Here is a 252,544-nt window from a genome sequence, read left to right on the forward strand (position 1 = left end):
GGTCTATGGCCTCTGACCTCTTCCCTGACAAAGTAGGCAGAGAAACCTTAGTCAGCTGACTGTGATAATAAAGCTTTCATTATAGAAGCCAATTTATTGCTTGCTGAGGGTTCACAGTGCTGCAGAGAAGATAGAGGAGACAGTCTCAACTCCAAGGAGCTTGCAGTCTAAATAGACAAGCAAATGACTGGTGATATGTAAAGCACCAGAGCTCTGTATGTAGGAGCCTTATTCTCATTGAAATCCATGGGATTTAGGCACCACAATCTCTTTGAGGATCTGGCCAAGGTGATCAGAATATGGGTCTGGTGCCTCATCTTGGTGGACCTTACAAAAGAGCTGTGCCCGTGAGCATCTCGAGTCTATCATCAAAAATGAGACGTAGACAGGATCAGCCACACATTTACCACAGGGCCTGTTTTGTTTTAAAGAGGTCTTAAACCAGCCTTGTTTTGTGCACCTGCAAAACAGTAGGTGCAATAATTATTTGTGGGTGCAAATGAGGACATGCCGGCGGTGTCTCTACCTGATCGGGGTGGGGGTGGCGGGTCAGAGGCATCTGGTACTGAGAGGTCTACATCCCCTCACTTGCTTCCTCGAACTGCTCCCCAAAATTGTGCCCCCCAGTTATTGGCAAGCACAACAGGGAGGCTGAACTTTAAAAAAAAACAAAGAACAAGTACTTTGGGGCTAGCAATTTGTTCTTTATCTGTTCTGCATTGCACCACATTCCCTTATGGAGCTATAGCAAATAGGAGACTCCTTGAATTTAAAATGCAACATTGTTAGGAGAGGGACTATGAGACAATGGAGAAAGCCCACTGCAAGAAAGCATAGTGCACTAATCCATTGGACCAGTCACTGCATGGGGTAGATCCATGTAGTAGCATGGTTGGTATGGAAGCAAGGTTCTTTCTTTACAGAAATCATCACTATCCTCATCATGGCAAATCCCAAAGAGATGTAGTCTCCTTACAGATGGAACATTACCTGGATTGATATTTAGCTAGATCTTAAGGTGGTCTGGCTGAATATTCAGTTTGTGTCCATCACTGGTGACCTTATCTCACCACTGAAGCTTTTGGTGTCCGTGATCGCCTCTGTGAAGCAGCACTCCTTGGTACACGCACTTCGGAATTTGTTGGTCTTCTATTCTAATAACTTGCCGTACTAAGAAAGCCACTGAAACTGAACCAGGGCTGACGGAGGTGGCTGCTGGGTTCGTCCATGAATATTCTCATGATTGATCTTGTCCTGCCACTTAATATGGATCTGTTGATGAAGATGATGATAATTAAAAATGTTAGTCTGAGGCTCTTCAGCCTTCTCCATGTCTATGTAATCAAGTTGTTATAACTGCAGTTCTGTAGTTCTGCAGCTTCCTAGCAAGCCTGATGTCATGACATTGACACAGTGGCATTTTTGTAAAGTCATTTTAATTAATATTTAACCACTATTTTTTTTTATGTAAAGAGCAGAAGACAAACTAGCAGAATCTAGTTTGCTGGGAACTGGAGATTTTCCCATCACAAACCGCATGGGTTAATTCCAGCTTCATTTTACCCAAAACAGAACCCAAGGACCCTACCATGTCAAAAGAGCCAAGCTTTCTCAAGACACACGACCAACCAATCAGATTAGTTTTCACCAGAAGAATGTCAGTGTCACAGAAGAGGCATATGCTAAGCATGAAACACAACAGCCATCCTAGGTCCTAGAGAACAGTGGTTTTGAACGTAATGTTCTTCAGGATTTCCTTCGAATGCTGAGTGATAATAGAGCTCTCTTCTAATGCTTTGCGAGTGCTGATCCTGGATTGGTACAAAAGGCTACTGGGCTCCTTTGCTACAGCATGTGTATTTCAGTGCTCCGTCACTGCAGGCCTGCCCTAGGGAATATTAAAAAAAGCATGTATGCCCCTGGTGGCTCATTAGAACCCTCCTACTCAGGAGCGGCTCTAGGGATTTTGCTGCCCCAAGCACAGCAGGCAGGCTGCCTCCGGCGGTTTGCTGCAGAGGGTCTGCCGAAGCTGCGGGACCAGCGGACCCTCCGCAGGCAAGTCGATGAGGGCAGCCTGCCTGCCACCCTCACGGCGTCGGCAGAGTGCCCCCCACGGCTTGTCGCCCCAAGCACGCGCTTGGCGTGCTGGGGCCTGGAGCCGCCCCTGCTCCTACTTCAACCTCACAGTGAAGTAACATGCCCCAGACTTCTGAATCTTCCAATAGCTCAGGGCTCAGATTCCAACTCTGCCCCTAGAACAAATCTGAGATCCTTCTCTAACTTCTTGAGACATGGACATTTCCTCATTAAGGGTTGGTATTCTAAGTAGGCCACTTTGCTTATCCGTCCCTTTTTTCCACATCCTGTCAACTGTCAAATCACCTGAATTTCCAGCTAAAAAGAGGTGTGACGACTGTGAAGGAAACCACTGGGCCATAAGTGCAAATTTCCAGGAACTGAAATGCACAGAAACTAAACGATGGCCAGCAACACTGCAACATGCAGTAAAGTGAAGGGCACTGAGAACTCCTTTCACTGTGGGACAGCTGCCACACTTGAGCATCAACCTTCTGCTTGTAAATTTCAGCAAGCCCTGAGAATCCCCCTGATAACTGGCCTCCTGGCTTGGGCGAGAGGGAAAGGCCTAAGGTCTGATCTGCACTGATGTCACTGGGACCTGAGGGTGCTCAGCACCTCGCAAAGAGAAGCCCCGGAGTGAAGGTTGAATCACCCAAACAGCAGAGGTTTAAAAAGTAATGAGTAAGGACAAGGTTTGTTTGCTTTAATCAAACATCCTTTCTGGTTAAAGCCATACCCGAAAGAAGAAATTTCTGTGCAAATGCTCCAATATGCAACCCCCCCCATACATTTTGCCACCCCTAAATTGCATTTTCATTTTACCATTCATTATTTGTATTGTGAAAGTGACGAGAGGCTCCAGCCAAAAGGAGCATCCCACCCCACTGTGCTGGATGCCGTGCATACACAGTCAAGTACCAGTCCCCAAGAGCTTACAGTCTAAAGAGATGAGGCACACAAAGGAAGCATCATTAGTCCCATTTTCCTGACAGGGAACTGAGGCACACAGAGATTATGGGAGATTCTCAGGGTCTCACAGGTAGTTTGCAGCAGTGTCAGGAACTGAATTGTAGTGCCATAGTCACAAGACCATCCCTTCTCCCAGCAGGTTCCCAGAATTTGGCAGGCAGAATATAGTGAGCAAAGGCTTTAAAAATGCAGAACTATTCTGCTTAATTCATTATCTCCCTGGAGTACACTATCCAGATTGGACAGAATGCCAGAAACCCAGGATGATTATGTCTGATTCTACCCTACCAGATGCAGAGTTATACAAAACTCCCTCTTACCCCTCTTCCCAGGGCTGCCGAGAGCGAGTTCAGGCCCTGATGAAAAAAATTTTTCAGGCTCCCCAGAAAGAGCAGACCAGCTAAACAGGGCCGACAAAGCCGGGGAAGCCAGGCCCCGGGCCCCACTGAGGACCGCCGAGCCCCAGTAATTTGTACCGGCTTCCCCCGACTCTCCTCGGCCCTGCCTCTTCCTCCTTTACCACTGCACAGCTTGATGGAAAGCTTTACTAGAGTCCAATGGCTCCTGGAGGATTTCTTGGCTATTAACAATTTGTTGAAAGCTGAAACAAATCAGACTGTGACCCTGTCCTCGAGAGATGGACTCAGCGGCCTGGCAGGCAATTGAACAGCCTTGCATTATTCTTAGGAAAGGTTAGATTAACTGAATGTCTAGTGTCTGGGTGGGAGGAGGCCCATTGGGGCAGATAGAGAGCGAGGTGTTTACAATCAAGAACTAATACAGTAGTGTGCATTTATCCTCACAATGAATCTCCAAAATGGAGATTCATCTCTCTCTGCATGGGGCTCTAATTCTAAAGGTTGTTCCATCATGTGAATTTAGTGGTGGTGGAAAGCTTGTTGTTAGATTATGGTTACCGTGGTGGCATTTACAGGCCACAGCTGGGATCGGGATCTCAGTGTATTGTGCACACAGTGTGCTGGAGATGCAATTCCCAGCTCGGGTTGACATACCCAGGCTAGCTCTGCTTGAGCGGGTACACTAAAAATAGAAGTGTTGCCAAGAGAGCGCGAGCAGGGCTAGCCGCTCAAGTACGTCCCTATGATCTCAGGCAGGACGGTAGTGGGACAGTGGTTCCATCCCACTGCTCGCACCACCGCAGCAACACTTGTATTTTTAGCATACCAGCTCACTCAGAGCTAGCACCTTCCAGCTCCAGGGCAGACGCCCCCACACGTCAAGAGAGACGGGCTCTGTCCTGAAGAGACGGCCTTGCCTGAATAGCCCTGGAGATGGCAGTGCTCTGCCACACAAGGACGGCAGTAGGAGTACAAGCTTACCCACTCGCCCTGACATGAAAGCAGGGTAAGAGGCAGACATGCACTATATTGAGTTACCCTTATCCATTCACCTTTTTCTTTGCAGAGGCGAGTTGGATGCCCTAGGACAGAAGGTGGAGACCCCCTGGGATTTCCAAGGGACCGCAGAGCTAAAGTTCTTTAAATGCCTCCTCCTGAGGAGAAGCCAATCACCCTCCATTTCTAGATACCCCTCAGCCAGAGGCCTCCAGCTGATCACAGGAGCTGTAGCTGCACATTCCAGGGCCTGGGGAACATTCAAGGAGGTACAGGAACAATGTGATTAGGGGGAATGTAGTTCTAGCCAATGACACAGCTCGTTCTATATCTGTCACCTGGGCTGGGCTCAGGGCTGGCCTTACCACGAGGCAAACTGAGGCGGTTGCCTCAGGTGCCAGACTGTGGGGGGCGCCACTAGGATCCAGAGTGTAGAAAATTGTGTCTGCTGCTGGTGCATATGTATTCTCTCTGCTCTAGATGCACAGAGATGGTGGAGTGCTGTGCTGGAGGAAGGAGGGCACAAGAGACATGGCAAGCAGGCAGGAGAAAAGGTGAGAGGGAATAACAGAAAGTAGCAGGAGCTGCAGGGAGAGAGAGAGGAGTCGTCGTCTCTTGTGTACCTCTCTAGAACCCACAGGAGCCTGGACTGATTAACGCCAGCTTCTCAGGGAGCTTCCTGTTTCCTGCTGCATCTCTAAACCCACTTGAGGAGAACAAGGAGTCAACTGAAGTACTAGGAGCCAATTAGGCCCTTAAGACACTGATATCTTCCCTCACTCAGACCCTGGTACCAGCTGTCATAAACAGATAGCTAAGGGTTAATGTCTCTCTCACCTGGAAAGGGGTAACAAACAACACCTGACCAGAGGACCAATCAGGAAACAAGACTTTTTCAAATGTGGGTGGAGGGAAGTTTTCAAATCTGGGTGTGAGTCCTTTGTTCTTGGTCTGTTCTTTTTCTGGGCTCTGAGAGTGACCACAGGAATCTCCAGGCTTTCTAATCTTCCGTTTCCAAGTTGTAAGTACAAGGATAGGAAGACAATAGGTTTATATTGTTTTTTTGTATTTACATGTGTGTAGTTGCTGGAATGTGTTAAATTGTATTCTTTTTGGATAAGGCTGTTTATTCATTTTTTCCTTTAAGCAATTGACCCTGTATATTGTCACCTTAATACAGAGACCATTTTATGTCCTTTTTCTTTCTTTTTATATAAAGCTTTCTTTTTAAGACCTGTTTGAGTGTTTTTCACTGGTTAAGGCTAAGAAACGAAGGGAGGGGGAAAATCTCTTTGTGTTAGATTTACTAAGCCTGACTTTGCATACCCTCTGGGTGAGGGGGGAGAGAGATTAGATCTCTCGGTACTTGTGTTTCAAGGACTTGAAGCAGGGAATCTCCCAGAGTACCCAGGGCAGGGAAATCTGGGAGGAGGTAAAGAGGGTGGAATCCCTTTGTTTAGATTCACGGAGCTTGAATCTGTATAGCTCTCCAGGAACCCAGGGAGGGAACACCTGGAGGGGAAGAGGGAGAAGGGAAGTGGGTTATTTCCCTTTGTGGTGAGACTCAGGGCATCTGAGTCTTGGGGGTTCCCCAGGGAAGGTTTCAGGGAGACCAGAGTGAGCCAGACACTGGAATTCTGGCTGGTGGCAGCGATATCAGATCCAAACTGGTAATTAAGTTTGGAGGTTTCATGCTAGCTTCTCATGTTCTGAACTCTAAGGTTCAGATCTGAGTAGGACAGTTATGACACCAGCCTGCTTATTTGTCCCCTTCAACTGAGTGTTGAGAGCCATTCTAGCTGGCACAGAACAGCAGCCATGAGTGAAAGAAGAAAACGCCCCTCTGGGACAGCATTCAGAAAAAGCAAGCAAGCAAAGGAAGCGTTTCTATCTAAGCAGGAAGGAGCTCTCCTGAGATACGTAGACACCATGGCCAGCTGCTGGGTATTAGATATACTGTATTTGATATTATGGTTAGGGCTCATTGGCAGTGATTAAAAAACAAAAGGAGATTAAAAATATTTACTACATAAAAACATACTCTCCCATCAAAACCATTCTGGCAGTTATGATGGCAGACCCTCGGCAGTACCTTGGGCTCTTCCTGAATGCACACACTGAATTCCCACAACTCGGCGCAATGAGAAACCAGAAGATGCAGAATTAGAGTCCCTTCCCCACCCCCCAAGTATGCCTATTACAAAAGTATTCCAGTCACGGTCAGAAAAAAGAGACTCTGGACCATGCAAGGCGAAGGCGACTTTTTCCACATGCACAGCTGCTCAACCCAAATTCCACCCCCTGTGGTACAACTGCACCTTAATTGTGAAGCTCCTGTTGGACTGTATGAACTGGAGTTGAGGTGGGTGTTAAGAGCTGCATTGAGAGCAGGTGCACTCTACAAGCCAAGAACAAGAAGTTTTACGGGTCCTGTAAAACCTGAGAACAGGGCTGCATAGTCCTGAGCACCACCCACTGGCAGTTGATGTATTACCTAGCTCTTTACCTAGGTACCGGCCTCTCTCTTTTACAGAGCACTCCTGGAACCGTGGGTACAGAGAAAATGGCCTCTGTTTTGTTACAGCAGGGAAGATATTGTGCTATTCCTAGTTCCTTTGGGCAGAGTTAAGGTTACATGGGAAGTGTCATCACCTTAACTTTGCATTCCTGTTGTTTCAGCACTGCCACCAGCCTTAGGGTACAGCTATTTAAGCTCCTGCTTAAGAGCAAACCTGCTTCCTCTCTTATAAACATCCAGGGGGGATACTAACAGCTGATGGGCCTTTCTTGCCAAACTGCTGAGAAGTAGTCTGCCTCTAGATCTCCCTGTGCAGGATCATCTCCCAGACACACGGTGCTGAGCCATCATAACTATGAATGGATGTGCTCGAGAATCCACTAGTCACCATGTAGGCAGTTATTGTGAAACAAACCAATCAATACTGTGCTTAAGCCAGAAAATGCCACAATAAATCCTAAAACAATATTCTGTGGAAAATTGAGGGTGGAACTAAATTGCTCACAAGTGTAACTTACCTTAATCACTGAGCCATAGCAGCGTTGTGCAGGAAATGGACTGAATTGCCCAGCAGGGATGAATAGCAGAGCCGGGCACAGGGAAGATTTAGCCACCTGAGCAAAAACAAACCAGAATGGTTCAAAGGTAAACAGGACTGATATTTTTTCTGCTCAGATACCATCTCACATTCCAGCACCTTCGCTGGGATTCCTCAGTGGGCCTGCCGGCTCAAGAAGCACCTTGTTGGACAGATCTTTCCTGCAGCAAAACGCATGTGCACATGGATTAGCAGCCATCAGGGCTAGAAGAACAAGGGACCTGTAAAGGTGGAAGCACAGTTATCTCCAGCTTGAGCTAAAGAGCCAGGCTTTGCAGCAGATTCACATCCTTTGTGAGAGGACACAGGATGACATAGCTACACAAACACATATGAAAAGCATCCTTTGGTGCTACCTTTTTTTCCCCATGAGCCTTTGGTCAGACACGTGGCTGCTATGCGGAGCAGCCCTAGAGGCTCCAGGAGGAACTGCATTCTGAGGGGGACAGATGCAGATAGGTTGGGTTTCTTTTATAACCCCTGTGTCTCCAGGAGGGCATATGCACGCTTTGGGGAGGAGGGGACCTAAATTTGGCATGGCGAGGTCAGGGTGTTTGTCACAACAGGCATGAGGAAGACAAGCATGTGCTGTCAGAGACAAGTCCCTGTCGAGGGTGAGCACCAGATTCACAATCTGACCCTGGGAGCTGAGCACTGCTGGGAACATTTGTCACTTCAGTTTCATGTCCTACAAGGCGAGGGCTTGATCACACTGGAGGGCAGGGCAGGGCCGCCCAGAGTGGGGGGACAAGTGGGGCAATTTTCCCCAGGCCCTGGGTCCTGCAGGGGCCCCCACAAGACTTTTTTGGAGTCCCTGGAGCAGGATCCTTCACTCGCTCCGGGGGGCCCGGAAAACTCTCACGGACCCCCGGAGCTTCTTCTGCTCCAGGGCTTCAGTGGCAATTTGGCGGCAGGGGATCCTTCCACTCTGGGACCCGCTTCTGAAGTGCCCCAAAAACCCGCAGTGGGGGGTCCTTCTGCCCTGGGACCCACTGCCAAAGGCCCAGGTCTTAGGGGCCCCCTGCCGCCGAATTGCCACCAGCCGCCAAAGACCCCAGGCCCCCTGAATCCTGTGGGCGGTCCTGGAGCAGGGCAGGGACATATCCCTCCACGCAGCAGCAACCCAGCTCAGGAGTCTGAGGGCTCTTCATTCACTCTGTGGAGAAGGACTGATACCAACTTTTTGCTTCATTGCCAGCATTCAAAGCAGCAGCTGCCACTTTCCCCTTTACAAAGGCGTTTGCTTCAGCCCACGGGTGTGGCAGGAGGAAGGGTTCAATTAGCTCATGCTGTAAGTGTCGCCTCAACAGGAAGGCTCAGCTTCATCCATGGAATGGTGCCACCCAAATAATATCTCTGACAAGGCTTGCTATTCTCAGCCACATCTGGCCCTTGCCACCACAGCTGAGGGGCGAACAAGGCGAAGGATTATAGCACACATGTCATCTGACAGAGAGCCGGGAGACAGCCAAGAGCAGACAAACAAACTGATCGCTGAGCATTTCTGAAGGGCAGATTTCTACCCAAGAGCTATCAAAGGAGCCAGGCACAGTGAAGCAACTAATGCAGAGGGCCTCAGCCCCCGGAAAACGAGCACAGCAAGCCAACAATCAAACGGCCGCCTCTGCTTGCCAGCTTCTCTCGGGCCGTTCATTACCTGGCACAGCTGAATCATCTCACATGCTGCTCCACCCAATGGCTCAGACAGAGCTATTATCTCGGCTGTAACTGCTGATCATGAGACTGCAGAGTTTAGGATCTGGGGCCCAAGGAGCAGGAGCCAGTAGGGGTTACAGGTGTGTTGACTCACTAAGTGACCTTAGGGAAGCCACTCATAGGGTCCAGAGCCTGAATGTCTACACTGCAATTCGTAGCCTTGCAGCCCCTGTCCCCCAGGCCAGCCACGGGTCTTTTCTTGCAGTGTCTAGGGGTCTCCTTGCACTTCAATCAATCCCACTGTATAGATGCGCAAAAGCAAGCCTCGCCCTGGAAGAAAGACGCTGCCTTTGAGCTGAGCTTTCTTGGGAAAAGAAACAACAAATATATAAACATGCCTCCCTGTGGCAGCTTTTTGGTCATGGGGGGAAGGGATAGCTCAGTGGTTTGAGCATTGGCCTGATAATCCAGGGTTGTGAGTTCAGCCCTTGAGGGGGACCCTTAGGGATCTGGGGCAAAATCAGTACTTGGTCCTGCTAGTGAAGGCAGGGGGCTGGACTGCAAGACCCTTTTGGGGTCTCTTCCAGTTCTATGAGATACATATATCTCCACTTTGATCACACTCAGGCCAACAGAGTCAGCATTATCCTATGATTTTAGGGACCACATAGCAAAATCTGATTATGTAGTGAGCTAGTCTGGCCAAATTCCTGTTATGTTGTTCTCTGGGTACCAAGCAAATCATTAAAACCAGAGACGGCCAAGCACTGTGGTTATTTGCAATCACAATAATCCAGGCTGCCTGCAGCAGGGAAAAGTCCACACGTCCCTCTGTTCTGGCCTCAGATTTAGGGACTCGCTTATCTCCATTCAATGTTCTCTGCTGCACTGAACACTAAGGAAAAAATGTCTTCTCCACACCGACTCACAAAGGAGCTGCACACCTATTTTACTTTGGCTCCTCTGGGACCCCTTCTCCAGCATCAGTTTTTAATTCGATCTCAGCTAGTGTGTACGCAAAACAAGCTTTTATAAATCAAACTGCAACACTTTGTTACATTTACAACCCCGGGGCCTCCCTGCTCGCAGCTGCAAATTTTGATGAGGCTGTGCCCTCACAGAAGGCAAAACTGAATCAAGTTTATTAGTAACATAAAACGTACTCTTCTGGGATCCAGTGGGATAATTGTGTTTTTGCATGTGCCCGATCCTGCTTTGGTGAAGCCAGTGGCAGAACTCCTGCAAAGGGACCAGGAGCAGGGCCCATATAACCCTTTCCTGCATAGTGAGCAGCAGCAAAAATAAAGATCTCAAAACCGGAGTGGGTGGTCTTTGCAAAGTGGGGTTTGGGGCTTTAGCTTGCTGCTAAAAAATGTGCGTTGTTTATCTCACGGTAACTACCACTTGTGATGAGCCATCCTGAGGTAAAAAACACATTTTCATTCACATATGTCAAAAATATACACATCAGGCTACACGAATACCCTTACCTTACCCTTACCTTTCACTAGTTATTCATTATTGACAGGCGGGAGCCCAGGGCTGAGAAAAAACAATAATTGCACTTGTAAAATTAGTATTTTTACGACTAAATCTGCTATCAGTCTCCTAAAGCAGCATTTTGTTGGCCAGCTGCCACTGGTAAAATTCTGACAGAGCCTTCATAACATTTAAATAAATAAATAAATAAATAAATAAATAATCTTACTGCTGATAAAATCAGGAAAAATGTGAGGTCAGAGATGGCAGTGTCATGAAGCAATCCCGCCAAACTCATACTTGTGTGAGACTCGTCCTAGGAATGACATCATGTATAGCATCCCCCCCTGGCTGGTAATAACTGGAAGGCTGCCATCTTTTGTTTACGGTCCAGCATGCTCTGTCTTTTAGTGCTGTCACTCCTGTTTTTCTTCCTTTGCTTAAGTGTTCATATGTTTTTTTCTTTTGATCCGTACATACATACAATTGTGTATTTTAGTGCGCACTCTGCTTTCTGCTTCATGCGCTATCCATGCTTCAAATGACTGAGTTTGCAGGTGATCGTCTTATGGATGTGGGACAAGTGGATCGTGAGGAGGATAAATCTGTGTTGGCTTCCCTCCGTCAGTTTGTTGTCATTCTATGTGTCTGAGGTGTTTACTCGAGATTAATTAGTGGTCCTAGGGGAGACAGAGGATAGAGAAGCAAACGCAAAGGGAGATGTCTGCCTAGAAAAAAGATAAATTTTCTGCTCAGTGGGTTTGGAACGCACAAGATAATATTTTATTATAGGTAGTATGCTATGTACAAATTCTTATATATACTTATAAATCACATATCATATGTATAATACATTGTACGTTTCTAGGTTTCAGAGTAGTAGCTGTGTTAGTCTGCATCTGCAAAAAGAACAGGAGTACCTGTGGCACCTTAGGAACTAACACATTTATTTGGGCATAAGCTCTCGTGGGCTACAGCCCACTTCATCAGATGCATAGAATGGAACATATAGTAACGCATATTGAATTTATTTCCCCATGTTAAGTATCCTCACACCTTCTTGTCAACTGTCTAAAATGGGCTATCTTGATTATCACTACAAAAGTTTTTTCTCTCCTGTTGATAATAGCTCATCTTACTTAATTAGCCTCTTACAGTTGGTATGGCTACTTCTACTTTTTCATGTTCTCTGTATGTATATACATCTTCTTACTATATGTTCCAGTCTATGCATCTGATGAAGTGGGCTGTAGCCCACGAGAGCTTATGCCCAAATAAATGTGTTAGTTCCTAAGGTGCCACAGGTACTCCTGTTCTTTTTGTGTATTTTTATACTATGGCAAAAGAAAAATCCCAATAATTAACTGTTTCATAGCAACAAATAAATTGCAATAAACATTTATTATTATAAACAAATAATAATAATGTGTGCGTGCATGCGTGTGTGTATGTGTATATATATTGTGATGGGGCAAGACCAGATGGCTACAGTCAAGTACTGAGAAACAGGTATGTTAGCCCCAGGCTAAACAAATCCCTAGTACCCTGGTAACCAAATGGCAGTTGCTCCAGGCTTATCAAGGCACCTGGGGCCAATTAAGATCTTTCTAGAAGGCAGTGGAGATAGCTACTTTAATTAGAACACCTGCAGCCAATCAAGGCAGGCTAATCAGGGCACCTGGGTTTCAAAAGGAGCTCACTCCAGTCAGGCAGGGAGGAGTCAGAGGAGAAGGAGTGTGTGTGAGGAACTGGGAGCAAGAGGCACAAGGAGCTGAGAGTGAGAGGCTGTGCTGCTGGAGAACTAAGGAGTACAAGCGTTATCAGACACCAGGAGGAACGTCCTGTGGTGAGAATAAAGAAGGTGTTTGGAGGAGGCCATGGGGAAGTAGCCCAGGGAGTTGTAGCTGTCATGCAGCTGTTACAGGAGGCATTACAGACAGCTGTGATCCACAGGGCCCTGGGCTGGAACCCGGAGTAGAGGGCGGGCCCAGGTTCCCCCCAAGCCTCCCAGCTCCTGATCAGATAAAGGAAGAGCTGACCCAGACTGTGAGTTCCACAAGAGGGGAAGATCACTGAGGTGAGCAAATCTGCCAATAAGCGCAGGACCCACCAAGGTAGAGGAGGAACTTTGTCACTGTGTGTGTGTGTGTGTGTGTGTGTGTGTGTGTGTGTGTGTGTGTGTGTGTGTGTGTGTGTGTGTACACACACACACCATGAATAAGGAAAATTATCCTTCTTTTCATATGAATAAATGAAAAACTGTTTAATTTTGTTAGGGAAATACAAAGTTTATCCAGACTACATATAAAATATATTTACAAATGTTTATTGCAATTTAATTGTTGCTATGAAACAGTTATTGGGATTTTTCTTTTGCTATAGTATAAAAATACACAAAAAGAACAGGAGTACTTGTGGCACTTTAGAGACTAACAAATTTATTTGAGCATAAGCTTTCACGAGCTACAGCCCACTTCATCAGATGCGCATATATATATATAGGCACATACACACATATACACACACACACTAATAAACATTGTTGTATAGATATATCAATCTCAATATTTATAATATACAATTTTTTTCCCTGTTTTTTAAAAGCAATTTTGCAGCTTTTTAAAAATCTAATGGTAAACTGCTCAGGAGAAAGCTTTTCTTGCAGCATGGTTGTCTGCTGTTCATTCTTGATATATTTCAATTGCAGAAAAGACCTATCTGCCGTAAGCATTCTGTGCATCAAAAGTGACAAACTCAATCGCTTATCAGTTGAGGACATCATCAAAAATCACGAAATACAATGTTTTCAGTTTCAGTATTAACATTAATGTGATGTGCAAACAGACATACTGCAGGTTGTCCTGCATCCATTAAGTAAGCTGGTCTGTGTAACTAAGTGCGTTTGTGCTGCTGTAGATACAAAGTTTTCATATCTACTAATTAAGAAATCAGATGAAAATCTGTTAATCAGATGAAAACAGGCATATTGTAAGATATATTTTAGTTAGAATACTTTGCCTTTGTATATATGCAAATATAAAGCATGTGTCTATATATATATATCAATGACCTTTCTGTGAAAATAATAAATTTCTTTTTTTAAATATGGGGCCTCTTACACTTGACATAGTTTAGAGCCTCAAAATGTCATACTCTGGCTCTGCCCACACCCCCTGCTGGGGTTGAGCAGGCGAGTTTCCTCTCAGTCAAGGCCTGCTTGTTCTTCATGGGGTTTACCTGAGGATAGCTCACTCCAAGGTGACAAGTACCACTTTTTTTAGCAGGGATGACAAGGCCTTAGTGAATCTCACAAACACAGCCTGAACTTCCTGTTTCCTGCCAAACCATAGCAAGCGATTCCATCTAACGGATGTCATGTCGGCAGAGCCCAAAGCAGCGTTTGGCTCAGCTGCAAACGCTAGAGCCAAGTGCCATGCGCATTCAAAGTGTAAATACACGCTTAGCCCTTCATCTACATAGGCAGAAAGGCATTGCCCAAAGCCCATGTACAGACACACACCACCCAGAGGGTCACACTTACCTTAGCCAGGCTAGAGCCTTGCCCATGACCTGCCCAGTGCTTTCAGGGAGGGTTTTAGCCAGTATTAAAATATGTCTTTCTTCAGTGAAAAACATGGAGGGTCCACCAGGGACCTCAGCTGCATGTAAAGATGGGAGAGAAAATAGTCTAATGGTTAAGGCACTAAATTGGGACTGAGGAGATCTCAGTGCAGGGCCTGGTTCTGCCAGACTCCCTGTGTGACATCTCTCCGTGTCTCAGTTTCCCATCTGTAAAAAAGAGAATGATTCTACCTGTGTGGATTGTACACTCTTTAGGGCCGGGCCTGTCTCTTACCATACTTAGTACAATGGGGCCGTGACCCTAATAATACAAATACATTTGAATTAATTTGATAATTAAGCTTTTGGCCAATCTGCTGTGGTGAACTATCCTGCTTGTGGCCCTTGGCTGTCTCTGGAGTTTCAGGTCTCCAGGGACATCTGTTCCTAGGAGGAGGCAGAGGTTGAACTGCAGGCCTGAATCACTGCTGATGTCAATCGTTATTGTCAGTGGATTAATTTATGTTGGAAGAGAAACTTGAACTTGAATCATGAGTAAGAAATGGCAACGCTCTGAAGAGCGGGCTAGTTCTTTGCGCTCTTGGGCTTGTTGGGAACTGTTCCTCACAGCAGGGAAGCAGGGGGAAGACAGCAGAGAGGAGTCAAAGGCAATGAACAGCTAAAGTATTCCCAAAAGATGCGGAACTGGATGCCAAGAATGGATTTCTTCCACAAGGCCATGATGAACTTCCTCCTCCTCCTGGACTTTTAGCTTCCCCCTTGCAATTAGAGTTATTTTCTTGTAATCTCTGGAGTAGTCTTTGTTCTGTGTTTGTACAGCACCTGGCACATGGGACCCTGGTCCATCACCAGGTGCTAGTGTAATAACAATAAAGAACACTATTCTACAAGTGGAAACCTCAATCCTGCTCCAGGTGGTGCACCCACACTGAGCCCCATCACTGGCCCTGGGGGCTCCCTCCAGGACTGGAGCCCTGATTCCAGCCTTGCTCTCAGAACTCCTCAGCCCCACATGTTTACAGCAGAAATGCGGGCCCTGGCACTTATGCCTTGCTCTGTTATGGCTCAGGTGAGACGTCAACCTTGGACCTAGATTGCCTTTTAAAATATAAAATACGTTACAACTTTAACATGGCAGGTTCCAACAGAACTTCTCGGAGCGCAGGGGGCTGCTTTTCTGGAGGCTGCGAGTCACGAAAGCAGTGCAGTCCTGCCAGCTGCTCACTTCCATGGTCTTCCCCCAACAAACAGGGCGGAGCCTCCTTTGTAAGGCTCCTTTGCAGCCCTCTCGCGGAAGGGCGGGTGGGGGGGGGCTGCTTAGTGCGTGCAGCAGGTTAGAACTCAGCCACATGCAGGGGGACAGGCCTCCAGCTGCTTTCAGCACTGCTGGGGATTTCTCCCAGCACAGCACTTATCTGTTTTCAGAGTCTGCACCATAAATAGCACTGCTGTTCAGCAGCCCGTCTGAGCTCTGCAGGCTGCTCACCCACACCCCTTCCCACAGCTACATTTCTGTCTCAGGTGCAATTTAACATTTGCTGGTGGAGACTGCAGAATGTGCCAAGAACAGGGGTTCAAAGCAGAAGATCCAAGGGACCAGAGGCCTGGAGGACACACAGCTCTTCAGCAGGGCCGGCTCCAGGGCTTTTACCGCCCCAAGCCGCAAGCAAAAAAAAAAAAAAAAAAAAAAAAAGCCACCATCATGATCTGCAGCTCTATTGCTGCTGCTTCAGTCTTCGGCAGCAATTCGGCGGCTGATCCTTCACTCTGAGAGGGACCGAGGGACCCGCCACCAAAGACCCAGATGTGCCGCCCCTCACCGATGACCGCTGCAAGCAGCTGCTTGCTGGCCTGGTGCCGGCCCTGCTCTTCAGGACATTTGCCTTTGCAATGTGAATCACTTTTCAAATCTTCAAAGGGCAGTGCAGCTCAGCCTCTGGGTCTGCTTGTGTCTCCACTGCTGTGTTCACAGCACACAAACAGAGAAGTTTGATTTTTTTTTAATCTAACAGCCTTGCTGGGAGGTTGCAATGTAACAACTTATTCTCAGAATCCAGAACGATATCACACAGGAATCAAAAAAAAAAGAGAGAGAGAGAAAGCAGGCTGCTCCCGAAGGCAGAGGCACAATCCACCCCACCTTGCTCGAGGCTGGATCTTTGGAGACCGCCGAAGAAAGATGTAGATCACATGATCACCTCTAGCCTGCAAGCAGAAACAGGACCCCCCTCCCCGCGCGCACGCACACACACTCTCAGGCTAGGTCTACATTGGAGGTGGGGGAGTCGACCTAAGATACGCAACTTCAGCTATGCAAATAGCATAGCTGAAGTCACGTATCTTAGGTCGATTTACCTGGTCGTGAGGACGGCAGCAAGTCGATCGCTGCTGTTCCCCCGTCGACTTCGCTTCCGTCTCTTACGCGCGGTGGAGTTCCGGAGTCGATGGCAAAGCGATCAGAGATCGACTTTATCGCATCTACACTAGACACGATAAATCGATCCCCAATAGATCGATCACTACCCGCTGATTCGGTGGGTAGTGTAGACATACCCTTAAAATGACAGCTTGTAATTCTATCAGAGTCCTCAGTACGCAATAACCACAGGGAAGGCTCTCTCACTTTCTAAGCCCTGACACTCCCTGCTAGCTGTAAATCAGCATTAGAAGCTTTTTGGATCCATTTAACCTTCAAAGCAAGTCCTTTGTGGCTGATCCAGGTTTTTCTTTGCTGGCTTTTGTATTTCTGTGTTCCTTGTACAAGGAAATTATAAGGGAAGTTTAAACTGACAAGACACAAAGGATTTTTCATGGGAATAGTTACTTGGAAATGTCTTTCGAGAAAGGGAAGATCCTGCCAGGAGTTGCTCTACTCTGCAGCCCAGGGAGGAGACAGGCATCCATTCTCTGGGCTGGAAGCAGCTGGCCTCAACAATTTAAGCGTCCAATACATCCAGCGCTAGGGCAGAACACACTAAATGGGAATGAACTCAGAAAAGTGCATCCTAATGCAGCAAGGGAGCAGTGGTCCTAGACAAACAGGGCTCGGGGGACACTGCCCTGGGAAGGAGCAACGCTGCAGCACAGCTGGGGGCAAGGGTGGGCAGGGAAATAGACTGGAATTTGCCATGCAATGTGGCTGCCATGAGAAAAAGCCACTGTGTTGCAGAGTCATAGCCCTTCTCTCCACGGCTGTGAGGGGGCCTGCGCCTGGAATAGTGCACACCACCTTGGGTCTTGACTGTGACCCTAAAGCTGGTTTAACTGAAGCTGGGGAATCATCCTATTGCATGTGCTCCTCAGGGGGCCCAGAGCCTGTGTGAGGCTCTCATACTACTCCTGTCCTGGAGTTGCTATGGCCAGACAACAGTGGATGTGACTAGTGTTTCTTTCCACCTGCCAATCAGCTGCTGTCCAGGGTCAGTTAGAACAGCCTGCAGGCAGCTCTGAGTCTTGCCAGGGGCCCAGCCCAGGATCAAGGGAGCACACCTGAGCTGTTCTGTGTGGTGCACTCCTGGGCCACGGCCAAGGAGCAGGGGGCCATGCAGCTAGAAACCGGCTGGCAGGCTTGGGAAGGGCGAGGGGCAACAAGAGCAATCAGGGGCTGGAGGGATTAAAGGAGCAGGGGACCAAGTAGATGACAACTGGCCCTGAGGGAAGCGAGGAGGTGACAACCCACAAATCCCTGGAGGGCATCAAGCCCAAGGAGAGAGGAGTTGTTGGGGGCACTACAAGGAGGTGTGTTACTAGGGGTGCGAGGATGGAGTTCGGAAAGGGAAAACTGAAGCTGGATATTAAAAGCAGCTTCCTGAATGAAGGGAGCCAGCTGGGGTCCACCAGGAATCATCCCCCAAGGAAAGGGGGCTCGGGGTCAAGGAAATGTCCTGTAGGAAATGTTCCTGCATTGGTCAGGAAGGGACTTGATGCTCTAAGAGACTTTTCCCTCTGTCTTGTCGGGTTCTAAAGAAGTTGTTCCGGGGATGCCAGCACGGAGATTAACACTGGACCTGGACAGCCCAATCCTGCCACAGCACCGGGCCACATTCACTGCGATAAGGCAACTGCAGTGCAGATGCCTTCAGTCACTCTCATTCATGACTGGCCTTTCAGCTCCCAGGGCAAAGATGCTTTGTAAACAGCTTAGTGTATACCCCAGCCCTGCCACACGAGATCACTTAGCAGAACTCCTGCGCTGGAAAGCAGCCACAGGAGCCAGGTGGCCTAATCATCCATTCATCTTCTTTCCAATTGCTGGGACAGGGAACTGGAAAGAGAAGCATGGCTCCCAGGCAGTAGCTATGGCACAAAAAGTGTCTGAGGGTAACTTGCTCTCTCTCGGCCCTCAGTCAGTCCGTCCCTCCTCACACTCCTGGGAGGATTTCATATGCAATACTGGCAGCAAGTTCAACAGTGCAGCAATGCCGATCTCTAGCCTTTCCCCACTGCCCGGTGCTTCCTGATTACTGAGGAAAAGCAATAAAGTACAGAAGCAGCCACATCTCTCTGTGCCGAGCGAGCCAGGGAGGAGCTCTCTGTGACAATGGCAGGAGTTATTAGGCACTCAAAGAATGCATCTTCTTTCTGCAACGGTGTATAAACCTGTTTCTGCCTCACCTGAGGAAGCACAAGCGAACTGCTGATACTTGCCCTTCATATGAGAAACAGCAGATAGTGAAGGCAGGGGAAGGTGCAACACTCATTTCCTGCTTAGCATGGCGAGGTATTAATTTCGGTTAGCAATGAGGACTAGGGCTGTGGGTATTAGACATCCTAAGGTGCACACGAAAGCTGTTTGCAAAACTGAGTATTAAGATGAGCTCCCAGTTATATTGTTACTTTCACTGTCTAGGTAACTTCTCCCATGTGCATCACAAGTCAATAATCTAGATACCATCTGACCACGGCATCATCATACAATATTAGGGTTGGAAGGGACCTCAGGAGGTCATCTAGTCCAACCCCCTGCTCAAAGCAGGACCAATCCCCAGATTTTTACCCCAGTTCCCCAAATGCCCCCCTCAGGAATTAAACTCACAACCCTGGGTTTAAGCAGGCCAATGCTCAAACCACTGAGCTATCCCTCCCCCAGTAAGATGTCACAGTCCACCCTCTAATCAATTGTGCACTCAACCACCACACAGCTGACCGGCTGCATCACCACCCCGCAGTTACACTGCAAAGATTGGGCTAAGCCAAACTTCTGCACTGGCATAGCAGAGTGCAGACTCCGTGGAGCAGCATTGAAGGCAAAAGTCACCTTTCAGTCTCAGGTGCTTCTTGGCTTTGGAGAGAAGAGACAGTGAAGGGCCTTGGGGTGTGGAGCAGTATCTAAAAAGCGACTGAGTTTGCTGGCATGCTTCCCAGCTTTGCCATTTTCCTAAAAAACCAACAGCTGCACAAATAAATAGAAATTGGCAACATTCTGTCCTGACAACAGCTACACTTCATCTCCATCAGAGATTGCCCATTTAGTCCAGTGTGGAAGTTCACAGGTGTTCCCAATGGAAACCTGCCTTTTGGCACTTCACAAGCTTGTCCTAAATGGGTGAATTTTCTTGAAAATTTCCACTTTTGCTTTCAATCTGTCTTGACTGGAAAAAAACATTCTTTTTTTACCTAAGTGTCTATTTCATCTCATGCTTGAGAAGAAAAGGCGATGGGGCTGCCATCAGATTCTCTGTCTTTCCTGACAGTCATTCCTAGATGGGTTTGGCTAAGGAGCCAGGATATGTTTTCAGACAGACAGCGTAAAATTAAAATTATTTCATGAGCCATGCTGAATACCTTACCACATCCTCATTCATTGCTAGTTTGTCAATGCACTTTTGCTGCAGAGGGTAACATGCATTAACGGTTTTGCATTGGTAACTACTAAGCTAGCTATCACCTGTAGCAAACTGCTCACCATCAGTCTTTCAGCAGTGGTTGGATAGTTTCCCGTCAGGAATTCCATACATAGACATATCAGCTCAGCTTTGGCATTCAACGTTCTCCCTTTCGAGCTAGGCACTTAAGCAGTATAGGATGCCGTCCTCATTAGAGATGCCTGGCTGTAACAGAGCTTTAGACTGCTCACAAGCAGCTTGCGCTTTCAGTGTCTCTCGCTTCATCATTTTGCAAGTTCCACGCCATTCTTCTGCTTCAATCGTTAGGGCTCCCCTCCCTGTTGAAAAACAAACCAAGCAAACCATGGGATCGTCAGTCAAGTGGCCTGGATTTCGTTTGCATTGATCTGTCAAATTTTTCTCCCTCCTCCGACTTAAAAAACACCATAAAGATCAAGGAGTTATGGCAGTGACCTGGGAACTGGAGAAATATGGGGTCAGTTCCCAGCTCTGTCACAGACTCTCCAGGTGACGCTGGGCTAACCACTCAATCTACTCTGTGCCTCAGCTCTTCATCTGGAAAATGGGAATAATACTTCCTTCCTCCCACCTTTGTCTGGTTAGATTGGAAGCTCCTTGGGGCAGTGACTGACAAAAGGAAGAAAGGAAAGCAGCAGAACACAGACCCTGGACTTCAGAAACGCAGGCTGACTCCCTCAGGGAACTGATGGACAGGATCCCCCAGGAGACTAATATGAGGGAGAAAGGAGTCCAGGAGAGCTGGCCGTATTTTAAAGAAGTCTTATTGAGGGTGCAGGAACAAACCATCCTGATGTGCAGAAAGAATAGTAAATATGGCAGGCGACCAGCTTGGTGTAATAGAGAAATCTTCGGTGAGCTTAAACAGAAAAAGGAAGCTTACAAGAAGTGAAAACTTGGACAGATGACTAGGGAGGAGTATAAAGATATTGCTCTAGCATATAGGGGTGTCATCAGGAAGGCCAAAGCACAATTGGAGCTGCAGCTAGCAAGGGATGTGGTCAGCTCCCAGACTGCTGCCCTGGGCAGCATGGTATGGGGAGGAGGTGAGCAGCCCTCAGTGGTGAAAGAACAGGTCAAGGACTATTTAGAAAAGCTGAACACACACAAGTCCATGGGGCTGGATGCAATGCATCCGAGGGTGCTAAGGGAGTTGGCTGATGTGATTGCAGAGCCATTGGCCGTTATCTTCGAAAACTTGTGGCGATCGGGGGAGGTCCCGGACGATTGGAAAAAGGCTACTGTAGTGCCCATCTTTAAAAAAGGGAAGAAGAAGAATCCAGGGAACTACAGACCAGTCAGCCTCACCTCAGTCCCCAGAAATATCATGGAGCAGGTCCTCAAGGAATCCATTCTGAAGCATTTGGAGGAGAGGAAGGTGATCAGGAACAGTCAACATGGATTCACCAAGGACAAGTCATGCCTGACCAACCTGACTGCCTTCTATGAGGAGATAACTGGCTCTGTGGATATGAGGAAAGCGGTGGACATGATACACCTTGACTTTAGCAAAGCTTTTGATACCATCTCCCACAGTATTCTTGCTAGCAAGTTAAAGTAGTATGGATTGGATGAATGCACTATACGGTGGATAGAAAGCTGGCTAGATTGTCAGGCTCAATGGGTAGTGATCAACGGCTCGATATCTAATTGGCAGCTGGTATCAAGCAGAGGGCCCCAAGGTCGGTTTTGTTCATCATCTTAATGATCTGGATGATGGGATGGATTTCACCCTCAGCAAGTTTGCGGGTGACACTAAGCTGTGGGGAGAGGTAGATATGCTGGAGGGTAGGGATAGGGTCCAGAGTGACCTAGACAAATTGGAGAATTGAGCTAAAAGAAATCTGATGAGGTTCAACGAGGAGAAGTGCAGAGTCCTGCATTTAGGACAGACGATCCCAGGCATTGCTACAGGCTGGGGACCGATTGGCTAAGTGGCAGTTCTGCAGAAAAGGACCTGGGGATTACAATGGATGAGAAGCTGGATATGAGTCAGCAGTGTGCCCTTGTTGCCAAGAAGGCTAATGGCATATTGGGCTGTATTAGTAAGAGTGTTGCCAGCAGATCAATAGAAGTGATTATTCCCCTCTATTTGGCACTAGTGACACCACATCTGGAGTATTGCACCCAGCTTTGGGCCCCCCACTACAGAAAGGATGTGGACAAATTGTGGAGAGTCCAGTAGAGGGCAACAAAAATGATTAGGGGACTAGAGCACATGACTTATGAGGAAAGGCTGAGGGAACTTGGGTTATTTAGTCTGCAGAAGAGAAGAGTGAGGGGGGATTTGATAGCAGCCTTCAACTACCTGAATGGAGGGTTCCAAAGAGGATGGAGCTCGGCTGTTATCAGTGATAGCAGATAACAGAACAAGGAGTAATGGTCTCAAGTTGCAGTGGGAGAGGTCTAGGTCGGATATTAGGAAACACTATTTCACTAGAAGGGTAGTGAAGCACTGGAATGGGTTACCTAGGGAGGTGGTAGAATCTCCTTCCTTAGAGGTTTTTAAGGCCCAGCTTGACAAAGTCCTGGCTGTGATGATTTAGTTGGGGATTAGGTCCTGCTTTGAGCAGGGGTTGAACTAGATGACCTCCTGGGGTCTCTTCCAACCCTGATATTCTATGATTCTTGCTATGTCTTAATATAGCACCTCATACAATGGGACTTTGGCTGGGCTGGAGCCTGTGGGTGGTACCACAACACAAGTTATATGGAGATTAACCAGAATTTTCACCACATGGTGCTAAGCCACCCAGCTGATAAGACGCTACTCTAGTGCCTTGCCACGGTTATTTATCCCAGCCCTGTCATCGAGGTCACAATCAGAATTCACAGCACTAGATCTTCATTTGCAGGTGTTCAGGCAAGGCTGTCTCTGCTGAAAGCAAATGCCAGAGGACCATAAAAACAACTAGCGGGCTCTGTTCATGGTGTGGCACTAAAAGAGCCATTTCTCAAGATGACGAAAGTGAAGCCCTCAAGCTGAATGAACTTGGCAATGATGCCCGAGACCATTCACTTCCCAAACAGAGGCATGGCATGACCTTCACTATTATTACACACATTTATAAAGTGCCGATCACCGCAGCACAAGGATTTACGTGATTTAGTATGAAAGCAAATAGCATGTCCCAATCAAGACACCAAACCCACTGTGATCTGAAGCCTCTCTGCGGAACGCCCCTTTATTAAAAGATAAGCCTGGCTGTAATCGGCTCCATCTCATTCGTTATGGCCCTCGGGCTACTGGCAAGTTGTCAGTAAAATTGTCAGACGAACACAATTCCAAAGCCCCTGCTGTATTGATCTAGCCAAGACAGCCTGAACTAGCTTGACCAATCAGCAGCGGTCATAAATCAGCTCAGGGTACCACCTCCCAGTTTTATATTTCGTTCTGATCTTTAAATAGTGAAGTTGAGCAAAGGTAAAAGGCAGGTAGGAAAAGACAAGAGAGATCAGGAGTGAGACAGTAATTGACTACTTTCTTCTATTGGAGGGGGAAATCTATGCCCTGGGAAAATGGCTGCAGTGTTCATGGTACCAGCATGAAAGTCACTCAGTGTTTAATTAATTAGGCTAAGTATATATGAGCAGCAGAGACTCAGAATTCATATTCCAGCGAGTGAAGTTAATGGGCATGGTTGGTGCTCCAACCATCTGAAACATGTGATTATTTGCATTTGTATCCAAGCACCACCACAGCACATTAAATTGTGTACTATGCACTTTGTCAGCCTGCTTCAAGCCAGATGAGTCAGAGATTTAATACAACAATTAGAACCACAAGCTCAGCAGGCCCCGCCATGGAGAGGGGCCGCTTCCCTGCTTACCTCCTGGGAAAGCTCTTTCCTTGCCTGGAACTTTCTATTATTTACTATTTGCATTGTGGCAGAGCCTAGAGGCCCCAGTGTCCCCCTTGTTCTGGGCACTGTACAAACATGACAAAGGGTCCCTGCCCTGAAGAATTTCCGGCTAAGTAGTGCTAATATACATCCCAGTGACTAAAGCATTCTCTGAACATGGCGTGGGGAGAGCACCTATGTTCACAAACAGACGCAGCCCTCCTCTGCTGTAGAACTGATAAATGAAATTGTTTTTAATTGTTCATTTTATTAATGTAACTTCTGTTCACCATTCACTACACTTGCCTACACTGTAACTTCTGTTCCATATTGTAATTCAAACCCCATTTTAAAACACTCACTCCATTTTGTAAAAGCTTCCTCCAACCTTCATTTTTGCAAACCCTGCTGTAATCTTATTAGTTTAGTTTAGATGTGTGAATGAGGTATGTATGAATGTGGAATCAACCTCCAGCCCCCGCCTGTCCTGATGAGATAAAGTTCAAATACCAACGGCTGAAGACCTAGACAACAGCCCTAAACAAAGTAAGAAGCATCCACCCTAAAAAGAAAAGGACAACAGAAGGAAGATCAAAGCCAGGTTCAAGGCTGAAAGTCACGCCTGCAATTAATGGGTGATAATCTAAACCCAAGGCAGCGTGACACAGCAAGACCTATAGACTTTGAATCCAAACTAAAAGCCTATAAAAAAGAAGGGTGAGATGAGAGACTCTGGGTAACATTCTGCTGCCAACATGGAAGGAAATCAGTGCCTGCCCAACAGAGATCCAGCTTGTCCTTGTGCCCAGCTTTCCTGGCCAGTTAGCTGCCACAAGCTACGAACCCAAGCTGCAAAATCAAGCCATGAACTTAAGCTATCTTCAGGAATGGTAACTATGCAGCAGCTGCAGAACACCTGATGAATGTGTGTATGTGTGTGTGTATAGGTATTAGGTATTATAATGTGAGTGTGTGTGTGTGTGTGTGTGTATAAGAATTAAGATATTAGTTATTAGTCATAAATTGTTATATAATAAATGTAGCATCTTTGCCTTGTCCCCTTTAATAAGTTCCTGCTGTTTTTTATTGGTCTAATATAATTGGTACAACATTTTGGTGGAGAATAGCGAAAGGGGGATTATTGGTATTTTTGCCTCACTTATTGTAAACCAATCTGTGTGCACACAACCAGCTCTACAGAGCATGGTTCTATTCTTGGTTAACCAAAACCTGCTGACCCCCGTGTGGGTAGCAAGAAAATAAAGAGCTCTTAAAATTGTTAACAAAACCTGCTGGCCTCCGCGTAGGTAGCAGAAAAACATATTTTGTTAAACAAAACCTGCTGGCCTCTGCGTAGGTAGCAGAAAACATTTTGTTTTGTTTTGTTTGTTAAAACCTGCTGGCCTCCGCGTAGGTAGCAGAAAACTTTTTTTTTTTGTTAACAAAATCTGCTGGCCTCCGAAGAGGTAGCAGAAAGAAAGAAAGAAAGAAAGAAAAATCAGGGGCAGCAAGAGGGTCCCAGGGGCCAGCAGTGCTGCTTGCTGAACAAAATTAAAAATGTTTAAGAAAAGGCAAGGGAAAACAGTCTCAGAGGGAGGAATGGAGTCAAAAGTAGCTTCTACCTCACCTTTTATTAAAAAGATAATGCCTTCTAAACAAATCCTGCAGAGATATGGGCACAGTCCTTAGACTGAACAAGCCCTTGCAAATATCTGCACCATTTTGGATCTAGAGGATAGCTTGGCCCAATATATCCTCATATGTAAACCCCCAAATGCAACAAAAAGAAACACTGCAGGGATCTGGCTGCTGTGGGAGGCTTGTAATGACAACTACCTCCACCTAACAGCCTGTAAAAAGAAAAAAAAATCTCTAAAAGAGAAACTATTCCAACTAAAAGAAAAAAAAAAAAAAACATTTGAGACCCCAGAAGGGGCAGACTTTTGGGACCCCTCTGGAGAGTGGGAAGGGGGATATTTGGGTTGATTCCTCCTCCCAGGGCCAAAATGCCATTGCAATGGTAACAACAGTGCCTGCTTCTGCCTCAGACCTCCAGGCCATGGCAAAGTGGCTGGAGATTTTAAAATAAAAAATTTTAACTCAAAAAAAATGCACCACTTAATTAGCATTTGTGCAGCCCCAAGTACCAAACACACTGTGGCAAAGACTGAGCAGGGTCTGCCATGTGGGAGCACTGTGCTAATTTGTTTCTAAGCTTCTATTTTTCAGGCTCTGAACCAGAACATGAGGAGAGCTGGTACCAGCTGAAGAGTTATAAAATACCATGGTTATAGTGTCGCGACAAAGTCTGTGTTCAGTGTTCTGTGTTGCAAGTTCTGTGTCTGTCTCTAGTGGTGTCCTGTGCTAGCATTGGGTCCAGAAAAAAAAATACTACTACACTAGACAGGACAAATGTCTTTTCCTCTCTCTACTTCCCCCAAGTCCATCCAACTTAGCAATCACAACTTGTGTCCAAAAAACTTTGGTCCCCAGTGCATCAGGTTTATTTTTTGTTAGGTTATCTAATAGTCATTTTGCTGTTAATTTTTGTTATTGATACATTTGTATCATTAGTTACATTTGCTTATATTGTTAATTCCACACTTTCCTCTATGCACTCTGGTTCTACTCCCCCAAGCCCTAAATGGTAGGTCTTGGGCCCCCATAACCTGTAAAACCTTGGCCCATAATTGTAAGGCCCCATCTTTCAGGTCCCCAGAAACCTCTTAAAAACAACTGTTAAAAATAGGGAATTCTGCAACATTTTAGCAACAAAATGTTAGTTTAAGTCCAAATCAGCTTAACCTTGAATGACAACTGTGGTCCTCCTACAAAATCTTATTTGCTGTGTGTGCTTAAAAAGATCCTGACTTCAGTAACTTTTATTGTTTGATGGCTATTGCTGCATCAAACTTGGTCCTCATTTTATTTGTCAATGTACCCAATGATTGTTAATGGTTTTATTGTATTCCCAATTATTATAACTATAATTGTTTTCATTTATGTGTAGGTTATATCTGGTGTTTAGTCAATTGTAATAGGTTTAGTTATATTCACCTAGTTATAATTATTTGGTTTGTTTGCAACAGATCACCTTGCCCTACAATGTCAACAACTACTGTAATGGTCATAAATCAAGGGGCAAAGTGTTGTAGAAGCAGCCCACCTGGTCAGCAGTTCTAAATATAATTTTTCATCCCTTCATTGTCCTATTAGTAATCCTAACTGTTATGTTGGTTCTGCCTTAAAACAATTACATAAAGTGTGACCCATTCAATGCCCCTGGATTGAAGGGTCAAAAGGGGGACAATGTAGAACTGATAAATGAAATTGTTTTTAATTGTTCATGTTATTAATGTAACTTCTGTTCACCATTCACTACACTTGCCTACACTGTAACTTCTGTTCCATATTGTAATTCAAACCCCATTTTAAAACACTCACTCCATTTTGTAAAAGCTTCCTCCAACCTTCATTTTTGCAAACCCTGCTGTAATCTTATTAGTTTAGTTTAGATGTGTGAATGAGGTATGTATGAATGATGGAATCAACCTCCAGCCCCAGCCTGTCCTGATGAGATAAAGTTCAAATACCAACGGCTGAAGACCTAGACAACAGCCCTAAACAAAGTAAGAAGCATCCACCCTAAAAAGAAAAGGACAACAGAACAACAGAAGGAAGATCAAAGCCAGGTTCAAGGCTGAAAGTCACGCCTGCAATTAATGGGTGATCAATCTAAACCCAGAGGCAGCGTGACACAGCAAGACCTATAGACTTTGAATCCAAACTAAGGCCATGTCTACATCTAAAATTTTGCAGCGCTGGTTGTTACAGCTGTATTAGTACAGCTGTATAGGGCCAGCGCTGCAGAGTGGCCACACTTACAGCAACCAGCGCTGCAAGTGGTGTGGCCACACTGCAGCGCTGTTGGGCGGCTTCAAGGGGGGTTCGGGGAACGCGAGAGCAAACCGGGAAAGGAGACCAGCTTCGCCGCGGTTTGCTCTCGCGTTCCCCGAACCACCCTGCAAACCGCAGGGAAGGAGACCTGCTTGCTCGGGGGTTCGGGGAACGCGAGAGCAAACCGGGAAAGGAGACCAGCTTCGCCGCGGTTTGCTCTCGCGTTCCCCGAACCACCCTGCAAACCGTAGGGAAGGAGACCTGCTTGTTCGGGGAACGCGAGAGCAAACCGGGGAAGGAGACCAGCTTCGCCGCGGTTTGCTCTCGCGTTCCCGGAACCACCCAGCAAACCTCAGGGAAGGAGACCCGCTTGCTCGGGGTTCGGGGAACGCGAGAGCAAGCTGGGGAAGGAGACCAGTTTGATTACCAGAGGCTTCCTCAGGTATGCTGGGATACCTGCTTATTCCACGGAGGTCAAGAAAAGCGCTGGTAAGTGTCTATACTTGATTACCAGCGCTGGATCACCAGCGCTGGATCCTCTACACCCGAGACAAAACGGGAGTACGGCCAGCGCTGCAAACAGGGAGTTGCAGCGCTGGTGGTGCCCTGCAGATGTGTACACCTCCTAAGTTGCAGCGCTGTAACTCCCTCACCAGCGCTGCAACTTTCTGATGTAGACAAGCCCTAAAAGCCTATAAAAACGAAGGGTGAGATGAGAGACTCTGGGTAACATTCTGCTGCCAACATGGAAGGAAATCAGTGCCTGCCCAACAGAGATCCAGCTTGTCCTTGTGCCCAGCTTTCCTGGCCAGTTAGCTGCCACAAGCTACGAACCCAAGCTGCAAAATCAAGCCATGAACTTAAGCTATCTTCAGGAATGGTAACTATGCAGCAGCTGCAGAACACCTGATGAATGTGTGTGTGTATAGGTATTAGGTATTATAATGTGAGTGTGTGTGTGTGTGTGTGTCTGTTTGTATAGGTAATAGGTATAATGTGTGTGTATAAGAATTAAGATATTAGTTATTAGTCATAAATTGTTATAATAATAAATGTGGCATCTTTGCCTTGTCCCCTTTAATAAGATCCTGCTGATTTTTATTGGTCTAATATAATTGGTACAACACCGCCACAGAGAAGAGGTGGGCGAAAGGAGAGAGGCTGGGAATGCCCAGGCCTGGCCAGGTGGTGAGACAGAGAGAGGTGATGGTCCCAAGGCAGGGTGAGAGATGGAGGCGGCACCTACTGTGCTATTTCATCTCAGGTAACACAGCCTAGCCTCATGTCATCTCAGCACCTATTGATGAATCAGTGACATCTGTCTATCTAGCTTCTTACCTTGGTGATAGACATGAAGAGGCAATGTATCCCAGTGAGGGCTGTCCAAGTCGAACTTGACTAGAGGCCCTAGATCATAACGTGGTGCGGTGCCCAGAACACATCTAGGCTTTTAGAAGATAATAGCTGGAGAATGAACCCCAAACTCTGATTGTCTGGGAATGCCGTGTCCAATGATCTACCATGCAGCCTGCTCACCAGTCACATGGCACAGTTAGATGTGTGGTCAGAGCCCGGGAACCAGGAACTTCTGTGTTTTAGTTCTGGCTCTGCCACTCAATCACCACTCAAGTCTCAAACTCTCTTTGTCTCAGGGAACATCTACACAGTAAAATAAAACAAACAAAAAAACCCACACAGGGGCAGCTCTAGGTATTTTGCTGCCCCAAGCACAGCAGGCAGGCTCCCAGTCCTGCAGCTTCGGCGGCACGCCTGCGGGAGGTCCGCCGAAGCCGCGGGACCAGCAGACCCTCCGCAGGCATGCCGCCGAAGGCTCCTCTGCCCTCCCAGGCTGCAGCCCAAGCATCCATACTACAATTAAACAGCCCCTTAGCCTGAGCCCCGAGAACCTGAGTCAGCTGGCACAGGCCAGCTGCAGGTTTCTAACTGCAGTGTAGACAGACCTTGTGTCCCCATCGAGAAGGTAGGGATATGGGCAGCTCCCCTGCAACACCCAGACAGTGGCTCCACCCTGAGGCCCTGCGCCCACTCAGCCTCCTCCCCCGAGGCACTCCACACCCACTCCGCCACTTCCCATAGGCCCCCCCGCCTGCCAAGTCTCACCTCTCCTCCACACTCCTCCCCTGTGAGGCCCCCACCACTCATATCCCTCCTCTCCTTCACACTCCTTTCCCCTGAGACTCCCGCCACTCACCCTCCCTCCACCCAACTTGAACAAATACAAAACTTGAGGGGGGGAGCATTCACTGCCCCCCAGTATCCTTAATTGCCACCTGCTGCTTACCAGGAGGAGGGACACAGGGAGCAGCGGGTAGTGGGGGCTTCATGGAGGAGGGGAGTGGAGAAGAGGGACTTGGCCGGGGTGGGCGGTGGGGCCTGGGGGAAGGGGTGTAGCAGGGATGGGAAGAGGTGGAGCACAGGCAGGGGCACCATGCCTGAGTGTCCACACTCTGAAAGGCAGTGGATCGGCAGCTGTGCCACAGGGGAGGCTTAGCCTCCCCTGGCCTATCATACCCGCTGCCTATGTGTAGGGATAAGAATACTCACGTCCCTCACAGGGTGCGTTTAAATGCTGTTCAGAGAGCACTGAGAGATTAAAGAGTTGTCAGGGTGCTCATTGCGCCCCATAATGCTTTATAGACATATGCTTATGAGTGTCAACGTGACATATCTGGAATATGTTTTATGCTACATATGCCATGTAACACATCTCTGCAAAGGTTATGATCTACTGAATATATTCCTCCTATTTGTATGCATGTCTCATTTTTGTATTCAAAGTTATGATTATTGGCTATGTACTGGTTTGATGTTAAGTAGCCTCGGTGAAGCAGTTGGTCAGCTTCCTGAGAAAAGACTATTCCCAGTAAGTGCCCAATCAAGAAACACTTAAGCTAACAATGAACTTTGAGAGACGCCAATCCACAGCTGAGCTTTTCTGGGAATGTAGCTAAGGAACTGAGTCATGCATGGACATGTGACTTGCCCATGTGACTCCAAAACTCCATCTTGCAGATGGATTCTGCATAAAAGAGGGGAAGGGGTTTCAACCCACAAGCTAAAGTCTACTTAAGCCCTGGAAACCCCTCCATTTTGTCTTCTGCTGGCTCAAGAGATGGCCTCTCCACCCCAAGGAGATGCCTGAAAGGAACTGGAACAAAGGACAGTAACTACGGGGATGTAAAAAGAACAGGAGTACCTGTGGCACCTTAGAGACTAACAAATTTATTTCAGCATAAGCTTTCGTGGGCTACAGCTCACTTCTTCGGATGCACAGAATGGAGCACACAGACAGAAGATATTTATACATACAGAGAACATGAAAAGGTGGAAGTATCCAAACCAACTGTAAGAGGCCAATTAATTGAGATGAGCTATCAGCAGCAGGAGAAAAAAAACCTTTGAAGTGATAATCGAGATGACCCATAGAAGGTGTGAGGAGACTTTAACATGGGGAAATAGATTCAATTAGTGTAATGACCCAACCATTCCCAGTTTCTGTTTAAACCTAAGTTAATTGTATCTAATTTGCATATTAATTCGAGTTCAGCAGTTTCTCTTTGGAGTCTGTTTTTGAAGTTTTGTTGTTCCAAAATTGCCACCTTCAAGTCTGTCAGAGTGGTTAGAGAGGTTGATGTGTTCTCCCACTGGTTTCTGAATGTTATGATTCCTGATGTCAGATGTGTGTCCATTTATTCTTTTGTGTAGAGACTGTCCGGTTTGGCCGATGTACATGGCAGAGGGGCATTGCTGGCACATGATGGCATATATCACGTTGATAGATGTACAGGTGAACAGGGGTGTGGGTGATTGCTGGACCCAGACTAGGAAGGAGTCTAGTCTGTCAAAGAAGCTTATTGGAACATATCTGAGGGTGAGATTTACCTGCATTTAGTTTCCTACCGTATTAGACTTAGACTTGTGTGTTTTGTTTTTATTTTGCTTGGTAATTTACATTGTTCTGTCTGTTATTACTTGGAAACACTTAAATCCTACTTTTTACATTTAATAAAATCACTTTTTACTAATTAATTAACCCAGGGCATGAAAACAGCTGTGCATCTCTCTCTATCAGTGTTACAGAGGGTGAACAATTTAGGAGTTTACGCTTTATAAGCTTTATACAGAGTAAAATGGATTTATTTGGGGTTTCGATCCCATTGGGAACTGGGTATCTGGGTGTTGGAGACAGGAGCACTTCTTAAGCTGTTTTCAGTTAAGCCTGCAGCTTTTGGGTGATGTGGTTCAGACCTGGGTCTGTGTTTGTAGCAGGCTAGTGTGTCTAGCACAACCAGGCAGGGTACTGAAGTCCCAAGCTGCCAGGAAAAACAGGCTTAGAGGTAGGCTCAGCACATCAGGTGGCAGTCCCAAGGGGGTTTCTGTGACAACTTGTCACAGTTTACATCAGGCTATTTGTAACAAATCAAAAATGACAGGGAGGGCTCTCTCTAGCCAAGGCTGGAAGAAATGCATGAAATCAACGCCCTTCCCAAGAATATTGGCATTCTAGGATCTCCTCTCCATTGTGCAACTGAACATTTGTGCACATTCCTCTCTTAGCAAACAGAGTGGGGACACGAGCACTGTTGTTGATGTTGTGTTTTATTCACACAACAGTTACTCAGCTCAGGCTCATAAGGTCACATACATACACTCTCATGACAATCAGGAGCCAAAGTAACCCAGAGTTCCATGGCCATGGAAGCCCCTGCCCCCAGCTGAACTGAGCTACCTCTGGGGGTGCAACTGAACTGCACTCAGAGTGGCTTTTCGGCCCCCTTCCCTCCCTGCTGCCAGGCCCAGTCTAGGGGCTTGGAAGTGCTCAACACTCATTGAAAGCCATTCAGAGCTGGGCAGTTAATTCCCGGCCATAATTCACAATATTTACACTTGGCAAGCCTGGCCTCACCTGCACATTTGTGAGCAGATGGATCCTGGTGCACTCATCCTTAGCCTGCAACACCCAGTCTCACAGGTGGCCTTTGCCAGCTGGTGCCTCTTAGAGAACTGGAGACTCCTCTTCTTTCCATTTGGTGGGCATTTCCTTAAAAACAAACAAACAAACAAACCTTCCTTAAGAAGTTAATGCAACCCCTCACCAGCCTGATGCAAGCCTACAGTTGCACAGCTAAGCATTCAAAAGCAGGGCAAGGTGGTCTCCTTTTCCAGAGTACACTTGTGAGCCCCCAGACAAACAACAGAATTACAATAGCTGCTTGAAAAAGGACCAAGGCCTTGCTCCCCGGAATAGATGGACTATGTGCAAACAGGGCCTTATGGAGAAACCGTCAGAAATAAACATGGAGAAGAATCCAACTGTCAGACTAAAAGGCACTCGGGAGCAGCACCCAGACATCTCCTAGGTAAGGAAGTGTTACCCTGCTGTACAGTTGCTGCCATTACTGGTTACAGTTTAACCATATCTTTGTTTCCTTTCTGTTGGAAATGGAAAACATATTGCATGGGAGGAAGCAACCAAGATTTTCAGAAGTGGCTAGTGACCCAACTGCTGGTGGCCCAATTTGAGATGCCTTAAGGGCCCTGATTTTCAGGAGATGGATGCTCAGGGTCTTCTGAAAATGGGATGCCATGCAAGGTGTTTCAAGTTGGGCACCCACTATCACGAGCCACGTCTGAAAATCGTGGTCTCCGCGTATTTACCTTGTCAAGTCCAAGCAAGTAGCAGGCGAATTCAAGTCTTGTGTTTGTGTGTTTATTATGGGAGGTTCTTGCAGTAACGGAGGGTCAATTCTTCATGAGAGAAGAAAACTTTTGAAAAGGGGAAAGGAGATGATGAAAGTTGAAATTTGAAAGTTAAGTTACCGGGGCAGTGTGGCCTAGTGGGTAGCTCAGAAGACTGGGGCTCAGAAGACTTGGGCTCTATTCCGGGCTCTGCACTGATCTGCTGGGTGATCTCGAGCAAGTCATCTGCCTCCCTGTGCCTCAGTTTCCCCATCTGTAAAACTGAAGTAATACCACCACTCTCCTTTACGTAGCACTTTGAGATCTACTGATGAAAAAGCATTACAAAAGAGATGGGTAGTGTATCATTAGTAAGTCTGAAGGCACCAACCAGAGGCTTCCCCACCCCCATGGGAATGAAAGGCTATTTTGGGATTAAGGTTTCAAAACTATTTTAGCAGATTGTTCCTACAAAGCATTTGAGGGGGATTGGCAGAGGCTTTGGAGGTTTTTCGCCTTCCCCTGCAGCGTGGGGCATGGGTCACTTGCTCGTGGATTCTCTGCAGCTTGAGGTCTTCAAACCACAATTTGAAGACTTCAGTAACTCAGGCATAGGTTAGGGGTTTGTTATAGATGTGGATGGGTAGGGTTCTGTGGCCTGCTTTGTGCAGGGGGTCGGATTAGATGATCACATTGGTCCCTTCTGACCCTTGAATCTATGAATCTATGACAGAGTCAAAGGCCTTGGTTAGGTTGATGAATGCCATGAACGAGGTTTAGGTAACGCCACAAGAAAAGCGATAAATCGCAAGCTTTTAAGGATGTCCACTGGATATAAAATAACAAGCACATATATACTAACCCATTTTTCTGTTCACAAAGGGCCTGATCTTCTAAGTAAATCAACGAGAGCTTTACCACTGCCCTCAATGGAGCACAATCAAGCCCTTCATGACAAATGGTCTATATTTCTACAGCTCCTTGATGCCCAAGGTAAAAAGTCCTCACTCCTAACATAAAACTGTATCCATCCAAGAGGACATGCCACAGAAAAAAAATTAAGCAACAGAAGACAAAACTCCCAAATATAAAATTATCCCCCGGGAGATGCCTCTTTACTAATGTCTATAAAGCACAGTCCCGCTATGTTAGTATTTTTAATACATTCACACATGTTCTGAACAGTTAAGTTATGGAATTTGCGAGTTAATTTATCAGAAGCAGTCATATGAGCTGAGTCCAAATTGCAGCCCTTAGCATGTGGGAAAGAAATCTCTCTCCATCCATCCTGTCACCTATTTTTTTACTCTCCCTGTGTTCCAGCATTGGGGGGGAGGGGGGAAAGGAAAAGAAAGAAAAATCACATAGCATGATTAAATGTGGCTTTCCTCATATTTTGTAGTCTAAGCTCCTGAAATTCTTCCCCAAAAGACATATTCCAGTCTAACCTGTCACATTTCTGGTATTCACAATTCACTGAAGCCACAGCCATAGTGACAGAAAAGCATCTGGTAAACTCTACAGAAAAGTTCGGACTGCATGGGTTTTAGTCTGGATTCCTGAGCTGTCATGTGTGGGGAAATTAAAAGCTCCACTGTGGGCTAAACTGAAAGTCTACGTTCTCTTTGTTTTAACTAACTGAAAGTGAAAGGGTACATTAACCGTAACAGCAGAGATTAAACGATATGGCAAAAGATCAGAAATACGACATGACAAAGCCATTCAAATTAGCGTCACTAGGAGACAATGCTGGTGTTGCTTGAAGGGAATGTATGTGAATGAGCAACCTGCCAGCGTATACTTTGATCTGACTCCAAATGTAACGTACTTGCCATTCCTGAAACATTAGCAATAGGTCTCTCAAATAGTGATTGCTCACAATCTTAACACTTGCAGCCCACTGAACTAGTTTTTCTTTCATTTTTAACTTCAACTTATACTAAACAAGTGAAGAACGAAGGAGTTCTGGAAGAATTTAAACCAACATACTGCAGTGAGTTGGGCCACATTTCTCCAATAAGGGCTTGTCAAGACTACAAAACTAAGTTGATTTAAGTCAACCTACAGCCCCAGCAGTAATTAAAGCAATGTTTCATGTCCACACTATGCTCCTTCTGTCAATGGTGCAGGTCCTCACCAGAAGTGCTTCCACCAACAGAAGTGGAGCACTGACAGCTGGAGCCCTCCTCACCCTGGGGCTGGCAGCCCAAGCTGGCAGCGTCATGGGGCTCACAGCCGGAGCATGGGGCTGGCAGGTTACTTGCAACACAGCAGCTAGTCTGAGGACTGACAGGCTCTCTGCACTACAGCAGCAGCCCTAAGAGCCCCACCTGCAGGGGCTGTTAGGTTCCCAGCTCCAGGGCAGGGAGCCTACAAACAGTGAAACTGACATTGTTGTCAGTTTCAGGGTTGCTATTATTTCATATTTGTCTTGGCTCTGGCTGTCAGCCTGGGGCAGTGGGGCTCCAGCTGCGAGTTCCACATGGCACTGACAGCCAGCTGGCGTTGTTAGTAATTCAGTGTCTACAGGGACACTGTGTTGCCCTAACTACATCCACCTAAGCACTATGCCGCACGCAGAGGTGGAGCTACGCCAGTGTAGTGGACGACTTACAATCAGTGGGAGCTACATTTTAGTGTAGACGCTTATAGAGTTAGGTCGATGTAAGCTGCCTTATGTCAACCTAACTCTGCTGTGTAGACCAGGCCTGAAACTTCTAGTAACCATCCACAAGCTATTTGTCTAGCCCAACAGAGTTGGTCTACAAACGGGTACCAAGACACCTGCTTGTCTTGCACGGCAGGTTATTATTTATATCTTTGTTGAGCTCATAGTGCAGTCATTAAATGATCAACAACCATGCAAAAACCAGCCTAAGCTGGAACCCCATATTAATTGTAGTAGTGCTTTCTAATAAAGCCAAAACACTCGGGACAGGGCCACTTGTTGCCCACAGACAGATATCCAGGCAGTTAGAATCTGATGCTGCTTCCACTGAAATCAGTGACTACATTCCCTTTGACATCAGTGGCGCAGGATCAGAGCCTTAAAGGTGGGAAGTGAGTTTTAGTTTCTTTGGAGAAATGATTCATTTATCAATGAATTTGGAGCTAAATTGTCAGTAATGAGCAAAGTGACAAACTTTCAAAATAAATATGAATCAGACTCAGTGTTCAAATTCAACCAAATAAGCCTCTCAGCATTAAAACCCAGCACTGTGTTTATAATATCCATGCAACAGCCATTTTTGAAGGACACACACTCTGACCTCCAAGTCCTTCACCCACCTGCACTACAAAATTTTACTATGTTTTTTAAATAAATTGCAGCAAAGCTGAAAAAGTCATAATGACATTTCTTTGCATTGGTGTGCACATCCATAAATACATAGACACACAGTGTTTTCGTTTATATGCATCCTGTTTTATAAATCATTTTCCAGGAAATCATAGAAATGTAAGCATGGAAGGGACCTCAAGAGGACATCTAAAAATGCTATAATTGATTTACGTATAGGAAACAGACAAATGTGAAATCTGTGTTCATTATTAGTGCCCTGTGTAAAGACTATTTTTTATAAAAGTCATGACAGTAAATGCAAAGTACTGAACATCAGTTTGCATAGAATGAATTTTACAATTAACTTTAGTCAGTTTCAAAGGGGAGGTGATGAATTTTACAAGTAAATTTAGTCAATACTAACATTACTTGTAAAATTCATTCCCTCCTTGAACTTGACTAGCTAAGGCAAACTTTGCTATTAAAGATTTTGTTGGGGTCTTTTAAAAATATTTAGAAGACCATGGTTGTGGGCATTTCCATGATTTCCCTGCCCTCTGTGAAATCATCATTTACACAGGGCCCTATTCATTATAGCTCTCCACTATAGCTCAACACACCAGACCCGTAGACACAGATACAAAGACAAGATCCACACCCACAAAAGTTTACAATTGCCATATTAGCCAATACTTGATAAAAGAAACTTGTTTTTCATTTGTATTTTAGTGGGTCCCCAGGGTTCAAATCAGGGGTCAGGACACCATTGTGCAAGAGACTGTGAAAACATGGAATTAAAAGAATGTCCCTGTCCCCCAAAGACTTACCATCGAAGATGAGAAAGAATAAATGGATGCAACTGTCAGATGTGGGAAGCACTAAGGTAACAATGAGAGACTTCTCTGCATGGCATCCTGCTGTGAGATTTTTATTATGAAGATGTTGAGCAATTAGTGACGGCAAGCCCCAGCTGGTAAGGAACTATTAAGCCTAAGGAGGACCTGAAGACCCCATTCCAGGGATGTCGGTGTAAACACAGGCTTAGAAAAGAGCAGAAAGGGGAAGAGATGGTGGCAGTCCCAGGAAGTCAGCAGTGGGATGGGATGATCCCAGGATACTGTCACTTTAAGGGCCCAGGATCAGGAGCCTTGTAGTATGGGTAGGGCAGGGTTCCTGATCCCTGACCCTTAAAGTGAATGTCCTGGGCTCTTCCCATCCCACTGCTAATTCCCTGGGACAACCTCCTTTCTTCCTGGTTCGTTCAGTTTCTGAGCCAACCTGGCCACCCAGGATTGGCTTTCACAAGGAGGGTAATCTATGCATCACCTTCCCTCTCAAAACAGGGAGCACACAGAAGAGGTACGAAGCCTAAGCCAGAACTTGGCTAACCTGCTGAGCAGAATAAGGGCTGCGGGGATGACAGCATTGGAGATAGATGTGAACTATGGGCTTAGTATGATGGACCTTGTCTTTGGGATACTGGGGAGTATTTTGAATGACTTTGGGCTACTGACCCAGTTTCAGGGGAGGGCTGAGGATAGTCTACAAGGGACTCCCAAGGGTCCCTGAAGAGAGGGAGCAGAGGGAGGGCTCTTTGGAAATTCCTCAGGCCCTAAGCAGGTGCCTGGCAAATGGCAACTCCACTATGGCAGTAAAATGTGAAAAATATAAACCTACCCAGCTTTAAACACTGCTGGAGATCTACAGAAGGTATTTGACACATACATTATATCTGATATAGCCTATTTTTACATCAAGATTTCACAGTGGGGCTTTCATAATGACACTTGAAGCATTGACATCCCCTTCTACCCAACCCACCGGAATATAAATAAAGGTTACCCTGTGACAATCAATCTTAAAATAAGGAAAATAAAATCTTTTTAAAAATCAGACCCCAAATCCACTCCTGGCAGATCCAGAAAAGAAGGGACTAGAGCAGAGGGGAGGTAGGGTGGGCGGAATTCCAGCAGGGTTATATATTGACTGTAGGTTGTAAGTTTGAGACTGCTGGTCAAGGAACAGTGGGGATGTCTGCCTGCTCTGTCATCAGGGCATCTTGGTCTGTCATGGTGCTAGGCACTACTTCCAACCTGACAGACAACATACAAAAATGTTTCATGGTACTAATTCCTACTAGGCCCAATCCTATGAGGTAGTGAATACTGGAAGCTGAGGGTACCTAGCACCTCATACGATTGGGTTCTACAACCAACCCCAGGTCAGCAGAGCACTTAAGCCCGTGTTTCTCTTTAAGCATGTCTTAAGTGCTTTGTTGACTTAAGCACACACAGAAGTGCTTTAATGAATCAGTGCCTGTCAATACAAAATGTCATCAGACTGAATTCATTGTGTGATCCAGAATTGGACTGAGGCTTCAAAAAACAAAAAACTCAAAAACAAAACAGGTCCATCATTTTAATTCTTCCACTGCGCTCACAGTAATTCTTCATTAAACTAAAGTCCCAAAAGTAATCTTGCTAAGCAGACATATTCTTATTGCTTTCACAACTCACGTTGTGTCTTAAGGTTTGCATTTTCTCCAATGCCTGTTACCAAGATGGCATAAAACCAAGAGCATCACCTACTGCATAAAGGAAAGCTACTGAAGTGAAAGGCTAACAATTCTCAGTGAGGGCACCCGTTAACTGGAAGTTTATGAAAGCAACTACAAGCAAGGGTCTTGTACGCACAACTGAGCATTGCCATCGCGGTTTAGCATTGGAACGAGAAGTTGCAAGAACGAGATTACATCCTTTAAAAATAGATGCTGTAATTGGATTGGCTGGATTTTAATTTCTTCACTAATCTGGCTGTTGGTGGACTGGACACAGGCACACACACTTAATGGGCAGGAGGCTTCACTAAATGCTAATCGTTTAAAAAGGGAGCTGGAAAAAACGCCAGGGAGAATCTAAGGAGCGTGAGTGGGGCTTGGGGTGGGAAGTGGGATTATTCTGGGTGGCAGAATCTTGTATGTATTAATTACCGTTGGCTGGCTGAAACACAGAGTTTTTTAAACACTGCTAATCTTTAGATGTGACTTCACCTTATAAAGTAAAAACATCTTTCAACAGCTGATGATCCCAAGTCATTAACAGAACACTTGTATATTTCAATTACAAATATATTTTAAAGCTGCAGCACAAGTTATTGCGTCTGTTCCGGTTTTAAAAGATTTACCATGACCTAAATTCAAAGCCTCACATTTGTGCATTTGTTCAGCTACTTACAGCACCAAAAGTTGTAGAAGAGCTGCACTGCTGTGTGCTCATGAGGTCATCAGGTGTAGTAAGGGAAATAAAGCCAAAAGGGTCCCGGTAGGCAAATGAAAAAGGAACTAATTAAAAGTAAGATTAAATATTAAAATGTGTTTGTGTTTAAATCTACACAAATACAGTCGACTGTTAATGATGTGGATCGGTAAGAATTGACTGTAAATTTTCAAATGTTTCATCTCACCTTTAAATCTGAAGTTTGAACCTGTTTTGAGAGTAGAGCTGTTAAAAGCAATATGAACGGATTATAAAATCAAGGAAAAGCAATGCCACCTACAGGAGAAGTGCTGTCTTACAGAAAATCACTATCGAATCAGTGGCCCAGTCTCAAAGAGGTGCAGTTCATGTAAAAGGATTGTATTTTTGGGTTTACACTTTGTTGAAATGCACAGTACCATTCTGAGGATGAATAATTCAGTACTGGACACTCCACTAACTGGAATGACAGCCTTTTTATAACAGGTGTCCTGATTAGCCTCAATTAATTCTAGTATCTTCCCAATTGGCTACACATGTCCTAATTAGCCTGCCTGCCTTAATTTGTTCTAGAAAGTTCCTGAGTGTTCTGGAATAGTCCCTGTTATCTTACCCAGGGAAAAGGCACCTGCTTAACCTGGAGCTAATGTATCTACCTTCGACCACTCTCTTGTAGCCATCTGGCCTGACCTTGTTACAAAACACACAACTAAAGAGTGCAGGTAGTGAAAAGAGCCAATTGGACAGGTGGATTATAATTTACAGTAGCCACCATCATTCCTCCTCCTAACATTTTTAAAAAGCTGAACTCTCGTGACAAGAAAAATATTTAAAGTTTAAATCTCAAAGTCAAGTAGTTTGGTTACTTTACGTAGTTACCCACGGTTGTTAGAAATACCACTCCAAAGCCTACATTAGCAATGGAAACTCATTGCCCTAACAAAGTACAGAGCGGCTGTAATGACTGAATACTTCTATAGGAGGCAAGGACAGGGAAGAAGCAACTATCCTTCCCCCAACAATCCCTTCCATGTTAGCCTAGCCAGCGTAAGGAGGATTTTCACAGTGACTTGATTCTGCCCCCACTCAGCTCACTGGGAGCTTAAGCGTTTGTCTACACAAGAAAAATTTCCAGCATAGTTATCTATACTGTAGAACTCCCCATGTGAATGCTTATTCTAGAAAAAGAGTAGTCACACTAGAAAGTTATCACTATAACAATAGTGGTATAATTATACTGGTAGATTTCCCCATGTTGGTAAAACTGATAAGCTACCAAATTCCTTGCATTATAGGTTGACAGAACAATTACATTTCAAGGGCAAACGCACAATTGCATACTAAAAGAAGAGTGCAATCTCTGTTGGCCATGCTTCAGAGTCAAAGACTATGCAGCGAAGTGCAAGGTTTACAAGGAATGCTATGAAGGGACATTAAACAGAAGCCACAGTGTCAGAATTTAACCAACCGACTCAATAAATGCCTTGCCCTGTATTGTTAAACCTTAATCCCTACCAAGTAATCCATGACTGGGGTTTAAGTAACGTTCACTGGCACCAAACATATAAGTTTTTGAAGTTTGAAATATTGCCACATTTTGTAATGTGTAACCAACATAAAATTATGGGACACACTCCATACCTTACTCAAGTAGTCCCGTTGATCTCAAAGCAACCACTCATGGATTCAAGATGGCACGATCTCGCCATATCTGATTAAACTATGGCACAGAAGCAAGAGAAGGTTTTCTACCAAAATTCAATCTCATTAAATATTCATTTAGCATTAAGATGGACCTTAGCAATCAAAGCTGACCTGATTAGCATGTTACAAGGACTATTTTAATCTCACCAGAAAGTCATATTTTGACATTTCAATTACTAACATTGGAAATAAATACGCATATGGAGTTAAGTAAAACAATTTAGCATACATCAGGGTCCATCTTGTTATGTGGGGTTTGCATCGTGCCTAGCACAATGGGGTGCTGGTGCATCACTGGGGTACTCCGAGACACCACTGCCATATAAATAATAGTGTACAAACTGTAGTTAAGGATAAAAGGTATCAGGTAAATTTAGTATTAAGAAGTGAAATATAAGTATTAATCAATATTGTAACACAAGGGCCACATGACTCAGGCCTGTAAAATATTTAGCTTAGCCAAATTAGGCCTTAGGATAAGTTAAGTTAAGTTAATAATAAACCTGCTGAGTAGGTGTCTAGATTTGTGATATGCTGATGTTTTGAAAATAACTGCTGAGTGATAAGGTGATGTAAATGCTAATGAACTAAAAAGTTAGCCTATGCAAACAGGGAATCTCAAACACGGTGAGGTGTGGAAGTGCAAATAAGAAAAAGGGGTTAAAACCTTCATAAATACGTATGAATCTCAGCAAGCATGAGCCTACCACATCAGAAAAGCTGTCTCCTGGCCCATGCACCTCGGTGCGGGGAGACAACAAAAGGATGACCACTAGTGGTGGTGGTCGTGATGATGATAATAGTAAGGATGAGAACCAACACTTTAGGCTTTTCTGCAAAGGGGAGGGATAGCTCAGTGGTTTGAGCATTAGCCTGCTAAACCCAGGGTTGTGAGTTCAATCCTTGAGGGGGCCATTTGGGGATTTGGTTGGACTATATGACCTCCTAAAGTCCCTTCCAACCCTGATATTCTATGTGAGTAATGCAAATACCATCATTCTGGATTGGTTGGTCTCTCCTTTACCAGACTGCACTGTGTGTATTGTTTGGTTAGCTAATAAAAGTAATTAGTTTAGAAAAATCTCTGTTGTTCACTATGGGGCAGGCTCTCTTCTGTTGACAACCTCTCTACTATAGTCATTCTTGGGGGCTGATCTCTCCTAGATTAAAGTAGGTGTAAACCTTCACCTTGAGGTGGGTAATTAGTTAAAGTAACCCATAACTATAGATAAGGCCACAAAACTAAGTACAGAACAAAAGCGAGCCAAGAACCATCTCGAGTACAAACTCTTTATGAAGTATACATAGACATCTGCTCTTAAATTTAAGGTAAAATTCAGTCAGGATAAGGAGTTTCCTCTTCGGGAAAAGTGGGTGACCTTCAGCTTCCTGCACGCCCTCCTGTTCAGACAGGCTTTGTTATTGAACGCTTGGATCTGATTTGTTTGAACTCAGCACACTGTATGTGTCTCCAATTCACCAGTGTAGCCCTCCCATCTATACAGCTGGCCCATGAACAGGACATCAGTCTAGGTTACATTTCAGTCCCATTTTTAGCTCTCTCTTGGTGAGGCTGCTTTGTCAATATTAACAGATCACGTTTGTCCTCTAAGACGGATACTGCCTGTGGTTCTATAACGACTGACCCACTGCCTCCTTATATCTCATCTCAAATCCGCTGTCCAGAAGACATTCTGTAGATGAGCCATGAACAGCTTTGGAGACAGCCTCTTTGAGTTAATTTACACTCTCTCTTCTCTCCAGAGGATCAGATAACATGGTCAAAGATCTCATGATGGGAAATTCTGTTAAAAAAAAAAAAAAAGATTTAAAATTCAAACAGGTTTTTAAATGGCCCACTTGTATTTACACACTGGCTCTGGATATGTTCTGTCACTACACTCTGTAAAATATATTCTCCACATTACATCATATAGAAAGAACATGATCTAGCTAACATGAACAAAGTCTCCAAGGACCTGATCCATAGACCAGCGTCAGTGCTAGGCTGTGCATTAGAATGTTTGTCCCTACAACAAGCAGCAAGTTTAACATAAACCTGTAGTGAGTTCCTTCCAATGACTCCTGTGCTTAGCAAATGTCAGAAAAATGCAGATGGTCTTAAGATTTATTCCTAAAGGCAGGCCTGCACAACTCGTAAAGTGGTGAGGGCCACATTATTCCAAAGAGAACAGCTGAGGGCCGAAAACCCCGGCCTTGCGGAAACACTCCCCGCCCCCCCAGGACCTCCCGGTCCAGCGGAAACACCCCCGCCCAGCCCTGCAGAAACAAACCCTCCTTCCTCAGCACTGCCCCACCAAATCATCTGTGGGCTAAAAAGGAAGGTTGGGGGTGGGGAGGTGATACTTGATTTTAAATCAACCAGGGACTCCCAGCCGAAGAGGTGGCTGGGAGCTGTCAGGGGCAAATTAAAGGGCCCGGGGCTCTGGCGGCTAGGGGAACCCAGAGCTTTGCGGGACTGAGGCAGGGATTTAAAGGGAAGAGAGCTCCTGCCGCTGAGGGGAGCCCGAGCCCTTTAAATTCCAGCCCCAGCCCATCTGCTGGAGCAGCGGCCGGGATTCAAAGGGCTCTGGGCTGCCTACAGCTGCGAGGAGCCCTGAGCCCTTTAAATCTCAGCTGCAACCAGGAATCTCTGCGAGCAGCCCAGAGCCCTTTGATTCCTGGCCGCGGCTGAGATTTAAAGAGCTCTGGGATCCCCACCGCTGCCGGCAGCCCAGAGCCCTTTGATTCCCTGCCGCGGGCCGCAGAGTGAGCCGCCACGGGCCGCATATGTTGTGCACGTCTGCCTAAAGGGAACATAATGAAACTCATGGTAATGACTAGCTCTAATAGGTAATTCCAAGTTAGAAACCATGTATCCTTAAAGTTTCCAGTACAACGTTGTTACACCTAAGATATCCAACAGTAACTCAATTGTCCCATTTAGCAAAACAGCACTCCCACATCAACTATTCGTTTTTCTCTAGTGCTTTTTGGAGATTCACTCTTTTTTGAAGAGTTTAAGCAGTTTACCCTTTTCCAATCTCCACTTTAAATGCCTATTGGTATAAGTGTACAAAAGGCCTAATTTCACAGAGCCTTGTGACACTTTTCTGTTTCCAGCACTGAAGAAAGAGTAGTAGTCTAGGGCACTGTTTCTGTAGGATACTTTTATTAAGTTGGAATTTGCTAGGTTTTGCTGTAGGAGATTACAAGACAGCATTTCAGAGGACAGACATTTTCAGGAGCTATAATGAACCTGGACTGCCTTATAATTCACTATAAAAGCATCTGTACTATGCTTTTCAAGGTAAGTAAAATGTGCAAGATGTTAACTAAAGCATTTTATTACATGAGCGAACTCAGGGCTTGCCAGCTACAGTTTTCTTCCAAACAACAGACAACTTTACTGTAAATCATAGAATCGTAGGACTGGAAGGGACCTCTAGAGGCCATCTAGTCCAATCACCTGCACTCATGGCTGGACTAGGTATTATATAGAAAGCCATCCCTGACAGGCGTTTGTCTAACCTGCTCTTAAAAAACCTCCAGAGGTTAAGGAGAACAATTTTTCTCTCTCCTCATTGTAACAACCTTTTATGTACTTAAAACTGTTATCCTGTCTCCTCTCAGTCTTCTCTTCTCTAGATTAAATAAATCCAATTTTTTTCAATCTTTCCTCACAGGTCATGTTTTCTAAACCTTTCATCATTTTTGTTGCTCTTCTCTGGACTTCCTCTGATTTGTCCACATCTTTCCTGAACTGGACACAGTACTCCTGTTGAGGTCCAATCAACGCAGAGTAGAGTCGAAGAATTACTTCTCGTGTTTTACTTACAACACTTCTGCTAACACATCCCAGAATGAGGTTAGCTTTTTTTGCAAGTGTTACGCTATTGACTCATTTGTGAACTTGTGGTCCACTATGACCCCCCCAGATCCCTTTCCACAGTACTCCTTCCTAGACAGTCATTTCCCATTTTGTATGTGTGGAATTGACTGTTCCTTCCTAAGTGGAGTACTTTGCATTTGTCCTTATTGAATGTCATCCTATTTACTTCAGTCCATTTCTCCAGTTTGTCCAGATCATTTTGAATTTTAATTCTATCCTCCAAAGCACCTGCAACCCCTCCTGGTTGGTATCATCTGCAAATTTTGTAAGATGAAGATACTGAACAGAACCGGACCCAGGAGAGATCCCTGCAGGACCCCACTCAATATGCCCTTCCAACTTGATTGTGAACCATTGATAAACTACTCTCTGGGAATGGTTTTCCAACCAGTTATGCACCCACCATATAGTAGCTCCATCTAGGCTGTATTTCCCTAGTTTGCTTATGAGGTCAGGCAAGACAGTATCAAAAGTCTTACTAAAGTCAAGATATACCACATCTATTGATTCCTCCCACACACAAGGCTTGTTACCCTGTCAAAGAAACCGACTAGGTTGGTTTGACATGATTAGTTATTGACAAATCCATGCTGTTACTTATCACCTTATTATCTTTTAGGTGTTTGCAAATTGATTGCTTAATTATTTGCTCCATTATCTTTCCAGGTACTGAAATTAAGCTGACTGGCCAGTAATTCCCCAGGGTTGTCTTTATTTCCTTTTCATAGAGTGGCACTATAACTGCCCTTTTCCTGTCCTCTGGAATCTCTCCCATCTTCCATGACTTTTCAAAGATAAAATGCTAATGGCTCAGTTATCTCCTCAGTCAGTTCCTTCAGTATTCTAGGGTGTATTTCATCAGGCCCTGGTGACTTGAAGACATCTAACTTGTCTAAGTAATTTTTAACTTGTCCTTTCCCTATTTTAGCCTCTGATCCTACCTCATTTTCACCGGTATTCATTGTTAGACATCAAATTGCTACTAAAAAAATGTTTTTTAAAGCAACTAAACCTGAAATTCTTTTTCCTCCACAAATATTTCAACATAACAAGCTTCCTTTTAAAGCCTGTGTTGTGCAAGTGTATTTGCAGACTTGGGGCCTTATTTGATATCTATTCTTAAAACTTTTTATTTCACTTTTAAGCTTGATGTTTTGCAAAGTCAAAGTTCCCTCATCTGGTCCAATTAAACCAGCCATTTCCAATATTTAGGTAGTGTATCAATCAAGAAGTTGAGAGAAATACTATTCCCTCCGAAGCTATTAAACGTTGCCATTCAGATCTCTCTGTACTACAATACCACATCAGGGAACCCAGTTCCAGTTTGCTTGTCCACAGCCCGTTACAAATGTAGTTCCAGTTTGCAATGTGAACTGGACATTAACCTTGTTTCCCAACCAGTCTAATGTCTTGCTCATGGAATGTCTAACCATACTAGTATGTATCCGTAACTGTTGCATACTGTAGCATTGGGAACGGTGGCTGAATATTACTTGTCTTCTCACACTCACCCACCAGCTCAAATTATGCTAGGTAAACCACACTGTCAAGAATTCACAAAACTATCTCCAATATTTCAATAAAAAATACCCTGCCATTTTTTTTCCTTCGGATGTTCAAGATGTGAATGTCCTCACTCCGATACTCCTCATCATGTTTCTCCAGTGGAACCTTTTCCAACTCAAAGTCCTTCTGGAGCAGCTGTTATTAAAACATAAAAGGCAGTAAGCAAAATACTTCTAGCAATGTTGACATTTCTACATACCTTTAAGTGCATTCATTTCACTGACGGTCCTAAAATATTCTGCATAAAGCAGCTATGCTTCAGGAGGTAAAATAGCACAAAGGATCCTTCTCTTCCACAGAAGTTTGTTGATTTAGCTAATTAATCTTTTTTTTTCCTTAAAAAACACCACGCAGCACAGTTATTTTAATTTTAATGTATCTGGTGCAAATCCAGAGTCAGACAAGCTTCCCAAAATTTAAGAACCAACAGGAAAATCTAAAATCAGTCAAAATAGTGTTTCAATTCCTTAAATCTCCAGTTCTTACATTCCAGTTAAAAGGCTCTTCCACAAAAACTAAAGTACTAGGCCGAACGACATCATATCACTACCCATCCTTCCCCCAACCTCCCTAGATGCCAGTGAAAAAGAGATGGCCTTTGCAGCATGCCTGGGAAGTTAACAATCTGGATTCTGGCAAGCCAAAGAAGGAACCTCATGAGAACATCTGACCCGCTCTTGTTTATACTGTGAGAGCACTGGCTCCATCACCAATCTCAACTCTTGCAACAAGGCAGTATTCCTCAGGTAAGCAGGTTCCAAACCATTCAAGATATTGTTAGGGCCACTACCATGAAACATACCCCAAAGCCAATGCAATACTCAGAGTATTGGTAATGCTGGCATACACAGACATTATTCTGAAATTCTTGCCCTCTTCCCCAGCCCATACTATGCATTCTGTGGGCCCCCCGGTGCTCATGTGCAACAGTTGCGCTTTGCAGATGCAGGGCCAAACTTTGGACTCACTAGCCCCTCCACAACTTCTGACCATTTGGCCTGCAACACCTCTGGGGAATCCAGCTGTTACCCATGATTTGGTTTTACTACCAGCTATGAAGTACTATGCTGTGACAACGAGGTTCCCAGACCAAGATATAATTCCTCTATGCCATGTACTCATGCTCTAATATTGACATATGGGGGAAAATTTTGAAAGTGCTTAAGGTGGGTATGTTTACACAGCAATTAAACACCCATGGCTGGCCTGTGTCAGCTGACTCAGGCTCACGGGGCTCGAGCTGCAAGTCTGTAAAATTATAGTGTAGACTTCCAGGCTTGGGCTGCAGGGTCCCAGAGCTCAGACTCCAGCCCAGGCCCAAACGCCTACACCACTGTTTTACAGCCCCACAGCCCAAGCACCGCAAGCCCAAGTCAGCTCACATGGGCCAGCCGTGGGTGTTTAACTGCTGTGTAGACATACCCTGAGTGACTTAACAGTTTAAACCTGATTTTTCAAGCTCATTTAGGCACTTCTACTCCTAAATCCCACTGCATTTCAATGAGATTTATACTGCTAAATCATTTGTGAAATTGGGGCTTACGCTCCTAAGTCACACTGACACTTCTGAAAATTGTAGCTATATTCTGAATATGCCAAAAGCCTATGCTTTCAAAAGAAAATTTTGAAGAGATTTCTTTAAAAAAACTGAAAGGACTAATTTTGACTCTCAGACCCTGTTTGGGAATATCAAGCCAGCTGTTGAGGTGGGGGGAAATCAAAATGCTAATGTATTCATGTCTATAAAGCTGACTGCATTATTCTTTTTGCAGATACTGACACATACATGTGGTGCTCTTTCATTAATTTATAAGATCTTTCAAGCAGCACAGACAACTATTTGACTACCTTTGTGAGTCTGGTTTACTATGCTCACAATGAATGTGAATTATCAAAAGCATCAATGCAGAACTAAGGTGTTTTAAAAAAAAAAAAGAAAAGAAAAGAAAAGAAAAGAAAAGAATTTCTTTTCCCAAAAAAGGAGGACTTTATTTAAATAAATGCATAGCTAGCATCTACAAATAAGTCAGAAAATACAATTTAAGGAACTGGTGATCAACTCCTTCCTTGCATCTGTAAAAGTGTTCTCATTCAAAGTCACATGGAATTTTCCCACAACAAACATACTTGACTTGTACTATGCATTGTACTTGTACAGAGACACAGAAGGGTCTGTGGATTTCAACTGAACCATTACACAGTCCTCATATACACAAAGCATGTGTGACAGCAAAGGACACTTACCTCAAAGTATTTTTTCTCTATTTCTGGGTTCTTACCCATAGTCCTTTGTTCGTAACAACATATGACACAGGTATCCGGACCTGAAAGGTCTTTCAGGGTCTTCAGTAATGGCTCTAATGACTGCCCAAAAGAAATCAAGTATTTGCCACTTAGACTTCAAAGTTCACTTTACTACTATTACATTCCATAACTAGAGCCAAGTTTCACCGAACTGGACACTTTCTTATTTTACTTTTAGGACAGCTAGTTATATTTAGTACAGTACTAGGACAAGTGACATGTAGGTAGCAGAAAGGATAAACGGAAAAACAAGTTACAATAAGCAATTGCTTAGAAAAATGGCCTTTTACACATTTTACATACATAGATCAGCCTATACATCTATATCATCGAAGCCATGGATATCCCACACTGCAAAAGTAGCTGTTTCCTTGAAATATGCAAGATTACTTTTTCTTCACAGCAACACATTGGACTTAGACACCTGTTTTCAAAAATTAAAAAAATCTAACCAGACTTAATTTAAAGATGCGATTTAGGCTAGAGATTGTCCTCCAGGAAAAAAGGGCTCAGAGTTACAGGGAGGAGGATCTGGAGGCTGGTGAGAAAACTAAAAGTAGAGTCAGGAACACTAGTTCCTAGAGATTGCTTCCCCAGCCCAGATCTTGTGCTAGCCTCAGCTCAGGTGTACCACAGGGAGAGAGTTCTGCAGAGGGTGATGGACCAGAAGGGCCACTTTCTGAAGCATGGTTTCTCTTCCCAACAGACCCATAGGGATTACCTACGGGAGATAAAGCTGAGCCTTTAAGCATCATCTTATATGATTTCCATCAATAGATGGTGAAACTCTCCAGTATCAGCTAGCAGTGTTTTATTTCCCTACAAGTCCATTGAAAAAAAAGATTGGGCACAATTCTGAATTACTGCTCTCAAAAGACCTGATTCAGGCCTCGTGCCACATGATCCTAAATGTGTTATTTGCTCATTCTTAAAATTACAGCTTTTAAAATTCATCATTCAATACTGAGCCATCAAATAATGTTCCCTGAGCCACACAGATTGAAAACTAGTGCCTATATTTATTTAAAGATTTCGATACGAATTGCAGTCTCTCACACCAAATCCAAAATTCCCAGGTTCTTTCCAATCAAATACATTATTCCTATGGTTTTCAAATAGTTACCTCCTCATAGTAAATGCAGTCTGCCATAAGTATATAATCTGGTGCAGGCAGAAATTCTTTTACATCTTCTCCCCTAGAAAAAGTGAACAGGTAAACATAAAATGCAAATTTTAATTACAGAAAAAAAATTGTATGCTTTAAAAGTGTAACATTTAGCGCAAAATCTATATGACTTTGGGTTAAGTCCGCCATTACTTATTCCACTGTATATTTTAGGGGAATTTCCATTTTTACAAGTAATCTATCATATCACATTTTCCAAACATATTTTGAACTTGGACTGTAAGCTCCTTGGGGCAAGGCTCTCCTTTTGTTCTGTTTGCACAGTACCTAGCCCAAGGGTGTTCTTGTCTGTGATTAGGGCTCCCAGGTGCTCTGATAAAACCAATATTTATTATTAAAGTTCTACAGCAATTGTGTATAAATTAAATATCAAGATTAAAAGGTTATACAAACCATTTCAGTACCTTGGCTTGAACTGAGCCTGTGACAAGATGCTTGTTCTTTTCAATATTAATATTCAGCAAATCCTGAAGTTCCTCAAGATCAGTAACGGTCACATCTGCCCTACAAAATAAATATTTTTAATTCATAAAAAGGAAGCCCAGAAACACAAATTTAAGACTCCTTATTGTTTGAAAATAAACATTTCTGTAACCTCTTTCATTCCTTTTGGAAAGCTACTGCAAACTAAAGTCATGACTTAATACCCACTGAGTTACTTCAGCAATTCACACCCTGTTCTGATGGAAAGACTTGGCTCACAAAATGCAACTTGCCATAAGATTTAAGAGGGTTACACGAAGAGAACAAGATTCTGCTACAGCTCCTACAAAGTAGGATCCTTGTATAAAAACAGAGTGATGTTTGTACTGAAGGCCCCACCTGTACTTTAAACTAAAGCACTCCCAGGTAGGTTCCAATGTAAATTTGTATAACTTCAGTTAAAGGCCCATCTTCAGAAACTGACTGACTTTGTGTTACTCTCTTCGCCGGTGGTCACTCAGCATAGTCTACACTGCAAAAAACAAACAAACAAAAACCCTGGAGCATGGTCACGACCAGCCCAAGTCAGCTAACATGGGCTCACGAGGCTTGGGTGCAAGGCTAAAAATTGTTCGGGCTCGGGCCGGCACCTAGGCTATGAGCCCCATGCCCCTTGCTAGATTTCAGAGCCCAAGCTGGAACGTCAACACTGCAATTTTTAGGACCAAGTCAGTTGACCCAGGCTCTGTGACTTGCTGCCACGGTTGCTTTTTTTACAGCACAGATCTACCTTCTGGGTACGTCTCCACTGAACATTAAGCCCAGGTGTGTGGGACCCGGGCTTGTGACCAGGTTTTTCCAGGCCTGTGCTTGAGCCTCCAGACGGCGCAGTAAACCTGGGTTTACAACACCGGACCCGGGTCTCACAGCCGCACCCCACGACACAGCCCTTCTGACTCGGGTCTGCAGCTTGAGCTGCGTCCACACTGCAGACTGACAGGGCACAGCCCCAGGCCCCAGCAGGATCCCAGTCCCCAGGCCCTGCGTGCTGGCTGCGCCCCCTGATCCTGCATAGACAGAAGGGGGGGGGGGGCTCGGCCTCAATCCCGACTCACAGCCCCCAGCTGGGTGCGTGGCCCGGACATACCCTGAGGGCAGCCCCGACCTCGGGGATCAGCAGCGGGGCCCCCGCACAGTGCCCCCCCTCAGTGAGCTAAGGTCCCAGCTCCGACCCGCCAGGACGTGGGGTTCGCTGCAGCTCGGATCCACCCCGGCAGCGGGGTCCATGGCCAGGGGCGCCCCACAGCCCGGCCGGGCCCGGCGAGCCCTCAGCCCCGTCCTACCCCAGCGTGGCCGCCATGATGCCCACGGCGCCGGTGCCCGCGCCCAGCTCCAGCACGGCGCAGCGGCGCAGGCCCAGGGCCCCGCTCTCCAGGAACTTGGCCAGGACCAGGGCGGCGTCCCACACCACGCAGCCCACCCCGCCCGCGCCGCGCTGCTCCAGCCGCAGCGCCGAGCCGTCCCGCTTCTCCAGCGTCCGCACGAAGCCCGGCCCCGCCATGGCGCCGGCCCGGCTCCTCACAGCGCGGGCCGCTCCCGGCGCCGCCTCCCCCCTCCGCCCCGCCTCGCGCGGGCCCGGCCCAGGCCCAGAGCAGCGTCCGGCCCCTGCCCGCCGCAGCCCCTTCTCCTCTGCCGCAGGGACGGTGCCCCCTGCCCCTGACTGTGTCCCCAGGTCGTGCTCCCGCCCCCTGACTGTGCCCCCCCCGGCTGTACCCCCACCTGCCTTCCCCCCCTCAGCACCTACCCTCCCGTCACCCCCCGGCCGGGGCCGGTGTCTCCACCAGTTCCCACTTCCTCCCCTAACATCAACCGGCAGCCCCACCTCCCTCACCCCATTGGCATCTCTATCCCTGCCAAACCATGCTGCTGTCCCCCCAGCGAAGAGCATGGCCTGCCCCTTTACCCCACACTCCTGCCCTGCACAGCTGGTTGGGGGAGGGGGCTATTGCACCCAGTCTTAAAACCACGGTCCCCTAGAAGACTTGGGAACACACACACGCACATGCCTATCATGGATTTGGGCATCTCACAACCCACCTAGTATTTTTCCTTGTACCCTATCAGATTGTGAGGCTTTGCTAGGCTGAAGCTCCTTCCCCTCCCTCTTTCCAATTTTCTCCTCCCCTCCAGTCTTCTGGCGATTGTTCTGCATGTACAGCATAAAAAGAGAGAAAAGCAAGACGGTGCAACATTCAGACTTTAATCCAGTGGTTCTCAACCTGTGGCCCATGGCCTGCTTGTGGCCCAGTCAGCACACCGCTGCAGCCCATATGACAGCCTCGGGGCCATACAAGTAATATTTACCCACAAGGGTAAATAGGCTGAGAACCATTGCTTTCGCTGCATGTACTGTGCACAATCATCAACTACTTCCTGAAAGTAGAGTTCTCTGAGTCAGAGGTTCCCAAACAGGTTCCTCAGTTTGATGTTCCATCAATTCTCATGGCACAACAGCTTTTTAAGAAGGTGGTAACTGAGGCTCCTAAACATGACCCCATGCATAATTGTACTAGAAGGCTCCCTTTGGGAAGCTATCAGAACCTTTTCTCTGCCTACAGCCAAAGATCCAGAGCAGCTGTAACCTGGGGAAGGAGAACCCTGACTGAACCAGGAGTAACGTGACAGCTGGAGCAGAACTGCACCAAGTTAGTTGCTATTTCTGGCTCTCCCAATTGTATATGACTATGTACTGAGCACCAATAGTCTATTCAGCCCTGTAAAATACAGAACCTACAGTAAACAGGCAAACCACACAATTCAGGAAAGGCAATGCAAAAGGAGGTGCTGACCATCTTACAATCCCACCAACAATACAACACTAATCTACTCATCAGATTGATGTGTATTTTAAAGAAGGACTTGAATGAGGAGTGGGTGGATGCTTGGCACTGCATGCTTTATAAATGATAGCTTACGTCTGTCATGATAACACACTGCAGTTGTGAAAACAAAATTTCAAGAGGCAATCCTGTGCTGTGCCACTTACAAGTAACTATTTAATTAAAACAAAGGCATGTCCATCAAAATCTCTTGTTTACTGCAGTAGGTTTACATACTGCATCAAACATGGAATTGTTACCAATAGTTGGACTCTATAGAATCATGGGAGTGTGATCCTGCCCCCTCTGAAGTGCAAGGGAGTTTTGCCATTGCCCTCAGTAGAAACAAGTTTGAGCCACAGGAAGCCCACCATTGAGAGGTATGGGAGGGAAATATGTTTATCATAAAGACAAGATATGCTAGAAATGCAACTGCAGCTTTGTTCTGTACTTTTAGACGGTTTGACATGCATCCTGGAGAAACATAGACACGCTCACCTTATCATGCAACTCATGCATTTATAGTTATAGTTTGATAGACGAACCAAGATCAGTAAATGATTCATATTTACTTTCTCACCAGCAGATGTCAGTATCTCAGAAGGAAAATAGAATTGTTCACTGAACCAACTAGAAATATTTAGGGCTATCAAGCAATTAAAAAAAAGGGGGGTCTCTTGAGGTGTTTACCTCTCCTTTTTATAGTTTCAGTCCCCCTTTTGAAAAACATTTCCAGCTGGTTACCAGGAGACACAAAGGCTCTGTGGAAGGATGTTCCCTGCTGCATTTTTCTCACCTGTTTGAGCTTCCCTTGTTTCCCCTTCTTGGCTGATAACTCTGTTTACTACTAAAATGCAAAGTAAGCTGAGCACACATTGCTTTGTGCAAGACAGACCTGCTTGCCAGCATCAGTCTGGAACATATGTTAATAACACTATACAGTGGAATTTGTTGCCACACATATTTTATCAGGACATTATTGACCAGCAAATTGTGAGTTTTCAGATGATACCTTACAAAACATACTTTGTACAAAATAGGGCTGTGAAGCAATTAAAAATATTAATCACACGATTTAAAAAATTAATCGCAATAAATTGCACTGTTAATAATAGAATACCATTTATGTAAATATTTTGGATGTTTTCTACATTTTCAAATATATTAATTTCAATTACAACACAGAATACAAAGTGTACAGTGCTCTCTTTATTTTTGATTACAAGTAGTTGCACTGTAAAAAAAAATAATCTTTTTCAATTCACCTAATACAAGTACTGTAGTGTAAGCTCTTTATCGTGAAAGTTGAACTTACAAATGTAGAATTATGTGCAAAAAGGCTGCATTCAAAAAATAAAACAATGTAAAATTTTAGAGCCTTCAAGGCCGCTCAGTCCTACTTCTTGTTCAGCCAATCGCTCAAACAAACAAGATTGTTTACATTTGCAGGAAATAATGCTGCCTGTTTCTTGTTTACAATGTCATCTGAAAGTGAGAACAGGCATTCTCCTGGCACTGTTGTAGCCGGTGTCACAAGATATATGTCACCTATAACCTTTGGAATATTTTCTCACTCAGATCTAATATAGTGAATAAACAGCACCAGTGCCCCTTCAATCTATAGGGAGCACATCCAACTGTCATTCTGCACCTGCTAAATAAATGTGTAACAATTATGGAATAAGGATGTCATTACAGGATGGAGAAAGTTGCATGATGGGAACTTGACCCATTGCTCCGAGTCCCCACTAACTTGTGTGTGCCCCACAACACATTGTCAAAATTCCCCAAAAGGCATTGTGCCAGAGTGTGGGCGCATGGCACACTGGGATATCCGCTGATGGTGCACCGCAGTTTGTGGTGACACAAGTACTTCTAGTGAGTACACAAAGCACCAACACAAGCAGCCAAGTATGTATGTGCACAAGTGATATGCTAATTGCAGTGGCCATACACCAATGTAACTTGTGTTGACCAACATTGTAGTGTAGACATGGCCTTAATTTTAATTTTAAAAAATTAATCGCAATAAATTGCACTGTTAATAATAGAATACCATTTATGTAAATATTTTGGATGTTTTCTATATTTTCAAATATATTAATTTCAATTACAACACAGAATACAAAGTGTACAGTGCTCTCTTTATTTTTGATTACAAGTAGTTGCACTGTAAAAAAAAATAATCTTTTTCAATTCACCTAATACAAGTACTGTAGTGTAAGCTCTTTATCGTGAAAGTTGAACTTACAAATGTAGAATTATGTGCAAAAAGGCTGCATTCAAAAAATAAAACAATGTAAAATTTTAGAGCCTTCAAGGCCACTCAGTCCTACTTCTTGTTCAGCCAATCGCTCAAACAAACAAGTTTGTTTACATTTGCAGGAAATAATGCTGCCTGTTTCTTGTTTACAATGTCATCTGAAAGTGAGAACAGGCATTCTCCTGGCACTGTTGTAGCCGGTGTCACAAGATATTTTCATGCCAGATGCACTAAAGATTCATAGTTCAATCACCATTCCAGGGGACATGCATCCATGCTGATGACAGGTTCTGCTCCATAACAGTTCAAAGCAGTGAAGACTGACGCATGTTCATTTTCATTATCTGAGTCAGATGCTACCAGAAGAAGGTTGATTTTATTTTTTGGTGGTTCGGGTTCTGTAGTTTCCGCATTGGAGTGTTGCTCTTTTAAGACTTCTGAAAGCTCCATATCTCGCCCCTCTCAGATTTTGGAAGGCACCTCAGATTTTTAAATCTTGGGTCAAGTGTTGTAGCTATCTTTAGAAATCTCACATTGGTACCTTCTTTGCGTTTTGGCAAATCTGCCATGAAAGTGTTCTTAAAATGGACAACGTGCTGGGTCATCATCCAAGACTGCTATAACATGAAATATGTGGTAGATGCAGGTAAAACAGAGCAGGAGACAGGATTGTGGTACACTATACAGTGTATCCATTGCTGTGTATCGTGTTTGGTTTTCTGCCCTAATTCTGACAGTTAATAAGCAGCTTCACAACTGCTGTTCTGTACAACGTATAGTTGTTCCACTCAGTTTTCTCTCCCCTGTGAAAACAGTACCTTCCTCTTATTGGCATCTTCTGGATAGTAGCAACAATTTGCAGGGAACTGAGAGGCTCCTATTAAGTGAAATCTACTGTAAGTTCACCTTTTTTACTTCATAGCATATACGTCAGAATGACTAGTGCTGCTCAGTTCCCACAAACAGGACCACAGAACTCAGGTTCAAAGAGCAGGGCCGGCTCCAGGGCCCAGTGTGCCAAGCATGTGCTTGGGGCGGCATGCCACGGGGGGCGCTCTGCTGGTTGCCGGGAGGGTGGCAGGCGGCTCCGGTGGACCTCCCGCAGGCGTGCCTGCGGAGAGTCCGCTGGTCCCACAGCTACGGTGGACCTCCCGCAGGCGTGCCTGCAGAGGGTCCGCTGGTCCCGCAGCTACGGTGGACCTCCTGCAGGCGTGCCTGCAGATGCTCCACTGGAGCCCCGGGACCAGCGGACCGTCCGCAGGGATGCCTGTGGGAGGTCCACTGGAGCCGCGGTCACCGGCGAGCAGCAGAGCGCCCCCCGCGGCGTGCTGCCGTGCTTGGGGTGGTGAAATGGCTAGAGCCGGCCCTGTCAATGAGTAACACAGTGTAAGAATTATAAATATACAGTAAGCACCACATAATTCATAGGTCCACTAAAAGACAGGGTGATATTCATAAATGTCCACCAAGCACTACAAAATTTCCTAATCACCCCCAAAACTTCTGGGCCAGATAGAGCACAATCCAGCACAGCACATTACTGTGGCTGACCACTGCATGCTGTTTCAAGTTCTCCTTCACCCACATAGCTATGCGTTGAGCTGTTCTTTGTGTCTGGCTGCTAAAGATCAGACAGGCACTCCACTTCTGCTCTCCATCTTGGTGGCAACTTTTCCTCCTTTGCCTCACAGATATTATGCAGGACACAACAGGCACCTATAACCTTTGGAATATTTTCTCACTCAGATCTAATATAGTGAATAAACAGCACAAGTGCCCCTTCAATCTATAGGGAGCACATCCAACTGTCATTCTGCACCTGCTAAATAAATGTGTAACAATTATGGAATAAGGATGTCATTACAGGATGGAGAAAGTTGCATGATGGGAACTTGACCCATTGCTCCGAGTCCCCACTAACTTGTGTGTGCCCCACAACACATTGTGAAAATTCCCCAAAAGGCATTGTGCCAGAGTGTGGGTGCATGGCCCACTGCGATATCCGCTGATGGTGCACCGCAGTTTGTGGTGACACAAGTACTTCTAGTGAGTACACAAAGCACCAACACAAGCAGCCAAGTATGTATGTGCACAAGTGATATGCTAATTGCAGTGGCCATACACCAATGTAACTTGTGTTGACCAACATTGTAGTGTAGACACGGCCTTAATTTTACCCTTCAGAACTGTAGCTAAGTGTTGGAGTTGTAAGTGGCTTTAATGTCCACTCTTCCAGTTCTCTACCCCCAAACACTTTGTGGTCAGGATAAACCTGGCTAATGATCGACAGCATGTTTTCTCAACAATTGTGTGGGAAACTTGAAACTTTAACAGACTTCCCTGTAGCTTTTCAGGCCTGCACAACTCGTAAAGCAGCGAGGGCCATATTACTCCAAAGAAAACAGCTGAGGGCCGACCCCCCCTCCGACCCCCGACTCCCCCCCCAGCGCTGCCAAGCTCCCCCAAAACACAACACCCCCTCCAGTGCTGCCCAGCCACCCTGAAATACTCCCTCCCCCAGCACCGCCTGCCCCATGAAAACAAACCCTCCTTCCCCATCGCTGTCCCACCGAAACAGTGGTATTAAACCTTGGTAATATGTTATAGGCCCCTAAGATAGTATAATTAAGGTAAAAGAAAAATGTCTTTTTGCTAGAAGTAGTATAAACCCCTCGCCCCCACACTTTGTAATCAGTTGTCCTGTTGAATGAATGAGGTGTTGTCATAAACAGATAGTTAAGGGTTAATGCCTCTTTTACCTGAAAAGGGTTAAGCAGCTCAGTAAACCTGGCTGACACCTGACCAGAGGACCAATAAGGGGACAAGATACTTTCAAATCTTGGTGAAAGGAAGTCTTTGTTTGTGCTCTTTGTTTTGGGGTGTTGTTCGCTCTTGGGACTGAGAGGGACCAGACGTTAATCCAGGCTCTCCAAATCTTTCAGAATCCGTCTCTCATGTTTCAAAATTGTAAGTAACAGCCAGGCAAGGCGGATTAGTTTTATTTTTGTTTTCTCAACTTGTAAATGTCCCTTTTTTGAGAGGATTTTACCTCTGCTTGCTGTAACTTTGAACCTAAGGCTAGAGGGGGTTCCTCTGGACTATAGGAATCTGATTACCCTGTAAAGTATTTTCCATCCTGATTTTACAGAGATGATTTTTACTTTTCTTTCTTTAATTAAAAGCTTGCCTCCTTACCCCCCGCCTGCCTCCTCAGCCCCCTCTCGGCTCATCTCCTTACCCCCCGCCACTGCCCACCCACCTCTTCAGTCCCCCCCTCCCTCAGCCGCCGCTTGCCTATTCACCCCCTGCGGGCTGCACAGTGAGCCCACGCGGGCCACATGTTGTGCAGGCCTGCTTAAACAATTCACTCATACTGGATTTAGTGCTGTGGGAGCCCTACTGTAGTCAGGCCATGGCAGGTCTATCATCATGCCAACGACATCTGCTCTGAACAGGTCTCCTTTATTTTACTAGAGACTGATTAGATTTATCAATCAGTAATTGTCAGAATTGCTTGACTTTTTATTTTTTAAATTAGGGCCCCACCACTCAATCTTTGGGGTAAATCCCCACTTTCTGGCTTTTTGGGTACAACTAGGAGTTCAATAAGTACATTCGTGAATCCCAGGATGCACACTATGCAGACGATGGATTTGAATGAATAGATTCATATTTTTAAGCATCTTTTTACCAATTATTCATTATGACCTAAGGCCTCTATCTCATGAGTATTTATGCACATACACAGTCCCACGGAATTCAGTAGGACTACTCATATATGTAAAGTTACTAACATGCATAAGCAGCCCTGATCCAGCAGTGTTCAAACTTCTAAAGAGGTTTTTTAAAAGCAGCTCAATATCAATTGAACCTTGTCAATTCTCCCTTAATAGACTTCTTTTGCTGGTATTTTTCCTTGGACATTTGTAAAAAGCCTTCCTTATTTCCTTTCACCTCTCTTGTCTAGTGCTAACGCCTTTCTTTTGCGGTACACAAGAGCTACCGCATTTACGACAGATTTTTAAACTCAAACTGTGGCTATATCTTTTTGAAAAATAGAAGTGATTTGGAAACCGTTTAAAGAACTGTAGTAAAGATTGAAGGGGAAAAGTCCAGATGCCAGAAACCATTCCAGGTCAGTCATAGCCAAGTCACAGCCTTAGGAAATCATTCAGGTTTCAGGAATAACAGGAAAAGCTCAAATCTTTTGATCCAAAATGGGAGTACTGAAGAAGACAGGGATAGTTCCTTGCTAGTAAAATGTTTTCATCACATTCCATCTGTTTTTCTAAACTTTTATGGAGGAGCAACTGCCTTTGACCTCAATTTCTAGATGTAGGCTTCAAAACCAGCAGATTCACATTTTTCCTTTGGCATCTTTGCTGCTTCTACTCTCCCCTCTAATTATGAGCAATTTGAAATGCTAATGTACTGCTATCTTGGCTTTCCCTTGATCCCTTCTGGTTGGAGCCTAAGCTGCCTTCAACCATGAGCTGCTTTGGGTCACAGCCGCTTCTGTACCCTAACCACCACAATTTCAATATGTAGACGTCATTGGTGTTATCCTATTTTGGAATGTTCCTTTGTTTTCTAAATGTTCCTGCTCACACTGTGCTTTGAGAAGAGTTTAATTGTTAAAGAGTCCTGCAAAAGTGAGAGATTTTCTCTTGAATCAGGCTGCAATTTACACACTACATGTGAACACGGGGCCTAATCCTGCAAACATAACTGTAAGTAATTTGTAATGCATAGGGAGTCCCATGTGGGCTTCCCAACTGGATCCCAGCAATCTCAAGGCTACTTGAATCAGTCGCTAGTAGATAAGCAACTCCCAAGGATCTGCTCACTCAGCCAGAATCACTCTCTTGTGCTCTAGGACACCAGTTCTTAAATCGGGTCCAGGGCCCCCTGTGGGGGCTGTGAGCAGTTTCAGGGGGTCCACCAAGCAGGGCCAGTGTTAGACTCACTGGAGCCCAGAGCAGAAAGCCAAAGCCCCTCTGTGCAGAGCTGAGGCCTTGGGCTCCAAGCTCTGCCCCCAGGGGCTGAAGTTTGAAGTCGGAGCTACTTAGCTTTGTGGGGCCTGCTGTGGCGTGGGGCCCCAAGCAATTGCCCTGCTTTCAACCCCTAATTCCGGCCCTGGCTTTTGTAGTGAGATGAGGCCCTGAAACATAAACCCTTATCAGAGGCCTGAGGCCTGAACTAAAGTAATGGTCAAGACTTTGCTAACATAAAGCAAAGTTAAGCTGTGAGCCAGAGGCAGGCCCTGTTCACAGAAGCTGGCAAGAAAAGGGCTGATGCTGCAAGAAGATACGTACCTCAAAGGTACTGGACACCAGATATCAGAACATTTGCATACTTGTACACTCGGCACAGATAACAAGGAACAGGCTGACCCATCCCAATGACAGGGCCAAAAGGGGAATATGAGAGTTGTTTTGTTTGAATCAACATGTATAAGGTGAGAGGTGGCACCTTACTATGTAGAAGGGTTGTACCTTGCTAAGGGAGGTTGCACCTCAATACGTCAGGAGTGATGTGTAACTTGTTTGTACCGGTGTATAAGAATGCATCGCTGGGGTGGTGTCTTTGTCCAGCCTAGAGGGCAGTGGAAAGTCCCGCCACTGACTGAGCTGAGTCCATTGTCAGGGAGCACATATGTACTTGCTAGCAGGACCTTAGCAGCACCTTGGATTTCGTTTGCCCAGGAGCTGGAGACTGTGTTACTCTTTGACAATAAACCTGGCCGACGTGCCTTCGTACCTTACTAGAGTCTGTGGTCATTGGGGGTTCTCTTAGGGTCTGCTGGGTCAACTATCTGTGCAGAGCTGGGGCAGCACACAGAGGGAACACACGCACGCACGCAGCCGATTGATATCAACATTGAACAGAGCAGAGCACCACACCGGTAGCGTCTGACAACAGCTTTTATATGCAAAAAACCAGTTGTGGTGGCACAGGTGGGCCATGGAGTTTTTACAGCATGTTGGGGAGGCCTCAGAAAGAAAAAGGTTGAGACCTCCTGTCATAAACAGATGGTTAAGGGTTAATGTTTCTTTTACCTGTAAAGGGTTAAGAAGCTCAGTGAACCTGGCTGACACCTGACCAGAGGACCAATAGGGGGACAAGATACTTTCAAATCTTAGTGGAAGGAAGTCTTTGTTTGTGCTGTTTGTTTTGTTCGTTGTTCGCTCTTGGGGCTAAGAGGGGCCAGACGTGCAACTAGGTCTTTCTCCAATCTTTCTGAAACAGTCTTTCATGTTCAAAATAGTAAGTACTAGCTAGAAAAGGTGGATTAATCTTATGTTTGTTTTCTTAACTTATGAATGTGTATTTTGCTGGAAGGATTTTACCTCTGTTTGCTGTAACTTTGAATTTCAGGCTAGGGGGGAGGGAGTCCCTCTAGGCTATATGAATTTGAATACCCTGTAAACATTTTCCATCCTAATTTTACAGAGATAATTTTTACTTTTTCTTTCTTTAATTAAAAGCTTTCTTTTTTAAGGACCTGATTGATTTTTTCCCTTGTTTAAGACCCAAGGGGATTGGGTCTAAACTCACCAGGGGATTGGTAGGGGGAAAGGAGGTGGGGGGAAGGTTAATTCCTCTCTGTTTTAAGGTCCAAGGAGTTTGGATCAGTGTAGTCTCTCAGGGTAGCCCAGGGAGGGGGAAAAGGAGAAGGGGGAATGGTTTATTTCTCCTTGTTTTAAGACCCAAGGGGTTTGGGTCTTGGGTTCCCCAGGGAAGGTTTTGGGGGAACAGGAAGTGTGCCAAACACTACATTTTGGCTGGTGGCAGTGCTATCAGATCTAAGCTAGGAATTAAGCTTAGAAGGGTACATGCAGGTCCCCACTTTTAGGACGCTAAAGTTCAAAGTGGGAAAAATACCTTGACACCCCTTGTTCTAGAACATCCTATTATAGCTGTGAAATCCGATTAGGGAAATCCTCAGTTGAGCAATGGTGACTTACCAGGGGCTAATGAGCTAACTCTTTATTTTATCAGGATTTCCATCAAAGGTTTAATCTATTTAATTTTCTCTGTGGGGAAGCTCGGCATGATAAAGTTCGGTCCAAGAGCAGTTTCTTTTTCACAAACAAGCCTAAAAAAATAAATGAAAAATCCTCTCCCCCCACTCCAAGAATTCTCTCCCATATTTTTGCAGGTTGCCAGTACAAAATCTGTAGTTGACATTTCAAATGTATTTTCTCAACCCCCTTCCCCCAAAACCCTCCCCCACCAAAACACAAAAAATTCCCTGCTCTATAATTTGAAAGTTAGCTACTATGCATGCATTGATGTTTTGTGAACTCTGCTTATTGTGCAGATTTGTATTCTTTGAGTATTGAAAATGGACCGTTTACTAAGGCCTTGACTGAACAAAGCATTTAAACATAGACTTGAGTCCGTTCCTAGCCAGCGAAGCATCTGAGCACATGCTTAATTTTAAATCGATGGGATTTAAACTAATACTCAAGGGCTTCACTGAGTCAGGGGCTGACCAGAGATGCATGCACTAGACCATCAAAATGTTAAATGTTGCAAAGGATCCTAAAAACGTATTTCCAGGAAAGTCCATAATTGCAAGTTTACATATGAAAATAAAAATGGCCACACTGGGTCAAACCAATGGTCCATCTAGCCCCAGTATCCTGTCTGCCAACAGTGGCTGGTGCCAGATGCTTCAGAGGGAATGAAAAGAACAGGGCAATTATTGAGTGATCCAGCCTTTGGCATCCTCTCCCAGCTTCTGGCAGTGAGAGGTTTAGAGACACCCAGAGCATGGGGTTGCCTCCCTGATCATCTTGGCTAATAGCTATGGGTGGACCTGTCCTCCATGAACTTACCTAATTCTTCTTTGAAACCAGTTATACTTTTAGCCTTCACAACATCCCCTGACAATCAGTTCCACAGTTGACTGTGCATTGTGTGAAGTAGTATGTCTTTTTGCTTGCTTTAAACCTGCTGCCTATTTATCTCATTGGGAGACCCCAAGTTCTTGTGTTATGTGAAGGGGTAAATATAAATTCCTTATTCACTTTCTCCATACCATTCATGCTTTTGAAGACCTGTATTATATCCTCCCACCCCCTAATCATCTCTTTTCCAATCTGAAGAGAGCTTTTTAATCTCTCCTCGTGTGGAGGTTGTTCCATACCCTTAATCATTTTTGTTGCCCTTCTCTGTTCCTTTTCCATTTCTATGTATCTTTTTTTGAGATGGGGCAACAAGACCTGCATGCAATATTCAAGGTTATTTATATAGTGACATTGTGATATCTTCTGTCTTGTTATTCCTTTGTTAACGGTCCTAACATTTTGTTAGATTTTTTTGACTGCTGATGCACATTGAGTGCATGTTTTCAGAGAACAATCCACGATATCTCCGTGATCTCTTTCTTGAGTGGTAACAGCTAATTTAAATCCTATCATTTTGTATGTATAGTGGGATTATGTTTTCCAATGTCCATTACTTTGTATTTATCAACATCAAATTTCATGTGCCATTTTGTTGCCTAGTCCCCCAGTTTTGTGAGATCCTTTTGTAACTCCTCGGAATCTGCTTTGGATTTAACTATCTTGAGTAATTTTGTATCACCTGCAAACTTTGCCACATCGCTGTTTACCCATTTTTGCAAATCTTTTATGAATATGTTGAACAGCACTCGTCTCAGTACAGATCCTTAGGGGACCCAGCTATATAACTCTCCACTGTGAAAACTGACCATTCTTACCCTTTGTTTCCTGTCTTTTAACAAGTTACTGATCCATGAGAAGACCTGCCCTCTCATTCGATTGCTGCTTACTTTGCGCAAGAGACTTTGGTGTAAGACCTTGTCAAAGGCTTTCTGAAAGTCCAAGTACCCTATATCAACTTGTTTACCCTTGTCCACATGTTTGTTGACCCCCTCAAAGAATTCTGACAGACTACTGAGGCATGATTTCCCTTTAGAAAAGTTGTGTTGACTCGTCCTCAACAAACTGCATTCATCTAGGTGTCTGATAATTCTGTTCTTTACCATACTTCCTACCAATTTGCCTTACTGGCCTGTAATTGCCACGATCACCCCATGAGGCTTCTTTAAAAATAGGCTTTACGTTAATTATCCGCCAGTCATCTGGTACAGAGGATGCTTTTTAAACAACAGATTACATACCACAATGAGCAGTTCTGCAATTTCATGTTTGAGTTCTTTCAGAACTCATAGGTGCTGGTGATTTATTACTGTCAAAACCTCAATGAACATCTCAGTCTTGGACAGTTCCTCAGATTTGTCACCTAAAAAGAATGACTGATGTGGGAATCTCTCTCACATCCTGTGCAGTGAAGATAGATGCAAAGAATTAATTCAGCTTCTCTGAAATGGCCTTGTCTTCGCTGAGTGCTCCTTTAGCACCTCCATCGTCCAGTGGCCTCTCTGATTGATTGGCAGGCTTCCTGCCTCTCATGTACTTAAAAAAAAAATTGGTTTTAGTTTATGTGACTATTGCTAGTTGAGCTTCAATTTTTTTTTGGCCTGATTAATTATACTTTTACACTTGACTTGCCAGAATTTATGCTCCGTTCTATTTTCCTCAGTAGGATTTGACTTCCAATTTTTGAAAAGATGTCTTTTGGTCTCTGCCTCTTTTATTCTGTTGTTTAGCCATGGTGGCATTTCCTGGGGCCCTCTTGCTGTTTTTGTTTTATTTGGGGCATACATATAATTTGAGCCTCTATAGTGAAATTTTTAAAAAAGTTTCCAGGTAGCTTGCAGACATTTCACTCTTGTGATGTTCCTTTTAATTTCTGTTTAACCAGCTTCCTCATTTTTGTGTGGTTCCCCTTTTTGAAGTTAAATGCTACTGTGGGGGGTTTCTTTGGTATTCCACCCTCCCTCCAGCATGTTAAATGTACATTATAGTTGCTATCACTAACCAGTTCAGCCATATTCACCTCTTAGACCAGACCCTGTGCACCACATAGGACTAAATCAAGAATTGCTTCTCCCCTTGCAGGTTCCAGGACTAGGGGTATGTCTACACTATGGGATTATTCCGATTTTACAGAAACCGGTTTTTTAAAACGGATTGTATAAAGTCAAGTGCACGCGGCCACCTAAGCACATTAATTCAGTGGTGTGCGCCACGTACCGAGGGTAGTGTCGATTTCTGGAGCATTGCACTGTGGGTAGCTATCCCATAGCTCCCGCAGTCTCCCCATTGGAATTCTGGGTTGAGATCCCAGTGCCTGATGGGGCAAAAAACATTGTCGTGGGTGGTTCTGGGTACAATCTCACCCCTCCCTCCGTGAAAGCAGCGGCAGACAACCGTTTCACGCCTTTTTTCCTGGGTGAATTGTGCAGATGTCATACCACGGTAAGCATGGACCCTGCTCAGCACAAGACAGCAATCATGAATGTTGTAAACACCTCGTGCATTCTCCTGCAGTCTATGCTTAACCAGGACCTGCAAAACCAGGCGAGGAGGAGGCTACAGCAGAGCGGTAACAAGAGTGATGAGGACATGGACGCAGAATTCTCTCAAACTGCTGGCCCCGGCGCATTGGAGATCCTGCTGGTAATGGGGCAGGTTCTAGCCATGGAACACCGATTTTGGGCCCAGGAACCACGCACAGACTGGTGAGACTGCATAGTGTTGCAGGTGTGGGACAATTCCCAGTGGCTGCGAAACTTTCGCATGCGTAAGGGCACTTTCATGGAACTTTGTGACTTGCTTTCCCCTGCCCTGAAACACCAGAATATCAAGATGAGAGCAGCACACACAGTTGAGAAGCGAGTGGCAATAGCCCTCTGGAAGCTTGCAATGCCAGACAGCTACCGGTCAGTCAGGAATCAATTTGGAGTAGGCAAATCTACTGTGGGGGCTGCTGTGATGCAAGTAGCCAAAGCAATCACTAAGCTGCTGCTACGAAAGGTTGTGACTCTGGGAAACATGCAGGTCATAGTGGATAGTTTTGCTGCAATGGGATTCCCTAACTGTGGGGGGGCTATAGATGGAACCCATATCCCTATCTTGGCACCAGAGCACCAGGGCATCCAGTACATAAATCTCAAGGGGTACTTTTCAATGGTGCTACAAGCACTGGTGGATCACAAGGGACGTTTCACCAACATCCACATGGGATGGCCAGGAAGGGTTCATGACGCTCGCATCTTCAGGATCACTACTCTGTTTAAACAGCTGCAGCAAGGGACTTACTTCCCGGACCAGAAAATAACAGTTGGGGATGTTGAAATGCCCATAGTTATCCTGGGGAACCCAGCCTACCCCTTGATGCCATGGCTCATGAAGCCATACACAGGCAGCCTGGACAGTAGTCAGGAGCTGTTCAACTACAGGCTGAGCAAGTGCAGAATGGTGGTAGAATGTGCATTTGGCCATTTAAAGGCTCGCTGGCGCACATTACTGACTCAGACCTCAGCCAAACCAATGTCCCCATTGTTATTGCTGCTTGCTGTGTGCTCCACAATCTCTGTGAGAGTAAGGGGGAGACCTTTATGGCAGGGTGGGAGGCTGAGGCAAAAAACCTGGCCGATGATTGCGTGCAACCAGACACCAGGGCCATTAGAAGAGCACACCAGGAAGCGGTGCGCATTAGAGAAGCTTTGAAAACCAGTTTCATCACTGGCCAGGGTACGGTGTAACTGTTGTGTTTGTTTCTCCTTGATGAAAACCTCCCCCTACCCTTGATTGACTCATTCCCTTTAAGCCATGCACCCTCCCCCTTCGATCACAGCTTTCTTTCTAAGGAAATAAAGTCACTCTCGTTTAAAAATCATGTATTCTTAATTAATTAATTAATTAATTATAAAAAGAGGGAGAGAACTGACAAGGTAGCCCAGAGCTGGGGTTTGGGAGGAGGATAGGAGGGAAGGAAAAGGCCACTAAAAAAATTTCAAAATAATGGCAGCCTTTTGGTTGAGCTGTCCACGGGGGTGGAGTGGGCAGGGGCACGGAGCCTTCCCCCACGTGTTCTTACATGTTTGGGTGAGGAGGATATGGAACATGGTGAGCGGGGAGGGTGGTTATACGGGGGCTGCAGCGGCACTCTGTGATCCTGCTGCCATTCCTGAAGCTCCACCAGACGCCGGACCATGTTAGTTTGATCATGCAGCAGCCCCAGCATTGCATCCCGCCACTGCTGATCTTCCTGCCGACACCTCTCCTCATAGACTCATAGACTCTAGGACTGGAAGGGACCTCGAGAGGTCATCGAGTCCAGTCCCCTGCCCTCATGGCAGGACCAAATACTGTCTAGACCATCCCTAATAGACATTTATCTAACCTACTCTTAAATATCTCCAGAGATGGAGATTCCACAACTTCCCTAGGCAATCTATTCCAGTGTTTAACTACCCTGACAGTTAGGAACTTTTTCCTAATGTCCAACCTAAATCTCCCTTGCTGCAGTTTAAGCCCATTGCTTCTTGTTCTATCATTGGAGGCTAAGGTGAATAAGTTTTCTCCCTCCTCCTGATGACACCCTTTTAGATACCTGAAAACTGCTATCATGTCCCCTCTTAGTCTTCTCTTTTCCAAACTAAACAAACCCAATTCCTTCAGCCTTCCTTCATAGGTCATGTTCTCAAGACCTTTAATCATTCTTGTTGCTCTTCTCTGGACCCTCTCCAATTTCTCCACATCTTTCTTGAAATGCGGTGCCCAGAACTGGACACAATACTCCAGCTAAGGCCTAACCAGCGCAGAGTAAAGCGGAAGAATGACTTCTCGTGTCTTGTTTACAACACACCTGTTAATGCATCCCAGAATCATGTTTGCTTTTTTTGCAATAGTATCACACTGTTGACTCATATTATGCTTGTGGTCCACTATGACCCCTAGATCTCTTTCTGCCATACTCCTTCCTAGACAGTCTCTTCCCATTCTGTATTTGTGAAACTGATTGTTCCTTCCTAGGTGGAGCACTTTGCATTTATCTTTATTGAACTTCATCCTGTTTACCTCAGATTGTTTCTGCAATTTGTCCAGATCATTTTGAATTTTGACCCTGTCCTCCAAAGAAGTTGCAATCCCTCCCAGTTTGGTATCGTCCGCAAACTTAATAAGCGTACTTTCTATGCCAACATCTAAATCGTTGATGAAGATATTGAACAGAACCGGTCCCAAAACAGACCCCTGCGGAACCCCACTTGTTATACCTTTCCAGCAGGATTGGGAGCCATTAACAACTACTCTCTGAGTACGGTTATCCAGCCAGTTATGCACCCACCTTATAGTAGCCCCATCTAAATTGTACTTTCCTAGTTTATCTATAAGAATATCATGCGAGACCGTATCAAATGCCTTACTAAAGTCTAGGTATATCACATCCACCGCTTCTCCCTTATCCACAGGGCTCGTTATCCTATCAAAGAACGCTATCAGATTAGTTTGACACGATTTGTTCTTTACAAATCCATGCTGGCTATTCCCTATCACCTTACTACCTTCCAAGTGTTTGCAGATGATTTCTTTGATTACCTGCTCCATTATCTTCCCTGGCACAGAAGTTAAACTAACTGGTCTGTAGTTTCCTGGGTTGTTTTTATTTCCCTTTTTATAGATGGCCACTATATTTGCCCCCTTCCAGTCTTCTGGAATCTCCCCCGTCTCCCATGATTTCCCAAAGATAATAGCTAGAGACTCAGATACCTCTTCTATTAACTCCTTGAGTATTCTAGGATGCATTTCATCAGGCCCTGGTGACTTGCAGGTATCTAACTTTTCTAAGTGATTTTTTACTTGCTCTTTTTTTATTTTATCTTCTAAACCTACCCTCTTCCCGTAAGCATTCACTATACTAGACATTCCTTCAGACTTCTCAGTGAAGACCGAAACAAAGAAGTCATTAAGCATCTCTGCCATTTCCAAGTCTCCCGTTACTGTTTCCCCCTCCTCATTGAGCAGTGGGCCTACCCTGTTCTTAGTCTTCCTCTTGCTTCTAATGTATTGATAAAAAGTCTTCTTGTTTCCCTTTATTCCCATAGCTAGTTTGAGTTCATTCTTTGCCTTTGCTTTTCTAATCTTGCCTCTGCATTCCTGTGTTATTTGCCTATATTCATCCTTCGTGATCTGACCTAGTTTCCATTTTTTATATGACGCCTTTTTATTTTGTAGGTCACTCAAGATCTCAAGGGTAAGCCAAGGTGGTCTTTTGCCACATTTTCTATCTTTCCTAACCATCGGAATAACTTGCTTTTGGGCCCTTAATAGCGTCCCTTTGAAAAACTGCCAACTTTCCTCAGTTGTTTTTCCCCTCAGTCTTAATTCCCATGGGACCTTACCTATCAGCTCTCTGAGCTTACCAAAATCCGCCTTCCTGAAATCCATTGTCTCTATTCTGCTGTACTCCCTTCTACCCTTCCTTAGAATTGCAAATTCTATGATTTCATGATCACTTTCACCCAAGCTTCCTTCTACTTTCAAATTCTCAACAAGTTCCTCCCTATTTGTTAAAATCAAGTCTAGAACAGCTTCCCCCCTAGTAGCTTTTTCAACTTTCTGAAATAAAAAGTTGTCTGCTATGCAGTCCAGGAACTTATTGGATAGTCTGTGCCCTGCGGTGTTATTTTCCCAACATATATCTGGATAGTTGAAGTCCCCCATCACCACCAAATCTTGGGCTTTGGATGATTTTGTTAGTTGTTTGAAAAAAGCCTCTTCCACCTGATTAGGTGGCCTGTAGTAGACTCCCAGCACGACATCACCCGTGTTTTTTACCCCTTTTAGCCTAACCCAGAGACTCTCCACACTTCCGTCTCCTATGTCCATCTCCACCTCAGTCCAAGTGTGTACATTTTTAATATATAAGGCAACACCTCCTCCCTTTTTCCCTTGTCTATCCTTCCTGAGCAAATTATACCCATCCACACCAACATTCCAGTTGTGTGTATTATCCCACCAAGTTTCAGTAATGCCAATAATGTCATAGTTGTATTTATTTATTAGCACTTCCAGTTCCTCCTGCTTATTACCCATACTTCTTGCATTTGTATATAGGCATCTAAGATACTGGTTTGATCTTGCCTCCCAGCTTTGCCCTGACCCTCCTTCCTCTCTGCCATTATAGCCCGTGCTCCCTCCTGTTTCCCAACCATCTCCCAGGTCTTGTTCCCCACTTACCTGTGGGCTTTGCTCACCTGTCCCCGTCGAAACTAGTTTAAACCTAGTGTCTGGAGTCTGGGTTCTGGGACCCTGCAAAGACCCTCATGTTTGTCCCTCCTGTCCTCACGGTCACTGGCATCTTTCTTGTACTTTGATACCATGTCCTTCCACTCATTCAGATGAGCTCTTTCATTGCGGGTCACATCCGTGATTTCTGAGAACATTTCGTCTCACGTCTTTTTTTTCCACCGCCTTATCTGAGATAGCCTTCAGGAAGGAGAAGGGAGACTTGAAAAATTTGCAGCTGCAGGAGGAAGGGAAAAAAGGAAGAGAAATATTTAAAAAGATACATTTTACAGAACAATGGTTATACTCTTTCACGGTGAACAACACTATTCACCTTCCATACCACATGTGATTTCAGTACAAGGTCGCATTTTGCATCTTAATATTGAGTGCCTGTGGATTTGGTGTCAGAGATCAGACACAGGTCTGGGGCAGCAGAATTCAGCTTGCATGCGGCCATGGTTAGCCATTGTCTTTCGGCTTCTGCTTCTGCTTCATATATCCAGCGCCCTCCTTTCCCAAATAGCAAGCAAAGCCCGTTGAGTGCTGCTTCTTTCCTGTTAACATGCAGCACCAGGCCCCCCTACAATCCAGTCACCCCTCCCACCACCGTGTGGCTGGTATCATGGAAGATCGCTGCTAGCCCCCCTACCACCACATGGCTGGTATCATGGAAGATTGCTGCTAGCCACACACACACACCCCCACTGCATGGCTGGTAGCAGGGAACATCCCTGCTAGCCAAACGCGAAAAAGCTCAGCGCCAATCACTCCCGCCTCCCCCCCCCCCGCTTGGCTAACTGCAGGGAAGGATTACTTTTAAGCCACAGGCAAACAGCCGAGTAGGAATGGCCATCTCGGTCCCCTTAATTAAATTTCCATATTTCAACCAGGTTACCATGAACGATATCACTCTCCTGAGGATAAGACAGCGAGATAAAGAACAGATGTTGCTTGAATGCCAGCAATCACTGGGACCATACGCAGCTAGGCTTTGTCATGCAATAATACCAGATTACTTGCTACATGCATGGCGTGGTCAAGTGTCCTACCATGGAGGACGGAATAAGGCTGTCCTGCCCAGAAACTTTCTGCAAAGGCTTTTGGAGTACCTCCAGGAGAGGTTCATGGAGATGTCCCTGGAGGATTTCCGCTCCATCCCCAGACATGTTAACAGACTTTTCCAGTAACTGTATTGGCCGCGAATGCATCCCAAGTCCTCGGGGCAAATTAATCATTAAAAAATGCTTGCTTTTAAATCATGTTTTATATTTACAAAGGTACACTCACCAGAGGTCCCTTCCATGGCTTCATTGTCTGGGCTAGTGGCTTAGGAGGGCTGGGAGGGTAATTCCGTCAGGGTGAGAAAAAGCTCCTGGCTGTTGGGGAGAACGGAGTGCTGTGTGCTCTCTGCAAGCTCGTCCTCATCTTCCTCCTCCTCATCTTCCCCATCCACAGAATCCTCAGGTATGGCTGAGATTACTGCCCCCACCTCAGAATCAACAGCCAGGGGTGGGGTAGTGGTGGCAGACCTCCCTAGAAATGCATGCAGCTCAGCGTAGAAGCGGCATGTTTTCGGCCCTGCCCCGGACCTTCCATTTGCTTCTTTAGTTTTCTGATAGGCTTGTCTGAGCTCCTTAACTTTCACACGGCACTGCACTGAGTCCCTGGTGTTGCCTCTCTCCATCATGGCCTTGGACATTTTTTCAAATGTTTTTTCATTTAGTCTTTTGGAACGGAGTTCTGTTAGCATTGAATCCTCTCCCCATATAGTGATCAGATCCAGTACCTCCCGTGCGGTCCATGCTGGAGCTCTTTTTCGATTCTCAGACTGCATGGTCACCTGTGCTGATGAGCACTGCATGGTCACCTGTGCTGATCAGCTCTCCACGCTGGCCAAACAGATAATGAAATTCAAAAGTTCGCGGGGCTTTTCCTGTCTACCTGGCCAGTGCATCCGACTCCAGATTGCTGTCCAGAGCGGTTACAAGGGTGCACTGTGGGATAGCTCCTGGAGGCCAATGTCAAATTATAGCCATACTAACCCTAAGCCGAAATGGCAATACCGATTTCAGCGCTACTCCCCTCGTCGGGGAGGAGTACAGATATCAGTATTAAGAGCCCTTTATATCGAAATAAAGGGCTTCGTTGTGTGGACGGGTGCAGGGTTAATTCGGTTTAACGCAGCTAAATTAGATATAAACTCGTAGTGTAGACCAGGCCCATGTGGTCAAAGAAGCAGTCATCAATGGTGTCTAGAAATGTTCTCTGCCTCCCACCCTAAGGTGACATGTTACCAGCCAATATGGGATAGTTGAAACCCCCCATTATTTCTGTTTTTGTAGCCTTTCTAATCTCCCTGAGCATTTCAGTTTACAGAACATACGATCAATAAAGGATTCCAAAATCTGGAAGGACTGTTTAAAAAACGAATATTGTAAGTACACCAGAATAAATGCCTTGAAAACACCACTGGTAATGAGTGGGCTGATGTTTTAACTGCTCAAAACTCTTTAAATCTGGATTAGTAAAGTGAATGTGACTAGCCATTCTTCTAGAATAGCATTATAATCCTTTTCTCCCTTCACTCACCCAAGATTTCTTTAATCTATTCACAAAATAGCAGACTTTAGGATTCAGGTGCATTGGTAAATCCATAAACTACTTGCACTTTTGCTTTTTTCCTAGACCTTTAAATTATATAGCCTATGAGAACCTCAGATTGTTGCTGTAATTATGAAGAGTATATAAGCAGCAACCACTATCAACATTAGTTTACGATTTGTGGTGCTTTATAATGATTAAAATCAAAGGCAGCAAAAAAAAAATAGAAAATTGTATTATCTGATCATTTTATTTTCCAGATTGCCGGGTTTGCTAATCCTGCCCAAAGGACTGTCTTCTCTGCAGACAGGCCATGGGTAATTTAACACTATGAGCCACAGCTTCATTTAGGTTAAAACGCACCAACCTACCAACCTGTAAACTCACCAGAAAAGATTTTTTCGAAGAGTTCAGAAAAGAGTTATTAGAATGATTTGCATGCTGGAAAATGTGACTTACAGTGCAAAGCTAAAGAAATACAATCTATTTTGTTTATCCAAGAGAAGGTTGAGAGACCACTTGGTCATGGTCTACAAGTACCAAATGGGGAAGATTTCTGGTAGTAGATGGCTCTTTAATCCATCAGGAAAAAAAAGGCAGAACTACATCCAGTGGTTGGAATCTGAAGCAAGACGAATCCTGAAATAAATCTTTTCCAGGCTCTCTCTTCTGGCCTTCAACCCTCCGACCGCAAACTTGCCAACCTCCCCACACCCCAGGACCAACCAACTCAAAGTGGCACCAGACCCTGCCATAACAACAGATGCAAAACCTGCAGACATATCTCCATTGCTATAATGATAAAACAAACCCAAAATTTCAGGATCCATGGGTCCTACACATGCCTATCACATATGGTGTACCTCATCCAGTGCACTAAAGGTATATCTACACAGCAATTAAACACCCGCAACTGGCCTGGGTCAGCTGACTCAGGCTCACAGGGTTGTAAAGTTACTGTGTAGACATTCAGGCTTTGTCTGGAGTCTGGGTTCTGGGACCCTGCAAATCACCTCTCCTTTCATCTCTACTCATGGCATTGATAACACTTGAAGGATAAGGAAGCGTCACTGGACTGGGGAGGGATCCTGGCAGAAAGGAATTCAGCCAGTAAGACCGCTAGAACACAAGAGACTTTGCTTTGAATTCACTAGCTTGTTAAGTTAGGTGCGAGTAGTGCTTTGCCTTTTATTTCTTTGTAACCTGTGCTTTTATGCCTCATCACTTAAATCTAGCTTTCTGTAGTTAAACTTATTTTATTGTTTATCTAAACCAGTGTGCTTGGATTGAAGTGTTTGGGAGATTCCACTTGAGATAACAGGTTTTGTGCATATAATTTTCTCTTAATAAAATGATGGACTTTATATGAGCTTATGTTGCCCAGGAGAGGGCTGTGCAGTACAAGACACATCTGGGGGAAACCCTGGAACTGGGAATTTGCTGGTGTTACTCTGCAGCGTAATTCAAGAGTGGCTGGCTATAGCACTCGTACTGTATAGCTGGGAGGCCAGGAACTGGTTGCTCTCACAGCGAAGCAGTGTAAAAGGCACTCCAGGTTGGAGAATGAAGGGGACACAGCTATTCAACAGTCCAGATTGTACCCTGGTATGTCACACCCACTAACCCCCTTTTTTGTCCTGTGGCTGCAGAGGTGTTAACTGGCTACTTCAGTTTGAATGGTCTTTTACAATGTGTTAACTACTTAACGCTGAACAACCTGCTCCACCTTGTATTTAGCTGCGACACTGAGGGCTAGTCCACACTGGCTTGGGTAGCTGCGGCAGAGAGCTGGGAGAGAGCTCTCCCAGCACTCTAAAAAACCCACCTCCACGAGAGGTGTAGTTTCCAGTGCTGGTGCACTGTCTACACTGGTACATTACAGCGCTGAAACTTGCTGAGCTCAGGGGGTTGTTTTTTCACACCCCCAAGCAAGACATTTGCAGCGCTGTAAAGTGCCAGTGTAGACAAGCCCTGAGTACCTTCCCCTGACCTGAAGAAGAGCTCTGTGTAGCCTGAAAGCTTCTCCCTCTCACCAGCAGAGGATGATGACTGGGAAGTAGTAGCCATCACACAAAACATAAGGAGGGAAAGAGCTGTGGCATTAGGCAGCAAGGTGACAGTCCACTCATGGAATTCTGACTACCCTTTGAACAATTAGAGACTACTTGTATGGATTTATCAATCTGCTTTTAGGTCTGTTTTTTCCTCCCTTTTACAGTATATATTCAAAATTAGTAACAATGTTAGAATTATTAATATTTATACAGGATATTATCACAACACTAATATAACCATAAATGCCTTTATTAAATCCAAAGGCCTAACAGTATTGCGCTAAACATGCCTACAGAGCCTAAAGAATAAGGAATTTACTATATCCAGGCAGTAACAAAACATTTATAAGCTTTTGATCAAGATACTTACGACTGGAATAAACCCAGAGGTGTTTAGATACACATTGGTCGGCTCCAGCATGGTCAGGCAGGTGTTAGCAATGAACCTTTTAAGAGTTTACTTTTTTATATAACAAACAAGTGACGCCATTGCCAATTACTGACTGCGGCTAAAACCAATTGGAGACAGTTCACTCTTCTTTCCAGTCTTCATCCAGAAAAGATTTACAACTGCCTTCCCTGCCTGCTCCCCCCCCAGGCTTTTCCTCCCTCTTTTCCCCTCCTCCTTGCTGACCAGTAGTTTTTCCTTTCCACCTGGGTTCACATTGGCCCTAATTTTTGAGCTAACACTGGTATAGAAGGTGGGAAGGGCCATGCTAACTCTTTTGAAGACAGATTCTGTCTTAGGGTATGTTTACACAATGAAATTAGATCAAGTTTATAGAAGTCGATTTTTTAGAAATCATTATAGTCGACTGTGCGTGTCCCCACACAAAATGCTCCAAGTGCATTAAGTCTGTGACTGTGTCCACAGTACCGAGGCTAGCATCGACTCCTGGAGCACTGCACTGTGGGCAGCTATCCCACAGTGCCCGCAGTCTCCGCTGCCCATTGGAATTCTGGGTTGAGATCCCAATGCCTGATTGGGCAAAAACGGTGTCGCGGGTGGTTCTGGGTACATGTCGTCAGGCTCCCCTCTCCCTCCGTGGAAGCAATGGCAGACAATCATTTTGCACCTTTCTTCCTGGGCTACCTATGCAGACGCCATACCATGGCAAGCATGGAGCCTGCTCAGCTCAACGTCACCGTACGTCTCCTGGGTGCTTGCAGACATGGGACTGCATTGCTACACAGCAGCAGCTCATTGCCTTTTGACAGCAGACGGTGCATTATGATTGGTAGCCATCGTCATCATATTCCTGGTGCTTTTTTAGCCGACCTCAGTGAGAACGGTAAGGGGTGCCTGGGCAGACATGGGAGTGACTCAGCCAGGTCATTCCCATCTTCTGCCAAGCTCCCAGGAGATGATGATGGCTAGCAGTTGTACTGCACTGTCTTCTGGCAAGCAGCCAGGAGATGATGATGGCTTGCAGTCGCACTGCACCATCTGCTGCCAGCCTAAGATGGAAAAGATAGATGGAGTGGATCAAAAAAAGAAATTGACCCAATTTGTGAAATCAACAGCCTGCTAAACCCAGGGTTTCGAGTTCAATCCTTGAGGGAGCCATTCTGTGTGACAGTTGTGTTTCTCCTTAATGCAAAGCCAACCCTTTTGTTGATTTTAATTCCCTGTAAGCCATGTCGTCAGTCGTCCCTCCCTCCATCAGAGCAACGGCAGACAATTGTTTTGCGCAAAACCGGGCGAGGAGCCCATGGCAGCGCGGTGACAAGAGGGACATGGTCATAGACGTCTCACAAAGTACAGGCAGGGCAATGTGCCCCAGAAATGTGCACATCATGCTGATGAGCTCTGCAAACACAGTGGCCAAACAGGAAATGAAATTCAAAAGTTCGTAGGCCTTTTCCTGTCTACCTGGCCAGTGCATGTGAGTTGAGAGTGCTGTCCAGAGCGGTCACAATTGAGCACTCTGAGATAGCTCCCGGAGGCCAATACCATCGAATTGCGTCCACACTACTCCAAATTCGACCCAGCAGGCCGATTTCAGCGCTAATCCCCCCATCAGAGGTGGAGTAAAGGCATCGATTTAAAGAGCCCTTTAAGTTGAAAAAAGGGCTTCGTTGTGTGGACGGGTCCAGGGTTAAATCGAGGTAACACTGCTAAATTTGACCTAAAGTCGTAGTGTAGATCAGGCCTTATTTACAACCATCTGCAGTCATCCCTTTCAGAGGTCTTCTTTCCAGAAACTTCCCCTGATTTCATTAGTTATTCTTTGAACCAGACATCCTCACTACTTCATTTCTTCTAGCTCTGTAAGTCGTTACCTTCAAAGCCTCTCCTTTACTCACCAGTTAGGGTCTTTCTTTACAACATGTATTTCTTTAACCTTACTTAAGCTAACTATAATCATCTGATTTTATATGTATTCTACAATCAGCTTTGTGCCTGTCCAGGAGAGACAGCTTCTGAGTGTAATTTGGTACTCCTCATCCCTCTCACCCCACCCTTAGGTTATATAAGACACTGTCGTACAACGCCATCTCACTGATAACATGATCCTTAACATGGTGGTGAAAGTGAAAGGGCTAATCTTGCAGCTCTGAACTCTAATAGGGTTATCTTTTCTTTTTCTCCTTTTCGGGACAAAGATCGTTGGGATGTGAGGTGATCCATGAGAGCTCTACGTTGCAGGCCATCAACCATTATAATTATTTAGTAGGTAAGATTGAGACTGGTCAATGCTGTATAAACTAGGAATTTGGATTCCTTAAATCACCCACTGAAGACACTAGTTTGAAATCTGAGTTTCTGGTTCCTTGTTTCATTTGGTTCATGTTCTCAATAAGAACCAATGGAGATCTCTCTTGTATGCAGCTGCTGTGTTCGCCAATGCTTTTACAGCTATCCCACCAAGAAGCCATTTTCCTTTGAATCTGGAGGAACACAGGATCTGTTCTGGACACATCTGCCATTTAGGGATAAGCTAGCTGTGCCATCTGACAGCTGAGCTGAATGTCAATCTGAGCAGCAAATCTTCTGAGATCCAGGGATGAATCTATTATAAAGACTGTAGCCTCATGAATGTTAAAATGAATTACTCTCTGCTTGTAAGGTTCAATGACTTGAGAATATCACATCAAGTAAAAGAAATTGTGAAAAAGGAAGTTGCTGAAGCTTCAAAAATCCATTCTTCCAGTGGCCCTCACTTTTTAAAGGGTACTTAAAGGAAGATCTCCTCTGATGGGATAAACTTCTTGTCTAGTGACACTGCTTGGACACCTCTTTTAGGTACACAAAGCAAGGAATGTTTGGGTTCCCATAGCTTGTAGAATTTGAGAGGACTGCTTGCCTCTTCAAATTGTCTAGGTAGTCCTATTTCTAGTAACACCCTTGAAAGAAAAATGGACTGGCAAACTTGAACTGGAATTGACCTGAGAGAGTAGGGATTTTGCCAGGAGATTTGGAGCCCAGCTTTTCAACAGTACTGATGGCATATCTAGCTATGGTGATGAAACAATCCAGATGGAAAATCTTTTCTAATTTCTCTTTGTCAGAGTATTCAGCCCCAGAAGTTGATAAATATGCTCTAATTCAGTAGGAAGTTTTGGTTTGATTATTGCATGAAATCCTATGGCCTGTGTTACGCAGGTCAGAGTAAATCATCATAATCTCTTTTTACCCTAATATTTATTCATATACAACACATCCTTCCTCAGAGGAAGAGTTGGACTAAGAGGAGGGAAAGGGAGAGTGTTTGGGGTTTTTTTAAAGAGATTTGTCTTCAGTTTGTTTGATTCTTCTTGAACTTAATTTTTTAAAGAAACCTTTGATGAAACATTCTCCTCTCAAATGTTGTGACTCCTCTGCTGGAAGGGGTTAAAAACTCCTGGTGGGTTTCCAGATGGGTAGGACTTCTCTGCCTCGGGCCCTCTCACAGCACTGAAATGGGCCAGTTAACTGCAGATAGGAACACAAACCACTTGTCAGACTTAGCAGAAGTGACATGAAAGAATATCAGAATCTTCCACATCCTTGCAGATACTGTATTCCCCACCCCCATCCTTACAAGGAACACACATCGATCAATCTCTTAAAAATTAAGACTGGGGTGATTTATTAATCTTGTTAAGAACTCTGATACAAAGCACAGTAAAAGGCCACAGACCAGTAAATAAAATGTGGCTTTTGGCCACTTTACAAATTCTGCTACAGTATTACCAGTAAAACAGACTCACTCTCACACCAGTTCAAACAACAAGTAGTTCAACTGGCAAAGAAAAGTTCCATTCACTTTTCAGTTTAAAAAGTTTAATAAAGCTTTAAGTGTTTGCTGGTTTAAATGCTACCAATTTCCAAAAGGGAATTTGTAATTAAATGAAGTTAGAGCTAAAGAACGTTATTAGGTTTGGAAGGCAAGACTTTGTTCCTAAGCCATAGGAAATGCTTCTGAATGTATAAGATTGCAAGAGTAGCAGACTGTATTACAGGCCTCAAGTCACTTAAATTTATACAGGTTATTAGCATTATCTGTAAATATACAATATAAACAACTGTACATACATGGCATATAGCTCTGTTCTCCGAAACAGTAGGCAATTCTTTAGCTTAAAGCAACAAAGAGTCCTTTGAATGCATCTGACGAAGTGGGTATTCACCCACGAAAGCTCATGCTCCAATACTTCTGTTAGTCTATAAGGTGCCACAGGATTCTTTGTCGCTTTTTACAGATCCAAACTAACAGGGCTACCCCTCTGATCTTTAGCTTAAGACACCTTTGCCTGCCAAAACAAAAAGGCACATCTGAACAAGATGCATGCTAAATACTAGGGATTCTTTCCAATAACTGGGTTAGGTAGTCCTAGGTTATTTGTCAAAATAATCAAAACTAATAGTGCATTCTGATATCTTCATTTAGATTTTCAACCCATTTTTCTTTTTCATCTTCAGCAGCAAATGACTGGACATTAAGACATGGCATTAAAAATTTGAGAACAGTAATTGTCATTCACAAACTTCCTAGATTTACATAAAATTCGAAGGCAAGTAGCCAGAGGTTTAAAATCAGTAACACTATCCACCCTCATGCTTGTGTCATAATTCCACTGTTTTTTTTTTTTTAAAGGCCACTAGTGCTCAAATTTGAAAAATTCCACAAACGCACCTTTTTTTCGGCTCAGTGCAATGAACTGATAGTTTAAATTCATGTAGTGTAGTTTACAGTGCAAAATATATAATCTTTATACTGGCATAGCTGTCGGCACTAAGGATCTGAGACAAGGCAATGCTACTGATCACCTGAGGGTAATGCTGTGGGAGTAGACAAAGAGCGGAGGGTGTATTCTTATTTTTCTAATTTTTAACTTTGTTTTGATCAGCAGCACTTTTGTAAGAGCATTATTTGTGAAAGTACTAAAATACACTGCCTTTTTTGAATAAATAAAAAGGAACTTTACAAATACTATTCCAGTGTCAATGACTAATATGGCTAAGGTCATTGAGGAGTTTCTGCATTTTCTAGCAAAAACTGTCTGTCCAAAGGAGGATGGGAAAGTTCCCTTTTATAAGTCTTTGGTGGCAGTTTTGGTAACTGAGGGCTAGAATTTTGCCTTGGTGGGACTGGAGGAGCTGGAGGATGGGCAACGTTGTTGTGACTTGAGCTGAGCATATAGCAGCGACGCAGGACCCTTGGAGAGGGGGTGCTTGGAGGAGTGTTTGGTGAGCTTGGGCATGTGCTAGCTTCCCTGAACCGATCTGGATCTCTGTGAAAGCGTCCCACTGGCGGTGGCTGGAGGTTAAATGGACAGTTTATGAAGTGTTCTGGAGGCCGAAGTGGTACTGGTGGAGGGGTGTCAGGAAGAGGGTCTCTTGGAGGGGGTGGGGGTGGACTATGCAGCAGTTGATCAAATGGATTATTGTAAGCAGGAACTCTAGGTTGTATCTTTGGAGGAGGAGGTTGCCTTGGTGGAATAGCAGGAGGATCATCATCAGATTTTAAACTTCCCTGAAATACAGAAAAAGAAATCACCCAAAGAACCTTTCATTTACTATAAAGTAATATATTTCCTGACATGCACTGAATGAAGGTATAGAGTGAAGGCTTCGCTAGTTGAAAAAGTGACACAGTGTAGCCTTTAACAGGCAAAACATCAGGTTGAGAGAACTGATTTTTACAAACCCAGTGGTAAGAGTTTTTCCCCAAGATTACAATCATTCTAATATGTACACACACCCACAAAACAAAAAGCAATGCATCATAGTGTACTGTGTTCATATCGTTTATTTGCAATTTAATTACACTACTTCATATTGTACTAGGACTAGTATTGCCATGTATTTTGTAATAGTAATGAAATCTTATTAATATGAAACCTCAGTTCAAGGTCTCTGCTATTAAGTTTTTGCTAAGAAGTGGGGCAAACAGGGTAAGGGTGCTGCCTGTTCTGTGAGATTTATTAGGTTGGAAGATTAACAAAATCAGAATTAACAAGATTACACTACATTAGAACACTGTGCACATGTCAAAGACCAATGTTTCATAAAGCTTATCAAATCCACCAACGTTTACTAACAAGATAATTTAACTAACACACACACACCATCACCTTAGAGTTAGAAGCCTCCTGATCAAACTTTTTGCGCGGAGGAAGTGGAGGAGGAACCAGAGGCTCTTCACTTAGTTTATGTATACTACCACACGAACTGAAGAAAGATTCTAAAGAGAGATAAGGTGAGTTTTAGGTGGTGCACAACACAGTAAAGTGAAACATTCTGAATTTTTTTAGACAAAACTAGAAGCAAACTAACAGATTCTTACAGACACAAGGTGGGTGAAGTTATATCTTTGATTGAACTAATTTCTGTTGGTGAGAGAAGTTGGTCCAAAAAGATATTACCTCACCCACCTTGTGTTTCTAATATCCTTGGACCGACAGGGCTACAACAATGCTGCATAAAACAGATTCTTGGTATTCAATGGCATCTCTAATTGTTCAGCCCAGCTGAAGGAAGTTACTTTACCAGTCATTTTTGTAATTACACACTGCATTTCACAATCTTCTGTATGAAGTACAATATATACTCATACAGCAGGAATAAGCAATACTGAATGCCTCAATTTGACAGTCTTCCTATGCTCTCTATATTTAGAAGATGAAAAAATGAAGGCCTGATAAGAAAAGCTAGCAGACAATGAAACTCTTTCATTTGGAAGCTTTTTCATGAGGAAGAATTCATTGTCTTTAACTGGAAGCATGCAGTGGTGTATGTGGTTTTGGCATATGTTTAAATAAAAAACTGGCATGGAAAACCATCTCCTTCTGTCCAAAAAGTGAATACACCTTCACATTTGGAGTTTACAGAGCTACTTATGCAGTTCTGTTGCAATCACACAGCAGAAAAAATGGTAGAGCAGACAAAAATAGTACATAAGACTCCAACTGTTACAACTTCTTTCATCCTCTTTAAAAGTTTCCACCTTTTTTTTTCTTTGGAGGGGAAAAAAAAGGGGATATTTAAGAGTTGTTCAGAAAAATATTAAACGTTAGGCATTTAAATAAGAAAACACTGGCTCTTGCTATAGCTTGTTTCTTTCCATTTATGTGCACGATCCAGATCAGTATATTAAGTGGATTTGTTTTCCCAATTTTGTACTGTATTCTACAATTCTGGATTTTAATAAAATCAAATTGCAAATAAGAATGCCTGCTTTTATTCAAGAGGATAGGCACAGGTAGCAGCACTGTTCTCAGTTGTATATCAGATGTACTAAGCATATGAATACAGTGTCAGATCACCACATACGGTACGGAAAGTACCTTTTCTTTCCCTGACAGTAGAGCAAATACTTGCATGAGATTTTAATGCCAACAACCTAATATCTAGTTACTTTATCTGTGCAGTTAGCCAGTCTTTATCAATTGAGCAACAGTGGGAAAAACACCAATGTTATTTGCTAAGCTCAAACCCAAGCAGTCCTTAGATTTTATCCATCATTTTACTGTATGCTCTGCCTAACGTATGAAACCCCCACCCTTTTTTTTTTAAATGAACTGGTCTAACATTTTATACCTTTACTATGAGAGTTTCATTATTCTTAGGCTCTTACGGTACAAAAGTACATTTAGAAAGTGGAAAGAATTTATTGACAAACTGCAGGAGTCAGGGTACTCACTTGACTGCGGCAAATGGACAGGAGCAAAGATGCTATTGTTACCTAATAAAATGAAAAAATGGATCAGAAAATAAATTTTGCCACCAAAACAGTGTTCCCCCTTCCCTTCATCTGTTTATAAAACATCCCTGGGGTGCATCTTTAAAATATCTCTGATGTACTATCAAATCTGTTGTTGAAACAAGGCACATTCTACTATATAAATATTTTGAGGCCAAAAACTTTGGAAGATATTGTTGAAGAATATATGGCATTTTAAACAGTATTAATAAAAAGTTATAGTTAAGAATATACTGAATACTAGAAACATAGGAAATTACAACTGAATTTTGACACCATCAACCACCCTAGTCACCATTTACCTAGAGGCTGGAGAGCCCTCACTATTTGCCACATGAAACTCAAGTTTCTTATGTAATCCCCTTTCTGGTGTTTAGTTTTATGGTAATATGTGAACATAACTCTTATCCTTCCATTCCAGCCCATGCAATACGTACTAAGAGGGTATCACAGGGTGGTAGTTGTATCCTTTGGATCCTGGCACCCAAATCTGTCAACAAGCATGAATGGTCAACTGCCCACTGACAGCGTAACACAGAGCAACCACATTGAGAGGGGAGAGGAAATACCGAGGGTGGACTTCATTCCAGCACAGATGACAAACACCGAACCTATGCACTACTTAAAAGCCCTACTTTAGCCCTCAAAATAAGGCTTAAGTGGTGCATATGCCATGTGCTGACCTTCTGTGTAGGAGTTAATTTCACCTGAATGCACTTCACCCTTATCAGGTAGTCATAGGACTGAACTGAATGGGCAAGCAGCATTCTCCCAGAAACAACCACTTCCGTGGCTGTGCTTGGGACAGCTGTTTTAAGAGGGGGGAGGAAAAGGCATAGAGTTTAGGTTCTTTTGTGAACAACATTAGATGTTGACTTCCATTATGTACTTGGTGCATAGCTTCTATAGGCAAGGAGTGCAGCAGAAACACAGTTAGTTCAACAGTGCTGATGAAGTAGGTACCAGCTCTGCTGGCTAAGCCTGTAACTTCCATGAACACTCACAAGTCATTTATGGGAGAAAGGGCAAACATGACAGGCCTGTGTTTGGAACAAGTTTCCCAAGCATAACCTCAGCACCTGGCAACCACCGTATACCATTTCAGGCCTCTCTGACGCTTTAAGGACCCATCATCCTTTGCCACTCCCAGCAGTAACACTCTGCTGAAAAGGTGCTCATGGGTTTCAACTTTTTAGTGGGTTGCTCTATTTTCTCAATTGTTCCCATCCTTTCTCTTAAGAAAGACTTCCCATTTATTTCCAAAGCTGCTTTATATTCCATCACTATCAAAATCCAGTACATTACAGTTTCTTCTACAAATGAGACTTGCTTTGGCATTGTAATAAAGATGATATGCCATATTAAATAGCAGAACATTCTTGTTGGTGCCCCTTCTTTCAACACCAGCATCCCTTGTGACACCAGTGTCGCCTCTCTGCCAAACAGTACTAGATACTTGGATATTTCCAAGGAGAAAATCAGTAACACAGAGTCTGGATATGACTTCTGTTATTCACACTCTCTCTCTCTCTCTCTGAACAGAAAGGCAACACCTTTCAGGAATCTCAACATCCTTGCTTGGCTTCCAAGAAGCAACTATGCCTCAAGAATTGACCCTATCAAGCCCAAGGCAAGGAGCAAACTCTCCTGTTACTTGTATAACTCCCTCTATACAGGACCTTGTAAAAACCAAGAACACCATCATGTGCATTTCTTCCAGGACTAAAGGCTTGCAACTAGAAAAAGAACACAGAAAGAAGACTACGTTTAACAGCACCACCTGGTGTCACCTGCCATAGCAAAACATTTTTTAAGGAACAACAAGAGCCTATGCAGAGGTGAGGTGGAATATCAAATGAAAAAACAGCCAGTAAATATAAAAGATATTATACACATACCATAAGAACTGTTGAGATCAATATCTAAAAATACACTGCGTTCTGAAGAGGCAGACACTGGTGGAGTAGATGGCGTATTCGGAGAAGTCGGAGCCGATGCTGCTGACTCCTGCTCTGCTTCAGTAATTCTACTGAAACTTATTTTACATGGTTCCCTTTCCAGGGGTGTTGGGTGACCTCGCAAGGTTCCAGAGGTGGAACAATGTCTGCCAGTATTGGGCCTTATTCCAGGAGATTTTAGAGGGTATGTTGTTTTCCTAGGCTAAAAGAAATAATCATGATTAATATTACTAGTATTTAGTACAGTAAACTAACAGTAAAAATGCCAACCCACTATCTGACATTGGAAAAAACAAACAAAAAAGGAATTGAGTACAACACTCTGAACAAAAATCATAATTTTGTTTAATGGAAGGTAATTTTTATAATGGGTCTAAGTTTATAACAGGTCTGTCACTGTTTATTACAAACTACTCTTTCTGGGGTTTTAATAAAATTGTGAAAATTTGCTCCGCTCAAGAAATCTTCCTTTCAATAAGTCCAAAGAATTGTTAGTCTGGAGTTTCAGATGTGTGTCAATCAGGACAAACCATGGGAGTCAGCAAGTGGTGTACCAAGGGAGCTCTTTTGCAGAATGTAGTCAGAAGGAGCCAGAGTACAGGGGCAGTCAAACCACCTCACAGTAAGGGTGACGTGACAATCCTATTGCTTATACTGTAGAATTCACCAGGCCCTTATCCACATGCATAGATCCAAGAGTCGGAATCCCCGGAGACAGGAATCTTTGAATAAGAAAAGTTTTTTCTTTATTTTTATATACTCTGGTATCTGATTTAGTCCGTATACAATTCTTATCCATAAGAGTGACAAGTGCGGCTGATGTGACATTGCAGTAAAAAGAAGCATGAATTAATCTGAATTGCATGAGGTTACTGACTTGTAACTGAAAATTCTTCATGATGTCCGTTTCTAGTGTGTCTGAGATCAGAGATTGCTATCAAGTAGTGTCTATTGGTCCGCACCAACACAGATGTTCTCCTTATACTCCAACTGAAGGTATAAGAGGCAGGACGGACAGATGCTTCTTCAATTCCTCTCATCACCAAATCAGAAGAATTTGAAGAAGATGGAAAGAAGGGTAGGGTCATGGAATAGAGACAGAGATCCCACATTTCGAAGCATCACCAGTTACAGGTCAGTATACTTTTGTCCTTGAGTGCTGGTCCCTATGTGTATTCCACATGTGAGTGATTGATAAACAGGTAGTTAAACAGGAAGGGTCGGGGATGCAGTAGGTATAGATGGTTGTAATACTGCAGTTCCATCAGCTACATCTGCAGAGGAGGCTTGAACTAATGCATAATATACAGCCACTCTACAGATGTTTCATATAGATACACCTCTCAAAGCGATGCCACTGTGGTTGCCTGTGCTGTAGTGGAATGGGCAGTCACCTCAGCTGGAGGAGGAATAGAATGATGCAGCTGGAGATTCACTCAGTCTCTGAGCAGATAATGTCCGCCGTCAGGACTGTTCTGCTACAGCAACAAATAAGGCTGATGATTTCTAATCGATTTCATCCTTTGCAGGTAGAACACCAGCGCTCACCTGATGTCCAGAGAGTGAAGTCTTCTCTCCTCACTGGAAGCATAAGCTCTGGGGAACAAATACCAGTAAGTGGATAGGTTGAGTTATGTGAAACTCAAATTACTTTTGAGACAAATTTTGGGTGAAGGCAAAGGAAAATGAAGTGTCCTACTGGAGGATGGAAGGCACTGATTGCTGGTAGATGAACTGCAGGGGAACTAATGAAAAGCCCTGAAGTTTTCAGGGACAGGATAACCCTGACGTTTTGGACTATCTGCAGATTCTGGAGGACCGATTACACTGCGCCCAGGAAGAGAAACTTCCATTTAGCCAAATAACATGTTCTGCTGTACTCTTTCCTTCTTTGGTTGAGAAGAAACAATGATCTCCAAGCATGAATATTCTAGATCTGATGCTCATCCAAATACCAGGCTGTAAGGTGAAGGGGCCATGGGTTGGGATACTTGTTGCTGTTCCAAGGTAGTAGATACGTGAAGAGTTGGATGCTGATGAGAGGATAGGTTGACAGTCACAGAAGGCCCAGAAACAAGAAATGTCCAGAGCCTCCAAACTCCTCCAAAGAGAGTGCCAGTTCTTGTTCAAATAGCAGAGCTATTGGAACCAATGGGTGAAAGCTCCTACCTATGGACTGAGGAGGGGAATGTTCCCATCTCCTCGAGGTAGTTTCCTCCTATGTTCACATTTTTCATGTTCAAAAAAGAACAGACTATGAATAAGAAAAAGGGAAGATATCCTCCCATGAAGTGTAAGTTTAGGTTCGTCTTGAGTCTGGGGCAATCCAGTAACTGGGACCAATGAATCCAGAGCAAACACAGTCGTCATGAACAGCAGGTCGGGGACAGGTCAGTAGCACCAAAGCGTCTACTTAGGAGCTCTTAAATGGGGTTGGTGGGTGCCAATCCTTATGAATTGGCATTGATGTCAGTACCAGCAGATCTTCTCTCTTTTGTGCTTTGCCCTCATGATCAGAAAGTTTAAGTGAGCTTAAATCTTTAAGAACTGTGTGTGCGGACACACTGGGCTTGGACAGAGACAGGGAAGGATCCCTTCTCTCAGAAAAAGACCTGGAAGAAAATCTGTCCTTATGCTTAGTGTGCCCTTGACTCTCACAAGAAGCCCTGTATGGTGACTCCTTGGGCTCAGCAGTTCTGGCTCTCTCTCCTGGGCTTGTGCTTGTTGGGACACTGCTCATTGGTTGAGGCCAATGTACAGGTGGGTCTCCCGGGCCTGGATCAGACGGAGGTCTCATAACATCTTACAGAAAAGGCTCTCAGACAGAGCTCTCATGTCTCATGGTTTTGAAGGAAAATGAGCAAGAAACACTGCATTTAGCTGAGACATGTGCCTCTCCCATATAATAGAGGCAGTGTTGGTGCTCACAGAGAAGGAGTGGGGGCCAGGGTGGGGGGTAAGAAGGGCTGCAGGGAAGATGCAGCTCTTAAACTCAGGACTCTGGGCATAATCTTTGTCCATGGGAAGAGACTCCCTGAGGTGGGGAGAAAGTATTTTGTTATCAAATACACCAAGATTAAAACTCTAACTACACTAAAATACCAAAAGCTATTTATAATATATTTACAGCTTTGAAGAGAAAGAAGCATGAAGGAAATCTATGGACAATGAGGATTCATACTCAGGCCAGGTGACGGTAAGAAGGAACTGGAGTGGTGGCAGTCTGCACTGCTTCTTACATCCTCATCTGGAGCACAAGGAGAACAACTGAGCAAAACTCTCCAATCTCAGGCACATGGTGCACATGCATACACACATGTGGAATACCTACAGGCACCATGTTTTTAAGGAGGCGTTACTTCAGCAGCACTTCATCTGATTCTCTTGGTAGGGGAGGAGTATAATCTTAATCACCCTTAAGACACAAAAACTGTTAACTGCTTTATGGTGCTCTTACCCCAAGAATAAGAAAAAGGCAGTCTTGATTTGCCAAGAATTACAGCAAAGATAATGACATAATAGTAAGTTTTCTATGAGGCAAAATATCGTGAAAATCACGTTATGCTTCAGCATTTATTTCAAAAATAAAATGTTAATTAAAATGACAAACTAATCAACACTATCTGGCTTCACAAGCAGATTGTACCTCATTTTAAATTTTGTAGTATATTTTAATTCAGCACTGAAGTGAAGAGAATTTCCATTTAGCTCTGAAAGTGAAATTTATTTTTGAAAATATTCCTCTGAATGTCAGAGAAAAATACCAATTAACATTTATTTCAAAATGCTTTTACAAAGGTCTCTACCTTTTATTTTATGCAGATTTTTCCACATTTTGAAATTAAAAGCATTTCACAATGCTATCAAGCCATTTTACAAGTTCTAAAGAGAACTACACTGCATAAAATCAAACTTTTTAAGCTATTCTTTCCAACATATTATTGTAAAACACAATTTGCCTATAACGCCAAAAGAGGTGTATTTTTAGGAACTAAAATAATCTCAAACTAAAAACCCAACAGTTTTGGAATAAAACAACTTGTGACAAAAACTCAAGAAACATCTATAATTTCAAAGGAAGTAAATACACATTATTAATAGTAATCATATTAATTTATTACAGTATGAGTGGATTTAAAATACTTAAAAACAAATTACAAGAAAAAGCTTACAAATCTAGGCGGCTGCTTGCAGTTTCGAGGTTCAATTTCTAATGATTTGTTGAACAAGTAGTCTGTAAACTCTTTTTCTGGTGCATTTCCCATAGGATTGAGATTTTCAAAGAACCGCTAAAATGAGGTAAACAAGTTTCAGTAAATAATTGTATATGCTCTTAACAACATATGCATATATAGAAAATACAAAATTGTTCAATGAAATCTGAACATTTCACTGACTACATACAGCTTTTATACTACTGTTAATTCATTCCTGGAAAAATACAGCAACAAGTCCTGATGCAAATGACAGTAAAAAACATACAAGTTAATAGTAATAAGGCTTGAAAGGCTTAGATTTTTACCAGTAAATGTCAATTTCAGCGTACACACACAAACCAACAAAAAAAATTTTCATTGATGATAATCAAAATTTACGGACAGGCAGAGTAAGAAAAATGCTGCTTGAAAACTTAAGAGTTTGATGTAAGGATATTTATTTTGTATATTTTGACATGTAATATTGACAATTTGTTTTAAGGGTTATAAACCTTAACTTTTTGAATCTCAGCAGCTATTACATAATTTTTGTCTGATCTGACCTATTCTGACACTCCACCCATATTTTCCTGCAACTGTGAAAATTTAAATAGATAAAAATCTAAAAAATGCTTAAAATAAACATCAGTATTATCTGTCAAAATTATAAAAATTGAATCCTGCCTAGTCTAATGATAATGTAAAATTTACTGACTAAAGGAATTATTTTAAATCACATGAACAGAGCTATTTTAAATTAACAATATTCTGTAAAATGCTTTGTAGTTATGTAGATGATTTACCAAGTATCTCAACACAGTCACCAAGATCTTCCAGTTCCTTCGTTTTCAAACATTCTATTTTTACCGACATCAATACTTATAACCTGTAACTTACGATTACTATATTTGTCGTCTTGATTTGTTTTCACAATATTCCAATGCTCCTCTTCGTAATTTTAAAATTATATCACTTAACCCTTTTCCAGAACTGTTCTCAATAATGAACAGCACAATACAAAGAATGCTGTTACTCAGCTACAGTTTTCAGAGTGACCAGAACGGTACACATTATTTCAGGTGAGAGCATAGTGTAGATTTAAAGAATGGCATTTTGATATTTTCAGTACTGTTCTCATTCTTTATGCAGCCTAACGCTGTGTTGCTTCTTTGACTGGTGCTGTAGACTGAGCAGACATTTATTGAATTGTCCACAAAACAGCCCGGGAGGTTACAATTAATTAACTGAGTGATTACAGTTACTTAACAACCCATCACTGAGTATACGTAGTTTAAATAAGTCCTTCCAACGAGCATTCCCTTACATTTGCCAACAATAATTTAATCTGGCATCACATGGCCAATTCACCTTGCTTTAAGTCTTCCTGGAGTTCTTCAATATTCTCGAGTGTGAGGCTAATCTAATTCTGTGTCATCTGCAAATTGTGCCACTTAACTGTTCATCCCCTTTACAGTTCATTAATATATTAAACACTGGTCGTAAAGAACCTAGAGAAAACCACTGTTAAACTTTTGCCACGTTGAAAGATGACCATTTATTCCTACTCATTGTTTTCTTTCATTTACTTTCAAATCCATAACTGCTTGCCCTATGACTGTTTAACTTCCTTAGTGGCCTCTTGTCAGAAACCTTGTCAAAGGAGTTTGGGATTAATTGGATACATACAAAGGATTCTAACATATCAGAGCATCAAACTTTTTTCACAGAAACTGTTAGTTTCTCATCATATATTCATGTTGTTTTATAACTTTTCTTCCTCTTGCTCTAATCCTATTCACTCCGCTCCAGCTAGTGAAGTACAGTATAGCAATAGCAAAAATAAGAAGTGTCTGCTGTATAGTAGTGAGCAGATGAGACATATGTGATGAACTATATATTAAGGATTTAGAATTAATGTATGCTTTCATGCACACACTTTTCTTTACCAATGATGGTTATTGCACTACTAAGGCAGTCATCCCCACATCTACTAGTACCCTAGCAAGAATATCAGTAGAGTATCTGCCACACGTTTTTTTTAATCATATGTACACACATACATAAAGTATACACCTATTGTAGTTGTTCTTTGATTACCCGTATTTCTGGTTCTATCCGTAAACAGTAAGGTTGGTTTTGATACTGCTGAATTTCGCCTGTAATTTCAGCCACTTTTCTCCTCTTACTGAAGTTGATTAACTCTTTCCCTTGTCTTTTAAGAAAGTCTGGATTCCCTTCTTCTGTCTTCAGAATATTTGTTAGATAGATTCCTAATATATAATAAAAAAAGAATTTTGATTTTCACATTTCACCCCAACTCGTTTTCATTTTTTCTGATAAATGCCAGCAAAGAAATCCTCAGCATAAAAAGAGAGCAAATCATTTCTTTCAATGCATCAATACTGAATTAATCAGAAAGAGCAAATGAGCTATGCATTCTCTCTGAAAACTAAATATATTATAGAGGGAACAAGTTTTATCTGCTTATCCTGAGGTCATGGTCAGAAGGTCACATTCCAACAAGACTCCTCAGCATGCTTAGGTCATCCAGAAAGGAACAGTGTCCAAAATGTGAGATAAAGTTAAAGTTTAAGAGAAACCCTATTTTATTTTCATTGGAATTTAAGTCTGCATACAACAGCAATATCCATGGACTTTCTAAAACTGGAAGAAAACCAAATTTATAGAAAATACATTGCAAAGGAATACTAAAGCTTCTGAGGCAAATAACTAGCCAAAAGAGCAGTAATCTCAGCCTCTACAAAGTTGTTTTTGAAAACGCAAGAATTTTACTGTACCAAGAGAACAAAAACATGTAGTATTTACACAATATGCAAACACTGTGTAACAGAGGTTACTGAATTTAACTATTCACAAACACTAATGTTAAAAATCTAATAAATCAGAAATTATGCACAGCACAAGGGCAATTCTTCAGAGTACAGAATGTAAAACGTTAAAAAAAAAAAACCTCAGTGCATTTTCAGCATCTTAATTTGTAGCTCATTTTAATGTTAAAAGAAAGCCAAAGAAGAACCTTATCTCCAACCCTGTAGTACAACTTACCAAAGAAAGGCACGCAGGGTGGGTTGATTGACTTGAGTTTAGCTAGGTATTTCTTAAAGTGATCTTGACTTAGTTCTACTGCTTCATCCAAAACTTTCTTTTTTCTCTCCTGTAAGGCCTAATTTATTGAAGAGAAAACAAAGCAACAATGTGTCTTTTGCATGGTTTGGTTAGTGACAATAAGGTACCTTCATACTTATATTATCTATCTATAAATTAACAAAACCCCCTTGTTTCTCACAATATTTGAATTTAAGTGGGTTTTAAAATGGTTTTCAGTGTACTGCTACATCAACTGTCCCTGACTCTATGGCTTAAAACTTGCCAATGAAACTCCCGGTATAGACGCAGAAATGCTGAAAAAAGGGGGCTTCTGCCAACATAGCTAATGTGTCTACCAGCAAAAAAAAATTGTCAGCATATGTTGCTTCTGTACCAGGGGACTTCACCAGCATAAGCTCTGTAGTGTGGACAGAGCCCTAAGATGCATCACATGGAAATGTCAAACTACTGTAAATACAGATGATTATTTTCACTTTAATCAATTTACAAAAATAATCCCAACTGTTTTAAGTATGATTTATTTCAAATCTAAACAAATCAAACTTAGTTATCAGCATCTAGCATTGATACTAGTAAAAATATTTTTCTCCATACAACACAAACTCCATCCTGCTGTGCAAAACTGTCTTCTGAACTTCAGCAGTCTACTTCAGTGGAATCTATTAGTTTACCGCACACTCATTTTCAGTGAAAAAGTAACCAATTTACACTTTTTTCCTAAACTCATCAATGTTCCCCAATGTTTAAACTTCTTTCTCCAGAATCTGCTAAAACTGGCCTCAGATTCTTTTATACTCACTCTGACCAAGATACAGGCAAGCATCCCCATTTGGGAAAGCAAAGCTTAAAAAAAAAATTCCTTGATAACAATGTTCTTAAGCATGTGCTTAAGTTCTTTCCTGAGCATTAAACTCTCTGTAAATGTCCAAACCTATGCATGGATCTTCTTTGGTCAGTGAAAGAAGAAAGGGATCACTTGCATCTCTCACAGTTTCTCTTCCCTGCCCCCTAGCTGGAATTCTGCAGCTCCCAGATTAGAATTCAAGGTGCAGTAAAAGTTTTTAACTGGTATGCCGGAAAAACAGGGGGTGCCAGTTAACTCAGAGGGAGGGCTTTGGAGTACAGGGGGATGAGGGGTGGAGTGTGGGGCAGAGGTGTGGTAGGGGCTGCGGGGCACAGGCTCTGGGGAGGGAGTGAGTTTGGGTCTGGAAGGGGGCTTGAGGCAGGGGCTTGTGGCATGGGAGGGGGCTTGTGGTGCCGGATGGGGGGGTGGGAAGGGGTGTGCTCATCTCCGGCGGCTCCCCATCCCCGCTGCTTCTGGCGGAGATGCGGCCAGGCGGATCTGCAAGCACACACTGCTTCTGTCTAACAGGTGCCACTCCTCACAGCTCCCATTGGCCATGGTTCCTGAGCTCCCAGCAGGAGGCAGCAGAGGAAACCCCTGAGCTCCCTGCCACCTGGGACAGTGTGGGAACCCCCCAGCTCCTAGTGGGCGGCGGTGACAAACCCCCAGCTTCCTGCGATTGGGGGTAGCGCTGTGGGGGAACCCCGAGCTCCTAGTGGAAGGCAGCGGAAGTGGCAGGGACCCCCTGAGCTCCCTGCTGCTGTGGCAGCTCCTGGTCCCCTTGGGTGGCAGGGAACCCCGAGCTCCCAGCTCCCGGAGGCAGAGAGGGATGCCTAGTCCCTGCAGCTGCCCTGCTTGAAGTAGTATAGGGAGCCGCAGATCCCCATTCTGTCAGGGATATTTTTAGTAAAAGTTAGGGACAGGTCACGGCCTCTGTGAATTTTTCTGTTTTCCCCGTGACCTGTCCATGACTTTTAATAAAAGTATCCATGACAAAATCTTAGCCTTAGTCATGACATTCAATCATTACCATGCTGGATTTGAGCTGTCAAACTACAGGTGAAAGACTCCAGATGTCATTACAAATCCCCTGTGGCACCCAGGACCCTTAGAATGCTACTTTTTATAACATTCCTCATGAGTGTTTCACATTACACTTATAAAGTAACTGTAAAATAACAGTGTTTATTCAAAAAATGGTATATGATTTGTTTTTCTTGATAGTTTCTTAAGAAGGATGCACAAGTCACTCAGAAGAGACTTACCTCAAATGTATGATCTAGTCTGTACACTGACACAGAATTCATCGCACTGACTATCTCCAACACACCATTGAAATTATTCAACTCTTGAAAAACCTGCAGAATTTCGATTATCCTACTTAACACAGCCACTCGCTCCTCAAAATTCTCTGTTTCCACAATGCACCTAGTCATGAAATATGGTATTAGAAAATGCTGGAATTAGGAAATTCGCTTTGCTACACACTGAAATCTAGTGTTTAGTCACCACAGAGAACAGGAGATCAAAATAAAGACCATTACCCTAAGCTTCCCAGTGTTTTCATTGAAATAAGCAGTTTAAAACTTAAAAGGAGTAGGTTGCCTTGCAGATTTTTGGTTATGTCCTGTACTGTGCCAAGTACAAAATCAATGCTTAACTAAGGTAATGATTACTGAAATACACAACTATTTTATAATTCAAAATAAAGGAATCTCCTTTAAACTGTAAGAAAATCTGAGCGATCCTTAAACTCCAGCTTGATTCCATCTCAGTACGTTAACATCCCCAGTTCTTACTTTTCAAACCAAAGAGTAAGATTTGTAGTGTGCCGAATCATTTTCAATAGATTTGGGGAGTTAATTTCCTTATCTTCTTTAGTCCACACACTCCCAACAAGTTCAGATGGCTGCACTGCCCTATTGAAAGAAAATGTTACGTATGAGGCAAGGAATGTTTAATACTTAATATTCATATGTTCCATGTTTGTGGTAGAAGACTTATTACATATTTCTTCCCCTTACTTGTGACTTGACATTTGGTACAGATTATTCAATATAATCCATCATGGAACAGTCATTCAAAATAATCATTGGACTGGTATTTCAACATGGACACTAATGGACTCTGGAAAATGCCTGTCTCTGTTAAAAGAACATCAGTGGTGTATTTTCAAATTAAAAAATTTCTAAGGACTCAATTTTGCCTTCTGAAGGAAGAAATAAGCATCCTGAACAAAGAAAGCTTCTCATTGTCTAATGAGTAAATACGAGTAATGTGTTGCTGAAATGGGGATCGACAAACCTTGTAAAAGCCTGATGTGCAAAAAGAAATATTTTATTAGAAGTCCTTCTGCCATTGTAGCATGCAACTCTCAAAAATCCCTGTTTAAATACCTGAGTTTTTATGAGGGCCCCTAGAGAATAAAGTTCTTTTTAGGATGCTACAAGCATTTTTTATAAGATACCCCCAAATTTTTATTTTGAAAATTCACATATTATGTCCCAGTTATGTTTGAGTGTTGTCTACTCACTGCAGCATTTTAGTGTCCTAATTATTTACTGTAAAAGTTTGGTTATGTTGACACCAGCCTAATACATTGATGGATAAACACTCTGGTATAGGACAGAAGGTGAGCAAACCTTATGATTTGCAAAGTAAAAGAGAAGAATATACTTCAGGTTGATTCTACAAAATTAAAGATTTTTTACTTGCTAAAGCTGAACTCAATATTTCAATTACAAATGAAAGCCAAATATAGGGTAGGTATTAAAAGTGATTGCAGAGATCATCATTTCCCATGTAAAGAGGGATAACATATGGCAACCAGCCCTTTTTTTATTTTTACAAATAAAAGCAACATACTGTTAGATTTCCATAATAATCCTGCCAGTTTTCTCCTGTCAGAAAAGGAAATTCATGCTTCTGACTAGTGCAAATAGTGTGACTTATGGAGCCAACAAAAAGCTACCGAAGGAACACACACATTTTTTGAACAACTACCTGTAGAGATCAGATTCTAGAAGTGTTAGCTGACGAGCAATTTCTATTGGATGTAGTGTCATGAGGTCCATCTCAAACTGTCCAAGGTGGCAAATATGCCATTCAATTGGGGGAGGTTGGCTCTCAAAGGTAATGTTATGACTAATTCCATTTGCTTGAGCTTGTTTTTTTCTCTTGATAATCTTAGCAATGGATTCTACCCACTTCTTCATGGATTTGCCTGTAAAAAAACATTAAAAACGTTCATACTAATGATTTAACAGCTTTTTCAAATGATACTTTTGTTGATGTACACTTCTGCTTGTTAACTAGTAGAATGATATGAAATAAGGTTAGCATTCAGTACTTAAGGAAAAGATTAAAAACTTTGTATACATTTTATAGAATGAGATAGAAAAATTCAAGTTCATAGGCCAAATTATTTTCTTTAACAAACACAATTTGTGCACCCACCATAGGTTATATTTGTGTATGCAAATCAGGAAATTGCATGTGCAAAGAAGTTAGGCATGCAGTTACCTATTTCCATATGCAAACACAGGCAAAAAGAGTGCATATTTTTGGATGCACCTGTTTTGTACTTAACTTTGATAGTCTGGCCCTATTTGTTCAAGTTTACAGTTTTTAGCTGTGTGATGACTTTACAATATATTGTGTTAGTTCATTAGAGAGACATGGTGGGTGAGGTAAAACCTTTTATTGGGTCAACTTCTGCTGGTGACAGAGAATCATGAGCTACACAGAGCTCTTCTTCAGGTCTGGGAAAGGTACTCAGGTCTGGTCTACACTAGGAAATTAGGTTGGTATAACCAGAGTGTGAAAAATCCAGATTCCTGAGCAACACAGTTAAACCGGCCTAATTTCCTAATGTAGAGAGCCCTACCACCTCTTGGAGAGGTGGATTACCTATGCCAGTGGAAGAATCCCTCCTGTTGGTAGCATCTTCACTGAACTGTTACAGAGGTGTCACTGCAGTGTTTTAAGTATAGACAGACTCTCAGAGCAGGTCTACACTATGGGGGAAAGTCAATCTAAGCCACGCAATTTGAGTTACATTAGTAGTGTAACTCAACTCGATGCGGCTTAGATCTACTTACCGCGGGGGCCACACTACGCTATGTCAACAGGAGATGCTCTCCTGTCAATTCCCCTTACTCTTCTCATTCCGGTGGAGTACTGGAGTCAATGGCAGAATGATCTGTGGTTGATTTAGCAGGTCTTTACTAGATCTGCTAAATCGTCCCCCAGCAGATCGATCGCTGCAGGGTTGATGCACTGGTAAGTGGAGACAAGCCCTCAGACTCACAGCTAAATACAAGACTGTTTAGCATAAGTAGTTAACATCTATTATAAGAGACCACTCAAGGTGAAGTGGCCTGTTAACAACTCTGCAGCATAAAGACTTGAAAATATAAACATTTATAAATGTTTACTTTTGAACACTTAAGATTTTTATGTACTGTACATTTATTAAACACACAGTGAGTCTTTAGACCAGGGATTTCAAACCAAAATCCTTTCAAGAAACTGGTCAAAAGTAGTCTGTATTTAATCAGGAAAAACTTATACAGTGACTGTCAATCCAACAGGGGATCAACAACTGTTTTTTAAATTTGTAACTCAAAATTGTACTACAGGCTGGTTAATTTGGTAACCTAAAAGTGACATCCAGCATTGCCAAAAAGTCATCTAGATTCAGTTGACATCAATGTTACTCTCCAAGTGGACTGCAAAGGGAGTTTGCTCATGTCTTTAGGGCAGTGGTTCTCAACCATGGGTACACATAAACCTGGGGGTTTGCAGAGGTCTTCCAGGGGATACTTCAACTCATCTAGATATTTGCCTAGTTTTACAACAGGTTACATAAAAAGCACTAGAAAAGTCAGTACAAACTAGGGCTGTTGATTAATTGCAGTTAACTCACACGATTAACTCAAAAAAATTAAAAGCGATTAACGGCAGTTTTAATTGCACTGGTAAACAACAGAATAGCAATTGAAATGTATTAAGTATTTTAGCATGCTTTTCTACCTTTTCAAATATATTGATTTCTATTACAACACAGTATACAAAGTAGACAATGCTCACTATATATTGTTATTTTATTACAAATATTTGCACTGTAAAACTGGCTAACAAAAGAAATCGTATTTTTCAATTCATCTCATACAAGTAGCATAGTGCAATCTCTTTATCGTGAAAGTGCAACTTACAAATGCAGATTTTTTTGTTATATAACTGCACTCAATAACAAAACAATGTAAAACTTTAGAGCCCACAGGTCCACTCAGTACTACATGTTGTTCAGCCAATCACTCAAACAAGTTTGTTTACATTTACAGGAGATAATACTGCCCGCTTCTTATTTACAATGTCGCCTGAAAGTGAGAAAAGGCATTCGCATGGCACTTTTGTAGCCAGCATTACAAGGTCTTTACATGCCAGATATGCTAAACATTCGTATGCCCCTTTATGCTTCGGCCACCATTCCAGAGGACATGCTTCCATGCTGATGATGCTTGTTTAAAAAAAAAATGCATTAATTAAATTTGTGACTAAACTCCTTAGGGGAGAATTGTATGTCTCCTACTCTGTTTTACCTACATTCTGCCATGTATTTCACGCTATAGCAGTCTTGGATGATGACCCAGCACATGTTCATTTTAAGAACACTTTCATGGCACATTTGACAAAACACAAAGCAGGTACCAGTGTGAGATTTCTAAAGATGGCTACAGCACTCAACCCAAGGTTTAAGAATCTGAAGTGTCTTCCAAAATCCGAGAGGGACAAGGTGTGCAGAATGCTTTCAGAGGTCTTAAAAGAGCAACATTCTGATGCGAAAATTACAGAATCTGAACCACCAAAAAAGAAAATCAACCTTCCGCTGGTGGCATCTGACTGACTCAGATGATGAAAATGAACATGAGTTGGTTCGCACTGCTTTGGATTGTTAGGGAGCAGAACCCATCATCAGCATGGATGCATGTCCTTTTGAATGGTGGTTGAAGTATGAAGGGACAGATGAATCTTTAGTGCACTTGGCACGAAAACATCTTGCGATGCTGGTTACAATAGTGCCATGCAATGCCTGTTCTCACTTTCAGGTGACATTGTAAACAAGAAGCGGGCAGCATTATCTCCTGCAGATGTAAACAAACTTGTTAGTCTCAGCGATTGGCTGAACAAGAAGTAGGACTGCGTGGATTTATAGGCTCTAAAGTTTTACATTGTTTTATTTTTGAATGCAGGGTTTTTGGTACATAGTTCTACATTTGTAAGTTCATCTTTAATGATAAAGAGATTGCACGACTGTACTTGTATTAGGTGAATTAAAAAAAATACTATTTCTTGGTTTTTTACAGTGAAAATATTTGTAATAAAAAATATATAAAGTGAGCCCTGTACACTTTGTATCTGTCTTGTAAGTGAAATCAATATGTTTGAAAATGTAAAAAAATCCAAAACTATTTAAATAAATGGTATTCTATTATTGTTTAACAGAGCAGTTAATCATGCAATTAATTGTGATTATTTTTTTTAAATGCTTGACAGCCCTAGTACAAACTAAAATTTCATACAAATTTCATACTTGTTTATACTGCTCTATATATGATATACTGAAATGTAAGTACAACATTTATATTTCAATTTATTTTATAATTATATGGTAAAAATGAGAAAGTAAGCAATTGTTCAGTACTAGTGTGCTGTGACACTTTTGTATTTTCATGTCTGATTTTGTAAGCAAGTAGTTTTTAAATGAAGTGAAACCTGGGGGTACACAAGACAAATCAGACTCCTGAAAGGGGTATAATAGTCTGGAAAGGTTGAAGGCCACTGCTTTAGGGAATGTTATCACACTGTTCAACTATAAGTAAGGTTATATTTTAGTCACGGGTATTTTTAGTAAGTCATGGACAGGTCATGGGCAGTAAAGAAAAATTCACAGCTCATGACCTGTCCATGACTTGTACTATATACCCCTGACTAAATCTTGGGTATTCTGGGGGGTGGGAGGGCGGCTCAAGGGTGGGGCGGGGGGAGGTTGGTGGCGTGCAGCCTGGGACCCCCACTGCTGCTGGGGTGTATGTGTTTGACGGGGCTGGCAGGCTCCCTACCTGGCTCTGTGCGGAGACATGTCCCTCAGCTTCTAGGTGGAAGCACAGCCAGGGGCTCTACATGCTGCCTCTGCCTCGAGCTGTGGTTCTGCAGCTCCAGTTGGCCAGGAACCACGGCCAATGAGTGCTGTGGGGGCAAAGCCTGTGAGCGGAGGCAGCACACGGAGCCGCCTGGTCACACCTCCATCTAAGAGTCAAGGGAGGGATGTCGCCACTTCCGAGGAGCCCCTCAAGGTTAGCACTAGCTGGAGCCCTCACCCGCTCCCGTGCCTCAACCCCCTTCCCCAGCCCTGAGCACCCTTCCACAGCCAAACTTCTGCTGCTGCAGAGAGGCACGGTGAACCGAGACTGCCCCAGCAGCAGCCAGTGCGGCTGGCCCAGAGGCTGCCTGAACTGCTCAGGCAGCCCCTGGCCCAGTCACATAGGCTGCTGCAGAAGTCATGGAGTTCCCAGAAAGTCACGGCATCCGTGACCTTAGTGACAGACTTGCAGCCTTAACTACAAGACCTAAGGAAGTAACAGTAATTGAAGCTAAAAGGTTTTTATTGTTCAGCTCTCCTCTTCTGGAAGAGTAATGGTTGTGCAGGGTCTTCAGGACAAGGATGGTAAAATGGGAAGGGATCAGTGCTCCAGCAGGGAAGAAATTTTTCTTCTCACTGACGAAAAATTTTCTCTAGGAACTTAAAATTGGGAAGAGGCAGAATTCAATTAAAAATATTTAGATTATACTGGTTTATTTTTTTAAAACTTTTTTTAATTTAAATTATCACCACTGTGCAAAATTCTGGGTGTTGATTATTTTTCCAATTTTTATCAATTCAAATGTTTACAGTTTCAGGAAATTATGGGGGAGTCAGACAAGTGATCACAGTAGACACAGATTCAAAGAGTTTGTTTTATAACCATTAAAACACAAACTGTCGATATCATGTCAAAGTGAAGTTCTGGAACAGCCTTCCAAGGGGAGTAGTGGGGGCAAAAGACATATCTGGCTTCAAGGAAGGAAGGAAGGCTGAAAGAATCAGGTTTATTTAGTTTGGAAAAGAGAAGACTGAGAGGGGACATGATAGCAGTCTTCAGGTATTTAAAAGGGTGTCACCAGGAGGAGGGAGAAAACTTGTTCACCTTAGCCTCTAATGATAGAACAAGAAGCAATGGGCTTAAACTGCAGCAAGGGAGATTTAGGTTGGACATTAGGAAAAAGTTCCTAACTGTCAGGGTAGTTAAACACTGGAATAAATTGCCTAGGGAGGTTGTGGAATCTCTATCTCTGGAGATATTTAAGAGTAGGTTATATAAATGTCTATCAGGGATGGTCTAGACAGTATCTGGTCCTGCCATGAGGGCAGGGGACTGGACTTGATGACCTCTCGAGGTCCCTTCAAGTCCTAGAGTCTCTGAGTCTATAAGACTAAGCTTGATAAGTTTATGGAGGGGATGGTATGATGGGATAGCCTAATTTTGGCAATTAATTCATCTTTGATTATTAGCAGGTAAATATGCCCAATGGTCTGTAATGGGATGTTAGATGGGGTGGGATCTGAGTTACTACTACTTCTTGGGTGCTGGCTGGTGAGTCTTGCCCACATACTCAGGGTTTAACTGATCGCCATATTTGGGGTCGGGAAGGAATTTTCCTCAAGGGAAGATTGGCAGAGGCCCTGGAGGTTTTTTGCTTTCCTCTGCAGCATGGGGTATGGGTCACTTGCTGGAGGATTCTCTGCACCTTGAGGTCTTTAAACCATAATTTGAAGACTTCAATAACTCAGACATAGGTTAGGGGTTTGTTACAGGAGTAGGTGGATGAGATTCTGTGGCCTGCATTGTACAGGTCAGATTAGATGATCATAATGGTCACTTCTGACCTTAGGTCTATGAGTCTATATAAAAGTAAATACACTTAAATCAAACTCTAATATAATCTCAAGCAACATTTTTCTTGCCTTTCTGTAAATTTTGATTATCATCAATGGAAATATTTTTTTGTTGGTTTGTGTGTCCGAGGAAATTGATATTTGCTGATAAAAAAACCTAATTCTTCCAAACCTGAAGATGTTTTGCATTCTAGAGACCATACTGGTTTCAGACAATGATAATCTTAAATATTTACTGCTAAATAAGCTTTGATAAAACAACAAAGTAATGTCTGATATTATTTAGGTTTCGGACTTAATCTTGCAATGTGTATGCATCGAGATTTGACTTCAACTGGAATATTTACACAAGTAAAAAGAACTGCTCACGTGAGTAAAGTTACTCGTGTGTAAGAGCTAGCAGGAATAGACCCCCAGAATGTATTAGAAAGTAAGAAGAACAAATCGATTGTAACAGTTACTGTACCTCTTACACTTGAAATAAATGTCTCCAGTTTATCGAGCAACTCCAGATCTCTTTCAAAATCATAAAAATGATGTTCTACCCAGTGTCGAAAAACATTTAATATCCTGAAAAATAAGGGGGAAGGAGAGGGAGGAAAAAAATTTTTTTACATTTTTATGAACCCTCAAGTCCAGCCAACCTGCACACTGATGAAGCACAGGTTCTGCAGAAGTTACAGTATGCAATCATGTAGTTAAGGACCATCACAATGCATATGTACAATAGTTTGGAGTCACAACTGAGTGTGGAAACTTAACTTTGGTAATCCTGGAATTTTAAGAACATAACTTTGCAGCTTTAATAGTCAGTTGTTTTTTTTTTTAAAAAGAGGAGAGATTAATGGAAGATTGTACCCAAAACAGTAAACCATAAGAATATAAGAACAGCCATACTGCATCAGACCAAAGGTCCATCTATCCCAGTATCCTGTCTTCTGACAGTGGACAATGCTAGGTGCCCCAGAGGGAATGAACAGAACAGGTAATCATTAAGTGATCCATACCCTGTTGCCCATTCCCAGCTTCTGGCAAACAGAGGCTAGGGACACCATCTCTGCCCATCCTGGCTAATAGCCATTGATGGACCTGTCCTCCATGAACTTATCTAGTTCTTTTTTGAATCTCGTTATAGTCTTGGCCTTCACAACATCCTCTGGCAAGGAGTTCCACAGGTTGACTGTATGTTGTGTGAAAAAATACTTCCCTTTGTTTGTTTTAAACCTGCTGCCTATTAATTTCATTTGGCGACCCCCTAGTTCTTGTGTTATGAGGAGGAGTAAATAATGCTTCCTTATTTACTTTCTCCACACCAGTCATGATTTTATAGACTTCTATCATATCCTCCCTTAGGTGTCTTTTTTCCAAGCTGAAAAGTCCCAGTCTTATTAATCTCTCCTCATACGGCATATGCTCCATACTCCTAATAATTTTTGTTGCCCTTTTCCAATTCCAATATATCTTTTTTGAGGTGGGGTGGCCACATCTGCAGGCAGTATTCAAGATGTGGGCATACCATGGATTTATACAGAAGCAATATGATATTTTCTGTCTTCTTATCTATCTCTTTCTTAATGATGCCCAACATTCTGTTCCCTTTTTTGACTGTCACTGCGCATTGAGTGGATGTTTTCAGAGAACTCCAAGATCTCTTTCTTGAGTGGTAACCGCTCATTTAGACCCCATCATTTTATATGTATAGTTGGGATTATGTTTTTCGAGGTGCATTACTTTGCATTTATCAACACTGAATTTCATCTGCCATTTTGTTGCCCAGTCACCCAGTTTTGAGAGATCCTTTTGTAGCTCTTCACAGTCTGCTTGGGACTTAACTATCTTGAGTATTTTTGTATCATCTGCAAATTTTACTCCCTCACTCTTTATCCCTTTTTCCAGAACATTGATGAATATGTTAAATAGGACTAGACCCAGTACAAACCCCTGGGGGACATCACTATTTACCTCTCTTTCTTTTCACCATTTACCAATTCATGGAAGGACCTTCCCTTTTATCCCATGACTGCTTACTTTGCTTAATAGCCTATGGTGAGGGACCTTGTCAAAGGCTTTCTGAAAATCTAAATACATCTCTTCTCCTCCAGGCAAAAAAACCCCCTTGAGCTGATACCTCAAACTTTATTAGATTCATTTGGGCCTACTGCCTTGTTATCTAGATGCATGACAAATTATAACTGTCCAAATCAACCCCCACAAACAAATCTCTCTCCATACCACCCCATAAGACCATAACTTGTAGTGGCCCATATTAAAGATATACTTTGCACCATGCTCTGAAAGTCAATAAACTCAAGCGCTGCTAAGGGACCAGAAAAAGCAGCTTCCATAGCTGGGTATCCTCCACCACAATCAACTTACCTCCATTTAAGAGTTTCATGTACACTTTGTCAACAAAAACATTTCAGCTGATTCCAGCCATTATCAGTTTGCATATAGAAAATACACAAGCTATTAGAAGCCACAGACAATTCTAATTTCTCCCAAGAACAACATTTTAACATAAGCCACAAGAGAGTGTGAAGTAAATGACAGTTTTAAACTGCCCCTCCCCACAAAGCCTAAATGCTGTTTCTGTGGCAGTTTAGGGCCCTTGCATCACTTTCTGTTAAAACCACTAGTTTAAGAGTATTTCACGTCCCCAATGTAGCTTGTATAAGAAGCAGCCAAAAGTAGCCATTCAGGCAACTATGTATTGCTGAAGGATAAAAGCAGCAAAGAGTCCTGTGGCACTTTATAGACTAACAGACGTTTTGGAGCATGAGCTTTCATGGGTGAATACCCACTTCGTCAGATGCATGTAGTGGAAATTTCCAGGGGCAGGTATATATATGCAGGCAAGCTAGAGATAATGAGGTAGTTCAATCAGGGAGGATGAGGCCCTGTTCTAGCAGTTGAGGTGTGAAAACCAAGGGAGGAGAAACTGGTTCTGTAATTGGCAAGCCATTCACAGTCTTTGTTCAATCCTGAGCTGATGGTGTCAAATTTGCAGATGAACTGAAGCTCAGCAGTTTCTCTTTGAAGTCTGGTCCTGAAGTTTTTTTTGCTGCAGGATGGCCACCTTAAGGTCTGCTATAGTGTGGCCAGGGAGGTTGAAGTGTTCTCCTACAGGTTTTTGTATATTGCCATTCCTAATATCTGATTTGTGTCCGTTTATCCTTTTCCGTAGCGACTGTCCAGTTTGGCCGATGTACATAGCAAAGGGGCATTGCTGGCATATGATGGCGTATATTACATTGGTGGACGAGCAGGTGAATGAACCGGTGATGGTGTGGCTGATCTGGTTAGGTCCTGTGATGGTGTCACTGGTGTAGATATGTGGGCAGAGTTGGCATCGAGGTTTGTTGCATGGATTGGTTCCTGAGCTAGAGTTACTATGGTGCGGTGTGCAGTTACTGGTGAGAATATGTTTCAGGTTGGCAGGATGCCTATGGGCGAGGACTGGCCTGCCACCCAAGACCTGTGAAAGTGTGGGATCATTGTCCAGGAGGGGTTGTAGGTCCCTGATGATGCGTTGGAGAAGTTTTAGCTGGGGACTGTATGTGATGGCCAGTGGAGTCCTGTTGGTTTCTTTCTTGGGTTTGTCTTGCAGTAGGAGGCTTCTGGGTACACGTCTGGCTCTGTTGATCTGTTTCCTTATTTCCTCATGCGGGTATTGTAGTTTTGAGAATGCTTGGTGGAGATTTTGTAGGTGTTGGTCTCTGTCTGAGGGGTTAGAGCAGATGCGGTTGTACCTCAGTGCTTGGCTGTAGACAATGGATCATCTGATGTGCTCGGGATGGAAGCTGGAGGCATGAAGGTAGGCATAGCGGTCGGTAGGTTTTCGGTATAGGGTGGTGGTAATGTGACCATCACTTATTTGCACCGTGGTGTCTAGGAAGTGGACCTCCCGTGTAGATTGGTCCAGGCTGAGCTTGATGGTGGGGTGGAAGCTGTTGAAATCATGGTGGAATTTTTCCAGAGACTCCTTCCCTTGGGTCCAGAAGATGAAGATGTCATCAATGTAGCGTAGCTAGAGAAGGGGCGTGAGTGGACGAGAGCTGAGGAAGCATTGTTCCAGGTCGGCCATAAAAATATTGGCATATTGTGGGGCCATGCGGGCGCCCATAGCTGTGCCACTGATCTGGAGATATATATTGTCATCAAATTTGAAATAGTTGCGTGTGAGGATAAAGGCACAGAGCTCAGCAGCCAGTTGTGCTGTAGCATCATCAGGGATACTGTTCCTGACAGCTTGTACTCCATCTGTGTGTGGGATGTTCGTGTAGAGAGCCTCTACATCCATGGTGGCTAGGATGGTGTTTTCTGGAAGCTCACCAATGCACTGTAGTTTCCTCAGGAAATCAGTGGTGTCACGGAGATAGCTGGGAGTGCTGGTGGCATAGGGTCTGAGTAGAGAGTCCACATATCCAGACAGTCCTTCAGTGAGAGTGCCAAAGCCCGAGATGATGGGGCGTCCAGGATTTCCGGGTTTGTAGATCTTGGGTAGTAGATAGAATAACCCTGGTCGGGGCTCTAAGGGTATGTTGATTTGTTCCGGTGTTAGTGTAGGGAGTGTCCTGAGTAGATGTTGCAGTTTCTTGGCCCCACAATATGCCAATATTTTTATGGCCGACCTGGAACAACGCTTCCTCAGTTCTCGTCCACTCATGCCCCTTCTCTACCTACGCTACATTGATGACATCTTCATCATCTGGACCCAAGGGAAGAAGTCTCTGGAAAAATTCCACCATGATTTCAACAGCTTCCACCCCACCATCAAGCTCAGCCTGGACCAATCTACACGGAAGGTCCACTTCCTAGACACCACGGTGCAAATAAGTGATGGTCACATTACCAACACCCTATACCGAAAACCTACCGACCGCTATGCCTACCTTCATGCCTCCAGCTTCCATCCCGGGCATATCACACGATCCATTGTCTACAGCCAAGCACTGAGGTACAACCGCATCTGCTCTAACCCCTCAGACAGAGACCAACACCTACAAAATCTCCACCAAGCATTCTCAAAACTACAATACCCGCATGAGGAAATAAGGAAACAGATCAACAGAGCCAGACGTGTACCCAGAAGCCTCCTACTGCAAGACAAACCCAAGAAAGAAACCAACAGGACTCCACTGGCCATCACATACAGTCCCCAGCTAAAACTTCTCCAATGCATCATCAGGGTCCTATAACCCATCCTGGACAATGATCCCACACTTTCACAGGTCTTGGGTGGCAGGCCAGTCCTCGCCCACAGGCAACCTGCCAACCTGAAATATATTCTCACCAGGTAACTGCACACCGCACCATAGTAACTCTAGCTCAGGAACCAATCTATGCAACAAACCTCGATGCCAACTCTGCCCACATATCTACACCAGCGACACCATCACAGGACCTAACCAGATCAGCCACACCATCACCGGTTCATTCACCTGCTCGTCCACCAATGTAATATACGCCATCATATGCCAGCAATGCCCCTCTGCTATGTACATCGGCCAAACTGGACAGTCGCTACGGAAAAGGATAAACGGACACAAATCAGATATTAGGAATGGCAATATACAAAAACCTGTAGGAGAACACTTCAACCTCCCTGGCCACACTATAGCAGACCTTAAGGTGGCCATCCTGCAGCAAAAAAACTTCAGGACCAGACTTCAAAGAGAAACTGTTGAGCTTCAGTTCATCTGCAAATTTGACACCATCAGCTCAGGATTAAACAAAGACTGTGAATGGCTTGCCAATTACAGAACCAGTTTCTCCTCCCTTGGTTTTCACACCTCAACTGCTAGAACAGGGCCTCATCCTCCCTGATTGAACTACCTCATTATCTCTAGCTTGCCTGCATATATATACCTGCCCCTGGAAATTTCCACTACATGCATCTGACGAAGTGGGTATTCACCCATGAAAGCTCATGCTCCAAAACGTCTGTTAGTCTATAAGGTGCCACAGGACTCTTTGCTGCTTTTACAGGTCCAGACTAACACGGCTACCCCTCTGATGCTGAAAGATAAAGCACCAGAAAATCTTTCAATAAAAACTGGATTTCGGCCAGACCTACTGAACAGATAGAAATCTGGGCTCATAAAAAAGGATGAGAGACACAGGCTCCAAACAGTTCATCAAGCCATAAAAGAAGGCAACAAGTCACAAAAATTCTTTTATAGAAGTTAGTAGCAAGAAACTGTTTATAAATTTCCCACTCTATTTCTTTTTTGTATTACAAATAGTTTATCAAAGTAGAAAAATACATCGCATGCACTCTTGAAAAACAATGTAAAAAGGTTATTTTAATAGCAAACAAAGTTAGGGATCCACACTCTAAAAGCACTATGCCTAATCAGGGTGTACACTTGTAGTCTGCTTACTATCAGAGGGACAAGATGAAAACAAGGCATTCACCAACAGGATTATCTTAAATGCAGCTTTAGTTCTTTAAAGTGTTAACCTTAAAAGGCTGAATTAAGAGCCTTAAAGTAGCTCCCAATTCAATTTATTATTGTTAAATAGCCTGGCTAACTCCACAGCTCTTGAGTGACTGGAGTTACTAATGGAGAAACAGCAATTTCTCTCTGAAGTACTATTGTACATATTTCTACAGATCAGACTTCAGAGGGAAACCAATTCTTCTCAGACCAGTTATGGTGATCAATAGTGCTGCAGAGAAAACTGTACAGCTATGAGAAGCTACCTGTGTACAAATACATCAACTGGGCTGGAACAGGGAGTGAAAAAAGCAATGGAACTGAAGAGAAAAAAGAAAGAGGATTACCAGCTTAGGCTACCTTTGTGGCTATAACCTATTAAAACAGTCATTCAATATAAGAGGAGTAATTTTAATTGCACATACCTCACCTGTACCCATTTTAACAGAATGAGCAACAGGCTTTTTTTTGTAGGGTGTTCAGTTTCAGTTGTGAGCAGCATGGAACAGACATATGATTGTAACAACCAACAGAATTCTAAATGACTAATCATAACGTCTTTGGATTATCATTGTCCATAGCCTGGCCACACTAACAACTTAACACTTGTAGCCAGTCTTCACAGTAAGTTGTGTCTTCATAAACAGGATACACAAACTGAACTAAAATTTGGATCTGATGCAGGAAATATAAAGGCACCCAAACCTGAGTTGTACTGGCTGGACATATTCCTTGCGAAATCTTTTCAGGTCTGCGCTGATCGGCTGCTCTCCCTTCTCTATTGCCAACCTATCTGCTTCAGTAGGCTCAGGCTCTGGGATTTCAAACCTATGAACAAAAACACAAAACTGATTATTGACGAAACCTTTTTATATAAAACCAATTAAGTAAAAACATAATTAAAATGGTTTAAGTAAACTGAAAACTCCCCAGCAACGCATGAGTGGGTGGGTATATGCTGCTCTAATTCCAGGTTTGATTTACTTCAAGACTATCTGAAAATCCACGCCTTTGGTACATTGATGAAAAGTTAAGGAATGAAGTACTGCTCTTTTAAAAGCTTATAATTTCATTAGCCTTCATTTGTGTCCTGACACTAGCCACCAAATTAAAGATCTTTATCTTAAAGGTCCTACATAATACAACCCATGTCTACATCTCAGTTCATCTCTTAGCCTCCCCCTCTCCACTATTTCCTTTTCGTCTTGTCAAGCTGTATAATTCATTTTAACTGCTCATTTCTTGCCAACCAATTAAACCCATTTCATCCATGAATCCCGCTTAAATTATAGTCACCCTACTGATTTCTCTGCACTCCGTGTTACCTGAGAAGTTCTATACCTCGTGTTAGACTGCAAGCTCCTTTTGGTAGGGATCATATCCTCTATATAGCTTTAAAATCACTGCGTATGTTTATGGGACTATACAGTTCATAACAAAATTTTTATCATCGCTGTTTGGTAGCAGGGTAATGCCCAAAGGCCTTGGTCAGGATGGGACCATTATCGTACTACAAACACATTGGCCCAGGATCCAAAAAAGTTTATATTAAAAAGGCAAAAAGAAAGGGAGGAGGGGGAGGATACAAGCACATGCCTTGTTTTTTACCATCTTTATTTTTAATTCTTGTGCCCCAGAAGACAGGCAACATACTTCAAAAATAGCCAAATGGATCAAACTTTCAAAAATGTCATCTCAGCACAAACAGGCATGAAGTTTCAGTTTAAAATTGTGGCTGAAAATAAGTGTTTATAATGGCAGTGCCGTTTCAAGCATTACCACTGTACTGCCAGCACTATTATTAATTATTTGTATTCCCTCAGCACCTAGGAGCCCTCAGTCATGGACCAGAACCCATTGTGCTATGTGTTGTACAGTGAAATTGATGTAGCATCTTTCATTTCAAAGGATCCCAATAAAGCTTCACAGACACAGCTTCACCACTGGGACAGAGGTAAGCAACCAGAGCACAGCACACAATGAGGGTGGAAGAACGGTTGTGTCAAGGAGGTTGTGTCAGATATTCCGTCCTATGAAAACTAACACAGATTCCTTAATGTCCAGGCAGAATATATAGTAACTTTTTTTTTTTTAAGTCTCCAGAAACCCCCCCACCAGTAATCTGCATTTTGAACTTATTTTACTCTTTCTGTAAAGTTGAAGGGCTCAGTCAACTCTGCCAGGATTTGAACCTGTGGTTTGAACAAATCTAAGGATTTCAATCAGTTGTGCAAGCACTCAGGCACATGCTCAGGGCTAGACTGAGGAACACACCTGAGCCTAGGGCCCCATTTCGCACAGTCACACAACAGAGGGCAGTATATATCTGCTTTCATTTTTTTTTTTTTATCATGCATGTTTTTAGTCTATATAACTGCAGGTAAAGAGAAGCTTGAAAAGGTGACCCAAGTGTAATCTATGCAGTGATGTCTGCAAACAATCTGAAAGAACAGTTTTGAAAGGTGTGACATCTACACAGATGTTAATGCCAAGATCCACTCTTACCACTCTAGCAGAGGACTATGTATGGCAGATGGAAAAAAATGCAGTAGGCCCAGACCACTGGATTAAGTACTGGCCTGCCCCCGTTACCTCCCTGGCCTCTCCATGAAAGAAAGGAAATTCTGCTGTTGCTTATAGGGGAAAGAAGGGGATAGCAGGACAGGACCAGTGCCTCTCTTTGGCAGAAGAACAATGCTTCCTGCCTCTGGCACTCCAAGATGGGTGAGTTGTTGAGGTGAAGCCATGGTGGCTGCACATCATGGTGCGCCTAGGATCCTGGATGGTCTTAACCCAGCCCTGCACATGCCTAATTTTAATAATGTGCTTTAAGTATCTACAGGATCAGGGTCTAAAACAGGAATTTCAAACTCAAATCACCACGAGGGCCACATGAGAACTAGTACATTGGCCCAAGGGCCGCATCACTGAAACCTTTTCCCACAAAGATACAAAAGAATAGTCAAAAATGAAAAAAAAGAAGAGTAATATAGTATGTTATTAAAAGTCAATGTATTAACTTTTTAAAAAACTGTAATGCGAAGAGAGGTTTTAATAAAATATAAACACCTGTAACTATTCCTTATGTGGTCAGTAACACTGATGATGATCTACACTAACAGTCTATCAACACAGCTGTAATGGCAGGAACTTTTTCAAGTAATTATTCATACGAAATACATTGCCACTTTTAACAAACATTCTTCCCAACTACTCACAGCAAAGAATCATATGTGCTGAACTTCATACCTCAGACTGCTCATCTAGTCCATGAGGCCCTGCCCCTTACCCACCTCTTCCCACTCCTTCCCCGCCCCTATTCCAACCCCTTCCCCAAATCCCCATCCCCGCCTCTTCTCTGGTCCTCCGCCAAGTGCACTGCATCCCCACTCCACCCCCTTCCTCCTGGAAAGTCCTAAGCACTGTCAAACAGCTGTTTGGCAGTGGGAAGTGCTGGGAGGTAAGTGGAGGAGCTGGGATGCGGCATGCTCGGGGGAGGGGGAGAGAAGGGGAGGCGTGGGGGAAGGGGAGCTTGGCTGCCGGTGGAGTCGGTGCCTATGGTGGGCCACAGGAAATAACTCCGCAGGCCGGCCGTGTGTTCGAGACCCCTTGTCTAAAGTTTAGACAACAAAGACATCTACAAAACACTGAAATGTAATTTACAATTTAAATACAATTTTAATACAAAATAAAAAACGGGGCCTGTAACTTTTAGCTTCAGAAAGTTGCTACTGAAAGTAGCAGAGCACTGGTTAAAGCTTGGGCTAGCCAGCTGAGTACAAACCCAGCTGATGCATACTCGGGCAGCTAACAGAGCCACGGCCTGCTGCTACATTTAGCATGCTGGCTCGGGCAGCATGTGTCTGTCTACCCATGTTGAGAAGCATCCTCCCAGCTGCTGTGTAGAGACACCCCCAGGCTTGCACTTGGTTACTGTTTTAAGGGTGCCCACATTAGGGGTTTGCACCAATTTAGCTACATTGATTTTAAACAGTGTACTTTTCTAGTATAAATATAGCTTACAATTATTTGTATTTTTCTAGTATTCACATGGCCTACAGTCATGTGTATATTGTTTCTGTTAACGTCTATTTAACTTCAATGACATTTAACATTTTGGAAAAAATAAGCCTTTGTTAAAATTTCATTCCCTCTTCTTCCTCTCCCTTCCTTTTAAAAAAAAAAAATTATTATTTCAAGACAATTCATGACATGTATAAAGTTTTCCTATATATGGGATGGTTAAATCAGATCAAAACATGCTGCCATATTGCACTGCAAACATCAGAAGAGAAGGAGCAAGTAATCTAAACTGAAAAAGCCTAGTGTCTTCAAAATAAGTGTTTGTTGTTTACCTTTCAATCAACAAGCTCAGCAATTCCTGTGGCTTACAAAAGGAGCGGTAGGTAGTAAGGAAAGTGCGAACAAAATTAGGATCTGTCGAGGGAAAACAAGAAAATGAACAAAATGAATTTTATACAATGATTTCAATTTTCACTGGTGATAAAAATTATGGCCATAAGAGACAAAGTTATTAATGCCAATTAAAAGTTTAATGCTAATGAAGAATTACCTTCAAAAAACCTTTTTAGTGAGATTCAATTACATCAAATTTCATTACTAGTTTTTAAAAAACATTACACCTAAAATCTATATTAAGATAATAGATTGCAAAGTCAGGCACTCAAATTTAGGAAATATCAGTTTAGTTTAAGTGTAAAATTTCAAGTCCCTGTTCCATGGAGGCACTAGAAATTCTCAACAAATTGGCTGTAAGAACTTTAACAAGGGCAAAACATATTATTCCTTAACTTTGATCTGAGAAATGGTTGAACTTTTCTTTCTGAAATTTAAAAAAAAAAAAAAAGTCAGCTAGAGATATTCAGCACAGAACATTCCTGCCTAAAATTTCAACCAACTGGTTAGAGTTGCGAAAAATTATAAGCAACCGAAAATAAGGTCTTATATAATGGGAGTGATCATGCAACCTTAACTATAGGCATTGCTACTTGTGCCACCTATAATACAACATATAGCAACTTAGTAAGTTACTTTTGCTATTTCAGTTTAACCATAAAAGGGTTGGGTTTTCTAATTTATTAGTTGTAATTTTTGTATGCATAAAGATCTTCAAATATGCCTACCATTTTATGTAAGGCTGCACCATTGTTTCATCATTCCAAATCATACAAGTTAGACACTTGCAGGATTGTTCCACACAGATATTTTCTAAGCAGCAGCTCCTAAAAATTTTATTGGTCTATATATCTTCTTAAAAAAAGCGTTGTGAGATCACAGAATCATAGAATATCAGGGTTGGAAGAGACCTCAGGAGGTCATCTAGTCCAACCCCCTGCTCATAGCAGGACCAACACCAACTAAATCATCCCAGTCAGGGCTTTGTCAAGCCAGGCCTGAAAAACCACTAAGGATGGAGATTCCACCACCTTTCTGGGTAACCCATTCCAGTGCTTCACCACCTTCCTAGTGAAATAATGTTTCCTAATATCCAACCCAGACCTCCCACACTGCAATTTGAGACCACTGCTTCTTGTTCTATCATCTGCCACCACCGGGAACAGCCTCCCTTCATCCTCTTCGGAACTCCCTTCAGTTAATTGAAGGCTGCCATCAAATTCCCCCTCACTCTTCTCTTCTGCAGACTAAATAACCACAGTTTCCTCAGCCTCTTCTTATAAGTCATATGCCTCAGCCCCCAAATCATTTTCGTTGCCCTCCGCTGAATTATCTCCAGTCTGTCCACATTCTTTCTCTACACAATACTCCAGATGTGGCCGTACCAGTGCCGAATAGAGGGAAATAATCACTTCCTCCGATCTGCTGGCAATGCTCTTAATAATAAAGTCCAATTGAGGACCTGCTCCATGATTTTTTCAAGGACTGAGGTGAGGCTGACCAGTCTGTAGTTCCCCGGATTCTCCTTATCTTTTTTAAAGGCGTTTTTTAAAAGGTACTATATTTGCCTTTTTCCAATTGTCCGAGACCTCCCCCGATCACCATGAGTTTTCAAAGACAATGGCCAATGGCTCTGCAATCACATCAGCCAACTCCATGCATGGAGCATTCAGCCAAATGAATGCATAGAACAACAGGCCAGTGTACCACAGTTTGGGAAAGCCAATCTGATAGTTTGCTCAGTCTACTTTTAAAAGTCCTAAGCAATGGGACCTTCCATTACTTCGCTTATGAGATTATTTCACAGGCTAATACATTCGAGACTCAGGTTTTCTCTGACAGTGTACATTTTCAACTACACTTTCTTCTAATTTCATCCTAATATTACTAATTACATGTCAGTCTAAGAATCTGAACTGCACACTGGAACAAAGTCTACCTAAAGCTCACGTAATACTATAATATCTGTAACAAGCTAACATAATCTGGCCAACACACCCAAGATAAAGCATTCTGGGCATCTAGTGAAGGTCCTCCCCCAAAACTAGCTACTGAAAGGACCTGTGGCTCCACACACACACTGCTGTGAAAGGTTGGTTGAGTAGTTCCATGGGCACTGCTACTCTTGAAGATTCCTGAAGCTCACTGGCACTGCAGGATGCATTATATAAGTTGGAATATGCAGAGGCCACCTCAAACAACAATCACCTTAATATGTCAACAAGACAGTAATTGTATGGCTTGATTTACTAAACAGCTACTAGCTCAAGGATTATGTTTACTAGCTATGATGATAAATGACTGTGCTGCCACAACTCCCACAGCTACCATGTAAGAACTACTATTAATGCACAGCAATCAATGCAGAAAGATGAATATTTTTGTGAGTCATAGAAACACCACCATATTTTAAAAGTGGGGGTCACTTTGCACTCACACAAATGATACTACAACTAAAGAAAATGTGTTTGTCACAGGGTGGTAACTGCCCTTTGGAAGGATGAGGCCAGCGCACCTAATTCATTGGTTGCCTCCTGAAATTTGGGTTAAAAGAAGGCACCTGGGGCATTATAAAGGGGGAGAGACTGAGACAGGAGAAGGGTCAGTCAGGAAGAGGGCAGGTGACAGCTGCCAGAGACCAGAAGACTTGTAGGAGGCCCATAAAGGAAGCTGCAGATGGTTCCTTGGAAAAGGCTGAAGGCAAGACAGCAATAGAAGGATTTGTTGGCTGACCTCCCCAAGCCAGAGAGCCAAGGCTAGAGGGGACTGAAGGCCAGAGAGCTGCAAACGGAGCTGCCTGCTGACTTCTAAGCCAGAGAGCTGAAGCAAAAGGCTCAGGAGGGCTAAAGGCAGGCCAGCAGAAAAGGTTCTTATCCACTGATGTCTCCACCTAGAGAACTGGAGACAGTGGAAGGCCAACCTGCTTGCCTGTCTGGGATATGAGAGGTTAGTAGTACAGGAGAAGTGATGGATGAACTTCCAGCAGAGAGGCTTTGGGAGAAATGGGGGTTGAAATTGCACCAGCTGAAAGGGCTGGCTTGGCTGCCCTGGAAGAAGAAGAGGACTGATGAAGAACCCAGGTGTAGTAAGATGAGGCCCTGAAACAAACTCTTATATCAAGGCCCAGTCTGACGCCTGAAGCCTGAACCAATGTACTTCCAGACATTGCTAAGCAAAAGCTGGGCTGTGAGCCACAGGCAGGCCCCACTCACAGAAGCTGGCGATAAGAGAGCTGCTGGAAGCAGGTGCATCCACACATAAGTGCTAATAAGAGGAACTTGTGCCAAGATGGCATCAAAACACTCCACCAGGATAACGAGAAACAGGCAGGTACATCTTAAAGACAGGGTCAAAAGGATAGCATGATGGACAGATCTATCTGTTTGAAACAACATGATCAAAGGAGGAGACAGCAGCCTAATGAGCCAAGGGGCTGTACCTCAATACGTCAGTAGGGATGAGTAATCTGCCCTGTAACTGTATAAAAGTAGGTCCCAGAGTGCACTTCTTTGTCTGGCCTAGGGGGAAGTGGAAAGTCCCGCCACTGACTGAGCCGGTCCATTGCTGGGGGGGGGCGCACAAATTCGTAGTATGTCTTGTAGAGTCTACAGAAAACTATTACTGTGCTTTGTTTGACAATAAACCTGGCTCGGGTTCCTTCGTACCTTACTAGAGTCTGTGGTTTTGGGGGGTTCTCTCGGGGTCTGCTGTGTCAGCGATCTGCGCAGAGCTGGGGCAGCACACAGAGGGGACATGCACGCAGCCGACTGTATCATCATCGAACAAGAGCAGAGCACCACACCGGTAGCTACTGACAACATTAATGACCCCGACTGCTGATCTGATGAGTAAGCGAGCTGTCCACTGTAGGAATCGCAATCTAACATGGCAGAAAACCACAAGCTAGGGAACCCTCTTAGCCCCTCCCTGCAAATCCCCACAGAGTTAAAAAAAATATAATGGGGAAGAAACATGTAACGTAATTTGTAAGGCTAGGGCAGAGATTGTAGCCTTAAAATGTAAACTACTGCAAACTATAACCAAGGCTGTTGAATGGTTAAAACAGCACCCCACAAAATTGGTGGGGCAAGTAACAGTAACAAAGAAAGAGTTAAAAGAATTTTAAAAAAAAAAGCTACACAGCCCTGGAATACTCCCACCGCCCCTTGCAGGGTGGCGAGCAGCCCAGAAACAACCAGCACAGGAACAGAATAAAACATTGGAAACAACTGCAAGGAACTTACAAAAAATACATGTGCCGTCCCCTGTTATAAATATTGGTGGTAAACAGCAGGCTTCAGGTAGCTACCCTGTGCCAGAAGAATGGAGACAGAAATGGAAAGAGGTGGCCCTAGTAAAATTAAAAGATGAAACGGGGTCCACTGCAGTGCAACCACCATGTTATGATAAAAGCAAGGTTTTGGCAAAACCTAAACTAGGACCTAGATTGGTGCCTGTCAGAACAGGAGAAGTAAGTACACAGAAGGAAAGAGTACCAAACAATACTTTCACTGAATTGGTAAATCAAATGAAGGAAAAAATGGAACAGTTCACAGAGCACATTAGGAGACAGAAGCTGCGACTTGATCGCAGGGGAGTGAATAAAGAAGAATTTAAAAGTAAATACCCAAAATTATGTGGGTTAACACCTAGAATTGATGCATTAACACATGGAGTTGCCCAAAAACAGTTCATTGCAGCAAAAACGGGCACTCCCGCCATCCATCTGCAAAGCCAGGATAAAAAACAGGGGCGTGGTTCCCAACTATGCAGGTTCCCAAATGCTTTGACCCACTGATCCACACTCCGCGCTCATATCTAAAAATATAAAGGCCTTTCTCAAATATTTGTACATACCAGTTAAGTTTTTTCCTTTCCTCAGTTTGCTAAACTCGCTGCTGCTGCCTGTACTTTCAAATACCTTGACAGAGTTAATCTCTCTTGGCTCATGTGAATACCCACTTCGACGGATGCATCACCCATGAAAGCTCATGCTCCAATACGTCTTTTAGTCTATAAGGTGCCACACAACTCTGTGCTGCTCTTACAGATCCAGACTAAAACAGTCATTCCTCTGATACTTGATACCTTCCTAGGTTGCTCTTCACCCCCAACCTTTTTCCCCTGCCTTTCCTCACTTCTGCTCTCTCTCTGTTTTAAAAGTTAAAAGTTAGTTTTTACAGAAACCTCCAAAAGATAAAGCAATTGAAAAAAGAACAAAACAAGGAACAATAAGAAAACAAGGTAAAAACTTTACTTTAAATACATCAAGTAAATTAATTATTTTAACCCTTTAGGAATGCAAGAGCTGGAATTATTCCTAACTTTCTTGAAGATATGGTTGCCAAGCAACAGAAATGCACCCTCTGCTTCTAATCCTAACCACTAACTAATATTTGAAACATGGGCTTTTCTTATTTCCATATAGCAGAGTTTTAAAGTAATGTTAAATATAAAGTAATGCAAAATTCCTTGTTACCAAATTAATATATTTGGCAATTAATATATTTTTTAACAATTTATGTTACAAGTTTTAAATAAGCTAATAATTTGTTTATTCAAATGTTTAATCCTTTTTATTTTTTTTATTGTGTTTGCCTTATTTTGTATGGTTATGAACAGAATTCTGGGGCCAGTTGTTTTTAATTGTAAGTTTGTCCTGTATGTCATGTGTTACGTGACTATTTTTTATTTTTTGTTGTTGTTGTTGCAACAAAAGTCAATTTTTAAAAAGGATATAAAATTATATGTATAAGTGGTACTACACTATTTTAAGATCATTGTTGGGGTATAATTATAGTATTATTAGCACCAATTTTTTGTGCAAAGTTCAAAAAGGTTTCAGTTACAAATATATGTACGTATATTTCTGCCTCAACAAATAATGCAATTGCAAACAAAAAGAATTCTCTTTTTGAAAACAGTTATGTTTAAGTATTTTTTATTGTTATTCAAAGAAAAAAGGTAAGGGGAAACCTCAACATGAAGGTAAAGAGAATATTAACAAAATGTCAATTTCTTGTTTGGGCTTTTCATAAACTTGTTTATACTTTTAAATATAGCTATAAGAATGTGATAGCAAAAAATGTATTCATAAAGCTAACAATTTATTCATAAAGCTAACCAAACAACGTCAACAGGTCTACACGTTTCTAACAGGTTTCCACTTTTGGCTCCCAAACACAACAAATCATCATCAAAGTTTAATACCCTCAAAAAATTTTCGTGAATTTGTATTTAAAATTTATTTTGGGTTAATTTTATAGTTGATTTAATTTTACATGCTTTTCTTTTGTTGTTATGTTATGTTAATGGGAAGCAATGGTGGTTAAAGTTTGTGCTTCTAAACAGCTAGCAAGAGTGAAGTTGGTATCGCAAGCAAATTAACTCTGAAAAGCTTGTTAAAATTATGTTACTAACTCTTTTGCTGAAACAAAGTTTTCAGCAAGGGAAAGCAATACACCTTCGCATGGAAGATTGTGAGTGAGCATTTATTTTAGCTGTTAAGCATTACATTTACCATGAAATATTAGTAATGTATCTCAAATGGAAATGAATGTCTATGTAATAATTGCAAAAAGTATAGCTTGTGTTATAAAAGACTCAGTCCCTATTACATTGTGCTTATTACACTGTAAACAAACTAAGTTAAACTGTGTATTAAATTTGGGTTATTGAAAACAAAAACAAAAAAGGAAAAACAAACAAAAACTTTAATATGTTAACAAAAGTTGTTTAAGTTACATCCCACAGACCAAAGACACCAGAAAATATCACACCCTGAAGACACCAGTTGATATCTGTATACAGTGAAGAAACCTCCAAGCATCAAGAAAAGAAAAGTGAAGTGTTTTACAAGAGACTGGTCAAATATACTTCTACCTACCATATATGGACAATTAAGTTAACAATCAGCTATTGTTAACACATGCACTGGAGTGATAGATGGACTATATTTCGGGACTTCTGTCACAGACTATTTGGACTATGTTCTTGTAAAAAAATTTTTTTTTTAATTTAAAACAAAAAAAAACAAAAAAAAACTCTGGCCCAAAGAAGGAGTATTATTGAGGCAAGAAAGCTGACATGGAGTTACTGGAGACTCTGGAGAAGGAAAACTCAGGTTGCATTGTGCTGCAACCTGCTGCTGGAAGATGTACCAAGCAGCACGGCCTTATGACAAGGTTCAGGCAGACTAAGGACACAGGAATTTTAACATGTCATCAACATTAAATACTGCTTTACTTGTCCACTTCTAAGATGTGTCACTCAACAAGATCCAATTCACAGTTAATTCTAGCTGTAAAAAACAGGGGTGAGTTTTGAAGGCTTACTATTTGAATTCTGTACCAATCGTTGCTGAAAAATCGGAGTATTCAGTAACATTTAAAAAGTTGCTAGAATGTGAACACCTAATCAGAACCTACAATCAAAGCTGACAGTCTTATAAAACAGAAAACTAAGTATAAATATCTGAAAAACGTTACAAAAATCCTACCAATATCAAGTTTTTAACTTCCATTGCATTTTCTCTTAACTTCTTTCATTCATCCCTTAACTGAAGTGTTACTAAAGTTACCTAATAAGCTAACGTGCTCTTTTTCTGCATGCATTCCAAGAGGGGTTTTTTAACATCTCGTTCCTCTGAAGCGTCATGGATGGCCACAGCTGGAGTTGGGACATGGGGTGGGCCAGGGCTCTGAGATGGCATCAACCATTGTCTCTCTCAGGTGCTTGGCTGGCTGGTTCTTGCTCACAGTCAGGAAGGATAGGCAGGTCAGTTTGGAAGTGTTTCTGGGGGTTTGTCACATTCCTCTGCAGCATGTGGGTGTGGCTCACTTGCGAGGATTATCGGGGTATATCTCATAGTCATTTACCTGCCACTGTGGGGGCCTCAAGCACTGATGCACCTCAGTCCCTCCTGTTCTCTGCCTCTGGCACATAACAGTCCACTCTCCTGTGAGCTGTAATACTTGGGTCTCATTTTGGTTGTTGGGTTTAGTGTGCTTGTGGCCCGTCATATACAGGAAGTCACACTATATGATCTAGTGATCCCTCCTGGCCCTAAACTATGACACACATCTTGACTTTACACAGCTATTCAGTGGGAAAGCAAGCAAGAGACAAAAGATTAATCTTATTGGCTATCCAAACATTACTTAAAGAATTAGTAAGATATTACAAAATGTGTCAAATACAGAAAAAACAAAATAAAGCATACCTGCATACATATGGTATGTTAGCCTTTCAATTAGTTTCACTACAGTTCCTCCTTTGATGATCGGGATTCCGTTCCTACTTTGCAGATTATCCTCAAAAACAATGTTTTCCTCAGAGTCTTCCACTACGAAACGATACACATTTGGGCTGGGCAGCCTCAGTGGCTGTTCATTTTCTTCTTGCAGTAACACTGAGTCAAGCATTCGATCCAGTGTACTGCGATACTGAAGAGAAATCAGAGCTGCCATCCAATTGTTCTTCTCTTCAGCAGACTTGGCAGCAAACACTAGGCTGTTTTCATCTTTAGACGCTAGCTCAAAAGCATGTTTGTATTCACAAGTGTCATCTTTGTCAATGATCTGCATTTTCCTCATGATAATTTTTTCCTTAAGTCTGTACTCTGTATTGCTGTAACCTGGAAGCCGCGATTGTCCATGATTAGTTTTACAGCTGATCAGTAAACCATCAAAGAGAAATATGTGACGTTCATGTTTGGCTCCTATCCTTGTCAGCGCACCTTCCATTATGAATTCATTGCAGCACTGGCCAATATCTTTGCCTTCCCAACCATCAATATTTTTCTGAATCTCATTCATTTTTTTGATGGCCAGGTGCTTGCTTCTTACTTGGCGGTTGTAGAAACGACAAATTGTCTCCCTAGAAACAAACCATTTTATCTAGTTAGCTTCTTCCGTATTAATTGCCGCAGAGACTGAAAAAAACACCACTAAATTTAACACCGTGTGCTATTTTTTTTCTCCCAACCCAAATAATCATGCTTAACCACAAACGTACAAAGGACAGTGAATTGCCAAGGAAAGACTACATGTATGTCTTCTCTACCAACATTAACATGGCTGTGTAGTCGTGGCATCGGCTCTGGGAGAGCTCTCTCCCAGTGCTGTAAAAAAAAAAACAAAAACAAAAACAAAAACCCCAAAAAACAAAAAAAAACAACCCGCCCCACAAGGGGAGTAGTCACCAGCGCTAGGAATGCGGCTCCTGGTGCTGGTGCACAGTCTACACTGCCACATTACAGCGCTGAAACTTGCAGTGCTCGGGGGGGGTGTTTTTTCACATCCCTGAGCGAGAAAGCTGCAGCGCTGTAAAGTGGCAGTGTAGAAAAGGCTTTAAACTATTTGCGAACGGGATATGGAGGGTTGCAAGTGAATACTCTTGGAAAGGCAACAGATTGAAGTCTGCTAGCTTTGATGTTTGGCATGTGCAAGTGTCAAACAAAACATGCTGCTTTTTTACACAAGTCAACCAAGGGGGAAATAGGGAAACACTGTCACCTCCAGATATCTTCCTTCTAACTTACTTTGGGGTACAAGAGGCTTCCCTGATTGTATTCTTACCAAGGCCGCCGTCTAGGTGAATATTTATTGTAAATGCGCTCCATGCTGCATTGGAGATTTAAAAGAGCAGTAATGGCTTGTTTCAAGCACTCCCTGTCTTCTTCATCTTCACTGCATTCCTGCAATTGCTACAATGACAAAACAAATCCATTTCTGTCCAACTTAACAGGTTTTCTTTAGAGATATATACAGACAAAAACAAATATATTCAAAAACACTCAGTGTTCACCTGACTTTGATCCCACTGAAGTCAATAACCAATGCTGAGTGATTTTGCAAATCTCACCCATAAGACCACCAATGCCTGTCAAAGTAGTTACTAAAATGAAAACACATCTACCAGATATCCTGAAAAATAAATAGCTTTTGACTGAGAGAGTGAGCTTGTGCGTGAAAGGGAAAGATTCTGAGATAAAGAAAGATTTCCTCATCCTATACTGGAGAACCTTACTGTGAGTTGTCAAAAAACCCTACAGGATATTTTTCTTTAAATCCTTTCACTTACATTGTTCTGTTTCATAATGATCACTGGCCTTTGAAGTTAGAGGTGTTCACTACTAGAGGCTTGGAACAGTCCTGAAGCTGTATATCAGTACTACATCAATAACACACTTTTTTAGTAGTTTAATAGTGTTTCAATTAACTATGCAGTGTAGTTGTAGCCATGCTGGTTCCAGGACATTAGAGACAAGGTGGGTGAGGTAATATCTTGTATTGGACCAACTTCTGTTGGCAAGAGACACAAGCTTTTGAGCAGCACAGAGCTCTTCTTCAGGTCTGGGAAAGGTACTTGGAGCCACAGCTGAATGCAAGGTGGAATAGATTATTTAGCATAAGTACAGTTTTCAGAGTAGCAGCCGTGTTAGTCTGTAACCACAAAAAGAACAGGAGTATTTGTGGCACCTTAGAGATTTATTTGAGGATAAGCTTTCGTGGGCTGTAGCTCATGAAAGCTTATGCTCAAATAAATTTGCTAGTCTCTAAGGTGCCACAAGTACTCCTGTTCTTTTAGCATAAGTAGTTAGCACATATTCTAAGGAATCATTCCAGGTAAAGTGGCCCATTAACACCTCTGCAGTCATAGGGAGGAAAGACAGGGGAGAAGAAAGCAGCTGAGGAAGGGTTATTAGGCTATGTCTACACTACAGCCTAAGTCGGCAAAACTTATGTCGATATTCCACCCCCTGAGCAACGTGAATTACATCAACATAAGCTGTAGTGTGTACAGCGCTATGTTGGTGAGACAGCTTTTACCGCTCGCAGAGATTTTTTTTATGCCAACGCAACTGGAGAGCTCTCTCCTGTCAGCATAGAGCATCTTCACCACACAAACTACAGCAGCGCCGCTAAAGCACTGTATGGATAGACATGCCTTTAGTGGGTTACAAATTGTTGTAATAACTACAACCAAGTCCAGCAGATGGGTAAGAGCAAAGGTCAACTTCATATACCATTCTCTCTACTAGCAAAGATGAAGTTTGAAATTCCAGATTTAAAACTAGCAGCAAATGATCAACTCCAATGATAATGTTTACTTCACTTCCTAGGGAAAACAAGATTTTTCCTTCTCCACTATGCAGGAACTCACCGATTTACAAAAATCTAATTAGCTTTCATAGTCGATATTCATCTCAACACTTATTTGTAAGAAAAAAGGGGTTACAGAAAACTTCATTCTTTAAGTTAATGGTTCATAAAATATTAACAGCATTAGATTATCATGAGTAACTGAAGAGTCTATACAATTTTAACTGTAAATTCCCCTTGTAAGTTAAGATTGCATGAAAAACTTAGTAGACTAGAAAATTCAGGCACACTGGTCTACTGGGCAAAATCAAGCCAATTTGCCACCCGCTATGGGCTAACTCATGTTTTCCCTATGTATTTTAAGAGGAATCTTACCCACAATCACTCAGTATAGCAGCAGCCGCCTTTTTCTTTCCCAGTATGCTCTCTCAGCAAGAATATTTAGCTGGCTCTAAAAGTAATTGAGATAACAGGACTGACCAGATGGGCCCTCTCCCTTTATGTGATTCAAAGTACTACCACTATATTTTCCAGACGGCCAAACATTCCCCAGTCTGTATATCATGGAAACCAAAGAACTTTTATATCTGAGAATTTGTGAGGATTACGCATGCTGAGAAGAGTATAGGGAAGAGAAAATAAGGCACTTGCCATGGTGACTAACCCCTCTTTTCCACTTCATAAGCAGAAACCCTAAAACAGCAAAGGGAAAAGGAGAGAGGGCATAAGATGGGTCTGAAAAAAATGACACGAGGTTTATGAAGTCCTATAACACGCAAGTAGCTAAGGATTGTGACAATATAATGATTCTTCTCCTCAGAGTCCCTAGGAGCATTTCTTCCAAACTCTTTCCAAAATGAGAGACCATCGCTGGCATACACTGATAAAAAGGTTGTATTTAGCTTAGTGAAACAGCTCCAGAAAATAGTCTAAAATTGTAGCTAGTGGACATTACATGGCATCTATTTTCATTTTGTGTAAAGATATAGAGAAATCTCTCCCATTTCTGGTTTCTAACATATTGAGTTTTCCGAATCCATTTCAGGCAACTTGTTCTGGCAAACTTTACTCTCTCAAGTTCTTGCCCTTTACAGCCAAGCTTTCCGACTAAATCAACATAGGAGTGCAATTTATTTGCTATTCACAGGATAAGAAAAGAGAAACATGTTTTTGGCAGAGATGTGACAGAATATTAATACTGGTAAACTGACAATCACGACAGTTTTGTCAACTTCTTTATTCTTTTCTGAAGGAAATGACCAACAACAGGAATAAAGGGCATTAGAGTTCTTCTGACCACTGATAAACACAACTATTGGTTGTGAAGAATTGAACTGTGGTATTTAGTTCCTTCCTTCTCTCTGGTATTCTAAAATGGATGATCTTGTGTGGATCTAATCTCTTGGAACACGCTCTAAAACTGTGCAAATGTCCCTTTGTAATTGTAGAATGAATTCAATTAATTGTATTTCTGCTTTTGGTCTCATGTCCTGGCACCTGAACATACTTTGGAGACAATGTTTGCAGAGTACAGTTGTTGTAGTTCTTGACAAAATGTTAAGACACTCTTCCTTATTGATGTAACAGAATGCCAAAAGAGAGTACTATAATAATATTATCTTATTGTGCTGACACACTTTTCTGTTGTCTTATGCTATGTTAGAGGAACTAATGTGCTGGGCACAGATTTACTGAAGGAGTCAACCAACCAGTGGTGGTCAAGGACAAGACAACATTTATCTCCAAAGGCTGTCCATCACAAGATCATGATGCAATTTTGCACTAATTAGTATTCTGTTCAGGACAGGTCAGAGACTGGATTAGCTGTGGCATTTTGTGATTATACCCTCAAACTACAGAGCACGAAAACACACCATGCTCAACGTAAGAAAAATGTTGTATAATGTAGTGAGTAGGTATATTTTTGTTCATATGTATTTCTCACTGGTGATTACAAAAGATAAGGTGCTGAGAGTCTATAAAATGCTGCTGTTCATTCTCTATACCTGCTGCTAATGATTAAACAATAGTAAAAGGGAAAAAAGACAGAATTTGATATCTTTTGGGTTGTTTGGCAGCTATGTAACACGCCATTCTATGCAAGAGATCTCGGAAGTAAGTGGATTTGAAGATAAATATCAACAAAAAGATAATTAATAGCCTGTCTATATATATGGAGATATACTTCTCTCATAGAACTGGAAGGAATCCCGAAAAATCATTGAGTCCAGCCCCCTGCCTTCACTAGCAGGACCAAGTACTGATTTTGCCCCAAATCCCTAAGCGGCCCCCTCTAGGACTGAACTCGCAAGCCAATGCTCAAACCACTGAGCTATCCCTCTCCCTCCCGTCCTCAGTCACATTTAAAAGGGTGGAGAATATGCTAGTTCATTAATAAAGGAAAGTCTTCATGGATTCGACGCTGAGGTCGCATTCCTTCCTTACTTGAATGGCACAACAGTCTGAATCTGTTTGGCAGCTTGTCCAGGGTTTAGATAAATTCTTTTAGTTCCTTGAAATAGATTTATAAAGCTGGTCTGGAAATCTGATAAACAGTATTTTTATAGTAGATATCTTTGAAGCAAGAGAGAGGTTATGATCTCCTTGAATTTGTGATCATCAAGGAACTCAATCTAATGTGCATCTGATATTAGAGTTTTTCGTTAATTACAAAGTTAATCACCGTATTTTGAACTGCAGAATATTCTAAGATTTATAACTAGTTGCAGAATTCCTATGCAGACTATACTTGGCTACCTGTGTTTCTCAGCATTACTGCAAGATCAAACCCCTTTATTATCAATATTCCTTCTCTCAGAACCTCTGTGACAAGCCTGTAATATCCTTTGAGGGAAGTCCTGAGTGGAGTGGCTGTACAGGTGGGCTTGTGCATAACTGTGCAGGGATCTGTAGCTTAAAGAACGCAGTAGCCCAAAACCTCTGTGTGAAAATGGAGCACATGGAAATACAAACATTGCTATTCTAGTCCACAGGCTGAAACATCAACCACAGACAGGCTTCCCTGCAGTCCTTAGATCTGCCAGGGAACATGGGTAGATTTATATCCCAGTGCAGAGTTCACTGCACACAGGATCACACCAAAACAGAACCACAGCAATGGCTTATCTAGTACAATGACCAGTACCAGATACTTTAGAATAAGATGTAAAATTCCTATTACAGGAAATTATGTACTAATATGCCACAGGGGAAGTTATCTCCGCACCTCAGAACGGCTATATTGGGTCAGATCAATGGTCCATCTAGCCTAGTATCCTGTCTTTCAACAGTGGCTAATGCCAGGTGCTTCAGAGGGAATTAACAGAACAGGTAACCATCAAGTGATCCATCCTGTCACCCATTCCCAGCTTCTGACAAGCAGAGTATATGACACTTCAAAGCATGGCTTTGCATCCCTGTCCATCGTGGTTAATAGCCATTGATGGACCTATCCTTCATGAACTTATCCAGTTCTTTTTTGAATCCTGTTATAGTCTTGACAAAGAGTTCCACAGGTTGACTGTGCGTTGTGTGAAGAAATACTTCCTCGTTTGTTTTAAACCTGCTGTGTATAAATTTCAGTTGGTGACCTAGTTCTTGTGTTATGAGTAAACAATACTTATTTACTTTCTTCACACGAGTAATGATTTTACAGACCTCTATCATATCCCCCCTCCTTAGTCGTCTTTTTTACAAGCTGAACAATCCCAGTCTTATTAATCTCTCCTCATATGGCAGCCGTTCCATATCTCTAATCATTTTTCTTGCCCTTCTCTAAACCTTTTCCAATTCCAATATATCTTTTTTGAGATGGAGCGACCAGATCTGCACACAGATGAAAGGATAAAGAGGAGTGTCTGACTGACCTTCTCTGGAGCATTTTCTGTTGTATATACCATTATTCAGTTGCTTTTTTTATTTATCTTCTCCTCTTGAGGTTAAGTAGTCCTAATTTTTTTAACCTCTCTTCATGCCTTCAGAAACACGAAACCTCTCTTTCCTGCCTCTAAGAGTTCTGCTGTACTTGTCTAGACTGTTTCCATTTCTGCTACATTCTTTCTGAGATGAAGTTACTAAAGCATTCAAGGAGAAGGAATACCAACAACTTATGTAATGGCATTAATATATTGTAAGTATTGTTCTCTGTAGCTTTCTGAAAATACACCAACATTGGGGATTTTTTAAAAATCACTGAGCAGAAGTTTTCACAATGTAATAAGAAGTGCAAATTTTAACCTGAAAATATTCATTGTCATCATTAAAGATGCAACATTTCCCAGAAGAACGACCATACTGGGTCAGACAAAAGGTCCATCCAGCCCAGTATCCTGTCTTCCGACAGTGGCCAATGTCAGGTGCTTCACAGAGAATGAACAGAACAGGTAACCATCAAGTGATCCATCCCATCGCCCTTTCCCAGCTTCTGGCAAACAGAGGCTAGGGACACCATCCCTGCCCATCCTGGCTAATAGCCATTGATGGATCTATCCTCCATGAATTTATCTAGTTCTTTTTTGAACATTCCCAATATGTAGTATTGTGGTATTCAAGATTTCAGTGTTTCCCTCTGTATACTTAAAAGGACAAATAACTGGGTAATTGCTGGGTTTTTTAGTGGCAATCGCTGTAGCTGAGCTAGAACACTGCCCCAAAGCCATGTACTCCGTTCATCTTTGCATGTAAATCAAAATACATCTCACTTAGTAAAAATGCTTTGGATTTTTCCTATTATCAAGAATAAATTTGCCCAAGTATTGCCCATGTATCATCTTGAGGCTTCACCTATTTTTAAGTTATAACTTAAACAAGATCATTTTATGCAAACTTAAAAAAAACCACAGCAAAATATTTCTGCAGTTATTTACAAGCTTCTACACTTAAAGGTAAAAGACAAAGTTAATGATACCCAACAGTCTGTTCTTCCATTCATGCAGAGGCTGTGTGTATGTAGTTCTCACTAGCATTAACAGTAGTTATTGGTGTGCTGAAAGTCTCTACAGACAAAAAGTCTCTTATGAGAGTAGAAAGACAAGACCAAACTTATCTAGAAAAGATTTATGTACCTTTTCTGTTTTGCATTTTGTAATATAAATAGCAACAAGTCTTCTAGAACAAGATCTAGCAAGTTTGTAAATAAAGCATGTATAATCCTCAACTGCACAGAACACCAAAGTGAAAACACCACACTAAATCAAACACTAGATCCTGTAGCTGAAAACTGTCTAAACACTGTAAGGTCCTAATCTTGCAAAGATTTATGTTTGTACTTAACCTTATGCACTGTGAGTACGTCCATTGACTTCAATGAGACTACTCAATGCATAATTTTATGCACATGCTTAAGTCTTTGCAGGACTGGAGCCTAAGATTTCATATTTCAACTAAATACTAAGACATAGCCTATTCATAATTTTTTATTTTTTTTTTAAGGCAGCAAGGGAACATTAAGATAATCAGTTTTACCTCCTGCAGCACACAGGCCACTAAACTGGTTCAGGTATTCACATTTTAAAGAAAAGTACTTCCAAAAATGTCAGAGAATTGTCACATTTAAAAATGCATTTTGCTGTGGGAAAGAGAACAACTATCAATGATTAAGTTCTTCCTAGGGTTATTCTTCTTTGAAACAAACACTGTACTTACACGTCTGTTAGTACTGACCCTATACCAAGGGCTGGCAAAAAGACCCACAAAAGTATAGCCAATTAATGCTAGTGGTATGAAGACTTTTGTTTTCTGAACTAAAACAAGTCAGGCTACTCCAAGAATCAAAAATGATATGTATTTTGTTTATCTTTTAAGTCTCACTCAAATAAAATTATAAACTTCATGAAGGCATTCAAAGTGTACTATAATTAAGGCAATTTACATCTTCTAATCACAACAAAGCCCAAGTGCTTGGAACAAAAATTTAGATGTTCAAAAATGTTGTTTCAAAACTTAGTAACAGTAGAAATATTTTCACAGATTAAAAATACAAGGAAACCACTTAGATTTAAACATACTACAGGCTGTTGGCAATCCAAACATTATAGCCCTGTGCTAAGACATGAGTCTGCTTGGAACCCAAAGCAACTACTGAATAGTCAAAATAGATTATTCTGATTTTGCTGAGTGTAAAATACAAGTTTTCCAAAAATAATAAGATGGATTTGCTTGCCTTGAGCTGAGAGGCCTGGACATTGAGTTGAACCATCTTTTACTGAATTAGTAAAATGTATGAAATAAATGTAAATGAAGAATTAAAAGCAATTCACACTGTAAAATTAATGAAAATCTCATTTAAATGCCAATTCAATTTAATAAAAAATAGACCTCGCATGCCACAGCACACAAGCAATAATCGAAGATTTATGGAAGCTTTGAGAACTGGAGTAGTTTGAATTTTGCATGATTTAATATTAATAACATATTGTAACAGTTTACTTTCCAATCATGCAATCACTACTGTTAAAATTATCCTTAACTATAGTCACATCCTACCTTCATGCACAGTAAATAAAAATTAATTTCCTAAACTAAAATTACTCATACTTTAAATGAAACTGCACTACTGTCTTACCTGCAATAATTCAAAGTAGTGCAAACAATGATAAACTGGGATCAGCATAAGCCGTGGAAGAACATACTGTACAGCTTCTTTAAAACCTTCAGCAATAGACTGAAAAGAAAAAAAAGTGGCATTATTACCACATATAAGCCCAAAAATGGAGGGAAGAAGTTGAGAGGTTTTTCCAGAGTTTTATTAATTTGTGAGAAATGTAGATATAGTGAATCTTTAGAAGAGCTTGAATGAGTAAGGTGCGGTGAGATGGTGAGCCAGGAGGCAGAGTGCATTGCAAATACTGGAAGCACAATTTTTAAAAGCAGGACGGATCAGAGGGTAGTGCACACATGCTCCCAGTTTGCTACTAAAAATTCACCCACTGCTTGCAAGATACAGCATCCTCAACTGCCTCAGTGAGAATCTGCAGTGACAACCTCATAAAATAGGCAACTTATCAGTTTCACTGTGATTACCTCTATTTTCACCAGAAATAGCAAATCAACATACAATGTGCTGGAACAAGTTAACTAGAAAACAATTTACAAACAGCTCTCAGGTCACACAAAGCCATATGGACCTTTATCCTTAACAGACTGCATACTTCAGCACTATCTTCAGTATCAGCCACAAAGCTTAAGTTTTTCCACGATCAAGATTTCCATTGCATTAACCAAATATTCCGCAGGAAAGCCTGTCACCTGGTTTTAATATCTACACAAAAAACTAGTTATGCATTTCCTTTTCTTATTAATTAGCACTAGCTCAAAAAGCCAAAAATTAAAAACATGCAGAATTCTATAGTGAAACCATATTTATGACTAAGCAGGCATATCCTAAAGCACACAGTTGTGTCTGGGAAGATAGGGTATTAAGGCATAAAGCTTGAAAAACATTATGATCAGTCAGATATGCTCAAACCCACTTCTTTAATGGATATTTTACTATAAGTAACAGAAGGAATTTCAAATTCCTGCAGAATTTGGTGCTGGAATGCAGTGAAAACTTAAAGACTTGGGACCCAGAGACAATCTGACCAAAAGGTACCCCACAAGAAATTCAAGTACTCCACCTCCTACCACCCTGCAAAAGGGTTTGTAGGACTCACATCTCTCTGCTCTCAATGCTACCTCCTGCTCTCCAGATCTCAAAGTGCTCTGTGTCTTTCCCTCCAAATCCTTGCTAGATCCATAGGCCCAGATATTTAAATTCTGCCTTAATCTGCCCCTCTGACATGCCACAGAAATCAGGAGATCTTATTAAATACACGGGATAATACTATTCATAATAACTTTGGGATTCACGTATTTATTTAATCAACAAAAATGATTTTAAAACTGTTTTGCATTTTGATCAGTTAACTAACACAGTAACTCAGAAGACAAGAGGAGGAGAAAGAATTTGCAAGGGATCCTGGGAAAGGAACAACTTCTTGAAGTATGGATCAGAAAAAAAGCTGAGAGAAATCACAGACACACCTTAAAATTAAGTAACTGTGGAACAGAGATTTATTTATCCAATGTTTTCCTTTCTGGAAATGATCTGTCAGTCTAAGACATCTAGACTGGACCTCTCTTACTGCAATTGCCAGAGGCAGCTCATGGTTGTCCATGGGACTTGAAGGCTTGGCGATATCTCTTCTGCATTCACTCCAATTTGACGGAGACAAAATGCTAAGGAACATCCCAAACACAGTCCAACTCTTAGTATTGGAGGGGCAGGGGGGGAGAGAGAGAGTCAAGAGAGGATGCCAGCTTCCTTCCCAAGTGACTCAGTATTCACGTGAGTATCTGAGATAAGGCTCCAGAGCTTTTCCCTATAAAGGTGGATCAGCCATGGGTGGTTGTTTTGTTTTTGTTTGTTTGTTTTTTTTTGGGGGGGGAAGGGGTTTACTGCACTGACCGACCAAGGAATCATCAGTTGCAGGATGATGGTCTTGTTTACTGAGTCCCAAAAGGTGAAGAGGACTGACTCACCCTTGAAGAGATGTCTCGGGAGGAGTCTCAGCTGGCACGATGGGACATAAAGACCCTAACAAGCTGTCCAAACTGAGTCCTTGCCCAAGCAGGGTCTGTGGGATAGGAGCAACTGTGGCAGAGCTCTCCCTCTGTGGCTCCTCTGAGTCTCCTTCCAGATGAAGAACTCTTAGCCATTTGTAGGTACTGTTTAGCAGGATCTGCCATGCTGGGGGGGAAGGGGAAAATAAACAAGGGAAGGAGCTCAGTGGGTGGTCCTGTTAAGGAATGGATCCCTGAAAAATGTCAACCATTGGATGAAGGACAAGGTGTATGTGGTGCAGGGGGGAGAGAGAGAGAGAGAGAGAACACATTGTTCACTGATTTGGTATTAAAAATGGGGATGGCAATGGAAATGGCAGGAATGCCAAGTCACCACTTTGCTGGAGGCAAAGACTCTAGTACAAGGGCTGAAGGGAAGTGACCAAGACCAACCGACGTGTCTGAGCTGCCTCCAGTATTTGCAAAAAGAGAGGCACAGCCCAAATACCTTAATCTGAGGAGAAATCATGATCCGGGATCCCACTAGGATTTCCCCCAACCCCAAAGACTGATTGGAAACAGGAAATATAGGCTGAATCTCAAAAAAGAAATGTCGTATTTCTTGAATGAGATTTCATACTTACCTGAAAATGTAGCGCAACAGCTGGTTTAGCCATCAAGTTATTAAAATGCTCATGAAACCGTGGAGAAAGAATATCCTGGGACAAAGTTTCATATGGATCAAAGGCTTGTTCCTAAAGAAAGGAGGAAATAATTATGTATATATAGAAAAAGGATGCAGGACATCTTTTTTGCTCAGCTGTACGATTTGCTTATTGAGATCTGATGTGTTAATGTGATTTTTCAAAAAAGTTTCAGCTCACTCAAAAATAATATAACTCAGTATATCCCAGAATTCATTAATGTACATTTTAATACATGAACAAACCTGTTGTGAGCATTGCTCAGCATCACCATATTTGTCATTAACACTAATGTTAATGAAATGGTGGTAGCCAAGAGGCAAATTCTTACTTACAGTCCAATAGTGATCCCATCACCAAGAAGTCATGTTTTGAAAAGGCTTCACTAACACATATGAAAACAATGATTATCCCCACAGTAACTTTGGTGTGGTGTGGATCCCACCTCAGCTGCTCATGTGCCTCACATGCTGCAAGGCCTGATTTCCTAGTAAATTTCATGTACAGAAGATCAGCCCAAAGGGCTTGGAGCTCTCTCACTCTCCTGGCCAAGGTGCTTGCAGCTAGGAAGACTGTCTTCAGAAAGAGTCTTCTTTTGAGTCCGAGTCTCGACAGGATGACACAGTTCTGAGGCAGGAGCCATCTCTTTGACCAGTGGATAAATATACATCACATCCTTGAGGAGCTTCACTACTGCTGGGCGAGAGAAGATGGAGCACAAATGTACAGGCAGATGGCAAACTGAGATCAGAATGGGATGGACCTTAGTGGAGCTGAACAAAAGATCAGTATTTCAGATACAGCAAGTAGTCAAGGATCTGTGGTACCTGCATAGGAGCCAAGCCTTGTTAGGCTACCAAGATCAAGAACCTCTTCCAAGTTGACAATTAAGTCATCCTGGTTGTCGTCTTTGGTTGTTGTCCAGCCATTCTGAGATCGGAGAGGTACATCTCTCCTGGTTGTTCTCTTTCTACTCTGTAACCGCATCTCCTGGAGGTGCCTAGGGCAGTCCCAGGCTGTAGTACTTAGCCAACCAACATCCAGCTGTCAGGTGCAGAGACTTTAGGTCCGGATGACCTATCTGGCCGTGGTGCTGTAAAATCAGGTCCAGGCACTATAGGAGCCAGTTCAATGGCTGAATGGACATCTATAGCAAGTCTGTCAACCAAAACTGTTGGGGCCAATGTGGTGCTATGAGAATCATCGTGGCTGTGACGCTTGAATTTGGAAATCACCATGGAAGATGGGGGAACAGGTGGAAAGACATAAAGGAGGTCTTGGGTTCCACTGCGGAAGGAAGATGCTGGGCAGTGAGCTTGGAACCGAGATGACAGTGGGTTACTGTCCTTGGTGGTGAACAGGTCTAATATAGGAACCTCCCAATAACGGAATACTGGCACAACATCTCTCTGCAGTGACCATTCATGACTGGCATGGTTATCTTTTCATGAAGTCTCTAGTCAATGCTGACTCCTGGAAGTGAACAGCCATTGGGGTTATCCCTGTTGCTAGCACCATATCTAGACTTGGATGGCCTCCAGGCAGAGGGGCAAGAAGCATGCATCTCCTTGTTTATGCAGTGCATCACAGATGTGGCATCCATCAGGTTCTACACTGTGGAATTTCAGAGGACAGGCAGGAACACCACACAGGCCAGCCTGATGGCCCTGAGTTCCATGATGTTTATGGGAACTCCCATGTTCTCCAGGAATCAGATCCTTTGCATTCACAGGTGGTCCAGGTAGGCTCCACAACTTTTGCCTGATGCATCTGTGACTGAAGTCTTTGTTGAGTAGGAGGAACAAAAACAATGCCCTCTCTGCTTAATTTTTTGAGGTCCAGCACCATGTCACCTCTGCAACAAAGTAGCAGCAGCCTCAGGTGAAGTCTGACAAGCAACATCACATATATGAAACTCTGGCATATGGTTTAACAACCCAAGGCAAGTCTGTAATCAGTGTAGTCTGATCTTATCTCAAAAGTAATAGCGATCACAACGTCAGGAACCTGAACTCTAATAGGTATGCCCACTCTGACCTGGAGTCTACTATAACTCCAATGAACTCTATCCTCTGCATCACAGTTCACTAGGAGGACCTCCAGGCAAATAGGAAGGGAGAATATTCTAGGTTTGTTGCAGTCTCTGGCTGGGATCTGCCTTTGACCAGCCAGTTATGCAGGTAAGCATACACATGGATGCTCTGCCTTCTCAGGTATGCTGCAACCTCTGCTAGCCATGTTGTAAAGACTCTCAGTGCTGTTGAGTGTTTGAATAATAGTACCTTCTGCTGGCAGTGATTTGGCCTCACTGTGAATCTCAAGTACTTCCTGTGAGCTGGGTGGATCTTTCACAAGAAGGGAGAGACCCTCTTAAAGATAAGGAAATTATATTTCATGAACAAGGTGTGAAAGTTGGCCACCCAGTGGGGCATCTCAGTTTGGTTGAGGGTATCAATATGGGTTCTGGGTTGCTGCCAAGGTTCTTCACCGTGTGCCATTCCCACCTCGGCAGACTTCAGGACTCTTTCCTTGGAATTAAGTTTCATAGTCTCCTTGTGGGACGATCCCACGTGTTGCTTGGAGCTCATGCTCTATGCAGGATTGTTTCAGTGTTGTCCTTCTGATGTTGAAGGTGTCAGCACTGAGGTCACTGGTGTTGAGGGCATCAAAGCTGATGGTGCCAGTTTTGACAGCATCCCCTTAGTTAACTCTTTCACTAACTGTTCTTGGAGTGTGGTAGCTAATGCTGATTCTTTTAGTTCCACTTTGATAGCTGTCACTTCCTCTGGGTCTGAGTGATTCACATGGATCACTCAAGCAGATGTAATGTGACCCATGAGTCCCCCACAGTTACAGATTCTAGAGGAAAACAACTGGCACGCCAAGCACCTTGGGATATAGCTCTCCCCCATGTAGAACAGGCAAGAGCTGTGTCTGTCAGTAGGGAGGATGAGACCATCATAGGATGGGCAGGGTTTAGAGCAGTGGTTTTCAACTGTTTTTCATTTGTGGACCACTAAAAAATTTCAAATGGGGGTGCAGACCCCTTTGGAAATTTTAGTCTGCAGACACCCAGAGGTCCACGGATCACCGGTTGAAAACAACTGGTTTAGAGTCTGTCATGTTGGTGCAAAATACCTTGCCCCACTACATGGGAGGTAGGGTCTCCTCTCTTTTTTTTTTATTGCAATGTCCAAATTAAAAGAAACAGGGGAGAAGAGTGGTGAAAATTCTCTCTTCACCACACTATCCAAGAAAGGATAAGTTTGAAGCCTTGTAGCAGTAGCTGGTCGTAAAGCGGCTGGGTTCCGTCTCACATTCATGGGTGGTAAAAGGGAACTGAAGGAGGGCCGTGGTCGCTCTGCCCTTTCTGCCATTGCACAAGGCCCAGACAGGCACTGCTATTCAAAAGAATCCAGTCTCACATGCAGGAGACATAGGAGCACCTACGACAGTGGGAGCCACACAACATATTTGAAGACACGTTTCCTATACTTACTGTCTGGTTACGATTTCTCTGGTTAGAGCTGCATTAGAACATTTTATGTTCATATGCTCGTAATTTTCTGAAATTTTCACCACTGAGGCATTTTCCACTCATGGTCTCTCCCAAAGGTGATTTTTTTTTTTTTTAAAGTTTGGGCAAAATGCCTTCAACTGTTTTTCTGCTAAGAAAACAATCAACGTAACTAACTGTTTTACTTCACAATAAAACAAGAAAAACTATTTAAAAGTGAATGAAAGTGCTCTTGTAGCAAAACCACGACTGTGGAGGAACAGAGATTCCAATTCCGGTAAGAGGGAACTGAAGAGAGGTTGACCCACACACACTAATATAGCATCACTTGAGACACAAAGCTACGTACAATGGCCATTGCTACGAAAATCATCTGGCTCTGGCGCACATGAAAACCCATGTTTGGAATACATATAGGGACCAGCACTTGAAGAAGAATCATAAAATGCAAGTGTAAAAAAGCTGCAGGCACTTTTGGTGCAAGGCTACTGCAAAACTAACTGATATCTGAAAGCTGCATTCAGCATTACAATGGTTGTGGTTGTTTTGGAAAAACTGGTTTTGATTTAACAAAGTTATGAGAATTTTCAGCTTGTGTACAGAGCATACACAGCAGAATTTTACATCATCACATACACCTCTGGAGGCATGTTTTATTCAATATCCATGAGACAGAAATGATTAATTTAAGTTCCACACATGCATGCATATTTCAGCCCTTTTTTGCTTTAGAATATTTGAGCTAGATATCAACATGTACTGTAATTATAAATTTTTAAATTGTTATGTGATCAAGAAGAGGTTTTCACCAGGATTCTAAAATGTCACTTGTCTAGAAACTTTCTATCCCAAACCACCAACACACTAGACCCAAAGAAAAAGGCGAAAAACTTTTTAAAATGGAAAGGCTTCTTTCTTCTCTATTCCCTTCATCTCAAAAATGCTACTCCATTTTTGCACAAGATTTGCAGAAGAAAATTTACCTATGAAAATAGACCAGCCCAAAACGTGATTTAACTTTATAAGTAAATCATAGGGCTTTTATAATGGAAATGCTTAAGACAACTTTAAATATACCTGCTGCTGTATGACCTAGGTATTTTAGTTATCACTAAGCATCTCTTTTTTATATGTTTTACACAAGAATGGAAGTATCAAAAATGTATGAAATGTTCAGACAACACATCTAGCCTACCAAGTGACCTTGCTCTATATTACCTACCTACCACTAAATTCAACACTCTCAAATATAGAACCTGCTTTTTTCCTAGATGTAAGTTTCATAATTACTTCTTCATTGCATTAAGAACTTTCAGTTAAATGAAATATATAAAAAATCCAGGCTGTATTTCATTGAAAGGGCTTTGCTTACTGCATAAATCATAAGAGGTCTTTATGACATATTGGTAAGTGAAAGGAACAATCTCTGCTCTTCATAAGAACCGCTGTAACCTTTACTTGGACCAGTTGCTAGTTGCAGTGAGCTCTCATTTGACTTTTAACTAGATATATTCTGTTTAAAAGCACAGAAGTGCAAAAGAAATTACCCTAAAATTATCCTGCTTAGGAAGATAATGGCAAAGAAGCCTAACTATAGGCTGAAATATTTAATAAGTTTGAAATTCATTCATTCATAAATGAATTCACAGTTTAAGATCAGAAAGGACCATCACCTCCTAGTCTGGCTTCCTAGCTAACAAGGGCCATAGAATTTCACCCAGTTACCTCTGCATTGAGCACACTAACTTGCATTTGATTAAGGCATCCAAAAAAGGCATTCAGTCTGGATTTGCGGACATCAAGGGACAGACAGTCCACTACTTCTCTTGGTAGTTTGTACCAATGGTCAAACTCCCTTCCTGTTAAATTTTTGCCTTATTCCTAAATTGTATTTTTCTGGCTCTAACTTCCAGCCAGTGGTAGCTGCTATGGTATTCGTCGGTAGACTTCAGAGCACTCTGCTGCGCAGTGTTTCTTCCCCCTCAAGGTACTTACACATTGTAATCTAGTCACCTCTTAGTCTTCTTTGTGATGAACTAAACAGATTGAGCTCTTTAAGGGCTTGTCAACATGGCGACACTCAGGAAATTAATTTTCAAAGTGGATTGGTTAAACCACATTAAACCCCTGTGTGGGCACTCTCATTCAGAATTAAAGCAGCCTTAACTCATCTTAGGGCTTGTCTACACTTCAAATGCTACAGCAGCAGCGCTGCAGCAGCACTTCAGCGTAGACACTACCCATGCTGACAGGAGGGGTTCTCCTGTCTATGTAGGTAATCAACACCCCCCCTTCCCAAGGGGTTGTAGTAAGATTGATGGACGAATTCTAGCACTATCTGCACTGGGACTTAGGTAGGTACAGCTACATATCTCAGTGGTGTGGATTTTTCACACCCCGAGGGACACATATATCAATGTAAGGGGGAACTTACCTACCTGTAACTGGAAGTTTTTGAGACGTGTGATCCCTATCTGTATTCCACTAAGGGTAATGCGCCATGTGCCCGGAGCTGGAGCTTTCCAAAGTAGTTGTATCCGCCAGTCCACACATGTGCCCTTGCATTGCTGCATAGTTTTGCCCAAGCGATAAAGGGTAGGGTGGGACTGACTATCTCTTTAGTTCCTTCTCCACCGCAGACCTATCAAATCCACAGCAGAGGGGAAGGAAGGTGGGTTTGGAATACACGTAGGGACCACACATCTCAAAGACTTCTGGAAAGGCTTTGTTGATAAAAGGCCAGGGCTCTATGTACATCAAGGAAGTGAAACCACTGTTCCTCATCTGAGATGTGCGGTTTGGGAAAGATGACTGGAAGGTGTATGGATTAATTGAGGTGAAAATGAGAAACCACCTTTGGAACAAATTTGGGATGCAGGCACAAGGAAACCTTGTCCTTATGAAATGCAGTGAAAGGGGGTTTTGCCATCATAGCCCCCAGCTCACCAACCCTCCTTGCAGAAGTAATAGCAACCAGGAAAGCTACTTTCTTAGATAGAAGAGAGAGCAAGAGGTCAGAGACCGAAGGGAGGGGGTGGGGGTGGAAGGGGGCCCTTAGTACTGTGAGGACCAGGTTGAGGTCCCACTGAGAAGAAACAGTCTGGATGGGAGGGTATTTGCGTACAAGGCCTTTCCAGAATCTCGCAGTCAAGTGGTGGGTGAAGAAGGAATGCCCCTCCACAGGAGGGTGTAAGGTACTAACGGCCGCTACGTGCACTTTGATGGAGCTGAGAGTGAGTCCCAAGGCCTTCAGAGACAGAAGGTAGTCTAATAGCACGGGAACTTCCACAGCCTCGGGGGCAAGCCTGCTGTGTTGGGCCTAGACAGTGAAATGAGCCACTTGGCCTGGTATGATTGCCTTGTCGAGTCCTTTCTGCTATCGGAGAGGATGTATAAGACCAACGGCGAGCATTCCTGCACTAGCGGAGGTGTCCATCCAAAAACCAAGCTGTCAGATGGAGCACCCTTGGGTTGGGGTGTCTGAGCCTGCCGTTGTGTTGTGTGAGTAGACTCAGAAACATTGGTAGTAAGAGTGAAGGATGCTTCGATATGCAGAGAAGAAGAGGGAACCAAAACTGGAGAGGCCAATACAGGGCGATCAGGATGACCGTCGCCTGCTCCCGTCTGAGTTTGTGAAGAATGCGTGGCAGGAGTCACAATGAAGTGAAGGTGTAGCTGATCTAGTTCGACCAGTCAGTGATCCGGGTGCTCCCCTGTGAGTGGGTCCCGAGACCTCCTCTTGAGCAGTAGTGGAGGCACTTAGAGTTGGTGCGAGATGTAAAGAAGTCCCAGATCAAGTTCCTAGGCATTTGAAAATGTCTGCAACTACATGTCGTGCAACTCCCATTTGTGGTCAGTTCTGGTTGTGACTGGAGGTCACTAAGGCGATCAAGTCCAATAAGCTCTGGAACTTATTTTTTTGGCAGATAAGTGCATGTGAAGACTGAGTCAGTGCGTGTGCCTATGAATTCTACTGATTCTGTTTGATGCTCACTCCTAGGGAGAAGAGCAGAAGAAGCTCGCCTCTTTTCTGGACCATGCTGCCAAGTAGCCAGTTGTCTAGGGAAGACAAGGACTCCTTGTCGCCAAAGATGGGCTGCTACCACAGAGAAAATCTTTGTGAAGACTTGTAGGGCAGTCTGAGCAGGAGAACCCTGTATTGGAAGTGTTGGGGCCCCACTGTGAACATGAGGTGAAATGTCTCTAGGTTGCATATATGCCAATATGGAAATAGGCATCCTGCATATTGAGAGCTGTAAACCGCATGCCTTTTTCTAGCGAAGGGATGATAGCCACAAGTGTGACCATGAGGAACTTCAGTTTGCAAATGTAACAGTTGAGGTGTCTCAGATCCAAGATTGGTCTCCCTTTTTCTTGGGGACCAGGAAGTAGTTGGAGTAGAATCCTATGCCTTGAAGGGCTGCAGGGACTGACTTTACTACTCCTCTCTGTAGGATGGAATCCACTCTAGGGTAAGAACACTGTCGTGAGAGTGATCCATAGAACGGAATCAGGGTGATGTATATGGAAGAGATAGTGCCATAAACTTCATGGCATAGCCACGCTGAATGACATCCAGGGCCCACTTGCCCACTGTAATCATGCTCCATACTGACAGAAAGAATTTGAAACAGCCCCCAAAAGGGGTGGCTGATGGCTCTCTAGTTAAGCTCAGAAATATTGTTTAAGCACAAAATGAGTGTCTTGTGTGGAGGACTGCACTGTCGGAACAGGTGGATGGACTGTGGGCCCAATGACATTTCTGGGGAGGTTTGTGGCCGTTGGTGGTAAAGCTGGGAAGTTCTGCATGCAGTGGGCAATAAAACTTTCACTCTGGAAATGACGTGTATATACCTAAGGATTTCAAGTTGGCTTTAGAAGCTTTTAGCAATTGCAAGGAATCATCCATCTTTTGACTGAAGAGGTGCGATTCATCAAAGGGCAGATCTTCAACTGGGTTCTGTACTTCTCTAGGGAAACCTGAGGAGGGAATCCTGGTTACACTCTTCATGATGATTCCAGTTGCCAAAATGCGTGAGGATGAGTCTGCTGAATTAACTGCAGCCTGAAGTATGGACTTAGCAACCAACTTTTCTTCCTCGAGATTTGCTTGGAATTCAGAACAATCCTATGAAGGCAGCTTATCCATGAATTTCACCATCTGTCCATAGTGTAGGAAGTCATACTCGGCAATCAGTGCCAGGTAGTTTGAGATCTGGAACTAGAGGCCAGCTGAAGAGAACACCTTTCAGCCCATAAGATCCAGCCTCTTGCCCTCCTTGTCAGTTGGGGTGGAGCATGGATGCTACTGTTTAGTCCACTTAATAGAAACGCTGACCTCCCCCCTTTTTGGGTGTGGGTGTGGGTGTGGGTGTGAGTGTGAGTGTGTGTGGGTGAGAGAGAGAGAGAGAGAGAGAGAGAGAGAGAGAGAGAGAGAGAGAGAGACATAGTACCTCTTTTCTGCCTCTTTCAGAGTGGGGGCACACGTGACTGGGGTATGCCACACAGTGCATGTCGGTCAGAGAATGTTCTTGTTGATTAATTCAGATTATTTTCCTGAATGTCCCTGTGTAGACAAACCCCAAGTCTCTCACTGTAAGGAACTTTCAAATAATTTTTGTGGCTCTGTTCTGCACTGTCTCCAAATTTCCAACCTCCTGTTTAAAATTTTGACACCAAAACTGGATGCAGTATTCTAGTATCTGTCCCCCAATGCCGTATACAGAGGTAAAATCACCTCCTTACTCCTACTCTCTTGTTTATGCATCCAAGGATTGTATTAGCCCTTTTTGTCATATCATCACACTTGGAGCTCATGGTGAGCTGCTTGTCCACTATGACCCTTAAATCATTTTCAGAGTCACTGCTTTCCAAGACACAGCCCTCGATTATGCACGCATGGCCTGTTTTCTTTGTTTCTAGACGCATGACCTTGTATCTGTCTGTATTAAAAGGCATGTTTGAATGGGCCCATCTTACCAAGAAATCTAGATTGCTCTGTATGACTGCCCTATCATCATTCTCTGTTCAGAACCACATAAACATTTTTATTTTTTTGGAGGAGCAGAACATGCCCTCTATTGTCCATTCCACAGAGATAGAGAGTCATGGACACTAGCTTAATATGAAGATACAAAATATTCCTATGAAGTGATTTTAGAAACTCACCTCTGCCAGATCTTCAAAGCAGCTGCCAGCCAAAGGATGAGGACTACTTTCATCTGTCATTTCAACAGTATCCTCAATCAACCCCAAAAGCTTCACAGTCAATTCATGAATATCTGAAATGTTGCTAAAGATCGTATCGATATCCTGAGAAAACAAAAATTATGCTTTAGTACTATTTGTTATCATTTCCTTTACTCTTTTGCAGATATCCAAGTGTTTCAAATAAAGTGTGAGCTATCTAAGCCTTGTCTACACTGGCAGCAGTGTGTGAGGCACATGTAGCTTATATGCTACAGTGAAAACAGACTGCATCCACCCTGGTGGAGCCTCTCCCCACTGCTGGAGCTTTTTTATACTACCTCCATCATGCCAGAGCCTTTCCCTGCAGCAGGGAAAAGCTCCAGCAGTGTGGAGGCAGCATGACACTGCATTGCTAAAACTAGCAGTGCAGATGGAGGACGCACTGCTTGGGCGTTGAGAGAGCCACGTAGGGTATACCCACAGGATTCAGGTTTGTCACTACTCGCCTAAGCAGTGTCTCACTGTCGGCATGTCTACATGCCACCGTAAGGAACGTGCAGTGCAGACATACCCTAAATAGGGACGAGACAACAGAAAGAGAGGGGAAAGGAAGTCAAGTTCTAGGCGTCAATTCAGGCTGAGCAATCATGCTTGGGCATATTCACTTTGATCCAATATTGCACGATTTTTACTTTTAAATGTCCAAGAGCATGGTGCAGTATCCAATCCAGCGTTCAAGAGCAGTGTTTCTTGTGAGAGGCTACGGATTATTCACTGGGTAGAATAATGAGGTCCAACTTTTTTAGCCTGTACACTAACAGGCCACAATCAGGAGGGGAGGGGCAGTTTAAAGCTGTCATTATTTCCCCTCCATCACCCTCCTTGCTCTTTTCTGTCTCTGAACTTAAACTGAAGTGAAAATTTAAAAACAGCCCCCAGCTCAGGTCCCAATGACAAAACTTTATAATCAAAGCTATGCAGTCACTTTTTCAGAATACCAGATGGGCTTGGAAAGGGAAGTGGCAGCTTCCTTTTTCAAGTCCTGCTTTTAGTGTCCCATATCTCATCTGAGCAGTCTTCCCCAACCCACCATCTGGAAAGTACCCTTCCCTTGACTCCAACCTCTGACTGACATCAGTTTCTTTTCCAGTTAGCTCCAGCCTTGCCCCACTTCACCCAATGCTCAGGAACTCATCACATCTCTCCCTGCCCACACCCTAGCCCCCAAATCTCTCTTCATCCCCTTATCAATTCTCCCCTTTCCCTGTCATTTAAGGTAAATTACCAAGGTTTCACATCTTCCTCTTTTTGAGAGACATCTGCAGCCCCTCTTCCTAGTATTCTCTTTTCTAGGAACCACAGCTCCTCCATCTGCTGCTTTGCTGCTTGCCTGGTAAAGTGCAGGTGCATAATTGCATAAGGATCCGATTTTCTATCCACATGACCATCTGGCACTATAACTATTGTTTGCATCTAACAGGGAACCTTGCTTTTTAAACCTTGGTCTGAGAATATTCATCTAAGACTGCTACCTGCAGTCCCTCCCTCTTATTTCAGGCACCAGTCACCACTTCTGTTATACACTAGGATACTTCAAGCCAAATTTCACCTAATCTGCTACAGGCAATGTAAATTTGCTAAGTTGCAGTTGAAAATGGACGTGCAAGTACTTAAGTACTAAAACAGTAATCTATTAAAAAGGGACTTACATACGGTGTGAACAACTTTCTGTTAGACAGGAAAGCTTCCCGAAACACTTTTATTATCAGATTCAACTCCCGAAGATATTGTCTTTCTTCTGCAATTTCAGTTCTCACTAGCTCATAGTAATTGAGTTCACCTGAAGAAGAGGGCTCATCTTCACACAGCGAAACCAAACCAATAACATCCTGATCAAACATATCCATCAAAACCTAGCAAAGAGTGAAAGTCAAGTTTTTATACAAGTCTGATTTCTATCCTTCATTTAAACTCAATGGTCTCAATTTGTTCAAAAACTAGTGAACTGTATTTAACACAACACTTTCTGTAATAAAAATCAGCAGGTAGCAATGTTGAATCTTTGACAGGATCAACTGCCGATGCTATGTTTTTTATAATTTAGTGCAGCAGGAAAACAAGTTAGGATTTGCGAAAGGTGGATTCAGAAGAACAGAAGGCATCTTGCAAAAGCTTTTGCCTGGTGATGAAGATAACTGAAATTCAGCAAAAAAGGTTTCTGAACAATTTAATAAAGATGAAACTAGAAAGACTATTTTTTCCTAAACCACTTAGAGTGGAGAATCTACCATTACAAAGAGGAGTTATAATAATGAGAATCATAACAGGATGATGCAGTTGGGAACTAAAGGACAATGTTTTTAAATGAAGTGTTAAGCCAATTAAACATCAGTATAGCAAATCAATTATTTCTTACCTTATCAGCACACATAGACACTTTAATGTCTTGCTGGGAGATTTCAAAGTGTCGTATATTGAAAACATAATTTCCAGCCAGTTTCAAAATGTCAGCTGAGATATATTCCAAAACAGCCACAATATAAAGAGAGACATGATAATCTACTTTATAGCCTAGAACCTCCTGCAAATTGAAAACAAAACACAGTAAAATCAGTCATGCCTGAAAGTTATTCTGACATTGAGCACCATTATTGGAAAAGTGAGATATTAGCATTTTTACCAAAAGGATATTTGCTTTGCTAACACACAGCTGCAGTAGCCAGACCACAGAACAGAAAACGGGAGCCTGTGGCCAACAATATTCACCAAGGAGGATCTTAGAAACATGCCATTGTCACACTTTGCCTGCTACAGAAACATGGCTTTTCAAATCCCATTAAAATTAAATGACTTGAGTGGGACCATTCATGGGCTTAAAATTAAGCACGCCTAAATCCTTGCAGGATAACAGCCCACACATGGAAAATGGAGGAAAAAAGGATTCTTCCTTTTACATTTGTAATGCAAAATGTGTAGGCTTTCAAAGAATTAAAAATGGGATGCTCTAAATCTCTTGCAGGCTTTTGCCCCCTCGCATTAGCACATCCATTATCCTAGAATATTTGGCCACCGTCGAAAGACAGGCTACAGAGCTAGATGGACCATTGGTCTGACCCAGTATGGCCATTTTATATAACCTTAAATAGGAATTAAGTGAAGTGTTCAGATAAAACGTGTGTGCAACTGAAGAAACCACATACTTACACTCAAATCAATATGAAGGGGTTAATTAAGCTTTGGGAGTAGAAGAGAAAAACAGGGAAGACATTGTTCCACTTCTGAAAACATTTTAAACAGCAGGATGATATTTTTCATATTCGGCTGAGGGTTTACTTCACCCACACCTTTTGCCTGATGCATATTTGTGATAGGACCATCATGAATAAATACAGAGAGGCGTGTACATTTTAGTAATATCATTAATCTTGTATCATGTCTTCATATATTTTGGGATGCATCATTTAAAATCAGCTACTATGGTCCTATACATTTGCCCATTAGCTGATTTTACAGGTGTAACAAGTAAGGCTATGATTTAGTCATGGAGGTCGTGGAAGTCACAGAATCCATGACTTCCAGTGACCTCCGTCACTTCAGCCTGTGGCAGGCAGAAGCTGTAGGGTCCCCCACTGCTCGCAGGGGCAGAGAGCTACAGGGTACCCGTGGTGCCTCTGGCGGCCCCTGGAGCTCCAAGCTGCCACGGGCAGCAGGGCAACCCCCCAACCCCACGGGGCAGTGGGGCAACTCCCCCCCCAACACAGGAGGCAGGGGACCCCGAGAGCTGCAGGTGGCACGGATACCCTGCAGCTCCCAGGCACTGCAGACAGCTCCTAGCCCCGCTTCAGGTGGTGTGGGGACCTGAAGATCCCCATTTTTTCATGGATATTTTTAGTTAAAGTCATGGACAGGTCATGGCTTCCATTAATTTTTCTTTTTTGCCCGTGAGCTGTCCATGACTTTTACTAAAAATATCCATGACAAAAACTTAGCCTTAGTAATGAGCAATCTTCAAAAAGAAAAGCATTATTCAGAGCTGCTAGGTTTTCCTTCTCAACAGCCACCCACAACCACTGCCATAAACTAAGATATTATACTCAATAGATAGGAGTCTGATTATTATTCCAGAAACAGAATTGAAAAGGCTTCAAGTCTTCCTGATATCGAATACATATCTGCTGTCTGTCTTCTTTTTTTTATGCTAGGTGCTAACTTTATTCAGCAATGCTACCATCTTACAGAAGGAATTTCCTTTTACATTTTTGAAATATGAAGCATGGAGAGAGAAACCCACATAATACCTTAATAGGGAGAAATGTTTGCATTTTAAAAGATTGACTTAAAGATGATAAATCAGTGGATATTGTAAAACTAATTCAGGATAAACCTAGGCTTTAAAAAAAACCTCACTTGAAAAATCAACAGTATGCCCAAGAAATTGAACTTCCAGGCTTTCGTGGTTTCTTCTAATTTAACCAGTGGCACTACTAGTTAAGAAGCATAAGTCAAACAATAATTTTTCCTGCCACTAAGTTTGATGTGAGGTATATTAGACCAGGGGTTCTCATAACAAATTTTTTGGTGGCCTCAAACTGTGGTTACCAATTCTTGTTGGTAGCCCCACTGACAATTTTTCCTAAAATTCTTAATTAACGTTAGGAAAAAATAAATAAATATGCACATATACATGTCTAAATCATTGTAATTTATTGAATCTTTTTGAAGACTCAATAATAAAAATAATGTACAGTTGTCTCTATTCTTAGTGAACCAGAATAGAAACACAAATAAAGTGCTCTGAAAGTTCTTGTCTTTTTTTGTTGTTTTTTTTGCTTTTTTTAAAAAGATCTGCTATCTAGTAAGTCTGCTGCTGTGAAAAGTGATATTAACAAACATACAAATATCACTTTTCACAGCAGTAGACTTACTCAGTCCTGGCAAGCTCAGGGATGAATTAAGCCTTGGATGGGGAGGTCGATAGGGGGGAACTGGGAGATGAGGGGAATGCATGATGGGCTGGCGTAGGCCAGAGTTGATGGGGGAATGGGAGCCCCACAGCTGGGGGTTGGAGCTCCATGGCCAGAGCCTGTTGCCTGCCATGCCAGGGCTGGAGCCCGAACCTACTGTCCCCAGGAAGGTGGTGAACTCACTAGCTGCCTGTTCCTCCAGCATGTGTGTTTCGGGAGGGGGGCGGGGCACAGGGTCCAAACCCTGTTGGTGGCCCCTGGGGGAGGGAATACGGCTTTACCGGCCCCAATCACTGCCTGGGGACTGTGGCTGCAGGAAAAGGCCCTGGTGGCCATATGTGGCCACAGTGGCAGTATTTGAGAAATGCTGTGTTAGTCAAACCATAAGAACTTTAGAAAGTTAATTCTTTCTTAGAACTGTACATATTATAGCACAACAGTTTTATTTTTTTTAAAAACCCTTTAAAGTAATTTGCAGTGATATAAAAGAATGTCACCATGTTTTTTAAGGAGCCGCATCTTCACGTGCTGGTACATAATTTTGTATTTAAATAATATTTCCTAACATAAATTTCGAAATAAGGGAAAAGGATATGTAACTTTAAGAGCCACACCTACTCTAGAAATTGAGCAGTAAGGGTCCCTGAAAGTGTAACAAACTACTTCTCTTCAAAGCAAATGAGCACTTTGACACAAATTACAAAACAAAAAAAATAGTTTGCCCTGACCTTAAAGAAGCTAACTTATAAACTGAAGACTAAGCCTGTCAATGTTGCAGTACCAGTTATTTCTTTACTTAGAAAAATATGGTCCTTATTCAGAAGGCTAATTACTAAATATCTTAACTACAGCTAAATTTCACTGTATAAATAATATCGTATTATATGTACAGATCAGAAATGCTTCCCAAACTTTGCTAATCTTTAATAGCTCCCTTCTAAAGTAAACTTGTAAATTAATCATAATGTAAGCCATCAATAAACTACAATATTCCAAAAGCAATAGCCTTTTATTCCCTCGCTATTTCTGTGGTCTCTTTATTAAGAGCTTCCTTGTCACTTATTGACACTTGGTGACATGGAACAAGTATGAATGAGTAAAGGAATATCGACTTACTTTCCTTTTCCTAAGGCTATGGGGAGGAAGGCTGAGGAAGGGATATCTATCCCTCTTCCATTTACACATGCAATGAAGTTAACTTAATTCAGCTACTGCTACAGCCGCATTGATCGGAAAGTTGGAAATGCTGTTGAGCTAAGAAAAATGACACTAAAAATAGCATTGGGGGTTTAAATGTTTGTGACTCAATGGTTTCCATATCAAACTTGCTTAGCTTGAAAGTAAAATTTACCTGCCAGCCCTATATACTCAACCTACGATCTGAGTGTCAATTAGGCTACTTTTCTTCTCAAACATCCCTTCTCCCCACCCCCGCCATAATAAGTGTTTTGTAGTTCAAATTAGGACCTCTGTTTTGCCTTGGAAAACCTACTGGTGTCCAATTATGCCTCAGTTACACCTTTTGACTTCAACAGGTCTGCACAAATTTAATTGATTGGAATTCAGTAAACATTTTTGTTGTTAATGTACAAGGAATAATATACAGCTCTATCCCTCTCAGCTGTTTTTGCTCTACAGTGCCAATAAAAAGCAGTAAATGCAGATACTAAAGGTGACCAGGTAGAACTCTGAATACCTAAAAGGAGCAGATATGTGGGGTAAGGTGCCACCATTTTTTACGTACTTAACTTTTCAGAGTAGAACTGCGCTTTAATAAATGAAGTCTACAACCAGAGAGATTCAAAAGTTTTGTTTAGTGCTACATTTACGTAAATCCAATATACTAAAACGGCTAGTTTTACTCTTCCAATCAACATCTGAAACTGATCTCGATTTGTCTTTTCTATGATAGTTTACACATAAATTAAAAAGAAATATTTAAAGATACTAGGCTAAACAAGCAAAACACAGCATAAAGTAAAAATTAGCTCTTAGACTTATCCAAAATACCTTTAATAGGGGATGTATCTTGTCCACAGGTAGTAGGAGAGGGTTTCTTCGTTTTCGTTTCTCTATAGCAGACTGTGCATCAGCAATAGCCCACTTGTCGATTGGATGAGGAAATGTCTTTTGAACTCGCTCCTGCCCAAACATAAGAAATGCAGTTTAACCAGTCAGCATACAGAAGCTTGCAAAGCAGTCACTCACCTAATTTCCCTATTAATGTTTGTACCCCATCGCTTCCTTGCTTCTAACTGCTCTATTTCTCTCTGTCTCTTAATATTTGTTTTTTCTCCTTTCATGCAGCCCCACCTCTAAGCCTTGAACAGTCTTTTACTTCTCACAGAACAAGCATCCTTTCAAATCTTGCCTCAAAACAGTCCTTCCTGCCCTTTGTTATTTGCATTACAACAGCACTTCGAGGTTCCCACTGACAAGGGCCCAATCATACTGAGCACTGTACAAACAGAGTAGGAGAGGATACTAAAGAGCTCCCCGTCTAAATGGAAAAGACAAAGGGAGATTGTTCCCATTTTACAGATAGGGAATTAAAGGACTGTCTACAAAGCAAAGTAAAACCCATGGCTGGCCCATGCCAGTTGACTCGAGCTCGCAGGGCTTGGGCTGCAGGGCTGTTTCATTGTGGTGTCCATGTTCAGGCCTGGGCTGCAGCCTGGGCTCTGGGACCTTCCCACCTTGTGGGGTCCTACAGCCTGGGCTTCAGCTCAAGCCCAGACGTCTATACAGCAATGGAACAGCCCCGCAGCATGGGCCCCATGAGCTCAAGTCAGCTAGCATAGGCCAGCCACAGGTGTCCAGTTGTTGTGTACATATACCCTAAAGAAGAGGTGCCCAATCTATGGCCCACCACAGTATTTCATAAGGCCTGCGGCCTGCTTCAACACAATGTACTAATGGCTGATTCATTAGCATTTTGTCATCACGTTTACATAATTTTAGTTTGTACAAGGAAGGATGTAGAAGCTGTTTGGCCCACAGAAGGTTGTGCTTAGGTCAGTGATCCCCAAACTTTTCAGGGTCATGCACCCCCTTACCCCTGCCCATGCCCCCCCCAAGCCAGAGCTGGGAGCAGGGGGGTGGGGAGAGGGCAAGTGCAATAAGGGGGCCGAGGCTAGAGCTGGGAGTGGGGCTGGGGCTGGGAACAGAGCCAGAGCCAGGGACTGAGGCTGGGGGCGGGGGCAGGGCCGGGATTGGGTACAGAGCTGCAAGATAGGGCCAGAGCAGAGGCAAGAAGTGCTCCCTCCCTGCCCCTATGGGGGCTGGCCCAGGTTCTGCTGTGCCCCCCCAAATGTTCCTCTACTCCCCTCAGTTTGGAGACCTCTAGCTTAGGTTTACGTGGCCCTCCTGCGTAATAAGGTTGGGTACTACTACCTTAAACCACAGAGAGGAGATGTAACTTGTCCACAGTCACTGAGAGTCTGTGATAGAAGTAGGAACTGAACACAGATGAAAAGCTCTGTTCCTTTCTCTGTGGGCCCAGAAGGTAGTCACGGGCAATTGCTCTTCTTTCCCAGGGGCCTTCATGTGGGGTGCTGCAAGGTTCTATGCTCATCTCCCTCAACATCAGATGTGACACACGGTTTGGGCTGTGCCACCATACAACTCTACTTTACAACTGTCACCAGAACTGAATGGTACAGTTTTTCTAGTGTCTAGTCAAGACTGACATCTAGATGAGGGCTAGATGGCTGAAGCTCAATTCAGACAAGACAGAGCTTTTACTCATTAGCTGCAGGAGTCATCCAGAAGATGACTGAGTTGATGTGTCCCCTCAATAAATGGCTTTTGCCCATGTTTTGACAGGAAGGTGTATAATCTGGAGATCTTGCTAGATTCAAAGTTCTTTTTAATGATCACATGGCAATACTGGCTAACAGTCCTTTTTGTCATCCTATACCAGGTAAACAGATTGCAACCTTTCCTCTTGGATGCAAGCCTTGCCACAGTTATTCACAGCTTTCTGACCTTTACACTGGATTACCACAATCAACTTCACTTGGGACTGCACCTGAAAGTCCTCCAGAAAACGAAGTAATGTGGAACATAGCTGTCCACTGACTTTATCAGTTCATCTCACAGAGGGCATGTGACACTTGGGCTTAAGACTGCACTGGCTTCCTGTTTATAGTTGGTAACAATTGGAAGTGTTGTTTCTAACCTATTACGCCCTTTACGGTTTGGGTCTTGGGTACCTTGGGCTTCTTCCTGTTTACACTTACGCACACGCTTAACTTTACATGCAAACAGTCCATTTACTCCAATGGGAGCTACTTGCATGTGTAGATATTTGCATGAATAGGCTTTTAGATCACTGCTCAAATTGTAGTCTAGCATGACAACTGAGAACAGCTGAGGTGTACAGCAAACAATCTCCAGATTTACGCTTCCGGGGTCTGGTGGCAGAGTGATCTCCACAAATAGACCTTAACTCATTCCTGCATTCATCTGACAGAGTTTAAGTCTGTTGACCTTCAAGGTGTACCACTGTTTTTGGGAACTTACCGTTACTCTTTAAACATACTTCCTCATTTTTAATGAAATAATCAAGTCTAGGTAGGTTACATTACTAAGTGCTTTTATCAATATTATTTCACTACCTAAAAAAACAGCATTTTTTTAAAAGATACGACAAACTAAATCCTGTGTATAGCTAAAATCTTATGTGCGGAGAACTCTTTGCTCAGATAAAAGTATTGGCAGTTTTATAAAAGATTAGCATCTCTCTTTTCTGTAAGAAACAATGCGTGAGGACTTGGGAATCTTATAGGCATAAAGTTTCTTACTTAAATATATACTGGTGTAATTATTTAATAAAATACATACCTAAAATCTTTAGCTCATACAAGTGGAGTATAATTACACCCAATAGGAAATTAATACACACACACAAATTTATTTTAGCATTCCTTTTGTGGTATTAGAAGACAGAAATTAAAGGGTTGGTGAGCAGGTGACAGTCTCTGACCTGGCAAAGCATTGCTCTATATTCTAGAGGACTGGATAGCTTGGGGACTGGAGATAGAACACAGAGCTTTTCACCTCTACATATAAAGTTTAAATCCAGACTCTGTTGGTGGGAGCTAGAAGTAACAAGGGCTATTAAGGGATATATACAAAATAAGTTTATTTAGCTTTATACAAGTCTTTGAACAACAACAATATACAACAATCACAAACCAATATTAACAATTAATCAATTGACTCAATGTCAAATAATGTATTTAAAAGCACTACACACGATAAGAACCTCAACCCCTCCAGACAATCAATTTTGTAAATAAACATGTTTTACATTTTTATAAGTACTCACAAATGATTCATTTCTGTAACAAATCTGTAGAACACTAGATGAGACCATCACCTTGCAGTGGACTGAAAGTGCCGTATACACACAGCTATAATTTGTCTCATAGACTCAAGGACTGGAAGGGACCTCGAGAGGTCATCGAGTCCAGTCCCCTGCCCTCATGGCAGGACCAAATACAGTCTAGACCATCCCTAATATTCTACAATATTCTACTAAACCGGTCAGGCTGATTCCCCCCTTTCACACTTTTTTTATTTTTATTTTTTAAGAAAGTCAAGTTTTCTAATGTGAAAGACAGCAGCTATTTAAAACTACGACATAACTCTGGATGTGTCTATTAAAAAGTGCAGCCCATTAAGGCCCCAATTCTGTAAATGACAGTGCAGAGACAGAGCCTCACTGAGTTCAACATATTTCCATACACTAACAGCAACCTGCCCATTCACTATCAGTTGCAAGATCAGGACCTAAATCGGCAGTTTAAATTCATTACATTAAAATGTTTACATTTTGCTTTTGTGGCTTAACTAAAAAGAAAGATTAAATCCCTTCAAGCTTTAATTCTAAAGTTCAAGGTCTATTTTAACGAAAGCAATATAAAGCATTCGCAGCTAGCTATGCTGTTCTGTGCTTGTTAAAACCACAACACTTTTTGTTTTAAATATTACAGATAGTTATGAAACTTCTGAACAGAATCTAATTGCAGCTCATATTAAACTCCATTTTTGAAAGCAGAACACTATCTTTACGAAAAATTCCCTATTTATATTCTACCTTGTTAAAAATTAACATTAGATTACTTACAATAGTTGAGCACAGTCATTTTGTAAGCAAGCACCTGTTTTCCAGTATTAGTTAAGACAGCTTTGCCATTCTCACCTCAACATCTTGGACAGTCCGTGGCTGTGCAATGCATAGTTTGTTTAGCAGCTGAAGTATCAACTCTTCAATATAATAGAGGGAATCTTCTTTTGCTGAAAAACTGGGATGAACCTGTTGCTGAACCTGCACAACAGAATTATTTTATTCAACCAGAAGCTGCATTGAAGGATGTATGGAGGAGCATATGGTAGCAAAAACAGATTAAAAAGACTACATATTTTACAGTCTTGCAAATTCCCATGCGCATAGGGTGAATAGAAAGCTTTCCTCTGTAGTACATATAATGGCATCAACTCAAGCCATTATCAAGCTTTCATTTAATGATAAAACTAAACATAGCTGCAAAGAAGACTTTAAAAATGTGACTCAAAAGCAGACTGATGGTACAGCTGCCTGAACAGTAAGAAAGCCACTGTAGAGGTAAGATCCCCTTACCCTACCACAGGTTCAGCATCAGAATGAGTGAAGAAAGAGCTGCAACGGCCTCCATTAAAAATAGCAGTATTGATTAGGGGTTGCTGTTGTTTTTTGGGAGGGGGGGCAGAGATAGAATTAATAGACTGGAGAAAGAGAATTGAGGAGCTGGGATGGTGAGAAAAGAGAACTGATGAATTTGACAGGGAACAGAATTAATTACTTGGAGAAAAGACCAGGGGTGAGTGGATTTGAGAATGGATTGGGTGATTCAAGATATGTCAGAGCTGAGGGGGTGAAGCAGCTAGTGAATTGCTGTCCGATATGTGAGAAAAACAAATGTGAAGTGTGTATTTGTGAGAGGAGAAGAGATTGGTGTGAAGTGTGCATGGATGAGCAAGAGAATAAATGAGTGTTACATCACTTGTCAAGATTAGGCACAAATTGAGAGTAGTTAACCCCAACCTTTTGCCTAGCATAGTCATAGGCGCTGGAGGAGCTGGGGAGGAGTTGATGGGGGGATGCCAGTGGGTGCTCTGCACACACCATTTTTCCCCCATGGGTGCTCTAGCCCCAGAGCATCCACAGAGTTGGCACCTATGGCTCAGACACTACAGTGATGAATGCGATATCAAAATCTACATAAATAATAATGAGACAAAAAGGCCTTGTCATAAAGGAGAAGGACTGGGTACACAAATCTGATAATGGATAACACTGTTGGATAACTGGGAAATGATGACTTGAAGTGACACTTCCCCACACCATGCAACCTTATCTCTGCCCCCAAATAGGACATCAAGAACAGGGCTAAATTAAGGAGGAGAGGGAATCACAGGGCAAAAGGGATCCACCAGCAGACCTGGGCAGCTAACCTAGAGAAAATCCCCCGCAACAACACAGGTGGTGCATCAGGTAGTGAGTCACTTGGCTACACCCTGGAATAAGACTTCTGAGCAGATGTTATCAGAGAAGCAGGGGATCTTGTCCCTTCCCTCTAGGTCTGGGGGACTCAGAGCAGAGTCCTTTGAGTCACATGTTGGGGAGGGTGAGATTAGTATGCATGGCTATTCTACTGCCTATCCTTGGTGCAGGATGATTCCCTTCTCAGAAGTTTACTTTTTCCAAGAGTAGGGATGAAAAAACAGATATACCTTGAGCCTGGCCTGAAGTCCTTTCTTGGGCTGGAAGTCCATGCTTTTCTTTTTCATAGAGTGTTCTTGAACAGCTTTCTTTCCCCTTCTAATGCCTTCTCAAGAGTTTATCACTTGCAAATTTAAGTGAGTCCAGCACCTGCTTCACATGGGTATTTCCTTCCAAGGGAGTAGTCTCTAGTTACCTACAGGCTGTCCCATGGATTGCCAGGGTTCTGGTTAAGATTTTCACTGCATCCATGGGAGCATTAGCTAGGAAAAGATTGCTATTGAACTTCCTGATAGGTCACTACACCACGCAAAGATTACTCTGGAGAAGTAAATCAAGGAAATGGGAAACTGCCTAGATGAAGCAAAGCTTCAAAATTCCTTCCAAATGACACTAACATTTCTGCTGCCAAATGCTTGGGAAAAATGTCACCTCACAGAAAATCATGGTGCACCTATTCCAAGGATGAAACTGATGGTATCAAGTTTAGGGACAAATTGGGTTTCTCTTTTGGGATTGTGTCCAATTAAATCCTGAATATAGAAGCAAGAGGCAACAATTGCCTCTAAAAACAACAACAAAATTTAAGAAAACTACTAAGAGTAAAAGAAGAATTGAAAATAATTTTCTTTTTAGCCTGGATTAATAAAATGAGCCTGTATTTTGTTTGCACCGCCTAGATATATTTCACATCACAACAAGGTCTGGCAAGACAAGGTCCATAACCACTTGATACAAGGCTCCCTTTCTAAAACTAACATATGATTGAAAAAAAAAAAAGTAGCACTGTAGTAAGAAAAACAAACAAAACAAGAGTTTATTGTTTATAAACTAAAAAATGATATCTAAAGATGCAATATCAAACACACGTGTTTTATAAAGAAATAATGCCAAAAATATGAATTTATTTTCTTGGAGGGCTAGATTGAAATATCCCACTTCTTTATTTGCATTCAAAAAATCACTTGCTTTTTCAGAAAATTGCGTCCCTCTGTTTACCTGAGGTACTGGAGATATACAGTAATTTTCCTGTTTCAAAGGGAAAAGAATGCCTACCACAAACAGGTTAGTATAATGGCAAAAAGTTCACAAACCTGGCAGATTTATGGAAGAATATTTAAATAAAACACCTTTGTTAAATTTATAGCCTTGCAAGATTGTCATAAAAGTTTACCAGATCAGGCACACAAATTCTACTTATGCCCCTTTTCCAATAGTGACTGATTACAATTTAGAAACGAATGGTATTTCACTCACCCTAAATAAGTGGGTGACTAAAATTTTGCAGTGCTACTTTAATGTTTATTGATTAACTTCAAGAACAGACTTTATAAATTTGGGAGCAAGCAGAGTGATTAAAATATTCAGGTTACATATTTACTAGATCAAGCAGCATAAGTTCTTGCCAACACTAGTCAGTATTTCCATGCACTGTGTACAAGTCAAAAATAAATAAATCACTGCCAATAAAAGAAGCTCTTGAGCTGCATGATACCAAAATGTTAAAATCCAGGAAACAGCTCTAAAGCAGATTCATTCACTCTCTCTCTCTATTTTTAGAATGTGTTTTCCCATCTCTTAAGGAAACAAAAAATAATGGTGCCCTTTAATGTACAGGAAACTCTACCTCCCAACCCATAATGTCTCTCTCTCCAGGTGATTTAAACTTACATTTGGGGAGGTGGGGGGAATAAACTAGCCAGGTGCTGCCATATTAGTGATTGCCTTACACTGAACAAGGTCTAACAAGTCTCAACACACCAGTTGCCCAGTTTAGCTGGAAAATGGTCACTCCTAATAGCCAACTAAAAAGGAGAGTTATGGAGTTAGGTATATAAATGAGTTAAAGACATTGTCAACTTGATTTTTTTTTTGGTACTTGACAATGCTAATTTTTAAATGCAGTTTCTAACCCAGCACCTTTTAAAGAAAATGTCCCTTTACAAAATTTAACTATTTTGCTGCTCCCCTGTTAACATGTGTAAGGGGCCTTTAAATGGCTTGAGACAAAGCTAGCTAAAAACACAGTTAATATCCACAAAACACATGGTCAGTTAGTTAACAGGAGAATCTTAACAGTATGCCAACCCTCTTACCTGCCTAGTCTGACACAGTTTGATTCCTGCAAGTAGCTATGCACAGAAGTATTACACTGCATGAACAGGAACCCTTAACCATACTGACTGTACCCCATAAGTAAGTCTACTCCTCCTTCAGCTCATAACTGTGCAGGCAGACGGTGGGTGAGATAATATCTTGTATTGGACCAACTTCTGCTGGTAAGAGATACAAGCTTTTGAGCCACACAAGAGCTCTTTTTCAAATCTCTACAACTACACCGCATTCAGACACAGATCCCACATTTCTGCACTATGTAGATTTTTTAAAATATCCATAGGATGTGGTGCAGAGACTGAGTCACCATGGACCAGAGTCCCAGAAATCATTCCTACAAACACTATTAGGTAGAGTGCTAGGTGTGAATGCAAACACTGTGAGAGCAGAAAATCTGCTATATGGCTACAAGCCAAGCTGCATAACTTATTACCACTTAGGTTGATTGTAGTTCTAGTTAGTTATAAAATCCTGTGTAGCTGTAGCATGAATGGTAGCTGACTCTGTAGGGTTTAAGGAAACTGACTCCCTAGACTACAGGTACTGCAGCTCTGGAGGAACTAGGGCACCAGACATGACCACTCCTTCCTCACTGGGATTCACCTCCTCCCAGACTGTTCTCCAAGACTTTCATTGTTAATGTCATGGACTCATTTCCCCAAATAGTGGCATGCCTCTTTCCCTAACGCACACACCACTTTTCCTTTACCCACTCATCTTCTGCCCATGTTTCGTAATCCATCATTCACCAACAGCTCTCCTGGCTTCTTCCCTGCCACAGTCCCAAGCTCACTTATACCCACTATTCAAATTTACAAAACAAAAAATAGCTTCTTTTAAAAAGGAAGAGGGAAAAAGCACTTAAAAGTTCTGGAACCATATAGCTGTGCAGTTACATAGACTATGCACATAATCTTATTACTGATGCCCTTGTCTGCCTTCCAATTGTTTTTCATACTCATTTGTTTATGCCACATCTTAAATTAAGCCTCAAGCCTGCAAACTGGATCCACACGGACAGCGTTTTATGTGCCCACAAAATCCTACTATAGTCAACTGAGTTTCATATAAGCGCAGAGGCCCACCTGAATTTATCAGCTTGAGGGATCAGAGCCTCTGATCATAAAATCTATATGACAGGCAATGTGCTTCCCTATACACTTGTAACTCTGGATCCTGACTGAGGATTTGGGCCCTATTGCAATTAAATTATAATGACCTTAAAGTTCTGTCAGATGCAAACTGAAGATACAGAAAAAAAAATCCACCAAATTATTTCAGTTATAGCAATCTTAGGTGTTACCTGTAAATATAGTCATCAAACATAACTGTGATTTTTTCAGCTGATTGTATTCCATTAAACAGAGGATCCAGAAGACACTAAACAAAAGCCATGCACCTTAAAAGTGGCTAGAAAAGTAAACCTCCAGAAATGTTAAAAAGAATTAAGGTCTTATAAACTATGGTAGTGTCAAACTGTTCTAGGCACAGACCCTGTTCAAATCTAAACATAAATAGGAGGGAGAGAAACAACATACAGAGTTGCATGATGATAGGCACGTCTTAACTGCTTTTTAGAAAAACATAGCCAGTTCCTCCCGCCATCATTCAACCCACTCTGCTTCCCAAACAGCAATCCAACTCCAGCATATTCAAGCTCCTCCCTCCCAATATCTGACCCCCTCCCTGACACATAAATGAACAATTCACTCAGAAAATAGATTAAATAAGTAGTCAGATAGTTTTTTGTGGATGCTGTAGAAGAAGTGGGTCTTCAAAAGGGATTTAAATGAGAGTAGTGCCTTGCAAACCAGTTTAGAAAGGGCATTCCATGCATAAAGTATGGAAGGTAGCAGAGCGTTATGAGACAAGCACACAAAGCAGGTTGGAGGTTATAATGACTGATAGAGCAAAGGGCACAGAGGCAGGGGATGTAATAAGAAACTATGTAATAAGCAGGGGAAAGCCGAGTTACATACTGCCTTAATACAACCACAAAAAATTTGAACGTGATGCAGTGAAGAAAGGGAAGCCAGTGAAGGGTTACAAAGGAGTGGCATGGCTGGAAAGGAAACAGTGTCAAACGCTACTGGGAGAGTGAGGAGACTAAGGATGAAGTAGAACAGGGTTCTCGAACCGGGTGTCAGGACCCCTCAGGGGGTCGCGAGGTCTTTACATGGGGGGTCATGAGCTGTCAACCTGCACCGCAAACCCCACTTGCCTCCAACATTTATAATGGTGTTAAATATATTTAAAAGTATGTTTAATTTATTTGGGGGGGGGGGTGCATTCAGAGGCTTGAGTTGTGAAAGAAGTCACCAGTAAAAAAGTTTGAGACCCACTGAAGTAGAGGCTCCGAGTTATGCCAAGGATGAGGTCATTAGTGATTTTGATGAATGTGGTATTAATGGAGTGAAGGGTGAAGCCAGGGTGGAAGCCAGACCAGAAAGGCAGAACTCAAGGCAGCGACTGTAAACGGCTCACTTGATGTATCTGGAGACAAAGGAAGTCAGGGTGGTAGTTACAACAGGCTCACAGTGGGGAGGTCGAAGGACATTGTTTCCAGAATGGGGGAGACTAGGGCATACTTGTACTATGAGGAAGAGAGGGAGACAGAGAGATGTGAGATTACGGAGAATGAAGGAGAGGGTGAGAGTGGGAGAAAGAGAAGCAAGGAGGGAATTTGGGGCACTATGGCAGGTGACATGGTAAGAAACCTGTGAGAATGACAAGAAAGGAGGGTGTCAAGTATCGGGGGTAGCCATGTACGTCTGTATCCACAAAAACAACAAGGAGTCCGGCGGCATCTTAAAGACTAACAGATTTATTTGGGCATAAGCTTTTGTGGGTAAAAAAACCCACTTCTTCATGCATCTTGAAGAAGTGGGTTTTTTACCCACGAAAGCTTATGTCTAAATAAATCTGACAGGACCTGCGGTAAGCTCCCTTCTCACTTCATCGGATGCATAGACTGGAACATACAGCAAGAAGATATTAATACATACAGAGAGAATGAAAAGGTGGAAGTAGCCATACTAACTGGCCTCTTACAGATGGTATGGCTACTTCCACCTTTTCATGTTCTCTGTATGTATAAATATCTTCTGGCTGTATGTTCCAGTCTATGCATCCAAAGAAGTGATCTGTAGCCCACGAAAGTTTATGCTCAAATAAATTTGTTAGTCTCTAATGTGTCACAAGTACTCCTGTTCTTTTTTCAAAAAAAGAACACACTTCTCTTTGAAATGTTTTATTTATTAAAAGTAACACTTAAGATTGTTATAAATGAAATCAGCCTGCTGGAAACCCTTATTTAAATCTTTAATTTTAATCTTGTTTTGTATTTGTATATCAATTATTTTCCTAAAGAACAGCAGATACTCATTGGTAGACATAATTTTGTACTGTTTGCTACACTACCTCTCTACACATTTAAACAATGATATATTTTAAACACACATTTATTCAAATCTTGATTTTTAACATTTATGTTAGAAAATGGTGAACATTTATTTCTTAGATAATTTTTTATTTATGATTTGTGTCAAGCTGCATGGGGATGGAAATTGGAATTCAAATAAAATGCACAAAATATTTACAATTGTTTAAATAAAACTACCTTAAATGTGCTGATATGTAAAAAAAAAATGTTTATTAAAATGCATTTTGCATTTAAAACTAACTGATATATTAAGCAAAGAAAATATCTTTTGCTAGTGAATTTTACTGATTGTTTCTGGTCACAATATCCTACTAGTTCTAAAAGATCTAAGATTTTTTTCTCTCTCAGCTTATTTTTATTCATAGATGGGAAGAGAAAAACAAACTTTCCTGCTTTTTCAACTTTGAATGAACTAGTAATTGACATGAACTTGATCAATAAACTGAAATGAAGAAAATATTCTCTCTAAACTTGCTGAAGAGGCTAGTCCTAGTGCTGTCAAAGGTTGGCTTAGCACTTCAGTAAACTCTGGTTCCATGCGATTAGCCAGGGACTTCCACCAGTTCAGTGGTTTGACTGTCTTTAAAACTCCAAAAGCAAACGTACTGCTTTTTTTAATTTAAATTATTTATTAATAGATTTAGGCCTTAACATAAAAATAATTCTGTTTAAAATTTGAAATTCTGACTAAGAAAAATGTATTCACATAAAAGATCCAGGTTGTGATTTTTTTTAATTATCAATTTTTATCCCCTTTGATAGCTTCTTTTGGGACCAACAAATGTTTTAATGTATTTGCATTTAGTTTCAGTGGAAGCTTTTTTTTTTTTTTTAAACAAAACAAAACAACTTCCCTTTAAGTATTTGGAACCCAAGGCTGGCAGAACTACAAAGCTGTCTGTTTTCATAGTCTAAAGTGAAATAAGTTCAATGTGTAAACAGCACAGTGACACATTAAAAAAGAAAATTTTAAAACTGTAAACACCTTCATTGCTGTGGTTTTAAACCTGACATTGCCCTTTAATATCCTGTCTGGGATTACAATAATTGGAACACTGATACAATTTTACTTTGACTCTTTGACATTTCATATTTATTAAACAAATGCACATTACAATAGAATTGCTTCATATTAAGGGTGGGTACTCCAGACAAGGAACTTTGATGGGGGGGTGGGTGTTTCCATAAGCAGCTAAGAATCTTTTACAAAAATTCACACATATTCTCTTTCAGAGAAATTCAAATACCAGTTCTGTTTCCTCATAACAAAACCAAGTTTATAGCAGTAAATTGGCAACAATAACATTAACGGACTAGCGACTGTATCAATATTTTTTGTTTTAGGATCCCAAGAAGAAAATTTCAACTTAACGAAATTTGAAATTAAAATACATCCTATCCTTTTGGATCAAACTGGTAAAGCTACACCATAAGTCATTTTCATCCAGAGGGAAGGGACAGAGGTTTACCATCTTTAAGTGTAATCCTGAAACTGGAGAGATACAGAAAGAACAACATGCATGGAGACATGCTGCATGCTTTAAAACCCTGGCAAGCATCTGGGGGTGGAAGCTGCACAGCGTGGCATGCTCTAAACTTCTGACTGACCCAAAGAGGAAATTCAGGGGTGAAAAGCAAAGCATCCAGGATTCTTACTACAGACAAGGCGCTCTCTTTAGGTTGGCCACAAGAGCATTTAGCTGAGTTCGGTGGCCTTTGATAACGAGAAACACCACCCCAGATATACACAAGAGGCGAAAGGTGTGTATCCCACATCTACGCAGTCTACCAATCTGATGTCACTCTTAAAACTGCTTTTGGAAAAAAGAAACACAGTCTCTCCTTCCTTCCTTGAAACACACACTAGCATCTCTCTAATTATTATGATTAACTATTTGTATGATAGTGCCTACGGATGCCAAACCTAGACCAGGACCCCATTGTGCTAGGCCAGAGGTCAGCAACCTGTCAGAAGCAGTGTGCTGAGTCTTCATTTATTCACTCTCATTTAAGGTTTCGTGTGTCAGCAATACATTTTAATGTTTTTAGAAGGTCTTTCTAGAAGTCCATAATATGTAACTAAACCATTGTATGTAGAGTTAGTAAGGTTTTTAAAATGTTTAAGCAGCTTCATTTAAAAATAAATTAAAATGCAGAGCCCCCCAGACCAGTGGCCAGGACCTGGGCAGTGTAAGTGCAACTGAAAATCAGCTTACGTGCTGCCTATGGCACACGTGCCATAGGTTGCCTACCCCTGTGCTAGGCACTACATAAACTCCTATCCAAATGACAGACCCCTCCCCAAGAAACTTACAATTAAAACAGTTTCCCATACACAACTTCTCTCCCATTTATGCACTAGGGCAGTTGTTTCTCACAAACATACACAATCTACATAACCAGGAGCAGCTGTTTTCTTCTCAGAGTATGTTAGAGACACTAGTAAGATAGTCAGTGAAAAAGCCTGGTTTGGGACGGGTATTGGGGTACAGGATGTACCCTTTAACAGTCTTTCACACAGTTCTGTAAAGCAGTCTGGCTTTGGGAGGAAGGAGATAGGTAGGCGAGGGGCAGCTCAGTAAGCCAATCAGAATCTCATAGACAACTGTTCATAACAGCCTTCTTCTGGGAGGGTATTATGGTATGTGTGTGGGCTGCCCGCTCACACAAGGTGTTTTGGAGACAACTCGGGAGCACAGTGAGGAGTCTCCCATGGATGAGCACAGCAGCCAAATTCAAGAGTGTGCTGTGGGGAGGAGCACGGGGCAGAATGCTCCTGCCTAAGCCCCTCAATGTCTAGCATGCACACAGCAGTACCCAACGCATCTTTTACACAAAGAGGCACTAGATGTAAAGTGGGGACAGCGGCTTTAGGAAACGTATTGGATCGCTGGGTGTGTGGGGCAGGAAAGAGACAGTTATGTAATGGAAGCCCCTACTACGACAGTCTGTTAAGCACATTATTGAACCTATCAGATGGAGCTGAGAAACGCATGGTGGGGACAGGGGCATTAGGAGGAGAAGGCTGTGGGCATAGGGGGTGGACCAAATATAGGCCAGTAGGAGGACTGGGTGTCTCAGGGATGCTGGATGTGTATGCACAGGGCTGGGTGGCTGGGGGAGTATAGGGAGTGGGGGTGTATAGTGGGTAGGTAGGTGCATATGTGGTGGAGGGTATATAGAAGACGGGTAGACGTGGTGTATAGCAGTTGGCTGGCTGGGCTGCACATAGGGGGTGGGTGGGTGTGGATGTGGTGGTGGGGTGTACAGGGGATGGCCAGATGTATTATTAGTGGAGGGGTACACTAGGGAGGGGGATGAAGGGACAGGGACATGGTGGGGCTGCCCCAGGATTGGGGGAGAGAACATAGTGAGAGGAGGTGCAAAGGGGTGTGGATGTGATAGGTGATGTAGCGGGGATGTAGACATGGTGGGGGGTTCAGAAGTGACGCATTAGAGGAAACGGAGGTGCACAGAGGATGTGTTGAGGGTTGTAGTGGGGATAGGATACACAGGGGAGGAGATGAAGGGTATAGCACGGATGAGTGTGCACAGAGGATGTGGTGAGGGGTGTAGTGGGGATGAGGTGGAAGGTGCAGAGGGAATGAGGGTGCACAGAATTAGGTGAGAGGTGCAGAGGGGATGAGGTGAGGAGTGTAGCGAGGATGAGGGTACACGGGATTAGGTGAGGGATGTGGTGGGGATGAGGTGGGAGGTGCACAGGGGATGCAATCGAGTGGTGGGGGTAAAGCGGGGTGTACCGGAGCCAAGGTGGGGTAAGTGCGTGCTGGGGGTAGTGGAGGATGGAGGTGCACAGGATGGAGTGAGGGATGAGGTGAGGGGGTGCACAGGGGATGTACAAAGGATAGGGGCACGCAGAAGCGTAGCAGAGGATAGAGATGCACAGGGGGATGAAGTGAGGGGTGCAGCAGGGATGAGGCCGGAGTGCACAGGAGATGTACACAGGAAGGGGGCATGCGAGAGGTAGGGAAGGATGAAGGTGCACAGGGATGAGGTGGGAGGTGCACAGTGGATGCAGTCTCAGGGATGTACTGAGGGATGATGTGAGGGGGATGCACAGGGGGATGAAGAGAGGGGGGTAGCAGGGATGAAGTGGGGGTGCACTGGGGATGTACACAGGAAGGGTGTGTGCGCGGTGTACAGGAGATTGGGGGGATGAGTGCGGGGGGTAGCAGAGGATGCGGGTGCACAGGGGATGGAGTGAGGGATGAGGTGAGGGAGATGAACAGGGATGCACACAGGAGGCGGGCATGCAGAGGATGGAGGTGCACAGGGAATGAGAATGAAGGGTGCAGCGGGGATGTACACAGGAAGGGGGCACGCAGGGGGTACAGGAGACGTGGAGGGATGACTGTGGGAGTAGCGGAGGGTGGGAGGTGCACAGGGGATGGAGGTGAGAGAGGAGGTGAGGAGTGTAGCGGGGATAAGGTAGGGGGGTGCAGGAGATGTAGGTGGAGGATAAGTGCCCATGGGGGGTAGCGAAGGGTGGGAGGTGCACAGGGGATGAGGTAAGGGATGAGGTGGGGGGTGCACAGGATGGGGGAGCACAGGGGGTATACACAGGGTGGGAGTGCGGGGGGTAAGTGCGCGTGGTGGTAGGGGAGGATGGAGGTGCACAGGGGATGATATGAAGGGGGCGCACAGGGGGTGTACACAGGGTGGAGATGTGGAGGGTAAGTGCGCGTGGGGGGCAGGGGAGGATGGAGGTGCACAGGGGATATACACAGGGTGGGTGCGAGGGGGCCGGGGAGGATGGAGGTGCACAGGGGATGAGGTGAGGGAGGAGTGAAGGAGGCGCACAGGGATGTACACAGGGTGGGCGCGCGGGGGGCCGGGGAGGATGGAGGTGCACAGGGGATGAGGTGAGGGAGGAGTGAAGGAGGCGCACAGGGCTGTACACAGGGTGGGCGCGCGGGGGGCAGGGGAGGATGGAGGGGCAGGAGAGGAGGTGAAGGGGGCGCGCAGAGGCAGGGGAGGATGGAGGCGCAGGGGATGAGGTGAGGGAGGAGTGAAGGGGGCGCGCAGGGGATGAGATGAGGTGAAGGGGGCGCGCAGGGGTGTGCACAGGGTGGGCGCGCGGGGGGGCCGGGGAGGATGGAGGGGCAGGGGAGGAGGTGAAGGGGGCGCATAGGGGATGAGATGAGGTGAAGGGGGCGCGCAGGGGTGTGAACAGGGTGGGCGCGCGGGGGGCCGGGGAGGATGGAGGCGCAGGGGAGGAGGTGAAGGGGGCACGCAGGGGTGTGCACAGGGTGGGCGCGCGGGGGGCCGGGGAGGATGGAGGCACAGGGGAGGAGGTGAAGGGGGCGCGCAGGGGTGTGCACAGGGTGGGCGCGCAGAGGTAGGGGAGGATGGAGGCGCAGGGGAGGAGGTGAAGGGGGCGCGCAGGGGAGGAGGTGAAAGGGGCGCGCAGGGGTAGGGGAGGATGCAGGCGCGCAGGGGTAGGGGAGGATGCAGGCGCGCAGGGGATGAGATGAGGTGAAGGGGGCGCACAGGGGTGTGCACAGGGTGGGTGCGCGGGGCCGGGGAGGATGGAGGCGCAGGGGAGGAGGTGAAGGGGGCGCGCAGGGGATGAGATGAGGTGAAGGGGGCGCGCAGGGGTGTACACAGGGTGGGTGCGCGGGGGCCGGGGAGGATGGGGGCGCGCAGGGGAGGAGGTGAAGGGGGCGCGCAGAGGTAGGGGAGGATGGAGGCGCGCAGGGGATGAGATGAGGTGAAGGGGGCGCGCAGAGGTAGGGGAGGAGGTGAAGGGGGCGCGCAGGGGATGAGATGAGGTGAAGGGGGCGCGCAGAGGCAGGGGAGGAGGTGAAGGGGGCGCGCAGGGGATGAGATGAGGTGAAGGGGGCGCGCAGGGGTGTGCACAGGGTGGGCGCGCGGGGGGCCGGGGAGGATGGAGGCGCAGGGGCGGAGGTGAAGGGGGCGCGCAGAGGTAGGGGAGGATGGAGGCGCGCAGGGGATGAGATGAGGTGAAGGGGGCGCGCAGGGGATGAGATGAGGTGAAGGGGGCGCGCAGGGGTGTGCACACGGTGGGCGCGCGGGGGCAGCGGAGGCCCGAGCCGAGCCGAGCCCCGCCAGGCCCGTCACACCCCCCCACCCCACCGGAGCCGGCGGCCGGACTGACCTTGCGCAGCGCGGGCACGAAGAGCCCCCGCCATTTGGGGCCGTTCTCCTCGCTGAAGAACTCGTAGGGCTGCGGCGGCGGCTGCATGGCCCCGGCGGCGGCTCCCCCGCATCGGGGGCTGTGGGGCCCGGCTCGCCGCTCCGCGCCGGGCCCGCCTGGCCTCCCGCCCCCGGAACGCAGCGCGCAGCCCCGGCTACAGCGCCCGGGGCACGGGGCGGCGCCGCGCGGCAGGGACAGGCCGGCCTGGGCCAGGAGGCGGCCCCCGCTTGCCCTCGGCTCGGCCCGGCCGGCGCTGGCCGCTCCGCATGCGGGCCGGGCTCCGCTGGGCGCTGCGCAGGCAGGGGGCGGCGCTCTCCCCCCGCCCGGCCAGCGATCACATCCGGAGGGGCCGGGGCAGGGCTCCCGGCCGGGTGCGGGGGGGGAGGGGCTGCCGGCCACTGTCCGACCTGCCTCTGCCTGCCTGGGCCGCGGCCGTCTCACGCCGCACCTCCCTCCGGCGCGGCACTGCGCAGGCGCGCGGCATCCCCCCCCCCCCCCCCCGGTCAGAGTGACAGCTGCGCCCCCTAGGGGCCGCGCCGGAGCAGCTGCCTGTGTGTGCAGAGAGCGCCCGGCCCGGCCTGTCTAGTCCGAAAATCTCTCCCAAGCAGCCCCCAGTGTCCATCACATCCAGTCCAGGCTCGTCCTCCTCTAGTTAAACGTTTTACTAAAACTAATGCTGACTACTTATGTAATACTCAGGTTAAGAAAAGTGTGGCTGGACACTGGCTAGGGTACTTAGGTTCTCCACAAGTACAAAAGAAGTGTTGGGCAGAAATGTTCATGGGTGAATACCCACCTCGGAGAGGCAAGCTCCAGACTACAGATTACAGAGCCTGACTAACAGCCTAACCCTCTGATTCTTCACAAATACAACCTTTGCTTTAAAAGTCATCACATACATTACTACATCAGCAGCAATAACCCACAGTTAGATCCATTTAATGATAGTTTAGATATTAGAATCCGAACACTGGGGTACATGACTCATGAAGAATTGTACAATGTGTTGGTGGTAGAAAGCAAATATAGCACTGAGTGTAGATGGTCCCTCAGTAAGTGAGAATTTAGGGCAGTGGTTCCCAAACTTTTAACGACTTCTGAACCCCTTTCACTAAACTGTCAAGTCTCATGAGCCCCCTCCTAAAAATGAATATTGGCAGGGATTTTCTCCTTTACCTGAGAATAAACTATAAAAGCAGTGATCTTGGAAATATAAAATTTGTTTTTTATGACATGCTTATTACACACTATTTATTATTAATTGTTATTTATCATTATAGTATTTTTATTACATTATGAAAACAACATTCTTCCAAGATCTCACTTTTGTAGCCTGTATCACTTTGAATAAGCCTGTTATAAGACAAGACTCCTATGTTTCATCAAGAAATATCAGATGTGAAACACCACGAAGGTATTTAAGAAGCCAACTCAAAGAGTTCCTCCTACACAAGCATTCAGGACTTCAGCAGTCCAGGCAAACAATGCACGTTACAACAAAGCTTAAACTTGTTCTTCATAATCATTTTAAAAACAATATTAGCTGCCTATTTAATTTTACAAACAGCAAAAAAGGGATCCACCTCCCTTTCCATTTCTTATAAGGAGTCTTGAAGTTTAAATCCCCTCAGTGAGATAAGTAACAGGGGGTAGCCGTGTTAGTCTGTATCCACAAAAGCAACAAGGAGTTTGGTAGCACCTTAAAGATTAACAGATTTATTTGAGCAGAAGAAGTGAGGTTTTCTTATCCATGAAAGCTTATGCCTAAATAAATCCGTTAGCCTTTAAAGTGCCACTGGACGACTCCTTGTCTCAGTGTGATAGATATGCTTGCTTTGATCTGCTTAGCTCTTGGAAGTCCGGGCTGCTGGCCCCATGCTGCCTGGGATCCCTAGAGACAGCTTTGTCTGCCATTAGGGAATATTTTCTGAGAACCTCTTGTAACATTTCATGAACCCTAGTTTGGGAACCACTGATTTAGAATCATTAGAATATACAATCTATAGGGGAAGTATTTCAGTTACTTTCCTGACTGTGCTTCTCATTCGCACTCCAGCTCCTCTCTCCTGGTATGGCTGATGTCTGGTGATGTGTTCTAGGTAGATGTCCCTCGACGCCTGATGGCATCCAACACCATGAGTTGCTGCATTAGTGGAGCGTAGGGTTGACTGATTGCATATTCCCGCAACCAGGGCTTTGGAGCAGAGCTGGAGCGTGGAGCAGTGGAGCTGCAGGTTTTTGCCCGGAGCTGTAGCAGAACCGGAGCACAGAAAATCTTGACTGCTCCAGTTTTGTTTTGGTTTTTTTTCATTTTCAATCCAAAATGAATGATATTTAGCAAGAAAGTCCTAAAGGTGCCAAAAAGTTTCAGATTGTATAACAATTTATATTAACATCTACTTTACCACTTTACGTAATATGTCACAGTTATTCTCACTTCAGTCGAAATCAAGATTTAATGTACCGATACAAAATTACAACGTTTTCTGGAGATGTTTTATTAAAGATTCAGATAATTATCAGACATCCGGCAACACTGCAGACAGCTCCCACCCTTGTGCCAAGGTTAGGTGAGTACATACTCGCGTAGATTAGTTAGAATAGTATGTGTTGATACTTCTTCTGTAAGGGTTGATCAACGAGACACGCTAAGTGCTGCGATTACAGAAAAGTGTGATGCAAGACACAATATTTAAGATACACAAACAGGTATATTGCAAAAAATGTTTTTGTTTATTGATATATTAAGATATTGCAAGAGATATTAACCACTTAAGCTCCTTTCTCACACAGGCTCCCGTTACTGGTACATTTGTTCGTTTGTACATGCTCCCATATCACTCTGGCGGACTTATTTTATATGTTATCTGTTCAATGGTAGTGTTGTTTTGGTAGTGTTGCTTGTAATTTTAAATTTACTGAAAAAGTCACGTGCAGCAGGCATATAAATATACAGTAAACATTTTTGCATAAATTAGGAGTGATTTTTGTGATATATCCTGAGTGATTGGAAAATGTCCAACACAACTTTGGGGGTGAATCCCAAAGAAAAAACGTTTCTGTGAACCCATGTCCTAAAATTCTTCCTAAGGGAGCTACAGTCCCTTCAAGGAGGTGATGAAAATTTAATTTCTGATTAATATCTCAAAAATGCTTTAATATAAAGTAATGAAATTATGTGTGTGTCTCAGCACTAGTATGTGCTACCATATTACATTATCCAAAATTATTTAAACCATAAGCATCCCAAAATGACGATTGGTCACTTTTATTTCATTTTTCAAGAAAGGCTTATTGTCGACTGCCCCTGGCTATGACAAGTAATATTATGTTCCATAATAAGTTAATAATTTTAGGTTATTATTTATTATTACATTTAAAATGTATGGTTCCAAAGTTGAAAAATAAGTAATATGTAAAAATGTTTGTATCATTCTAAGCATCTAAGCAGATTAAAATTTTTAAACAGTTTTCTCGGAAACGGTTAATTAAACAAAATAAATTAAGAAGATCATTTTAATGTAAGGTTTTAGCATTAAATCATATCCAGGGCTGTATTTCTTAAATAGTCAAAGATTTTAAAAATATTAAATAAAATTGGCCCAGTCCCCCCAGCTCACGATGCCTGTAGTTTAAATAATTTTATTTGAATGATGTGGCATGATAGAATGTTGGAAATAAACTTCAGTGGGAAAGCAGATTCAAGCTGCAAGCACAGGCCTTTTAGTAAAGACAGCAAATTTTTGGAAATATGTTTTTCTTTCATCAGGCTGGAAACGTGTAGCCTCGTTACTTCCCAACAATTAATGTTGTAGAACAGCGATAGCATGTACTAACGCTATGGCACATACCAAATTTCATTGATATATCTATATTAAAGCATTTTTGAGATATTAATTAAAAACTTGGAAAATATTTTGAATATTTTACCACAACATTTCATAAGAAAAAGTAACTTGCTATTTATCAATAAAAATTTATATTAATTATGTATATTAAAATACCTCTTATTTCATAAAAACTACAAGAAATGTTAAAATATTAAAATATACTTTAATAATAATTTTGTGTAAAAAGAAAATGTAATCATTTTTGTCCAGAAAATCCAAAATAAATTCAAAGTACCTTAAGTGGTTAAGATATCACATGCAGGTACATTATAAAAAAATGTAATGCTTTTGTTCATTGCTTTTCGAAGATCATAACAAGAAACATTTGGATGCAGTAGCAGCACAAGAAGATTTGGCCATGGCTTCAACCAAAAAATCAAATTTGCCCCCATGATCGATAGCCAATTTACGGAAAAGGATCTCAACGATGTCTTTACTTTTGAATTTGAAAAGCCCTAATTTGGGCTTTTGAGAAAAGCAAAGAAATCGGCAATGTGCAAGATGGAAAAGGAAGTGAATGGTGAGCTCAAACCATGTAGCTTCAAGACAAGAGAAGCAAGTGCTGTGAAAAGTTTCAACCTTTGGTGGCATGTAAAACATAACCATCCTGAAAACTATGCGGCTCTGGTTACAAAAAAGGACCAGGAAGATGAGGCAAAACCGAAAGCTGATGTGGCTAAACAATGTTCATCTGTCTCTTTGAAAACTCCTGGAGAAAAGATTTTTTGTAGAGCTTTATCTGAAAAGAAACCCAAAATTGAGCAAACAAAACTTGATTCATATTTGAAGTCCTCAAAGGTTACAGTCACCATGGATGCCAATACTTTCCGTGAAGGGCTGATGGGAAATGGTTTGCTTGAGTTCAACACCGCTCACTACCTTCAGGCTAAAGAACAAAGGATTCAAAAAAATTGCAGGTGAAATGGATCGGCAGCTTGGCATTTTAACAGGGCACGATGCAGTGTGTCATATAGTTGTCAGTACAGCTGAGTCTGGTTGCAAAGAGCTCAAGAAAGCTTTGGAGCAAAAAGTGTGCTACCTGAAAATGCATGTGGCAACCCATGGAAACAGAAATTTCCTTGCAATCAATACTCAGTACTACGAAGATGGAAACGATAAAGCTGTGGTAAAAACCTTAGACATAATCAACGGTGAAGGGCATCACAACTCTTTGTACGTGAAAAGTCAAGTAAAAGCTATTTTAGAAAAATTTGGGATCAGTAAAATGCAAGTGCTGAGCATCTGCGTTGACAATGCAGCAAACATGATGTGTGCTGTTAAAAATTTCAGCGAGGACAATGAAATCATTTCTACCTCTGAGAACAGGGATGTGAATAGAAATGAAGCTATTTTGCCTGATGAAGGAACTAAAGGAATGGATGAAATCAACCTCAAAATGGATGCTGCTGCGCAATGGGTTAATGACCTTAGTCTCTTACTTCCAACATCTGGCTTCATGAGGATGACTCAAAAGTCCAAAAGACTATTCACACTCTTCAGTTGGCAATCTGGGATGGACTGAACAAGGAACATGCAAAGAAATTTCTGGCAAAAATTTGACAAGTAATTGTCAAACCACGAACCCCAAGTATTTGAAGTGTTCTGCTTGATTTACATGGGGTAACTCAATCATTGGATACTGTGACTAACTGGGGTTCAACATTTGTGATGATTGATTGGCTTCTCGTTTTTCAATCTTACTGTGAACAACTGGCTGCTGCTGGAATAAAAGAACTCAAGTTAACAAAACCAGAATGGGGCAAAGTGAAGAACCTGTGAGACCTCTTGACAAAGCCAAACCAAACAACCGTGAATCTTCAAGCTGTCTATGTAACCTTGGGAGTTTTAATGAAGGAATGGTGAAAACTGTCAAAATTCTTGCAAGAAAATGATGGACAAATTGCAGAAAGAATTCTATCCTCCATGCAGAAACTCAAAGAGAAGCTTTTTGACAACATTCATTTCCTTGCTGGAGTTTATGTTGACCTACAATATCGGATTCTTCTTACCTCAAGGGAAATACCAAAGGCAAAGGAAGGGCTCCTTGATATTGCTCGACAACTCAAAAAACAAAATCTATTGCTACATTTGAACTCGGCGAAAGAGGTTGAAGAAAATGAAACACAACAAAAGGAGTCATCAACAATCAAATTTGCGGTTTTGGAAAGTTCACATCCTTCAGAAATAGCAGGCTGTTCTCAAACTTCCATCTCGACTCTGAGCTTGTTTGAGCGTCCATCCAGGAGACGTCTTCAATCTTCATGGGGAAATGGAGATAATTCAAGCGTCCATTCTTCAGAAGATGATGACTTCGAAAAGGAATTGGATAAACAAGAAAGACTTCAAAAAGGAATTGAATAAACAAGAGAGACGTCAATGAAACAATGTTAACTGGGATGACTTTCAGTGAGGAGTTACTATACAGTTTCTTCTGCTCCTTTGGTACCCACGTAACTTTAGGAGGGCACCCTTGGCAATTACTACCTCCCTTTCACTGCTGCCAGAACTGTGGCAAAGTGTCAGTAGTCTACACTGGGAGTTGCTGACCACCGCAGTCTGGATACTTTATCCTGGGCGATGGGCACAGCAGCAGACGATAGTCTCATCACATGGTGAGAACACTCATGTTTCCCCACTCGTAGCTCTAGAGGGTGTTAAATAGAAGCTACCAAAGTTAAACATTTTAAAATCAGCAGGTCCAGATAACATCCAAGAGTTTTAAAAGAGCTGACTGAGGCATTTGCTGGACCGTTACTGTTGATTTTCAATAAGTCTTGGAGCACCGGGGAAATTCCAGGAGACTGGAAGAAAGCTAACGTACCAATTTTTAAAAGGGTAAACAGTATGATGGGCATAATTATAGGCCTGTCAGCCTGACATCGATCCCAGGCAAGATAACGGAGCAGCTGATACAGGAATTGATTAATACACAATTTAAGGAGAGTAATGTAATACATGCCAATCAACAAGGATTTATTCAAAATAGACCCTGTCAAACTAACGTGATATCTCTTTTCGATGCGATTACAAATTTGGTTGATAAAGGTAGTAGTGTTGATTTAATATACTGACCTCTGTATGGCATCTGACTTGGTGCTGCATGACGTTCTGATAAAAAATGACAATAATACAAAATTAACATGGTACACATTAAATGGGTTAAAAATTGGCTAAACGATAGGTCTTGAAATGTAATTGTAATCAGGGAATTATCATCAAGCAGGTGTATTTCCAGTGGATATCAGTTCTTGGCCCTATGTTATTTAACGTTTTTATCAATGACCTGGTAGAAAACATTAAATCATCACTGATGAAGTTTGCAGATGATGCAAAAATTGGGAGAGTGGTAAATAATGAAAGGGCAGGTCACTGATTCAGAGCAAGCTTGATTGCTTGGTAAAATGGGTGCAAGCAAGCAGCATTTTAATGCAGCTCAGTGTAAATGTATGCATCTAGGAGCAAAGAATGTAGGCCATATTTATAGGCTGGGATACTTTATCCTGGGAAGCAGTGACAGAAAAAGTGGGTTATAGTAGCTAATCAGCTGAACATGAGATTCCCCCCACCCCCACCCCAGAGTGACTCTGTGGCCAAAAGGGCTAATGCAGTTCTTATGCGCATAAACAGGGGAATCTCCAGTAGAAGCAGAGAGATTATTTTACCTTTGTATTTAGTACTGGTGCAGCCGCTGCTGGAATAGTGCGAGCAGTTCTGATGCCCACAATTCAAGAAGGATGTTAATAAATTGGAGAGAGTTAAGAGAAGAGCACAGGAATGATGAAAGGATTAAAAAACTGGCCTTATAAAGATTTTGCTCCTTGAGTCTATCTATTTAGCTTAACAAAGACACGATTAAAGAGAGATCTAATTACAGTCTAAGAGTATCTACATGAGGAACAAATATCTAATAATGGGCTCATCAATCTAGCAGAGAAAGGCATAACATGATCCAATGGCTGGAAGCTGAAGTGAGACAAATTCAGAGTAGAACTAAAGTGCAATTTTTAATGGCAAGAGTAATTAACTATTAGAACAACTTACCAAGGGTCCTGTTGGATTCTCCATCACTGAACATTTTAAAATTAAGATTGGATGTTGTTCTAGAAGATCTGCTCTAGGAATTATTCTGGGGAAAGTTCTGACCTGTGTTACACAGTAAGTCAGACGAGCTGATCACAATGGTCCCTTCTGAATCTCTGAACCCGGCCCACAAATGCATAGCAGGAGATAGCCAGGACCTCATGTTTCCAGGACACTTGCCAATTCCAGATAAATTATGTCATTTTTCAAACCCTATTAAAAGTGATTTATATTTGGTTTGTGTATAGTCCAGCTGATACAAAATCTCTTTAAAACCAGAGTTCGTAAGATGGCCTATTTATATGCTTGGAAGGACAAGCAGTTTCCCATTTGTTGTCCTTGCTGTGCAGTATGTTCCTGGGCTTCAAGTTTCTGAGTGATCCTGAGAGGAAAGTGAGTGCATTTAATCAGAACCTCCTCAGAAGAGACGCTCAGCTCATTCTTATAGATGGTTCTAGGTAATCCTACTGATCACACAGATTCCTATGTGGGAAAGAAAGAACTCTCTCTTTAAGTAAATCTAGGTATTTCTATACACAGAGCCACAGACTGCCTGAGATTGGTGTTTAACTCTATAGACCACCAACGGGAACTTTCCTGCAAATCAAGAACAATATGTATGCCTTAGATTGAGGGGGGTGAATGGGGAGTGCTAATGTAATATTTTTAACCACAAAATACAAAAGGACATGATATTGGACCAATACAAGCGAACTGGACATTTTATTCACACTTCTTGGACAAAGCTTCACTTATATGCTAACACCACTACTATAGCAATTTACAGAATTTTAAAATGTTTCCTTTAAAAAAAAATTGTTTACAACTCTCAGCAGAAATAAAGACTATTTTACATAATTTGATAAAAGATTCAGAACTAAAAAAGCATCTAATAAGCTTTAGCCCAAACAGTTATTTCACTGAAATTTAATTAAAAGAGAATTCCTTATAAAACGATCAGGCTGTACAGTTAAACTCCCTGACTGAAGAGTCAAAGTGCACGACTGGTTTACTTTTTAACATTCTTTATTCTGTTAATACATGTTATAGAGCCACACCTCACGTAGGAGGAAGTTACTTCACAATCTTCTTGTATTTACTGTTGATAGGTAACACTTGGTGACAGGACCTATTTTAGCTGTGCAGCTATGACTCTTGCTCAACCATACTGCGTTAGTATTTGAAGCATCCGGAATCCCATTCTAGCTTTATTTTAGTTAAAAATAATGTGCATAAAGATTTCTCTTCAAGAGGCTAATTATTTGGGTTTATAAATTGACATATTAAGTTTACTGGGAGTTCTCAAGTACACCAGAGACATAGAATCTGTTTATGTACCTGAATTCCTGTGCTAACACAATGCAATGTACGTATAGAACAGAAATCTAGAAGGTAATCTTAAAAAAAAAAAAAGGGCCAAATTGTCTGGTAGCTAACCACCCTTAATTATCTCCATTTCCCAACATCTCAGGCACACATGCTTTTAAAGTGTACTTTGCAGCATTATGTCCCTGGGGCCATACAATTATCTTTTTTGTAGTAATTATGTTGTACATACTAAGACACTCATAGTTCAGTTAGGAAAGAGGTTGTTTTAAGTCACCAGATTTTAATGAACATTCTCCACATTCCAGGGAACAGTTTCACTTCCAGGCACACTTCTGAAAACATTTTATAGTGTTTGAAGCAGCAAGTGTGAGAGGGAATACAAAGCTCACAAGTGTGTCTTTCAGTGATACCAATCAGTACTCTTGAAGGTCCCCTCCTACCAACAGATGACTGGAAGTGGGAAACTTTCATGACTCACTGCTATTTGGACTCGCAGTGAAAGTAATGTACAAAATGACTCAACTAAAGACAGGTTTCTGTAACTTCCTCCTTTTCACATTGTTTTTACGAAGTAGATTTTCATCCGAATGCTCAATATGCTGCACAAAAGCAAGCTCATTTTGCCTTATCTGTCTGTAATAATTAGTTGCTCTTCACTGACCGCCATGTTTTGTTTTTATAAAAATGGCTTTTATTTATCTCTCTCTGGTCTCTGTAGGCAGACAGTGCTTGTCTAGCTCATCTGGGCTATGAATGACTGTGTGCATATGTAAACCAAGCAAGACATCCAAAGGAAATATAAAACCAATTGTTGGGCTTGTGCCTATCTCAGGTACTCTGCATTATGGGAGAAAGCTCTGAATGTCAAATAATATTTTCAGCAGCTCCCCAATGATGCAATGACAAAGGATTGTTTATGGTACTTCCATATTCCACATTCCTTAAAGGGCGTTCATCAGTTTTTCTCATTTTGTTCATTAGTGGGGAGGTGAATTCTCCAATCTCTTGAAAGAGGGAGGGACCATCACAGCCTCTCCCTGGCCATGATGCCTCAAGGGCCACCTTGCTGCAGCGGAGATGCTGGGAGGTCCTGTTTAAACCAGAGAACATGGGAAATCGGAGTGCGGGCAGCCCATTTGGCAATGACTCTTTCTGTTCCTCCTACAGCCCTCTAGTGACCATAGAGCAGCAGTTAGTGCTAGCACCCAGTGCAGAGAGGCAGCTCTTTGGTGGGGAAGGAGATGTCATTGCCTCTGCAGTTGAAGGTGGCTCTTTTCTCTCTTCCAGCTGGGCACTCACTGATTCCTGTCCCCCCATTAAAACAGTATTTTGGGAGGTGCTCTCCATTCCCCCAGGACATATCTGATCTCACATCTCCTATGTTTAGTAAGTAGAGAAGTAAAGGCTTATGGAGGCAAACAACTGAAATGTCAGTTTTGTATAGTACAGCCTAAACGACAGCGTTCATCTGCCGAACAAGACGACTTCCAATTTATCTTCACTCTGACAAACTGCAGACTTCATTTAGTGCAGTCACACAGCTAACCAAGAGTAGATACAACCAGTGAGGTGCCGATTCATTTCACAAGCCAAATCTTCGCTCCACTTCATCTGCAATCATTTTTGCAATGGCAAGGGAGGAGGTAGCGGCAGGAGATGGGGCATTTCTGACATGAAGAACTCTGCTTCCAATATCGCCAGTGCCTCCATCAAATACAAAGTCATCTACCAAATTTCCATCCTGGTCCAAGGCCTGGGCTCTTACTCCAGATGGACCCCTGCAAAAACAAAGGAAGACATGGTAATTAGAAAGAAAACAGCATGGGCTAATATTATCTAATAAACCACACCAAGTTGTGAGAAATGCTAAACACAATACTGTCAATTCCCTTTAGGGCACTTAAAAGTGAACCAGGACCTAGACATTAACAACGATCAGTTACAAAACATGTCAGTTTATAACATGGTGTGACTTCTGAATCCCTTTGAGATGAGATGGGGATCGCTAGCAGGTCACAGAAACAAGGAAGCAGACCAGCACTCGTCTATTTCATTCTAAACCTGAGAGAGATGTGGTCTAAAAATACAACTACACTATATCTCATCCAAGCCCTGACACTTACTCGCCCCCTGTGATCTGGGCAAGTCAGTTAGCATAAACATCACTAAAATACTTTGGCCATAAATATCCAAATTTTCTCCAATTTTCTCTTGTCAATAAGGGAGACGGATATTAGCTCACAGCCACATTATACTTACCCTACATACATACTGTTGTATAGAGATTTTGTTACTAAAGAATATTTGTACCATTTGGGGCACCATGCCCTTCCTATGGAAAGCCGAAAATCACATGTGACATGGAAAAAATATTCTGCAGCTGTGCAATTTGTGTAGGCTGCAGTCATAGACATCTATTACATGCTGACATCCCAGCAGTGAAATATGACTACGAGGCTGTTACTGTATTTCCCTCTTAGAGGAGCTTCCTGTAGGGCTGTTTGCAGGCAGTGCCGAATGCAGCGGAATACCTGCTTACTGGATTGATCACATCTATTATCGGTATTTGTATGGCCTCCTTTACCACCATATCCAATGTCTCACAATCTTTTCATGTGTTCACCCTCACAGCACTCTGTGGAGCTTCTTTATTTTACAGATGGGGAACTGAGGCCTGGAAAAACTAAGGGCTTGTGAACACAAAGAAGTTTACTGGTATAATTATATTGCTATAACTCTCCATGAGTGCACTGTTATTCTAGAATAAAAGTGCCTTTTCCCAGTTTGGTTTATGTCACTAAATGGGACCCTTAGTCCATAATAAGAGTCAGGGCTGGCTCTACAGTTTTCGCCGCCCCAAGCAGCGCGTTGAATTGCCGCCGCAGACGGCGGGGGCAGTCCGTGTGCTGTTAGGGCGGCAAGTGCGTTTCCGCGGTGGCGGCAATTTGGCGGCAGCTTCTGTGTTTAGCTGAAGCCGCCGCGGACAGCTAAACATAGAAGCTGCCGCCGAATTGCCACCACTGCGGAAATGTGTGAGCTGCCCTAAGGGCACACGACTGCCCCCACCGTCCGCGGCGGCAATTCAGCGCACTGCTTGGGGGCAAAACAACAGAGGTTTCTGCCTCCTGCAGAATGCCGCCCCAAGCACTAGTTTGGAATGCTGGTTCCTGGAGCCGGCCCTGATAAGAATGTCTACACTGGGTGTCATTCTGGTCTGAATACAACAGTATAATTATACTGGTTATGCCAGTAAGTTTCCCCATGTAGAACAAGCCCGAAGTGACTTGCCCTAGTCACACAGTCCGAGCAGGGAACTGAACCGGGTCTCCCAAATCCCAGGGCAGCATCCTAATCATTGCACCACCCTTAGGCTTGCCCTGCAGTTTGCGCACTGGATGCTTATGTGGAAGAATGACTGTAAGCCAGCCTTGTTTGTCTAAAAACCCTTTGAGCAGGGAGAAGGCTACATGGAAGGCTTTCATCTTGAATTTACCCTGATGACTCTCTGCATGCCAGTAATATTAACCATTTACGGATTCCTTGTCTACATATGACAGTTCATCTGGAATAAGGTAGGGTGCAAATTTAAAGATTAGCTATTCCTGATTAACTCCATCTGTGGATGCTCAAACTCCTGAAGAAGAGTCTCTTATTCCAAATTAGCTTAATCCACTGTTATAATCAGCAAAACTATTCCAGAATAATTTGCTTAGACAGCCCTTAGACTGAGAGTGGACCAAGCTTTTCTGTAGCAGCCATTAACGTGGCATACCAACAGGCCGAATCCAGCAGGATGGGATGTCACATATAGTAACAGACAAATTTAAATTTCAGTGATTTGCATATGGCCTTTCTAGACTTCTACAAGCATTAATCTTGTATTGATGCTAATTTTAAAAATGATGATGAAAAGGATTGCAAAATGATTAGGAATGTCAATTGTTTAAGACATTTAAAAGTACTGGGGATATCTGAATATTTGTGGTTCACACAACTTATCCCAGTGATGCAGACATCTGAGCAGTGGATAACATTTAAAAGGTCTCAAAAGCAGTAATGCAAACAGCACTTTGACAGCGAGTGGTTTAATATAGAATCATAGAGTTTAAAGCCAGAAGGAACCCCCAGATTATGTCCTCCTGTAGAACGCAGGCCACCAGCACCCCCCAGCACCTGCACACTAACCCAACAGCTGAAAAAAATGGTTACTCACCTTCTTGTAACTGTTGTTCTTCTAAATGTGCTGTTCACATCCATTACAATTGCACTACGTGCACAGTTGTTGGAAACCTTTTCCCTTAGCAGCTCCCCTCAGGGCAGCCGGGGAGCTCCCTGCAGTGGCGCCTTCGTGGCGCTCAATATATGACCCTGCCAACCTGCCGCCCCCTCAGTGCCTTCTTGATGGCTACTCCGACAGAGGGGTAGGAGGGTAGGTATTGGAATGGAAGTGAACAACAATTCTGCAGTCCTGGCTAATAGCCATTGATGGACCTATCCTCCATGAATTTATCTAGCTCTTTTTTGAATCCTGTTATAGTCTTGGCCTTCAACACCACCTCTGGCAAGAAGTTCCGCAGGTTGACTGTGCGTTGTGTGAAGAAATGCTTCCTTTTGTTTGTTTTAAACCTGCTGCCTATTAATTTCATTTGGTGACCCCTTGTGTTATGAGGATTAAATAACACTTCCTTATTTAGCAGCAAAGTATCCTGTAGCACCTTATAGACTAACAGATGTTTTGGTGCATGAGCTTTCGTGGGTGAATACCCACTTCCTCAGATGCATGTGGTGGAAATTTCCAGGGGCAGGTGTATATATGCAGGGAAGCTAGAGAAAATGAGGTAGTTCAATCAGGGAGGATGAGGCCCTGTTCTAGCAGTTGAGTTGTGAAAACCAAGGGAGGAGAAACTGGTTTTGTAATTGGCTTTCTGCATACCAGTAATGATTTTATAGACCTCTATCATATCTCTATCATATCGCCCCTTAGCTGTCTCTTAGCCAAGCGGTCTTATTAATCTCTCCTCATACGGAAGCTGTTCCATACCCCTAATCATTTTTGTTGCCCTTTTCTGTACCTTTTCCAATGCCGATATATCTTTTTTGAGATTGGGCAATCAGATCTGCACATAGTATTCAAGATGTGGGCGTACCATGGATTTATACAGAGGCAATATGATATTTTCTGTCTTATTATCTATCACTTTCCTAATGGTTCCCGACATTCTGTTCGCTTTTTTGACTGCCGCTGCACATTGAGTGGATGCTTCCAGAGAAGTATCCACAATGACTCCAAGATCTCTTTCTTGAGTGGTAACAGCTAATTTAGACTCTATCATTTTATATGGATAGTTGGGATGATGCTTTCCAATGTGCAATACTTTGCATTTAACAACACTGAATTTCATCTGCCATTTTGTTGCCCAGGCACCCAGTCTCTTCTGTCTCTACTGGAAATGCTTCACCTAATACACACTAGGCTTACATTTGCCTTTTTCACAGCCACATCAGTACTGGTGGTTCATTTGTCATTGTGTGATCAACACACACACCCAGGTCTCTCTCATCCTCTGTTGCTTCTGACCAACGAGCCCCCAGTTTGTAGCAGAAATCCTTAATATTAGATTCCAAGTACATGACCTTCCACTTTGTATTCTTGAATTTTATCCCATTTCTATCATTCCAGTCTTCAAGGTCACCCAGATCTTCCTGAGAAATGTTCCGATCCTCCTTGGTATTGATGGTGCCTCCCAACTTAGTATTATCAGCAAATCTCATTAGCACACTCCTACGTTTTGTGTCAAGGTCATTAATACAAGTATTGAATAAGACTGGTCCTAAAACTGATCACTAAGAAACTTCAATTGTAACCTCCCTCCAGTCTGATCTTTTGCCTTTCATCACAACCTGTTGCTGTTTGGGTTTGGGCTGGAGCCTGGCCTGTGGAACCTGCTCCCCCTGCAGGGTCCCAGAGCCCTGACTCCAGCCAGAGCATCCACATTGCAATTAAACAGCCCTGTAACCGGAGCTCAAGTCAGCTGACACCGGCCAGCCACAGCACGGGTTTTCACAACAAATTTTTTGGTGACCTCAGAGTGATGATGACAGAGAGGGTGGTGAGCCTGGGACCAGAGCCTGGATGGAACCCAAAGCCCCGTGGCTAAAGACTGCCTACCCGCCCTCGGGAAAGTGGGGAATTCATCAGCTGCCTGCACCTCCAGCGTTTGTGTCTCCGGGGGGGGGGGGAGGCAGGGCCAACCCCCCACTGATGGCCCTGGGAGAGGGGCCACTGCCCCCGCCCCCAATCACAGCCCAGGAGTATGTGGCTGCAAAAAAAGCCTTTGGTGGCCGCATTTGAGAAACACTGCACTAGGGTATGTCTACACTGCAGTGTAATCCCAGGCTTAGGGGAACTCAAGTTAAAAGACCGTGGGTTTGTTAACCTAGGGCTTGAGTGTCTACACTCATTTGTAACCCCCAGGAATTACTGAAACTCAGGGCTCTGGCATCTACATTGCATTACGCTGGTCCAAGGCCAGCCACCTATGTCCCAGACTTCCTAGTGCCCTCCCAAAACATGGTTGCTCTCGCTCTTTGTTCGTGGTGCAATGTGGGAAAATTTGACTGTCCAAAGGACAAAGAAAGTTGGCCCATAGAACTGTGTAATACTTTTGGCAGACTTCGAGAGCACAAGTCCAGCGGGGCGGCAGCTACATTGGAAAGCATTAGGGCTTGAATCCTTGACTCAGGCTTGGACCCTGCACCTCTGTGGGGTCCTGGGTCTGAGCCCTGGGTTAGCATGATTTGTGTGTAGATGGGAGGGGGCTAGGCTTGAACCTGAGTCTGAATCCTAGGCTTATGTTGCAGTGTAGCTTACCCTAACATTCTTCCCCTGCCTACCAGAAAATCAGAAGATTGTTACTGGTTTTGTGTCAGAGACAATAACCACTAAAGCTGCTTTACTAGGTGGAAAAGAGCATAAGCCACAAAGAGGAGATTTCCTCTTCCATCTTGCACCTCAGGGTTCTTCCTCTAGGATCCTCTGACCCCTCAAATTTTCCAACCATCCCCCATTTTCATCTTTCCGCAAAAGCCCCACATTACCGCAACATTCTCCCCCATACGGAGGGCAGGCTGTTGTTCCCAGACCCCCATCAATGTTGCTCCCAAGAGAACAGGTTGTTAAAAACCAGAGCAGCGATCCCAAACAAGGTCTCTGCTGTGCAGTGTCCGCAGCACTCCCGCTACTTGAGATCGTAGACTCTACTAACTGAAAATTTTTACCTGAGTATATCACTGATGGTAACTTCAGGGATGAACTTCTGAAGTTGCTTCACCTGTGCACTAAGGAAACATGCTCTGTACATTTCACTCATTCCGTAAGAGACGTTTCTAAACACCAGTTTCCATAAACCACTAGAGAGAGACACAAAACAACATTAGTAGATAGCAGAAAGGCCTCCTGCATACTATGCGCATACTAAACGGTGGACTCCTCCATTCAGCAAAAAACCAACCAAACAAAAAAATACTGAAATGAAGATATTACCTATATACAACTGCATCTATAAAGTCTCTGGCACTGAAGTCATACAATTTATAACCCTCTCGCTTAAAGGCTAGCACTGCATTAGGACCAAGCCAAACACTGCCGTCCATCCTTGGTGTGAAATGAACTCCCAGAAAGGGAAACTGAGGATCAGGAACCTGCAGCGGAAAACGAGAACTGTAACTCCATTCAAAAGACGATTTAGAGACAACAACATAATTGTTTGATCCAATAACATTCTCAGGAATGTGAAAGTCAGTCACTTTCCAGGAGACACAGAAAAAACATTTATGATTTACTGTGGACTTAGAAGTTAGTCAAAAGATAATAATAGAAGAGAAAAAATGTTTATTACAGCCTTTCAAGATTATCCTCACACTTGCCAAGTAATTACTATTCTCACACTGGGCAAGTAATCACTCTGATGGGTGATAATAACTATCATTTGTTCTTTTGTCTTCAGCTATTCTGGTAAAAGTCAAGTGAGTATATTATGTATCGGGGCATCTCTACTGAAAGTCGACTGCCATAATTCTAATTTAAACAATTCAATACTTAATTTTTTTTAAAAAGACTACCCAAAACCGTGAAGTTGTGTCAACAGCACTCAGTTCACATTGTGAAATGCACAGAATAGTACGTACTGGATAAATGTGTCCTTTAACCATATAGCATTTTTCTGGCTTTAACACCAAGTAGTCGCCACGAAAGGGCACAATGCGAGGCTCACGGCTGCATCCACTGATTTCGGACAGGCGGTCTGAGTAAAGACCTGCACAGGTCACGATATGTTGACAGCGGATTTCCTCTCCCTGCCAAAAAACAAACCACACAACTACAAATTCAACAGATGAAGAAAAATTAACCTACAAACCCCCTAAAAATAACAAGCCAGGATCAGAAAGAACAACAATCACACTTTTGAAAGATCAGGTATTTTGCATGCTGGAAGTGGATAACATTTTTGTAGTTTATTTTTATTTAATTCTTCAAAATATTCTTCCTTCCTTCCCCACCCTGAAAGGGAGGGCAGTGCCTCTACATCTGGCTTCCTAAAATGGTAATACAGCAAGTAGTTTACAAAAAGTTGGAAGAATCCTTATAGGAAAAAAAATAACTAATATATCAGTTGTTGGGTTGCCTTCCTCAAGTGCAATGCATGGAACATAGCTGTTTGCCCTCTCAAATAAATGTGCTTGTGTATAATACACAAATACATAAGACCCATCATGCCTAAATCAGAGATTTAGATCCTCCAGGTAAATGAACTTTTCCCCTTGGAATTTCCTTATTTCACTCAAACATCAGGAATACTGGTGCCATTCCAGCATGCAGCTCCCTGACAGGTTTCTGTTGCTGGTTTCTGTTATAGCGGTGGTATATTTAACCAGCCACCGTGTGTTTGATTAAATAAGGCTGTTTTTTTTTAAGGATCTCTTTACGCTCAGAAATCAACTTCGCTCCAGAAACTGTGAGAAGCTACAATTCTGAAACCTACAATTCTAAAGGCAGTGTCAATTCATAGTTTGCATATTCAAGAGCTCTATGTGATTGCATATTCAACACTGTGTAGAGGAAAAGTAATTTGGCATTACTCTGTTTTCAAGTGCTGGGTTTCTTATTCTTATTTACATTAAAACTTCTAACTGTCGCCTTTAAAGTTATTGCGGAGGAAACTCTTTTGGGGGGCGGGGTGGACGGGTTACTATAACGTGAAAGGTTTTTTTGTTTGTTTTTTAACTCATGAAAATGGAAGAGGCACAATTAGAAGCAGCATGAACAGAGCAGCAATAATAATTACAATCCACACACTATTTTATATTCTACTTTATAGCTTTCAAGTTATAAAAAATATTTCCTGGTAATTTTAATTGATTATAGTGGAAGCAGGAGCTGAAGGACAAACCTGAAAAAGAAATTTCTGAACAATCAAGCCTCATAATCAAACTGCACTAAAATATCATCTCAGGCAAAAATCTATAATGAGATAATTGAAGATTAGCACTCCAAATTTTAGCCCCCTGGCATTTACATACAATAAAAGTTAAGTATAAAATTGGTTATCAGCTAGAATTAAAATCTTATGATTATTACTATCGAGAAATGCATTGATAGGGTACCTACTGGAAACTAAGCACGATGCATTAAACTAAAGTATAAGACATTTAAAAATATCAAAGAACAAACTGGATGAAACAAACATCCAGAGAACTAAGGAATCAAACACAAATGGAAACCCAATGAGCTTCCAGGTCAAATAATTCAGAAGCAGTTTCAACAGCTAAAGACAAGTGGGTAAGATAGTGGTTGGAAAGCACAAACAAGCAAGACAAAAGGCCTAAATGATGAAATACAGACCAGTCAACTGAATGAAACGAAGCGTATGCAACACATTTTAATATCATTACTATCTACAATAAAATCTTAACATGATCCTAGCCAGATGTGTACCATGTCAGTTTGCCTTCATAACAGGTATTGTATTATCTAGCACAGCATGTCCAATGTTATCAACGTTTTAGTGTTTTTTGAATTATATGATTAGTTTTTCACAGCCTGCCTGTATCTCCCAAGAAGAAATGCAGCAGATTTTTTCCTATTAATCAATTCAATATTAGGCTTAATTCTTACCTTAGAGTTTCTAACAACAACTGGATATTTCATTCCTGCAAGAGTATTAGATATAAAAAGGTTAATCGAATCCATGCTAGAAAAAGAAAACAGATAGTACAGCCAACTTTTCAGGATTGGAGTCCAACCGGGGAACCTCAGACTATGCAGCAAGCATTGTTCTGATGGGATTCATATATATAAGCCTAACCGTTTTCTGTTTCCTTCATATATTGTATTACCCCTTTTCCACATTCTCAGATCTGTATCTGAAGTAGACCCAATTTGCTCTTCAAGACAGAAGCAAAGAGCACTGTTATAAGCATGTGCACCCAATATTCAGCTGCCAGAAACTAGCCTGAGAGAATAACTTGTTTCACCTAAGAGAGAGTCCTATTTTACTGGATATTTTTTCTATATGCACTTGAAAATTATAAGTTTAAGAGAGGTAGCCGTGTTAGTCTGTACCAGAAAAAACAACGAGGAGTCTTTGTGGCACCTTAGAGACTAACAAATTTATTTATTAAATTTATTTGTTAGTCTCTAAGGTGCCACAAAGACTCCTCGTTGTTTTTGTTGAAAATTATAACTTCTCTTCTTAAAAGTAATCTGCCCTGGAAAAAAAGTGGGCTTGTTCAATTTGATGAAATATCCCAGCTGACATGGTATATTTAGCCCAAAGACAAAACTACTACTGAAAAGAGAGCTTCAAAAATATGTGCAAAAAAAGTAGCTACAGCACTTTCAAGTACTTTTAGTTGCAATAAAGGCCTCAGGGCAAAATTTGTTATGAACACAGATCACAGTGTTACAAGAAAGAGAGAAGAGGCAGTGCTTACCGTCTTCACTTTCTGAAGGACTTTCTTTAGCCATCTCCAGGTTTGTTACTTCAAAATCAGTCAAGACTGCACCACCCACTTCCTGGAAATCTTCTGCATAGGACAGGGCCACTTGTCTATAATTCACAATGCCAGTGTATGGGGAATCAAGGGCCATCACACCCTAAAATGGTATTGGATGAATTACAGGAAAAAAATAGTTTGGTGGGTAATTAAGATGTGTGCCTCTGAATGGCTCTCAGTTATAAATCAAGTTATATAACCCTTGCTTCCAGGGTGGTATAATCCTGTACCACAGACAGTGCAATATAATGTGCATATGGCCACACTGGGCATTCTCCCTAAAGTGTAGTTGTTTCTAGTGCTTCCTGTCACTGAAAGCCAATTACATTACCTCTGCTGTAAGTTACTCCCTGAACTGGATGTCAGAAATATTAGTTTGTTCCCAAAACTGGACTTTCCTATGCCAGAGAATAACTAGCACCTAGAAAAACTATCATGAGCCCAAGAAAGGTGGGTGAAATTCTCATGTGTCACACTGGCACATAGTTATCTTTGCATCAAAGGGACTCAGTTTCCTGTTTGATTGATTTCTTTCAGTGCACTGGTAAGGAACACAGCCATGCCTTAGCTCTCCATCTGGAAAATGGGGATAATAGCATTTCCCTACCTCACAGAGCTGTTGGGATACATATATTAAAGACTGTGAAGTGCTCAGCAACCTTAGATAGATAAACAGAATAAGATTCAAACCCGTAATGCAGTTTTAAGTTTCCTTTTGATTAATTTTGTTCATATATACAGATACACAGAGCAATGCACTCTTTATAATTAATATATTCTGCCAGTTCTCTTCTGTTCAGGATGTTGGGAATCAACTCAGGATAATGGGAATCAACACAGGATACCAACACAGGAATCAGACCACTTGATATTAGTCATTTGCAGAGCTAAATGCTTAGCCAGATTATTAATGCACACATATATTTCTATATATTTTACACAATAGCCACAAAAGCTAAATTTAGGTAATACTAAGAGCCCCTTTTGGACAGGTTTTTGTCTGTGTCTTTTTACCACATAAATCTAGATGACGACAGTAACTTCTAAGCAATCACCCACACAAACCACTTCAACAGCAGAAAACTGTCAGATGAAATGATACAGAGATGTTTCCCTCCCAATTTTTCTTTCAACAAAAGAAACAGTAATAAAAAGTCTTGAAACTAACAGGCTGACCACATTTCTGATCTCCTCCTACAGTAAAGAAATACATGCGAGAGCAAAGTGTTATGTAACAATTCTAGCACAAAACCTGACTACATTCAAACTGGTTTGAATCAGAACTGTGTGCGTCCAGCTGAATAGAGATTGGCACTTGCTACACAGCTTCACTAATACTGCACATGATTAAGGCCCTACTTGAATTGTGGGATGACTGTCAAATCACTGCAGCTGAGTTCTGGACAAGACATGGAAAATCACGGAAAAGTAATAATGGACCCTTATTATTTGTGGTGATTTGGAAAAGCTGACAGCAGGAGTCCGGGGCTGACAGTGGGAGCCTCTGTTGTCAGTCCCGGGGCAGCTGGCACTCCCGCTGTCAAAATTACGATGGAAGCTAAATAGTGCGGGATCTGCAACATCGCAAATTAAGTAGGGCTTTAAACAGGACTATTATACAGAGAAAAGATCCTCTCAACAAAAATTCACAAACAGGAGCTCTGAACTGGGGAGAGGAAAGCCTAACTACTGATTGGTAACCATTCCCACTCCATGGGGAAAGCTTTCTAATGGCCAACTATCCAACCCTGGGTACATCAATATTACAGAAGAGTCTATTTTGGCTCAAGTCACTATTTGAGACTCACTGTTTTAGGCTGTAGGTGTGTGACACAGGGATTGCTTGGTGTCAACTGGCAGAGGGTACGGGGGATGCACAGGGAGGTACCAGGATCCCCATAGCCAGATACATGCATATTAGTTCTCCAAAGGGTGGCATGTAAGGTCTCTAATGAGAGCCAGTAGCTCACTGGCCATTATAATCATTTTGAAATGTATGGTATGGATAATATTTAAGGAGTTAGGTAACTATACTGGAAATTACATTCCCCACCCCACAGAATAACTGATTCTGATGGGGAGGCGAAAGAAAGCTGCGGGAGGGGTCATGCATCAATTAGATCTTTCATCCACCAGGGGCTGCTGTGGCACTAAAGGACAGCTGGCTTACAGGCCTGAGCCACCACACTCAGAGAGGGAGGAGGAGAGGCTGCCTTCCTCAGTGGCCCTGCCTAAGGGGCCAGGTGAGGAGGCAAAGGATATGAGGGGGACAGAGAGAATGGGACACACAAGGCTGCTGGGGGGGGGGGTCACACAAACTGGAGTTCAGAAGGGCTGGCAAGGGGAATAGACTGGGGCCAGGGCACAGGAGCTATTGGGTGAAAACAGTGAAGGAGGGGGTGCAGGGCCACACGGGGATGGGATGTGTGCAGGAATACACATGGACGGGCAGCTATGCCTGGCTGAATGGGGACCACAATGATGCAGGGCCACACGGGGAGAGGAAGAGTGGGGGTATATGGGGACATATGCAGATATTTCTGGCTGAATGGGGAGTGAGGGAGCAGGAACTCCCGGGGACAGGGGCAGATGTGCCTGACTGAATGAAAGAGGCTAGGGATCTGCCAGGGTCTGCATGGATGAGGGTCTCCAACTCCTTAACAATCCCTGCCCCCCAAAAAACCTGTTCCATACTTCTCCAACATCCCTTCAAGTTCACTCCCAGGCTCCTTCCCAGCAATTACTTCCCTCTCGCTCAGCTCCCCTGTTACCCCTAACTCCCCCAAGCCTTTGCATTGCTTCTGAGGGGTGTGGGAAACATGGTTCTGTCTTGTAGGTTAAAAGAATTATTACTCAAGGTTCTGTATTAATATGTCTAGTAAGGAATCTATTTGTCGAAAAAAAATTCCTGAATCTTTATTGTTGTCTGTATTGTTACAGCAGCAAAGAATCCTGTGGCACCTTATAGACTAACAGACGTTTTGGAGCATGAGCTTTCGTGGGTGAATACCCACTTCTTCAGATGCAGAATACCCACTTCTCCAGACTAACACGGCTACCCCTCTGATACTGTATTGTTACAGACATACTTACTGACAGTTATTTTGAAATAAATGACCAAAATAATTGAAACCAGTGTGATGACATTGTTATTCTGACAAATAAAATATGCAGAAATTTAAAATATCGCATGCAGAATTTTTAATTTTTTGGCATAGAATTCCCCCAGGAGCTGAGGCAGGCAACATGCTTTGGACAGATTCCTTTCACGTAGGGGGAACTGACATCGTGTTTGACCCTATATGTATTGTCTGCTTCACAACAGAGGCTTATTTGCATACTGAGCCCAAGGTAATTAAGATTGTGAAAAAACAGAGACTGCAAAATCTACAGGAAGGTGTCCAGTTTATGAATAAAGATCAAGGCACTGTGTTGATATAGCTGGGGTTGCAAAGAGACACCCAGGATTCTTCACCTAGGAAACAAGCTGACAGTGTGTTTGCCTTCTGAATGGAGGGTCACAGGCAACCTGGCTGTAAAATGCTGCAGGGATCTTTGGGTGAACAAGACTTAGACATGAGAGCACCTTGTTAAATAAGTGTAAACTCTAGAATGCAGATTATGATTTTATTTTACATGTAATCATTTGTTTCCAATAATTATACTTGCTATCATTTGAACCTCTACCCTTTGTTAAAATAAACCTTTTCTTGTTTTCACTACAGCCATATCTAAATGCTCTGTATTAATTGGAGCTATGATCTAAGGTAAAACTGGTAAACTGGGGTATATTGCCTCCTTGGGAGCAGTGAATATTAGGACTGTCCAGTGGAGCAGGGGCTGGAGACTACCGAGGCATGCTCAGAGGTTATAGTGTGCCCATCGCTAACCTGGAAAGCAGGGCCTGTGGATGCCTAGAGGGGAGTGCTTGTATTCCCCATGGCCGGTGGAGCCTTGAGCTGATCCACAGCAGGCACGGACAAGGTATCCTCCTGCTAAGGACAAGTGGTAGTGAGGTGCCTCACAATCCTGGGTAACCCCGAGAAGCATCACGAGGTGAAATACTACTTGCTTTCTGTAATGTAAAGGTATTGTCTGGTGTGACAGAACAGGTCTATCACTTGCAATTAAAACAGCAGCAAGTCCATATCATCCCTCAAAATATAGTTGGGAAAGAAAGCAGCCTACCAGGTAAGCACCCTAACTTTTTTCATCTCTCGCTAGTGGTTTTGGTTTTTTATTGCCCTCTCTCCTCCTTGCTTGGGAGATGTGTTTGGAGTCACCAAAGGTAGATCAGAAAGTCCAGGTTTCCCCACAGGAACAATATGGACCATCAGTTTGGAGCAGCTGGGAGGCACCACGTTGGCAGGACAAATAGAGAGATGTGTTTATATCAGTGATAGGCTGTGTGGAAACAGATTGTTCAAACTAGAACCCCGGAAATAACTTTCTCAACAGGGATCTAGCCCCTTCAATTCTGTGTCTTTCTTTAGGTGACATTTGATCTCTGGACTGAAGAAGGCTCCTGGGGAAAGGTTTTGATTCTTTTACCCAAGGAAGAAGGAAATATTATGAGTCAGGATAAGAATAGGGATCACAGGAACTGGTATAGAAGGTGGTGGGAGAAGTCAGGTTCCCTTCTCCACTCCAGTCAAATCCATCTATCTTAGGGGTTTATACTGCCACCCATCAACACAATATCTGAGAGCCTTCACAGAAAATCAATAGCCATAGCAAAGTCCCAAGAAGACTTCATGGCATTTCTGGCACTTTTCCCTTTTGGGGGCAAAAACTCTACTTAGAGAGGGGCTTGGGGGGGGCAGGAGTTTGTAGGGGTTTTTGGGGGGCAAGAAGGTGTCAATGGTGGAGGTTTCAAGGAGGAAGGTTTTGCAGCATCTCCTAAAATTGGGCTAGGAGAACATTGCCTAAAAACATGGCTAGTATCATTTCTTTAAAGAGGTATACATACGCAGGGTTGGTTTTGTGCTAAATATTTCTGTACTATAAATGAATTCCTTTTTGCTGGCAGTTTTTATACCACTGGGATTTCAGGCATTCCTTTGAACACATCACCCACTGAGACTGTCACGGGGGGGCAGCGTCATCTAGGGTTTACGTTAAAAAGAACGTAACAGATCACTTAGATAAACTAATGCTTTTCATTCCAGTTAAGAATAATTAGCAACTTACCCTGCAAAAGGGCTCCTTTGCTTGTATTTCTTTGGCACTTATCAGTTTCAGATCTCTGACACTGTTCAGCAGCCCTCTCTCATACAGTGCTTTGAGTCTTGGAATTTCTTCTTGTTCAACAGCTACTATTAGCTTCAGAAAGGGTGATAGAGTTCATGAGAGACATCAACATGGTGATAAAGGCATTTGCAGTGTGAGACGAGCTGGGACTGTTCTTACTGTGGTCTGTGAATGCTGAGGGAGGGCGAGGGTGTTGGCCTGGGAGGACGATCTGCATTGGGGGAGGAGAGACTGGCCTGAGGGAGGAAACCTAAGCATGTAATGTGAGAACCCAGGAAGGGGTTAGAGGCCAGGTGACACCTCTGCCCGGGAAGCTGAACAAAGGCTGGAGAGTGAGGAGTTTCAGGAGGTGGCTGGGGAATGGAGGGAAGCACAGACCCCCTAAGGGGGCTTCTGATGCTCCTGGGACCCCAAGATGGACCTAACTGGGGAGGATCCTGTTGTCTGTGCCTGCAGAACCTGTTTTGGACTGTGTTCCTGTTCTCTAAATAAACCTTGTTTTACTGGCTGGCTGAGAGTCATGGTGAATCGCAGGAAGACGAGGGCGCAGGGCCCCGACTCCTCCACACTCCATGACACAGTGCATGAAAATGCAAAGGAAAAGCTACCGCTGAGCGCATTAATGAACACAACACATACCAATACTCAGGCTTTGTCAGCACTAGCACTTTTGTCAGTAAAACTTTTGTCCATCAGGGGCGTGAAAAAAAAATCCCTGCCTGACATAAGTTTCACTGACATAAGTGCTGGTGTGGACAGTGCTATGTCACTGGGACATGCTCTCCCGACGAGATAGCTACTGCCACTCATTGCGGGGCAGGGTGTGTGTTTATATTACGCCAGTTGGAGAGCTCTCTCCCTTCAGCATAGAGTGATGACACTGTGCCGCTGTAAGGTCTGTCGTGTAGACATAGCCCCAGAGAGCACTGCCGCACTTAAGGAAGTGTGAAAAGAGGTCTTTAGAAACAATTTAACTGACCCTCTATGGAAGACATTTGCAACTAGTGCCATAACGCCAAAGCTTAGAGTATGAAGGAGGCAGGGGGACATGGTTTTAAATCCTGTTGGGACGCTTTTAAAAATAACATTTAACTTAACCAAACAGCAAGAGCAGCAAAGAATCCTGTGGCACCTTATAGACTAACAGACGTTTTGGAGCATGAGCTTTCGTGGGTGAATACCCACTTCCTCAGATGCATGCCAGCAGCAAGAGAGTTTGAGATGGATATGAAGGGAAAGGAAGAAAGACACACAGTGGGGTGTGCTAATATGGAGTCTAAACTGCAGACGTCGTCACCTCACCTCAGCAGACCATGGCCTTGCAATGTATGGGCCCAAGGGAGGAATTAATGTGAGTTCCTGCAAAAAGATGGCAAGAGCACACTCACTTTGCAGGATTTAACCGTGTCCGTGTACACTTATGTTCACACCAAAATATTCCCTTGGTGAAATTACCACAACAGAGTGTGTGGTAGTGTTACATTGTATACATCATACAGTCACAGTTTCCAAAGTCAGAGAGAGAGAGATGTGGGAGCTACTGTACCTTGCCACACTGTTTGTATGGAATTCCCTTTCGGTCACAGTATTCATAGCAGAGGGCAGCACCCTGCACGCACAATTTAGCTTTCAGAGATCCAGGTGTGTAGTAAATTCCACTATGAATAACACCACTGTTATGTCCACTCTGATGGCATGCTAAATAAAGAGAGAAGTTACGCTATTAAAATACATGTTCCACATATCTTACATTCATACACTACCTTAATTCTTTCAGTCATCAGAAAAATGATCAATTTAAGGCTGTGCCCTAGTTAGATTCTACAGTAATAAGATGCAATAACATTCCACTCCAGGAGATTCCTCTTTTCATTCTCCTTCAAGCTGTTTAGAGTGGCTGTGTGGGACACAGTCACTGAGAGGGGCTGCAGGGAGCAGTCAATCAGGGCCCAGTGGGCTCATACACAAGGAGCTGAAAGGGCTGGATAGATAAGTCTGTTTGCAGGGTCCAGAGGAGCAAGAGGTGCTCCTGGTTGGCTGCAGGGGCTGCAAGGGCTAAGGCAGGTAGTTGCTGGCAGGAAACCGGGGAAGCAAGGGACTAGCTTCTGGCTGGCTATCAAGACTCAATTAAGATAGGCTATGGAGAAATGGCCCAGGGAATTGCAGTTAGTTAGAGACGTGGCACGTAGCTGTTACTTAAAGGGTCCCTGGGCTGGGACCTGGAATAGTGGGTGGGCTTGGGTGCCCGCATCCCCCAACAGCTAGTGAAGAAGTGTTTGTGCCTTGAGAGAAGGGAGTGTAGGCAGGCCCAGGGAAGGGACTGTACATGGAACTGTTACTCCCAAGGAAGGGGGCTGAACTGAGCCTCAGCCAGCTGGACAGTCGGGCTCAGAGGACTAAAGAGCAGGCAAAGAGCCTCCAGCAAGGAAGCCCCAGGGGTGCTGTGCCATCCCATCCCAGAGCAGGAACCGTCACACGTCAGCTGACCAACTAGGGCACTGAGATAGGCCCTGTTGGTCAGACTGAAGACTGGAGCCCGGGGAGGGCTACAGAGACATTGCCAATGGAGGGCTACCATGATAGGCTCTGTTGGACTGTGAAAGGATTGAGCCCAGGGAGGGCTACAGGACATTACTGAGGGCTTTGAGATACGCCTGTTTGGACAGGGTACTGTAGAAAGGGGTTGTTTTGTTTGTTTGCATAGATTGTGGCTGACTTGGCTGAAGGGCTGAGTCACCAAAGACCCTCCTGACAAGCGCAGTGGTAGATAGGGGGCACTGTGAGCCAAGAAATTGAGAAAACTGCAGGCACCCACACACTCAACCAGGGGCACTCACGAGAGGTGGGTGCCACCCCTTACATGCCACAATTGTGTAAACATCAGACCAGACTTTCTAAATGTTAACACTAACTCTTAAAATAAATGATCCTAAAAAGCCTCACTGTACTCCACTGCCAGTACGATCCTGAATATCTCACATACCGGCAGCCCTGCTTGTCTCTGCAAAAGGCTTTCAAGCATTTGTGAACCAGGCCTGACTATTACTTCTTCTCTCTTGGGAAGTGAAATGGAGGAGAGAGAGGCGTGTTCCAAGAGTACTTTTATTGACCAAATTTAATTTTTTATTCAAAAAAGGTTACACAATCTCCTCCTTAAAATGTTGGTGCCTGAATCTTATGCCCATTCACTTACCCACACAACTGAAAGCGTCCTCTCTTCAGATTCATGGTAAGACAAGGGCATTAAATACTTTAATATATAAATGGCCTATCAGCTGAGGTGTCTATTTAATGCATTCAGCTGTTTAAGCATTATCCACACACATTAGGTCACACTATTCTAAGTCAGCAGTTTGATTTACCCTCTTGGGATTCCTCAGGCCCTATGCTCCGTGTTTGGGGATTCTGCATAAGCACTTAGTGGCAGGAGATTGATCATTAGCAATGCAGCTGTATTTGCAAGTTCTTCTTACTTAGCTGAAGAACAAACAGCAAAACAAGGGTGCTTAGTCTTTCTTGTTTCAAAGTCTGGATAGAAAACAGGCCTTGCTGTGTCGCAGGATTCCAAGTGTTCCTATTTACCAGCTGTGGTGTAAACAGGCACAAGTCCCATTGGCATCACTAACCAAACCCTGCAGATAATCACTGGAATAATTATTTTTGCTCTGATCTTCAAAGAGAGATGACTTACGTTAAGAACCAGGAAACGTGAAAATTACTAGAGAGTTATCAGCCCCAGCTGTTTGACGAGGTGCCATAGGCAGGGCTGCACAATTGTCATGGCATTTTTTAAACTAAAAAAATAATTTCCCATGATTTTTTATTAAAAATGCCATGATGAAGAGAGGAGTCCCGGGAGTGGGAAGGTGGTTGAGAGTGAGCCTGTCCTGCATTCACCTGTGGGACAGAGGGGCCTGAGTGGTACAACAACACAGGATGCCAGGTTGCAATGCCACTCACTCAAATTTGGCCCGCCTGGCCCCCCATTGTGATGGCAGGGCAGCTGGGCCAAACATGAGTGGTGTTGCGATCCAATGCGCCAGGTCAAAATTCCTGAGCCCAACCTTGTAGGATAGGGGTCAAAGAAGCTGCCACTGCAGGGTGAGTTTATTAAAATCACAGACACAAACACAAGTCACGGACAAATGGGAAACTCACGGTATCCATTACATTTTTCCCACCGTGACAAACCGCCAGACCTAGCCATAGGCCTTCCTAGACTGATGATTTTCCAGTCATCATGATAGATGTAGTGGGACATCACACGGGTCAGCTCCACAAATACAAACTTTGCCTTTTGCATCAATTCAGCTGCACTGATGTCATTTACTCCTTCACATAACACAAGAATTAGGCAGCAGGTTTAAAACAAACAAAAGGACGTACTTCTTGACACAACCCACAACCTATAGAACTTGTTGCCAGAGTATATCATGAAGGCCAAAAGCATAACTGGGTTAAAAGAAGAATTAGCTAAGTTCATGGAGAACAGGTTCATCAATGGCTACCAGCAAAGATGGTCAGGGATGCAACCGTATGCTCAAGTGTCCCTAAATCTCTAACTGCTGGAAGCGGAGACTGGATGACAGGGGATGGATCACTCAGAATTGCCCTGTTCTGTTCCTTCCCTCTGAATCATCTGGCGCTGGCCGCTGTGAGCAGACAGGATACTGGGATAGATGGACAATCTGTCTGACCCAGCATGGTCATTCTTATGTTCTCCTGACTAGTTGGGGGCAAATCCCCAGTCAAGACAAGGCCACTCATCCAAGGGAGCTATTATGCTCTTCCTCCCTATGTTTGCATAGTCCCTTGACAGGGCTGCACCGCAAAATTATTCCAGAGGGGAACCCTTCATTCATTTCAGATAGATGGGCAGATAGAGACGGTTTCCTCCTCATTAAAGGAGCCTCCCATGTTTTTTTCTTCTCAATTCAATGCCCTTAAAATTGCTATTTTAGTGTGTATATGTTTTTAATTAAAATATCTTACAGACTGACACCAGGAAACCAGAAATAAGCAAGGGAAGAAAACGCAAACATCTTTGTCACTCTCTGATACAGTAGATATCATGGATATCGTACCTAAGTCCTTCTCCTTTTCCAGCACACTGAACGTGAGCGATGGGTGTCGCAGAATGAGCTCTCTGGCAGATGCAAGCCCCACAATTCCACCACCAACCACCACCACATCAAAAGTGCTATTTAGAAAAAAAAAAAAAAAAGAAGGGTCATATCAGAGCTCACTAGCAACATGCTTCACATTTACATGGAAAGAAGCTTCATTTTAGCAAATGAAAGTTGGACCCCTTTACAAACGTCTTCTTGAAGACCCACTTCTTCTGAAATGCATACAAGAAGCCAGCTGACTATGTCATCCGCTGATTTACCTTTGAATGACCTGCTCGTTTATGCTGAGGAAAGGTGCGGAAGGTTGGGAGCAAAGAGGGGTGTGTTTTAAAAAAAAAAAGCACACCTGGAAGTAAAGCTGGAAATTGCTGTGTGAGGAAGACTAGGCAGTTGAAAGGAGACAGAATATGCAAAGAAAATGTACAGTTCAGTGGTAAAAAAAGATTAAAATCTGTAACTAACAAGGTATATGTCTATATTCACCCTGATCACAATACCTGTGTCTCATTTTGCCCAAGCTTCATCTGTCTTCCTGTTTTAGATTTTATGTTCTCCAAGGCAGGGCCTGGAGTTGGAAAAGCACCTAGCACATTTTGAGTGCTAGCACAATAACTAATAATGCTAAGAATACAGTAGATTGTCAAACTGTTTGCTCCTCCCTATTTTGATAGGTGCAATTTTCCCTTTGATGACCTGGAATCAGCAAGGCCAAGGTTCCAACTTGACAGCCTCAAGTCATTCTTCATGAGCATTTATGACATCCAGATTCTCTGTGCAAGTCCATAAAATAGCTACCATTTAGCCAGGCAGGAACTTTAGAGCAGACTCACGGAAGACGCCACAACCACAGATCTTACTCCAATCTGAGATCATATTGTCTCATTGTTTCTTTGTACCCCCCGTCTGTGTGTACCCACCTGTGGTCTCATCTTATACTAAGATTGTAAGATCTTCAGGACAAGGACTGTCTTTTTGTTCAGTGTTTGTATAGTGCCTCGCTCACAGGATCCCTAAACATTGTACTAGGACGCCAAGGTACTACGATAATACACATAATAAATAATAATAATTTTAGGACTGTTTGCCCATGTTAAGAATGTTCATTATGAACTCAATTAACAGAGTTACTCTACTCTGACTCACGACTCTCCTGGACTCTTTCATAATTCTCTCAGACAGCAGAATACAGTATAACCATTTCTTAAATTACATACACAGTATATGCACTACAAGTAGTAAATTCTTCAGAGGAAAGAAATGTCCTGATCAAATTTTTTTTAGAGTTTTCAGTGTTGATAAATGCAAAGTGATACACATTGGAAAACATAATCACAACTATACATATAAAACAATGGGGTCTAAATTAGCTGTTGCCACTCAAGAAAAAGATCTTGGAGTCATTGTGGATAGTTCTCTGCAAACACCCACTCAATGTGCAGCAGCAGTTAAAAAAGCAAACAGAATGTTGGGCATCATTAAGAAAGGGATAGATATTATATTTTCTGTCTTCTTATTGCCTCTATATAAATCCACATCTTGAATATTGCATGCAGATGTGGTGGCTCCATCTCAAAAAAGATATATTGGCATTGGAAAAGGTTCAGAAAAGGGCAACAAAAATGATTAGGCGTATGGAACAGCTTCCGTATGAGGACAGATTAATAAAACGGGGACTTTTCAGCTGGGAAAAGAGACAACAAAGGGGCGATATGATAGAGGTTTATAAAATCATGACGGGAGTGGAGAAAGTAAATAAGGACGTGTTATTTACTCCTTCTCATAACACAAGAACTAGGGGTCACCAAGTGAAATTAATAGGCAGCAGGTTTAACACAAACAAAAGGAAGTATTTTTTCACACAACGCACAGTAAGCCTGTGGAACTCTTTGCCAGAGGATGTTGTGAAGGCCAAGACTGTAACGGGGTTCAAAAAAAGAACTAGATATGTTCAGGGAGGATGGGCCCATCAATGGCTATTAGCCAGGCTGGGCATCGATAGTGTCCCTAGCCTCTGTTTGTCAAAATCTGGGAATGGGCGACGGGATAGATCACTTGATGATTACCTGTTCTGTTCATTCCCTCTGCGGCACCCGACATTGGCCACTGTCAGTAGACAGGATACTGGGCTAGATGGAGCTTTAGTCTGATCCAGTGTGGATGTTCTTATGTTCTTAGAGCCATTTTAGTTTACAGTGTAAACCCTTACTGACACTGCACTCTTTAAATCAAGATTGGCTTTCTTTCAAGATATGCTGTAGCTAAACCAAAAGGTATGGTCTTGATGCAGGAATTACTGGGTGACCTGTGTTATACAAGTGGTCAGACTAGATAACCAAGATGGTCTCTTCTGGCTTGAAATCTATGAATCAGCACTTAAGTGGAGCACACAGGATAATGTGATTTAAGCAAAAAATTGATGTACTATAAAAGGGATACTCTGGTGGGAATAGACCTCATTCTAAAATACCTACTTTCCTTTTTCAAAATCCACTCAGTTGTCAAAAAATTGTAAAAAATCCCAACCAAAGCTACTATTTGCGTAGTACCCATACGAACAGGTTTTGTGCTTCTGTACCTACTTGGCAGCATCAATTGAATAATAAACATCATTCCCACAACTACAAACATACCTGCTCACACTGACAAAGCCAATTAATGTCCTGTTGGAATCTACCACAGACACAGGAAGACAAATGGTATCTGAGGTTAGCCAAGATGAAAATAATTTTGTTCAATGTATTTTTATTTTATTTAAAAATACTGTCTCCTGTGATGCTATGCAGCTCACTGCTGCTCACCACCACAGGATCCATTTCCTACCTAGGCAAAGACACTTCATGTGTTCACATGTAGGCACCGGGGAGTTCTCAGGAAGACTATTTGAAAAGTAACTTAAAAACTGAGAAGGTGTCTGGATATTTGCACAGTGGAACACGAGCACCTTTATCTTACAAATTTTGGGGAGAAGACTATGGACACAGTCCTTTCAACAGATAACGTAAATGCAGTATTGGATTAGATGGAAGGGCATCTCCTGCTGCCTCTGGGCTGGTGGCCCCTGATACTGAAATATATACAATCTGAAAAGTGCCTCACATTAAACAAGAATGAGTCTAAATTCAGATCTAACCTCAAGATATGGACATTGGGACATAAAAATGTTTCATGTTTCTGTACTGCATGTCCATGGACCAACAGTTGGTATTATTCTACAGTAAAATCCTATTATGTGAACATGATCAAAATTGTGACCCCATTTATTTTGAGAACATAATTTTGATGCAGAGTTACCACTTCGTATTGTAACCTTCATGTTACATTGCAATCCACATGATGGATTAGAATGTGGTGTACTAAGGACTGCGCTGGAATTGCAAGCTATCAATTTAAGAGTGGGGAGGGTTTCTGAATCCAACTTGCAGCCTAGAGCCTGCATGGCTCTGTAGCAAAGTATGAGCACAGCAGACAATCTGGAAAGAGCCAGGTAGACTGAGCTATGTCTCATTGACTGGAGAGCAGACTGTTTTCTCTCTGTGTTTGGGGGTTCTTGTGTGTTATTCGTTCTGAATTCTACAAAATAAATTACATTGTGACCTTCTAGCAAGAGTATTTGTGTCCTATCTCATTTCTGGCTGCATGCTGTGAACATAACAAAGCATCCATTTTGTATTATAGGCTTGACACCTAATGGAATGACCATGTCTGAGAAGCTATGACTACAGCCCTGTGTGGATACAAAATTTGTATCCGCATCCATCTGCGATCTGCAACTGGCCCACGGATATCTGCAGATGTGGATATAAAGCCGATATCCATGGATTTGCAGTGCTCTAGCTATAACAGAGTAATCTAGAGCCATCAACTCCAGGTATTCCTGATCCCCTGCAACAAGGATGAACTTTCTATGCAGTAGCCTGGCTGGGAGCAGGGACTGGAGTTACTCAGCCTATAGCAAATGGCTGGGAGATCTACAGTTTCTTTTGCTAGCTACATGACCAAAGGAGCCAGCGACTAAAGTTAAGAAGGGGTGACTCTGAGCAAGGAGGCTGTCTTTGTCCGCTGCCATATGCCAAGAAAGTGTCCAGAGAGAGATGAAAAGCAAGGCAGAGTCTACCTAGCCTAAGGATGCTGACCAGGCCTCGGACTCACAGAAGGGGAAAGATCAGACTAAAGGGGGGGAAAGGGATCATCTCAGGACTGTTTGTGGTTTCTTCAAAGATCTGTAACTCTATGGTGTTTAGAGTAAAGTGCCTATACTTAATACATTACTTTGCTAAACTTGCATTCATTGGTTGCCTGCCACGTTGTTCCAGTTAATCAAGAAGCCAAGTGCACCCAGAGCAAGGTGGAACTCATGAGACGTGCGTAAGCAACTTGGGGTTCAGGGGGTTGTGATACTGAGTCAGAGGTCTAAAGCAGCTAGGCTGCAGAGCCCCTTGTCCCAAGGAAGAGGTGCAGATACGATGTCTGCAGCTGCACATAGGATCCAACCAGTGGGTCAACTCACAAACTCCAGTCTGTCCAGAGAAGGGGACTGGGTCAATCTGTGACACCAACTCGGTGACACATTTTTCAAGAGACAATAGTTTCAGTATTTGAGATTCCCATAGTGTTGTGCACTCAACATTCCTGACCCATGAATTCTTTCACAGGAATCGAAGTGTTTTGGTTTATTTCACTAGTGTTAGGCCAACAAGTGTAAGGTTCCAATTCTGCAAAAATTCAGACACGTGCCTATTTATGCCTTGCCTGTAATAATCCCATTAAATCAGCAGGACTACTCACACTGGATACAGTTAAGCATATGCTTAGTTTTTTGGAAAAACTGGGTCCTAGGTGAGCAGGCGCTCAGGTGAGCTGCACTCTGCCAATCCTCCCAAAAGGAACTGAGGGGGCCCAGCGTGTTGTTAGCATTGCACAAGAAATACAGCGGCTAAAACACACCAGCAGCAGATCTTTCAAGTAGAAGAAAACGTCAGTCTCAACCCCTTTCACTGGCACAAGGGAAGCGTTAGGAGCCGCTGCGGGAGCACGGTCACTGAAGTAAAGCAAACCGCGGCGCCCGGCGACCTCTGCACCAGGGGCGAAGGGGAGCGGCAGAGGCAGGCAGGCCCCAGCCCGGACTTCCCCCGTCCCCGTCCCGCCAGCCCCCACACGGCCAGCGGGCGCCGCCCCCAGCAGGCTCGCCTGGTTCCGGCCAACCGTGACCGAATCCACTTCGGCTCCGTCTACTCCGAAGTCAGCGCGTCCACACGCGGCCCGGTTCCAATTCCCTCCCGCCAGGTTAGCGCCGGGCCGGGCGGTGGGGCTGAGCCGGGGTCCATCCCCGGCGGCCTCACCTACTGCGGCGGCGCTGGTGCCCCGAGGCCCGGCCCAGCCCGGGCAGGCCCACCCGGCCCCAGGCGCGGCCCGCTCGCAGCAGCAGCGGCGGCGGCATCCTGGGTTCGTCCCCGCGGCGGCTCTCGGAGCCGGAGCCCGAGCCCGCCCCGCTCCTCCCACAGCCTCGGGAGGAGGAGGAGTCGGGCTGGCCGCGGCCGCCGCTCCCCGGGTGTCCGAGCGGGCCGGGGGCGGGCCCGAGGGGCTGCGGCGCGCTGCTCCCCGGTGGCCGTGGAGGGGGGGTCGCACGGAGGCGTCTCCTCCTGCCCCCGGGGCCGAGCCGGGCCTGCGCCGCCGGGGGGGGGAGCGCGTGCGCTCTGGGGGGAGCTCGGCGCAGCCCCTAGCCTGGCCGGGCCGCGTCATGGCCATCGCTCCCCCGGGCCCCGCCGGGCTGGGGGCCAGCCTGTCCCCTGGCAGGGGCTCTGCGGCTGTTACAGGGGCGGGTGGCCGGGGCTCTGTGGCCAGACTAGGCGAGCAGGGTGGTCCCGGCTGACCTTAGAGTCTCTAGGCCCAGGGGTGGCCAACCTGAGAAGGAGCCAGAATTTACCAATGTGCATTGCCAAAGAGCCACAGTAACACGTCGGCAGCTCTCCCCATGCCCAGCGTCTCCCACCCCTGGGCAGCCCCAGGAGTCAGTGCTGCCCCCTCCCTACATCTCCCGATCAGCTGTTCTGTGGTGTGCAGGAGGCTGTGGGGAGGAGTGGGGACATGGCAGGCTCAGCGGAGGGGGTGGGAAGGGACTGAGTGGGGGCAGAGCTGGGGAGTGAGCAGTGAGCGTCCCTCAGCACTTTGGAAAGTTGGTGCCTGTAGCTCCAGCCCCAGAGTCAGTGCCTGTACTAGGAGCTGCATATTTACTTCTGGCTCCGGAGCCCCAGGCTGGCCACCCGTGCTCTATCCCCTGGGATTCCCCAAAGGATATGATTCGGCTAGAGCTCCCATTTAGGAGACTTCTCCAACCTGCACCAGCCTGTCCTAGTGGTGTGGCCTGACTAAAATCAGATCAACAGCAGGCAGTGTCACTGTGAATATAAATGACGTAGCATTTATTTACATTTGAGTGCCAGTGCCATCTGTTTAAAATTTGAAAACAAAACTGATCTTTGATTCCTAGTTGCGGATTTAACTATGGCATTTCTTTCTTAGCGCCTCAGCATTTTTCAGGCTGCCAGTCAATGGGATGCATCTGATGACATATATTAGTACCTGTGATGGCTAAAAGTTAAAAATATCCTTCAGTTAAGTGACAGTGTTATTTAAACAAAACAAAATACGTGTAATATATGTTTTCTTTGTACGTGACTAGTGGCAAGAGGACAGAGGCACCAAACTGACATTTCACTAAATCTCTCAGTTCTATGATGCTGTTGGGAAAGTTCATACAACCAGTGCTCAGCTTAAAGAAACTATCAACCCCAGGTGCATGCAGGCACTTCTGGGGATGGCTGAATGCAGTTTTTAACAAGTAAGAAAAACAGATATATTTAATAGTTCACGTGCTAGTTAAAAGCTCTGATGCACATCACTATGTAGGATGGTTATTCAGTTAATGCATAAGCAACAGTAGCCAGTTACAAGTCACAGAAGAAGAAGAGAGAGGTTTTTCTATTAAAAGTGTTTTTTCTTTTCAAACAGTATTCTGTTGTTAGACAGTGATTGTTTCTTACGTTTTCCAGTAACCAAATCACTGCTTTACAAAGGAAAGTGTGTGCTTTAATCAGTATGCAGTGGGGTAATTTTATTTACCTTGGTTGAGATTAGTTAGAATTTAAATTTTAGCTTCCTAAATCCCCATCTTCCTTTAGCCTTGATTCCATTAGCATTTAAATTCTGGCTGTAGCGTTCTAAATTTCCTTTATGTATTCAGAAGACAGTCTAAGGAGTTATCCTTCCTAATATAATTTAGTTGCACTAACAGGTTTTTTTGTTTTAAAAAAAGTTAAAATGTAATTATTTCTTTACCAATAACAAATGTCAGACAGTCATAGTTTGCATTCAGTCTTCTTCAGCATTCTCCACCATGTCCTAAGAAGCACCCTCATAGAATAGATCCCAGGATTTTAACTAATTCCTGGGTTGTGTCTCTTTGTAGTACTATTAAACCATGACGAAAGAGATGTCAGAAATGACATATATGTAGCAATCTATGATGGAATCAAAACTGACTCGGGAGGCAAAATCCCAAATACTATTGTAAAGCCTCATCCTGGGCAGATGCTGGATATCTGCTCCATACAGACTTCTGTGCCTGTTTCATGCTTTTGCAGTACTTGTGTAGCATTTTCATGCCTACCAAGTAGTTTTGAATTAATAAGATAGAACAACGTGAGTTTAATGAGTGCATGGGGTTGGCAGAGGTAGAATGCTGAGCACAGACAGAAGGAGAGGATTAGTTAGAAATACAAGTGACAAATCAGCTAGCAATATTTTTCTTTATTACATTACCAACATTTAATTTTAATTTAAAATATAAATTAACATAGGTTACCAGATTATTTTTTTTAAATAGTGCAGACTTGGTGTAAAGCACTGCCCTGGGACTCAATCCTATCTTTCTCTTTTCCTGTCATCATACACTTAAAAATATTTATTGTGCAAATGTGATAAAGCTGTATGTTGGTCTAGGAAGATCTAAATGTTTGTTCTATGTTGACAGGGTAGACTATGAACGTATACAGGCTGTTGGCCCTGACAGAGCAGCTTCTGAATGGCTTCTGCGGTGTGGGGCGCTGGTTCGCTTCCAAGGCTATGATAAATGGCAGCATGACTACAATGGTCTCCCAACAGGGCCTTTAGGAAAATACAAGATACAAGCAATCGATGCCACAGAGTCCTGCATCATGTACCGAGGATTTGATTATTTGGGTAACCAAGGCGCAGCTTTGCAAATTATATATCCATTTATATATCCAATTATAAATCATCCATTTGCATCAAAGACTGAGCAGTTGTGTCTTTTTTTGTTTCTTTGTGACTCATAGAGAAGGCTTGATTTTTAAAAGAAAAATGTTTGGTTTAATTGAGAAATATCAGATTTGTACTTCTGTTTTTGCTGGAGGTCTCCTTTTAGGATATAGATGGATTAGGAGTTTTGTCAGCCATTACTTGAAGAGGGAAGAGCATTAAACAATTGGAACAAAGATTTATTAGTTAAATAAGTTCATAGTTCAATATGGGTTAATGCAAACAGGGTTTTACATGTTCTGAATAAAAAAAGACTTACTCTAAATCATGCGCCAATTTTTGGTATTTGTGAAGCCATAGTCTTTTCCAAGAAAAGACAGATAAGCAAGATCTGAATTTCTAATTTAAAAGAAATTGAATTTTTAAAAAGCTTTTGCCTTTCAGTTGTCCTTTGCACCAGTGGTCCTAAAACTAGGGCTGCTGCTTGTTCAGGGAAAGCCCCTGGTGGGTTGGGCTGGTTTGTTTACCTGCCGTATCTGCAGGTTTGGCCAATAGCAGCTCCCACTGGCCGTGGTTCACCGCTCCATGCCAATGGGGGCTGCGGGAAGCGGCGTAGGCTGAGGGATGTGCTGGCCGCCCTTTCTGCAGCCCCCATTGGCCTGGAGTGGTGAACCACGGCCAGTGGGAGCCGCGATTGGCTGAACCTGTGGATGTGGCAGGTAAACACACCGGCCAGGCCTGCCAGGGGCTTTCCCTGAACAAACGGTGGCTCTGGTTTGAGAACCACTGCTTTACACAACAAAGAACAAAAATGGGGGACACATCTTAAATTTCTTGCATTGTTAGTGCAGCACTTATCAGTCATGCTGGGCATGCTGATTTTCTGTCATTTGCCTACTTCCGCATAAAAGCCCTTAGAACCTTAGTCACGCTTTTGCGATTGTGAAGCCAACAATGGGATTGCTGCAGAGTACAGTACCATAATTCATGATGCATTATGGCTCTTCCATATGCAGGCATCTGTTGCCACCAGTTTATGGAAGCATGAGAATAAGAACTACAAACCCGTTGGCAGCACCTCATACAGTTTGCTCCTTGTATTATGATTTTTCTCTTTTCCAGATGGTCTCAAACACGTTGAAGAAATTAAGCTGAGCAACTGTATTTATATCCAGGATGAATGTCTGCAGAGGATCAGTGAGACTGAGAGTTTACAGAAAAGCCTCCTGCGACTGATGATAATTTCCTGTGGGAATGTCACAGATAAAGGCATCATAGCACTCCACAAACTAACGTGAGCCATTGAGGGAATGTCTTGCAGAATATGACTTTTCTACCTGTTGCCATAGTTGCACGTTTAGAATAGTATTGGATCACTGAAATTCATTTTTTTGTTTACATTAGATTTCAATAGTCTTTGACATACAATGAAAGCAAAAATGGTGTGGGCTGTTCTAAGAAATCAGTTTTAGCAGCCTAAATTAACAGACAAAAATCTGACAAACCCATTAACCTAACAACAATTCAGTAAGTAGAACTGGAGGCTATAGGGCTGAAAGTAGGAAGTCTAAGAGTATGTGAATCCACAGCTGAATCATGTCCTCGTAGTTAACCTTTTTTCAAGTCCCCATTTGTAGGTGAGATTCAGAAATGTTGGTTACTCAACAGATTACAGCAGATCATGCTGTCCCTGTGCTGAGGTATTGTCTCTGCAAGTGCAGTGGATTAGTACATGTACCTGCCACCTTTGGACTGCTATGTTAGGATATGTCTATGCTACACTGCAAATTGCAACATAGATGCTTGGGCTGTAGCTCGGACTGCGAGACCCTGTGAATGGGGAGGGTCCCAGAGCCAGGGCTCCGGCGCCAATGTCTACACTGTAATTCTATAGCCCTGCAGCCAGATCTCCATGAGCCTGAGTCAGCTGACCCGGGTCAGCCATGGGTCTTTAACTGCAGTGTAGACATACCTGGGAGTCTTGCTTAGAGACTAACAACCCACTTTCACCATGCTTTCTGCCAGTGAGCACCCCATCCTTTTCTCCTCAACGTAAAACAAAAACAAACAAAATCCATCCTGGCATTTACAGTACACCGCACCGCCAATTATCTTTGTTTACTTTAACCCCCTTCCTTTAGCTGTGTCTGATGTAGCTCCTAAGGTCTTTGGGATAGAGGCCTTGTTTGCTTTTTAATCCCTGCACGGGAGCCACTGAAGCCCCTACTCAGCAGAGCACTTCAAGCAGCACTATACTCGGGAGTATAAGCATTGACAAACTCCTTGCTAGTGGTGAAGAGGAACTAGTTTGGCTTTCACGGCCTTAGTAAGTTACTAGGAGGACTTCTGATAGTAATAAAAAGTAATGTAAAAAGAGCAGGATGGTATGTGGGGAAGGGATCGTGTCTTCATTTTCGTCAGCAAAGCACCTTGCACTCTTTAAAAAATTAATCAATGGAAGCTTGTAGCTACTAAGCACCTCTGAAAACTTTAGGCAACCAGTTTTGAAAATATTGGCTCCCTATTAAAAATTCTTTGAAACACCTACAGCCCCCAGAGTCTCTTCATATGTATAATTAATTTAAGGGTGAAAGTATCTGTGCTTTTGAAATTAATCACACTGTCTTGTAAAGTAGCCACTGATTGAATTTTTATATATTTATAGGAACCTTGAATATTTATTTCTGAGTGACCTTCCTGGGATAAGAGAGAGAGAAACTACGGTTCAGATCCTTAAGAAATCAATGCCATCACTGGAGCTGGAATTAGATTTAGAATAAAGGCATCTTTATGTCATTCTGAGGTGTCTTATTTCAAAATCTGCATTATCCTTAAACTATATGGGTTATACAGTTGTCACTACTTACATTTCCTCATGGAAGAAGATCTCTCATCCATAGCTTTGACAGTATTTAAAAAAAAAATCAATCTCAATGAAATGTCGTTGAACTTAATTTGTGCTTTCACCTAACTACAGCGAATGCAATTCTGTAAACACTTGTAAGTTTTGGAGTGGTTGTAAGAAGATAAATAATTCTGTCTACTAGCAGGGGAAATAAGTAAAATCCAAATATGCTCCCTTGCACCGATGTATAGAATTAAAATGGCTGTTTTTAAGTGTGCTCTGTCTACCAACTGAGTATGGAAAAGAGATTGAGTATTGCTGAAGAACTAGACCGTGTACAGCTGTACTGAATATTTGTCAAGTTTCACTTGCTGCCTCGATGAGAGCCGTGCACAGTCCATTTGAGAATGTTACCAAATGCGTATGATGAAGTTTTAGTAAACACTCTTGAGAACCAATTTAAGTCAAATCCAAATGGAAAGAAATTAGGGGTAGTTTTTTCAAAGACAGGCTCTATAACTTTTCCAAGGGACTGCAGCACTTTTCTCTTGTGAAGAAGCTGGTTTTCTGGTGGATGCCATTGCACAAACTATTGCTTTAAACCACTTTGGGCTGAATTAGGCCTGGTGCCTACCCCAAAACAGGTTTGGATGCACTTCATAAAATAACTTAATTAGTAACAAATATTTTATACTTCTGCCAAGTTGAGAGAGGTGATCTATCTTCAACAGGGTTATAGTGTTTTTATGAACCCCTTCCAGGCTTCTGTGGTAGGGTAAAGAAGGGCTTGCAGGGAATTGCCAGGACAAGGAAGCAAAGTTCTTGCTAACTCTGCCATTGCGTGTTCAGAGTTCCCAGAAGGGGAGAGTGAAAACCTCTATTCAGTCTCCTTCATGACAGCCCTGAATGTTTCTTTTTCTCTCTCCCACTCTGGGAATCTATTCTGAATTGTACCTGTTGCTCTTTCTTGCTCCTTTAAATCGTTTCTCCCCCAAATATAATGCAGAGCAGAATGGAGAACATCCATTAGTTGTCCCATGTGAACAACCTGTCCATTCTGACAGGTTTCAGAGTAGCAGCCGTGTTAGTCTGTATCCGCAAAAAGAACAGGAGTACTTGTGGCACCTTAGAGACTAACACATTTATTTGAGCATAAGCTTTCATGGGCTACAGCCCACTTCTTCTCCCACTTCTTATCAAACTGTCTGTACTGGGCTATCTTGATTATCACTTCAAAAGTTTTTTCTCTTACTTAATTGGCCTCTCAGAGTTGGTAAGACAACTCCTACCTTTTCATGCTCTCTGTATGTGTGTATATATCTCCTCACTATATGTTCCATTCTAAGCATCTGAAGAAGTTGTCTGTAGCCCACAAAAGCTTATGCTCAAATAAATTTGTTAGTCTCTAAAGTGCCACAAGTACTCCTGTTCTTTTTGTCCATTCTGAAAGACTCACTGACCTGTATCTTAGAGTGTATATGCTCAGCAATTTGGGGACAGTAAAGCTGAACTGGTATTTTTTTGTAGGCTAAATACGAAATGAAAGAATTAAAGTTAGCTTATAGAACAGCCCTGACTAGTAAGTAGAAGGAATGCCTTGGAAATAATGAATTATAAGGCTAGAAGGAATGAAGTAGGGAGGATGTCTGGTTCAAAGAATAACTAAAATATAAGGAAAAATTTCTAAAAAGGCCTCTGACCAACAGGGATGACTGGGGATGGTTTTAAATGAGACAGAGTGTCTCTTAAAATGAGCCAGCATGACCCTTCCCACTGCTCATATGAGTGTCATCTCAAAAATTAGGGCCTGTGTGAACCCAGCTGCAAAAGAAATACTGTTGGTGAGCAAGGAGGAGGGGCAGAGAGAGGGAGGAAAGGTCTTGGGGAGAAATATAGTCTGATCTGTGTTAGGGCTGGAATTAAGGATGAATTCTCTCAAACTGGTTTTTGGCTAGTCAGTACTGGGCCCTGACATCACTTGTTTGTTAAAGAGCATAAAAAGTAAACTCTGAAAAGGTTCATTGGCTGACCAGGCTGGGTCTAAGCACCCTGGGGTTTAGCCCATTTGTAAGTATCCCGATCAAATGCTAAGTATTGTGTTACTGTCTGGATATAGTACATTGCTTACTATTTAGGCTTCAGGCATGTTTAGAGCAATTGTATAAATACCATTTGGCCTTTGGATTTAATAAAGGAATGAATGGTTAAATTAGTGGTCTGGCATAAATAATAACAATTCCAACACTGAGGTCTCTATTAGTGAACTCCTACTCAACTGGAAGGCTCTTTGGGTAGAAATATGGCCACAGAGGAGCGCTGAGTGGGAAGGGGAATCTTTGAGGAAAAAATATAATCAGTGTAATTTTTTTAAACATGTTATCACGTATCCCCCCTACAGCTGCTGCTCTCCCACTATCCACGGCTGGCAGGAGATCGTTTTAGTCTCTGCACTTCAGCCTTTTCCTTACTGGTGAGTGGGCTTTTCTACTGGAACTGGCCTTGGGTGTCATTAAGTGATGTATAGTGATTAGGGAAAATTAGAGAGACTGTGTTATGGAAAGCAACAGCCTAACACCTTTACAGGAAGATACAAGTGGAGGTGTCCCACTAATCTACTGTGACGTGACGCGTACCAGCAATTCCGCCTACTTACAAGAGCACTGGTGAGGGAGCCTTAGGACTCATCTAGCATCAGCTAGTTGGTTTCAGCAGGGGATCTAGTTTCTGATCTTGCATACACAGATGTAACTATTGAGTTTCACAGAATTACTCACACTTCATCAGTGCAAAGGAGAGCAGAATCAGGCTCTGTGAGTTCCCTTGGGGTCCAGATACCACAAACAGGCAGAACTGTACTTATTGGGCTTAGGCCAATCTCTGACTATTAGAGAGCAGGATTAGGTGGGGGGCAGATTATCTCACATCTGCCTTCCATGGAGTGCTCACATCTTCCTCTGAAGCAAGATTCTGGACTAGATAGACCTCAGGGCTGATCCTGTGGCAATACCTATATTCCTACTGTTTAGAGGGTGGCCATGGCAGGAATTGTGCTTGGAATATGGAACTCTAGCTCAGTCCACAGCTCACAAGATCAGGTCCATGATCTGACACTCAGCCTACATGCTGCTTAACTATACAGCATAATTGCTCTGTTCTATCACAAAAATGCAAGGCTGGATGACTTATTCCTACATAAAAACACTGAAATTTAATTTTTTCCCTCGAAAAGGACATAACCAAGCAATACATAGGAGACAATGCTTGAGATTAAATGATATAAAATGTACTAGTCCACTTATATGAACATTGCAGTGATCAATGGCTCCATGTCTAGCTGGCAGCCGGTTTCAAGTGGAGTGCCCCAAGGATCGGTCCTGGGGCTGGTTTTGTTCAATATCTTCATTAATGATCTGGAGGACGGCGTGGGCTGCACTCTCAGCAAGTTTGCAGATGACACTAAACTTGGAGGAGTGGTAGATACGCTAGAGGGTAGGGATATGATACAGAGGGACTTAGACAAATTAGAGGATTGGGCCAAAAGAAACCTGATGAGGTTCAACAAGGACAAGTGCAGAGTCCTGCACTTAGGACGGAAGAATCCCATTCCCTGTTACAGACGAGGGACCGAATGGCTAGGAAGCAGTTCTGCAGAAAAGGACCTAGGGGTTACAGTGGACGAGAAGCTGGATATGAGTCAACAGTGTGCCCTTGTTGCCAAGAAGGCTAATGGCATTTTGGGCTGTATAAGTAGGGGCATTGCCAGCAGATCAAGGGATGTGATCATTCCCCTCTATTCAACATTGGTGAGGCCTCATCTGGAGTACTGTGTCCAGTTTTGGGCCCCACACTACAAGAAGGATGTGGACAAATTGGAAAGAGTCCAGCAAAGGGCAACAAAATTGATTAGGGGGCTGGAGCACATGACTTATGAAGAGAGGCTGAGGGAACTGGGATTGTTTAGTCTGCGGAAGAGAAGAATGAGGGGGGATTTGATAGCTGCTTTCAACTACCTGAAAGGCGGTTCGAAAGAGGATGGATCTAGACTGTTCTCAGTGGTGGCAGATGACAGAACAAGGAGTAATGGTCTTAAGTTGCAGTGGGGGAGGTTTAGGTTGGATATTAGGAAAACAATTTTCACTCAGAGAGTGGTTAAGCACTGGAATGGGTTACCTAGGGAGGTGGTGGAATCTCCTTCCTTGGAGGTTTTTAAGGTCAGGCTTGACAAAGCCTTGGCTGTGATGATTTAGTTGGGAATTGGTCCTGCTTTGAGCAGGGTGTTGGATTAGATGACCTCCTGAGGTCCCTTCCAACCCTGATATTCTATGATTCTATGAACATTAAAGTATAAAACAAATACATTAATCTGTCCTCACAAGACTATATGTCTGGCTGTCTGCCCCACTAAAACAATGTCAAGCTTTTGAACTGCATTATACCTCTGATAGTAGTCAAAAGACTACTACTTTCTCTGGATTCAAACAGCTGTTAAAAATACTTCTGCGATTGTACTGCCGATGTTAATGACATACACCATAATCAAACATTGATACACAAATAGAAAGGTGAGCTACATTAATTTTTATTCAAAACCAATAAAGTATTACATCCTGAGATTATACAAAGAAATTAGATTTATCCTAGTATAGATATTTAGGAGGCCTTCCTGCTCATTCCTTTCTAGTATTATAAACTACTGGTGAGCAGTTTCTGGTATTGACCAAATAAAAAGTGAAATCTCTTGATAATGCCAGAAAGAGAGAGGCAGTGGAGACCTAAAAACATATTCTAAAGCAACAACAATGTTTTACTAAAAGAGTATGTATCTATTTTATTGTCCCCACCATCATGCCCCACCATGCTGTAGTCTGTTGGGCATTCCATTTACCTTAGACTTTTCTAATGTTCCTAACACCTTATTTGCACTTTAAAAATATATTTTACCATGTTCAGCCAATTGAGTGAATGCTGCAATTAGCTGAACGGTCTCCAGCCCTATTCTTACAAACTCACACAAGTAACTTTACTTAGATAGAAAGTCCCACTGTTGGGCCTGCTCATGTGAATAAAATTATGCATATGCAGAGGTGTTTCAACTATCTAGTGTTGTGTAATGTATAGTATATTTTTTCATTATTTTTAATGCTTTGAAACAATGGGACTTTCTGAAACAAATTTATTTGGCATGCTTTGTGACTTCACAGCAAAGTCTTGAATACAGGCACTCAACATGGTTTATTAAAGTCACATACTGTAAGCAGTGGCTCTTGGTAACACTGAACCACAATATAATCACAAAACAAAAACAAAACACTTGTATTTTCCTTTATATATAGAATACTGATTAGCATGCAGCTCTGAGCTCTCTGCAGAGGTTTCCTTCCATTGGTGACCCATCACAAACTAACTTCACAGATCACTTATGTGTCTATTGTAAAATTTACATTGATTTAGTTTTTCACCTTAAGTCTTCCTTTTAGAAATTGTTGAAGGCTTGCCCTTTGAACAATAAATAGCTCTCATAGTAGTGACTTGCCATCTTGTTAGATGTTGGGGAAATGGTAGTTTAATTTTCTTGTGTTGCCATAGTACTTCTTGGTATCCAAAGCTGGTAAAATGTTACTGCTGGTTAACTGAGGCAGGTGCTGTAACTAAAGCAGAAAGCACAGTTTATACTTTCATAGGAAGTAATTTTATGCATTTCATTTTCTAAATGATACTGTAAGTCATTTGAAAACATTTGTGCTACATAAAACAGCTATGCACTTCTCACATTTAGCGACCCAGAGAAGATATGCATTTGTTCATGTGATTATACAACTTTCCTTGGAACAGCTCTTCAAAATTTTACTCAACCCATTTATCTTGGGCAAATAATTTATTTGACAGGCAGGTAAAAGACTAGTGTTATCAGTCAATCACATGACAAAAGGCAGAGGAGTTGATTTGATCCATGAATTTGTTTCCATTGGTCTTAACTTAAGCAGATCTGTGGGAAATTCCCACATCTGAGCCATTCTTTTTGAGGTGACAAATCTGAGGAACGGTCCCAGATTGAAGTGTCAGTAGAAGAGGTTTTGGAACAAACAGATAAAACAGTAATAAGTAGGGCTGTCAAGTGATTAAAAAAATTAATTGCAATTAATCACACTGTTAATAGAATACCATTTATGTAAATATTTTTGGATGTTTTCTATGTTTTCAAATATATTGATTTCATTTACAACATGGAATACAAAGTGTACAGTGCTCACTTTATTTTCGATTACAAGTATTTGCACAGTGAAAAAACAAAAATAGTATTTTTCAAGTCACCTAATACAAGTACGGTAGGGCTCTTTATCATGAAAGTTGAACTTACAAATGTAGAATTATGTACAGAAAACCTGCATTCAAAAATAAAACAATGTAAAATTTTAAAGCCTTCAAGTCCACTCAGTCCTACTCCTTGTTCAGCCAATCGCTCAAACAAATTTGTTTACATTTGCAGGAGATAATGCTGCCCGCTTCTTGTTTACTCTGTCACCTGAAAGTGAGAACAGGTGTTCTCGTGGCACCGTTGTAGCTGACTGTAGTGGAGTGGCTGCCCCACTCCTGAGGAACTGGGGTTAAAAGCAGCCCTGGGGAGGGCTGTAGTTGGGAGAAAGCAGCTACTAGGCTGATTGGGGAAGCAGCTGCAGCTGGGCCATGCCCCAATCAGGCCACAGCTGGCCCTATCAAAGGCCAGTGAACCAGGAGCTGGCACAGAGACTCTCTCTCTGCCTTTAGAGGGAGAAGGGCCTGGCTGCTGGGAAGTGTACCTAAGGTGGAGCAAGGCTGGGGGAAAGCAAGAGGTGCTGGGGAGCTCTGGCTTGGAAACCTCCAAGGCTGCTGGCCTAGGGTAAGGCCAGCTGGGTACTGGGGTTGCAGAGGGAAGCCCAAAATAGGTCGGCAGAGGCAACAGGTCCAACACCCCCTTGCCTACGAGGAGTGGCTTTTACACTGCAGTCTGCCCCAGCGAGCAGGGGCTAGATGGTGACTGGAAGTAGCCCATGACTGAGGCAAGGTGGGGATAGAGGGTTGGGGGTTCCCCTGGGTGGGGAGACCCTGAGACTGCAGGGGTATTGCCAGGGGGCAGCACCTCAAAGACAAATGGCACTGGGTCCTGGGAGGGACGTGGGGGCCAGTGGCAGCGGGACACTGGCCTGCAGAGGGTGCTCCAGAGGCTGGAAGAGCTAATTCCCGAGACGACCAGCAGGAGACACTGATGGGGTGAATCGTGCACTGCGATACTGCCATCTAAAGATATTTTTGTGCCAGATGTGCTGAAAATTCATATGTCCCTTCATGCTTCAACCCCATTCCAGGAGACATGCATCCATGCTGATTACAGGTTCTGCTCGATAACAATCCAAAGCAGTATGGACCAAGGCACGTTCATTTTCATGATCTGAGTCAGATGCCACCAGCAGAAGGTTGATTTTCTTTTTTGGTGGTTTGGGTTCTGTAGTTTCCGCATCAGAATGTTGCTCTTTTAAGACTTCTGAATGCATGCTCCACACCTTGTCCCTCTCGGATTTTGGAAGACACTTCAGATTCTTAAACCTTGGGTTGAGTGCTGTAGCCGTCTTTAGAAATCTCACACTGGTACCTGCTTTGTGTTTTGTCAAATGTGCCATGAAAGTGTTCTTAAAATGAACATGTGCTGGGTCATCATCCAAGACTGCTATAGCGTGAAATACATGGCAGAATGCGAGTAAAACAGAGGAGGAGACATGGTATTCTCCCCCCTTGGAGTTCAGTCACAAATTTAATTAATGCATTATTTTTTTAAACGAGCGTCATCACCATGGAAGCATGTCCTCTGGAATGGTGGCCAAAGCATGAAGGGCATACCAATGTTTAGTGTATCTGGCATGTAAATAACTTGTAATGCTGGCTACAAAAGTGCCATGCAAATGCCTATTCTCACTTTCTGGTGACTTTGTAAATAAGGAGAGGGCAGCATTATCTCCTGTAAATGTAAACAAAGTTGTTTTTCTTAGTGATTGACTTAACAAGAAGTAGGACTGAGTGGACTTGTAGGCTCTAAAGTTTGTTGTTTTGTTACTGAGTGCAGTTATGAAACAGAAAAATCTACATTTGTAAGTTGCACTTTCACAACAAAGACTGCACTACAGTACTTGTATGAGGTGAATTGAAAAATACTATTTTAGCATTTATACTGTGCAAATATTTGTAATAAAAATATACACTTTGATTTCAATTACAACACAGAATACACTATATATGAAAATGTAGACAAACATCCAAAATATGTAATACATTTCAATGGGTATTCTGTTTAACAGTGCAATTAAAACTGCGATGAATCGCGATAAAAAATGTTTTAGTTAATCACGAGTTAACTGTGATTAATTGGCAGCCCTAGTAATAAGTCACCAGGACTAGATGGTATTCACCCAAGAATTCTGAACGACTCAAATATGAAACTGAAGAACCACTAAGAGTGGTGCATAACCTATCACTTAAATCAGATTCTGTACCAGAGGACTGGAGGATAGTGAATATGACACCAATTTTTAAAAAATGCTCCAGAGGTGATCCTCCCAATTACAGGCCAGTACCTTTAAGCCCTTCTTTTGTATTTCGATCATCAAGGGGCCCCACTGATTGTTTAGCAGGCTTCCTGCTTCTGATGTACTTAAAAAACATTTTGTTATTACCTTTGGAGTGTTTGGCTAGCCATTCTTCAAACTCCTCTTTGGCTTTTCTTATTACTCTTGCACTTAGTTTGGCAGTGTTTGTGCTCCTTTCTATTTGCCTCACTAGGATTTGACTTCCACTTTTTAAAGGAAGTCTTTTTATCTCTCACTGCTTCTTTTACATGGTTGTTAAGCCACGGTGGCTCTTTTTTAGTTCATAGATTCATAGACTCTAGGACTGGAAGAGACCTCGAGAGGTCATCGAGTCCAGTCCCCTGCCCTCATGGCAGGACCAAATACTGTCTAGACCATCCCTGATAGACATTTATCTAACCTACTCTTAAATATCTCCAGAGATGGAGATTCCACAACCTCCCTAGGCAATTTATTCCAGTGTTTAACTACCCTGACAGTTAGGAACTTTTTCCTAACGTCCAACCTAAATCTCCCTTGCTGCAGTTTAAGCCCATTGCTTCTTGTTCTATCATTAGAGGCTAAGGTGAACAAGTTTTCTCCCTCCTCCTGGTGACACCCTTTTAGATACCTGAAAACTGCTATCATGTCCCCTCTCAGTCTTCTCTTTTCCAAACTAAACAAACCCAATTCTTTCAGCCTTCCTTCATAGGTCTTGTTGTCAAGACCTTTAATCATTCTTGTTGCTCTTCTCTGGACTCTCTCCAATTTCTCCACATCTTTCTTGAAATGCGGTGCCCAGAACTGGACACAATACTCCAGTTGAGGCCTAACCAGCGCAGAGTAGAGTGGAAGAATGACTTCTCGTATCTTGTTTACAACACACCTGTTAATGCATCCCAGAATCACGTTTGCTTTTTTTTGCGCAACAGTATCACACTGTTGACTCATATTTAGCTTGTGGTCCACTATGACCCCTAGATCTCTTTCTGCCATACTCCTTCCTAGACAGTCTCTTCCCATTTTGTATGTGTGAAACTGATTGTTCCTTCCTAAGTGGAGCACTTTGCATTTGTCTTTATTGAACTTCATCTGGTTTACCTCAGACCATTTCTCCAATTTGTCCAGATCATTTTGACCCTGTCCTCCAAAGCAGTTGCAATCCCTCCCAGTTTGGTATCGTCTGCAAACTTAATAAGCGTACTTTCTATGCCAACATCTAAATCATTCCTTTACTGTGTTTCTTAATGTGGGGTATAGATTTAAACAAAGTAAGCAAGTCATGGGATAAAGTCCTATTATGGATCCGTAACTGGTTAAAAGATAGGAAATAAAGGGTTGTAATAAATGGTCAGCTCTCAGAATAGAGAGAGGTAAATAGGGGTATCCCCCAGGGATCTGTACTGAGACCAATGCTGTTCAACATATTCACAAATGATCTGAAAAGTGGTAAACAGTGAGGAAGAAAAATTTCCAGACTATACAAAAATAATCAAGATGATTAATTCCAAAGAAGACTGAATAGTTACAACGGGATCTCACAAAACTGGGTGACTGGGCAACAAATTGTTGATAAATGCAAAATAATGCACATTAGAAAAAATAATTCCAACTATACATACAAAATGATGGGATCTAAGTTAGCCGTAACCACTCAAGAAAGATCTTGAAGTCATTGTGAATCATTCTCTGAAAACATCTTCTTATTGTGCAGCGGCAGTCAAAAAAGCGACTAGAATGTTAGGCACCATAAGGAAAGGAATAGGTAACAAAACAGAAAATATCATAATGTCATGGTATAAATCCATGGTACATCCACACCTTGAATATCACATGCAGATCTGGTTGCCCCATCTCAAAAAAGATACAGTACAAATGAAAGAGATACAGAGAAGGGCAACAAAAATATTTAAAGGTGTGGAACAGCTTCGATATGAGGAGAGATTAAAAAGACTGGGACTTTTCAGCTTGGAAAAGAGGTGACTAAGGGGGGCATATGACAGAGGTCTATAAAATCATGACTAGTGTAGTAAAAGTAAATATGTGAAGGAGTAAATAAACTTCCTTAACACAAGAATCAGGTGTCACCTAATGAAATGAATAGTTAAAAACAAACGAAAGCAGGTACTTCTTCACACAATTCACAGTGAACCTGTGAAATTAGCTGCCAGGGGATGTTGTGAAGGCCAAAACAATAATGGAGTTCAAAAGAGAATTAGATACATAAATGAAGGATTGGTCTAACAATGGCTATTAGCCAAAATAGTCAGGGATGCAACCCCATGCTCTGAGTGTCCCTCGCCTCCGACTGCCAGAAGCTGGAAGTGGATGACAGGGAATTATTCTATGATTGCTCTGTTCTGTTCATTCCTTCTGGATCATCTGGCATTGGCCACTGTTAGAAGACAGGCTACTGGGCCAGATGGACCATTGGCATGACCCAGGATGGCAGTTTCAGTGTTCCAGTGGAATGCAGCTGTTGTGGAAGGTCAGAAGGAAAGATGAACTCACAGATGGCTAGTGCAAATCCCTTGGAGGACTGAAAGCATCAATTTTAGAGACTTTGGGCTGGACTGTGTTTCAACAGGAAGTCAGTGTAGAGATCAGAACCCCTGGATGATGTGTTCATGGCACCCTGTCTTGCCAAGCAGAGAGGTGGCTGAATTTGGTACATCAAAGCTTATTCAGGGTGTGCAGTTTTATTGACCAAGTGAAGCAAAGATCCCGACATTTGGCGTGATGGCATTTCTCCGTGTGTGTATCTATTGCAAGACCTTTTGAATGCCACATCTGACAAATTCCAAAATGTCAATGAATGGTCTAGGCACCAAGGGGCAGAACACTAGTGATTTTGGTAAAAATCAGAAACTGGAAAAAGAAAGGGAAGGAGGGGTGGACACAGAGCTCGGCACCTGGTTAGTAGAGCCAGCAGTTTCAATAGTCTCTGCAATTGTCTATAGAGTGATGAGCCCAGCTGATGGCAGCTCTTACACCTACCAGCATTACCACCATCCCCATCTCAGCTCTGCCTGTCCTCCCAGTACAGTTTAAAATGCTGACACCGTGAATGACTTATCTCCCAGGCAGAAAGAAAAGAAATGAGTATGATGGTTGGGAGGACACAGAGACTCTGTTCAAGAGGCGGGAATAGTTTCAGGGAGTCCCTGAAATAGAGGGGGGCGGGAGGGTGGCACACAGGAGCTTGTGGGGGAGGGATGCAAGGAGCTCCTGGCTTGTGAAAAGAGTGTAGCCTACAGAAACAAGAGATCATGAGCTAGTCCGAATCTAATAACTAATCATGACAGCGTTCTGTCAGGCATCTTCATTTCTAACTGGCTCTGGCTAATTACACTTGTCTCTTGTTCACCCCCAGTGTCTCAATGAAGATTTAGCCTAAAGTTTAGATTGCATTGGGCTGGCTTGTTAGCAAGGCAGTTAATTGTCTTCTTGGGTTACAAGTCAGCCACCCATTTCTGCAGCCCACTGCTGGTCTGATCTGGGGATCCTTATCTCCCCAAAAACTGCAGGTGTAAGAATTCCAACTCCACCTAGAGTGACCAGATGTCCCGATTTTATAGGGACAGTCCTGATCTTTGGGTATTTTTCTTATATATGCTCCTATTACCCCCCACCCCCTGTCCCGATTTTTCACATTTGCTGTCTGGTCACCCTAACTCCACCTGCCGGAAGCTACAAAAGGGAAACAGGCTCCTACACGAGGCTATAGGACATTGAACACTATGAAATAAGTCTTACCCCTGGCACGTGCTTTCGAGTTGTCCGGGCTGGTTTCCGAGCGACTTTTTCATGCTCCCTTCCCAAGTCTGCTTCTCTCATGCTGTCAAAGTATGGATGTTGCAGTAACTGTTCGCATGTGAGCCTCTCAGCGGGGTCCATATGAAGGCAGCCCTAGAAAAACGTCATACAGCTAAGGATGACACAGGTATTCTTTTGTGTACTGTGACATTAAAATATTACAGATGTTAAAAGCCAGCTGGTTTTAATGAACATCTGTGGGCTTTGGGTTATTTTAAATGGATCCCTGGAGTCTGAGTTTTCCAGGGTTAAGAGTCAACACAGAATTCTCCAAGACATGTCACACACGCAGGTGACTAATAGTGAATTATCCTTCTCTTGGATAACCTAGATAGAGTTTAAGTGTGAACTCTGTACTTCGCCACACACAGTGCTTCGCTTACCTTCATTAGTCCTAGCGCAGTATATGAAGTGTTAGGGAATTTCAATTCTAGTGGCTCCTGGGGGGGGAAAAAGTATATTTATATTAGTAACTGTTTCAATTCTCAGGGTGTTATCACGAACATGCTTTCCACATCACATAGACTCATAGACTCTAGGACTGGAAGGGACCTCGAGAGGTCATCGAGTCCAGTCCCCTGCCCTCACGGCAGGACCAAATACTGTCTAGACCATCCCTGATAGACATTTATCTAACCTACTCTTAAATATCTCCAGAGATGGAGATTCCACAACTTCCCTAGGCAATCTATTCCAGTGTTTAACTACCCTGACAGTTAGGAACTTTTTCCTAATGTCCAACCTAAATCTCCCTTGCTGCAGTTTAAGCCCATTGCTTCTTGTTCTATCATTGGAGGTTAAGGTGAACAAGTTTTCTCCCTCCTCCTGATGACACCCTTTTAGATACCTGAAAACTGCTGTCATGTCCCCTCTCAGTCTTCTCTTTTCCAAACTAAACAAACCCAATTCTTTCAGCCTTCCTTCATAGGTCATGTTCTCAAGACCTTTAATCATTCTTGTTGCTCTTCTCTGGACCCTCTCCAATTTCTCCACATCTTTCTTGAAATGCGGTTCCCAGAACTGGACACAATACTCCAGTTGAGGCCTAACCAACTGGAGTATTGTGTCCGATTAGAACCTTACCAAATCCATGGTCCATTTCAGTCAATTTCATGGTCATAGGATTTAAAAAATCATAAATGTCATGATTTCAGCTATTTAAATCTGAAATTTCACAGTGTTGTAACTGTAGGGGTCCTGACCCAAAAAGGAGTTGGGGGGGGTCATCACTGCTAACCTTACTTTTACGCTGCTAGTGGTGATGGCGCTGCCATCAGAGCTGGATATCTGGAGAGGCAGCAGCTGGCTCCGGGAGCCCAGCTCTGAAGGCAGAGCCGCCACCAGCAGCAGCGCAGAAGTAAGGATGGCATAGTGTGGTATTGTTACCCTTACTTTTGCATTGCTGCCTGCAGAGGCGGGCCCTTAGTCAGCAGCTGCCCCTCTCCGGCCCCCCAGCTCTGACGGGAGACCAGATTTCACGGCCTGTAACACATTTTTTATGGCCATGAATTTGGTAGGGCCCTACACGTGATGCATTCATCATCTCTTTTCACTTCCAACTCAGCCTATTTCACAATCAACAGCATTTTAAAGCTACTTGAGCACACAGTTACTGAATGAACATACAGTGATTGAATCATGATTTGCTTATTGTTCTGTTTGCTCCCGGCACCCATATTTTTCTGCAGTCATGGCTCATGGTGATCTGACTCCAGTATACCCAGTATTAGATAAACCGAAAGGAATTTTATAGAGGATTAAAGACAAGGAACAACAAAATAACAAAGGTCTGTGAGGGTTAAGCCATGAGGAAATATTGAAGTCATTACACACATATTGATCATACAACAATAACTAAGATGGAATAAGATAACCCGATGCATGTATCAGATGCAAGTAAACACCAAGAAGAGGAATTGTTTAGAGGTCTGAGTGAGTCAGATTAGGGGTGAGAGGATAAAAATGATCAAAGGAAAGTTTTAACTGATCAGATTAAACCAAACAAGCCATGACTGAGGTAAAGTCTCCCAGTGGATACAGCAAGAGGCTTCTTTGGGTCATTTAACACTGGACTGGACAGACTTTCAAGTACATACCACAGGGAATGATCCCAAACAAGCAGAGAAAGGGACAAGCAGAGCTGGTAACGGGCTTTTCCATCTCTGGTTTCTGGTTGGCCTGACCCTACAAAGTAGAGTTCTGCAACCCAACCCAACCCTGATGGGACCCGACTGCAAGCACCAGGTTGGGTTCGGGTTGTGTCAGAAAACGACCTGACCCTCTCAGGCTTGGGCTAGGTCGGCTTCCCTCCTCCTGCCCGTGGGGTCGGCAGAGTAGCGGCTGTGTACCCTGCTCCCACCAGCCGTGGCCACCTCACCAGACTGTGCACCCGACAGGAGTTGGGGCACCTCTTGCTTGGCAATGCTCACACAGCGCAGCGGCTGGCAGGAGCGGGGCACATAGCTAGGGGTGCTGCCAACCCCATGGGCAGGATGTGGCAACAACACTGACTCAAGTTTGGGGGAAGAGCCAGAGCTGGGTCAGACAATGACTTGGCCCTCTTGCGCCCACGTTGGGTGGGCTTGGGTCCGGTCTGAAATTTCAGATTTAAAAATTAAGCCCACGCCGACCTCTCCTACAAAGAGTCATGCTCAGGAGTTGAATGGCACTACTTGCATGCTTAAAGAGAGGCAAGTGCCTCAGTTTCTGCAGGATCAGGGCCTACGATGTGTCTGCATTTGGCCTTTGCTGTGTCCAACAGCAATGACCACCACGGTGTAGCGCTTTTCATGCGGAATACCGACTGGCCAGGATGAATGGCTTCTAGCTGTGCCACAGGCCAGCGGTTCCTTCCATCAGGTCATTAATCCCAAGGAAATGCCCTGAATCTCAATCAGTTATCGCTTAATTGTAGCCCTGCATGCAGCTCTGTGAACAACAATCTAACTAGACTCTCCTGGGGCGTAAAAGCAAGAACACTTCTCTTTCCCGAACACAACCATCTCATTTGCATAGCATACAAATTGCTGATTAGCGTTAGACTCAAGTAAGTTTGTAGGGCACTCTTACCTTGTTCTCTGGATCTGGAATTTGCACCCCACTGAAGAACTGATTAGTGCTGAATAATTGCTGATGCCTGGGAATAAGATCCCCTTTAATCAAAAATAAAAAGCCAAGTCAGGTGAATTAGATGTTTTACTAGCCCATGTCTTACAAGCTTATCCTGTAGCAAGGCTGAAACTACACTAGAGATTTTTAAATAGATATTCTGGCATCAAGAGAACTAATACAATATTCACTTACAAAAACTAATCATCTTGACTTCACTGATTAAAAGTCCTGATTATTTTAAAACGATCACTGTGTTGCAATAAATTGGCTAGTTCATGCTACTCTACTAGATAGAATCAGAACTGTTCAACTGTGTGTCCTTGGCCCTATACTGCTAATAGCTAATGGAGATTCTCTTGTAGCAGAAGTAATAGGAGTCTGTGCTTTTGGAGCAGGAGATCCAACTTCAGTCTCCACTGCTACCACCATGGTCTGAATTTCCATGCTTTGTGCATAGCAACAATCATGCAGTGGTTATATTTCTAATATTTATTCCTCAATATTAATGCCCGTTTAGTTTTCCTTCACTGTTTGGCAATTTACATCATGTTGGCAAATTCTGAGTCCCACCACAGCTTAAAAGACACCTCACTACAGCAGCAAGGAACATACCGTGTAAGAGCAAAGGCATGTCCACTTTTCACAGAAATAAAACTGTTCCAACTCAGCACCAATACCGGTATCACTGGCCTGGTAGTACTGGACAATTCTTTGGTTGGTTGAATGTAAACATAGATGTGTGTCCAAGTGTGAGAGCTAGAGGGTGCTGCATGAACAGCTGTGAGATCAGGCTTCAGGACTCGAAAGCCAAGCCAAGCTATCCTGATGTGATTACAGTGTACGGGGCACTCTAACACAAGGGGACACTGGAGGTGCTGCATATACATTTATTAAGAAAACAAATCAACAAGTAGCTCCCCTGCTCAACTCTAAGCAGATGGAACAGTCCACTGCTGTAATGAATGACTGGCAAGAGCTACTGTTTGTTTTGGGCTTTACTGCAGAGTTGGCGTAGGACATGCTTTGTTCACAACAGGGGCTAGAAAGGTTATGCCAGCCCAGTGCTCAGATTAATGCTGTGTTTCAACACTTTCAAAGACAGGGGCTTTGCTCATGCTGTTCCTGACAATGGGCCCTTCCTTTGTGAAGACTGGAAGGGGGACAGGCTAGGGAAGAGGGTCACTCTCTTATTCAAATTTGATTTTATATTTATAACCTTCCTCTTGAATAGCCCTGAGCAGACAGTCATTGGGCAAGAATGGGCTGAAATGCAGTAACAGGCATATGTTAAGGCCACACTCTCCCCAAGGGGGTTTCATAAGCCCTGTCTGGAGTCCTTGTGCTTAAGAAAGAGCAGCTGGGATTGATGACGTTCAAATCAAATCACTAACCCAGGGTTAACGTAGTAGTGAAACCACCGTGAGAACATAGCTTTGATCAAGTAGCTCTCACTGCAGACTAATAATTCCTTATCCTGTCTTCTTTCCATAGCCCAGATCAAAAGGAAAATCTTTCCGAGCCGAAAGCCCATTCTTACAATACATTATAACTTTCCTAAAGCTTAAGGGGGAGCATTCCAGAGACTGTAGCAATCAAACCATGACTATGATTGGTTTCACCTATATTGGATAACACATATTTTATCTATAAAAGGAATGAATGGACTTTTACATGATTTTCTAAGTTACTCAGTAAGAAAATATGAATCTTGAGCTATCCAAGAATCACATATAAAAAAGCAGATTTGTTTTTGCCCAGAGCTGAGAATCCACTCTATCGATTACACACCAATGTGAAACAAAAGCAGTAAGAGCTGGTTAATTCCCACCTAAAAGTTTTAGGTTCCCCCCATGACACACTCTGATCTGGTAAAATCCCCAATTCTAAATCCAAACCAGACTAATGATGCCTTTGTCGCTAAGCAATCGACAGCTGGGAGAATCTCAATCATCCACTGCTTGCAGTGTCTTCCTCTGGATATTCTGACCGCTCTAAAAAATATGTTTTACTGAGACTTCTCCCTAACTGTAATTAGCCAAGTCCAATTAGTCCTTACACAGAGGCACAGAGCTTGCCACGGCTGCTGGGAAATACTGTAGCTGTTTCAGATCTTCATGCAGTCTGGACGGGATGATGAAAACAAGGGAGAGATTCACATTTTCCAGAAAATTTGTAGTGCAGAAGGAATACGTTATTTTTTTTTAATATAAATTTTAAAAGGCTTCTATAAAAAAAGGCTTTCCCTGGATAAAAATAAAGAATCGGAAGGATGGCAAAGGTTAGGGCTAGCGCAGACGCAGCTCAAGGGGAGAGCAGGGGGGGTCCAGGGAACAGACATTAAAATAACTATGGCTTACATCAAACTGCAGCAACACCCACTTGTCACAGGGGCTGCACAGGTTTCAGCCTTCTCGCCCTGTTCCCTGTGCTGAGGCTGGTAAAATAAGAGTTCCCACACCTTTTTTTGATGTTTCACCCTTGTGCTTTATTTTACTGTACAGTCCCCTTTATCCCCCAACAGTTATCCCCTTTCCAGGCTCTCTTGGCCCTTGAGGTGTCCTTCCTGTGGTGAGGAGATAGAGCTGTAGTCTCCCATCCCCTCCCTGGCTAGCCTCCTGACTGAGTTTTGTTCAAGGCTTTTATAGCCCTCCCAGCCTTCAGCCCAGCTGTTGCTGCTTAGCCCAGTCTATTGCAGGGAGCCAGCCTCGTTAGGGCCCGCAGCTGGGCTCCCTGCTGGCTGCTTGGTACCTCTGCCCCTGGCCTCTCTGCCTGAAAGCAGGGCTTAGTTAGCATTTTAGCAGGGCAGTCAAGGGGTTTCACCCCTGCTCTGCCCCACCATCAAAGGAAATCCTCCCCGTGGACTCTCAATCAGGTCCACGGTGCTCAGATACCATGGTGATAGGCACGCTTACAAATCTACGTGGACTAGAACAAAGGGAGTCTTCCCAGGGCGCTGGACGAGACAAGACACAGTGGCTTGAGGCCTGTTCTAAACTTGGGGGAATGGCAGTGTGAGGGGTCCTTGGAAGTCCAAGAGACTAGAGAGGAGAGAGGGACATAAGGCCTTAAGCAATTAATTCACAACAAATAATCTGCCTCATTTCACCTTTTTATTCCTGTTTGGGAACAGATGGCGAAATTCTCAGCTCTACTCGTTCCAAGTCAGGCCCAAGTTTCGCCTGAAAATACGGTTCTGCTGATGGCTAGTGAAGTGCCCCCTGCAGGCTGCAGCACTAGTCATTTATATAAATCGCACAGTACTGTTCCTGTCCCCAAAACGGGACCACGGAGCTAACTGAATATCACACTCTAAGGGGCAGATCCTGCAGCAGGCTCCACTCAGGATGTTGAAGCCCTCTACACCAACATTCCACACAAAGATGGACTACGAGCTATCGGGAACAATATCCCCGATAACCTCACGGCAAACCTGGAGGTTGAACTTTGTGACTTTGTCCTCACCCACAACTATTTCACATTTGGGGACAATATATGCCTTCAAGTCAGCGGCACTGCTATGGGTAACCGCAAGGCCCCACAGTATGCCAACAGTTTTATGGCTGACTTAGAACAACGCTTCCTTAGCTCTCGTCCCCCAACGCCCCTACTCTACTTGAGCTACATTGATGACATCATCATCATCTGAACCCACGGAAAATAAGCCCTTGAGGAATTCCACCATGATTTCAACAATTTCCATCCCACCATCAGCTTGGACCAGTCCACACAAGCGGTCCATTTCCTTGACACCACTGTGTAATAAGCTATGATCACATAAATACCACCATATACAAGAAACCTACTGACCGCTATACTTACCTACATGCCTCCAACTTCCATCCAGGCCACAACACACATTCCATTGTCTACAGCCAAGCTCTAAGATACACCCGCATTTGCTCCAATCCCTCAGACATAGACAAACGCCTACAAGATCTCTACCAAGTGTCCTTAAAACTACAATACCCATCATCTGAAGTGAAAAAACAGATTGAAAGAGCCAGAAGAGTACCCAGAAGCCACCTACTATCGGACAGGCCCAACAAAGAAAATAACAGAATGCCACTAGCCATCACCTTCAGCCTCCGACTAAAACCTCTCTAGCGCATCAAAGATCTACAACCTATCCTGAAAGATGATCTCTCCTCTAACAGATCTTGGGTGACAGACCAGTCCTCTCTTACATACAGCCCCCAACCTGAAGCAAATACGCACCAGCAACCACACACCACACAACAAAAACACTGACCCAGGAACCTATCCTTGCAACAAAGCCTGATGCCCACTCTGTCCACATATTGTGACAGGGTCAGGCCAGATGGCTACAAGAGAGTGGTCGAAGGTAGATACATTAGCTCCAGGTTAAGCAGGTCCCTTTCCCCTGGGTAAGATAACAGGGACAATTCCAGAATACTCAGGAACTTTCTAGAATTAATTAAGGCTAATCGGGACACCTAAATTTAATTAAGGCTAATCAGGACACCTGGTATAAAAAGGCTCTCACTCCAGTTAGTGAGGTGTGCGTAAGGAGCTGGGAGTGAGAGGGTGTGCTGCTGGAGGACTGAGAAGTACAAGCGTTAGCAGATATCAGGAGAAAGGTTCTGTGGTGAGGACAAAGAAGGTGTTGGGAGGAGGCCATGGGGAAGTAGCCTAGGGAGTTGTAGCTGTTGTGTAGCTGTCCAGAAGACACTCTAGACAGCTGCAGTCCACAGGGCCCTGGATTGGAACCTGGGACAGAGGGTGGGCCCCGGTTCCCCCCCAAACCTCCCAACTCCTGATCCAACACAGGAAGATCTCGGAGGCTAGCAAAATCCTCCAATAAAGAGCAGGACCCACCAAGGTAGAGGAGGAACTTTATCACAATATCTGTTCAAGTGACACCATCATAGGACCTAATCACATCAGCCACGCCATCAGGGGCTCGTTCACCAGCACATGTGACATATGCCATCATGTGCCAGCAATGCCCCTCTGCCATGTACATTGGCCAAACCGAACAGTCTCTACGCACAAGAATAAATGGACACAAATCAGACATCATGAATTATAACATTAAAAAACCAGTAGGCAAACACTTCAACCTCTCTGGTCACTCAGTAACAGACTTAAAGGTGGCAATTTTGCAACAGAAAAGCTTCAAAAACAGACTCCAACGAGAAACTGCTGAACTTGAATTAATATGCAAACTAGATACCGTCAATTTAGGCTTGAATAGAGACTGGGAATGGCTGAGCCATTACACACATTGAATCTATTTCCCCATATTAAGTATTCTCACATCTTCTTGTCAAACTGTCTGAAATAGGCCATCTTGATTATCACTACAAAAGTTTTTTCTCTCCTGCTGATAATAGCTCATCTTACTTAATTAGCCTCTTAGAGTTGGTAGGGAAACTTCCACCTTTTCATGTTCTCTGTATGTGTATATATCTTCTTACTATATGTTCCATTCTATGCATCCGATGAAGTGGGCTGTAGCCCACGAAAGCCTATGCTCAAATAAATGTGTTAGTCTCTAAGGTGCCACAAGTCCTCCTGTTCTTTTTGAGTTAGAATTGGCTTTCTTCCGGTTTTTCCACTAGCCACTTAACTCATTAAAAACCATCACCACCTCTGAATCCCCAGCCCATGGAAGTGTCCTAGAATGACTTAGCAATTGGGTGACCAACTTAAATCCTGGAGAGAGACTGCAGGAACCGCTGGGCAACACCTGCTACCCTGAGTGTATGTTCCTGCAAACACACGCATGGGGACAGGGCCCATTCCCAAGGAATGCTGGGTAAACCTCACTGCCACTGAAGTCAACAGGAAAACAAAGGTCCCTAGTAACATTCTTCTTCTTCTGAGGGTCACCCGTGCTCCCAGTCACTCCAGTGGGAGTTGTGGGGATCAGGCCCATCGTGATCAAGGCAGAGCTAGACAGCTGAAAAGTTACTAACATTCTCTTTATTTGCATACGCATTGCTGCTGTTCGGCTGGGACTCTAAAGTGCAATTTACTGCCAAAGCTTGGGACTTCTAAGTGTGTTTGCACAGTGATTATTGTGCTGTACTGCTATACAACATTTCCTGCTGTGACTCAAAACAAACCAGTAACCATTGCATTAATGTGAAACAAAGCAGCACAACGGGAGAAGGAGTCTGATCTGGGCTCTGAACTGATAATCAGAAGCTTTCCTAATATACAAGTGTTGGTCAGATTCTGATCTGCATAATAATCAGGTATGTCTGATACCTGCACTGTTTCCATTATTGGTTAAACAGGATGATTAGAGAGGAACATGGCTGAAACCTCACTGCAAGGGGACAACTTACCCAAGGTTCTCCTGATTAGGTACAGCTGGTCCACATCTGATTTTCCAGGCCACAAGGGGACACCTGACAACAACTCTGCAAAGACGCAGCCTATTGCCCAGACATCCACAGGAGGGCCATATTGAGTATCTCCTACAAGTAACTCAGGAGAACGGTACCATCTGGTAGCCACATAGTCTGTGTAATAATCACTAGGTCCAGCTAGATTGCGGTCAGGAAGGATAGAAATAAATAGAAATCTGGGATCAGAATTATTAAAGGAAGGGTAACAAGCATGTTGCTTATCATCTCTCTCAGACATTGCTACAGTAATGGTCCTGAAAGTCATCCTTGCAGCACAGCGAGGTAGAAACCAACATGGGTTACTGCACTTATTCAGAACCCAACTTTGCAACACTCATGAGCTGGTGCAATCAAAACAATAGTGTCCTGAAATCAGGCTAGGCACCACTCCTCCGAGAGGGCGCTGCCAGTTCTCAGCTCTCAAACCCCAGGTCACTTGTCTGGAGAAACGGGCGAACCAAAGGGTCACAAGATTTTTTAAATTATTATTATGGGACAACCAAAGCCACTGTTCCCAGGGCGAGACCCTTTTGCAAACGAGGCCCCTCCTGCGATAACAAGACTCTGCCTTAAGTGGAGGTTCTCTGTGGAAACAAACAACACCGCAAGAGGGTTTTCATGTGTGTGTGTGGGTATCCCGAAGACAAAATGTATCTGTCACAAGGCAGCACGAAAACGCTAGTTCCCTTGCAACTCAACAGCTGACCCCAACTGGGCTCCAAAGAGGACACTGGCCCCAGGCAAGAGGTCCCAGAAGGAAGTCAGGAGGGGCAGGTGAGCACTGCTTGAGGAGGACAGGAGACCCAGGGAGAAACTGTACCGGCTCTTCACTGCTGCTCCCGACAGCCATTGGGAAGAGCCAGAAGTTGGTGGTGGGGCCTGGCCAGAGCTGGGGATCCCCTGCCGTGTTACAGGACAGCTCGTGCAAAGGCCTGTGGGAAGAAAGGGAAGAACCAGCCTGACTAGGAAAAGCTGAGCTGAAAACAACAGGGCTGGTGCTGGAGAGTGGATACCGGGAGCCAGGGCAGAGAGGCCTGGGTGAGTGTAGCCTTGTTTTGCTGGGGGAGGTTTGAGAGGAATTGCTTTTACTATGAGGGATCTGTGGACCTTGGAACTTTATATGAATGAAATGGCTTGAATTTGCTGCATGAGAGAAAAAAGAACAGGAGCATTTGTGGCACCTTAGAGACTAACAAATTTATTTGCGCATAAGCTTACAGCCCACTTCATCAGATGCATGCAGTGGAAAATACAGTAGGAAGATACATATATACACACACAGAGAACATGAAACAATGGGTGTTACTATGCACACTCTAATGAGAGTGATCAGTTAAGGTGAGCTATTATCAGCAGGAGAGAAAAACTTTTTGTAGTGGTAATGAAAATGGTCCATTTCCAGCAATTGACACGAAGGTGTGAGGAACGGGTGTGGCGGATAAACATGGGGAAATAGTTTTAATTTGTGCAATCACCCATCCACTCCCAGTCTTTATTCAAACCTAATTTAATGGTGCCCAGTTTGCAAATTAATTCCAATTCAGCAGTCTCTCATTGGAGGCTGTTTTTGACGTTTTTTTTCCATTTTCCACTGCATGCATCTGATGAAGTGAGCTGTAGCCCACGAAAGCTTATGCTCAGATAAATTTGTTAGTCTCTAAGGTGCCACAAGTACTCCTGTTCTTTTTACGGATACAGACTAACCCGGCTGCCACTCTGAAACCTGCATGAGAGAATATTCCTTTGCATGGGTTGTCTCGAGGGGAAACAGAGGCAAGTGCACTTGTAGTGCCACAGCCTGCCACAGGGGGGCGATCCAGGCAGGACTTCCCTCAGACAGAGTCCTTAATAGAATGTAAATAGCAGGTCAAACACTTTGTGTTTTAAACACACATACTACGTGGAAGAAGTTACCTGCACTTACTTAGTATGCGAGCAAATCCAAAGTCACAAAGTTTAATGACCGCATGCTTAGTTATTAGGATGTTTTCTGGCTTCACATCCCGATGTATGCACTGGAAACACAAAAAAGTGAATTAGGAGCAAGTATCTAAATCTGGAACAGGTTAATTCTGCCACATTCCCATTGCTGAGCGTCCAAAGGCTTTAACCTGACACGTATCATTAACAGAAGATGGAGACTCCTTAACTGTTAAAGCAGCACCCTGCTGGATCCCACAGTAAGCTGGTCTTTTACGTCACACTTGAGATAAGACATGATGCATGTCCACAATTTCAGCTGCGTAGTCCTGCATCGCTCCGACAACCCCCATTCCACTCAAGTGGCCCAGTGTGAAATAATGGAGCGGCATGATGGACATTCACAGAGCTCTTTACATGTGCACGGTTTACTGTGCCAACTAGCATCAAATACAACCCATCAATTTAATGGTGGAGGGATGAAAGCAAGAGAGAGAAAGAGACAAAACAACAAATTCTGCAAGCCAGCTGGGCAGGCTGCCAGGTTCTGTGGCTCAATCTTACGCGGCTGTATTAGTGGAAACAAAATGCTTGTTCCAAAGAGGTCTCTCTCCCACCTCTTAAATCAGCCCTCGGCAGATAAATAAAAGAGAAGATACCAGCTAAGCTCACAGTAAGAAGCATCTCTGATAAGCAACTCTCCCACTTTACATCCTCATACGCAGCCTGGTTAAAGCATGGCTTAGGTTTCCCGTACACTTTTTATTCAGCCTAACACTACGATCCACCTCCCGAAAGCAGAGGTTAGCTGGTCCCTCAGCACATGTCACTTTTGTAACTTTTCACTAGGGAGGCCATAGAAAGACTTTCACCGAATCCAGTCGGTGCTGAATCAGGCCTTGAATTACTAGCTGTCAGGTCTGTTCTCGGCACATGGCTGCGATTGGTGACAGTTCTCACAGAAGGACACGCTGCTACAAGCGATTGTTTAGGCGGGAAGCTCACCTGAAGCTTTAGTATAAAATCACTGAGAACGAACCTCAGGAATCTAAATAATGAACAAAATATTCAGGAGCTTGTAGCAACACCAAAGGTGGGTGTTTTCTAGAAAAAGATGACAATAATCTTGACGACTCCCCAGCACAGAGTACCCCAGACCTGGGAGACTGTAACAGAATCTGCACCCGCTTCAAAGCCAACACTCTGATATAGGGCGCCAGTGTTTATGGGACTTACATTGTGTTTATGGCAAAAGTTTACAGCTTGGAGTGTCTGCCAAGTTATGCTCTTCAGGAGATGCTCTGGGACCCTGTTTTAAAAAAGCACAAGGAGTAACTTTATTTTTAAATGAAACTAGGACAAAGGAGTTAAACTTAAATGCCAGGAAATTGAATGCCATCTACAGCCAAAGCGATCAGGAAAAACAGATCCCCCAATGCAACACTTTGGGACCATTTACACTACAGACTTCACTTAATAGAGACAAGTTACAAGAAATACGGATTTAATCCTCAGCCTACCCACTCTATAATTACAGGAACCCAGAGAAACGTCCACCCACCTTACTGACAACGGAGGCTTTTTCTATCTGTTGCCGGTCTGCTCTCCCCCCATTTTTATGCTACAGCCAGAAACTCTATATGAGACCCTTTCTAGCATGTAAACCTCTTTTCTAAAGTGATGTTTCAAATACAGGTGTTAAGTCTGCAGCAGCTTTGAGGTCTGTCCTCAGGGCACTATGTACTTTCCAGCGCTATTCCAAGTGCCGAACAGATTCGGACAAGTGCTGAGAGGCCTGGCGATTTCAGTTTACAATGACAAGACACAAAGATTTACACTAGCTGAGCCCGATCCAAGGTTTTTGGTGCCATTCACATCTAGCCGACATTGCGTCTGCCCCCTGGCAACCAAACACTGATGCGGGCTGGCTACTGGCGCCTCCTGTCCTGTGGCTAGTCTCATCATTCACATGTCCTGCACCATTAACTCTTCTGACATCCTATGAACAATGCCAATGGCCGGTCTACACCGGCTCTCCCCTGCCAGTGCCGGAGACAGCGAGACATATCACAACACTGAGGCCACCTCTGACTTGTGACACCTCAGCTCACTAGGTCACCAATGCCAAGAGAATGAAAGTTGAGCAAATGAGAGAGGAAGGATTTGCTCTGTTCCCTCCCATCTGTTTAACTTCAATGGCTAACCAACATTTTAGAAAGGGGACATCTTTGTTAAAGATTCAGCTCCCGCCTCTCCACAGTTATGGGGTGCGACAGTTCGTAATACGCATCCTCAGACATTCACGAGGTCCCCCAGCCACACCAGGCAGGGCAGAGCTGACAGTCCTGAGGTTTCAAAGCCCCAACACAAGCGTTTTATGCCTTTTAAGGTTTTTTTCATTCATCCTAAAGAAGCCAAAAAAAGAGGAAGAACATGCCCAATGTTGCACAAATCCTTTGCATGTCACCTTTCCGGCTCTCCTGCCAATGCTGCTGTATCAGGGCTAGAGTCGTGCTCAGGAAACGGTCTCAGAATGACATTACATAGAGTGCTGCCCTCCGACTGCAGTATGAGCTGACATCAAGTTAACATTTGGCAGAGTTATAATTAACAAAAAACAAGGTCTTAACAGGTAATGCCAGGCAGCTTCAGTGAGAGGCAGTGCCACCAGCCCTGCCTGCAACTGCAATGGGACATGCAAGTGTGAGATGTCGTATTTTAATTCTTGTTTCCTTCTGCATAAACCCTTCGCTATTACAAATAACTGTTCTCTCTACACTCTTGCTCTAGGTCAACTGAAGCTTCAGCTCAGATTCCTGGAAACGTCCGTAAAAAGTATTTTCTAGTGAACAAACACTAAGGAACTCAGCAGTGACAAATCATCTCATTATTTTCAGTGCTGGCTATTTTGAAAAGCGTTACATTGTTCTGGATGATTCATGGCCTTAGAGAGTTTAAGGGCAGAAGGGACCAATAAATCATCTAGTCTCACCTCCTGGATACCACACAGCCCTTAAATGTCACCCTGTTACCCTGTGAATTGAGCCCACTCACTTGTGTTTGGCTAATGCAGGTCATCCAGAAAGGCATCAAGTCTTGACTTCGAGACACCAAGGGATGGAGAATCCACCACCTCCCTTGGTAGCGTGTTCCAGGGGTTAATTGCCCTCATGGTTAAAAAATTGTGCCTTATTTCAAACTTGAATTTGTCTGGATTTAATGTCCAGCCACGGTTCCTGTGCTGCCATGCTCCGCTAGAATAAAGAGCCTGTTAGTCTGGGGTATTTTCCCCCTGTGAAGGTCTGGATACATTCTAATCAAGTCACTTCCCAACCTCCTTTTGGTAAACTAGACAGACTGGACTCTCAGTCCGTCACTGAGAAGCGTTTTCTCCTGCTTTCAAGTAGTGTCTGTGGCTCTTCTCGGCGCCCTCTCCAATTTTTCAATATCCTTTCAAAACCGAGGACACTGTTTTCTTAGTGTTGGTCTCACCGATGCCATGTGCAGAGGTAACGTCACCTCCCCCGCCTCTTCGTACACCGCAGGATCACATTAGCCCTTTTTAACACATCACCACACAGGGAGCTCACCAGGAGCTGCCCATCTGCTATGACTCCAAAATCCTTTCCAGAGTCACTGCTTCCCACGACAGTCCCCCATGCTGTAGGCTCGTTGGATCATTAGCTTTCCCGGCCTGACTCAGGTACTGACAGGCAGTGTGACGTGAAGGCTGAGCCATGCCCTATAATTTATTGAAAATGTTAGCACTATCCAATATCGAAGCACATGTTAATCCATTTAACCTGTGCTTTATTGATAGTGGATAGTGCTAATTTTTTAATCAGAACAGTGCATGGTCCTAAGTCGAGTCTATTACATGGATGTATTTACTTTTATCTATCAAACCTGTAATCTCTTCAAAGAAGGAAATCAGGTTCAACAAGACCGATTTTCAATAAAACCATGTTGACTGACATTAATTATATTCCCATCCTTGAATCCTTTACTAATGAGGATATGTGTATTAGTGTTGATTTGTATTGCGGCATGAGTCTCAATCAGAGAGCAGGGCTCCACTGTGCAAGGCCCTGAACGCACAGAGAACAGTTTCAATTAGCTCCAGTCAGGATCCAGGATCCATTGTGCTAAGTGTGGTCCGAACACATACCTGTGTTCTATACAAACCCAGCCCCCGTTCTCAGGAGAACTGTCCGTTCAGAATAACGGAGACCAAGCTTATTCTAATTAGAGCATCTGATCTATTTAGCCTACAGTAAAGTTATTAGTTCAAACTGGAGTTGTTTGAAATGAAGAGACAGTGAACGTCAGGTGTGTTCCCTGACGGGGGCTGCGAATCCCATTTCCTGACTCCAAGTTCCCAGACTCTAGCCAGCGTGCTAGGGAAGCTGCTGCCTAGCTTACAAACCTTATCTCCCATCAGCACGTCCAATTCTTCTGATGAAGCTACTCACCCAGGAGAACAATGGCTCTTGTTCCACCAACCCCTCAATCAATTAGCTTCCCACCGACCAGTCATCTAACCTAAGGCCTGCCAATTTCTAAACTTACGCTGAGCATTTCCATAGCACCAGATCGCCAGGAGTAACTCACGGTCATACATTTCGGTAGAGCATTGTTTATATCACGTCACAAACCAGACAGACACCAGAACGGAGAATGTTTTCTTCCCTCTGTACACACCGCTCCTGTTTTGCACAAATCGCTGCTTGAAGGGAAGTGCTGAGAGCTCTGGGGGCATGAACATAAACACAGTGGCGCATGCATGGTACATGCCAGAGTAACTCTCTGCCAAAGCCGTGCCTGATTCTGTTTGTCCGGAGAGAGAGCCAGACCGCAGACAGCCATGAGTTCCACCTGACCGACCATGCCCGTCACATTATTAATGACCGTGCATGGGTTGGGTAACTGGCCTCACAGGCTACAGACTGAGCCGAGTCAACGTGTCCTGCTCAGCAGAACTGGGAAGTCAGGAGAAGAGACAATAGCGAAACTGCTGCAAGTTCTCACAGTCCAGTCCAAGCAATCAACAAGAGCCCAGCAGAGACAGGCTAGAGGGAGATTTTATGGGACCCAGCGAAAGTAAAGTTGAGCGCAATCACCTGGGCCAGAGATTATTTTAATCTCTAAACAGGAAATGGTGCTGGGTTTATCACAGGAGCTGGAGTGAATATAGCCCCGGACAGCAAAACCCCCTAGACTCTCTAGTCAACCACAAACAGGCAGCAGTCCAGGCTTCCCTCCCTCTGAGTTCAAACCCAGACCCAGAGCGTCCACCTTGGTGAGGGATGGGAGAGAGCATTTCAGGCCGATGCTCACTCAGCATCAGACTAGCTGGCAATCCAGGCCAGCCTGGGCTATTATTTCTTCTCATCTAAATGATGTGGCTGCAGGCCAAACTCTTCTCCCCATAGCGGGACACACAAGAAATAATGCCAACAGGCAGCCGGAACGGTGGGCTTTGCAGGGTGGCTGATGGACACCTGTCCGGTAGGAAGCCAGCAGCCATTGCCCTTCTTGGGCACCCACAGCTCATCACAAGCAATCATGGAGATGGACGAGGACTGCGACTACTGCTGCAGGCTCTCGGGCTGCCTGCTGCTCTCCGGGCCTGCGGGCTGTTTGCAGCGTTAGGATTTCAGAGGTCTCTCAAGCCCTTCTCTCAGCTCCAGTTTGCTCCTGTCAAGCAGGCGAGCTATTACTCTGAATGCTCAGGCTGAGCGACATTATCTCCTTGGTGAACAGCTCTGTGGAGCAGCACTCCCAGGCTCTTTGGGCAATTCTTTCGGACAGCATCGCTAAACCACAGTAACCGAGAGGGTCAAGTGCACTGTGCCGGGCAGCCTTCACATCGCCCCGATGGTTATTAATGAGACTCTCCCAAGAGCACTCTGGGGCCATAAGTAATTCCCACAAACTCTCCCTCGCTCTCCCCCAAACCCCATTGCAGCTCAGGAGCCGGCTACTCACCCCCGCGGGTACTTGTCCAGCTCATGGAGAACCGTGTGGTCACAGTATTCAAAGACCAAGTGGAGCTTCCGTTTCCTCCTGAAGACTTCCAGCAAGTTGACCAGGTTGGGGTGCTTCAGTTGCTGTGAACACACAATGGAGCGGTCTACTTAGTAACGCAGACCGGATGGCTCACCACCCCGTCCTGCAGCTTGGAGCTGAAAAGTGGGGCAGGGGATGGGGGGAGGAGAGAACACTTCTTACACAAAACACCTTGAATGAGCCAGCCTGTGCAATAGGGGGACCAACCTGCCACAACCAGGGCCGGAAGAGGCTAGTGGTTAGTTATTTTCGGAGACATCTGGGGCCACAGATAAACTTGGCTTAAACAGCCACCAACTAGAGAAGATGCTGTCAGGCAAAAAATAATTTCTGTCCATCACAGGTATTTCTGTATCATCCATCACATAGTATCTAGCCTCTGACTGTACCAATGGAAGAAGAGAGTCTTCTTAGACAATGGCTTGGAAACACACACAATAAGACCTTATAGCTGCTGAAAAAAGCTTTTATATAAATGTTAGAAACCTTTTTGGGACTAAGCCATTGAGAATCTCCCCCAATGACACAGTGAAAACTCCCACTCCTTGCTTTGCTAATTCACTGACTGAACTTTTGAGGGGTTCGGAAGTGATTTTTTGTTTTAGTTGTGCTTGGTATCAGGGGCTTCCTTACCAAAGAACTTCAGACCAAGATTCTTAATGTGTGTATGAAGATCTAGCATGTCTAGATCTTTTAGGTTGTCTGTTGCAATATGAAATTGTTATTCCACTTCCTGGTATTGTTAATGTGGGTTTTGTTTTTTTTAAACAAGGTGCATGGATGAATAACTGGTAAAGGAATAGAAAACAGAGCTGGATCCCGGTCCAGCAGAGCACTTAGGTACATGGGTAATTTTAATCAGATGAGTAGTCCCATTGACTCCAAGGGAATTACTCACATGCTTACAAAGACAGACATCCTAAAATTTGCGCTGGACTGAGTTTTAGAATAAACAATGAATTTTCAACATAGGAAACTGACAATAAGGCATCTCCAAGGTTCTGTACTGGGCCATCTTTTAAGATGTGAACGAACGATTCGAAAAAGGGAATGAGCAGCAAAATAGCAGAGAAAAATGACTTAAATTAGCCAGCACTGGAGAAGACTGTAAGGAGGGTCTAGGCTGGCTGGACAAATCAATCGTGGATTACGTAGAGAAGTGCAAGGTAAATACGAGTGTGAATAGTTCGTTCCAATGTGGTGGATTCAATATAACCACACCAGTTAAAAGCCACACTGCAGACAGCTCAGTAAAAACATCTACTCAGAGCACAACTGCAGCTAGAAGAGATGCTAGATTATGTTCAGAAAGGACACAGAATGATACTGAAATTATAACACCATTAGCTACGTCAGTGACTTGCCCTCCCCTTGAATACTGTGGTGTGTTTGCTCATCTCCTCTCACAAAGGATGTAGCCTTGTTAGAAAAGGGTGCAGCCAAAGGGCAGGAAAAGCGATGAAAGGCCTGAAAAGACGGGTGTGTGAGGAGAAGTTGGGAAGATCGGAGCTGTTTAGGTTACAGGCGGGGGCAGAGGGAGACAAGATAGAAGTATCAGAGATAACGAGTGATGTAGTAAAGCTCCTATTCACCTACATCAGGGGTTCTCAAATGTCATTGCACTGCGACCCTCTTCTGACATGCAAAATTACTACATGAGTCCGGGATGGGGGACCGAAGCCTGAGCCCGCCCGAGCACTGCTGCCCTGGGTCAGGGGGTCAAAGCCAAAGCCGAACCACACCTGGTGGGGCGGGGGGCTGAAATCGAAGCCCAGGCAGAGGACCTGGGACCTGAGCCCCACCGCCCTCGGGCTTCGGTTTCAGCCCCAGGCAGTGAGGCTTGGGCTTGGGCCCTGGACCCCAGTAAGTCTAACACCAGCCCTGGCGACCCACTTTGGGGTCCCAACCCACAGTTTGAGAACCTCTGACCTACAGCATAATACACGAGCCAGGGGCCACCCAAATGAATTACAGAGGTGACAGATGAAACTCAGGAGCTTGGATGAGAGCTCCCAGTTATACCACCCCCACGTGAATGAATACACGTCCTTTATCAAAACCGAGGCACACACTTACTGCACCCCCGCCCCCCGTATTTAGTTATATTTCTGTCCCTGGGGCAGAAGATGGAAATCTGGCTGGCTGAAATCAAGAGAACTGAAACATACACACGCACACCCGCCTGGCAGGCTGCGAGTTCTTAAGGAGAAGAGCAGAGGTGAGCTCCAGCCTGTTCGAATCATTACGGTCTGTGTGCAGTGGAAGGTACCATTCATCTTTCAGGCCTTGAAACAGCTTCACTTACAATGCCATACAGACAGCTACCCTGCAAGAGCCACAAATGGGGTCGCTGCCCTGCACGATGCAGATGGCAGCACACGATGCTGAAATGCAGCTGGTTCTGCTGATCAGAGCACAGGGTTGTGGAGCACTTATTAATGGACACAGCTGATTCTGGTTATGCAAAACTGCTGCGCTCTGAATGGCTGTGGGGAGCCAATTTGCCTAATGATTACCCTGTGAAGCTGCAAGTCTCTCTCACTGGTCCCTCTGCTGTGACCGGGGCGCCTGTAACACACGTTCTGGCCACTCTCAGATTATTAGTCCCTCCAGCTGAAGTACCACCGCCAAAATGTACAGGAAAGAGAAAGGGAGGGAGGGGGAAGTATCACAGTGCGGCTGTCAAACCACAGGAAGAACACACATGTATATCCCAAGGGAAATCCATCCATTCTCCCTCCTCCCACCTCACAGCTTCCCCACTCCACCAGCATCCCTATTCTTGTCCCTAAAATAACTTCCCTATGGACCATGATGCTGCTGGGTGGGTTGTCAGCAGTGAGCACTGAACTCATTACCCTGGGATCTAAGAGCACAGACCTTTATTGCTGGAGCTCTGTGGGTGGGTGGAGGTTTCTGGGGCTGCTGCTCAGCCACCACAGGGAGCCAGAGAGCCCTGAGTGTAGCCTAGATGACAAGAACTGCAGATCCTTGGCCCAGCTTGGTTCTGAAACCCAGTTTAAACAAAACCATATCACAGCCCTTCCAACAGCAAGATCCTTGCTGACCAGTGGGTGGGAACGGGAATGAAAGGGGCAGGCAGGGTGACTAGAGGGAGCACAGAATGGCCCAACGTTGAAAAATATGCATTCACCTCTCAGGAATTTTGCTTCCCAGTCATGTGAACATTAGCCTGGGCTCAATTTCAGGAGTTCATTACTACCAACAGGAAACACCCTCAAAATAGCTGGAAGGTTTAAATTCAATAACCCAGCCTCTGGATGCTAGGGTTGCATAGACCGATAACAACCCGCGCGATTGCTGGAATAAGTCCAGGTCTTGCCCAGCGATTAGAAGTCTTCCCATAAGACTAACTGGCCAGTATTTCTCCCCATCGTAGGGTCAGATCATTGAAATGCAGCAGGCTTTAAAAACCCAAGCAGCTTGCATGCACCAGACTAGCCTATGCCCACACATCCAATGTCACAGTAAAACACAGACTCAAGGTGAGACTCTCCCGGAGATTATTTTTTTGTTTATAAGTGACAATGGTGGCAACGCAATACACACAGGAGAGAACAAACAGGCCGTGGTCACCACTGTTTAGAAAGTGAGACTGAAACTCAGACCTGTTTAAAGTTTTAAAGGCGCTTATCCATACACTGTCCTTAATGCGGAGCAGTCACCACGTGTGAGAGAACTGGTGTTTGAAATAAAAGTTGGGATACTTTTAATATCATGTATCCGGATTTACTCTTCCCGTTGAAAGCACCACAAGAGCAATGCTCTGAAACCCGGTGCTGCAGATATTTGATTACTCCCCTAAGCTCTACAGACTCCAGCAGGAGACTGAGGAGAGGGCTGAGCGGTCAAACTTGGCTAGTAAATTACAGCTTATGTGCAGAATTTTAGCAGGCTGCAGCTAAGATCATTAATTTCTAGTTGAACAATACGACTCTGGGCAAAGAACGTTCAGATCTTTAATGCATCAGTCAGTCCGCAGCCATAATTGTGCACTCAAAGGCCCCATAAATCTGCCATTACCTCTCACAGTGCCTTTGTGAGTTGCAGTAGATGGGGTCTAGCTAAAGAAAGCTGCGTTCAGATTTTTAGTGCCACCACTGGCTGTTGTCAGGCAGCAGCAGAGAAGACTTCCCCCTCCTAATCCCAACCCACTCAGTAATGTTCACAGTCACCTGTTACAGCTACATACACTATAGTCAGTCAGTCGGTGGCACGGATGACAGCTTTCAGTTCTAGCTACACAGTCCTCTGCTAACCTGACAGGGAAAAGATCTTATTTTTCCTTCTGTTTCTGAGGAATAGTTGCACTGAATTTTTTTTTCCTCACTCCCTTTGCAGTGCCAGAGCTGAGGTACCTGGTGGCTTCAGTAATTGTTCTCTAGGGAAAGGAGTAATGTTAATGCAACTGCATTCTTCACCTTACGCTGCAGGTCGGACCCTACATCAGGACATCAGTCTCCCCAGATCATTGGCCATGGGGGAAATCCAGCTTTCCTGCCAGCGGGGACAAACCTGGCAGCTGCTTGCGGTCATGGTTTTCCCTTGCCACTTGGCCAGATCAACAGATTAGAAGCAGGTCGGCTTTCACCTCCGTATCAATGTCAGAGCAGGAAACGAGGTGCCAGGCTGGGTGCCAGGCCCTCTGTCGGAGCTCCTAACAGGCTGCTACTAGGCAGCCCAGACTATCTATGCAGTGCCGGAGATGGGGGTGCCGAAGGGCCACTGCCCCCCACTTTTGAGAGCCTGAACTTGGCAAGGGAGCAACGAGAGGGGGCCCCTCCCCCCCACCCCTGCTCTGAAGCTGGGTGGCCTAACAGCTGGAGGGGCAGCCAGGCCAAATCCAAGCGGTGCCACCACCCTGTGCGTCAGGTCATGGTGATGTGACAGGGCAGCAGGAACATCCTGATGGAGATGGGGCTGGGCCAAATCTGAGTGAGCGGCGTCACGACCTGGTGCATGGGGTCTCACCACCACCCAAGTTAGGCCTGTTTTGGTCACTCCCCCTCCAGTTTTGCAGCCCTAGGACTGTCTCTGGGCCGTGGGAAAGGGCTCGGTTCGCTGCTGACAGACAATGTCAGGGATCGTCTCCTGGCACCCAGGGTCCTAGCCTGCATTCACAGGTGTGGGGAAGGGGACGGGGAGAGTTCACGCTTTACCCTTCGGCCTAGGCTCCACAGTTCCCTTGCTGAGAAGGAGACAGGCTGCAGAATTAATCCTTCCTGAAACTCTGGCATCTTTCTCGGGGAATTCAGACCAGCTAGTGACCTGACCAGTGTGAATCACATGAGGAATTTGGTTCGTACTAATGATTTCGAGTTGTGAGCAGTTCTTGGGAGCCGAGTGGCACTAGGGGGCTGGTGCGTGGCCCCTGGTGGAACTGTCCTTGGGCAACTGAGTTTGTTCAGTGAAGGGGATGCGTCAAAGCCAGTTCCTGCATGCCCTGGTCAGCCCTTAGCAGGGAATTTGGTGTTTTACTTTCCAAGGGAAGAGTGAACAGGAGACACGCTAGCACCGAATTCACCTCTACTTTGTGTATTCAGTTTCTCAGAGGGCTGGTTGCTCTGCTGCTTTCTCTGATCTGATAACAGCGCATTCAAAAGGGTGTCATGTTAGACCTCTCCCCCACATACATACCTCGTTGCTCCTTAGCGTACCAAACAAACACAGCCCAGGAGTGGAGAAACAGAGTACACTTGTTCTTAACTCTAACAGAAAAGGCTATGGGCTGTGTCAGCGGCTCACAGGGAAGAAACTAAAACAAGAGATGAGCCGTAAAACAAAATGCAAAAGCTTTGTTCAGGACAATTATTCAGCAATTCCACACAAATAGATCATGAACTAGGGGTCACCCAATGAAACTGATAGGCAGCAGGTTTAAAACAAACAAAAGGCAGTATTTCTTCACACATTGCACAGTCAACCTGTGGAACTCCTTGCCAGAGGATGTTGTGAAGGCCAAGACCATAAAAGGTTCAAAAAAGAACTAGATAAGTTCATAGAGGACAGGCCCATCAGTGGCTATTAGCCAGGATGGGCAGGAATGGTGTCCTGAGCTTCTGTTTGCCAGAAGCTGGGAATGAGCGAAAGGGGATGGATCACTTGATGATTATCTGTTCTGTTCATTCCCTATGGGGCACCTGGCATTGGTCACTGTTGGAAGACTAGATACTGGACTAGATGGACCTTTGGTCTGACCCTGTATGGCCGTTCTTATGTTAGCTACACCTGCTGCTCCAGGAAAGACCATCAGCCCCTTGCCAAAGCTTAGTTCACCCAAGACACCTTCTCTTTGGGGAAGTTCTTCACCCCTTTAAACTCTCAGACAATTCTTCCGATGCAGTGGGGAGACGGTGAGCTCAAGGTTGGCGGCCCCAACTTTTCCCTCTTTACCTTACTGCTGCCTCAGTGAGTCTGAGCAGCCTCCCCTGCCCCCGTTCCAACGTGAGCTTTTTGTGAACGGAGGCCCTGTGCACAGCACTCTATCTGCTGGCAACATTTAAAATTCATCCTTCTAGAAACAGTAAGTATCGGGTTTCTATTGTCGGGGATACGGTTTATACAAAGACTGACCCTGTTTTCACAGCAGTACCTTTTGTATATTTCAAAGCCATCACACACAATGGTATTCCTTTACACTCTCTGCATACTCTGGCTATCCTTCTGAGCCAGCTACCATAGCTTGTTCCTTACACAAGCCTTTGTCCACAAAATATTTACTTTGCAGAACAACTATTTATAAGGGGGCTACATTTTTCACTGAGGAAACAATCTCATTTGATCTTGGACAAACAGCGTATTGCCTAAGCCAAGAAATATCGTAATTAATAAACAAACAATCAGTTACTATTTACAAAGAAAATGTTTAAAAGATAGTGGAGCAGGTCTCCACTTGTTAAATCAACATCACTTCAAACACAGATCTTTTGGTGATGACCTGCAGTTTGTTGGGTTCTTTATTATTATGGGTGTGGGGAAGACGCATTTATCATCCATGCTTCTGACAAGTAGCTTCAGTAACTATTACGTTCGTTTGCAAATCTTTAATATTGACATAAAGCTTAATGCAGTTTGTTAGGAAGAATTATGCAGCTAAACAGACAGAACTGCAGTTTCCCAGTTTGTTCCTGGCAAGGCAACAAACCTATATTCCCTATCAAGCCTGACCCTGCACCGATGGTGCTTTTTTCCTAAAATGGTTCTGGAGTCACTACCATGACTAGACACAGGGATCCAATCCTGCTTCAGCTGAAACAAATGGGTCTTCTACCACCGACTGTGATGGAAGCAGGAGAAAGCCTCAGCAGTCTTATCACAACCTCTCTCGCATTAGGACCCCACAGACTTATATAAACACATGTAATAAAATACCAAATGGGACCATAGCTTATAACAAGGGCAGCTTTGGGGAGATTTTCAGAACTATTGGGACACATTGAAATCTCATATTTACAGCAACAGAAACGTTACTTGGTTCCCAACAAGCAAATTAAGATAATGGAAAAGAACATTGATAGCAGATAATGGTCTCCAACTGCTCCATAAATGCCACACAGAAAGTGGAGTCTGGGAAAAATGCCAAGTAGAAACTAGAGACGGGGGAAATGCTAATACTGGGAAAGAAACCTCTAAACATTGATCTTTAAATAAAGTTCATTTTTAAAAAGACCCTTCACTGAATATTTCCATGTTTTCTGTCAGGCTTTTTGGGCTAAAGCATCCTAAATTCTTGACTTACAGCTTATATAAATGACAATGTTCCATAATGTCTATTTCCAGCCTTAGATGTCTGAATAGGACAGGTTTGGTTGTCTGGGAGTTTCCCTAGGGTTTTTTTGGTTAATATGGGTCACTAACAAGCACCGTTTCTGATGGTTCCTTACACTGTTTTAAAGTATTTATTGTATTTTATTGTGAAACATACGGAGATAAATAAACCGGATTAATTTACAAACACGAATTTAACACGTGCGCATGGGCAGCCGAGAGCAGGATCGACAGAGCAACGAGTTTCTCCCCAAGAGACCTGAGGAGCAGAAGCTCCAAGGCCTCCTCTCACTCCCTAGTTAAGTAGCAAACAGGAGTCACTGGTGTCTCCCAACTAAGGGCCCCAGGCCACAAGCCCTTACGCAAACAAGCAATTTCAAACACGAGCTGAAGCTGAACGTTACTCACATGGGCAGGTCTGCAGGATCAAGGGCCAAGACTTGGTACTTCCACAACTGAAGTGGTAGTGCTCTGCACATGCTCCACAACCCAGCTTTGCCATCTACCACGATCATTGCTACTCTAGGAAGAGACAACCTGGACGGGAAGAGAAGGCTGTTCCTTGGGCTGCTGCTGGCCAATCTATGCATTCTGGTGGGCTCGTAGGGAAGTATCTTGTACAAACACACTCGGGGCCAAAAGTCTGGCTTCCCTACCAACAAGGTCACTCGCAGAATAAGGTCCTACTCCCCACGAGTAAGCACAGCAGCCTCTGACCTCGCAGCTAGATTTGAGAACACAGTGATGTTCATACAGCACCAGTGCAATGAAGTCACTGATCGATTCCTTTTTGGGCCACACTGGTTGTTAGAACAAGTTCAATTTACATTTTAAGCGAGACACATGTATTCACGTTGGATTGAGACTACACATTCTCCCCATCATACATGAATTTTAAGTTCCTCCAAGTGCTCCAAGCCTTAACTCTCAGACCTCTCTTAACATCAGCAAGATTGTGCCTTTCCCTACTACACACGGTCGCCTGTAAGGATGACCAGCAGCATGGTACCACTAGCGCTGCATCAACCAAATAGCTGTTTAGCAAATCTTACTACCAAAGGTACTTACTGAAATCCACCACGCAGGTAACTATCTCAGCTCTGTCAGCAGGGGCTTTGTTGGCTACCCCAGTTGATTTACCCACAGTAAAGAGGGCTTAGGAAAAATGAGTGTCTGGAACATTAAGCCATTTTATATTCAAGAGCAATGCAACCATCACCTAAAGCCACAAGAATTATACAGGTTTCAGAGCAGCAGCCATGTTAGTCTGTATCCGCAAAAAGAACAGGAGCACTTGTAGTATAAGCTTTCCTGGGCTACAGCCCACTTCTTTGGATGCGTAGAATGGAACATATAGTGAGGAGATATATACAGACACAGAAAAGGTGGGAGTTGTCTTACCAACTCTGAGAGGCCAATTAAGTAAGAAAAAAGACTTTAAGTGATAATCAAGATAGTCCAGTACAGACAGTTTGATAAGAGGTGTGAGAAGAAGTGAGCTGTAGTCCACAAAAGCTTATGCTCAAATAAATTTGTTAGTCTCTAAGGTGCCACAAGTACTCCTGTTCTTTTTAAGAATTATATACATTTCCTCCCTCTAAAAACAACTGATAAAGGAAAAGATTGTTGTTGCACTTTTCTTCCCAGAATTAAAATCAGCTCTGTTGGGATATTTATGCAGAACAGTTATAACCCCCCAGACATGCTAGAAATTCCAGATAGCTGTGATTACAGGTGCTGTCACCACTCTGCACAACAACTAGCATGATAAAGAGGGTTGCTGCTCAGGACATAAGTAGTTTGTAAGCAGGGAAGATTTATTCCATCACTGGAAAGCCAGGGGGAGAATCGGTTCGTGTCCCAGTCCTTCTGTGCACAGATGTGAAAATAGCTGCTAGATTTTCAAAATCCCGCAGGCTGCTGGCATTATCAAAGAGCAGAGGGGAATTAGCCACTCAAATCCCGCTGAAAGCCACTGGGACTCCTTGGGATGCTCTGGGAAATACCAGGCTAAAGACAGAGCCAGCTGAGATCTGTATCCAGGCTAGCAGCTTTGGGGAAGTTACCGCCGCGACATTGTTCTTGGAATCAGAATAAGCAAAACCCCGTCGAGTTTAAGCCCAAGCCAAGCTACCCGCGGTCCCAGCGGCAAGTCCTGCGGGCGAACAGCGGCCAGGCAGTTACCTTGAGCATCCGGATCTCTCGAAGGGCGATTTTCTTTATCACCGGATCATCGTCCGATTCTAGGAACTTCTTAATAGCCACGATCTGGCCGGTGTCCCGGCTCCGGCATTTGAACACCACCCCGTAGGAGCCTTCGCCGAGCTTGCCAATTTTCTCATACTTCTCCATGGCCCGGGGAGCAGGTTCTCCGGGGCCGGCTGCGAGCTCGGGCACCGGTCCAGGCACCAGAGCCGATAGCCGGAGTCCCCCGAGCGGCCCCACGCCGGGCTAGGGAAGCAGCCAGCCGCCCTGGGCCCGGCTCGGTGCAGAGCCCGCAGCTCGCCCGGTTCGCGTCCTGCGCCGGGCGCCTGGGAATTAAACTTTAATTCCGCGCGGGTCGCCGGGGGACCGGGACCCGCCTCTGCCGGGGGAGGCGCGGCCGCGCGGGGAGGAGCCGACACTGGAGCCTCCCCGCGCAGGGCCGGGAGCGCCGCGGGTCTCCAGCCCGTGGGTGGCGGCTCCCGGTCCTGCCCCTGCCCCTGCCCCGCAGCGAGATCCGGGCCCCGGGGCAGGCGCCTTTCGCTCCCCGCTGCCCCAACGTGGCAAGGCGGGTGGGGCTCAGGTCGGGACCCGGGGCTGCGAAACTCTTGGCTGCCGTGACATCTTGTAGCCAGGAGTTCCACGGGCGGAAGGGGCAGGGCGGGGGAGGGAAGTCCCTCATTCCCTTGTGTCCTTTAAACCTCGCCACCTTTTATTGTCATGAAAACTCCACTTGTTGGGGTGTTGGAGAGAGAGCAGCCAGCCCAGCCCTGCCCACGCTCGCCCTGGGGTGCTAATGCCAACAGCCCCCTGCCCAGCCGGTGTCATTGCTCTGCAAAGCCAAGGTCCAGCCCCTGGCCCCATCAGGGCCCCAGGGGAGGGCAAACGTTTTGGCCTGAGGACTACATCAGGTTTCTGAAATTGTATGGAGGGTCGGTTAGGGGAGGTTGTGCCTCCCTAAACAGGCAGGCATGGCCTGGCCCCCACCCCCATCTGACCCCTTGACCGCCCCCCTAGGATCCCTGCCCCATCTAACCACCCAGGACCCCTACTCCATCCAACCACCCCCTGCCACCTCATCCAACCCCTCCTCTCCTTCCTGACTGTCCCCCCATTCAACACCCCTGCTCCCCACACTCTGACCACCCCAGCCCCTATCCACACCCCTGCCCCCTGGTGACTCCACAGAACTCCCTTGCCCCCTTACTGCACTGCCTGGAGCACTGGTGGCTGGCAACGCTACAGCCGCTTGGCCCAGAGCACCAGGATAGGCAGCCGCACCGCCCAGCTGGAGCCAGCCACACCACCGCAGCACAGAGACTGGGTCAGGCCCGGCTCTGCAGCCCCGCTGCCCAGAGGATTGTGCCAGCGGCACCGACAGCAGGGCAGGAGGGAGGGGCTGGCTAGGCTCCTGGGCCAGGAGCTCAGGGATCAGGCAGGAGGGTCCCACGGTCCATATGTGGCCCTGTCATAAACAGTTAAGGGTTAATGTCTCTTTTACCTGTAAAGGGTTAACAAACAGTGAACCTGGAACACCTGACCAGAGGACCAATCAGGAGACAAGATACTTTCAAATCTGGATGGAGGGAAGCCTTTGTTTGTGTTTTTTGGATTTGTCTGTGTTCTCTCTGGGTTCTGAGAGGGACCAGACATGTAAGCTGATTCCTGCAATCTTTCTGAAAAAATCTCTTCTGTTCTAATTTTAGTAAGTACCAGGAAAAAGGCGAGTTTAGTCTTTTGATTGTTTTCTGTATTTGCAAATGTGTATTTTGCTGGAAGTATTTTAAATTGTATTTTGCTGGGGGGAGGCTTCTCTCTAGTGTTTATAAGCTGAAAAACCCTGTAACTTTTACCGTCTAAATTACAGACACAACTTTTACTTTTTTTCTTTTTACTAAACATTTTGCTTTTTAAGAGCTGTTTGATTTTTTCCCCTTGTTGAGGCTCAAGGGAATTGAGTTTGTACATACGAGGGAATTGGTGGTATAGACAGGGAAAGAG

General features: G+C 43.5%; 5 protein-coding genes and 1 long non-coding RNA gene across 11 annotated transcripts; 2 read left to right on the forward strand and 4 right to left on the reverse strand.

Annotated features, from left to right (window-relative positions):
* Positions 1-43,053: 43,053 nt before the first annotated feature.
* VCPKMT (valosin containing protein lysine methyltransferase) lies at positions 43,054-52,709 on the reverse strand. Of its 2 annotated transcripts, none has more exons than XM_030562819.1 (6): positions 52,492-52,709; positions 51,119-51,229; positions 50,663-50,735; positions 49,480-49,599; positions 47,265-47,370; positions 43,054-43,582 (listed from the first exon to the last, which is right to left on the reverse strand). In XM_030562819.1, the coding sequence occupies exons 1-6, from the start codon at positions 52,707-52,709 to the stop codon at positions 43,515-43,517; spliced, it is 696 nt and encodes a 231-aa protein (XP_030418679.1). In that variant the 3' UTR covers positions 43,054-43,514. The 2 variants fall into 2 exon arrangements, with proteins under 2 accessions (XP_030418679.1, XP_030418680.1); XM_030562820.1 differs by having other exon boundaries at positions 47,260-47,370.
* A 227-nt stretch (positions 52,710-52,936) lies between these two features.
* LOC115651691 lies at positions 52,937-85,926 on the forward strand. The gene is made up of 3 exons (XR_004000411.1): positions 52,937-53,501; positions 53,767-53,853; positions 85,850-85,926. It is a non-coding gene; the product is annotated as an uncharacterized LOC115651691 (long non-coding RNA).
* Positions 81,171-168,896, reverse strand: SOS2 (SOS Ras/Rho guanine nucleotide exchange factor 2). Of its 2 annotated transcripts, XM_030562821.1 has the most exons (23): positions 168,773-168,896; positions 155,517-155,642; positions 151,319-151,450; positions 146,761-146,925; positions 146,054-146,257; positions 144,324-144,467; positions 134,579-134,689; positions 131,956-132,054; positions 123,867-123,994; positions 122,510-123,165; positions 114,228-114,309; positions 110,578-110,700; positions 103,899-104,002; positions 97,438-97,657; positions 96,234-96,353; positions 95,700-95,862; positions 93,528-93,645; positions 92,559-92,731; positions 90,438-90,554; positions 86,206-86,467; positions 84,248-84,289; positions 82,680-82,789; positions 81,171-82,078 (listed from the first exon to the last, which is right to left on the reverse strand). In XM_030562821.1, the coding sequence occupies exons 1-23, from the start codon at positions 168,857-168,859 to the stop codon at positions 81,569-81,571; spliced, it is 3,996 nt and encodes a 1,331-aa protein (XP_030418681.1). In that variant the 5' UTR covers positions 168,860-168,896; the 3' UTR covers positions 81,171-81,568. The 2 variants fall into 2 exon arrangements, with proteins under 2 accessions (XP_030418681.1, XP_030418682.1); XM_030562822.1 differs by lacking the exons at positions 81,171-82,078; positions 82,680-82,789; positions 84,248-84,289 and adding an exon at positions 85,942-86,043.
* An 8,580-nt stretch (positions 168,897-177,476) lies between these two features.
* On the reverse strand, positions 177,477-204,981 carry L2HGDH (L-2-hydroxyglutarate dehydrogenase). Its single transcript, XM_030559109.1, has 11 exons — positions 204,888-204,981; positions 202,175-202,244; positions 199,500-199,615; positions 195,962-196,113; positions 194,356-194,487; positions 189,103-189,265; positions 188,285-188,319; positions 186,298-186,465; positions 185,654-185,811; positions 185,389-185,520; positions 177,477-179,888 (listed from the first exon to the last, which is right to left on the reverse strand). Exons 1-11 carry the CDS (start codon positions 204,979-204,981, stop codon positions 179,693-179,695), a joined length of 1,416 nt encoding a protein of 471 aa, XP_030414969.1. The 3' UTR covers positions 177,477-179,692.
* Positions 204,739-210,617, forward strand: DMAC2L (distal membrane arm assembly complex 2 like). 4 transcript variants are annotated; one of them, XM_030562824.1, is made up of 5 exons: positions 204,739-204,827; positions 206,224-206,382; positions 207,574-207,782; positions 208,944-209,115; positions 210,487-210,617. In XM_030562824.1, exons 2-5 carry the CDS (start codon positions 206,276-206,278, stop codon positions 210,599-210,601), a joined length of 603 nt encoding a protein of 200 aa, XP_030418684.1. In that variant the 5' UTR covers positions 204,739-204,827; positions 206,224-206,275; the 3' UTR covers positions 210,602-210,617. The 4 variants fall into 4 exon arrangements, with proteins under 4 accessions (XP_030418684.1, XP_030418686.1, XP_030418687.1 ...); XM_030562826.1 differs by having other exon boundaries at positions 204,741-204,827; positions 206,064-206,382; XM_030562827.1 differs by lacking the exon at positions 204,739-204,827 and adding an exon at positions 204,967-204,986.
* A 4,610-nt stretch (positions 210,618-215,227) lies between these two features.
* Positions 215,228-250,861, reverse strand: CDKL1 (cyclin dependent kinase like 1). The gene is made up of 9 exons (XM_030562828.1): positions 250,526-250,861; positions 240,473-240,594; positions 235,721-235,793; positions 234,489-234,579; positions 232,502-232,702; positions 226,146-226,228; positions 223,460-223,516; positions 223,017-223,169; positions 215,228-216,314 (listed from the first exon to the last, which is right to left on the reverse strand). The coding sequence occupies exons 1-9, from the start codon at positions 250,691-250,693 to the stop codon at positions 216,207-216,209; spliced, it is 1,056 nt and encodes a 351-aa protein (XP_030418688.1). The 5' UTR covers positions 250,694-250,861; the 3' UTR covers positions 215,228-216,206.
* Positions 250,862-252,544: the final 1,683 nt, after the last annotated feature.

This window comes from Gopherus evgoodei, chromosome 4 (assembly GCF_007399415.2).
Source record: "Gopherus evgoodei ecotype Sinaloan lineage chromosome 4, rGopEvg1_v1.p, whole genome shotgun sequence".
Taxonomy (NCBI): domain Eukaryota; kingdom Metazoa; phylum Chordata; order Testudines; family Testudinidae; genus Gopherus; species Gopherus evgoodei.

Bases quoted from the DNA above. Each gene is read 5' to 3' on its own strand.
- VCPKMT (XM_030562819.1), bottom strand. From the start codon at position 52,709: ATGGCGGGGCCGGGCTTCGTGCGGACGCTGGAGAAGCGGGACGGCTCG. The intron at 50,736-51,118 runs GTTTGTATAACC...CACTTTTTCTAG, and splicing joins CAAGCCAAGGTACTGAAATG to GGGAGAAGATGTAAAAGAAT. The intron at 43,583-47,264 runs GCAGGGTATTTT...TTTTTTTAACAG, and splicing joins CATCCGAAGGAAAAAAAATG to AATTTCCCATCATGAGATCT.
- SOS2 (XM_030562821.1), bottom strand. From the start codon at position 168,859: ATGCAGCCGCCGCCGCAGCCCTACGAGTTCTTCAGCGAGGAGAACGGC. The intron at 114,310-122,509 runs GTATGCTTTATT...TTCCCTCGACAG, and splicing joins AACATACCATATGTATGCAG to ATCCTAATTTTGTTCGCACT. The intron at 93,646-95,699 runs GTAAGTCTCTTC...TCAATAAATTAG, and splicing joins GACTAGATCATACATTTGAG to GCCTTACAGGAGAGAAAAAA.
- L2HGDH (XM_030559109.1), bottom strand. From the start codon at position 204,981: ATGCCGCCGCCGCTGCTGCTGCGAGCGGGCCGCGCCTGGGGCCGGGTG. The intron at 194,488-195,961 runs GTACAGTAGCTC...CCCTTTCTGAAG, and splicing joins CATACAAACAGTGTGGCAAG to CTAATAGTAGCTGTTGAACA. The intron at 186,466-188,284 runs GTAAGAATTAAG...GTTTTTTGGCAG, and splicing joins TTGTTGTTAGAAACTCTAAG to GGAGAGGAAATCCGCTGTCA.
- DMAC2L (XM_030562824.1), top strand. From the start codon at position 206,276: ATGATGCTGTTGGGAAAGTTCATACAACCAGTGCTCAGCTTAAAGAAA. The intron at 206,383-207,573 runs GTAAGAAAAACA...CTATGTTGACAG, and splicing joins CTGAATGCAGTTTTTAACAA to GGTAGACTATGAACGTATAC. The intron at 207,783-208,943 runs GTAACCAAGGCG...TCTCTTTTCCAG, and splicing joins CCGAGGATTTGATTATTTGG to ATGGTCTCAAACACGTTGAA.
- CDKL1 (XM_030562828.1), bottom strand. From the start codon at position 250,693: ATGGAGAAGTATGAGAAAATTGGCAAGCTCGGCGAAGGCTCCTACGGG. The intron at 226,229-232,501 runs GTAAGTTGTCCC...TTTTGATTAAAG, and splicing joins CCTAATCAGGAGAACCTTGG to GGGATCTTATTCCCAGGCAT. The intron at 223,170-223,459 runs GTAAGCGAAGCA...ACGTTTTTCTAG, and splicing joins CTGCGCTAGGACTAATGAAG to GGCTGCCTTCATATGGACCC.